Source organism: Melospiza melodia, chromosome 25, assembly GCF_035770615.1.
Source record: "Melospiza melodia melodia isolate bMelMel2 chromosome 25, bMelMel2.pri, whole genome shotgun sequence".
NCBI classification, from domain to species: domain Eukaryota; kingdom Metazoa; phylum Chordata; class Aves; order Passeriformes; family Passerellidae; genus Melospiza; species Melospiza melodia.
In genome coordinates this window covers 11,760,808-12,035,656 of record NC_086218.1, presented here as the reverse complement: position 1 = coordinate 12,035,656, position 274,849 = coordinate 11,760,808, and the positions used below count along the sequence as shown (strand labels likewise).

The following is a 274,849-nucleotide window of genomic DNA, read 5'->3' as shown; positions in this document are numbered from 1 at the left end:
TATTTACTTTTATTAATAGATATTATATATATTAGAGAGAATACCTTCTAATATAATCATAGATATATATTTTCTGTATTATATATATTTTCTTACTTATATTTCTTTAAATTAAATATGTATAGATATTTGTATTTCTATATATATTTGTATATCTGAATTTATATTTTATTGCTATCATTTAAAAACCCCAGCCTATAACCTAATAAAACCACCCAATTTACTTTAACTCTATTTAAATATTTTTATATTTACAATCTATATTTATATATCTTTGTATATATATATATATATATATAATAGACTATCATTTACCTATATGATAATATGTTACAATTATATACCATGTATTATAGTTTTATGTATGTATCTGTTATCTATATTTATGTTTACCACTCTAATGTTATATTTATTTTTAAATGTATATTTATTTCTATTTTCATCTCTACATTAAACCATGTCAGTTCATTAACCCGACGCACCAGAGCCACAACAATACTGTACCTTTGTCAGCACCGGCACGCAGCACACGCCCATCCCATCGCAGCACAGCAAAACAAAACCTATTTCTGTTACTAACGGAACAAATATCCCACAACGTCACTGAACCCTAATAAAAACTCAAATAAACCTAACTGTAAATAAATTTTAAATCCCACTATAAAGTAGCCCAAAACCTCCGCACATGCTCATCATAAACTTCCTCCTAAACCAGTATCTCAAAAACCCCAAAAAACTCAAACACACCTTGAAAATGACACAACTGCTAATAAAAACAAACACCCATTAAAAATTAAATCAAATCAACGCACTAGACTCAAAACTGCACAACTGACCCTAAACATTATTAAAAAAAGTCCCCAAAGCTCGACCTTTATGTTAATGCACAAATAATAACATGTAATCTATAAAAGTTATTTCAAAAAATTAAAAAAAATAATTAAAACCATGAAAATAAAAAACCTAAACTATTAAAATATTAAAAAATATCACTACCTAAATTAAAAAACATATTGCCTATAAAAACCCACCATATAAATGCCCCTGTCCCAAAAAATAAAAATAAAAAAAAATATTGAACCACAAAGAAATCAGAACTTAGGAACACCAAAACCATAATGTTCAAAAAGTCACACCACATCCCTTATCATACACCAACTACAAACAACAGAAAACAATACAATGAATTCTTAAAAACCACCTTAAAACCACTACATTGAAAAACATTTCAAAAATTAAAAACTGCATCTAACAAAAGCCATCTAATAAATTCACACCCAAAACTCCAGCAGCCCAGCTGGCCCTACCAAAGCTCTAGGTTTATACATACAGTAAACAAAACCAAAATCCCAGTAATACCCATCAGAAATCTATGAAAGAACCCTACTGAAATTAATCCTGCCTCAAATACAAACCAACCCATCCAGAAAGTCAGCTTCACTCAAAAAACAATTTACACAGAGTTAATAATACCAAGAAATAAAACAACACACCATATACCACCAATGAATATCATAGTGAAGGAAAAAAAAAACACTACATTTTTTCCTTTTTGTTTTTTAAACTAACTTCTTTTATTAGCTAGAACAAAAGCTTTTGCCAGGACTGTAACAACAACAACAACCTCTTTTTCTTCTTCTCCTTCTGAAATGTCCCTTCTCACTCCCAAATTCCTCTCAACTCCTGAGTTTACATCCAAGCAAAAAGCAAAATTCGTGCACTCGTGCGTTCGCTGCTCCTGTCAGATTCTCTTTCCCTCCACATCTTCTTACACTTTCAGTCCTCACGCTGTCCCGCTGTGATGAGTCTGACAGAAGAATTGGCACATGTTAACAGAGCATTTCCCTCCCTCCCTCCCTCCCTCTGCTTTCCTCAGCGCATTTCAATCCATCCCAGGCCTGCAGTGATGCACGCTCACCCCAAAGCTCACAGCAAGCATGCAGCAGCTCAGGCTCACTCGGCTCCAGGGCCCAGAGCCTGCAGGCCCTGCAGCTGCCACACGGATGGACCAGGTTCCCTCCCCGGGTGCCCAGAGGGAAACCTGAGGGCAGGCGTCCACCCCGAGGGTGCACCCGCAGCCCCGGGCAGGCATGGAGTCGCCGGCTGCTCTCTGGGGACGACACCCTCCCTGCAGGCCACACTGCCTCGTCCTCTCCCTCCCTGTGGGACAGGCACCTCCAGGGTCTGTGACCAGCCCCCTTCCGTCAGCATCCAGGGGCTCTGTCAGAGCCAGAGGGCTCAATTCGTGGTGAGTACCGATGGCACACAAATAGCAGCCCGAGGAAATCGTGTTCTGGCCTCTAAGTGCTTGGGACAGGGTCTGATTTTTTGTTTTGTACTTGTATGAAGATTAGTACAACAGGGCTCTGATGGATGACATGGCAACACAGAACTAAACACTCCTCGACAGGATTACATCGACTTCTAGGAAAAGACAAAAGCTTAGGACCCTTCTGAAATCTACTTTTAATCCAAAGCACGGGGATTGTCAGCATGCTGCACCTTCCAGCTTTTCAAAGCAGCTTACCTCTCAAGACCAGGAAACATTGATTTCTACAGAAACAATGGGCAACCCCCAGGCTAATCTCAGCACTACTGTTTAATAGGGGACCTGCCAGCGTGCCAGTCCAGCTTCAAGTGTGCTTTACTTCAGTCTAACGTCCCCACAAAATTCTTCTCACATCTTCCAACCCTGAAATCTTATTTTCCCCTAAAGCTTCTCTTCATTAGCAATTTCCAAGTAACATGGTATTTTTACAACATTCAAAAATGTCATGCTGGACTGTGCTAGAGAGTAATCTGCAAATATAAGCTTAGCAAAGTTTGAATTGCCTTGTCCAGAGAAAAAACCTACAAGTGAACACCTACACCTGCCTACAAAGAGCTAACAAGCCCCTGGCAGCTGCCAGCATCAAAGCACAGCGGATGTTTCTAATACAGGGTAAGGATAACAACATCACCTTCTGTTCTCTCCAGCTTCTTTTCCCTGCAGTCATATTTTGCTTCTTATGATTTTTTTAGTCTCTGTATCTTCTTGGACAGCACCGAGCCCGACGACAAGGATACGAGAGTCTTTCCCTGCCGGACAGAGAGAACCAGGAAAACAGTTAAAATAAGAACAGGGCAGTTTGAAATTCGTACTTGCAACGAGAAGCAGCGCCTAACCAACAGAACAAAAGCAAACAAAGCACGACACCTCCCTGGGGACAGAAGACTCACAAACTCTCCAGGATTCACAATTCTAGCGACCAAACCCTTCAGGACAGCAGCCAAGTGTCCCCTGGGGTGGTGCTGCACCAAAGAACCATCTGAGAGGTTCCAAAGAGTGAAATGCACAATATTTTGCAAAGACAAAAAATGTTGCAAAATAACAAAAATACAATAGATGTAAACTACAGGGCAAGAGTACAAGTGTTACCTTTGGGAGCTGGAACCATCCAGGTGAGCACCTGATAACTGGATCCTCACCAGAGTTTGAACCCTTCAGGACACAGAAGGGTTTTCCCCAGGAATTTCACAGACTGAGTTTTGATAGAAGCACGCTCGCCGGATCCTCAGAAACGTCACCCATTCTCCAGGTGTCTGGAGAGAACTGCAAATGGCTCTCACGTAGTTGGAGCTAGTTCTGTAAGGTCTCAGGGTGAATTTCACCAGATGCAACCAAACTGGGCAACTCCCAGTGGGACAGAAGGAACCCAAAGCTTGGGTAAGCAGAGCTGCAGCAAATACTGAGGAAACAAACATAACAGCGTAAAAAATAATAAACCATCCTTTTTTTTCCTCTTGCTTTTGTTTTTTTTTCTTATTCAGATCAGCATAGCAATTAAAGAGAAGGTGAAAAACTCACCATTACTGAACATTTCATCACCTGTAAGCTGAGCATCCTTAGCATAGGGGACTCCAAAGTTAAAATTCACCGGTCCCTGGGAAATGAAACCAAATATCGTATGGTAAACAATCAAACAGCAGACATAAAAATTTGTTTCCGCTAAGGACTTTCAGGTACGTATGTATCTTTGCATTACACATTAGAACATACACTTTATACCATCACCTAATACATAATAATTTACCTTTAAATTTTGATAGTATAGCATGAATTTTTAACTTAAACTGGTGATCTATTATTATTCAGTTGGTGCCTAAAGTTATTTCTGCTGTCACGTTCAAAAAAACATGAATTTTTTTTACTGGAATGAGCAATTGATTTCAAAGTCATCACAAGCCCACCAAAACACAAACCTGGGTTCACTGGACGGGCCTGTGAGCTAGAAGTAGTTAGGCTTGTACTTCCCTCTTGTTCTTCCAGAACCAATAAATCCTGTCAACAAAACCAGGATCTTTAGCCCGCTGCTGTGAAAGATTCTACAAGGATGATGGTTTGATTTGTGTTTAGAAGTTTTGATTTGAAATGGCCAGTTCAATGGATAAAGACAGTTTACGTAGTATTACATTACTATTATTATTATTTCTATTATTATTTTTACTAGTACTACTGCTATTGTTATCACCTGCTACTGGAAGAAACAAACCAGTAGTACCTATACTTAATTACTTTTATTTCCAGAAAATAATAAAGAAAAAGAACCAAACCAAAAAAAGTCACTTCCTACCTTTTATATCAAGGGATGAAAAATTTCTCTTGGGCTCTTCTCCAATTTATCAAGACTCATAGCACTGAAAGGCAAACAAAACAGTGCTTTATAGAAGGCCAAGTGCACGTTTCAAGGCTGAACCACTAACTGATTGCAGTGACAGCACTTACAACATGAATCGTTCCCAGAGCCTCTGTGAAATGGAATGTTCTGTGGAACTGCCGTTTCTTTCCCAAAACACTAACTTCCAACACTTCCTAATCGTATTTTGTATTTTAAAACAAAAGAAGTTAGTGAGACTCTGTGAGGAGGTCAGGTTTAAATTTATTTCCTTCCAAAGCTCAGAGCTCTGTTCCATCACCCTTCCCTTTGGCTCTACACTGGATCATGGTGAGCAGTTGAGGAGTGCTCAAGAACCAATTCTATTTCTCTCTTTTTCTAGTTCTCTCTATTCCTAAATCATTCAAGACAAGTCAAATGAAAAATGACAAGTTCAGCATCAAAGTCACACTTTTCCCCTTTGTCTGGTCAACAACAGGCTCTAAATCCACTTATTGCTGCCTTCAAGGTTTAAGACTTGCAAAACCATTTTTACATGTTTTACAGGTTTATCATAAAACCCACAGAACGCAAGCTGTGAATTACAGGAAAAGGTACACAGGCAAATATCTAAAGGGATCACTTATTTGTAAATACATACCTTGATAGAGAGCGCACTGAGAACCTTTCCGTGGGACTCTAAGGGAGACGTATTTTCTCAGTACCCTGTAAACAAGAAAAGCTACGATATATTACAGGACATCCCCACTTTTTCTACATATTCAAATAGGATTTTTAATAAAAACAGTTCAGTTACAAAAGAAGGAAGAAAACCAAGCTAATTTTACTCAGCTGTATTTACTGCCGATTTAGAGAAAAATGCCGGGCCGCGTCGCCCGTTGCGTCACACGCCGCGCCAGCAGCAGTGCCTGCCGGGAGTTGGAGTCTCGGGCTGACAGCCACTCATGTGCCGCGATAGCCGTTGCGTCACACGCCGCGCCGGCAGCACGGCCTGCCGGGAGTTGGAGTCTCGGGCTGACAGCCACCGCTCCGTCCCCCGGGAGCCACCGGGACCTGCACTCCCTCCCGGGCATCAAACGGGTCCTTCGCCCCAGGGCGGGGAAGGACCTGAGGCAGCACCGCTCTTCCCGGATGCCCTCTCTTTTTCCCTCCAACTCTTTTTACTTTTTTCACCCTGTTTTTCACCACTTCCCTTCCCTTTTCCTTTTCCCTTTCCCTTCCCTTTCCTTTCCCCTTTCTTGTATTTCTAATCTTGGTTTACCTTTCCACCTTTAGAATAAAAAAGCAGCAGTAGAAACTTTCAGGCTACCCGAGAGTAAAAAAAAAACTCTGCAAAACGAAAATGATTTAAAGAAAACTATTTATTCCCTGGGAGCCTGAAATTTTCTACTGCTGCACGTGACACAGAGCTTTTATTCCTTCTTATAGATAGTTATATTTTACATATATTTATAGTTTATATTGATGCATTATATTAATAACTATATTTAATATGCACCTTATTCAAAAATATACGGGAATTTTTTTTTTATTATTTACCATATCTACTGCTACAACTTATTTTTCCTTATATTTCTAATTTTTATATAAATCTTTAATGTGTTTATGATATATTTCTATACTTATATTTCTACCTTTATATTATTTGTATTTGTAATTTTTACACTAAAACCCCTGCTTGGGCAAAGAAAAAACAAAACCATCCATTATTTTAAACTACCTATTTTTTTTTATATTTATATTTATCATAATATACAACAAATGATAGATATATATAGATAGATAGATCACATCCATATTTATATCTATTTTATATCCATTTCCTATATTATTTTAAAAAAATATACACAGTATTACTTGTACTATATATTGTATCAATTTATGTTATTTTACATTTACAATTTATTATTAATTTTTTATATATCTGCATATAGTTGCAATACATTTATATATTTGTATTTTTGTTTGGGTTGTATTTACATTTATATTCTCTATTCATATATCTATAAACATACACAATACTCTATTAAAATTAGAATAACTTATTGTAACATATAATGACTCATGTTACATGTTAAATTTTAAAAATTGACCGAATATATAAAAATAAAATTGGCCCATTCCCATTGCTACACATCTATTTCTTTTGTTTCAATATAGTTAGAGTCATAATTGCATATTTAAAATCCAATTCCTAAATGAAATGACAGAACAAACAGCATCAAATTCCCACCAATATCTTCCAAAAACATCAAGATACCTCCAACAGCCAAACAAGTGTCAGCAAAAAAACAAAGAACACTCTTTTCAATAACAATTCTCATCACGACAGAAAAATGGAACCAAAATAAAAGAAAATCCTATAGAAACACACACAGCAAATTACAAAAAGTACTAAAAAAAAGTCAAACCAATCTACTAAACTCAAGACAGTGCCACTCACCCTGAACGACGTTACTAAAAAAAAATAAAAAACAACAAAATTCTACCTCTACACTAACTCAAAGAATAAACAATCCTCTGTAAAAATAACTTTAAAACCTGAACTAATTAACAAAATGGAAAAACATCTCAACCACTAAAAACTAAGAAATTGACTACTCAAATAAATAAATACTTTAAAAACCCACCATATAAAAACCCACGTTCCCAAAATAAACCATGATAAACAATACGCAAATACATTAAAAGACAACAACAACAACAACCAAAAAAAGAAAATAAAGAAAGCAACAACAAGAATAATACCAAAAAACACAGATAAACTGAAATCTGAAACAAAAAACTTATTCCCAACTGAATAAACCCATAGTGCCTCAAGCTATCAAAATAAAAATACCACCTAGAAACAAACACAAAGACTAAAGACAAACGTAACCATAAACAATGTCCCCCAAATTACCCGTAACCATAAAACATACACTACAATCAAACAAACCAAACAAATAAAAGCCCTGGAAGACGATAAACACACATGCAATTATCGAGATTAAAAACCCGCTGCTATGAACGACACGACGCTACCCCAAGCCGCCCAAAACAAACACTACACACTCACGCTAATAAAAGCCACCGCAACAGAATTAAAATGCGAACCGCTGCTTCGCGCTACGACCCGTAAAAAACATTGCGCGCCCTTCTAAACATAATACCCCGGCAAAAAAATATATATCCGACTACAAAACCCAATCCAAAACAAACCATTATCATCCCTACCGGCACCGAGAACCGTGCCCACTCAGGAAGAACACCATATCCCTTAGCGGACAGCCGCTGCAAACCGAACCCAGCGATGCCATCAACGCCTCCAAAGCGCCTCCGAGCCACGGCACCGCCGAACTTGGAGCGGCCGAACCCCGCGCTCGCTGCCGGCCCCGGACGGAGCGCGGCTCCCGGCAGGAAAGCGGCTCCTGCGGCGGCCGCTCCGGCACGCGGGGCCGGCGCCGCCCCGGGGAGCCCCGCCCGCTGCCCCTGCCCGGCGGGGCCGGCACCGGGCGCGGGGCTACCGGCGGCGCCCGAGCCCCGCGCCCGGAGCGGACGGAGCGGCCGGCACCGCCCGGGCCGGCGCAGCAGCGCCCGCGCCGCCTCTGCCGCCCTTGGCCGGCCCGGCCCGGCTCCGCTCGGCTCCGCACGGCTCGCACCGGCGCGGCTCCGCCACTGCTGCCCTCGGCCGGCCCGGCCGCGCCGAATCCCCCGTGCGCCCCGGCAGCTGCCCGGGCCGTGCCAGCAGCGCTCCCGAGCGGGAACGTTCCGGGCCGGGCCGCGGGCACGGGCAGCGCCCTCCAATGCAGCGGCACAGCCCCATTGCAGCCCTGCAAACGCTGCCGGAGCTGCGGCTTCCCGCAACCAACCCCGAAACCGCAGACGGGGCGCACCTCACTTCAACAAGGGCAAAGAAATGTGTTCTCCCCTCCAATTTCACCCCCTAGGAGAGCAGAAAAGTAGGGGCGCTCCCCAAATGAAAGCCTTCGACTGATGGGAAAGGGCGATTTCGACCTCCATTCAAACCCTTGAAAAGGAGGGACACCAGGGCTGCCCCCGCCATTTAAACCCGAGGGTGGTGCAAATGGGGTGGCTGCCTTCAAATCAAACCCATAATACCACAAGAATACTTTTCCCATTCCCCTTAGAATAGAACCCCCGGGATACCCCTAACAGCCTGGAAAAGGCAGCTTTTCCTGCAATCAACACCCTTAAAACCACAAGTCAAGAGGGATCCCCTCAGGTCAAACGCAGACAATAAAAGAAGAGGAGCTGCTTCCTTCTCCTTAATCCCTTTTGTCTTCATAAGCTCCATTTGTGTTCCTGGGGAACCGGGGAGGGACTGGCAAGATGAAATTGCAAAGGGGAAGGAGAAAATTCCCCGCTCCGAACCCACACGGGCTCACCTGTTCGGCTGCTGCTCCCCGGCACAAAGATTCGTCCCTCGGCGCCTCCTTTAAGCGATGCTCCACGTACCCAAGCGCGGATCCAGGTGTTCCCCCCGACCCTGTGGGAAGCTCCCGCAGTCCTTCCATGAGACAGCGCCGGGAGCCGCCCATAAACCCCTCCACTCAGCAGCTCCATGCAAAAGGGAGCTGAGGCAAAGCCTCCCCCTAAAACAGCCTCGCCCCGGCAGGAGCCGGCCCCTCATCATCCTCACACTCACACCTGGGCTGCTCCGAGCCCCCATCATCCTCACACTCACACCTGGGCTGCTCCGAGCCCCCATCATCCTCACACTCACACCTGGGCTGCTCCGAGCCCCCATCATCATTACAGCTCACACCTGGGCTGCTCCGAGCCCCAATCATATATTTTTCATATTTATATTCGCATTTATATTTAGAATTTATATTACTCTAAAATAAAAATTATATTATATATTGCATCTCTTCATGTTACTTGCATAGATTTCTATTTCTATTCATAGTTTGGTATTATATCTTTATATCTCTATATATTTATTATATATTTCTGTATGTCGATTTACATTTCTAAAGTACTTATATTATTTAAAATAAAACCCCTGCCTCTAACGAAATAAAAAGCAAAGACACCCCTTTCTTTACAACACATTTAAAAGTTTAAAAATAATTTTGTTTGTCATAATTTTGTTCACATCTATATTTGTAATTTTCATTTGTTATATTTATAGATATTATATATATTGGAGAGAATACCTTTTTATATAATAATAGATATATTCTTTTGACACAATAGATTTCTTTTACTTATATTTATATGTATTAAATATTTATTGATATCGATATATATATGATATATTTGCATTTCTAGTTTTATATTTTTTATGAAAACTCCAGCCCATACCCCAATAAAAGCCAAACAATCCCCAATTTATTTAAACTATATTTAAACATAAATCCTGTCACAGCTGCATTGCACAGCAGTGCTCCAAACTAATCTGACACTTGTTCATCTCCTGGACCTGAAACTGAACCCGCTCACCTTGATCGCACATGGCAGAACCATTTTCGTACCTTTTTCTGGCATGTCTTGGGTTTTTTCTTGAATTTTTGGTGGCCTTTCTTGCCTCTCTTTCTTGACTTGTTTCTTGGGTCTTTTACTCCCTTTTTCCTTGATTTTTTTCTGGCACTTCTTGGGGTTTTTTCTTCGTTTCTTCTTGCCCATCTTGGCGTTTTTCCTGGTTTTTCCTTGCCCCCCTTGGGGTTTTTTTTCAGGTTTTTTTTTTTTTTCCCTGGGTTTTCCTTTTCTGGATTTTTTTTTCCCCATCTTGGTTTTTTGTTGCGATTTTTTTTCTTGCCCATCTTCGTTTTTTTTTTTGGGTTTTTTTTTTTTTTGGTTTGGTTTTTTTTTTTTTTTTTTTTTTTTTTTGGTTTTTTTTTTTTTTCTTTTTCTTTTTTTTTTTTTTTTTTTTTTTTTTTTTTTTTTTTTTCCCTAGGTTTCTCCTTTCCCTCCAGGTTTTTGGTTTTTTTTGTCTGTCTTCCTTCCTTCCTTCCTCCCTTCCTTCCTGTCCTTCCTTCTTTTTTCCTTTCATTTCCTTTCCTTATTTTTTTTTTTTCTTTTTCTTTCTTTCTTTCCCTGCATTTCTAATCTTGGTTTTCCTTTCCAGCTTTAGAATAAAAAAGCAGCAGTAGTAACTTTCAGGCTACCTGGGAGTAAAAAATACTCCAAACGAAAATGATTTAAAGAAAACTATTTATTCCCTGGGAGCCTGAAATTTTCTACTGCTGCACTTGATAGAGAGCTTTTATTTCTTCTTATAGATAGTTGATATTTTATACTTTATACAGCGCCCCCTGCCGTCTGCACCGGCGCACTGCAGGCACAGCGCTGCGGCGTCGTTCGGTTCTGTTTAATGAAACTCGGCTTGGTTCGGCTTGGTTCGGCTCTTGGTCTAAACTCGTTTCAGTTCGGCTCTTCGGCTAAACTCGGTCGTATTCGGCACATTGTGTAAATGCGGCTCAAGTCGGCTACACTCGGCTATCGGTTCCAGTCGGCTATCATCGGCTCTTGGTGTAAACTCGGCTGTTTCCGGCCGCACTGGGCTCTTCGGTGAAACTCGGCTGTTTCCGGCCACACTCGGCTCTTCGGTGAAACTCGGCTCTTTCCGGCCGCACTCGGCTCTTCGGGGAAACTCGGCTGTTTTCGGCCGCACTCGGCTCTTCGGTGAAACTCGGCTGTTTTCGTCAATTTATAAATAAATTTATATTCTATATTACATCCGATGCGAGTAGGTATTTATATTTTGTATATATTTTTATTCATATTTTTTATATTTATTAAATATTTCTGTGTCAAGATTTTTACTTCTGGAACACTTATAATATTCAAAATAAAAACCCTGCCTCTACTTAAATAAAAGCCAAAACATTCCATTTCTTTTAAACGATATTTACATATTTTTATATTTATATTCCCATTTATAATTTATATTGCCATATAATGTTATTTATATTCCATGCTACAACTCTTCATATTACTTACATATATTTATATTTAAATTTATATTCATAGTTTAGCAATTTCTCTTTATATATTTATTATATATTTCTATCTTAAGATCCACATTTATATATTGCTTATATTATTTAAAATAAAACTCCTGCCTCTAACCAAATAATAACCAAGGACACCCCTTTATTTGAACCAGATTTAAAATTTACGAAGTAAATTTATTTTTCAAAATTATAATGATATTTATATGGATATTTTTATTTATTTTATGCATAGATTTTATCTATATTAGAGGGAATACCTTCTAATATAATCATAGAAATATATTTTCTGTATTATACATATTTTCTTACTTATATTTGTTTAAATTAAATATGTATAGATATTTGTATTTCTATATATATTTGTATATCTGAATTTATATTTTATTTCTATCATTTAAAAACCCCAGCCTATACCCTAATAAAACTGCCCAATTTACTTTAACTCTATTTAAATATTTTTATATTTACAATCTATATTTATATATCTTTGTGTATATATATATAAAATAGACTATCATTTACCTATATGATAATATGTTACAATTATATACCATGTATTATAGTTTTATGTATGTATCTGTTATCTATATTTATGTTTACCACTCTAATGTTATATTTATTTTTAAATGTATATTTATTTCTATTTTCATCTCTACATTAAACCATGTCAGTTCATTAACCCGACGCACCAGAGCCACAACAATACTGTACCTTTGTCAGCACCGGCACGCAGCACACGCCCATCCCATCGCAGCACAGCAAAACAAAACCTATTTCTGTTACTAACGGAACAAATATCCCACAACGTCACTGAACCCTAATAAAAACTCAAATAAACCTAACTGTAAATAAATTTTAAATCCCACTATAAAGTAGCCCAAAACCTCCGCACATGCTCATCATAAACTTCCTCCTAAACCAGTATCTCAAAAACCCCAAAAAACTCAAACACACCTTGAAAATGACACAACTGCTAATAAAAACAAACACCCAATAAAAATTAAATCAAACCAACACACTAGACTCAAAACTGCACAACTGACCCTAAACATTACTAACAAAAGTCCCCAAAGCTCTACCTTTATGCTAATGCACAAATAATAACCTATAATCTATCAAAGGTATTTGAAAAAAATTAAAAAAAAAACCCATGAAAATAAAAAACCTAAACCATTAAAATACTAAAAAACATCACTACCTAAATTAAAAAACGTATTGCCTATAAAAACCCACCATATAAATGCCCCTGTCCCAAAAAATAAAAATAAAATAACTGTCAAACCAGAAAGAAATCAGAACATAGGAACACCAAAACCATAGCCTTCAAGAAGTCACACCACATCCCTCATCATACACCAACTACAAACAAGATAAAACAATACAATGAATTCTTAAAAACCACCTTAAAACCACTACATTGAAAAACATTTCAAAAATTAAAAACTGCATCTAACAAAAGCCATCTAATAAATTCACACCCAAAACTCCAGCAGCCCAGCTGGCCCTACCAAAGCTCTAGGTTCATACATACAGTAAACAAAACCAAAATCCCAGTAATACCCATCAGAAATCTATGAAAGAACCCTATTGAAATTAATCCTGCCTCAAATACAAACCAACCCATCCAGAAAGTCAGCTTCACTCAAAAAACAATTTACACAGAGTTAATAATACCAAGAAATAAAACAACACACCATATACCACCAATGCATATCATAGTGAAGGAAAAAAAAAAACACTACATTTTTTCCTTTTTGTTTTTTAAACTAACTTCTTTTATTAGCTAGAACAAAAGCTTTTGCCAGGACTGTAGCAACAACAACAACCTCTTTTTCTTCTTCTCCTTCTGAAATGTCCCTTCTCACTCCCAAATTCCTTTCAACTCCTGAGTTTACATCCAAGCAAAAAGCAAAATTCGTGCACTCGTGCGTTCGCTGCTCCTGTCAGATTCTCTCTTTCCCTCCACATCTTCTTACACTTTCAGTCCTCAGGCTGTCCCGCCGTGATGAGTCTGACAGAAGAATTGGCACATGTTAACAGAGCATTTCCCTCCCTCCCTCCCTCCGCTTTCCTCAGCGCATTTCAATCCATCCCAGGCCTGCAGTGATGCACGCTCACCCCAAAGCTCACAGCAAGCATGCAGCAGCTCAGGCTCACTCGGCTCCAGGGCCCAGAGCCTGCAGGCCCTGCAGCTGCCACACGGATGGACCTGGTTCCCTCCCCGGGTGCCCAGAGGGAAACCTGAGGGCAGGCGTCCACCCCGAGGGTGCACCCGCAGCCCCGGGCAGGCATGGAGTCGCCGGCTGCTCTCTGGGGACGACACCCTCCCTGCAGGCCACACTGCCTCGTCCTCTCCCTCCCTGTGGGACAGGCACCTCCAGGGTCTGTGACCAGCCCCCTTCCGTCAGCATCCAGGGGCTCTGTCAGAGCCACAGGGCTCAATTCGTGGGGAGTACCGATGGCACACAAATGGCAGCCTGAGGAAATCGTGTTCTGGCCTCTAAGTGCTTGGGACAGGGTCTGATTTTTTGTTTTGTACTTGTATGATGATTAGTACAACAGGGCTCTGATGGATGACATGGCAACACAGAACTAAACACTCCTCGACAGGATTACATCAACTTCAAGGAAAAGACAAAAGCTTAGGACCCTTCTGAAATCTACTTTTAATCCAAAGCACGGGGATTGTCAGCATGCTGCACCTTCCAGCTTTTCAAAGCAGCTTACCTCTCAAGACCAGGAAACATTGATTTCTACAGAAACAATGGGCAACCCCCAGGCTAATCTCAGCACTACTGTTTAATAGGGGACCTGCCAGCGTGCCAGTCCAGCTTCAAGTGTGCTTTACTTCAGTCTAACATCCCCACAAAATTCTTCTCACAACTTCCAACCCTGAAATCTTATTTTCCCCTAAATCTTCTCTTCATTAGCAATTTCCAAGTAACATGGTATTTTTACAACATTCAAAAATGTCATGCTGGACTGTGCTAGAGAGTAATCTGCAAATATAAGCTTAGCAAAGTTTGAATTGACTTGAACAGAGAAAAAACCTACAAGTGAACACCTACACCTGCCTACAAAGAGCTAACAAGCCCCTGGCAGCTGCCAGCATCAAAGCACAGCGGATGTTTCTAATACAGGGTAAGGATAACAACATCACCTTCTGTTCTCTCCAGCTTCTTTTCCCTGCAGTCATATTTTGCTTCTTATGATTTTTTTAGTCTCTGTATCTTCTTGGACAGCACCGAGCCCGATGACAAGGATACGAGAGTCTTTCCCTGCCAGACAGAGAGAACCAGGAAAACAGTTAAAATAAGAACAGGGCAGTTTGAAATTCGTACTTGCAACGAGAAGCAGCGCCTAACCAACAGAACAAGAGTAAACAAAGCACGACACCTCCCTGGGGACAGAAGACTCACAAACTCTCCAGGATTCACAATTCTAGCGACCAAACCCTTCAGGACAGCAGCCAAGTGTCCCCTGGGGTGGTGCTGCACCAAAGAACCATCTGAGAGGTTCCAAAGAGTGAAATGCACAATATTTTGCAAAGACAAAAAATCCTGCAAAATAACAAAAATACAATAGATGTAAACTACAGGGCAAGAGTACAAGTGTTACCTTTGGGAGCTGGAACCATCCAGGTGAGCACCTGATAACTGGATCCTCACCAGAGTTTGAACCCTTCAGGACACAGAAGGGTTTTCCCCAGGAATTTCACAGACTGAGTTTTGATAGAAGCACGCTCGCCGGATTCTCAGAAATGTCGCCCATTCTCCAGGTGTCTGGAGAGAACTGCAAATGGCTCTCACGTAGTTGGAGCTGGTTCTGTAAGGTCTCAGGGTGAATTCCACCAGATGCAACTGAATTGGGCAACTCCCAGTGAGACAGAGGGAACCCAAAGCTTGTTTTACCCAAACCTTGGGTAAGCAGAGCTGCAGCAAATACTGAGGAAACAGACATAACAGGGTAAAAATAATAAAACTATTGCTTTTTCTTTAATCTTGCCTTTTTTTTTTTTTTTTATTCAGATGAGCAAAACAATGAAGGAGAAGGTGAAAAACTCACCATTACTGAACATTTCATCATCTGTAAGCTGAGCATCCTTAGCATAGAGGACTCCAGAGTTAAAATTCACTGATCCCTGGGAAATAAAACCAAATATATGACAAACAGTCAAACAGAAGGCGTAAAAATTTGTTTCCTCTACGGACTTTCAAGTACGTATCTTTGTATATATCCTACACATTACAACATACACTTTACACCATCTCCTAATATATAATAATTTACCTTTAAACTTTGATAGTATAGTGTGGAGAAATGGCTCCATGACAGAGGTCACGCAGACATTCGCTCGTTAGCCGACCAGGAGCTGGGAAAGTACCGAACACAGGTATTTTTGAGTTTTGCACCTGCAAGCTAGCGTGTGCCTGGGCCTAGCTGGGTAGGATAACAAGTAGACAGAGAGACGTGGGAAATAGGGAATGTAGGCCCAAAGGAATGAGGAAGAGTTGATGGTATAGTTTAACCAATAGATCGCTTGGCTTACAGAATATTCATAAGCTTATTATGTGCTGTATAAGTGTCTGATACTCTCTGCAATAAACATAGCTTGCTGATCTCATATTGAGTGTCCGAGTCTTCCCTCACCCAAGAGTATAGCATAAAATTATTAACTAAAATTGGTGATCTATTATTATTATTAAGTTGTGCTTAAAGTTATTTTTGCTGTCATGTTCAAAACAATTTTTTTTTTTTTACTGTAATGAATGAGCAATTGATCTCAAAGTCATCACAAGCCCATCAAAAAAACAAAGCTCTATTCACCGGGCAGGTCTGTGAGCTAGAGGGTAGTTAGGCTTGTACTTACCTCTTGCTCTTCATGAACCAATAAATCCTGTCAACAAAACCAGGATCTTTAGCCCACTCCTATTAAAGATTCTACAAGGATGATGGTTTGATTTGTGTTTAGAAGTTTAGATTTTAAATGGCCAGTTCAATGGATAAATAAAGACAGTTGAAGTAGTATTACTTTACTATTATTATTATTATTATTATTGGTATTAGTATTATCAGCTACTGGAAGAAACAAACCAGTAGTATCTATACTTAATTACTTCTATTTCCAGAAAACAATAAAGAAAAAGAACCAAACCAGAAAAAGTCACTTCCTACCTTTTGTATCTCAGGATGATGAATTTCTCTTGGGCACTTCTCCAATTTATCAAGACTCATAGCACTGAAAGGCAAACAAAACAGTGCTTTATAGAAGGCCAAGTGCACGTTTCAAGGCTGAACCACCAACTGATTGCAGTGACAGCAGTTACAACATGAATCAGTCCAAGGGCCTCTCTTAAATGGAATGGAATGTTTTGTGGAACTGCCATTTCTTTCCCAAAATACTAACTTCCAACACTTCCTAAACTTATTTTGCATTTTAAAAACAGAAATTAGTAAGACTCTGTGTGGACATCAGGTTTATTTCCTTCTAATGCACAGAGCTCTGTTCCATCATCCTTCACTTTGGCTCTACACAGAATCATGGTGAGCTTTTTAGGAGTGCTCAATAATCAATTCTATTTCTTTTCCTAGTTCTCTCTCTTCTTCAATAATTAAAGGCAAGTCAAATGAAAAATGACAAGTTCAGCATCAGAGTCACACTTTTCCCCTTTGTCTGCTCAAGAACAGGCTTTAAATCCACTTATTGCTGCCTTCAACGATTCAGACTTGCAAAACCATTCTTACATGTTTTACAGGTTTATCATAAAACCCACAGAACACAAGCTCTGAATTACAGGAAAAGGTACACAGGCAAATATCTAAACTGATTACTTATTTGAAAACACATACCTTAATTCAGATTGCACCCAGAATGTTTCTGTGGGACACTAAGGGAGACATATTTTGTGAGTACCCTGTAAACGAGAAAAGCTAGCATAGATTACAGGACATACTCACTTTTTCTGCATATTCAGATAGAATTATTAATAAAAACAATTAAGTTTAAAAAGAAGGAAGATAACCAAGGTAATTTTACTCAGCTATATTTACTCCCGATTTAGAGAAAAAAAAAAGGCCCGGGTGCTGCAAAGAAAAAAAAAGTGAACCACAAACGCTTACAGTAGAATTTTAAAACAATCGCTTGGATAAAAGAATCTTATGGAACGTGAAGTAGAAAAAAAGTGAAACCACTATCAGACCTGCCTATTTTCTCACCAGTGTACAAGAAAATCCTAAAAGCAGTATGAAGTCACTGCCTAAAACCGGTCATGGGATGTAACCAAGAACAATTTAGGCATTTGCTAATCTAGACAGAAACCTTTTCTGGATGCAAGTGTCAGATCACAAGTTTTGTCTTTCAGAAGCTCGACAATGCTGGAAAGCATTTTCCCCGGGGCTCGGGAGGGCAGGGGCGGAAGGGGGGGTCACTTTGCAGCTCGCACCTGTGCCATCCGAAGCACACAGCCCGCCCGCTCCCTGCGCTGGGCATTCTCCCGGCCATCTCTGGCTTTACCGCCCAGCGCCGCTCCATCCGCTGTCACGGCACAAAGAGCCACGGGCACTAACGCAGGCAGCAGCCCCGCCATGCCGGCGATACCGCAGCGCTCCCTGCTCGCAGCGCCCAACACGCGGCGGAGCCGCCTCCGCCCGCAGCACCGGCAGCAGCCCGAGGGAGACGGCTGCAGCTCGGGGGCTCCTCCGGCGCCTCCACCAGCCCGAGGGCGGCCGCCCCACCGGGACCGCGGGAGCGCCCGGCGCCGCTCGCCCGGGGCGGCTCCTGCAGCTCCCGGCCCGCGGCAGCAAAGCACCGCCTCGCCCCCCGCCCCCGGCACCGCTGAGGGAGGCCGAGGAACCGGGCGGACGCTCCTTCCTCCTGCTCAGCTCCGGGCGGGCGGCCAGACGGAGGCTGCGCCCCTCCAGCGTCGCTGTCCCGCGCGGGAGAGGCGCCGGCAGCTGCCCGCGCACAGCCCCGCGCGGCCGCCTGGCACGCCAGCCACTCATGTGCCGCGTCGGCCGTTGCGTCACACGCCGCGTCGGTAGCACGGCCTGCCGGGAGTTGTAGTCTCGCGATGACAGCCACAGCTCCGTCCCCCGGGAGCCACCGGGACCTGCACTCCCTCCCGGGCATCAAACGGCTCCTTCGCCCCAGGGCGGGGAAGGACCTGAGGCAGCACCGCTCCTCCCGAATGCCCTCTCTTTTTCCTTCCAACTCTTTTTACTTTTTTCACTCTGTTTTTCACCACTTCCCTTCCCTTTTCCTTTTCCCTTTCCCTTCCCTTTCCTTTCCCCTTTCTTGTATTTCTAATCTTGGTTTACCTTTCCACCTTTAGAATAAAAAAGCAGCAGTAGAAACTTTCAGGCTACCCGAGAGTAAAAAAAAAACTCTGCAAAACGAAAATGATTTAAAGAAAACTATTTATTCCCTGGGAGCCTGAAATTTTCTACTGCTGCACGTGACACAGAGCTTTTATTCCTTCTTATAGATAGTTGATATTTTATATAAATTTATAGTTTATATTGATGCATTATATTAATAACTATATATAATATGCACCTTATTCAAAAAATATACGGGAATTATTTTTTAAATTATTTACCATATCTACTGCTACAACTTATTTTTCCTTATATTTCTAATTTTTATATAAATCTTTAATGTGTTTATGATATATTTCTATACTTATATTTCTACCTTTATATTATTTGTATTTGTAATTTTTACACTAAAACACCTGCTTTGGCAAAGAAAAAACAAAACCATCCATTATTTTAAACTACCTAAATTTTTTTTATATTTATATTTATCATAATATACAACAAATGATAGATATAGATAGATAGATACATATATCACATACATATTTATATCTATTTTATATCCATTTCCTATAATATATTTAATAAAATATATGCAGTATTACGTGTATTATATACTTTACAATTCATGTTATTTTACATTTACAATTTATTATTAATTTTTTATATATCTGCATATAGTTGCAATACATTTATATATTTGTATTTTTGTTTGGGTTGTATTTACATTTATATTCTCTATTCATATATCTATAAACATACACAATACTCTATTAAAATTAGAGTAACTTATTGTAACATATAATGACTTATGTTACATGTTAAATTTTAAAAATTGACCGAATATATAAAAATAAAATTGGCCCATTCCCATTGCTACACATCTATTTCTTTTGTTTCAATATAGTTAGAGTCATAATTGCATATTTAAAATCCAATTCCTAAATGAAATGACAGAACAAACAGCATCAAATTCCCACCAATATCTTCCAAAAACATCAAGATACCTCCAACACCCAAACAAGTGTCAGCGAAAAAACAAAGAACACTCTTTTCAATAACAATTCTCATCACGACAGAAAAATGGAACCAAAATAAAAGAAAATCCTATAGAAACACACACAGAAAATTACAAAAAGTACTAAAAAAAAGTCAAACCAATCTACTAAACTCAAGACAGTGCCACTCACCCTGAACGACGTTACTAAAAAAAAATAAAAAACAACAAAATTCTACCTCTACACTAACTCAAAGAATAAACAATCCTCTGTAAAAATAACTTTAAAACCTGAACTAATTAACAAAATGGAAAAACATCTCAACCACTAAAAACTAAGAAATTAACTACCCAAATAAATAAATACTTTAAAAACCCACCATATAAATACCCATGTTTCCAAAAAAAACCCTGATAAACAATACGCAAATACATTAAAAGACAACAACAACAACAACAACAAAAAAGGAAAATAAAGAAACCAACAACAAGAATAATACCAAAAAACAGATAAATCTGCAACAAAAAAATTATTCCCCACTGAATAAACCCATAGTGCCTCAAGCTATCAAAATAAAAATACCACCTAGAAACAAACACAAAGACTAAAGACAAACGTAACCATAAACAATGTCCCCCAAATTACCCGTAACCATAAAACATACACTACAATCAAACAAACCAAACAAATAAAAGCCCTGGAAGACGATAAACACACATGCAATTATCGAGATTAAAAACCCGCTGCTATGAACGACACGACGCTACCCCAAGCCGCCCAAAACAAACACTACACACTCACGCTAATAAAAGCCACCGCAACAGAATTAAAATGCGAACCGCTGCTTCGCGCTACGACCCGTAAAAAACATTGCGCGCCCTTCTAAACATAATACCCCGGCAAAAAAATATATATCCGACTACAAAACCCAATCCGAAACGAACCATTATCATCTCTACCGGCACCGAGAACCGTGCCGCTCAGGAAGAACACCATATCCCTTAGCGGACACCCGCTGCAAACCGAACCCAGCGATGCCATCAACGCCTCCAAAGCGCCTCCGAGCCACGGCACCGCCGAACTTGGAGCGGCCGAACCCCGCGCTCGCTGCCGGCCCCGGACGGAGCGCGGCTCCCGGCAGGAAAGCGGCTCCTGCGGCGGCCGCTCCGGCACGCGGGGCCGGCGCCGTCCCGGGGAGCCCCGCCCGCTGCCCCTGCCCGGCGGGGCCGGCACCGGGCGCGGGGCTACCGGCGGCGCCCGAGCCCCGCGCCCGGAGCGGACGGAGCGGCCGGCACCGCCCGGGCCGGCGCAGCAGCGCCCGCGCCGCCTCTGCCGCCCTTGGCCGGCCCGGCCCGGCTCCGCTCGGCTCCGCACGGCTCGCACCGGCGCGGCTCCGCCACTGCCGCCCTCGGCCGGCCCGGCCGCGCCGAATCCCCCGTGCGCCCCGGCAGCTGCCCGGGCCGTGCCAGCAGTGCTCCCGAGCGGGAACGTTCCGGGCCGGGCCGCGGGCACGGGCAGCGCCCTCCAATGCAGCGGCACAGCCCCATTGCAGCCCTGCAAACGCTGCCGGAGCTGCGGCTTCCCGCAACCAACCCCGAAACCGCAGATGGGGCGCACCTCACTTCAACAAGGGCAAAGAAATGCCTTCTCCCCTCCAATTTCACCCCCAGGAGAGCAGAAAAGAAGGGGCGCTCCCCAAATGAAAGCCTTCGACTGATGGGAAAGGGCGATTTCGACCTCCATTCAAACCCTTGAAAAGGAGGGACACCAGGGCTGCCCCCGCCATTTAAACCCGAGGGTGGTGCAAATGGGGTGGCTGCCTTCAAATCAAACCCATAATACCACAAGAATACTTTTCCCATTCCCCTTAGAATAGAACCCCCGGGATACCCCTAACAGCCTGGAAAAGGCAGCTTTTCCTGCAATCAACACCCTTAAAACCACAAGTCAAGAGGGATCCCCTCAGGTCAAACGCAGACAATAAAAGAAGAGGAGCTGCTTCCTTCTCCTTAATCCCTTTTGTCTTCATAAGCTCCATTTGTGTTCCTGGGGAACCGGGGAGGGACTGGCAAGATGAAATTGCAAAGGGGAAGGAGAAAATTCCCCGCTCCGAACCCACACGGGCTCACCTGTTCGGCTGCTGCTCCCCGGCACAAAGATTCGTCCCTCGGCGCCTCCTTTAAGCGATGCTCCACGTACCCAAGCGCGGATCCAGGTGTTCCCCCCGACCCTGTGGGAAGCTCCCGCAGTCCTTCCATGAGACAGCGCCGGGAGCCGCCCATAAACCCCTCCACTCAGCAGCTCCATGCAAAAGGGAGCTGAGGCAAAGCCTCCCCCTAAAACAGCCTCGCCCTGGCAGGAGCCGGCCCCTCATCATCCTCACACTCACACCTGGGCTGCTCCGAGCCCCCATCATCCTCACACTCACACCTGGGCTGCTCCGAGCCCCGATCATCCTCACACTCACACCTGGGCTGCTCCGAGCCCCCATCATCCTCACACTCACACCTGGGCTGCTCCGAGCCCCCATCATCATTACAGCTCACACCTGGGCTGCTCCGAGCCCCAATCATATATTTTTCATATTTATATTCGCATTTATATTTAGAATTTATATTACTCTATAATAAAAATTATATTATATATTGCATCTCTTCATGTTACTTGCATAGATTTCTATTTCTATTCATAGTTTGGTATTATATCTTTATATCTCTATATATTTATTATATATTTCTGTATGTCGATTTACATTTCTATAGTACTTATATTATTTAAAATAAAACCCCTGCCTCTAACGAAATAAAAAGCAAAGACACCCCTTTCTTTAAAACACATTTAAAATTTTAAAAATAATTTTGTTTGTCATAATTTTGTTCACATCAATATTTGTAATTTTCATTTGTTATATTTATAGATATTATATATATTGGAGAGAATACCTTTTTATATAATAATAGATATATTCTTTTGACACAATAGATTTCTTTTACTTATATTTATATGTATTAAATATTTATTGATATCGACATATATTTATGATATATTTGGATTTCTAGTTTTATATTTTTTATGAAATCTCCAGCCTATACCCCAATAAAAGCCAACCAATCCCCAATCTATTTAAACTATATTTAAACATGAATCCTGTCACGGCTGCATTGCACAGCAGTGCCCCAAGCTAATCTGACACTTGTTCATCTCCTGGACCTGAATCTGAACCCGCTCACCTTGATCGCACCTGGCAGAACCATTTTCGTACCTTTTTCTGGCATGCCTTGTTTTTGGGTTTTTTTGTCTTGAGTTTTTGTGACCTTTATTGCCTCTCTTTCTTGCCTTGTTTCTTGGGGCTTTTACTCCCTTTTTCCTTGATTTTTTTCTGGCACTTCTTGGGGTTTTTTCTTCGTTTCTTCTTGCCCATCTTGTTGGGTTTTTTTACTTTTTCCTGTTTTTCCTTGCCCCCCTTGGGGTTTTTTTTTTCAGGTGTTTTTTTTTTTTGTTTTTTTTTCCTTGGATTTTCTTGGCCTTCTTTTTTTTTCTTTTCTGGATTTTTTCTTCCCCATCTTGGTTTTTAGTTCTGATTTTATTTCTTGCCCATTTTGGGGTTTTTCTCTGGTCTGTTCTCAGGGATTTTTCTTGCCCATCTTGGGTACTTTTCTGTTTTGTTTTGGTTTTTTTTTTTTTTCTCTGCCTTTCTTACGTTTTTTTCTGGTTTATTTTTTTTTCTGGGATTTTTCTCGCCCATCTTGGGGGTTTATTCTGGGCTTTTTCATGCCCATCTTGGGGTTTTCTTATGCGTTTTTTTCTTGCCCATCTTGTTCTTGTTTTTCGGGTTTTTTTTTCTTTTTTTTTTTTTTTTTTTTTTGTCTTTATTTTGTTTTATTCCTGTTTTTATTTCTGTGGTATTTCTGGGATTTTTCTTGCTCATCTTAGATTTTTCAGGGAGGGAGGTTTCTCACCCATCCCGAGGTTTTTTTTTTTTATGTGGGTTTGTTTTTTTTTTTTTTGTTTTTTTTTTTTTTTTCCGTAGGTTTCCCCTTGCCCTCCTGGTTTTTGGGTTTTTTGTCTGTCTTCCTTCCTTCCTTCCTGTCCTTCCTTCTTTCTTCCTTTCATTTCCTTTCCTTATTTTCTTTTTTTCTTTTTCTTTCTTTCTTTTCCTGCATTTCTAATCTTGGTTTTCCTTTCTAGCTTTAGAATAAAAAAGCAGCAGTAGTAATTTTCAGGCTACCTGGGAGTAAAAAAAACTCCAAAACGAAAATGATTTAAAGAAAACGATTTATTCCCTGGGAGCCTGAAATTTTCTACTGCTGCACATGATATAGAGCTTTTATTCCTTCTTATAGATAGTTGATATTTTATACTTTATACAGCGCCCCCTGCCGTCTGCACCGGCGCACTGCAGGCACAGCGCCCCCTGCCGTCTGCACAGGCGCACTGCAGGCACAGCGCTGCGACGTCGCCTTTTACGACAGTCGTGCTTTACAGCAGTCGCGCTTTACGACAGTCGCGCTTTACGGCACCTTTTACGACAGCGCTTCTTTACGGCACCTTTTACGACAGTTTTGCTTAACGGCACCTTTTACGACAGTCGCGCTTTACGACAATCTTTAAGACAGTCGCGCTTTACAGCACCTTTTACGACAGTCGCGCTTTACGGAACCTTTTACGACAGTTCTGCTTTACGGCACCTTTTGCGACAGTTCTGCTTTACGGCACCTTTTACGACAGTCGCGATTTACGACACCTTTTACGACAGTCACGCTTTACGGCACCTTTTACGACAGTAGCACTTTACGGCACCTTTCACGACAGTCACGCTTTACGACACCTTTTACGACAGTCGCGCTTTACGGCACCTTTTACGACAGTTTTGCTTTACGGCACCTTTTACGACAGTCGCGCTTTACGGTACCTTTTACGACAGTCGCGCTTTACGGCCGTATTTACGACAGTCGCGCTTTACGGCACCTTTTACGACAGTCGCGCTTTACGGTACCTTTTACGACAGTCGCGCTTTACGGCCGTATTTACGACAGTCGCGCTTTACGGCACCTTTTACGACAGTCGCGCTTTACGGCCGTATTTACGACAGTCGCGCTTTACGGCACCTTTTACGACAGTCGCGCTTTACGGCCGTATATACGAAAGTCGTGCTTTACGGCCGTATTTACGACAGTCGCGCTTTACGGCCGTATATACGACAGTCGCGCTTTAGGGCCGTATTTACGACAGTCGCGCTTTACGGCCGTATATACGACAGTCGCGCTTTACGGCCGTATTTACGACAGTCGCGCTTTACGGCCGTATTTACGACAGTCGCGCTTTACGGCACCTTTTACGACAGTCGCGCTTTACGGCACCTTTTACGACAGTCGCGCTTTACGGCAGTCTTTACGACAGTCGCGCTTTACGGCCGTATTTACGACAGTCGCGCTTTACGGCCGTATTTACGACAGTCGCGCTTTACGGCACCTTTTACGACAGTCGCGCTTTACGGCCGTATTTACGACAGTCGCGCTTTACGGCCGTATTTACGACAGTCGCGCTTTAAGGCCGTATTTACGACAGTCGCGCTTTACGGCACCTTTTACGACAGTCGCGCTTTACGGCCGTATTTACGACAGTCGCGCTTTACGGCACCTTTTACGACAGTCGCGCTTTACGGCAGTCTTTACGACACTCGCGCTTTACGGCAGTCTTTACGACAGTCGCGCTTTACGGCCGTATTTACGACAGTCGCGCTTTACGGCCGTCTTTACGACAGTCGCGCTTTACGGCACCTTTTACGACAGTCTCGCTTTACGGCCGTATTTACGACAGTCGCGCTTTACGGCCGTATTTACGACAGTCGCGCTTTACGGCACCTTTTACGACAGTCTCGCTTTACGGCCGTATTTACGACAGTCGCGCTTTACGGCACCTTTTACGACAGTCGCGCTTTACGGCCGTATTTACGACAGTCGCGCTTTACGGCCGTATTTACGACAGTCGCGCTTTACGGCAGTCTTTACGACAGTCGCGCTTTACGGCACCTTTTACGACAGTCGCGCTTTACGGCCGTATTTACGACAGTCGCGCTTTACGGCCGTATTTACGACAGTCGCGCTTTACGGCACCTTTTACGACAGTCGCGCTTTACGGCCGTATTTACGACAGTCGCGCTTTACGGCCGTATTTACGACAGTCGCGCTTTACGGCCGTATTTACGATAGTCGCGCTTTACGGCCGTATTTACGACAGTCGCGCTTTACGGCACCTTTTACGACAGTCGCGCTTTAAGGCCGTATTTACGACAGTCGCGCTTTACGGCACCTTTTACGACAGTCGCGCTTTACGGCCGTATTTACGACAGTCGCGCTTTACGGCCGTATTTACGACAGTCGCGCTTTACGGCCGTATTTACGACAGTCGCACTTTACGGCACCTTTTACGACAGTCGCGCTTTACGGCCGTATTTACGACAGTCGCGCTTTACGGCCGTATTTACGACAGTCGCGCTTTACGGCAGTCTTTACGACAGTCGCGCTTTACGGCACCTTTTACGACAGTTGCGCTTTACGGCTGTATTTACGACAGTCGCGCTTTACGGCCGTATTTACGACAGTCGCGCTTTACGGCCGTATTTACGACAGTCGCACTTTACGGCACCTTTTACGACAGTCGCGCTTTACGGCCGTATTTACGACAGTCGCGCTTTACGGCACCTTTTACGACAGTCGCGCTTTACGGCCGTATTTACGACAGTCGCGCTTTACGGCCGTATTTACGACAGTCGCGCTTGACGGCCGTATTTACGACAGTCGCGCTTTACGGCCGTATTTACGATAGTCGCGCTTTACGGCCGTATTTACGACAGTCGCGCTTTACGGCACCTTTTACGACAGTCGCGCTTTAAGGCCGTATTTACGACAGTCGCGCTTTACGGCACCTTTTACGACAGTCGCGCTTTACGGCCGTATTTACGACAGTCGCGCTTTACGGCCGTATTTACGACAGTCGCGCTTTACGGCACCTTTTACGACAGTCGCGCTTTACGGCCGTATTTACGACAGTCGCGCTTTACGGCCGTATTTACGACAGTCGCGCTTTACGGCACCTTTTACGACAGTCGCGCTTTACGGCCGTATTTACGACAGTCGCGCTTTACGTCCGTATTTACGACAGTCGCGCTTTACGGCCGTATTTACGACAGTCGCGCTTTACGGCCGTATTTACGACAGTCGCGCTTTACGGCACCTTTTACGACAGTCGCGCTTTACGGCCGTATTTACGACAGTCGCGCTTTACGGCCGTATTTACGACAGTCGCGCTTTACGGCACCTTTTACGACAGTCGCGCTTTACGGCAGTCTTTACGACAGTCGCGCTTTACGGCCGTATTTACGACAGTCGCGCTTTACGGCCGTATTTACGACAGTCGCGCTTTACGGCACCTTTTACGACAGTCGCGCTTTACGGCCGCATTTACGACAGTCGCGCTTTACGGCACCTTTTACGACAGTCGCGCTTTAAGGCCGTATTTACGACAGTCGCGCTTTACGGCCGTATTTACGACAGTCGCGCTTTACGGCACCTTTTACGACAGTCGCGCTTTACGGCCGTATTTACGACAGTCGCGCTTTACGGCCGTATTTACGACAGTCGCGCTTTACGGCCGTATTTACGATAGTCGCGCTTTACGGCCGTATTTACGACAGTCGCGCTTTACGGCACCTTTTACGACAGTCGCGCTTTACGGCCGTATTTACGACAGTCGCGCTTTACGGCCGTATTTACGACAGTCGCACTTTACGGCACCTTTTACGACAGTCGCGCTTTACGGCCGTATTTACGACAGTCGCGCTTTACGGCACCTTTTACGACAGTCGCGCTTTACGGCCGTATTTACGACAGTCGCGCTTTACGGCCGTATTTACGACAGTCGCGCTTTACGGCCGTATTTACGACAGTCGCGCTTTACGGCCGTATTTACGACAGTCGCGCTTTACGGCACCTTTTACGACAGTCGCGCTTTACGGCCGTATTTACGACAGTCGCGCTTTACGGCCGTATTTACGACAGTCGCGCTTTACGGCCGTATTTACGACAGTCGCGCTTTACGGCCGTATTTACGACAGTCGCGCTTTACGGCACCTTTTACGACAGTCGCGCTTTACGGCACCTTTTACGACAGTCGCGCTTTACGGCCGTATTTACGACAGTCGCGCTTTACGGCACCTTTTACGACAGTCGCGCTTTACGGCCGTATTTACGACAGTCGCGCTTTACGGCCGTATTTACGACAGTCGCGCTTTACGGCACCTTTTACGACAGTCGCGCTTTACGGCACGTTTTACGACAGTCGCGCTTTACGGCCGTATTTACGACAGTCGCGCTTTACGGCCGTATTTACGACAGTCGCACTTTACGGCACCTTTTACGACAGTCGCGCTTTACGGCCGTATTTACGACAGTCGCGCTTTACGGCCGTATTTACGACAGTCGCGCTTTACGGCACCTTTTACAACAGTCGCGCTTTACGGCCGTATTTACGACAGTCGCGCTTTACGGCACCTTTTACGACAGTCGCGCTTTACGGCCGTATTTACGACAGTCGCGCTTTACGGCACCTTTTACGACAGTCGCGCTTTACGGCCGTATTTACAACAGTCGCGCTTTACGGCCGTATTTACGACAGTCGCGCTTTAAGGCCGTATTTACGACAGTCGCGCTTTACGGCCGTATTTACGACAGTCGCGCTTTACGGCACCTTTTACGACAGTCGCGCTTTAAGGCCGTATTTACGACAGTCGCGCTTTACGGCCGTATTTACGACAGTCGCGCTTTACGGCCGTCTTTACGACAGTCGCGCTTTACGGCCGTATTTACGACAGTCGCGCTTTACGGCCGTATTTACGATAGTCGCGCTTTACGGCCGTATTTACGACAGTCGCGCTTTACGGCCGTATTTACGACAGTCGCGCTTTACGGCACCTTTTACGACAGTCGCGCTTTACGGCCGTATTTACGACAGTCGCGCTTTACGGCCGTATTTACGACAGTCGTGCTTTACGGCACCTTTTACGACAGTCGCGCTTTACGGCCGTATTTACGACAGTCGCGCTTTACGGCCGTATTTACGACAGTCGCGCTTTACGGCACCTTTTACGACAGTCGCGCTTTACGGCCGTATTTACGACAGTCGCGCTTTACGGCCGTCTTTACGACAGTCGCGCTTTACGGCACCTTTTACGACAGTCGCGCTTTACGGCCGTATTTACGACAGTCGCGCTTTACGGCACCTTTTACGACAGTCGCGCTTTACGGCCGTATTTACGACAGTCGCGCTTTACGGCACCTTTTACGACAGTCGCGCTTTACGGCCGTATTTACGACAGTCGCGCTTTACGGCACCTTTTACGACAGTCGCGCTTTACGGCACCTTTTACGACAGTCGCGCTTTACGGCCGTATTTACGACAGTCGCGCTTTACGGCCGTATTTACGACAGTCGCGCTTTACGGCCGTATTTACGACAGTCGCGCTTTACGGCCGTATTTACGACAGTCGCGCTTTACGGCACCTTTTACGACAGTCGCGCTTTACGGCACCTTTTACGACAGTCGCGCTTTACGGCCGTATTTACGACAGTCGCGCTTTACGACCGTATTTACGACAGTCGTGCTTTACGGCCGTATTTACGACAGTCGCGCTTTACGGCACCTTTTACGACAGTCGCGCTTTACGGCACCTTTTACGACAGTCGCGCTTTACGGCCGTATTTACGACAGTCGCGCTTTACGGCCGTCTTTACGACAGTCGCGCTTTACGGCCGTCTTTACGACAGTCGCGCTTTACGGCACCTTTTACGACAGTCGCGCTTTACGGCCGTCTTTACGACAGTCGCGCTTTACGGCCGTCTTTACGACAGTCGCGCTTTACGGCACCTTTTACGACAGTCGCGCTTTACGGCCGTATTTACGACAGTCGCGCTTTACGGCACCTTTTACGACAGTCGCGCTTTACGGCACCTTTTACGACAGTCGCGCTTTACGGCCGTATTTACGACAGTCGCGCTTTACGGCCGTATTTACGACAGTCGCGCTTTACGGCACCTTTTACGACAGTCGCGCTTTACGGCCGTCTTTACGACAGTCGCGCTTTACGCTTGTATTTACGACAGTCGCGCTTTACGGCCGTATTTACGACAGTCGCGCTTTACGGCCGTATTTACGACAGTCGCGCTTTACGGCACCTTTTACGACAGTCGCGCTTTACGGCCGTATTTACGACAGTCGCGCTTTACGGCCGTATTTACGACAGTCGCGCTTTACGGCCGTATTTACGACAGTCGCGCTTTACGGCACCTTTTACGACAGTCGCGCTTTACGGCACCTTTTACGACAGTCGCGCTTTACGGCACCTTTTACGACAGTCGCGCTTTACGGCACCTTTTACGACAGTCGCGCTTTACGGCCGTATTTACGACAGTCGCGCTTTACGGCACCTTTTACGACAGTCGCGCTTTACGGCCGTATTTACGACAGTCGCGCTTTACGGCACCTTTTACGACAGTCGCGCTTTACGGCACCTTTTACGACAGTCGCGCTTTACGGCACCTTTTACGACAGTCGCGTTTTACGGCCGTATTTACGACAGTCGCGCTTTACGGCCGTATTTACGACAGTCGCGCTTTACGGCCGTATTTACGACAGTCGCGCTTTACGGCCGTCTTTACGACAGTCGCGCTTTACGGCCGTATTTACGACAGTCGCGCTTTACGGCCGTATTTACGACAGTCGCGCTTTACGGCACCTTTTACGACAGTCGCGCTTTACGGCAGTCTTTACGACAGTCGCGCTTTACGGCACCTTTTACGACAGTCGCGCTTTACGGCCGTATTTACGACAGTCGCGCTTTACGGCCGTATTTACGACAGTCGCGCTTTACGGCCGTATTTACGACAGTCGCGCTTTACGGCACCTTTTACGACAGTCGCGCTTTACGGCCGTATTTACGACAGTCGCGCTTTACGGCCGTATTTACGACAGTCACGCTTTACGGCCGTATTTACGACAGTCGCGCTTTACGGCCGTCTTTACGACAGTCGCGCTTTACGGCCGTATTTACGACAGTCGCGCTTTACGGCACCTTTTACGACAGTCGCGCTTTACGGCCGTATTTACGACAGTCGCGCTTTACGGCACCTTTTACGACAGTCGCGCTTTACGGCCGTATTTACGACAGTCGCGCTTTACGGCACCTTTTACGACAGTCGCGCTTTACGGCCGTATTTACGACAGTCGCGCTTTACGGCCGTATTTACGACAGTCGCGCTTTACGGCCGTCTTTACGACAGTCGCGCTTTACGGCACCTTTTACGACAGTCGCGCTTTACGGCCGTATTTACGACAGTCGCGCTTTACGGCCGTATTTACGACAGTCGCGCTTTACTGCACCTTTTACGACAGTCGCGCTTTACGGCCGTATTTACGACAGTCGCGCTTTACGGCCGTATTTACGACAGTCGCGCTTTACGGCACCTTTTACGACAGTCGCGCTTTACGGCCGTATTTACGACAGTCGCGCTTTACGGCCGTATTTACGACAGTCGCGCTTTACGGCACCTTTTACGACAGTCGCGCTTTACGGCCTTATTTACGACAGTCGCGCTTTACGGCACCTTTTACGACAGTCGCGCTTTACGGCAGTCTTTACGACAGTCGCGCTTTACGGCACCTTTTACGACAGTCGCGCTTTACGGCAGTCTTTACGACAGTCGCGCTTTACGGCCGTATTTACGACAGTCGCGCTTTACGGCACCTTTTACGACAGTCGCGCTTTACGGCCGTATTTACGACAGTCGCGCTTTACGGCCGTATTTACGACAGTCGCGCTTTACGGCCGTATTTACGACAGTCGCGCTTTACGGCCGTATTTACGACAGTCGCGCTTTACGGCACCTTTTACGACAGTCGCGCTTTACGGCCGTATTTACGACAGTCGCGCTTTACGGCCGTATTTACGACAGTCGCGCTTTACGGCCGTATTTACGACAGTCGCGCTTTACGGCACCTTTTACGACAGTCGCGCTTTACGGCCGTCTTTACGACAGTCGCGCTTTACGGCCGTCTTTACGACAGTCGCGCTTTACGGCCGTCTTTACGACAGTCGCGCTTTACGGCCGTATTTACGACAGTCGCGCTTTACGGCCGTATTTACGACAGTCGCGCTTTACGGCACCTTTTACGACAGTCGCGCTTTACGGCCGTATTTACGACAGTCGCGCTTTACGGCACCTTTTACGACAGTCGCGCTTTACGGCCGTATTTACGACAGTCGCGCTTTACGGCACCTTTTACGACAGTCGCGCTTTACGGCACCTTTTACGACAGTCGCGCTTTACGGCACCTTTTACGACAGTCGCGCTTTACGGCCGTATTTACGACAGTCGCGCTTTACGGCCGTATTTACGACAGTCGCGCTTTACGGCCGTCTTTACGACAGTCGCGCTTTACGGCACCTTTTACGACAGTCGCGCTTTACGGCCGTATTTACGACAGTCGCGCTTTACGGCCGTATTTACGACAGTCGCGCTTTACGGCCGTATTTACGACAGTCGCGCTTTACGGCACCTTTTACGACAGTCGCGCTTTACGGCCGTATTTACGACAGTCGCGCTTTACGGCCGTATTTACGACAGTCGCGCTTTACGGCACCTTTTACGACAGTCGCGCTTTACGGCCGTATTTACGACAGTCGCGCTTTACGGCCGTATTTACGACAGTCGCGCTTTACGGCACCTTTTACGACAGTCGCGCTTTACGGCCGTATTTACGACAGTCGCGCTTTACGGCCGTATTTACGACAGTCGCGCTTTACGGCACCTTTTACGACAGTCGCGCTTTACGGCAGTCTTTACGACACTCGCGCTTTACGGCACCTTTTACGACAGTCGCGCTTTACGGCAGTCTTTACGACAGTCGCGCTTTACGGCCGTATTTACGACAGTCGCGCTTTACGGCACCTTTTACGACAGTCGCGCTTTACGGCCGTATTTACGACAGTCGCGCTTTACGGCCGTATTTACGACAGTCGCGCTTTACGGCAGTCTTTACGACAGTCGCGCTTTACGGCCGTATTTACGACAGTCGCGCTTTACGGCCGTATTTACGACAGTCGCGCTTTACGGCCGTATTTACGACAGTCGCGCTTTACGGCACCTTTTACGACAGTCGCGCTTTACGGCCGTATTTACGACAGTCGCGCTTTACGGCACCTTTTACGACAGTCGCGCTTTACGGCACCTTTTACGACAGTCGCGCTTTACGGCCGTATTTACGACAGTCGCGCTTTACGGCCGTCTTTACGACAGTCGCGCTTTACGGCCGTCTTTACGACAGTCGCGCTTTACGGCACCTTTTACGACAGTCGCGCTTTACGGCCGTATTTACGACAGTCGCGCTTTACGGCCGTCTTTACGACAGTCGCGCTTTACGGCCGTCTTTACGACAGTCGCGCTTTACGGCCGTCTTTACGACAGTCGCGCTTTACGGCACCTTTTACGACAGTCGCGCTTTACGGCCGTATTTACGACAGTCGCGCTTTACGGCACCTTTTACGACAGTCGCGCTTTACGGCCGTATTTACGACAGTCGCGCTTTACGGCCGTCTTTACGACAGTCGCGCTTTACGGCCGTATTTACGACAGTCGCGCTTTACGGCCGTCTTTACGACAGTCGCGCTTTACGGCCGTATTTACGACAGTCGCGCTTTACGGCCGTATTTACGACAGTCGCGCTTTACGGCACCTTTTACGACAGTCGCGCTTTACGGCCGTATTTACGACAGTCGCGCTTTACGGCACCTTTTACGACAGTCGCGCTTTACGGCACCTTTTACGACAGTCGCGCTTTACGGCACCTTTTACGACAGTCGCGCTTTACGGCACCTTTTACGACAGTCGCGCTTTACGGCACCTTTTACGACAGTCGCGCTTTACGGCCGTATTTACGACAGTCGCGCTTTACGGCACCTTTTACGACAGTCGCGCTTTACGGCCGTATTTACGACAGTCGCGCTTTACGGCACCTTTTACGACAGTCGCGCTTTACGGCCGTATTTACGACAGTCGCGCTTTACGGCCGTATTTACGACAGTCGCGCTTTACGGCCGTCTTTACGACAGTCGCGCTTTACGGCCGTATTTACGACAGTCGCGCTTTACGGCCGTATTTACGACAGTCGCGCTTTACGGCCGTCTTTACGACAGTCGCGCTTTACGGCCGTATTTACGACAGTCGCGCTTTACGGCACCTTTTACGACAGTCGCGCTTTACGGCCGTATTTACGACAGTCGCGCTTTACGGCACCTTTTACGACAGTCGCGCTTTACGGCCGTATTTACGACAGTCGCGCTTTACGGCACCTTTTACGACAGTCGCGCTTTACGGCCGTATTTACGACAGTCGCGCTTTACGGCCGTATTTACGACAGTCGCGCTTTACGGCCGTCTTTACGACAGTCGCGCTTTACGGCACCTTTTACGACAGTCGCGCTTTACGGCCGTCTTTACGACAGTCGCGCTTTACGGCACCTTTTACGACAGTCGCGCTTTACGGCCGTATTTACGACAGTCGCGCTTTACGGCCGTATTTACGACAGTCGCGCTTTACGGCCGTATTTACGACAGTCGCGCTTTACGGCCGTATTTACGACAGTCGCGCTTTACGGCACCTTTTACGACAGTCGCGCTTTACAGCAGTCTTTACGACAGTCGCGCTTTACGGCCGTATTTACGACAGTCGCGCTTTACGGCACCTTTTACGACAGTCGCGCTTTACGGCCGTATTTACGACAGTCGCGCTTTACGGCCGTATTTACGACAGTCGCGCTTTACGGCCGTATTTACGACAGTCGCGCTTTACGGCCGTATTTACGACAGTCGCGCTTTACGGCACCTTTTACGACAGTCGCGCTTTACGGCCGTATTTACGACAGTCGCGCTTTACGGCCGTATTTACGGCAGTCGCGCTTTACGGCCGTATTTACGACAGTCGCGCTTTACGGCACCTTTTACGACAGTCGCGCTTTACGGCCGTATTTACGACAGTCGCGCTTTACGGCCGTATTTACGACAGTCGCGCTTTACGGCCGTATTTACGACAGTCGCGCTTTACGGCACCTTTTACGACAGTCGCGCTTTACGGCCGTCTTTACGACAGTCGCGCTTTACGGCCGTCTTTACGACAGTCGCGCTTTACGGCCGTATTTACGACAGTCGCGCTTTACGGCCGTATTTACGACAGTCGCGCTTTACGGCCGTATTTACGACAGTCGCGCTTTACGGCACCTTTTACGACAGTCGCGCTTTACGGCACCTTTTACGACAGTCGCGCTTTACGGCCGTATTTACGACAGTCGCGCTTTACGGCCGTCTTTACGACAGTCGCGCTTTACGGCCGTCTTTACGACAGTCGCGCTTTACGGCACCTTTTACGACAGTCGCGCTTTACGGCACCTTTTACGACAGTCGCGCTTTACGGCCGTCTTTACGACAGTCGCGCTTTACGGCCGTCTTTACGACAGTCGCGCTTTACGGCCGTCTTTACGACAGTCGCGCTTTACGGCACCTTTTACGACAGTCGCGCTTTACGGCCGTATTACGACAGTCGCGCTTTACGGCACCTTTTACGACAGTCGCGCTTTACGGCACCTTTTACGACAGTCGCGCTTTACGGCCGTATTTACGACAGTCGCGCTTTACGGCCGTATTTACGACAGTCGCGCTTTACGGCACCTTTTACGACAGTCGCGCTTTACGGCCGTCTTTACGACAGTCGCGCTTTACGGCCGTATTTACGACAGTCGCGCTTTACGGCCGTATTTACGACAGTCGCGCTTTACGGCACCTTTTACGACAGTCGCGCTTTACGGCCGTATTTACGACAGTCGCGCTTTACGGCACCTTTTACGACAGTCGCGCTTTACGGCCGTATTTACGACAGTCGCGCTTTACGGCACCTTTTACGACAGTCGCGCTTTACGGCACCTTTTACGACAGTCGCGCTTTACGGCACCTTTTACGACAGTCGCGCTTTACGGCCGTATTTACGACAGTCGCGCTTTACGGCACCTTTTACGACAGTCGCGCTTTACGGCACCTTTTACGACAGTCGCGCTTTACGGCACCTTTTACGACAGTCGCGCTTTACGGCCGTATTTACGACAGTCGCGCTTTACGGCCGTATTTACGACAGTCGCGCTTTACGGCCGTCTTTACGACAGTCGCGCTTTACGGCCGTATTTACGACAGTCGCGCTTTACGGCCGTATTTACGACAGTCGCGCTTTACGGCCGTATTTACGACAGTCGCGCTTTACGGCCGTATTTACGACAGTCGCGCTTTACGGCACCTTTTACGACAGTCGCGCTTTACGGCAGTCTTTACGACAGTCGCGCTTTACGGCACCTTTTACGACAGTCGCGCTTTACGGCCGTATTTACGACAGTCGCGCTTTACGGCCGTATTTACGACAGTCGCGCTTTACGGCCGTATTTACGACAGTCGCGCTTTACGGCACCTTTTACGACAGTCGCGCTTTACGGCCGTATTTACGACAGTCGCGCTTTACGGCCGTATTTACGACAGTCGCGCTTTACGGCCGTCTTTACGACAGTCGCGCTTTACGGCCGTCTTTACGACAGTCGCGCTTTACGGCCGTATTTACGACAGTCGCGCTTTACGGCACCTTTTACGACAGTCGCGCTTTACGGCCGTATTTACGACAGTCGCGCTTTACGGCACCTTTTACGACAGTCGCGCTTTACGGCCGTATTTACGACAGTCGCGCTTTACGGCACCTTTTACGACAGTCGCGCTTTACGGCCGTATTTACGACAGTCGCGCTTTACGGCCGTATTTACGACAGTCGCGCTTTACGGCACCTTTTACGACAGTCGCGCTTTACGGCCGTATTTACGACAGTCGCGCTTTACGGCCGTCTTTACGACAGTCGCGCTTTACGGCCGTATTTACGACAGTCGCGCTTTACTGCACCTTTTACGACAGTCGCGCTTTACGGCCGTATTTACGACAGTCGCGCTTTACGGCCGTATTTACGACAGTCGCGCTTTACGGCACCTTTTACGACAGTCGCGCTTTACGGCCGTATTTACGACAGTCGCGCTTTACGGCCGTATTTACGACAGTCGCGCTTTACGGCACCTTTTACGACAGTCGCGCTTTACGGCCGTATTTACGACAGTCGCGCTTTACGGCCGTCTTTACGACAGTCGCGCTTTACGGCAGTCTTTACGACAGTCGCGCTTTACGGCACCTTTTACGACAGTCGCGCTTTACGGCAGTCTTTACGACAGTCGCGCTTTACGGCCGTATTTACGACAGTCGCGCTTTACGGCACCTTTTACGACAGTCGCGCTTTACGGCCGTATTTACGACAGTCGCGCTTTACGGCCGTATTTACGACAGTCGCGCTTTACGGCCGTATTTACGACAGTCGCGCTTTACGGCACCTTTTACGACAGTCGCGCTTTACGGCCGTATTTACGACAGTCGCGCTTTACGGCCGTATTTACGACAGTCGCGCTTTACGGCCGTATTTACGACAGTCGCGCTTTACGGCCGTATTTACGACAGTCGCGCTTTACGGCCGTCTTTACGACAGTCGCGCTTTACGGCCGTATTTACGACAGTCGCGCTTTACGGCCGTATTTACGACAGTCGCGCTTTACGGCCCTTTTACGACAGTCGCGCTTTACGGCACCTTTTACGACAGTCGCGCTTTACGGCCGTATTTACGACAGTCGCGCTTTACGGCACCTTTTACGACAGTCGCGCTTTACGGCCGTATTTACGACAGTCGCGCTTTACGGCACCTTTTACGACAGTCGCGCTTTACGGCACCTTTTACGACAGTCGCGCTTTACGGCCGTATTTACGACAGTCGCGCTTTACGGCCGTATTTACGACAGTCGCGCTTTACGGCCGTATTTACGACAGTCGCGCTTTACGGCCGTCTTTACGACAGTCGCGCTTTACGGCACCTTTTACGACAGTCGCGCTTTACGGCCGTATTTACGACAGTCGCGCTTTACGGCCGTATTTACGACAGTCGCGCTTTACGGCCGTATTTACGACAGTCGCGCTTTACGGCACCTTTTACGACAGTCGCGCTTTACGGCCGTATTTACGACAGTCGCGCTTTACGGCCGTATTTACGACAGTCGCGCTTTACGGCACCTTTTACGACAGTCGCGCTTTACGGCCGTATTTACGACAGTCGCGCTTTACGGCCGTATTTACGACAGTCGCGCTTTACGGCACCTTTTACGACAGTCGCGCTTTACGGCCGTATTTACGACAGTCGCGCTTTACGGCCGTATTTACGACAGTCGCGCTTTACGGCACCTTTTACGACAGTCGCGCTTTACGGCAGTCTTTACGACACTCGCGCTTTACGGCACCTTTTACGACAGTCGCGCTTTACGGCAGTCTTTACGACAGTCGCGCTTTACGGCCGTATTTACGACAGTCGCGCTTTACGGCACCTTTTACGACAGTCGCGCTTTACGACCGTATTTACGACAGTCGCGCTTTACGGCCGTATTTACGACAGTCGCGCTTTACGGCAGTCTTTACGACAGTCGCGCTTTACGGCCGTATTTACGACAGTCGCGCTTTACGGCCGTATTTACGACAGTCGCGCTTTACGGCCGTATTTACGACAGTCGCGCTTTACGGCACCTTTTACGACAGTCGCGCTTTACGGCCGTATTTACGACAGTCGCGCTTTACGGCACCTTTTACGACAGTCGCGCTTTACGGCACCTTTTACGACAGTCGCGCTTTACGGCCGTATTTACGACAGTCGCGCTTTACGGCCGTCTTTACGACAGTCGCGCTTTACGGCCGTCTTTACGACAGTCGCGCTTTACGGCACCTTTTACGACAGTCGCGCTTTACGGCCGTATTTACGACAGTCGCGCTTTACGGCCGTCTTTACGACAGTCGCGCTTTACGGCCGTCTTTACGACAGTCGCGCTTTACGGCCGTCTTTACGACAGTCGCGCTTTACGGCACCTTTTACGACAGTCGCGCTTTACGGCCGTATTTACGACAGTCGCGCTTTACGGCACCTTTTACGACAGTCGCGCTTTACGGCCGTATTTACGACAGTCGCGCTTTACGGCCGTCTTTACGACAGTCGCGCTTTACGGCACCTTTTACGACAGTCGCGCTTTACGGCACCTTTTACGACAGTCGCGCTTTACGGCCGTATTTACGACAGTCGCGCTTTACGGCCGTATTTACGACAGTCGCGCTTTACGGCAGTCTTTACGACAGTCGCGCTTTACGGCCGTATTTACGACAGTCGCGCTTTACGGCCGTATTTACGACAGTCGCGCTTTACGGCCGTATTTACGACAGTCGCGCTTTACGGCACCTTTTACGACAGTCGCGCTTTACGGCCGTATTTACGACAGTCGCGCTTTACGGCACCTTTTACGACAGTCGCGCTTTACGGCCGTATTTACGACAGTCGCGCTTTACGGCACCTTTTACGACAGTCGCGCTTTACGGCCGTCTTTACGACAGTCGCGCTTTACGGCCGTCTTTACGACAGTCGCGCTTTACGGCACCTTTTACGACAGTCGCGCTTTACGGCCGTATTTACGACAGTCGCGCTTTACGGCCGTCTTTACGACAGTCGCGCTTTACGGCCGTCTTTACGACAGTCGCGCTTTACGGCCGTCTTTACGACAGTCGCGCTTTACGGCACCTTTTACGACAGTCGCGCTTTACGGCCGTATTTACGACAGTCGCGCTTTACGGCACCTTTACGACAGTCGCGCTTTACGGCCGTATTTACGACAGTCGCGCTTTACGGCCGTCTTTACGACAGTCGCGCTTTACGGCACCTTTTACGACAGTCGCGCTTTACGGCCGTCTTTACGACAGTCGCGCTTTACGGCCGTATTTACGACAGTCGCGCTTTACGGCCGTATTTACGACAGTCGCGCTTTACGGCACCTTTTACGACAGTCGCGCTTTACGGCCGTATTTACGACAGTCGCGCTTTACGGCACCTTTTACGACAGTCGCGCTTTACGGCCGTATTTACGACAGTCGCGCTTTACGGCCGTATTTACGACAGTCGCGCTTTACGGCCGTATTTACGACAGTCGCGCTTTACGGCACCTTTTACGACAGTCGCGCTTTACGGCACCTTTTACGACAGTCGCGCTTTACGGCACCTTTTACGACAGTCGCGCTTTACGGCCGTATTTACGACAGTCGCGCTTTACGGCCGTATTTACGACAGTCGCGCTTTACGGCCGTATTTACGACAGTCGCGCTTTACGGCACCTTTTACGACAGTCGCGCTTTACGGCCGTATTTACGACAGTCGCGCTTTACGGCCGTATTTACGACAGTCGCGCTTTACGGCCGTCTTTACGACAGTCGCGCTTACGGCCGTATTACGACAGTCGCGCTTTACGGCCGTATTTACGACAGTCGCGCTTTACGGCACCTTTTACGACAGTCGCGCTTTACGGCACCTTTTACGACAGTCGCGCTTTACGGCAGTCTTTACGACAGTCGCGCTTTACGGCCGTATTTACGACAGTCGCGCTTTACGGCCGTATTTACGACAGTCGCGCTTTACGGCCGTATTTACGACAGTCGCGCTTTACGGCACCTTTTACGACAGTCGCGCTTTACGGCCGTATTTACGACAGTCGCGCTTTACGGCCGTATTTACGACAGTCGCGCTTTACGGCCGTCTTTACGACAGTCGCGCTTTACGGCCGTCTTTACGACAGTCGCGCTTTACGGCCGTATTTACGACAGTCGCGCTTTACGGCACCTTTTACGACAGTCGCGCTTTACGGCACCTTTTACGACAGTCGCGCTTTACGGCCGTATTTACGACAGTCGCGCTTTACGGCACCTTTTACGACAGTCGCGCTTTACGGCCGTATTTACGACAGTCGCGCTTTACGGCACCTTTTACGACAGTCGCGCTTTACGGCCGTATTTACGACAGTCGCGCTTTACGGCCGTATTTACGACAGTCGCGCTTTACGGCCGTCTTTACGACAGTCGCGCTTTACGGCACCTTTTACGACAGTCGCGCTTTACGGCCGTATTTACGACAGTCGCGCTTTACGGCCGTCTTTACGACAGTCGCGCTTTACGGCACCTTTTACGACAGTCGCGGTTTACGGCCGTATTTACGACAGTCGCGCTTTACGGCCGTCTTTACGACAGTCGCGCTTTACGGCCGTATTTACGACAGTCGCGCTTTACGGCACCTTTTACGACAGTCGCGCTTTACGGCAGTCTTTACGACAGTCGCGCTTTACGGCCGTATTTACGACAGTCGCGCTTTACGGCACCTTTTACGACAGTCGCGCTTTACGGCCGTATTTACGACCGTCGCGCTTTACGGCCGTATTTACGACAGTCGCGCTTTACGGCCGTCTTTACGACAGTCGCGCTTTACGGCCGTATTTACGACAGTCGCGCTTTACGGCCGTATTTACGACAGTCGCGCTTTACGGCCGTATTTACGACAGTCGCGCTTTACGGCACCTTTTACGACAGTCGCGCTTTACGGCCGTATTTACGACAGTCGCGCTTTACGGCCGTATTTACGACAGTCGCGCTTTACGGCCGTATTTACGACAGTCGCGCTTTACGGCACCTTTTACGACAGTCGCGCTTTACGGCCGTCTTTACGACAGTCGCGCTTTACGGCCGTATTTACGACAGTCGCGCTTTACGGCCGTATTTACGACAGTCGCGCTTTACGGCACCTTTTACGACAGTCGCGCTTTACGGCCGTCTTTACGACAGTCGCGCTTTACGGCCGTATTCACGACAGTCGCGCTTTACGGCCGTATTTACGACAGTCGCGCTTTACGGCACCTTTTACGACAGTCGCGCTTTACGGCACTTTTACGACAGTCGCGCTTTACGGCCGTATTTACGACAGTCGCGCTTTACGGCACCTTTTACGACAGTCGCGCTTTACGGCCGTATTTACGACAGTCGCGCTTTACGGCCGTCTTTACGACAGTCGCGCTTTACGGCACCTTTTACGACAGTCGCGCTTTACGGCCGTATTTACGACAGTCGCGCTTACGGCACCTTTTACGACAGTCGCGCTTTACGGCACCTTTTACGACAGTCGCGCTTTACGGCCGTCTTTACGACAGTCGCGCTTTACGGCGTATTTACGACAGTCGCGCTTTACGGCCGTATTTACGACAGTCGCGCTTTACGGCAGTCTTTACGACAGTCGCGCTTTACGGCACCTTTTACGACAGTCGCGCTTTACGGCACCTTTTACGACAGTCGCGCTTTACGGCCGTATTTACGACAGTCGCGCTTTACGGCACCTTTTACGACAGTCGCGCTTTACGGCCGTATTTACGACAGTCGCGCTTTACGGCACCTTTTACGACAGTCGCGCTTTACGGCCGTCTTTACGACAGTCGCGCTTTACGGCCGTCTTTACGACAGTCGCGCTTTACGGCCGTCTTTACGACAGTCGCGCTTTACGGCACCTTTTACGACAGTCGCGCTTTACGGCCGTATTTACGACAGTCGCGCTTTACGGCCGTATTTACGACAGTCGCGCTTTACGGCCGTATTTACGACAGTCGCGCTTTACGGCCGTATTTACGACAGTCGCGCTTTACGGCCGTCTTTACGACAGTCGCGCTTTACGGCCGTATTTACGACAGTCGCGCTTTACGGCCGTCTTTACGACAGTCGCGCTTTACGGCCGTATTTACGACAGTCGCGCTTTACGGCCGTATTTACGACAGTCGCGCTTTACGGCCGTATTTACGACAGTCGCGCTTTACGGCCGTATTTACGACAGTCGCGCTTTACGGCACCTTTTACGACAGTCGCGCTTTACGGCCGTATTTACGACAGTCGCGCTTTACGGCCGTATTTACGACAGTCGCGCTTTACGGCCGTATTTACGACAGTCGCGCTTTACGGCCGTATTTACGACAGTCGCGCTTTACGGCACCTTTTACGACAGTCGCGCTTTACGGCACCTTTTACGACAGTCGCGCTTTACGGCCGTATTTACGACAGTCGCGCTTTACGGCCGTATTTACGACAGTCGCGCTTTACGGCCGTATTTACGACAGTCGCGCTTTACGGCCGTATTTACGACAGTCGCGCTTTACGGCACCTTTTACGACAGTCGCGCTTTACGGCCGTATTTACGACAGTCGCGCTTTACGGCCGTATTTACGACAGTCGCGCTTTACGGCCGTCTTTACGACAGTCGCGCTTTACGGCCGTATTTACGACAGTCGCGCTTTACGGCCGTATTTACGACAGTCGCGCTTTACGGCACCTTTTACGACAGTCGCGCTTTACGGCACCTTTTACGACAGTCGCGCTTTACGGCACCTTTTACGACAGTCGCGCTTTACGGCAGTCTTTACGACAGTCGCGCTTTACGGCACCTTTTACGACAGTCGCGCTTTACGGCCGTATTTACGACAGTCGCGCTTTACGGCCGTATTTACGACAGTCGCGCTTTACGGCCGTATTTACGACAGTCGCGCTTTACGGCACCTTTTACGACAGTCGCGCTTTACGGCCGTATTTACGACAGTCGCGCTTTACGGCCGTCTTTACGACAGTCGCGCTTTACGGCCGTCTTTACGACAGTCGCGCTTTACGGCCGTCTTTACGACAGTCGCGCTTTACGGCCGTATTTACGACAGTCGCGCTTTACGGCACCTTTTACGACAGTCGCGCTTTACGGCACCTTTTACGACAGTCGCGCTTTACGGCCGTATTTACGACAGTCGCGCTTTACGGCACCTTTTACGACAGTCGCGCTTTACGGCCGTATTTACGACAGTCGCGCTTTACGGCACCTTTTACGACAGTCGCGCTTTACGGCCGTATTTACGACAGTCGCGCTTTACGGCCGTATTTACGACAGTCGCGCTTTACGGCCGTCTTTACGACAGTCGCGCTTTACGGCACCTTTTACGACAGTCGCGCTTTACGGCCGTATTTACGACAGTCGCGCTTTACGGCCGTCTTTACGACAGTCGCGCTTTACGGCACCTTTTACGACAGTCGCGCTTTACGGCCGTATTTACGACAGTCGCGCTTTACGGCCGTATTTACGACAGTCGCGCTTTACGGCCGTCTTTACGACAGTCGCGCTTTACGGCCGTATTTACGACAGTCGCGCTTTACGGCACCTTTTACGACAGTCGCGCTTTACGGCAGTCTTTACGACAGTCGCGCTTTACGGCCGTATTTACGACAGTCGCGCTTTACGGCACCTTTTACGACAGTCGCGCTTTACGGCCGTATTTACGACAGTCGCGCTTTACGGCCGTCTTTACGACAGTCGCGCTTTACGGCCGTATTTACGACAGTCGCGCTTTACGGCCGTATTTACGACAGTCGCGCTTTACGGCCGTATTTACGACAGTCGCGCTTTACGGCCGTATTTACGACAGTCGCGCTTTACGGCCGTATTTACGACAGTCGCGCTTTACGGCCGTCTTTACGACAGTCGCGCTTTACGGCCGTATTTACGACAGTCGCGCTTTACGGCACCTTTTACGACAGTCGCGCTTTACGGCCGTATTTACGACAGTCGCGCTTTACGGCCGTATTTACGACAGTCGCGCTTTACGGCCGTATTTACGACAGTCGCGCTTTACGGCCGTATTTACGACAGTCGCGCTTTACGGCACCTTTTACGACAGTCGCGCTTTACGGCCGTCTTTACGACAGTCGCGCTTTACGGCCGTATTTACGACAGTCGCGCTTTACGGCCGTATTTACGACAGTCGCGCTTTACGGCACCTTTTACGACAGTCGCGCTTTACGGCCGTATTTACGACAGTCGCGCTTTACGGCACCTTTTACGACAGTCGCGCTTTACGGCCGTATTTACGACAGTCGCGCTTTACGGCACCTTTTACGACAGTCGCGCTTTACGGCACCTTTTACGACAGTCGCGCTTTACGGCACCTTTTACGACAGTCGCGCTTTACGGCCGTATTTACGACAGTCGCGCTTTACGGCACCTTTTACGACAGTCGCGCTTTACGGCCGTCTTTACGACAGTCGCGCTTTACGGCCGTATTTACGACAGTCGCGCTTTACGGCCGTATTTACGACAGTCGCGCTTTACGGCCGTATTTACGACAGTCGCGCTTTACGGCACCTTTTACGACAGTCGCGCTTTACGGCCGTATTTACGACAGTCGCGCTTTACGGCCGTATTTACGACAGTCGCGCTTTACGGCACCTTTTACGACAGTCGCGCTTTACGGCCGTATTTACGACAGTCGCGCTTTACGGCCGTATTTACGACAGTCGCGCTTTACGGCACCTTTTACGACAGTCGCGCTTTACGGCAGTCTTTACGACACTCGCGCTTTACGGCACCTTTTACGACAGTCGCGCTTTACGGCAGTCTTTACGACAGTCGCGCTTTACGGCCGTATTTACGACAGTCGCGCTTTACGGCACCTTTTACGACAGTCGCGCTTTACGGCACCTTTTACGACAGTCGCGCTTTACGGCCGTATTTACGACAGTCGCGCTTTACGGCCGTATTTACGACAGTCGCGCTTTACGGCCGTATTTACGACAGTCGCGCTTTACGGCCGTCTTTACGACAGTCGCGCTTTACGGCACCTTTTACGACAGTCGCGCTTTACGGCCGTATTTACGACAGTCGCGCTTTACGGCCGTCTTTACGACAGTCGCGCTTTACGGCCGTCTTTACGACAGTCGCGCTTTACGGCCGTATTTACGACAGTCGCGCTTTACGGCACCTTTTACGACAGTCGCGCTTTACGGCACCTTTTACGACAGTCGCGCTTTACGGCCGTATTTACGACAGTCGCGCTTTACGGCACCTTTTACGACAGTCGCGCTTTACGGCCGTATTTACGACAGTCGCGCTTTACGGCACCTTTTACGACAGTCGCGCTTTACGGCACCTTTTACGACAGTCGCGCTTTACGGCCGTATTTACGACAGTCGCGCTTTACGGCCGTATTTACGACAGTCGCGCTTTACGGCCGTATTTACGACAGTCGCGCTTTACGGCCGTCTTTACGACAGTCGCGCTTTACGGCACCTTTTACGACAGTCGCGCTTTACGGCCGTATTTACGACAGTCGCGCTTTACGGCACCTTTTACGACAGTCGCGCTTTACGGCCGTATTTACGACAGTCGCGCTTTACGGCCGTATTTACGACAGTCGCGCTTTACGGCCGTATTTACGACAGTCGCGCTTTACGGCCGTATTTACGACAGTCGCGCTTTACGGCCGTATTTACGACAGTCGCGCTTTACGGCACCTTTTACGACAGTCGCGCTTTACGGCCGTATTTACGACAGTCGCGCTTTACGGCACCTTTTACGACAGTCGCGCTTTACGGCCGTATTTACGACAGTCGCGCTTTACGGCACCTTTTACGACAGTCGCGCTTTACGGCAGTCTTTACGACACTCGCGCTTTACGGCACCTTTTACGACAGTCGCGCTTTACGGCAGTCTTTACGACAGTCGCGCTTTACGGCCGTATTTACGACAGTCGCGCTTTACGGCACCTTTTACGACAGTCGCGCTTTACGGCACCTTTTACGACAGTCGCGCTTTACGGCACCTTTTACGACAGTCGCGCTTTACGGCACCTTTTACGACAGTCGCGCTTTACGGCCGTATTTACGACAGTCGCGCTTTACGGCCGTATTTACGACAGTCGCGCTTTACGGCCGTATTTACGACAGTCGCGCTTTACGGCAGTCTTTACGACAGTCGCGCTTTACGGCACCTTTTACGACAGTCGCGCTTTACGGCCGTATTTACGACAGTCGCGCTTTACGGCCGTATTTACGACAGTCGCGCTTTACGGCCGTATTTACGACAGTCGCGCTTTACGGCACCTTTTACGACAGTCGCGCTTTACGGCACCTTTTACGACAGTCGCGCTTTACGGCACCTTTTACGACAGTCGCGCTTTACGGCCGTATTTACGACAGTCGCGCTTTACGGCCGTATTTACGACAGTCGCGCTTTACGGCACCTTTTACGACAGTCGCGCTTTACGGCCGTATTTACGACAGTCGCGCTTTACGGCACCTTTTACGACAGTCGCGCTTTACGGCAGTCTTTACGACAGTCGCGCTTTACGGCACCTTTTACGACAGTCGCGCTTTACGGCAGTCTTTACGACTCGCGCTTTACGGCAGTCTTTACGACAGTCGCGCTTTACGGCACCTTTTACGACAGTCGCGCTTTACGGCAGCTTTTACGACAGTTTTTCCTTGCCCATCTTGGGATTTTTTTCCGGATTTTTTTCCCTGTTTTTTTTTTCCTGGTTTTTCCGGGGTTTTTTCTGGTCCATCTAGCATTTTTTTTCTGGGATTCTTCTTGCCCATCTTGGTGTTTTTTCTGGTTTTTCCTTGCCCCCCTTGGGGGGTTTTTTTCAGGTTTTTTTTTTTTTTTCCTGGGTTTTTCTTTACTGGATTTTTCTTCCCTATCTTGGTTTTTTGTTGTGATTTTTTTTCTTGCCCATTATGGGATTTGTCTCTGGTCTGTTTTCAGGGATTTTTCTTGCCCATCTTGGTTTTTTTTCTGTGTTTTTTTTTTTCCTCTGGCTTTCTTACGTATTTTTCTGTTTTGGTTTTTTTTTTTTTTTTTCCTGGGCTTTTTCATGCACGTGTTGGGGTTTTCTTCTGCGTTTTTTTCTTGCCCTTCTTGTTGTTTTATGGGCATTTTTGGTTTTGTCTTTATTTTATTTTTTGTCTTTCTTCCTTTTATTTCCTTTCCTTATTTTCTTTTTTTCTTTTTCTTTCTTTCTTTCTTTCTTTCCCTGCATTTCTAATCTTGGTTTTCCTTTCTAGCTTTAGAATAAAAGAGCAGCAGTAGTAACTTTCAGGCTACCTGGGAGTAAAAAAAAACTCCAAAACGAAAATGATTTAAAGAAAACTATTCATTCCCTGGGAGCCTGAAATTTTCTACTGCTGCAAATGACATAGAGCTTTTATTCCTTCTTATAGATAGTTGATATTTTATACTTTATACAGCGCCCCCTGCCGTGTGCACCGGCGCTCTGCAGGCACAGCGATCCCTGCCGTCTGCACAGGCGCACTGCTTGCAGAGCGCTGCGGCGTCGTTCGGTTCTGTTTAATTAAACTCGGCATAGCTCGGCTTGGTTCGGCTCTTGGTCTAAACTCGTTTCAGTTCGGCTCTTCGGCTAAACTCGGTCGTATTCAGCACGTTGTATAAATGCGGCTCAAGTCGGCTACACTCGGCTATTGGTTCCAGTCGGCTATCATCGGCTCTTGGTGTAAACTCGGCTATTTTCGGCCGCACTGGGCTCTTCGGTTAAAGTTGGCTGTTTCCGGCCACACTCGGCTCTTCGGTGAAACTCGGCTGTTTCCGGCCACACTCAGCTCTTTGGTGAAACTCGGCTATTTTCGGCCACACTCGGCTCTTCGGCAAAACTTGGCTCTTTCCGGCCACACTCGGCTCTTTGGAACAATTCGGCCCGGCTCGGCTCCCTCAGGGCGGGAAAGTGGACGCGAGAGGACCCCGGCACAGCGAGGCATTTACCCAGATGCCTGTCACAAACCCGCCGAAATACGCCCGCCCGCGGCGCCCCTGAGCCCACAGCATGTCTCGAGTACACATGAAACGCCACAGAAAAATCCATCGAAGGTCAACCAAAACTCCGCGACATCGGCCACGCGCCACTCCCAAGGTGGCGGCCTCTCGGTGCACGGCTGCAGTACCGCGCTCTGCCCACAAGGCGGCAGCACTGCCGCCCGCCCCAGCCGGGGGCGCAGCGCGCCTCGGGGCTGCGGGCAGAGAAGGCGGCAAAAAAGAACAGGGGCGATCCCCGCCGAAAACTGCTCTGAAATAAATGCCCCAAAACAACCGGGAAGAGGGAAAAAAAACCGTCTGCCTCTAATCTAATAGGATAAAAGACAAAACAAAACACTACACACAAAAAAAAAAAAAAACAAAAAGACATCAATTTATTTTAAAAATAAATCTTTTTTTAAGAATTTTTCATATTAATATTCACATTTCTATTTACAATGTATATTGATGTACACTGTCCATTTATACATTTCTTTTTATAAATACATTTCTATTCCATATTGCATATATCCCTAAAACTTACCTTTTTTTCTGTATTTTTATATATATTTTTACATAGTAAGTATATATTTCTGTTACGATTTTTACTTCTGTAACACTTGGATGATTTAAAATAAAACCTTTACCTCCATCCAAAATAAAGCCAAAAAGAACCCCTTTTTCCTAAGTGTATTTAAAAATTTTTTAAAATTCTATTTTTCAGGTTCATATCCACATGTACATTTAAAATGTATACTTATGTATACTGTTATTTGTATTCTTCATTACATCTCTTCCTATTATTTGTGTTTCTTTGTATTTTGTGTTTATATATATTTATATCTTGTTTGTATATCTCAATATTTAGAAATATATATGACAATAATATCTACATTCATATTATTTAAAAAAAAAACCTGCCTCCAACACAATAAGAATAAAAAAAACCCCAACCCTTTATTTAAAACAAAATTTAAATAGGTTTTATCTTAATGTTCAATTTTTATATTCATATTTGTATTTATAATGTATATTAATGTATATTGCTTACTTACACATTTCTCTTTACCAATGTCAATTTAAAACTAAATTTACATTCTATAATAGATATGATGCAAGTAGTTTTTCATATTTTTTACATCTTTTTTTTCATATTTTTTTATATTTGATTAAATATTTCTGGAATTTTTACTACGGCAGCAGGCTATGTGGCAGGGCAGAACAGCTCCAGCACAAATGTGTGCACACACACCCGTGACACAGAACGTGACAAACAGGGGGGACAAGAAACACGACACATCATGCTTGTGGTGAGGGGATTGAGGTGGGAAGGCAAAAGGGACCCCAAAGACACACTAGGGAACACGGCACACCGGACAACACGACACAGACCAGAGCTGTTCTGCACTGCCTGCCTGAAAGCTGCCATCAAAAGTAGAGCCTCTCCCTTTAGCCGTCCTAAGAGGCCCTTGGAGAAGATTGCTTTTCCCGCTGCCAATTTTTAAATCTGACCCAGGGATTCCCAACCTGCTACTCTCCCATCTCCAGGCCGTGGCCCCCGACTTATCTTTTGGATGATCGGTGATGGGAATCCACGCTGCACCTGAAATGAGTCTGCCTTGGAGGGCCCCATGATCACCTGTTAGTCTCTGGTCAGCTACAATAAAGAAACCAAAACCAAAGTGCGAGTCCAGAGTTATGTGGGCCAAATCCCTGCAAGGCAGCTACTTGTCCTCTCCTGAGCGTGCCTGGCTCCTTCAGGCTCCAGCTTCATCCTGATTCCAAGGCTGTGGCCTTTATTAGGAGTGGCACCTGGGTAAGAGAAAGGCAAAGTTAAATGGCATTCCTGTGAGTGCAGTGGAGGACCTTGTGTGCTCTGAGACATGGGAATGCCTCTGCTAGGCTTCTGAGACGCCTTGGGAGGGGCCCTCAAATAAACAAACAAACACCCTTTCTCACCCTGCTGCCTGCAAACCCCCTCCCAAGAACTCCTAAACTGGATACCTGATCACCCTCCCTCTCCCAGTCACCATCCTCAATCACCTGAAGCCTCAATCTCAAACATCATCCTTGACACTGGGCAGATCCCTCTTGTGACACGATGAATCTGCTGAAAAATTGTTGTGCTTCAGAGCTGAGCAATAACAACCACTTCTCCCCGCTGCCCACCTTGACTGCTGGCATCCAGATTGACTTCCTAAAAGAAAGACAAAGAACAGAGGTGTAAGAGAGTCAATTGAGAGGTGTAACAATTCTGCTGCAGAGGCAAATGGGGCCTCACCTGCTTGGGAGAATCCCCACACCTGGGATGGGCCCTCTGGCACAGATTTAATCCATCTCAATCTGAAAAAAAAGTTAGGACAAGAGTCACACTGTTGCAGGATAACTGAAGAGCTCCAGATATGATGTGTCCATCTACAAATCCCATCTAGAGTCCAACTACACCCCACATTACACATTCCAAGTCCCCGGGGCCTCTCCTATCACACCAGGCTGTGCGGCAGGGCAGAGCAGCCCCGGCACAAATGTGTGCTGAGAGCCGTGACATAGGACAGGACAGACAACGGGGACACAACAGGAACAGAAATCTCTTGGCAAGGAAAATGGCTGCAAGGACTGAGAGAATGCAAAAGGAGATGACCGAGCTGAGACCGATGGTGAGCTGATGAGGCACAGGGAACCCTGGAGGAAGAAGATGCTAACTGAATGCAGTAGTTAGAATAAATCAAAGATGGATGCCTAGGAATCCTACAGTTAAAACCCTCTACCTAACCTCATAATATTACAAGTCCTAATCCACCATAATGGATCCAGGTGGGGCATAGCTGTCCGTACAGCTCAGAACAAGACCTGACAAGACACCTGACTGGATGCCTCCAAAGACAGAAGAGAGTCGGATGCCTGTCTGAGCTCCCCAGTCAAAAGTTCTGCGGCCTGGGCACCTGGCCAAGGAATACAGAGATCACAGAGGCTAACAATGATGCCAGGGTTTCTGACAGGCCCCCCTAAGATAAAGATATGGCATACACAAACAACACATAATGCACAACAGACAAAGGACACGAGACACACCGGGACTGCTCTGCCCTGCACACCTCAGCACTGGGATCAAAAGTGAGACGTGGCTTTTATGGGGCCTAAGGGGCCACTTCATGAACACCCCCCACCTCCAAATTGGACTCAAAAACCCCTCCCAGTAATTCCCAAACCAGCACCATGCATTCATCCCCCCTGTGGGCCACAGCTCTCTACTTATCTCTCAGACATCAGGGGATGCCAGTCTGTCTCAGGTGCATAGAAAGGCCACCTCGTCAGCTGGGAAGGTCCTGCTGGCACTGGGCTGGTGTCTCTCAGACAGCTAGATTAAAGAGAACCAAACATCAGTGCCTGACCTTGGCACCGCATCGGCCACAACCCCACCACTCTGCTACTCACCGCGCTCCTAAGAAGGCCCGGCACCTCCTAACCCTGACCCTCTGCCACACGTGGAATGCATCTGCACCTGAAAGAAAGTTACAACATATGTCAAACACCACCAGGGTAACTCACAAGCTGCAAACACCTTATGTCAACCTAGGAATAGCATCCAGAGCCCAAGTACACCCCACATTACAAATTTCAACTCCCCATGGTTTGTCCTACTGCAGCAGGCCATGCAGCAGGGCAGAACAGCTCCAGCACAAACGTGTGCACACACCCGTGACACAGAATGTGACAAACAGGGGGGACAAGAAACACGACACATCATGCTTGTGGTGAGGGTCTCGAGGGGAGAAGGCAAAAGGGACCCCAAAGACACACTAGGGAACACGGCACACGAGACAACACCAGACAGACCAGAGCTGTTCTGCACTGCCCGCCTGAAAGCTGCCATCAAAAGTAGAGCCTCTCCCTTCAGCTGTCCTAAGAGGCCCTTGGAGAAGACTGCTTTTCCTGCTGCCAATTTTTAAATCTGCCCCAAGAACTCCCAACCCACTATTCTCTCATCTCCAGGCCAAGGCCCCCAACTTATCTTTTGGATGATCGGTGATGGGAATCCACGTTGCACCTGAAATGAGTCTGCCTCGGAGGGCCCCGTGATGGCCTGTGAGCCTCTTGGTCAGCTACAATAAAGAAAGCCAAAACCAAAGTGCGAGTCCAGAGTTATGTGGGCCAAATCCCAGAAAGTCAGCTACTTGCCCTCCCCTGAGTGTGCCTGGCTCCTTCAGGCTCCAGCTTCATCCTGATTCCAAGGCGGTGGCCTTTATTAGGAGTGGCACCTGGGTTAGAGAAAGGCAAAGTTAAATGGCATTCCTGTGAGTGCAGTGGATGACCTTGTGTGCTCTGAGACATGGCAATGCCTCTGCTAGGCTTCTGAGAAGCCTTGTGTGGGGGAGGCCTCAAATAAACACCCTTTCTCACCCTGCTGCTTGGAAACCCCCTCCCAAGAACTCCTAACTGGATACCTGATCACCCTCCCTCTCCCAGTCACCATCCTCAATCACCTGAAGCCTCAATCTCAAACATCATCCTTGACACTGGGCAGATCCCTCTTGTGACACGATGAATCTGCTGAAAAATTGTTGTGCTTGAGAGCTGAGCAATAACAACCACTTCTCTCCGCTGCCCACCTTGACTGCTGGCATCCAGATTGACTTCCTAAAAGAAAGACAAAGAACAGAGCTGTAACACAGTCACCATACACACTTCTGCTGCAGAGACAAATGGGGCCTCACCTGCTCGGGGCAATCCCCTCACCCAGGACTGGGCTCTCTGGCACAGATTTAATCCATCTGAATCTGAAAAAAAAGGTAGGACAAGAGTCACACTGTTGCAGGATAACTTAAGAGCTCCAGAGATCCTGTGTCTATCTACAAATCCCATCTAGAGTCCAACTACACCCCACATTACACATTCCAAGTCCCCGGGACTTCCCCTATCGCACCAGGCTGTGCGGCAGGGCAGAGCAGCTCCCTCACAAATATGTGCTGAGAGCCGTGACATAGGACAGGACAGACAATGGGGACACAACAGGAACAGAAATCTCTTGGCAAGGAAAATGGCTGCAAGGACTGAGAGAATGCAAAAGGAGATGACCGAGCTGAGACCGATGGTGAGCTGATGAGGCTCAGAGAACCCTGGGGCAAGAAGATGTTAACCGAATGATCTCTTCCAAGAACTGCAAAGATGGATGCCTAGGAATCCTACTGTCAGAAGCCTCTACCTACCCTCACATTCTTACAAGTCCTAATCTGCTATAACGGATCATTGTGGGGCATGGTTATCCATACAGCTCAGAACAAGACCTGACAAGACATCTGACTGGATGCTTCCAAAGAGAGAACTTTTGACTGGGGAGCTCAGACAGGTATCAGAATCGCATCTATGGCCTGGGTGCCAGGCCAAGGAATGCAGAGATCACAGATGCTAACAATGATGCCAGGGTTTCTGACAGGCCCCTCAAAGGCCTAAGGTAAAAGACATGAGATACCCAAACAACACAAAATACACAAAAGACAAGTGACATGAGACACACCGGGACTGCTCGGCCCTGCACACCTCAGCACTGTGACCAAAAGTGAGACTTTGCTTTTATGGGGCCTAAGGGGCCACTTCACGAACACCCCCCACCTCCAAAGCAGACTCAGAAACCCCTCCCAGTAATTCCCAAACCAGCACCATGCCTTCATCCCCTCTGTGGGACTTAGCCCTCTACTTATCTCTCAGACATCTCAGGATGCAGGTCCATGTCATGTAAAAAGATGATGGCCTCTACATCTGGGAAGTTCCTGCTGGCACTGTTGTTCAACAACCACCTGGTGTTTCTTAGCCAGCTACATTAAAGAAAACCAAATATCAATGCATGACCTCAGCAGCACACTGGCCTAAACCCAACAATTCTGCTACTCACCATTGTCCTAAGAATGCCCGGCACAGAAATAGGAACAGATGCTTACAGTTGTAGCAGAGAGACTTGAGCAATAACAACTGCTTCTGTAAGCTACTCAATGCTAACCTTGCCCATCTCACCTTGACTGCTGACATCCTGCTTTACTTCCTAAAAAGAAAAAGAACAGTGCTGTATTGGAAAAACAAAAAAAGGCTCCCAATATTACCAGTTAGATTGTGCCTGGGCCAGTCTGACCCTCGCTGCTGGGCCAAAGGCAGCAACTGCGGCGTGTCACCCCAGAGATACCTTAGCTTGCTGGTGGTTGCAGCTGGGCACTGAACAAGTCCAGGCTTGTAAGGGACCCCGTTACCTCAGGAGGATAGCTTCAGGCGATGGTGAAGAGAAAAAGGAGAGGATTCTGCTGGAGGGTTTAATGTCCAGAGGTTTATTCCATAGTTACAGAGGTCTGAACGTGAGGACCTGCTCCAACAGAATCCCAGACCGCATGGTCTGATCACCTTTTTAAGCTCAGGGACAGGGGGAGGGGAGGTACAGGTGAGCCACCAACCAGGTGAGAGGGGCAGGGTCTCAGGGGAAGATGACACCCAGACAGGCCAATGACCTCTGGGCATAGGGGCATCCTTTAAACTTGACCAACCACACGACGCCTTGCTGGAACGTTAGGTCTGAGTGACAGGACTCACTCAGCATGGGGGTAAGGGGGAAGGGAGAGAGACATAGGCACACCTGGGAAAGTGACCTGGAAGGCCAAAATGGGACAATACAGCACACCACAACATCTCCCCCTAGTTTTGTTTAAAAAGAAGAGGACTGTGTTTGTGGTGCAGAATGATTGTCAAACCATGGTTGGTAAATCAGTTTTTCCTCTACAGGAGGGTCAGTGTTTTTCACTGAGGCTTCTAGGTCATCCATTGGAGCACGGAGGGCTTCCAAATGGTAGACCTCAGGAGGGGGAGATGAGCTTGAAACTAACTTGAGAACCATGCGTTTGATTAGTCCAAAAACAATGCTAAAAACTACAATAACTATAACTAAAATAAACAGCGCTAAAAACACAGTTTTCAGAATAGATCCCAACCAGCCCAAGAGTCCCCAGCCATTGAACAGTCCATTCAGCCAGTCGTCAGTTTCTCTGTTGATGTCTGAGAGCCTTTGTCAAGGTAGTCCATATGTGGTTTGGGCTGAGGCACTATGCAGGAGGTCACAGGTGGGATGATCACGAGTAGGACGAGAAGCAGGCTCGGTCTCAAGGTGTCTCGAGGCTACACACGAACAGTGGGATCTAAACTGCCACAAAAACTTGAAACAAATATATATTATAAACTATTCCAGATAGGAGGCTTAAATGGAATTTCCTCCAGAGAACGCGTGCGGCGTTTTCTTCTCCAGGCAGCATGAGCAACCTGGGGTGCTTCTGTAGATTTCTCTGATACCTTGGGAACATAGGGCTTTACCCATTTGGAAGGAACCCACCTTAAACCAGAGGGGGTGGACACACAGGCATATCCACGTCCCCAAGTAACCAATTTGTAAGGTCCCACCATTTTCCAAGTCTCAGGGTCCTTTACTAAAACTGGAGGTTTTTCCTTAATTAACCTATGATTGCTCCCCCCAAAGTGGCGTAGGATGGGTGGGTTCAGGCTGTCAAAAGAACAATTCAGAAAATTTATTGTGAATAGCGCCCTGGATAACCGGATGTGGGGAGGTTCTACCTTCAGAACCTGTTGTTGCTGGTCCAGGACCCTTTTAATATCACGGTGAGTTCTTTCTACAATGGCTTGACCTGTAGGGGAGTAGGGGATGCCAGTTTTGTGCTCTACTCCCCATTGCTGCAGGAAGCTCCCAAATTCCTTGGATTTGTAAGCAGGCCCATTATCAGTTTTCAGCTCCTTGGGGATGCCCATGAAAGAAAAAGCCTGCAAGAGGTGCTTAGTAGCATCAATAGATGATTCTCCTGTGTGGGCAGAAGCATAGACCGCTCCAGAAAAGGTATCTACACTAACATGAACATATTTCTGCCGTCCAAAAGACTGTATGTGTGTTACATCTGTTTGCCACAGTTCACAATTGTTCAGTCCCCTTGGGTTTGCTCCCGTACTCACTGTAGGGAGTGCATGTTGTTGGCAATTTGGGCATGTGGCCACAATCGCTTTGGCCTGTTCTCGAGTGATGTTAAACTGACGAACCAGGCCAGGTGCATTTTGGTGGAAAAGCTGGTGGCTGATTTTTGCCTGTTCAAAAACATTTGGTAGAGTGGCCATCACTGCAGGTGCAGCAAGAGCATCTGCCCTTCTGTTGCCTTCAGCGATAAACCCCGGCAAGTCAGTGTGTGATCTGACATGCATCACATAAAATGGTTGCTCTCGGTGAGTGACTAACTTTACCAGTTTTGAGAGCAATTCGAAAAGTGCGATGTTAGACACATCTTGCAGTATTGCTTGATCTGCCCTGGATACTACTCCTGCCACATATGCAGAATCTGTAATCAGATTAAATGGTTCTGAGAACCTTTCAAAGGCCCTAACAACCGCAGCCAATTCAGCAACCTGAGGTGAACCTTCCACCTCAGCAATGTCTGTCTCCCACTGCTGGGTTTGAGGATCCTTCCAAGTCATAACAGACTTGTGGGACCTCCCGGATGCATCTGTGAAGACAGTTAGAGCCCTTTTTAAAGGTCTCCTACTTAGAGCACTTCTCAGTTTTAAGGTAAATTGAACATCTTGTTCGAACAATTTGTGAGCGGGCCGCGCTACCGAAATTTGTCCTGAGTAGGAATCCAGAGCAAACTGCAACACTTCATTTTCTTGAAACAATTGTTCCAGTATTTTCATAGTATTTTGACCTGATTTTAACTCAACTGAAATGTGAATGCACTTAAAATCACATCCTGCTAACTCCCTGATCCGGGTCCTTGCTTTCCGGATCAGTTCTGCTACCAGCTCCTGAGGCTTTGTCAGTCTCTTGGACCTTTTGTGACTGAGGAAAACCCATTCTATGATCAAGAGAGGGTCCCTCTGGTCCCGGTCCTTTTTTGGTGTGTTCTTTGCCTTAGGTGTTTGTTTTTCCTCCCACTGGAAAATAATTCCATGGAGGTGTGGCAACTTACCTAGGATGATAAATTTGAATGGCAGGTCAGGCCGGCATCGGTTGGCCTGTCTTGTGGACATTGCAATCTGAACCTTTTCTAGAGCTTTCTGTGCCTCTGGGGTAATAGACCTAGGAGCACCTGGGTCCTCTCCCCCTTTCAATAAATTGAAAAGAGGGGCAAGGTCTTCATTAGTCAGACCGAGCCATGGTCTTACCCAATTCAAAGACCCACACAACCTGTGGACATCCGCAAGGGTCTTGATCTTTGGATTGATTTCTAATTTTTGAGGAACAATGGTCCTATTTCCAATTTCTAAGCCCAAATACTTCCAAGGTGGCATCTTTTGAATTTTCTTTTCCTGGAGCTCGAACCCTGCAACAATCAATGCATCGATCGTTAGGTCAAGCGCATGCGTGAGTAAATCATCATTGGGGGCACACACAAGGATATCATCCATATAATGATAGATGATGGCCTTCTCTGCGGCTGCACGTACTGGGGAAAGCAGGGAAGACACATACCACTGGCAAATAGCTGGAGATACCTTTAATCCCTGAGGAAGAACGGTCCAATGGTACCTTTTCATAGGGGATTCCATATTAATAGAAGGGACTGAGAATGCAAAACGCGGTGCATCGTCAGGGTGCAAGGGGATTTGGAAAAAACAATCCTTAATATCAATAACAGCTAATTTCCAATCTTGGGGAAGCATTGTTGGGGATGGCATACCAGGCTGGGGAGAACCCATATCTTCAATTACATTATTAATTTGTCGGAGGTCGCAGAGGAGCCGCCATCTCTTTTTGTCAGCTTTTTGGATGACAAACACTGGAGAGTTCCATGGGGACATGGTCTCCACAATGTGGCCCTTTTTTAGTTGCTCTTCCACTAGTTCTTCAAGCACCTTTATTTTTTGTTTACTTAGCGGCCACTGTTTCACCTGAACTGGTTTGTCTGTTATCCACTTCAGTTTTGGGGTGGGGCGCTGTTGTTCAGTGACTGCTGTACAAATATGCTGTGGAGAGTCTGGAATATCAATTGTGACACCCCACTGGGCCATTAAATCTCTCCCTAACAAAGGTTCTGAATAATCCAACACAAATGGACGGATATTAGCCAATTGTCCGTTTGGTCCCTCAAATTGAATAATGCTTTTGGATTGTCTTGCCAATTGCAGACCTCCTACACCTTGAAGGTGACCGGCAACATTTTGCAAAGGCCAATGTGCTGGCCAGTCTTGTACTGGAATCACTGTGCAGTCTGCACCTGTGTCTACAAGCATCTCAATGCGTTTAGACTCCCCACCCCCACTGACATTACACCATAATTTGGGTTTGTCTTTTCCAATAACTTGGACCCGGGCAACTGTGGGCCCTTGTTTTTTGATATTTTCAGGTAAAGATGGCACAGGGATAGCTTGTGCAACAATTTGTCCCTTGGGAAGAAACAGGGGTGGGTGGAAACAATGCAGGCCGAGAACGAATTGCTCAGGATCTGATGTTGTCATTCCCGGAGCAATTTCGATCTCTTGTGGTGTGTGTTTGGTGTCCCCAATGACGATGTACTTACAACGAATCCGGTTCCAAGTACCTTTCTGTTCAGGATTGACAGAGACAAAATGCCAATCACTGTCCTTCAGGTGGAGTGACTCAGTCAGCTGCAATCTGTAAGGCTCATTGACAGAAGATGTGGTTAACACAAGATCACTTAAATAATACACAGTCTTTGAAGCACCTGCTTCACTTACACAATCATTAATATTATCGCGCGCTTGATTTGTTGTGCTACCCTTATTCCCTTGGCCTGCTCTTTTTGTGTCTGTGCGCCTGGCAGGCCGGCGCTGGCTCTTCAGTTTTTTTGTTGTTGTTGACCCCCAGGGAGGGCTTGTAGTTCTCCTCCCCTGCCATTTCTAAATTCATCATATTCCCTTTTCAGGGGGCACTGGTTACTCCAGTGCCCTAGGTTGTTACAAAGCAGGCATGGTTTTGTGGGCTCAACCATTGCTGGTCTCCGCTGCTGCCCACGGTACTGCTGTGCTGAGGGGACAGGCGCAGGGCTGGCAACGGCGACACGCTGGGGTGGTCTTGGCAGCAGCCTTGGTCTGGTGTCTTCAGCTACACTCATCAGAGGGACTTTCCTGTTACAGACTAGAAGCATGTCCTTTAACGTAGGGGCAGGTTCGAGAGGAAGGCTCAGGATTGCCGCTTGACACTGTTCATTTGCATTTGTAAACGCCAATTCCTCTAAAATTGCTTCCCTAGCATTCTCTTTTTTAACTTGTATTTCAATAGCTCTAGTTAACCTTTCTACAAATTTCAAAAAAGGCTCTGATGGTAGCTGTTTAATTTTACTATAGGGCTCAAAAGGCCCCTCAGGTTGTAGGGAAAAGAATGCTTTTTCAGCTGCTTCCTTTACTTTTTCGAGTGTTTCTGCAGGAATTGCAGTAGCTTGGATCGAGGGAGAAGACCATTGGCCCTCACCACAGAGGAGCTCAATGGTGATAGGGTTACCACTGTTGTCTTTGGCTGTGTTTGGATCAGCATGCAAGCCTGGGAGAGCATCATTCAGCATTTGTTTCCATGCTATTCCCCATAATTTAAATTCCGTGGAGGTCATTAGACAGGAAAAAAGCTGTTTTAAATCATGTGGAATCACTACAGTCCTACTCAATTCAGAATTTAAAAGGCCACGGAAATATGGACTGTGTGGACCATATTCTTTATGAGACTTACAGATCTCTTTAATCAATTGTCGTCCAAGAACTCCAATTAGCAGTTGGAGCAGCTCCCCCCTGAGTTGCAGGCTGAAAGGTAACAGGAGCCAGTGACAACATGGGACTATGCATTGGGTCTGCTGTTCCCTGCTCTGTATCCCTTGAAACAGAAGCATTGGGATCACAGCTACAGGTTTGGGGGATGGCAGTGGGTGTGTCCCCACCGTGGGAACCCGGGGAGGGGGCGGGGACGCAACGGGGACAGGGGGCGGGGACAGGGGGCCGGCAAGGGGCGGGGAAACCGTGGGAACAAGGGGCGGGGTCAAGGGGCAGGCAGGGGGCGGGGACACCTGGTGACATCACATCAGCAGACGCCCCCTGGGAGGGGTAGAGGGGCGGAGCTGAGGGTATTGCAGGAAAGGGAGGGGGAAAGGTGTCACGAGGAACAGGAGGAGAGGGGGATGGGGCTGGAGTTTTGGGATGCTTAAGGGGATTTTGGGAAGAAGAAGACCAGGTTTGGGAAGATGCCACGTGGCATCCACCATCTTGTGGACCCCCTAGGGACTGGGGGCCATTTTGGGTAACACTACTCTCTGCAAAGCTACCACGTGCTGTGGGTTTCAGAGGAGGGGACACAAGGGATTGGGAAAGATTCCACGCAGGCTGGCCAGGGCCTTGTGGAGAGGGCAACTCAGGCATTTCAACAGAATTTGGGCGTCGACTTCCCAATGAGTTTGATCTGTTTAAAATACTAAGTTTTGGGGAAAGAGGTTTAGGGGTTTTAGAACTAGGAGAGGGAGAAACAGGGAGAGTAGAGGTACATGGCTTTACATTTGGCTTTTTCTCCATTTCCTTTTGTTTGAGCAATGCTGTACGAATTTGTAAACTCCAAAACACAAATTTAGCCGAGGGGGCATTGCCAGATTGTCCTAAGGTTATCAATTCATTTGCAACTTTATCCCAGAATTGAATGTTGTGGATTTCTTCAGGGGAGATTTGTGGGAAGTGGAGGAAAAGCCATCTTATAAACTGTTTCAATTTTCCCTTTGAGAACTTCACATTACTACTATTTAAAATGCTAACAATATTATAATACACTCCTTTTTGTACAATGCTGAGTTTCAAACCCATGTTAGATGTAAAAAGCAAAGTACTAAATCCCGCCTGACCAAAAACAAAGCCAAAATCAGCTACCGATTTCAAAAAAAAAACCACAGATGGAAAGGGATAACGAGCCGACAAAAGCTTCACAATGCAGCTGTATATACTGCTTTTCAAATTCCCGGGCAGCAGCAGCAGGGCACGCCCTGCCGAGCAGAGGCAGAAACAAAGCCTCCCCCGCCGTGGAATGCACCCCCCCGCGGAGCAGAGAGAGCAGCCACGCCACGCGGCAAGCCGAAACCGGGGCCCCCCGCGCCGCGTGTGCAGAGAACACCCCCCATCCCCCGCACAGAGAGAGAGAGAAAGATCTCCCGACCACGTGGAGAGAGCCGAGCTTGCAGAGCCAAAAGGAAGAGAGAGAGAGCTCCCGCGCGAATTCGAAAAGACAGCAAAACACGCGGCAGAAAGCTAATAGCTAGAAATCAATGAATTCCCGTCTGTGGGGCTGCGCAGCCAAAAATGCAAATGCAAAAAGGAACAGAACTCACGGCAGAGTCTGTTTTTGAGATCCTGCCCTACCGAGAGCAGAGATACTCACCCAAAATGGAAGCTGTAGCTGGCTGGGTACAGGCAGGTCTCTTCACCGGAACAGGACCTCTCTTGGGCGAGAGAGGCTACCCTGTCCTCCCTCTGGAAAATCTGCTCACCAGAAAGGAGCTGGGCTTTCCAGAGGCGCCGAACAGTCCACGAAACTTCTTCTGGGAATATTCCCTAAGTCTCTAGCCGAGGGCGAATAAACCAAAGCCCCTTTCAGCTGGATGCACGGCTGCCAGAAGGTTCTCCGAAGTGCTGCGGATCCGTCTCAAGTTGCAGAGTCGCTTTGCCCGCCTCAGGGACGCCAAATATTGGGAAAAAAAAAAAGGCTCCCAATATTACCAGTTAGATTGTGCCTGGGCCAGTCTGACCCTCGCTGCTGGGCCAAAGGCAGCAACTGCGGTGTGTCACTGCAGAGATACCTTAGCTTGCTGGTGGTTGCAGCTGGGCACCGAACAAGTCCAGGCTTGTAAGGGACCCCGTTACCTCAGGAGGATAGCTTCAGGCGATGGTGAAGAGAAAAAGGAGAGGATTCTGCTGGAGGGTTTAATGTCCAGAGGTTTATTCCATAGTTACAGAGGTCTGAACGTGAGGACCTGCTCCAACAGAACGAAGACCGCATGGTCTGATCACCTTTTTAAGCTCAGGGACAGGGGGAGGGGAGGTACAGGTGAGCCACCAACCAGGTGAGAGGGGCAGGGTCTCAGGGGAAGATGACACCCAGACAGGCCAATGACCTCTGGGCATAGGGGCATCCTTTAAACTTGACCAACCACACGACGCCTTGCTGGAACGTTAGGTCTGAGTGACAGGACTCACTCAGCATGGGGGTAAGGGGGAAGGGAGAGAGACATAGGCACACCTGGGAAAGTGACCTGGAAGGCCAAAATGGGACAATACAGCACACCACAACAGTGCTGTAACTGAGTCACATTTTCCACTCCCCCTGCAGAGACAAACAGGGACTGACCTACTCGGGGGCACCTCCTTACCTGGCATGGGTGGATGGATTTTGCCCTGGATTTTATCCTCTGCATCTGAAAGTGAGGACAAAAGTCAAAGGGCTGCAGGATGACTTCACAGCTCCAAACATCTTGCATCTATCTAGGAATATCATCTAGAGTCCAGTGACACCCCACAAACTGCAAGTCCCCAGGCTTGTCCTATTGCAGCAGGCTATGCGGCAGGGCAGAACAGCTCTGGCACAAATATGTGCAGACGCCCGTGACACAGAACGTGACAAACAGGGGGACATTAAACATCATGCTTGTGGTGAGGGCCTCGAGGGGAGAAGGCAAAAGGGACCCCAAAGACACACTAGGGAGCACAGCACACCGGACAACAAGACACAGACCAGAGCTGTTCTGCACTGCCCGCCTGAAAGCTGCCATCAAAAGTAGAGCCTCTCCCTTTAGCTGCCCTAAGAGGCCCTTGGAGAAGATTGCTTTTCTCTCTGCTAAATTTTAAATCTGTCCCAAGAACTCCCAACCAGCTGCTCCCCCATCAACCCATCTCCAGGCCATGGCCCTCAACTTATCTTTTGGTTGATTGGTGATGTGGATCCACATTGCACCTGAAATGAGTCTGCCTCCGAGGGCCCCGTGATGGCCTGTGAGCCTCTTGGTTAGCTACAATAAAGAAAACCAAAACCAAAGGATGAGTCCAGCCAAATGTGGGCCAAATCCCTGCAAGTCAGCTACTTGCCCTCTCCTGGGTGTGCCTGGCTCCCTCAGGCTCCAGCTTCATTCTGATTGCAAGGCTGTGGCCTTCATTAGGAGTGGCACCTGGGTAAGAGAAAGGCAAAGTTAAATGGCATTGCTGTGAGTGCAGTGGATGACCTTGTGTGCTGCAAGACATGGGAATGCCTCTGCTAGGCTTCTGAGAAGCCTTGTGTGGGGGGGTTCTCAAATAAACACCCTTTCTCACCCTGCTGCCTGCAAACCTCCTGCTACCCACAATAATTCCTAACTGTATACCTGCTCACCCTCCCTCTCCTACTCACAATCCTCAACTCACCTGAAGCCTCAATCTCAAACATCATCCTTGACACTGGGCAGATCCCTCTTATGACATGATGAATCTGCTGAAAAAAGTGTTGTACTTGACACAACCAGGAATCTCTGGAAGCTGCACTCCTCCTAAAAAAAAATACAAAACAAAACAAGAACAAAACCAGAAATTACAAATGCACTTTACCACCCCTAAACACAAAACCCAAGATCATGAACCTAAATGCTTCCTGTATTCCATGCTATTTTCTTCACAGAATCTTCCAAGCCTCTGTGCTTTAGATGCCCAGAAACACCTGCTGTAAACAAGCTGAGATGAGCTGAAAAAGCCTCTTCACTGAAATGAGAGGAGAGCTCCTACCCCAACACATCCCAGAGAGGGAATGAAGCCCCTCAGCCACGGCTGGGGTTAATATACCCCTGATGGTGCCCGCCTCTCGTTCCCATGGCACCCAGGAAAAGGGAGGGGGCTAATCCCACCAAGCCCTCAGAGCAGCTGCAGCTGTTTGGGCCCTCTGACTTGAATTCAAGGGGAGTAAATGGCTTGTTATAGAAGAAAATTCTTCACAAAAATAACAGCACTTTCTTTTTTGCAGCAACTGCTTGGAGCAAAAGAAATAAAACTTTCTGTTTAGGCGGCATAACTAGATAAATTGGGTAATTTACTGTTAACTAACATAATTATTCCTTAGTAGCTACTAAGTAGTACTTCCCATGTGATTAAGCTGGGTGGAGAAGAATACTAATGATATGAATAGTCTAAGTCTCCTTGGGACCTCTAATTTTGGCTATCTATATTATAAGTAAAAATAAGAAAAATAAAAGCCTCCCAGGCAGTGTTAGGGTTAAATGCATGCCAGGCTCATCCTTCTCTGAGATACTTGGTCCTACAGCACAGAAAGAAGTGCTCTGAAATGTAGTTTTAAACCCTTAAAATGCTGAAAAAGGCAGAGCTTCCTTCCAGTGAACTCCTTAAAAAGAGGAAATGGGGCAGTTACCTCTACTGAGGGTAATACAATGACAAATAAATAGTTTCTGCTATTTAATTTGCTCTCCTTAAGTATTGGGAAAAGAGGGGTTTTCCACACTTTAAATCTCTCTAGTGATGAAAAAAGAAGGATTTTTCCCTCAGTTCAAACCCTTAGGATGGAGGGATAGCTGGGCTTCTCCCTCAATTTGGGCCTCAGGACAACAAAAAGGGGGTGGCTACCCTTAATTCAAACCCATAAGAAACATTGTCAAGGTTTTCCCTTCTTTTTAAACTGCCAAATAATAGAGAATGGGGACTCCCTGTCAATTAACACCCCTAACAGCATAGAAAAGGCAGGGATTCTTTCAACTGCGACCATTAAAATTGCAGGGAATCCAAGTCCCTACCAGTCTGAACACAAAAAATAATGGAAAAGGAAGCTTTTTCCCTTTTTTCTAAACCGTTTTTCTCCTAATAACCCTTCTCCTTTCTGGGAGTGCTCTGGAGGGTCTGGGGCTTTGGAGAGGGACTGACACAGTAAAAGCGGAAAGCTGAAAGCCCTCTCCTGGAACCCCACATGCTGCCTGGCCTGCTCAGATGCTGCCCCTTGGCAAAAGGGCTCTTCCCTTGGCGTTTTCTCAAAGTGATGCTCTGTGCCCGGGTGGGTCCGGCTGCTCCCTAGTCCGTGCTGGATGCTCCAACCATAGTTCCTGGAGAGACACTTGGGATACCCCTGTTAGCCCCTCTGGCCTAGCAGCTCCCTGTGCAGCTGTGCCCGGGTAACCCTCTGAAAGCAGCTGGTCACACGGGGCGCTGCTAGACCTTGGACTGGGGGTGGAGGTGAAGAAAGGTCCTGTGAGGAGCTCCTTCCCCTACACAGCCCTTCGTCTGCCCCTTAAACCATGGGGTGCCAGACTTTCCTTTCGAAGGAAATTAACAGCCTTTCCTCTCTGTGTGCCCATGGCTGAAACTGCGATTCGGCCTCCAAAACTGCAGAGAACGATTTCTCACAGCCCGCAGCTGCCAACACCAAGAACTCTGGCTGCCCTTGCAGGGCCACGTGCCTCCTGCGGACGGACGTCGACACGCAGCAGGGGTGAGTTTGGTTTTACAGGGTGGTGGTGGTGGTGCAGGATTTCTCCAGGAGCAAAGCTGCCCCCACCGAGAACTCGGGCTGCCCTGGCAGTGCCAAGCACCTCCTAGTGCAAACTGGCATCAGGAAACTCAGGGGGTGAGTTTTTCTGCGCAGAAATTCTCCCAGACCAAACCTGAGAGCATCTAACCCTAACCACAACAACTTAGCTGGGTCTAAAACTTACAACCTTTGGACTGGCAGTGTGGGACCCGACCCGCTGTGCCACCGCTGGCCCCTTTCTAAAGCATTCCACTGCAGTCCTAAAACTCTGCCTTTTCAGAGGGTGTTTCCTCTGACCCTGACCATAATCTTCAAAATGTGCTAAAGAATCATAAAATGGCTTTGAAAAAGCCCCAACAATACCCTGAAAAGTCCCAGAAAAGTCCCTTCCAAAATCTCTTAAATACCTTTAAAAGTCCTAGAAAAAAAACTCAAAAAGACGTGCTCAGTCTCTGAACTCCACCTCTTGCTGTCTAGCCCATAGACGTCACCCCTACCTTTTTGCTGTGGGTCTGTTGTCCTCTGAGGGTTCTGTCATTGTCCTGCTGTGTGAGGGTTGCTGTCTGGTCTCGCTGCTAGGGTTGCTGTGTTGTGCTGCTGTTGGGGGAAAAGGCTTTTTAGGGGGGCTGGTTAGGCTGGGGTGAGGGGTGGTACAGCTGTACCCTGTACCCCTGATCTCCACTGGACTGTCCAGCCCTCAAGCCCTCTCCCTTTACCCCTCAACCCGTCCCTCTGCCCCCCAGCCCTCAGCTCCTGTGTGTCACCCTTAACCCCTCTCCTTTGCCCCTCAGCCCCCAGCTTCCCTGTGTCATCCTACAGCTGCCCCTGCCACCCTCGGCATCTCTGTGTGTCACCTGCTGTCCCCTCCCTCTGTTCCTCCCTCAGCTCCCAGCCTCTGTCATCCTCAAGCCCCCACAGTGCCCCTCAAGCTGCCCCTCAGCCTCCATGTGTTGTGCCATGAAAAGACCCTAAAAAAACCTAAAAAATCCCTGAAAACACCCTAATCTTCAAAATGTCCTAAAAAACCCATGAAAACCTAGAAATAGACTCAGAATGAATGCTGTTAGAATACACTGAAAATACCCTACTTTTATAAAACCCCTAAAACACCCCATAAAAATCCCCAAAGAACCTTTAAAAATCCCTAAATATACCCTAAATAGTCCAAAAAGAGCTCTAAAACTACCCCCAAAATCCTTAAAATGCCCTGATAAGACATTAAAAAACCTAAAAATTCCCTCAAAAACCCTAAAAATACCCTAGCCCTAAAAAGTCCTCCACATACCCTCAATAGTCAGAAAAAAACCCCAAGAACACCCAAACCCACTCCCCCAAACAATTCTTCAAAGTACTAAGAAAGTCCTGAAAAACCCCTAAAAGTATCCTAAATGTTCCCAGCAAATCCCTGAAAAATTCCTCTGAAAAAGCGCTCAAATATCCTTTTAAAGCCATGAGAAAACCCTAAAAAAACCCTTAAAAACTGCCCCCAACTCCTACCTGTCACTCTCTAGACCACAAACATCATTGCTACCTTTTATTAGGGTTGCCGCCGGCAGCTGATGGGAGAGTTCTGGGGCTGCCCCAGCACTGGGCTTACTGCCTTGTGCTGCTGTTGGGGAAAACTGGGGTCCTAGGGGTGCTGTTTAGGGTGACCTTGTGGTTGGGTTGAGGGCTGCTGCACCTGTACCCTAACCCGACCTGGTACCCTGTGTCCTTTGTACCCCTAACCCTCAGTGTGAGCTCTCCGTCTGTCAAGCCTCCCCTCCTTGCCCCTCAGCCCGCAATGTCTGTGCGTCACCCCGAGACCTCTGATATTGTCCCTTGGTCCCCTGGCCTCCACTGTGCACTCTCCACCTGGTTAGGGGTGGTTTTTAGGCTAAGGTTAGGGGTGGTGTGAGGGCTGGTTCACCTGTCACCCTCAAGCAGCCCCCACTTTGCCCCTCAAGGCATCTGCTCCCCCTGACCCTCTTCTTGTCACCCTCAAGTTCCCCGCTCTCAGCATCTCTGTGCCACCCTGGAGCTCCCCAGTTGCTCCTAAAGCCCCCTTCTGCTCTCAGCTCCCCCCATGCTCTGTGTCACCCTCCAGCCCCCTCCCCTCAGCCCCTTATGACACCCTGCAGCCCACAGACGTTGTCCCTGCCTGACTTACTTGGGTGTTGTCCTGCCGCAAGAGCTGCGCTGTCCTCCAAGGGTTCAGGCTCCTGCGTGCTGCTGGAGGGGACTCACAGGGGGGCGGTGGGTGAAGTAATGGATGGAGTGGAAAGTGTGGTGGGACGGGTTAAGGGCAGAGTGAGGGATGGAGCAAGGGCGGGCTGGAAAATAGAGTAGGGTTAGGGGCGGAGAAGGGGATGCAGCAGTATGGGGCTGAGGTGAGGAGGTGTTAGGAGGAAGCATAACTCCATAACTCCAACACCAAGTCTGCAGCCAGCGAGAACTCTGAGTGACCTTTGGCAAAATGATGTAAGGAAACTGGGATGATGAGTTTTGTTTCCCATGGAAAAGGGATGGCATTTGTGTCTCTGGGCCTGCACTCTGCCCAGGACCTTTGGTCTCGAGTGGGCTGCCACCTCCTAAAATTCCAAACATCACAGGTGAGACAGGGGGGTGGAAATTTTACTTGGGGTAGAAACCAATTTTGGATTTAGCTGAAGTCTGCTGGTCAAACTTGTGTAGTCTGTTAATTGGTGCGCTTGCAAAAAGGCCGGCAGAGAGAACAAAGGGAGTTTGAGGCTACTGTCGGAAAAAGAGAATCTGGGTTACAACCGAGTGCACAGCCTTGTCCCTGTGTAAGTTTGAGGTTTTGCCGGCAGCCGTCACCGAGTGCTGAGGGGTCCCCTGGTCGATAGGGAGGGTTTGCTTCAGGCTTTGCTTGTGAAAGGTGTGAAAAAGGCAAGCAGCTCTGAAGCAGATAAGCCCGCTCTTGCCTGTTAAAGCGTTGGATAAATCAAAGATAAACCTTCAAGGACCCTTCCCACCCAAACAGTTTCATGATTCTTTGCCCTGGAGGCAAGGGTGCACCTGTCACCACATTTCTCCTCACAGAGAAAAGCAAGGCACAATTCTTCCCAAGAATATTTCTGGGATTCACCTTCTCTGAACCTCAGAGGAAGGAAAAACAATTCTTGTCTCATTTGCTGTGCCTGTGTTTGTGCCAAAGTAGAATGCAACATGGAGATTGTTTACCCAAAGTGATGGCGTTTGGTTTCCTTGGCCTGTCAGGGCCGAGCGTGTGCGTGTGTCAGGACTGCTGGGTGACAGTCACGAGTTGTGTGCGGTGTGTGCAGGGTTGAGTACTTGGCAGATTCAGTTTAGATGTAATATAGTATAATAAAGTCATTAATTAGCTTTCTGATAAGGCAGAATGCAGATTGGAAATATTTGCACATATGATATTAAGGACACGTGAACCACCTTTCTGTGAGACAAAGACACAAGACTTGGCCCATCCCTAACTTAGGACACAGCTGGGGGTCCCCTCTTGGTCATTCCTGAAGGTCTCGGGTGTCCCCAGGCCCCACTCCTCGTAAATCCATGGATCCTGGGGCTCCAGACCTTTTGAAGAGGACTTCTTGGATCTGGAGGTGAATCCGAGACCCTCAAATCCCACCCTGAGTCCCCCAGTTTTTGGAACCCAGAAAACCCTAATTGCAATCCCAAAGTTACCCCATTCCTATGGAATCAGGACCGCAAAAACCCCAAAAGCCAAAAAGAAAAACCCTGGAAAAATCCCCAATTCCCAACCTGAGCCCACCCCTGGTTTTGAAAACTGGGAAAATCCCATCCCAAAGTTTCACCATTCCCATGGAATCAGGACCTGGGAAAACCGAAAAGCCAAAAACCCAGAAAAAAGCCCCCACCTTCCCCCAAAATTCCCAATCTTTTCCAACCAACCACAACTTCTGGGATTTAAAGCAGACAGAATTTTTATCTTTAATACGAAAACCAGGAATTAAAAAATTCCAAGGGAATCCCGAGGGATCCTGGTTGGAGCCTCCGGGGTCAAACGTGGATTGGGGCAGTCCTGGGCCAAAATTCCCAAGAATTATGGCCTGTGCCCATTCCCCACCTCACCCGGAGACTCTGATAATTTACAGAAATAAATACAGGGAATAAAATCCCAAAATCACGGGAATTCAACAATAATCATTTGGGGGGGGGAAGCATGTAATTCTGCGGGAAAAGCAGGAAATTACGTAGGAAAAACACAGGATTCAGCAGAAAGACACAGAATTTTTAGGGTTGGGAGAGCATTTTCAAGTCCAAGGGTGGTGCTGGAGGTTGACAGTGTGGTGGCCTCCCAGCTTTTTGGAATCTTTCTTCAGGAAAAAAGCAGAATCCAAGATTTTGATTTGGAAATTCCCAAAAAAAAGGTGAAATCCCAAATCCGGTTAGGAAAAACCTCTGGACTCCACATGGGAATGGCGAGAGCCGGAAAATCGCTGGGAAAAGGGGGAAAATTCCCGATTCCGACCTGGAATCGTGCCCGGGGCGATCCCACACCTCTTCCCTCGGGAAGGGCTCTGACTCCAGCTGGAAATTCCGGTCATTCCGAAGGGAAGGATCCGGCTGGGCCCAGACCCCAAAATTCAGGTTTCCACACACTCGATCAGGGGCAGTGGCTTTGGGCCTGGGAGGCGTTTGCTGGGAAAAGGGGAAAAAAAAAATAAAAGGAATTTTCAGTAGGAAAAAACAGGGAAAAGGGTTTCGGGGAGATCTGGATTCCTAAAAATTCCTGTGGGAGGGATTTGGGATCAGCTGCAGATGTGGAAAAATTATGGGAGATTTCAATTATCCCCAAATCTGGAAGAGCATCCCAAAATTCCAAAAGTTAGTCCCTAAATCCAGAGAGAATCCCAAAATCCAACAGTTCATCCCAAAATCCCAAAAACAATCCCAAAATCAGACAGCACTTCCAAAACTGCAGCCCCGAATCCAAAAGTTCATTGCCTAATGCAAGGAGAATCCCAAACCCAGAGGAGGTCCTGGAGTTCCCAACCTGAATCCCACCATTCCCAACCCAGATCCCAGAATTCCTGACCCTGAATTCCCGCCGCACCTGCTGACGTATTCCGACTTGGAGCGTGCGCGGGCACTGCTCCCGCCCCGGCTCACTTGTTTCTCGATCAGGTGCTCAATCCGGTCATGCATCTCCAGATTCTGGGGAAAAAAAAACAGGATTTGGGATTCGGAAAGGATTTTCCAACCATGGAGAGCTGCCTTGAGATGGTCCCTCTGTGCTCGGAATGGGAATTTCTGGGATTTGGGGTAATTTGGAGCGTAGGAATGTGACTGGGGGAGTTACTGAGTTATTTGGGAAGGTCTGTCCCAGGAAAAATGAGGATCAGGGAATTTTCATCTCAAAATCCTCAGTCTCACTGTTGGATTGGAAATTTCCCAGGTATTTCCCAAATCCTGGCAGAAATGGTCAGGCTCAGGTTGGGAATTTGGGGCTTTTTCCAGCTTTTTTTTTTTTTGGTCTTTATGGGACTTCCTAGGTCTTGATTCCCTCCCACCCTTTTCCCCCTTTTCCTCCCTCTTTCCTGCTTTTTCCCACCTTTTTTCCTGCTTTTCCCCCATACCCAGTTCCCCAACCACCCCCACAAGGAGCCCAACCCGATCCCAACATTCCAAAAAGATCCAAGCTCGGATCCAGCCCACAGAACTCCGGGCCCCACCTCTGCTTCCAGGTAGGACACTCTTTCCTTCAGTTCCTGGATCGCTGCGTCCTTGGCCTGGATCACGCTCTTGGAATTCTGCAGCTGCAACCCGGACATTTCCAAGGGATTGGCAATTCCCGGGTTTTTCCTGGGTTTTTCCTGCTTTTTTCTTATTTTCCCTGTTTTTCCCCAAGACTGTTTTCCTAGTTTTTCTTGGATTTTCCCCAGATTTTTAATGGTTTTTGCCTAGATTTTTCCCTGGTTTTTCCTGGTTTTTTTTTTCCCAGTTTTTCCAAGATTTTCCCCCCGTTTTTCCAGATTTTTTCATGTTTTTTTCCAGGTTTTTCGCCTTTTTTTTCCCTAGATTTTTCCAAGATTTTTCACAGGTTATTTCCCAGTTTTTTGCCTAAGTTTTCCTAGAATTTTCCTGGGTTTTCCTCTGGTTTTCCCTGCTTTTTCCCCCCTTTTCCCCATTTTTTTCCGGGAATTTTTCCCCATTTTTTCCCCAGAGTTTTTTCCCATTTTTTCCCTGGATTTTCCAAGGTTTTTCCAGTTTTCCCATCACCTTGCTCGATCATCTGGCGGACTTTGCGCTGCTGGCTCTTGAGCATGTCGTCCAGGTGATGGATTTTCTCCCGGAGCCCTGCCACCTCCTTCTCCAGCTGGGATGAGCTGAGAAAATACCGGGAAAAAATCTCCAGGAACAGTCTCCAAAAAAACTGGGAATGCTCACATCAAAAGAAACCCAGAATTCCTCCTCCAAAAACAGCCTGGGAATGGTCACATCCAAAAAAAATTGGAGGTGTTCGGCTAAAAAACTGAGATTGCTCACAGCAGAAAAACCTGGAATGCTCATCCCCCCCAAAAAAAAAGGGAATGTTCACCTAAAATAACCTGGGAATGTTGACAGCCATAAAATTCTGGAATTCCCACTCAAAGAAAAAAAAAGGGAATGTCCACCACACAAAAAACCAGGAATGCTCACCCCAAAAAAACCCTGGGAATGCCTGTCCCAAAAAATGTGGGAATGCCCAGCCGTGCAAAAAATTGGGACTGCCCATCCCAAAAGACCCTCAAATATCGGGAACAAGTCGGGGCATCAGGAACTGGGCATTCCTGGGATTTTCTCATTCCCAGGATTCCCCCTTCCTGCAATTCCCATTCCCAGACTCCCGGAATTCCCATTTTCGGATTCCCACCGCTCCTGCTGCGCCGCTCTCTCCCCTTCCACCTTCCGAGCCGCTCCAGCTCCGCCTGTCCAGACTCCATCCGTGCAGCAGATCCTGGTGATCCTGCGGATTGGGGAGCGGGATACGGGATGATAATGGGATATTGGGATAACAGGATGATAATGGGATATTGGAATATTGGGATAATGGGATACAGGGATAGGGATAGCGGAAAACCAGCAATGGGTCAGGATATCGGGAATGGCCTCCGACTCATCCCAATCCCAAATCACTGATCCCAGGGCTGGTTCCTGATCCCAAACCCACTGATCCTGATCCCAAATCACCTTTTCCATGCCTTCCAGGAGTCTCTGAAGCTGCTCCACCTCTGTCTCCGCTCGGCTGCGGGCGGAATCCCGCCCGCTCCGCGTCCTCCTGGCACCGCAGCAGCGCCCTCTGCAACGGGAAATCCAGGAATTCCGGAATTCCGGGAAATCCGGCTCTCCTGGGATCCCAGGACACATTCCAGGACTTTCCTTGGCAGGAGGATTTTCCTGGAGATCCCTCAAAAGAACCCAAGGGGAATAGTTCCTCAAAAACCCCAGCATCTCCTCTTAAGATTCCAGAATCCGGACAGAATTGCCCCTAAAATTCCAGAGTTTGGGCAAAATTCTCCTCCAAGATTGCTGAATTTGGGGTGAAATTCCGGGGTTTTTGGGAATTCCAGGCTCACCTCGAGGCCGCTCCGCTCCAGCTGGTGCCGCTTTTCTGCCTCCTGGAGCCTCCACAGGAGCCGCGGGGCCTCGGGGTCCTCCTGTGGGAACGGCCCCAGAAGGCCCCAGTGTCCCCCATACATCCCAAAACTCCCAAATTTTGCGTTTTTCAAGAGCTTCAAAATTCCCCAAATTTGGTGTTTCCAAGATGTCAAAAATTCCACATTTTTGAGTTTTCCCACAGGTCAAGAATCCCGAATTTTTAATTTTCCAAGAGCTCAAAAATTCACAAAATTTGGGATTTTTAGCTAAAATCCGAACCTCCCAAATCCCCATTAAAACCTGGGATTTCAGGAGTCAAAATTTGGTGGAAAACACCAAATATTCCCAAATTAACCCCAACTATTCCCCATTTTTGGGTGGAAAACGGGTTTCTTAAACATTTTCACCCTAACCCAGATCCTGTCCTGGAAAACTCCAGAATTTTTTTCCGTTCCCTACCGGATTATCCTGGGAATTCTCCCGGCAGGAGCAGCTCTGGTTCCGCTTCTCAGCACCACCTGGAATCCAGGGAAAAAAAGGGGGAAAACTGGGATTTATCCCAAATTTTTCTAATTCCCCAATTCTCTTTCCCAAATTTCAATGGATGTATTCCCAATTTAAATCATTTATTCCTAAATTTCTATGTATTTATCCCCATTTTTCCCCCTTTTTTTTTATTTCCAGGACCTGCTCCTACTTCCCTATTTGAGGCAAAATTTGGGAATTTTGGCAAAATAGCAACTCCAAAATTCCAGGATCATCCCTCCCGGGAGCTGTGAAATCCCTCCAGAAATTCCAAATTTCACATTTTTCACCCAAAAATGGTATTTTCCTGTTTTCCCTTATCAAAATTGGAAATTTTCCCTTTCAACCCCCCAAAAAAGGGAATTCCTCCTTTTTCCCTGAAAAAAATGGGAATTTTCCCTTTTCCCACCGGAAAAAATGGGATTATCCCCTTTTTTCCACCGAAAACCCCTCTGGAATGGTTTTTCCAGGGAAAATTCCACCTTTTTTCTTTGTTGTTTTGTAGTACCCTAATTTTTTACCTCTGAGCTCTCCTGCAATTCCCGGAATTCCCGGAATTCCAGAAATTCCGTCCGGGTCTGGAGTTGGTGCTCAAATCTTCACGGAGTTTTTTTGAGGATCACTCCCAGCCTGGGAAAAAAAAGGGAAAAGTTGGGGTTTTCTTGGGATGTGGGAATTCGAGGGAATTGGGAGGGGGGAAAAAAGGTTAAAAAGTCCAAGTAAAAATGGGGAAAGATCCAATGAAAGGAAAATAAATGAAAATAAAATTTGGAAATCTGGGGAACTTTTTGGGAACTAATTCAGGGAAAATTTGGGGGAATTTTGTGGAATTTCAGGGAATTCTGAGACATTTTTGTGGAATTTTGAGTGATTTTGGGCTAATCTGTGGAAATTTTGGGTAAATTTTGGGCAATTTTGAAAATAATTTTTTGGAGTTTTGGGGGAAATTTGAGCTGAGATTTGGAGAATTTTGGGAGGATGTTTTGGGAATTTCATGTCAACTCAGGGACTTTTGTGAGAAAATCATGAGAATTTTACAGGAATTTGTGGGAATTTTGCAGAATTTTCAGGGAATTTTGTGGAATTTTGGAATCTCACCTCCTGGATGTGCCGGACTTCGCTCTTGAGTTGTGTCACCGGCTCCTCGTGGTTGGCGCGAGCCTTGAGGTAAACCTGGAATAAGAATGGGAATGAAACGGGATTGGGAACGTCCCAAATCCCTCCGGGAATTCCAACAGATCCAGAGGGGTTGGGCAAGGCTTCCCAAAATTTCCCGGAATTTTTAGTCCCTGAATTTTCCTGTTAAATTTAATTTTCCAGGATTTGTTTTGGGAGGGGTTTCCCCACCTGTGGTTGTTCCCAAGAGTGGAATTTCCCTGAAATCCACAAGGAATTCCCTAAATTCCACCTGGAGTCCCTCAAATACACTAAATCCCAAAAAAATCCACCTTTTATCCTAAAATTCCACACGGAAATCCAGGATTTGGGGCACCTTAATGATCTCCTCATCTCCGTCCTTGGATTTGACGCACTCCGAGGCCAAGGAATTCCCGTCGGATCTCTTGGCCACCATGGCAAAGGCTCTGCCCACCGGCTTTGGGGGAAAAACACAGCGATTTTGGGAAAAAATTCCCAGGCAATGCCCAGAATTGGGATCTGCCACCCTCAGGGTGGTGGCCAGGTGGGAATTGTCCGAAAATCCCAGATTTGGAGGCAAAATTCAGGACTTCCATGGAAAACCCCAGGATTTTCAGCTGTTCCTGCTGTGGATAAATCTCGGAAAACCGTGATCCCATTCTCTCTCCCAAAATGATCCCAAAAAACCTGGATTTTACCACAAAAGCCAAGACTTCCCCAAAATCCTGAATTTTCAATCCCCAAAATCCAGAATTATCCCAAAATTCCCATTTTCCTCTCCCAAATTCCTGGTTTTACCCCCCAAACTCCCAAATTTCCCCCAAGACCCCAGTCTTCCCCAAAACTTCCAGATTTCCCCCCCAAATTCCCAGAAAAATCCCAAATCTCACTTTCTCCCCCCCAAAGTCTTGAATTTCCTCCCAGAATTCCCCCAAAATTCCCTTTTACCCAAAAAATTCCCATTTCTCCCTCCCAAAACCCCACAGTTTTTCCCAAAATTCCCAGAATTTCCCTCAAAATTCCATAAAAATCCCAGATTTCCCATTCCTCCCCCCAATCCTGAATTTTCACCACAATTCCCAAAACAAATTCCCAGAATTATCCCAAAACTCACATTTTCCTCCCCAAAATTCCCCTTGTTACCCCCTCAAATACCCAAATTTTCCCCCAAACTCTCAGATTTCCCCCCAAAATTCTCATTTTTCCCTGAAATTCCCAAATCTCCCCCCTCCCATTCCCACTTTTTCCGCACCTTCTGTTTGGGCCGGGGCTCCCCGGGGGGGTCTCGGGGCAGGCGCAGCCTCAGCACCGGCCGGCCTCCTAAGGGTTAAACCCAGTTTAAAATCGGGCTAAAAATTAGCATTTTTGGGCAAATGGATAGCTCAAGATAATTGGGAAGAAATCCAGTAAAAATTTGGATAAATCCAGAAAGAATCTGGGATAAACAGGGAAGAAATCCAGGATAAATCCCGGAAAAATCCCCACTGTTCCCAGATTGCTCTGCCGGGATCGGAATGAGAAAGGGAAGGGAAAGAGACACTGGATCCGGATTTTGGGGTGGGGGGATTTTCCAAAAATTCCAGGGACTCACCTCCGGATTCCAGGCAGATTTGGGGCCCCCTCCAGAATCTTCCAGGGATCCGGGGGAGTTTTCAGGGCTGGAAATTCTGGGAATTCGTGGGACGCCTCATGCTCAGCTCCTGCTGGAAAAGTCTGCCCTGAACTGGAAAAATTCCCCAAATCCCCGAATTTTCATTCCCAAGGAGTTTTCCAGCCAAGCCCAGGAGGACTTTTTGGGGAATTCACTGGGAATGGGAATTTTGGAAATCGCAAAACTCCTGGGATGGGAATCCCAAATCCCAACCCCATCCCAGAATTCGCAAGCAAGTTTTCCCATTTTTCCAAGGTTTTTTCCATCATTCCAAAGGATTTTTTGGGAAAAGCTGGGAAGGATGGGGAGGGAACTCCAAAAATCCTGGAATGGGAATCCCAAAAAATTCCAGGAGTGGAGATCCCAAAAAAAACCCCGGGAATTTGGGAATTCTCAGCAATCCAAACTGCTCCTTAAAAGGCTGGGAATGAGGAGTTTCCCTCTGGAAAATTGGGAAAAGCAGTCTGGAATCCCGAGGGAAAATCCCAGCGTTCCCCAAATCCATAAAAAAACTGGGATCGTTGGGATTTGAGACACAAAATTCCCAAATTCCCTGGGATTTGGGCGGGGTTGGATTTTGGGAATGCACCAGCCCCGCCCAAGGCCGGCTAGGAAAAGCGGGAAAAAACCCGGAAAAAAAAATTTTGGAAAACTCCTCAAATCCCAGCTGGAAAATTCCAGGATGGCCCCGCCCCCTGGGGTTCGGAATTCCCGAAACAATCGTGATTTCGGGAGAGGATTTTGTGGGAGAGATTCCGGGAATTCCATTGGAAAATGGAGCCGGGAAGATCCCGAAAATCCCGGATGGGTTTGGGGTTGGAAGGTGGGAAAAAGGGATTTGGGATCGCCAAAAATCATCCCGGAAATTCCCGGAATGACAAAAAGGAGGGACCGGGGAATTTTGGGGAGGGGTCCCAGGATTTTAGGGAAGGATCCCGAGGGAATTATAGGAAGGATTTGGGAATTTTGGAGGGGTCCCGGAAATTCCAAGGGGGTTTGGGATCCCCAAAAGTCGTTCCAGAGGGGGGAAAAATTCCAGGAATTCCGGGAATTCCGGAATGAGGAAAACGAGGGACCCAGGAATTTTGAGGAGTGGCCCCGGGGATTTTAGAGAAGGGATTCGAGAATTTTGGGAAGGATTTTGGAATTTTGGGAATAAGGTCCCAGGAGTTACAAAGGGATTTGGGATCCCCCAAACTCCTCCAGAGGGCGGAAGAGCCCGAGAGTTCCGGAGTGGGAAAGGAGAGGCCCGGCAATTTTGGGAAGGGGATCCGGGAATTTCGGGAAGGGCCCCGAGGATTTTAGGGAAGAGATCCAGGAATTTTGGGAAGGATCTGGAATTTGGGGCGGGATCCTGGGAAAGGGATCCAAAACGGGGGAAAAAAATCCCGGGAGTTCCGGGAAGAGCAAAGGAAAGGAATTTTCCCGGGGATTTTTGCGGAAGATCCAGGAACTTTTTGGAATGCCGCAGGAATCTGGGGGGGTTTTTGGGGCAGGATTTCAGAATGCGGGGAAGGGTCCCGGGGGGGTCCTTACCGGGATTCCGGGAGCGCGGCCCAGCCCGGGAGTCCGTTCATGGCCCCGCCGCCACTTCCGCCTCACCTGAGCCAGGTGGCCACGCCCATGCCGGCACGCCCCCGGGGTTGGCTGTTGTTCGCGGGGTTTGGCGCGCCCCCTCTGGGTCCTGCCTGTGTTTGGGCACGGCTAAATTTGGGTAATGAGGCAATGTGGCACGCCCACAATGTGGAGGCCACGCCCACAAGGGGGAAGTTGGGTGAATTGGGAAAAAAATGGGGAGAATTGGGAAAAAATGGGGGAGAATTGGGAAAAAGGGGGGGAAAAGCTGCTGGGAAAGTTGGGACAGAATGAGGGAAAATCGGGATAAAAGTTGGCAAAACATGGGGGGAAAACTGGGATAAAACTGGGGGGAAACTGGGGCAAAGCTTCGCCAAGGCGTGCCAAGGTGACTCGAGCCGTGCCGGGCTGTGCCGGTGTCACACCCGGGTGTGCCCAAGCCGTGCCAATGTCACACCCGCGTGTCCCCAGCGGTGCCAAAGCCCCGCCCTGGCCGTGCTCTGCCAAGGCCGGAGCCGTGCCAAGCCCGGCCGGGCGTGTCCCCAGAGCCGTGCCAGGCCACCCCAGAGCCGTGCCAGGCGCTGTCCCCACCCCCCGGTGCCTCCCGGTTTCCTCCGGGCGTGTCCCCAGCTGGGGACACCTTGGGGACATCCCCGGGGACATCCCGGCGACGGTGGCACAGCGGAATCCCGAGCAACCCCGGGGAATTTCAGGGAATTCCAGAAAACCGCGGAGATCGGGAATTCCCGGGAAATTTCAGGGACTGGGAATTCCGGCCGCGCTGTCCCCGGGATGTCCCCAGGCTCGGGGGGAAACTGAGGCACGGAGGGGGTGGGGACAGCGCGGACCGGTCGGGCCGGTCCGGGGGCACCTCCGAGGGCACCGGGCACGGCCCTTCCGGGGTGGGGACACCGGGGGACACCGGGGGCACCTGCAGGGGCTGGCACGGCCCTCCCCGCGTGGTGGCCCCAGGGGATACCAGAGGTTGGCACCTGCAGGGGACACGAGGGGGGGACAGAGGGGCGGCAGCGGTGGCGCCTCCCTGGCGGGTGACCACACGGTGACCGCAGGGGACAGCGGTGGCACCTGCTGGGGACACGCCGGTGCCACCTGCGTGGCACGGCCCTTCCGGGGTGGGGACAGCAGGGGACAGCGGTGGCACCTGCGGGGACAGCGGGCGGGGCCCTTCCGGGGCGGGGGGCACGCAGTGACCGCAGGGGACACGGCCGGAGGCGGCCGCAGGGGACAGGGGTGGCTCAGGGCCACCCGCTGGGGACATCGCGGTGTCACCTGTGCGGGCGCGGGACGGCCCCGGGCACGGCCCCGCAGGGGGTGGTGGCACAGGGACACCGGGGCACAGAGGTGGGCACTGAGAATTCTGAGAATTACCACCCAGAATTCCCAATACCACCCAGAATTCCCCAAAATTCCCAAGAATTTCCCACCCAGAATTCCTGAACATTCCTGAACATTCCCACCTAGAATTCCCATCCAGAATTTCCCAAAATTCCAGACCCTGCTGCCCTTAAACCGCTGGATTTTATTCCAAATATCTTCGGGAGCAAGTGGAACAAAATTCCTGAATGGGGAAATCCCAGGGTTCTATTAAGTGTCCTCAGGAGATGGGAAATCCCTGAAAATCCCCAGAGATCCCAGGATTCCCACAGGGGTCCCGGCTGTTTTTCCTTCATGTCTCGCTTTGGGAATTTTTTCCTATGGAGCAGCCACAGCCCAGGGCTGATCTCAGCCGGAATTCAGCTTTGGGAATTTTTTCCTATGGAGCAGCCACAGCCCAGGGCTGATCTCAGCCGGAATTCCAGGGCTGACCCCAGGGCTGATCCCAGACTCGATCCCAGCTCCGGAATTCCCGGGAATCAGCAGGAGGAGGCTGATCCCAGGGATGAGCCCGGAACCGGTCCCAGGATGGGACCGATCCTGGAACCGATCCCAGCCTCAATGATGATGACGATGATGATGATGACGATGACGATGATGATGACGATGACTCCAGCATTCCCGGCATTCCCGGCATTCCCTCCCGGGCTCAGCAGGAGCTGGCCTGCAGGTTGGCCTCGCTCAGGAGGGAGGCGATGGCTGCGGACCCGAATTCCTCATCCGAGCTCAGCCGCTCGTCTTGCAGCGCCGAGTCCACGGCGCGGCGCCTGTGGGGGAAAATTCCAGCCTTTCCCGTGGAATTCCCAGCCATTTCCCTGGAATTCCCGGCCTCTCCCATGGAATTCCGGCCTTTTCCAAACCACAGTTCCCTAACCAGGCCTCCTTTTCCATGGATTTCGACCATTTCCCATGAATTTAGGACTTTTTCCTTGAGATTTGGGGTTTTCCCATGGGCTTGGGACCTTTCCATGGGTTTAGGGACCTTTCCCAGGGATTCTGGAATTTTCCACCTGGGAATTCCTTACCAGGCCTCCTTTTCCATGGATTTCAGGCGCCGCTGGAGCTGCTCGTTGAGCTCCTGCTGCTCCTCCAGCTCCCGCTGGGATTTTTTCCGGGCGTTTTCCAAGCGCTCGATTTCCTCCTCGGATTCGTCCACCTGGCGCTTCAGGGCCTTCACCCGCAGGCTCAGCTGGCAATTCCCGGGATTCAGGGTCAGATTTGGGATTTGGGAATTATGGGAGAATCCTGGGGTGCCCAGGCCTGGCCTTGGCCTCAAAATTTTAAGGATTTTAGAGCTTTTTTTAGGGATTTTAAAGGAATTTTTCAGGATTTTGGGGGCTTTTTTCCATCCCAAATCACTCCAGGAATTCCTTGGTTGGGATTTTAGGGATTTTCAGGATCCAAACTCCATTTTTTCCAAGGGTTCCCCACCCCTGAGATGGTGGGAATGTCACTGGCCTCGGATTTTTATGGGTTTTTTAAGGATGTTTGGGATCTTTACCAGCCCAAACCATTTCAGGATTCCCTGTCATGACTCAGATGGGATTTCTGGGATAAATCCTGGATCCTAGCCCAGGTTTCTCCATGGAATTCCAGGAACTCCAGCCCCACCTGGTCCCTTTGGTTGCTGCTGCTCTGCCGCTCCTCGTCCAGCTGCAGCGACAATTCCTTGATTTTCCGCTCCAGCTTCCGGTTGGACGAGAGCAGGACGCTCTTCTCCCTGTGGAAAACGGGAATTCCATGGATTCCCCGCCCTTTGGAGCGTCCTGGGAGTGGGATTTTCGACAGATCTTTATGGGATTTTAAGGAATTCCAGGGATGTAAAGGATTTTTAAGGAATTTTAAAGCAATTTTCAGGAACTGGTAAGGAATTTTCAAGGATTTTTTGGGGGGATTTTTAAGGGATTAGGGATTATGGAGAAATTTGGGAATTGGGATTTGAGATTTGGGAATTGGGAAATGGGATTTGGTATTATGGAAAATGTGGGAATTGGGACTGGAAAAATTTGGGATTTGGGATCGGGCACCTCTCCTCGGCCTGGAGCTGCTCCCGGAGCTCTTCCAGCTGCGATTCCAGCTGGGAATTGCGGCTGTTCCCGGGTCGCTGCTGCCCCTCGGAAGCGGCCAGCCGGTTCTTCAGCTCCTTGTTCTGGGAAAAATTCCCAAAAATCCCCCTGATCCCGGGGCTCTTCCCGGTTTTGCCAAGTTTCCCAATGGGGAGGAATTCCGGGAATTCTTTGCAGGATTCCAGGAGTCAGGAAGGTGGGGGAAAGTGGGAATTCTGGGACTTGTCTGTGAGGAAAAGTGGGAATTCTGCACAGGAAAAGTGGGAATTCTGTTGGAATACTGCAGGGAAAACACCCTGGGAGAGGGCAGAGAACCCCAGAAGTTGGGACTGGGAATAAAAGGAAAAGCAGGAAAAGCTGGAAAAAAACAAGAAAAAAACCAGGAAAAAAAACCTGAAAAAGTAGGAAAAAAGCAGGAAAAAAACTGGGAAAACTCTTTGGAATCATGACCCCATTCCCAAGGATTCTTTTCCCAGAATTCCTCCTGAAATCTGGGTTCCCACATGGCCATTCCCACCAGGATTCGAGGCTGGATCCAGGGATTTTTCCTGGGAATTTGTCCGGGATTTTCCGGGGATTTCCCGCACCTGGCGCTCCAGGGAGGATTTGTCACATTCCAGGTCCTGGCGGCTCGAACGTTCCTGGAGCAGCTCCGCCCGCAGCTGCTCGATCTGGGAACAAACCCAAAAAGCCACGAATTTCCAGGATGTTCCATGGATTTCCATGGACTTTCTCATGGATTTCAGGAATGGGATCAGCAGATGCGCTGGGTTTCTCCAGGAATTGTGGGAAAAGGATCCCTGGGATTATTCCCAGCTGGAAAAATTGGGAAAAATTCCCATTTTATGCCCCATTTATGCCCTAGAATTTTTGTAGAAAAAGGAGGGAATAAAGTTTGGGAAAAGCCCAGAATCCATTGGGATTTAATCCCCACATTCCCACCCAAACATCAAAAATTGGGAATTCCTTTGGGAATTCTTTATCCCTTCTCCCAACCTCTTTAAATCCCCATTCCCGCCCCAACTAACAATTCCCAGTTGGAATTTTCAGCTGGGTCCTTGGGGGCAGGGGGAGGGGTTGGAATTCCAGGAGAATTCAATTTTTGCCAAGATAAGAATTCCCAAAATTCCCTGGATTTTACCTGATCCCGGCTCCGGGTCACCCTCTCGCTCAGCAGCTCCACCGAGCTCCGCTCCTCGTCCAGCTCCAATTCCAGGCGTTTGGATTTTTCCTGATGGGAATTTGGGATGGAATTTCTAGGGAATTTTCTGGGAATTTTGGAAAAATTTTGGGGGAAATTTCTGGGATCTTCTGGGAATTCTTTAGGAATTTTCCATTATTTTTTAGGAGGAATTTTCTGGGAGTGATATTGGAAATTTTTTTCCATTTCTTGGATTGTTTGTTTTTTTTTTTTTTTTTCAGGAATCCCCACCTCCAGCGCCTTGGAATGCCGAGCTCGCTCTTCCTGGGATCGCTTCCGATTTTCCAGGTCCTGCTCCAGCTCCTGGAGCCTCTGCAGCAGCAGCTCCTTGTCCAGCAGGATCCGATCCCGCTCTTCCCGGTTTTCCTGGATCGTCTCCTTCAGCCGGGAAACCTGCCGGAAAAACCCCAACATTACCCAAACTCTCGGCCGGATTTTCCCAAAAAATCCACAGAATTCCTGCAAAACTCAGCTCTGATTCCCAACAAACCTCGTCCTGGAGCTTCCCGAGGTTCTGTTGGAATTTTTCTGCCTCAGCCTCGCGGTCTTGGGCGATTTTTTGGGAATCCGTGAGTTCCCGCCGGGATTTTTCCTGGAATTCTTCCAGTTGGGATCGGAGCGAGGCCAGGGAGCTCTGGGATTCCGCCGTCATCTGCTCCAGCTGGAAAACAGGAATTTTGGGATTGGGAATTTTGTGAGATGGTGCCAAAACTGGGATCTGGGTGGAAATTTTGGGGGGGTGGAAATCCCAGCATTCCATGAAAAAAGCTGAAAATACCATGGAAAACCCCCAGAATTCAATGGAAAAAAAAAAAAATTCCCCTCAGATTCCCCCAAAAAAACCCACTCCAAAATGCCACAAAATCCTCTGAAATTCAGTGAAAAACCCCCGAAATTCCATGAAAATCCCTGGAATCTTTTCGCACACCTCCTGACTGAGCCGATCCCACCGGAGCCGATCCCAAATCCCGCAGGGAAACCCCACAATTCCATGAAATAAGCCCTCCAAAAACGCCCAGTAATTCACAAAAAACCCCAAAATCCCACGAAAGCCGCCGGGACTCCGGGAATTCCCGCACCTCCTGGCTGAGCCGGTCCCGCCGGCGCCGCTCCTCGCTCAGGGCCGATCCCAAATCCCGCAGCTCCCGCTGGGATTGCTCCAGGCGCGATCCCAAATCCCGCTCCCGCTCCGCGCCGGATCCCAGCGACTCGGCCAGCGCCGCGCGCTCCGCCTGCCGCAGACACCGCCGCATTTTGGGGATCTTTTGGGGCTTTTTGGGGTTTTGGGGGATTTTGGGATGATTTAGGGATTTTTGGGGATTTTTGGGGAGGTTTGGGTGGGGGATATTTTGCGATTTTTTTGGGATTTTTCTTTGGGTTTTTGGGAATTCCCAGCCCCACCGGTTTGGGGTTTTGGGAATTCCTAGCACCTCCAGTTCGGCCACTTTCTCCTGGAGCCGTTCCCAGTTTTCCCGCTGATCTTGGGATTCCTCCAGCCGCGATTCCAGAACTTTCCGCGCCTCCACCGACGCCTCCAGCGCTGATTCCAGGGAAATCTGGGCCTTGGGGGATCCAGGGGGATTTTGGGGATTTTTTTTTTAATTTTGGGGAATTCTCGAGGAATTATTTTATTTTGAAGGCTTTTGGGGGGGACTTTGTAGGAATTCTTTTTAATTTTTTGGGATAATTTTGGCTGAGCCCACAATAAGCAAATCTGGGACCCCAAATTCCGAAAAGTCCCAAAAATTTCCAGAAAATTTCCAATTTCTGGGATTTCTCCCCCTTACCTGAGCAGCCTCGTCCCGCTCCCCCCGGAGCTTTTCCAGATCCTTCCGGGCCTGCTCCAGTTCCTGAGAAAAAGCCCAAATTTTAGAGAAAAAATAATGGATTTTTGGGGAAAAATCCCAAATTTAAGCCAAAAAAAAGTCACAAATCAGGGCGGAAAAAATCCTGAGTTTTGGGATAAAACTTCCCGGATTTCTCGCACCTTCCGGAGCTTTTCCATCTCCTGGGGGTCGCTCCGGGTTCTGGTCCCGATCCTCCCGCACCGCCTGGAATCGCTTCTGGAGCTCCCGGAGCTCTTCCTCCAACTCCTCCCGCTCCAGCCGCGCCTGCAGCAGCCTGGAAAATCCCAACAATTCCCAACATTCCAACATTCCCTCCATCCCAAAATCTCCAACCCTGTTTTGTTGGGATTTGGAGTGGAAAATCATTAAAATCTTGGAAAATCTCGGAAAATCCAGAAAATCCCAAATTTCAGATCACCCCAGGCTCTGGGACTCACTCCTGCTTGGAATTCCGGAGCTCTTCCTTGTTTTTCTGGAACATTTCCCGCCACTGCTCTGTCTCCTCCGCGCTCTCCTCCAGCTCCCGCCGCAGATTCCGGAGCTGCATTCCCAAATTTTCCCGTTCCTGCTCCAGGCTGGATTTCTCCTGCAAGGAATTGACAAGATTCCCCCAGGAAAAAAAAAAAATTTCTCCGGGAATTCGAGCCAAAATATCCGTGGAATCGGCGCTGGGTCCGTGGAAATTCCAGAGGGGTTTTGTCCCAGTTTTTTCCCCCCATGCCAGAGGGATTTTTCCCAATTTTTCCCACGTTCCACTGGGGGTTTTTTCCCATTTTTTTCTCCCCATTCTAGAGGTTCAGAATATGGGGAAAAGCCTGGGATTCCCAGCGCCATGCCGAATTCCATTCCCAAATTCCCACCCCAAATTCCTGCCCTGAGTTCCCATCCCGAATTCCCGTCCCGCATTCCCACCTCCGAGACCCGCTCCGTCTCCGCCCGCATCGCCTCCATCTCCCCCCGGAGCCGCTCCAGGTCGGAATCGTGAGCGGCCACCTCGGCCTTCAGGGCCCCCTTGAGCGCCTGCAGCTCCCGCTCCTGGCGCCGCCGCGACCCCAAAACCTCCTGCAGCTGCTCCCGGCACTCCTGCAGCTCCTGGCAACGGGAAAACCGGATTTGGGACATGGGGAAACCCCAGAACATCCTGGGAACGGCAAAACCGGGATTTAGGGTGGGAAAAACCCTCCAAAGCTCCTGGGAACGGGAAATACAGGATTTGGAATGCGGAAAAAACCCCAAAACCTCCTGGGAATGGGAAATCTGGGATTTGGGATGTGGAAAAACCCCCAAAAACCTCCTGGCAACGGGGAAAACGGGATTTGGGGGTGGAAAAACCCGCAAAAGCTCCTGGGAATGGGAAATTTGGGATTTGGGGCTTTGGTTTGGGGGTTTTTTTTGTGTGGTTCTTACTGGGATTTTTCTCAGTTTGAGGTTTTTAGAGCTTTTCTTTGTGTTGGTTTTTTTTTTGGGGGGGGGGGGTGAGTTTTTTTCCCCATTTTTGAGGTTTTTAGGGGTACCTGGTAGAGGTCCTGTGTGTCGGGGTCACTTTTGGGATCGGTGGCCAGCAGCTGCCCCTCAAGGTGGCCCAGCCGAGCCTCCAGCGCCTCCTTGGCGGCTCTCAGCTCGCTCAGCCTGGGCAATGAAGGGTTAACGGGGCAAATCAGGAGTTAATGGGGGAAATCGAGGCTAATTGGGGTTTTCTGGGGGAAATAAATGGTTCCTGGAGTTTTTTTAAGGTTCAGGGGGGATTTGGGGGGAGTTAGGTGGAATTAGGGGAGGTTTGGGGGGGATTAAAGGAGGTCTAGAGGGTCTTGAAAGGGTCTTTGGGCCCCAAACCCCAAAAGGGACAAAGGGGGACCCACAGTGACCTCAAACCCCAAAGTGCCACCCAAGACTGCCCCCGACCCTTTAGGGGACCACAAACCCCAAAGGGACACCAGGGGTGACCCAAACTCCAAAGGGCCACCCCAAACCTGCCCCTAACACTTTAGGGGACCTCAAACCCCTGGGGGTGACCCCAAACCCCCGGGGGGTGACCCCAAAGGGACAATGGGGGTGACCCCAAACCCATGCCCCCATCGGTGACCCCATTACTGGGCCTGGCTCCGCTGCAGCTCCTGGGATTTCCGGTCCAGGGCCTCCCGCAGGATTTGGGATTGCGGCGAGTCTGGAGCCACCATGGAAGTCTGGGACATATGGAAACATTTGGGATGTTGGGGACATCCCGTCCTAAAATCCCAAACCCCAAACCCATCCCAAACCCCAAACCCATCCCAAACCCCAAACCCATCCCAAACCCCAAATCCATCCCAAATGCCAAATCCATCCCAAACTCCAAATCCCAAACCACAAAACCCCTGGAGTTTTCCCACTCACCGCCAGCTCCTGGAATTTTCCCAGCAGCCTCGAGGTTTTCCTTTTCAGGGAAATTTCGCTCTCGGAACTCCTGGATTTGGGGTCGGATTTTGGGGGAAAATAATTGGGAACGGGGTCATGGGAAAAGGGAAAGGCAGGAATTGCTGCTGGATCCCCCCAAATCCCGAATTTGGGGGAATTGGGGTCATGGAGTTGGAATTTTAGGGCACTTTCAGGGGATTTCGGTGAATTTTAGGGAGGTCTCGGGGGGATTTTGTGGCATTTGGGAGAAATTCAGGGGGATTTGGGGGGCTTTTGGGGCTGTTTTTGGGGAATTTGAGGCTATTTTTGGGGTGTTGCGGGGGCTCACCCCTCCTTTAGGATGCTGTAGATGAGCTCGGTGGGGTTTTCGCCGCCCCCCAATTCCCGCTGGTCCCGCAGCAGGTCCGGGGTGGATTTCAGCTTCAGGAGGGAACAAAAACGCTCAATTCCAACAAAAAACCCCAAATCCCACATTCCAGAGGGGGGAAAAGCCCCACATTTTACAGGAAAAAACCCATTATTTTATGGGGGAAAACCACAATTTCATAGGAAAATAACCCACATTTAATGGGGGAAAAAGCTCCGCAATTTTACAGGTAAAACCCCCCCAAATTTAATGGGGAAAACGCCTTAAATTTTATAGGAAAAAAAATTTTTAGGAAAAACCCCAATTTTCATGTAAACCCCCCATTTTTTAGGGAAAAAAAAAAAAAAACCAAAAAAAAAAAAAAACACTTTTTGAGGAATTCCCCCCCAGATACCTGCATCTCCACGCTCTGCTCCTCCACGCCCCAAACCCGCCGGGAATTTGGGGAATTTGGGGCGGGATCGGGGCGGATTCCGGGAACCCCGCGCATCCAAACTCTGCGAGCGCTTCCTCGGAGCCGCCCCGGGGCCGCGGAACCTCCGCGGCCGCTCGCCCGCGGGGCAAATTCCCGTCGAATTTGGTGATCAAGGAATCCACGGAGCGCAGCGGCTCCGTGTCCACATCCCCAGGAATTTGGGGAATTTCCGCATCCCTTTTTCCCGGTGTTTCCCCGCTCTTGGGAAAAGGCGCGCTGAGGTCCCCGTGCGATTGGGATCGGCGCAGCTCCTCCGAGGGTTTGGCGATTTTCAGGTGCTGATCCGAGGATTTTGGGGCACGCCGGGATCTTCCCGGGTCCTGATCCGAGAATTTTGGGATCCCCCGAGGCCGCCCCGAAGTTTCTTCATCCCAGGATTTGGGGACCCCCCTGGATCCCCCCGGAATTTCCTGATCCGAAGATTTGGGGACCTTCCTCAGCTCCTCATCCAGGATCTGGGGACCCCCCGCGACCCCCCTGAACCTTCCTGCTCTGAAAATCTTGGGACCCCCTGAACTCCCCCCAACTCCTCCTCCAAAACTTTTGGGACCCCCCGAGACCCCCCTGAATCTTCCTGCTCCGAAAACCCGCGCCCCCGCGCATCCCCCCATCCCAAGTCTCCCCCTCCTCCTCCTCGGAGCCGCTGTGGGGCCGGGTTTTGGGGGCGCTCGGGGGCGGTTCGGGGTGTCCCCCTCTGATCTGCACGCCGAAGCTGTCGCCGCCGCGCTGGCCGCTGTTGAGCACCACGAAGGGCTGCCCGGCGATGCCCTGGACGCGCACGGCCACGCCGTAGGAGCCGCCGCGGCCGCGGGAGGAGCGCGGGGGGCGCCGCGGCTCCCGCAGGTCGCTGATGAAGCGGATCTGCACGCCGTGGTCCAGCGGCTGCTCCGCCATGGAGCCGGGCCGAATTCGGGCTCCTTAGGGGGCGGGGGAAATGGGTTTCCTCGGTTTTCCCCGGTTTTTGGCATTTTTCCCCATTTTCTCACCGGTTTCCCACTTCCCCCCCCTTTTTTTTGCCCTTCCCCCTCCCCCGCCCCCCCCGGTTTCCTCCTTTTCCCCCCATTTTTTGCGGTTTTTCCCCACAGTTTTCCTCTTCCCCCCGCCTTTTTCGCGGTTTTTTCCCCATTTTATCACGTTTTTTTCCCCCATTTTCCCCTTCCCCCGCCCCCGTTTTTCGCCGGTTTTCCCCCATTTTATCACGGTTTTTTCCTCCCTGCTTTTCCTCTTTTTTCCCGCTTCCCTCCCCCCCCCGGTTTTCCCAGTTTTCCACATTCTATTTCAGGTTTCCCTCTTTTTTCCCATTTTTTTCCCAGTTTTCCCCAATTTTTATGCGCTTTTCCCCCTTTTCTCCCCCGTTTTTTCCTGTTTTTTCTCCGATTTCCCTATTTTTTTCCTCGGCGTTCCCCATTTTCCCCCTTTTTTCGCTTGCTTCCCCTTTCCCTCCCCCCTTTTTTCCCGTTTCCCCTAATGTTCCCGGGTTTTTTCCCAGTTTTTTTCCCGGTTTTTCGGACGAGCGGTGGCATTTTGGGAGCAGCGCGAGGACGGAACCTCCCCCCGCCCTCGATCCCAGAAATCCTCTGGAAGCCCCGGGAAAAAAAAAAAAAAATCGGGAATTTGGGGACGGAGAAGCCGCGAGCCCGCCCCGAATCGGCCCCAAATTCCGGGACTTTTTCCAGGGGGCAGACGCGGCTGGGAAAAAAATCGGAAATTTCGGGTTGGAAAAGCCGCGATTCTACCCCAAATTCGGGAGTTTTTTTCGCGGGAATGACGCGAGGAGCTGCGGAATGAGAGTGGGAAAGGGGATTTGGGGATGTTTGTTGGGATTTGGGGATGTTTGTTGGGATTTGGGGATGTTTGTTGGGATTTGGAGGATGTTTGTTGGGATTTGGAGGATGTTTGTTGGGATTTGGAGATGTTTGTTGGGATTTGGGGGATTTGGGAATGCCAGGATGGGTCTGAAGTCTCAGGAGAATCCTAAAAAAACCCAAAGGGACTGAGTTGAGCGTGGGATGGGAGTGGGGAAAAGGATCCCGGCCAAATCCTGCTGCCCCTCCGGAATCCCCACAAATCCCTGAAATGGCAAGGGAAGGATCCTGGGAGCGGAATTCCCGAATCCCTAAATCCCCAAATTCCCGAGTCCCTAAATTCCCGAACCCCCAAATCCCCAAATCATGCCGTCCCTTCGGTATCACCACAAATCCCAGGAATCTCAAAATCCCTGGAATTTCAGGGGAAGGATCCTGGGAGTGGAATCCCCCAATTCCCAAACCCCCGGGATCCAGGAAATGTAGGAAATCCAGGCACCGACCTGAGCAGGGAGCAGCGCCAGCGGAAAATCGGGAATTTTTCCAGGTGGCCAAAAGGGCAGCCGGGGCGGGCCCGGGCGGGGCCGGGAGCGATCCCGATGGGAATTCCGGGATCCAGGGAAGAGCTCTGGAAAGGCCCAGGAGGGGTCGGGATCACCGGGAAGGGCTGGGATCCATCACGAACCCTTGGATCCTTCCCAGATCCCAGGATCCATTCCCAGGCCTGGGATCCACCTCAGATCCCGGGATCCATCATCAACCCTTGGATCCATCCCAAAATTCACGGATCCATCCCAAATCCCCGAATCCATCCCCAACCCTTGGATCCATCCCAAATCCCTGGATCCATCCCCAACCCTTGGATCCATCCTGGAGCAGGTGGAGAATCCATGGGGGGGGGGGGGGAGGGGGGTTGGGAATCTTCCCAGATGGCTCCGGAAAAACCGGGAACGGGGGAGGGTCGGAAAACTGGGAGAGGATTTGGATTTTCCAGAAATTCGGGAGAGGATCGGATATTCCCAAAATGAGGAAATCTGGGGCAGGAATTGCTCCTTTGCTCACCCAGGATTTCCAGGATTTCACTGGAAAACTGAAAGGAAAGAAAACGGGAAAAGGGAATTTGGGGCCTGAAAAAATGGGGGAAAAGCAGGAAAATGCAAATTTTGGGGCTGAGAAAAACCAGAATTTTGGGGATTTCCCTGGAAAACCAGAGGGAAAAAAAGCAGAAAAGGGAATTTAGGGCCTAAAAAATCCCAAAAATGGGAGTTTCCCTGGGAATGGGGTCGGGAAAAATCAGGAGGGGCCATCCCAGCCCCTTTGGAAGGGCGGAATTTTGGGGATTTTCTGGCTGGCCGGGATCCAGGGAAGCACAAAGAGCCTTTGTGGCTCCGACCCAGAAAAAGCCGTTTTGTAATTCCCAGTGTGGCCGGAAAATCTGGGAAAAAAAATGAAACTGGAGTTCCTTTTCCAGGGTTTTTTCCCCTCTTCCTGAAGGAGGAAAAGGGAATTTGGGATTTTGAGAATGGAGAAAGGGAGGGAAAAATCCGGCTGGTCAATGGTGGGAAAGGAAGGAAAAAAATCCCAAATTTTCCCAAAATATTCCCAAAATTGCTGGGTTGGGATCTTCCCAATACTTAGAATGGCTCCAGAGAGGTTTTCCCAAAATTCTGCTTCATTTTCCCAAAATTCTGCCCCATTCCCGAGTCCCTGGGGCCCAAATTGAGTTCCAAATAATCCCAAAGAATTCCTGAATTATCTCAAATGATCCCAAATTAATTATCCCAAGTGATCCTAAATGATCATAAATTATCTCAAATTATCCCAAATTATTCCAAATTAATTATCCCAAACCATCCCAAATTAATTATCCCAAACCATCCCAGATTAATTATCCCAAACCATCCCAGGGTTTTTTTGCCTCCAGGGGGATTTTTTTTTGATGTCTCCCAAAATTCCACCCTCGGCTCCTCCCCCGGGCGTTGTTTGGGGCCAAAGTCCGGGGATTTGGAGCCGCGCCCAAAAACCGGGAGCGGCTTTTCCGGATTTTCCAGTTTTTCCCGTTTTCCTGGGAACCCGAAACCGGGCAGGGGCGGAGATCGAGGGGGGAGAGGGAATTACAGCTGGAAAAATGGGAATTTTCACCCGGAAAAAGGGTCGGGCATGGGATCTTTCCCTAGGAAAAGGCTTGGGAGAGGGATTTCCATTTGGGATCGGGACATTTGTGATCAGGAATGTTCGGGATTGGGATCAACCCCCAGGAGCTGAATTCCTGAATTCCAGCCCAGCCCTGGGCAAAGTTCCCAGGTCAACCATCGCCCCCAAATCCTGGGAAATCCCGGGGCAATCCCGGGGCAATCCCGACCCCGCTCCCAGCGCGGGATCGGGTGTCGGTTTCCAGGGAAATCGAGCCCTTGGAACCAGAGCCCGCGGGATAAAATTCCCGAGCACAGAAAAGCGGAAAAGCCTCAGGACAACCAGGAATGATCCCGTTCCTTTGGGACAACCGGGAATGATCGCGTTCCTCAGGATAACCGGGAATTGGGAATGATCCCATAACTTTGGGGCAACCGGGAATGATCCCGTTCCTTCGGGATAACCGGGAACGATCCCATCCCCTAGGGAATTATCCCATTCCTTTGGGAGAACTGGGAATGGTCCCGTTCCTTTGGGATAACCGGGAATGATCCCATTCCTCAGGATAGCCAAGAATGATCCCATACCCTCGGAATAACCAGGAAAGATCCCATTCCCTGGGATAACCGGGAACGATCCCATTCCCTGGACACCAAAATCCCTGCGGGGTTTGGGGTCACTCTGGGCTTGCCCTGAATCCCATCCCGGATTTCACCCCGAAATTCCCGCCCCGAGGAATTCGCCCCGAGTTCAATCCCACACACTGCCCCCGGGAATTCCCTCCCTGGCCCCAAAAAGCCGCAGGGAAAAGGTGAAACCCCAAATCCTGCCCAGGGAAAGGGAATTCCGATGATCCCAAACCGGTCTGACCAGTCTGGGAATGCCCGGAGCGATCCCAAAAACCCGGAACAAAAAGGAACAAAACCCCTGGATTTGGGATCCCTTGGATTGGGGATCCTCTGGATTGGGGATCCTCTGGATTTGGGAAGAGGCTCCAAAAATCGCCCTGGATTTTTCCCAAAATATCGAAGGGATAAAAGGCGGAAGTTGCACTGCCCTGAAAGGTTGGGAAGGGTTTTCTGAGGGGATCCCACAGGACAGGACCCCAAAAAGGGACACCGGGACCCCATAGAGGGACACTGGGACTCCATAAAGGGACACTGGGACCCCAAAAAGAGACACCGGGACCCCATAGAGGGACAGCAGGACACCAAAAAGAGACACCGGGACCCCAAAAAGGGACACTGGGACCCCAAAAAGGGACACCGGGACCCCAAAAAGGGACACTGGGACCCCAAAAAGAGACACCGGGACCCCAAAAAGAGACACCGGGACCCTACAAAGGGACAGCAGGACCCCATAGAGGGACACCGGGACCCCATAGAGGGACACTGGGACCCCATAGAGGGACAGCAGGACCCCAAAAAGAGATGCTGGGACCCCAAAAAAGGGACACTGGGACCCTACAAAGGGACAGCAGGACCCAAAAAGGGACTCTGGGACCCCTTTCCATAGGGCAGGACCCCATTAAAGGACACCAGGATTCGTTCCTTGGGGACAGGACCCCACAAAGGGACAGCGGGACCCTGTCCGTGTCCCCAGGCCCCTCTGCGTGTCACCCGGACCCTGTCCCGTGTCCCCAACGCCCTCTGCGCGTCCCCAGGTCCCCTCCCGGTGCCACCAGTGCCCTCTCCCGTGCCTCCACGAGCGTCTCCGGTGTCACCGGCGCCTCCTCCGGTGTCACCAGCGCCCTGCCCGGTGGGACAAGACCCTGTCCGGTGCCACCAGCGCCCTCTCCGGTGTCACCGGCGCCCTGTCCCGGGCCACCAGCCCTCCCTCTCGTGCCACCAGCGCCCTGCCGGGTGTCCCCAAGTTCCCCGCCCAGGGGGCAGGACGCCCTCCCGTGCCACCGGCCCCTGTCCGGTGTCCCCACACCCCTGTCCGATGTCCCCAGCCCCTGTGCGATGTCCCGAGATCCCTCTGCGATGTTCCCACAGCCCTGTCCGGTGTCACCAGGCCGTGTGCGGTGTTCCCAGCCCCTGCCGCTGTCCCTAGGCCGTGTCCGGTGTCCCCAGGCCCCGTTTGCCGGTGTGTCCCCCCCCCACTCACCGCCCGCTCCCGCCGCAGCCACCGCAACCTGTTACCTTCGCTCAGGCCCCGCCCATCGCCACTGATTAGCCGGCGCAACCACAAACCCCGCCCAACGGGCGCGGCCCCGTACGACAAGCCCCGCCCATCACCGCACCGGTGCTGCGTCACGTGGTGGTGCCGCCATCTTCAGGAGGGAACCGGCCGGTGTTTTCGCCACGTTCAAGATGGCTGTGAAGCCACGCCCACTCTACGGTGGCGGGGAGAGACCGGGTTTCCTTGGCGCAGGCGCAATCGCGGCGTGACTAAGATGGAGGTCGGGCAGCGCCGCCGCCGTTCTGGGCCGGGGGCCCGGCCCCGGGACAAACGTACATCCCCCGGGCTCTGGGACACACCGACATCGCTCCCCGGGGCACCGGCACCGGCCCGCCGCGCTGCCCGCCGGCCGCACGCTGTGAGGGCAGCGGGGGCGCGGGAAGGGCTGAGGGGGATGGGGGGGCTGGGGGGGTCCTGTGGGGGGTCCTGAGGGGGATGGGGGGGAGGTCCCGGGGGAGATGGGGGGAGGAACTGAGGGGGAACTGGGGAGACTGGGGGGGTCCGTCAGGGGGCAGGAAAATGGAGAGACTCACGGGATTTGGGGAGGGGGAGGGGAAATGGGGGCATTTGGGGAGGGTCTCTGAGGGCTGGGGGGCGAACTGGGAGCAGAACTGGGGGGTACTGGGGAGGGGGAAAGGGAAGGGGCAGAAAATCCGGGAATGCCGGGGAGACTCCGGGGGCGCAGGACAGAGAAACTGGGACCCAAACTGGAGTGACTGAGACCCAGATTGGTGTGACTGGGACCCAGAGCGGTGAGACTGGGACCCACACCGGTGTGACCCCGATCTCGGTGTGCCAGGAGCCCGATGGTGACCGGGACGTCGGTGCTGGGGCTGAAGTTCTCCGGGGGGGTGATGCTGGCCGCAGACACGGTGGGATCCTTTGGATCCCTGGCACGGTTCCGGGGCATCTCCCGGCTCCTCAAGGTCAACGACTCCACCGTGCTCGGAGCCTCCGGGGACCTGGCAGATTTCCAGCACCTGCGGCAGCTCCTGGAGCAGATGGTGTAAGATTCCCAGGAATTTGGGAATTCCCCAGCCCAAAATCCCAGATCGATTCCCGGGAATTCCCAGCCCAAAATGTCTTGGGAATTCCGAGATTCCCCATCCCACAATCCCCAGCTGATTCCCAGGGATTTGGGAATTTCCCATCTCCAAATCCTTGACTGATTCCTGCCAAGTCCCCACCCCAGAATTCCAGGGGAATATGGGAATTTCCCATCCCCAATCTTTTCTGTGTGCCAATCCCCAGAATTCCGCTGCTCCAATCCTGGAATTCCTTGAGCACCAATCCCAGAATTCCTTGAACACAAATCCATGAATTCCTCTGAATTCCTTGGGCACAAAATCCCTGAATTCTTTGGAATTCTTTGAGCACAAATCCATGAATTTCCTGGCATTCCATCCCTGGATTCAGCGGCATTTTTTGCTCCGCTCCAATCCCCGAATCCCTGCTCTCCAATCCCCGCTCTCCAATCCCCAAATCCCCGCTCTCCAATCCCTGAATCCCTGATCTCCAAGGCCGGAATTCCCTGGAATTTCAGGATCGACGAGGAGCTGCTGGGGGACGGGCACAGCTACAGCCCGCGGGCGCTGCACTCGTGGCTGACGCGGGTCCTGTACAACCGGCGCTCCAAGATCAACCCACTCTGGAACACCGTGCTCATCGCCGGCGTCTACGGCGGGGAGAGGTGAGGAGCCCGGCGCTGGCAGCTCCGCGGCTTTCTCCTTCTTCCCAGGGAAATTCCTTTCTCCTGGGGTGCTTCCTGCTCTTTCCCCAAGGGAATTCCCGGTTCCCGGGGTGTTCTCACTGTCCCCCGTTGTTCTGCAGTTTCCTGGGATATGTGGACATGCTGGGCGTGGCCTACGAGGCGCCGTCGTTGGCCACGGGATTCGGGGCTTACCTGGCCCAGGTGAAATTGATATTTTGATTTTTTGATGTGATTTTAATTGGTTTTTTCCTTTATTCCCAATCTGTGTGCAGCCGCTGCTGCGGGCGGAGCTGGAGCGGGACCGGGACCGGCTCCCGACGCGGGAGGAGGCGCGGGAGCTGCTGGAGCGCTGCCTGAAGGTGCTCTACTACAGAGACGCTCGCTCCTTCAACAGGGTTTGTATCCAGGAATCCACCCCAAAACCCATCCCAACATCTGTGGGATACGTGGGATCCACCCCAAACCCATCCCAATCCTGGGAACTGCTGGAGCGCTGCCTGAGGGTGCTGTACTACAGGGACGCTCGCTGCTTCAACAGGGTTTGTATCCCAAGGCCATCCCAAAACCCTGGGAATTCACCCCAAAATCCATCCCAAATCCATGGGATCCACCCCAAACCCATCCTAATCCCAGGGTTTTTGCCACGGAATCCCGGACTGGGATTGAGGAATTCCGGGGTTTTTCTCATGGGATTCCGGGTGGGAATTGAAGAATTCCGGGCTTTTCCACAGTACGAGGTCGCCACAGTGACGGAGAAGGGCGTGGAGCTGGAGGGACCCTGACCCTGGAGGCCAACTGGGACATCGCCCACGTGGTCAGGTAATTCCCACCCGGAATGTTGGGATTTGGAATTCTGGGGGTTCTGGGGACATCCAGGTAATTCCCACCTGGATACAGCGGGATTGAGAATTCCAGAGGGACATCCAGGTGTTCTGAGATCCAGGGTGACAATTCCTGCTCCCTGAGGAACATCAGGTGTATTTTCTGCCCCTCTAACCCCCATTTTCCCCTTTTTTCCCCATTTTTACCCTGTTTTCTGTTTTGCAGAGGTTTCGAGTGATCTCCAGGAGCTGCTCCGGCCTCGTCAAATCCCCATTTTTATCCATCCCTTCCTTCCCTCTGGAATGGCAAATCTGCCATTTTTTGGGAATAAAATCGATCGTTTAAGACCAATCTGTGTGTTTGTTCTTTGGGAATCCTCAAAAACTGTGGGAATTCTCCTGGAAAACACAGATTTCAGGAAATTCTGGAATTCTGGGTGGATGCTGTGGCCCCAGATCCCAATTTTAACCGAAATTGTGGAATTTCTGAGGTGGGAAAAGCCCTTCTGGATGGAGCCCAGGAATCCCTAAACCCTGTCCACGATTTTGGGGCATTCCATGGGATTTTTCCTCAAAATCCCAAACCTGGAGGGATTTCGAGGCCACAAAAATCCAATTAAAATGGAACTTTTCCCCTCCCCATTCCCAAAATTCCTCTGGCAGCATTTTCCCAACTTTTCCTTAAAAGAACCAGGAATTCACCACGAAAAAACGAATTAATTAAATCTAGGATTTTTCCACCCAAATCCCATGGTAATGAAGGAATTTTTTCCACAATAAAAACACTGTTTATTTATAAATCCATTTCCCTGCTTTTATTCCACATTTTCCACTCCTGTACAACTCCAAGACGATCCTTTTTTTTTATTATTTTTTAATTTGATTTATTTTGAATATTTTTTTCAATTTTTTTTCCTGTTTTCCTTCCGGGAAAAGACCCCAAAAAAAAAACCTCCACAAATCTTATGGAAAAACAGGTGCCAGGTGCCTCTGGAATTTGGGAATTCCAAGAATTTTTAAAATAAAATTAAAAAAAAAAAAAAACATTTTCCCAAAAAACATGCAAATTCTGGTAAAAAGTCAGAGCTGGCAGTGAAAAATCAACCCAAAATCTTTTTTTTTTCATTGATTTTTTCGGGTTTTTCATCACAGTTTTAGCCACAAATCCCAGATTTTTCGACCCTAAGGAAGGTGCGGTTTTCCAGGATGGTTATTTTTTAAACAAAGTTGATAATTAACAATCCAAAAGGGGGAAATCCAAGGCGAAGTTGGGGTTTTCTGCCCCTCCAATGGGAAGTTTTTGGGGAGAAATTGGGAAAATTGAGTTCTGGGCAGGAAAAGCAGCGCCAATCCCAAAAACTGCTGGCGGGGAATGGTGGCTCCACAATTCCCAAGCCAAATTCCCTCAAAACTCCCTAAAATTCCACCAAAATTCCATCCAAATTCCCAATTTCCATTAAAAAACCCCAAAGTAACTGAATCTTCGCAGCCAATCTGAAGGAATTTTCTGTAAGAAACAGGGATTTTTCTGGGTTAAATTCCAAACAAAGTCAAGGAAAAAAGAAAGAAAAATTCCCCCAATTTTTTTGGGAGTTAAATCCAGGGACTTTTTGTCTTCTTGGAAAAAAACCTGGGCACAAACGACGTCAAATTCCCACTGCTAAAAACCAGGAATTATGGTACAAGTGAGGTAAAGAAAATTCCCAAAAAATATCCACCCACGAGAGAGAATTCCAAGGAAATACCAACACAGTGAATCCAAGTTTTTTTTTTTCAGTTTTTTTTTAAATTTAAAAAAAAAAGAAAAAAAAGTCACGAAAATCCTCCCAGAAAATTGGCGGAAATGGCAAATCCGGAAAAATCCCAGAAATCCGCTGGGAACTGGGATCTCATCTCTTTGTTCCAAAAACTGGGAATGTCCTTTGTTTTGGGGCCAAAAATTTGGGAATATGCTTGGGTTTTTGGGGCTAAAAAATGGGAATATCCTTTAATTTCTGGGGTGGGTTTGGCTCTCTGAAAACAGGGAACACCCTTTAATTCTTGGGGCAAAAACCAAGAAATTTCCTTCAATTTTGGGGGCCAAAAATAGGGGATATCCTTCAATTTTTGGGGCGGAAAATTGGGAATAGCCTTCAATTTCTGGGACGTGTTGGGATCTCCAAAAAACAGGGAATATCCTTTAAGTTTTGAGGGCCAGAAACTGGGAATATCCCTCCATTTCTGCGGCCAAAACCTTGGAATATCCTTCAATTTTCGGGCCCAAAACCAGGGAACACCCCTTCCACTCCCAGCGCTCCTCAGCCTCTCCAAACCCAGGAATTTCTGGGATGAATCCGTCCCATTTTTTTTTTCCTTTTTTTCCAGGAATTCTCAAATTTCCATCAGCTCCAAATCCGCCTCCTCGAAGCCGTAGAAGGACTCGGCCTCGCTCTCCCCCTCGAAGAGCCGGTGCAGGATTTCGGGGTCGGCCTCGGGGTCGTCGTTCTCCGGGAATTCCGGGGACGATTCCCGGGTTTTGGCGATTTTCAGCCGCTCCTCCATGGCGGCGATCAGCTCCTCCTGCTCGTCGCCGTTGCGCCGTGGCGATCCCGAGTCCCCGGCCGGCCCCGGCAGGACGCTGGCGACCAGGAAAGATTTCCGGATCAATTCCGGGCAATTCCCGAGCACTTCCAAAGCTTCTCCCAGCCACCCCAGCAGCAGCTGGAGCAGCGCGGAGGAGTCGGAATCCGCCAGGTCTCTCGCCCGCTCTCTCCATTTTTTGTGGAGGAAATTTTTCAGGGATCTCTTGACGCACACGTCCAGGGGCTGGGTGCGGGAGCTGCACCCCGCGGGGATGACGGCCGGCAGCGCCCCGGCCGCGCTGAGCACGGCCAGCACCTCCTCGGACAGGTGCGTCCGGTGGCAATCCAGCACCAGCATCCCTTTGGAGGCGCCACCTCGGCACTCCGTGTGCTTCCTCCACACCCGGGCCGCCCACAGCTCCATGATCTCGTCGTCGCCGCAGCCGCTCTCCTTGGACTCCAGCAAGATGGATTTGGGCAGGGCGGTGGGACAGGGCGGGCGGCCCCTGGAGATGACCAGGGCGGGGAGGACGCCGCCGTCGGCCAGCAGGGTCAGCACCAGCTCGCACCAGGGCTCGCCGTTGCCCACGGTCTGCAGCGCGCTCTCCTTGCGCTCGTCGCTGCCCAGCACCTCCGCGTCCAGGAACAGCGAGATCTCGTCCACGGCGGCGATCATGGCCGGGGGCAGCTCCTGCGCCTGGATCTGGCGCTGCACGAACTCGATGAAGGCTCCGGCGTTGCCCTGGATCTCCTTGGGCAGGGGGTGGGCGACGGCGCGGCGCGTGTGGGTGCTGAGGTGGTGCCGCAGCATGAACCTCACGGCCCACTCGTAGGAGATCTGGAACCCCCCCTCCAGGGCCCTGCCGATCTTGGTGGCCTTCTGGAAGAGCGTCTCCTCGTTGACGGGCAGCTGCTGCTCGCGCTGGGTCAGCACCCACTCGGCCAGCTTCTCCTCGGCCTCCAGGCTGAGGTACTTGCCCTCGGGCAGCTCGGGGCGCTCGTCCTGCAGGGCCTGGCAGCGGCGCAGCCAGCGGCGGATGCGGCGGGGCGGGCTGCGGAAGTGCCGCGCCGCCTGCTCGGGGCTGGAGCACAGCGCGAACAGCACCACGCGCAGCTTCCGCACCGACAGCGGCTCCTTGCGGGGCGGCTCGGGCTCCCGCTGCGGGGGCTCGGGCGGCGCCGGGGCGGGGGCGGCCCCGGGGGGCTGCGGGCTCGGGCTCTGAGCGGGGTCCTGAGGGGGGCTTTGGGGCTTTTGGGGCGCTTGGGGTCTGGGAGGGGCAGGAGGGGATGGGGTGTGGCAGGGAGGGGGCTGAGGCGTGTCCTGGGTGTGCCTGGAAAAAAGGGGGAGTGGGAAAAGTGAAATATTTGGGGTGTTTGGGGATTGGGAAAAAGGGGGAGTGGGGAAAGTGAAGTATTTGGGGTGTTTTGGGATGGAGAGGAAAGGGGAGGGAAAAAAGGAGAAAAAAGGGGGGGAAGGGGAAAAAAGGAAAAAAATGGGAAAGGGGGGAAAAGGGAGAGAAAAAAGAGGGGGGAAAGGAGGACAAAAGGGGGGCAAGGAAAAATATAGGAAACAAAAAGGGAAAAAAGGAGAGGGAAAAGGGAGAATAAGGAGAGAAAGGGAGGGGAAAAAGGGGAAGGAAACAGGGGAGAAAAATGGGGGAAAAGGGAGGGAAAAGGAAAAACAAGGCGGGGAAAAAAAGGATGGAAAAGGGAGGAAAAAAGATGAGAAAAAATTCCCATCCATGGACTGGGAGGGACGAGGATAAACAGGAATTTCTGGCTTACCTGGAATGTGATATCCAAGAAGGCCCTGGAATAGAAGAGAATATTTCCAGTTTTTATTCTGATTCATTGAAGGTGTTTTAGATTTTTACTTCTATTTAATTTTATTTCAGAGGAATTTGGGATTGGTGGGAATTCCTGGAAAAACCGGAATCAAACCAAGCTCCCTCAGGAATGAATTCTGAATTTCCATCCCATCAAAAAAAAGTAAAATTAATTCAGTTTATTCCAAACCCGAGCTCCAGAATATGAAGATTTCTTGGATTTTGCCTGGAATTCCGGGTTTTTCCCATTTTCCCGGGTTTTTTTCTCAGTTTTACCTTGGACAATGATGTTGCTGGACTCGTGGGAGGGGTTGAACACCAAATGTTTGGCCATGGAGTCGCCCTCAGAGGTGACGAAGAGGCAGGAGGAACATGAGAGCCTCACCCCGCTGGGAAATGGGAAAAAAGAGGGAAAAATGGGGGACAAAGGAGAAAAAAGGGGAAAAAATGGAAAAAGAGGGGAAAGAAAAAGGAAGGAAAATGGAAGGAGGAGGAAAAATAAATAAACTTTATGATCAGATATAAAAATGTTCCCAAGCCCTCATTAATAACTAAATCATTATTATCAATTGTTTCCTGTTAGTAATTAAACTAATAATAATTAAAATATTGATGATAATTGAACATTAATTGAACATATTATTTAATATGTTATAATTAATTATTTAATAACATATATTTAATAACATATATTTAATATGTTATAATTAATTGAACATATTATTTAATAATTAAAATGTAAAATTCACCCCCAATTGGAATAGGACCCATAAATCCCAAAATCCCTGGATTTTCCCCCAGAATGAAAAAGGTCAGGAATTCCCAAGGGCTGGAATTCCCCTGGAATGGGATTTTGGGAATTTTTTCCATACCTGGCCGTGTAGTTCTTGAACAAAGCCAAATATTTGGGGCTTTTCCGGGGAACGTGGTTGCTGGAGAGGGAAAAATGTGGGAAAGTGAGGGATAAGCTGGAGAAACAGCTGTAAAATCAAAGAAAACACCCCATAAATAATAAAAAACCCCTATAAAACACTGGAAAACTGCTCAGGAGCCCAAAATTGTTCCCAAATCCCAGATTTTTCCATCCTTGATCATGTGGTTGGCACAGGCATGGAAGCAGCAGGAATTCCGGTTTTCCCCCGTTTCTGCCCCATTTTTCACCCTTTTTTTGCCATTTTTGCTCAGTTTTCCCCCCGTTTTTCCCCAAATCCCGTTTTTTTTCCCCAAAACCCCGTACTTGATCATGTGGTTGGCGTAGGCGCGGGAGCAGCAGGTGCTGTAGCGGCACAGGGAGCAGTGCACGTAGGTGGGGAAGTGGTTGGGGAAGTCGGGGATCTCGAAGCTGCACTCCAGGCACGTCTGCCGGCCCAGGCCGCTCCTGGGGCAAAAAACGGCAAAATCCGTCAAAAGCGGCACTTTGGGAGGGCCTCGGTGGGCAGGAAAGGGGACAGCAGGATTTAGGATGGGCATTTGCTACAAACGAATGATTATTTAAAACTAATCAACATTAATGAACTAATATTAAATTATCAATAGTGCCAATATTCCAGGACGGAATTCCAGCTTTAATTCCCTGTTTTCCAGCTCCACCTTTCCAAACCAACCTCAGAATTCCTGTTTTTTTCCCCAAAGTGACACAATTTTCTCCCAAAATTTCCACTGTTTTTCCCAGAAAATCACTGATGTTTTCCTGCCAGCTCTCTAGGAGATGCTTCACTGACTGGGGAACTTCAAAATTCCCATTCTTTTGCCAGATTCCTGTATTTTTCCTGTTTTTCCCTCGAGTTTCCCCAAAACTCCTATTTTTTCCAGGAAAAGCACTGACTTTATTTTCTGCTGGCTCTCTTGAGGATCCCATGGTGGCTGGAGAATCCCGAAACTCCTGGTTTTTCCCCAAATTTTCCCCGAAATTCCCGTTTTTCCCCCCAAATCCCCGTTTTTCCCCGGAAAAGCGCTGACGTTTTTTTGCCGGCTCTGCGGGCGGCGTTGCGGTGGCACAGGAAGAGGGGCTGGGGGTCGGAGGAGGATCCCAGGGGCGCCGGATCCGGGCCCATCCCGTGGGGAGGCTCCAGCGGCAGCGAGCGGGGCTGGCCCCGCGACGCGCGGATCGTCACCTGGGGGAGCACCAAAACATCAGGGAAATTGGGATTTTCCACAGGGAATCTGGGGTTTGGACGAATTCCCAGTCACTGCCACGAAACACCCAACCAGCTCTATAAAAAAAAACAATTAACTCCAGGAAATATCCAATTAATCACAGGAAATATCCCATGAACCCCAGTAAATTCCTAATTAATCCCCTTAAATTCCCAATTAATTCCACAAAATTCAATGAATCTCATTAAATTCCCAATGAATCCCAGCACACACCAAACTCCATAAGAAATCTACTCAATCTCATAAACCCCTCCCCAAATCCCCCCCTTAATCCGTCCCCTTTCCCCATCCCCACCACCCCCAGCCAACAAAAGCCACAGGGATTCTTCCAGGAGTTTTTCCCGGGAATTTTTCCATGAATTTTTTGGGTAATTTTTCCATTAATTTTCCCGGGAATTTTTCCAGGAATTCCAGTAATTTTTCCAGGAATTCTCCCGGGAATTCTCCCGGGCAGGGCGTGCCTTGGTGCCGGGTTTGAGCCCCTCGAGCTGCTTGGGCTTGCGGAAGGTTTTGTGGTGCTGCAGCTTGTGCTCAATCTTGTCCTTGGCAAACAGGAACTGCAGGCGGCACTTGTTGCAGTGGTACACGCTCTTCTTCTGGAAAAAACCCATCAGCATTAATTAATCATTAATTGTTTCGTTAGGCATTGATTGTTTATTAGTTAATACCTGTTATTAAATAGCTATCAATTGTATATTGAGTACTGAATGGATATTAGGACTGAAAACTGCACTGGTAGCAGTGGTACACACTCTTATGGGAAAAAGCAGTAATTAGTATCAATTATTATTTATTTTTTATTTATTAATTATTTAATAGTTATTACATAGCTATCAATTGTTTATTGAGTATTGAATGGGTATTAGAACTGCAGGCGGCACTGGTTGCAGTGGTACGTACTCTTCTTCTGGAAATAATTTTTTCATTATATTATTAATTAGTTAATGATTATTAAGTAGGTATTATTTATTAATTATTAAGTAGGTATTAGTTATTAAGTAGGCACTTTTCTCAAGGAATTCCCTGGAACTGGGGCTCACCTGGTGCCTCATGAAGTGCTGCTGGAAGGTGCTGCCATGCTTGAACACCCTGAGGCAATTCCCAAATCCCATTTTTTCCCAATTCCCACCCAAACTCAGTTAATTTTTCCCGGGAGCTGCGGCTCACCTGGTGCCTCATGAAGTGCTGCTGGAAGGCGTTGCCGTTCTTGAACACCTTGAGGCAGTAGGGGCACAGCAGGTGCCGCGTGTCCTCGTGGATCAGCCGGAAGTGGCTGTCCACCTCCGAGTACAGCGATGAGCGGTACTGGCACACCTGGAAAACCCGGGAAAACCAGGATGGGGGGCAGGAAAATCCAGGGAGCCGGGGTATTTGAACAGGATGTGGGAAAATGGGGAAAAAATCCCGGGATTTGGGGCATTTCAGCAGCAGGGTGTGGGAAAATCCCAATTAACAGGGGAAAATTCCATGTTTTTCCATACCTGGCACACACAGGGAATTACTCTGGGATTTGTGGGGTGGGAACTGGGAATTCCAGGTGGGAATTCCGGGAGTTTTCCATACCTGGCAGACGTAGGGCATCTCCCCGGGTTTGTGGGTGTCCTTCATGTGCTGCAGGAAGAGCGGCTCGCTCTCAAACGCCCACTCACAGATCTTGCACTTGGCTGCACCAAAAAACAGGGGAAAACGGGCAAAAGGTGGGAAAAATGTGGGAGTTGGAGGTGTGGGGGGAAGGGAGAAGGGGGAAAAAGAGGGAAAAGAAGAGAGAAAAGCAGGAAAAGGGAAAAAGGGGGGAAATGGGAAAAAGCAGGAAAAGGGGGTAAAGGGAGGGGAAATGGAAAAAAAGGGGGGAAAAAAAAGGGAAAAGAGAAATGGGAGAAGGTGAAATTGGGGCTGGAGAAATGAAACTTGGCTGGGTTTTGGGGTGGATTTTGAGGTGACCTTGAGCAAGGGGTGAGGGAAGAGTGACAACTCTCCTTCATAAATCCAGGAGGAAAGTCCTGATTTAGAGATAAAAAATTCATGGAAAAGCACAGCCTAGTGGACTTTTAGGAGCTGTGCATGTTCTCCAGGTGGAATTGGGGCTGGAGAAGTAAAACTTGGCTGGACTTTCAGGTGGATTTTGTGGTGACCTCAAGGAAGGGGTGAGGGAGGAGGGACAATTTTCCCTGTCCAAAACCCCGATGAACCCCAGAGGAAATTCCCAGGTGAATCCCAAAGAGAAGCAGGAAAAGCACTGACTGCTGGACTCGTAGGGGCTGTGCACGTTCTCCAGGTGGCACTGCAGCTGGAAGGGCGTGCTGAAGTGGCGGTAGCAGTGCTGGCAGATGGTGTGCACGTCCACCTCCCCGTTCTGCTGGTCCAGTTCCACGTGGTGCTTCATGTGGTTCATGAACCTGCAGCGACAGAATTCCCGGAGATTCTCGTTCCCCATCCCGGGAAAATGCACTCTGTGCATCGCTCCCAGCTCGGTTTGGGCTATTCATGGATTATTCCTGGCAAATTCCTGGATAATTCCTCACTGGGGAGTGGTCTTGATACAGCGGTGCCCAGGTCCCAACCGCCTGTCATTCCCACAGTCCCAGCCCATTCCCACACAACTCCCACAATCCCGGGTTATTCCTGGGTTATTCCCAGATAATCAATGGATAATTAGCGTACAATTAACAGATAACAGCTCACTGGGTGTTGTTCTTGAGGCACTTGGTGCGGTAGGGGCAGCGGTGCCCCCATCCCACTGCCCATCACTCCCACACCTCTCCCATCCCATTTCTGGGTTATTCCCAGGTAATTAATGGCTAATTAACAGCTAATTAAGGGCCGATGGCTCACCGGATGTTGTTCTTGAGGCGCTTGGTGCAGTGGGGGCAGCGGAAGGACGTGGGCACCCTGGGGCAGGGTGGCACAGCCGCCCCCTTGCCCCCGTCCCGCCCGTAGTAGAACTCATCCACCAGCATGATCAGCTTGGCCTGGGCGGGGTCGGCCCCGCCCTCACCTGGCTCAGGTGTGGCCTTGGGCGGGGTCGGGGGCGGGGCCGGGGCCGCCCCCTGGGCAGGGGAGGGGGCCTTGGCCGAGGGCGGGGCAGGCTCGGAATCCAGGGATTTGCGTTTCTTCAGGAATTCCACCAGCTCCGGGCAGCAGTACTGTGGAAACAGAGTAATTAACGGCTGCTCGCTAATTGAGGCTGGGGTAATTAATGAGAGACGGTGAGCTGGGGCTGGGACAACGAATATGGAGACATTGAACTGGGTCTAGAACGAATCCCCACTTGTCAAACTGGGTCTAGAATGAATCCCCACTCGTTAAGCCAGGTCTAGAATGAATCCCCACTCGTTAAGCACCAGGTCTAGAATGAATCCCCACTCATTAAGCCGGGTCTAGAATGGATCCCCACTTGTTAAGCCAGGCCTAGAATGAATCCCCACTCGTTAAGCCAGGCCTAGAGCTCCCCGGTCCCGGGATGATGACTTACACACATGTGGCCCCGCAGTGCCTCGGTGACGCGGAACTGCGAGTCGCACTTGGGACAGACCTTGCGTCCCCCGTCCTGGAAATCCAGGCTAGGAATGGGAGAGGAGCTGCCTGCAGCGGGACAGACACGGATCAGCTCCCAGTGCCACCATTCCCACTTCTCCCCTGCCCCGGACACTCATAATCCCAAAAAAATCCACAATTTTCACATCCTTTGTCCCACAAAGCCTCCCAAAAGCCCCGTTTTTCTCTTTTCTACCCTTTATCCCAAAAAGCATCGTAAACCAACTCCTGCCTCCCGCGAACCTGGAGCACCCCTCAATGCCAGTCCTGCCCCCGGCGGGGCGGAACTCCCTTTTCAGGGGATTTACCTTTCCGGGGCGCGGCCGAGGCCGAGGCCTCGCTGGCGGGGCCGCGCTGGGCGCTGCCGGGGCTGCTGTTGGGCACGGCCAGCGCGGCGGGGCCGTGTGCCAGCGAGGGCACCGTGCCCAGCGTGTTCACCAGCTTGGCCACCTCGGGGCCGCCGCTGCCGCCATCGCCGGGCACGCCTGGGCGCTTCACGGTCACGAAGCTGGCGATGCTCACTGTGGAGGGGAGAGAGTTCTGTGGGATTCCCGACAGGAACGGGGGTGGGAACTCAGCCACCTCCTCCGGTTCCCTGCTTGGGGCTTCACCAGAAATGGTTTGGACAAAATTCCAGTGAAATTCCAGCCTGGAATTCTACCCCTGCCACTTGGCCTGGATCTTCCACCTTGAGTCTCCCCCAGGAATGGTTCTGACAAAACTCCTGTGAAATCCCAGCCAGGAATTCCCAAACTGAACCACTTTTTTACCCAAACTGCTCCAGATTCTCCTCATTTCCTAACATGTGAATAAACTCTGAGCCAAAAGCAAACTCAGGCCTAACTCCCAACGTCACCCACAGATCTTTCCATGAGAATTCCTGCAGGAACTTGGCTAGGATCGAGAATTTGGGATACAATCAGGAATTTGGGCTAGGATCAGGAACTGGGCGACTCACTCTGCTGGGGCGCCTGGGCCTGGGGCACGGTGCTGCGCAGGGTCAGCGTGGCCGGGATGACCGTGGCGAAGGCGTTGGTGGCCGGCCGGCCGGGCCCGGCGCTGCCCGGCCGCACCTGTGCCACCGGCGAGAACACCTGGGGAACGCCAACTGCTGGTTTAACAAACTGGGTACCTGGGGCTTCAAACACAAACAGAGAGCCGTCATCCCACCCCAGTCCCAAAAGGAGAAATTTGGGATTTACAGCTTTAATCCAGGTGCGAGTAACCCTGAGTTACGAATCTGTATCTGGAATTAGTCAATCCCAATTGCTGGTTTAACCAACTGGGTACCTGTGGCTTCAACGACAAACAGAGAGCCATGATCCAACCCCAATCCCAGGAAATATGGGATTTACACCTTTATTTGGGATTTACAGCTTTTATTCTTATTAATGATAATTATTATTAATATTATTAATGATGATCACCTGGCACGAGGGCGATGGGGCCCACCCAGCCCATGGGGTTCTACATTGGCCCCTTGTCATTGTTATTACTACTATTATTACTGTAAACTATTAATAATGTTGTTGTTATTATTTATTATTATTATTATTATTATTATTATTATTATTATTATTATTATTATTACTGATGTCACCTGGCACAAGGACGATGGGCTCATGGGGCTCTGCACTGGCCACACCTCATCACCATCATCATTACTAGCATTATTCCCATTACTAGCTATTACTGGATGGTTCTCATTTGATTAATGAATTAATTACCTGGCACGAGGGTGATTGGCCGGACGGTCTGGCCCTGCTGGACATTGAGCACGATGCCCACCTGGTTCATGGGGCTCTGCACAGGCCGGACGTTCTGCACCGGGAACCCCTGGAACCCAAGGGATGCATCAGCCCAAAAACTGTCCCAAACCAACCCAAAACCATCTCCTACACCAACCCAAAAACCATCCCAAACCAACCCAAAAATAATCCCTGGAATCCAACGGATCCATCATCTCCGGGCCATTCCTGAGGGAATTCCAACCCCAAAAAAATATCCCAAACAAACCTAAAAATCACCCAGGATTGGGGTTGGGTTTTGGGGCTTAGGACTGGGATTTAGGTTGGGGTTTAGGATTGGGATCAGGACTGGAAATTGGTGTTCAGGACTGGAGTTGAAGGAAAACAAAACCTCTGGAGGGTTTGAAGTTTTGTTGAGCCAAACACTCAACGGGGTCCAACCCACATCCCACAACCCCAGGGGGATTCTGGCATGACAGGAGAAGCAGCACCCAAACCGGAGTGAGGAATGGGAAGTTTCCCCAGGAAAGCAGGGTTTTCCCGGGATTCCCCGTGGAGCTTTGGGCCAGGAGCTGACCTGGGTGGTGATGAAGATGGGCTGGGTGCCCGCAGGCGGGTTGGTGCCGTGGTTGGCATTCTGCATCAGCTGCACCGGCCGCAGCAGCGGCTGCGTCACCACGGCCCCCAGGCCGGGCGCGGGGCTCTGCGCCAGCAGCAGCGACTGCCCGCCCGGCTGGACAGCGGCGTTCCCGCCTGGAAAATAGCCCACAGCCGTGGGGAAACGGGGAAAAGGCAGGGGAAACAGGGGGGAAAACGCAGGGGAATATGGGGGGAAAGCCGGGGGAATATGGGGGAAAAGGCAGGGGAATATGGGGGAAAATACAGGGGAAACGGGGGGGAAATGGCAGGGGAATATGGGGGGAAAGCCGGGGGAATATGGGGGAAAATACAGGGGGAAAGGGGGGAAAAGCCAGGGGGAAAAGGGAGAAAATCCAGGGGAATATGGAGAAAAAGCCATGGGAATATGGGGGAAAATATCCATGGCAAAAGGGGGAAAACCTCAAGGGGGAAAGGGGGAAAATCTAGGGAGAAAGTGGGAAAAAATCCATGGCAAAAGGGGGAAAATCCATGGGGAAATCGGGGAAAAATAAGTGAAGAAAAAAGGGACAAAATTAAGTGGGAAGAAAGGGATAATCCATGAGAAGATTCATGGGAATATGGGGGGAGAAAAAATCCGTGGGGAAAGGGGAAATGTAAGTGGGGATAGTCGGTGGGAAATATGAAAAAGTCACTGAGAAAAATGGGAAACAACAGCAGAAAAAGGGAGACAATGAAGCTGGAAAAGGGGGAAAATTGGGGAAAATGAAGTGGGAAAAGGGGGAAATGACCTGTGGGATTTTTTTCCATGGAATTGTAATCCTCCACCACGGAGTCCTCGATGACGTCGCTGATTTTCTGCCATGGCTCCAGCTCCTCCTCCTCACATTCCATGAAAAGGTCCGTGTCTGCCATCCTGGAAAAATGGGGGAAAAAAGGGAATTTGGCACTAAAAAACTCGCAGGGATTTTTTTTCCAAGGGGAGGAATGGGTTGGTTTTAGATCCCAAAATTTCAAGGGAAAACAAAAGGAGCTAGAAATTTTCAGATTATTTCTGGGTTTTTTTTCCAGGAAAATTTGTGGAAAAATCCTGGATTTGACAAAAAATTGGAATTTTTTCCTTCCTCTTCCATTATGAAATTCCAGGTTATTTCATAGTTTTAGAAATTTTAAATCCAAAAAAATTAAGATTTAAAAAAATCCCAAAAGATTTTTGGTTATCCCGAAATTCCCAGCTTAGAACAGGCAGCAGGAGCTTCAGTTTGGGGGGCTTTTAATTAAAATGAGAATAAAATAAAAATAAAAGCACTGGGAAGAGAATTCCAAGAATTTTGGGATCAAAGGAAAAATTTGCAGGGAAAAAACCAAAAATTAACCAGAGCTTCCCAATCTGGGAATTCTCTCCATTGCTTCAGCCTGGGATGGGAGGAATTGTGGAAAATTTTCCTGGAATGGGGGGAAAAAAAGGGATTTTGTTGTCTCCTATCCCACAGGCAGAACCTTGGAATGCTCTCCTGCCTCTTCCCAAAAAATTCCTCATCTCCAGGCCTTGAGAAGGTGGAAAAATAATCCTAAAAATATCAGGAATGGTTGGTTTTCCTTGGCTTTGAAGTGGATAACACACCCAAATTAGATGTAAATTAGATGTTAATAATAATTACTAATTCTGTTTAATTAGCAGCCCTAAAGCACCCTGGAATTGGGAAAATTCTGGGAATTTTGAGGAATTCGGAAACAAAATGCAAATTTCCTTTGGGACTTCACCCTTCACCTTCCCATCCATAAAAAAAAAAAAAAAAAAAAAAAAAACAGGAAAAACCTAATCCCGTTAATTAATCAGATTTAACTTGTGCTAATTAATCATTAAAAGCCTGTAAAATCCTTTATTTTGATTTTTTAAAATTGTTTTATTATTATTTTCCCCAGCATCTTTGGGAATCTTTCTGGTGGAATCCCTCTCATCCTCTGCCCACGCTGGGATCAGGTGAATTCCAACAAAATCCAGTGAATCCAAATAAAATCAGGTTTTGGGAAGCAAGATCCCATCCCTCCCCAGCTCCCTGGCACATCCCAGCCCCAGGGAATTTCAGCAAAACCTCAAGCTCTAGGAATTTTCAGAGAAGCAGCCTCGGGGGGGTTTTGGGGATGAAATCCCAAATCCTGCTGGAGGGAGGGAATTCCTGAGCCTCTCCCAGGAGTTCTGGGATCCCGGCTTGGGCAGGGGAGAAAATGAGGAGCTTTCCCATTTTTTCCTGCTTGGATCCGGGAGGGACGAGGGGATGTAGCTGCTGCTGAGGGTGACAGGAAAAACTAGGAAGAAGGCTGGGATGGAGATCCGAAATCCCTGAGGAGAAGGTTGGAAAACCCACCCCAAATCCCTGAGGAAAGGGATGGGATGGAAATCCCAAATCCCTGAAGAGACAGGTGAGATCCCTGAGGAAGAATGCTGGGACGGCACTCCTGGATCTCTCAGGAAAAGGCTGGAACACCAATCCCAAATCCCGAGGAAGAAGGCTGGGATCCCAATCCCAAATCCCGAGGAAGAAGGGTGGGATCCCAATCCCTGCGGCCGAGGGGCTCCCTCCCCTCACGGCGCTGGACAGGGGCACTCACTCAGCGAAGGTGAAGCACCAGCAGGCCAAGGATGATGGGGGGGTGGTCTCACCCTGCAAACCGCTGATCCCAGACCCTCCCCTTTTCCTCAGCCTCCCCTAAAAAGCGGGAAAAGGCCGCTTCTCCCGAGAACTCCGGGAAAAGCCCCCCGCACACCCTCAGCGTATTGTGGCGGCTAAGAAAGAGAGCGAAAAATAATCCCCGTGCCCAACATGGCCGCCCACCAGCGAAGCAGCGCCGCCAAAGAGAGGAGGGGGCGGCAGCGCCGGGAGACGGGGGAAAGGACGGACACGACCGCCCCTTCCTCACCCCGGCGGTGGCGACCGGGGGGCGACCGTGATGGGACCGTGAGGGGACCCCCAGTATGGCGGGAGGGGGTGCGCGGAGGGAGCGGCGGCGGGGCCGCATCACCACCGCCCCCCTCCCCTGAGGGCGGCCGCTTCACCGCGCCCCCCGGGCCGTGAGGGCTGCGCGCGGATCCCTCCGCGTCCCTCAGCGCCCGCCCGGGCCCGGCGGGAGCGGCCGCCGGAGCCGCCGCGGCTCCTCCCCGGCCCCTCCTCAGCACCCCGAGCCCTCCCTCCTCCTTCTCCTCCTCCTCCTCCTGCTCTTCGCCTCCTCCTCCTCCCGCCACCGCTTTGTGTACGGCGCGCTCCGGCCCTGCCGCCCCCCCTCCTTCATTCCCTCCTTCTCCCCCATTCCCGGGCGGTTCGAGCCGGTTCCACCGTCTCCGATCCCCCCCGCCATGTCCATTTCCCACTACCGCCACCGCCGCCGCCGCCACCCCCGGGGGCCCCGCCGCCTTCATCCCCCCCCTTCCCCGCGCCCCCCGCCTCACCTTCCTCAGCGCTGCCGCCGCTCGCTCCTACGGGGCTCCGCCGCTCTCCGGGCGAGGCGACCCGCAGGGCACGGGGGCAGGTGGCATGAGCCCCCCCCCCCCCCCCCACTTGGCGGGATGCTGAGGAGGAGGAGGAGGATGAAGATGGTGATGAAGAAGAAGAAGGAATTATCCCTGCCTCTGCTCGCCCTCTGTACGTTCTGCCAGGGGGCGGCTCCGTGCTTGGCGTGCGTGTGGGTTTTTTTTCCCCCCCTCCTCCACTTCACCCCTCTCGGAAAAGGGGGGGGGGGATAAGAAAAAAAAGGTCGTCGGGCCCGGCGGGCTGATACAGGCGCGCGGCGCCCGCAGCCGCACCACACACACAACACACACACCACACACACAAAAAGGGGACCTGGCCGGCGGAGGGATACCGTTGACGTCACTTCCTCCTGCGCGCGGTGACGTCACGGGGCCGGACCCTGAGGCGACTGAGGGAGGAAAGGGGAAGGGCGGGAAAATGGCGCCGCTGGGTCGCGACCCCCGCCCGCTCCTCGCGGCTCTCCCGCTCATGGATCCGCCGCTGCTGCGGGGCCGAGGCGGCTCTGAGGCGCTGAGCGCTTGGGGAGCGGCGGGAGAACGGCCGGCGCTGCTCCCGGGCCGGTGTCCCGCGCGGGCTGTGAGCGGCCCGAGAGCCCCTCAGGGCCGGGCGGGCCGTGAGCAGCGGTCAGCCCTCACAGCTGAGGGATGCTCGGGGCCGAAATCTCACACCTCAGGCCAAAATCGTCCGCCTGAGGGCAGAAATTCTACCCGTGAGGGCATCATCGTCCAGCTGAGGGCAGAAATTCTCCCCCTGAGGCTAAAATTCTCCACCTGAGGACAATAAAGCTCTCCCTGAGGCCAAAATCGTCCGGCTGAGGGCAGAAATTCTACCCCAGAGGCCAAAGTTGTCCAGCTGAGGGCAAAATCTCCCACGTGGGGCAGGTGTTAGTAAAACAGCCCAAAAACTGAGTGAAAAACAGCCAAAAAAAAGAAAAGGAAAAATAATTAAAAATTTAAATATCTTCAATAATAAAGGAACTACCCCAAAATAATAATTTAAATATCTTTATTCATAGCAGAAGAATCCCTCTTTTTTTTCTGCTTTTCCTGGTGGTTCGTGAAAAAAAACAGGGATGTAAAGAAATGGAAATATTTTGGAAATTCCGAAATAAACATTACCTAGAAGGAGGGGGAAAAAGGGCAGATTCCTAGATTCCTTAAAAATTCCATACTAAAGAAATAAATAATTATTAATTAATAAATTTATTCTCATTAGGGACAACTCTAGAAGGAATTAGGAGTGAAATCCTGATTCTCCAGAGGATTTTTTTTTTTCACCCAGGAAAGCCACAAAATGTTTTTAAAATTTCCTGAAATCCCTTGGGAGAGAGTTCCCGGGAAACATTCCGAAAATCCCGAGGTTTTGAACCAAAACTCCTCTCTCCTTCGCTATTCCCAAATTCCTTCTCCAGGCTGGAAAAAAGTCAGGAAATTTTGGAATAAAAAGGAGAAAATCGGGGGGGGGGGGGGGGGAAAGCGGGAATTCCACGGAGGGAGAAGTTTGGAAGTTTCCCTTTGGCGTTTTAAGGCGGAATTTTGTTTTTTTTCCGTGATCCTCCCCTTGGCTCCTCCTCTCCTACAGCCCTCCCCTTTCCCCTGGGTTTCCGACCCTTTCCCGGCTGTTTCTCCGTACAAATCCAACGAAACTCCTGGAATTCCCATTCTCAGCCCGGTTCAGGATGGGTAAGAGATCCCAAAATCCCCAACAATCCCCAAAAAACCCCAAAATCCCGGGATTTGCTGCTTTTGGCTTCCCGGGGTTGGAGGGGGGGGGGGTGTGAAAGTCCGGCTTTTCCCTGGATTTAAATATTTAAATATCCCCTAAAAACCCCGTGGGTTTTAATTAAGAGCTCGAATTCCTTCATTAAAATCCATTTTCCCTCGAATTAATTGGGAATTTATAATCCCTAAACTTCCAAAAACTGGGAGAAACTCCTGGATTTGCTGCTTGGGAACAGGAAAAACCCTCGGAAAAATCCTTAAAGATCAGATTTGAGCTTTTCCCTGACGTATTCCGTATTTATGGGGATAATTGATTTCCAGGATCGTTTTCCTGATTATGTTTTGTGAGGATAAAACCTCGGATTTCCAGGAACTTTGACTTTTGGCTCTGTGGGAAAAGTGGGAGGGGCCAAAAAGTTGCAAGCGGTTTCCATGAGAAACGGGAGTTCAAAACAGGGGGGAAATATCAGGAATTTTGGGATCAAACCCAGCCAAACATGAGGAATTAGTAGCAGGAATGTGTAGCCAAAAGTATCAATATTCTAACCAAAGATATACCGAATTTCCTGGAATTTTTTTTCACTCCCAAGTGGAATTTTTTGAGGAATTTTTTTGGGTCCAAGTTCCTGGAAGTCAATAAATAACTTTGGGAATGATTGACACGCCTGGTATGATCTGGGAGCTCAAAAACTTGGGAATTATGGAAGGAAATAAATCCTGGAATGTTCTGAAAAATGAACTCCCTAAATCCCTTGAGAATTTGGTTTTTTGGGAGAAGATTCTTGAAATTCCTGGATTTTTTCCAGTGGCTCCTCTGTTGTTTGCAATTGAATTTGAATTTGATTTTTCCCAAATTTACTCTGGATTTTCCTCCCTGGAACTTGGAATATTTTTGATATTAAACCCTGGAATTGCACAGAAACTCCCATTTTTTTCTAGCCCTTGCTAAAATCCCAAATTTATCCCTCCTAATCTGTTACTTTGGGACAACTCAGGGAGCCCAAAGCTGGGATAAATTCCAATGGGTTTTTCCCCTGGAATGAGCAAAGGCACAAAAACTGGGAATTGGGAATGAGGAGCTGGGAATAAGGAAGTGGGAATGGGGAATTCCATGGGTTTAAGGCTGGGAGATGGCAGTGGGGAATTGCCAATGAGGAGCCAATGGAAGGCCCCAAATTCCCAGCATTTTTGGGATGTGGAAGTGATGGAATTTTGCCCTATTCCAGCAGGAAAATGCGGAGCGTGCGGGCCGGGCTATGCCAGCCCTCTGGAGGCCATGAAAGGCAAGTGCTGGAATTGGGCATTCCCAAATGCTGGAATTGCTGGGAGCTCTGGAATTGGGGATCTGAGCCCCAGGTGTTCCCGCAGGGCCCCGGGAGCAGCTGCTGTACCTGCCCTGCATCTACCGGAACACCGGGATCGGCGTTCCCGACTTCCTGGCCACCGTGGACGTGGATCCCAAATCCCCTCGGTACTGCCAGGTAGGGCCTGGGAGAGCCCGGGGGATCCCCAGGCCGGGGGAGTCTGCGATCCTGAATCCGGGAAAATCTGACGGAACGTGGCATCCTGAATCCAGGAAAATCCAGGGGAATCTGGGAGAACCTGGGGTCCCAAATCCGGGAAACTTCTGGAGAGCCTGGGGTCCTGAATCTGGAAAAATTCAGGAAAACCTGGGATCCTGAATCTGGGAAAATCCGGGGGAATCTGGGATCCCAGATCTGGGAAAACCCAGGAGAACCTGGGGTCCTGAATCTGAGAAAATCTCGGGGAATCTGGAAAAATCTGGGGGAATCTGGGGAGATCCAGGAGAACCTGGCATCCAGGAGAACCTGGCATCCCACATCCAGGAAGATTCAGGCTCCCAAGTCCTTCCCGGCCCTGGCAGGGACAGCAATGCCAGAATTCAGGGAAGGGGGATCTGGAGCTGGATCCCCGTGGTTTCACAGGTGATGTTTCACAGGTGATATTCCACAGATGATGTTTCACAGTGATGTCTCACAGATGATGTTTCCCAGGATATGTTCCACAGATGATGTTCCACAGGTGATATTTCACAGCGATATTTCACAGTGATGTTTCCCAGGTGATGTTTCACAGGTGATATTTCACAGTGATATTCCACAGGTGATGTTCCACAGGTGATATTTCACAGTGATGTTCCACAGGTGATGTTCCACAGGTGATGTCTCCCAGGTGATGTTTCACAGTGATATTTCCCAGGTGGTGTTCCACAGGTGATGTTCCACAGGTGATGTTTCACAGTGATGTTCCACAGGTGGTGTCTCCCAGGTGATGTTTCACAGTGATGTTCCACAGGTGGTGTTCCACAGGTGGTGTTCCACAGGTGATGTTCCACAGGTGATGTGATGTTCCACAGGTGATCCACCGGCTGCCCATGCCGCACGTGGGGGACGAGCTGCACCACTCGGGCTGGAACGCCTGCAGCAGCTGCCACGGGGACCCCGGCAAGTCCCGGCGCTTCCTGATCCTGCCCAGCCTCGTCTCCTCCCGCGTCTACGTCGTGGACGTGGCCACCGATCCCAGGGCTCCCAGGCTCCACAAGGTTTGCAATTCCCCCCTTTTTCTCTGCTTTTTCCCACTTATTTTTCCCTTTTCTCGTCCATTTATCCCAATTTCTTCCTTCATTCCCTGATTTATTTATTCCCTGATTTTTCCCTTTCTTCCCATTTTTTCCCCCTTTTCCCTTCAAACATTCCCACAAACCTTTGCCTGCAAATTCCCATTTCCCCCCCTGCCATCTGATTTCCAAGAACTTTCCCCATTTTTCCCAGAATATTCCCCATTCCAGGTGGTGGAAGCTGAGGAATTTTCCCCATTTTTCCTGGAATTTTCCCACGTTCCAGGTGGTGGAAGCCGAGGAGCTGGCCCGCAAGGCCAACGCCGCGTTCCCGCACACTTCCCACTGCCTGGGCTCCGGGGAAATCCTCATCAGCTGCCTGGGGGACCCTGATGGCAATGGAAAAGGTTCGGAATTCCTCCAGATTCCATAAAAACATCCACAGGGATTCATTTCTGTGCAAAATCCTGCAAAATCCATGGAATATGTGGAATTTTCCCAGAATCTTTAGCACATTCCTGCAGGTTTTTCATTGATTTTCTAGACTGCTTTTGTGTTTCATTTAATTTAAAAATGGAAGTAGATATTCATAAAGAATTTGCTTTATTTAAAGCAAAATAATTTTAGGAATTATTATAGGAAAATATAAAATCCTAGGAAATTATTTTTATTACCAATAATAAAATAATGTGGAATAATTTTAGAAATCATTAGTAGTAGTAGTAGTAGTAATAATAATAATAATAATAATAATAATAATAACAATAAAAGAAGTGTAGTTTTTTAAAAATTGCTTTATTTCAAGCTCTATAAATCGTTCCAAACTCCTTTTTTTGGGAATTTTTTTCCAGGCACTTTTGTCCTCCTGGATGGAGAAACATTTGAAGTGAAAGGAAATTGGGAAAAGGGAGGAAAAGTCCCAAATCTGGGCTACGACTTCTGGTACCAGCCCCGGCACAACGTCCTGCTCAGCACCGAGTGGGGTGTCCCCAGGGTCCTGGCCCAGGGATTCAATCCCAAGGATGTGGAGAAAGGTCAGTGGGAAATCTGGGAAATTACATTTGTGAGAGCAGAAACTCATGAAAAAAACAGTTTTTGAGAGTCAAAACTCTGAAAAAATCCAACTTTTGCATGCAAATTCTTTTAAAAAAATCCAAATTTTGACCTTAAAAACTGCTCAAAAATTCAATTTCCCATCTCTAGAATCTCTCAAAAAATCCCAATTTCTTTTAAATACTGCTTTTACCCCCAGTTTCACTCCGAACCGCTGACTACCCCATAGAAAACAGGAATTTAGGGAATATCTCCCCTTTCCAGGGCACTACGGGCGGCACATCAACGTGTGGGACTGGCGTGAGCGGCGCCTGGTGCAGGAGCTGGACCTGGGCACGGGCTCCATCCCGCTGGAGATCCGATTCCTGCACGATCCCAGCGCTGCCCAGGGCTTCGTGGGCTGTGCCCTCAGCGGGGACATCCGGAGATTCTACAGGAACCCCGTGAGCTCCGGGATTTGGGGGAAATGTCAGAGAATCGGGGCTTTTTCCATGCTATAATGGGGCATTTTCCATGGTTTCATTGCCCTGAGCAGGGACATCCGGAGATTCTACAGGAACCCCGTGAGCTCCGGGATTTGGGGGGAATCGTCGGGGAGTTGGGGCTTTTTCCATGCTATAATGGGGCATTTTCCATGGAATCCTGGGGTTTTTCCATGGTTTCATTGCCCTCAGCGGGGACATCTGCAGCTTCCACAGGAACTCTGTGAGTCCTCAAGATTTGGGGGAAATCTGCTGGGAGTTGGAGCTTTTCCCATGTTATAATGAGGGGTTTGGGGAGTTTTTCCATCGAATTCCAGGGGTTTTAGGGAAATCTCAGGTTTTATTGCTGTGGGATTGTGGGGTGGAGTGGATATTCCATGAATTTTGGGAATTAATTCTATGTTTTCCGTTCTCAGGAAGGAAAATGGGAAGCAGAGAAGGTGATTGAGGTGCCCAGCAAGAAAGTCCAGGGATGGCTTCTCCCGGAGATGCCAGGTCAGTGGGAGAAATTTGGGAATTTTCTCATGGATCAAGAGTGGATTTTGGCGGGATTCTATCCTTAAATGGCAAAAAATTCCAAATAATGGGCGTTTTTTTTGAGGGAGAGTTTTGGGATGAGCAAAGGAACCCCGGAGTGGGATCTGCTCTGTGCTGGGGGTGGGATTTTCCAGGAAAATCCTTGGAATTTGAGTCTGGATTTCCTCAGGGATTCTGGAATGATCCAACTCCTTCCCAACCCCATTTTTTGGCGTTTCCATGTGGGAATTTGGGGACTTTGGGGATTCTCTTTGCTCCCATTCCCTGATTTTCCTCTGGAATTCCTCGGTAAGGGCTGATCACGGATATCCTGATTTCCCTGGACGACAGATTCCTGTACTTCAGCAACTGGCTGCACGGGGACGTGCGGCAGTACGACATCTCCGACCCCAAAAACCCCAAACTAGTGGGGCAGGTGAGGAGGAAATTCCCAAAAACCCAATTCCCTCGGTTTTGAAGGGATTCATTCAGATTTTACATGGATTTTAACGGTTTTCCAGGTTTTTCTGGGAGGCAGCATCTCCAAAGGGGGAGCTGTGACCGTAGTGGAGGATTGGGAATTGCAGGATCAGCCAGAGCCGTGCGTGATCCAGGTGATGAATCCCAAATTTTTTTCCCCGACTCTTCCTGGATTTTTGGAAATTCCCGACATCCATAACTCCTCCTGAGGTTGTTCCCACCTGGATTTTGCTTCCTCAGGGATGGGTTTCATCCCAGAAATCCCAATTTTCCCTCAGAAAAAAATCATGGAATTAAGAAATTTGGGGAAAAAAATTTCTCCCCAAAGCTGGGGGTTGGCCATTCTCAACTCTGGGATTTCGGAGCCCCTGGATGGTTTTTACCCCAAAATTCCATTTTCTCCCCAAATCTGGAGCCTGGCCATTGCCAACTGCGGGATTTTGGAGCCCTGGATGGCTTTTCCCAATTCAGGGGAAGCGGATCCCGGGGGGGCCGCAGATGCTGCAGCTCAGCCTGGACGGGCGCCGGCTCTACGTGACCACGTCGCTGTTCAGCGCCTGGGACCGGCAGTTCTACCCCAGCCTGCTCAAGTGAGACACAATGATCAATAACAGCCTATCAGCTGGGTATTGGCCGGCTATTGTTTGGGTACTGATTGGGTATCACCTGGGACCGGCAGTTCTACCCCGGCCTGCTCAAGTGAGCCCTCCCGATCAATAACTGCCTATCAGCCGGGTATTGGCTGGGTATCGGTTGGGTATTGATTGGGTATTGGCTGGGTATTTATTGGGTATTGGTTGGGTATTGGTTAAAACTGGTTAACAGTTAGTTGTTGGTTATTATTAGTTACTGATTATTGATCAGTTATTAATTGGTTATTAATTGATCATTAATTGGTTTATAACTGGTTGTTGATTCTTATTGGTTGCTGATTATTAATTGGTTATTGATTGGTTAATTGATTATTAGTTGATTGTTAAATGGCGTTTAAACTAATTGGGTTTTAATTGGTTTATAATTGATTCATAATGTGTTATTAATTGGTATTAATTGGTTGGTAATTCCAAATGTAGGGGGGGGGTTTGATGGGGAATTTTGGGATGAATTTTGGGTTATTAATTGATGATTAGTTCGGTTTTAGTCGCAGCCCCCGTAATTTTTGTTCAATTGCTGCAGGGAGGGCTCGGTGCTGCTGCAGCTGGACGTGGACACGGCGCGGGGGGGCCTGGCCATCAATCCCGAATTCCTGCTGGATTTCGGGAAGGAGCCGGGCGGGCCCTGCCTGGCGCACGAGGTGCGCTACCCGGGGGGGGACTGCACCTCCGACATCTGGCTGTGAGCCCGCCGGAATGCCGGAGAAATCTGGGAATGATTGGGAATGTGGGACTGCACCTCCAACATCTGGCTGTGAGCCCGCCGGAATTCTCTGCTCCCATTCCCTGATTTTCCTCTGGAATTCCCTCGAGAAGGGCTGATCATGGATATCCTGATTTCCCTGGACCACAGAATATTTGGGAATATTTGGGAATGTGGGTACTGCACCTCCACCATCTGCCTTTGATCCCCGGAAATTCAGGATTTATCCCATTTTTTCCACACACCTTTCCTCTCTCCATTCCTTTTCCCAGGGAATTTGGAGTGCCTGGGGCTTCATCTGCTCGCGGAGCAGCCTCTCCTAAAAATCATCTCTGAGATTTCTGATCAAAAATCAAAACTCACAATAAAATTCTCTTTCCAGCACATCAAATTCCCCTTTTTTTTAGGGTTTTTGGGCACTTTTGGCAATTTTGGTTAAAAAACCGTAATTTTCTGACATTTTTCCCTCTTCTTTTGTTGCCTAAAGATAAGCTAGGGATAAAATGGGGATAGAATAGGAATAAAATACAAATTTAGTAGGGATAAAATAGTGGTAAAATATGGATAAAATCGTGGGGAAATAGAGAAGAATAAAGATAAAAAAGAGGAAAAATTAGGCAGAAAATAGGGGGAAAATAGAAATATAAAATCGAGAAAAATAGGGGAAATTGATGACAAATGGGGATAAAATGCCCAGCTGGAAGCAAAGCCCGGGAAAAGAGGCAGCGCCGGGAATTTCCCCCAGACCCTTCCCGCGGTCCCGGCTCCGCCCGCGGCCCCGCCGGGATTTGTTTGTCCCGGGATTTTCCGGGAATGAGCCTCGGGAAGCGGCGGCTGATGCAGGAAACAACTTTATTGATGGCAGGGAAAGCGGGGACAGGGACAGGGACGGGGACAGGGATGGCCGGGAATGGCCCGGGACACCCCGAACCCCGAAATCACCCGAGGGGACCCCAAAGCAGGAATCCCCCGTGAGATCCTAAAGCCCAGAATCACCCGGGACACCCCGAACCCATCACCCGGGGCACCCCACAGCCCCGATCCCCCCCAGCCCCATCACCCGGGGCACCCCACAGCCCCAATTTCCCCCCGGGACCCCGATCCCGCCCCGGCGCCCTTTGCCGAGCGCGGCGCTGCCGGCGCCGCTCAGGGCAGGGTCACGGATTTGGCATCGCCGCCAGGGAGGCGGATCTGGTGCGCCAGGCACGGCCCGTTGGGCTCCTTGCCGAAATCCACCAGGAAGTTCTTGTTGACGCTCAGGCCGCCCTTGTCCGTGTCCACGTCGAGCTGCAGCATCACCGAGCCCTCCCTGCGCGGGGACAGCGGCGGCTCAGGGCGACAGCGACCCCCGGGCCCGCCCCGAGCCGCCACAGCGACCCCCGGGCCCGCCCCGAGCCCACCCGGAGCCGCCACAGCGACCCCCGGGCCCGGGGCCAGCGGCACGGGCTGGGATGGGGGCGGCTGGGGGTCCCCAATTCCCGATGGAGGCGACAGGATGGGCACAGGGACACCTTTGGGTCCCCAAATCCCGATGGATGGGCACAGGGACACCTTTGGGTCCCCAATTCCCGATGGATGGGCACAGGGACACCTTTGGGTCCCCAATTCCCGATGGATGGGCACAGGGACATCTTTGGGTCCCCAGCTCCCTCAGGACGGGCACGATTCCATCCAGGACGGGCTCGGCGCCGTTTCCCCTCCGCAGCTCCCCCAGGCTCGGCTCGGGCTCTGCCCGGCCAGGCCGGACCCCCTTGCGCTGAGCTCGGCCCGGGCTCTGCCCGATCCCGACCCGGCCGGCCGCGGCTCCGAGGCAGCCCCGGCGGGGTCGCGGCCCCTTCCCCGCTCCCACCGGGCCCGGGCAGCCTCGGGCAGCCGCGAGGCGCTCACTTGATCAGGCTGGGGTAGAACTGCCGGTCCCAGGTGCTGTAGAAGGAATTGGTCACGTAGAGCCGCTTCCCGTCCAGGCTCAGCTGCAGCGCGGCGGGGCCGCCGTACACGCGCTTGCACTGGGACACAGGACATGGGTTACTGGGGGCACTGGGGGCACTGGGACACAGGACTGGGGCCACTGGGGGCACTGGGACACAGGACTGGGGGCACTGGGGACACTGGGAGCACTGGGACTGGATTCCAGCAGGGGCACTGAGAGCAGGTTCAGGCTCATGGTGAGGTGAGGTCACGCACACTCACACTCAGGTGAGCACACACACTCAAGCACAGTCCCACACTCACGCTCACCCCCGGTCCCGCCCCCAACCCCGCCCAGGCGCTCCGGTCCCGCCCACAACCCCTCACAGACGCTCCGGCCCCGCCCCCAGCCCCGCCCGGGCGCGCCGGCCCCGCCCCGCTCACCTTGACCACCAGCGGCTCGGGCTGGCACTTGAGCTCCTCGTCCCTGCACACGGTCACGGGGCCCCCTCGCAGGATGCTGCCCCCCACGAACACCTGCAAGGGCCGCGCTGGCACACGAGCGTTCCCCGGCCCGGCCCCCCGGGCCCCCCGGCCCCGCTGGGCCCCCCGGCCCGGCCCTGCCCCTCACCTGCCCCACCAGCCGCGGCTTGCAGCTCCGCGACAGCTCGTACTGCCGGATGTCCCCGTGCAGCCAATTGCACACGTACAGGAACCGGTCGTCCTGGCTGATGACGAGGTCCACGATGAAGGCTGCGGGCAGAGCCGGGGCTCAGGGGCACGGCCAGCACCGGGGGAGCCCACACGGGCCTGGCCTGAGCTGGGCTTTGGGGCAGGGACCAGGACTTTGGGCTCGGTCAGCATTCGGGCTCAGTAATCATTTGGGGTCAGCTCTGATTTGGGGTCAGTCAGGATTCGGGGTCACCCCGCAGGATCTGGGGTCGGTCAGGATTCGGGGTCACCCCGCAGGATTCGGGGTCCCCCCGCCGGCTCTGGGGTCACCCCGCAGGCCGTGCCCGGCTGCACAGCTCGCCCAGCGAACAGGAATGCCACCCCCGAGGGCACACGCACCCGGCATCTTGGGCATGATCCAGCCCGACACGTCCTTGGCCGGGATCCGGATCACCTCCTCCACGGCCCAGTTGTCTCTCTGCACAGGGACACCGAGCCCGGCTCAGCCCGCGCTGCCCCGCCCCGAGCCGAGCCGAGCCGAGCCGAGCCGGGCACGACGGGCTCAGCCCCCGCACCCTCCCCGCTCCCGCTCCCCGCCGCCCCGCACTCGCCTCGCAGGATTTGTAGAAGCGGAAAATGGCCCCGCTCAGGGCACAGCCCACGTAGCCCTCGGCGGCCTCGGGGTTGTGCAGGAAGCGCACGGTCATGGGCAGGGAATCCTCGCCCAGGTCGAAGCACTGCGTCAGGCTGCGGCACGACAGGTTCCACACGTTCAGGCGGCGGCCGAAGACCCCTGCGATACACGGGGGAGAGGCTGGGGGCGGCCGGGGAGAGACCCCGAGGGGCTCCTGGGGGGCATCGGCACGGGAAGGGCAGGAACCGGGCAGGGGGAACTGGGAAATGCGGGAACCGGCGAACTGGGAAATGCAGGAATTGGGGAGGGGGAACCGGGAAATGCAGGAACCGGGGAGGGGGAACTGGGAAATGCAGGAATTGGGGAGGGGGAACTGGGAAATGCAGGAATTGGGAAATGCGGGAACTGGGGAGATCACAGAGAAATGCAGGATTTGGGGAGAACACAGAGAAATGCAGGTTTTGGGGCAGCAGGACCCTGCCCACCCGGGGTTCCACCCGCTGCCACCCGCGTGTCCCCACCTTTCTTGAGGTCATCGGGGTTGAAGCCGCGCCCGGCCACTCTGGGCACCATCCCGGCCGAGCTGACCAGGACGTTGTGCCGGGCCTGGTACCAGAAGTCGTGCCCGGTCGGGGGAGCCTCACACTCGTTCTCCCAGTTGCCCTTCAGCTCGAAGGTCTCTCCGTCCAGCACCACGAAGCCACCTGGGACACACGAGGGACGGGGGGGGGGACAAATCCAGGCTTCTGCATTTCCAGCAGGACCTCCGGGGTGGCAGTTCGGGCAGGGAAATGGGAATCCCGGCAGGGACATGGGAATTCGGGCAGGGAAAATTCACCTTTGCCGTGGCCAGCGGCGTCGCCCATGTTGGCCACCAGGACGTCGCCGTTGGGCAGGGGGTGGGTGACGGACAGGTAGCCCTTGTTGCACTTCCAGAACACATCCACGGGCTCGATCATCTGCACGAACCAGCGCCTATTTCAGCCTGCGCCTGCTCGGCGCCTTTCCCGGCCGTACCACAGAATCCATCCATCCATCCATCCATCCATCCATCCATCCATCCATCCATCCATCCATCCATCCATCCATCCATCCATCCATCCATCCATCCATCCATCCTCCCTCCCTCCCTCGCTGCCCCGACTCCCCCGGCCGTACCTTGCAGATCCGCGGCGCCCGGCACTGGGAGCCCACATCCACCACGTAGATGCGGGAGGAGATGAGGCACGGCAGCACCAGCTTGGTCCTTTTGGCCGCGGCGCCGCCGTCGAAGCAGCCGCAGGCGGGGCCCCAGCCCGCGCAGTGCAGCTCGTCCTTGAGGTTGGGCATGGGCAGCCGGTGGATCACCTGGGCACGGCCAAGGCAGCTCAGGCCGGGCCGAGCCGGGACAGCCCGCGGGGAGCGGCCCCGGGGCCGGGGGAGCCCCGGGGAGGGGCCGGGAGAGACCCCGGGATTTGGGGAGCTCTGGAGAGGGGCTGGGAGCGGTCCCGGGATTTGGGGAGCTCTGGAGAGGATTTGGGGAGCCCCGGAGAGGGGCTCGGGGGGCGGCCGGGAGCAGACGGGACAAAGTGACAAAGGCTTTCCTCGGTTCCCCGGCACAAAGAGCTGCCCGGGCGGCCCCGGAGGGCTCGGGGGCCGCAGCCCCGGCTCGGTCCCGCCCCGGGAGCCCGGCACGGCTCGGTACCTGGCCGTAGTGGCAGGAGCGCGGGTTGAGGTCCACGGTGGCCAGGAAATCGGGCTGCTCGATGCCGGTGCTCCTGTAGGTGCAGGTCACGTAGGCGACCTCCTCCCGCGGGGCTGGGGACACAAGAGCGGCTCGAACCGCGCCGAGAGCCCCGAACGGCACCGGGAGAGCCGCGGGCAGCTCTCCGCAATGGCCGCGCTGGTTTCGGGCTGCTGCCGTGCCCTGCCGCTGCCCCCGCGCCGCTCCCGAGCCGGGAACCGGCAGGAGCGACATCCGGCAGCCCTGGCCAAGGGGCCCGGCACCGACCCCGAGCTCGGGGGACCCCAAAGAGCCCAAACCCCCCCGGCCCAGCCCCGCCGCAGGGGCAGCACTCGCCTTTCAGCACGTCGGGGCACGACGGGTACTCGTAGCACGGAGCTCTGCATCTGTCTGGGGAGCAGAGGGGACGCCGTGAGCGCGGCCCGGGCCCGCACCGAGCCCGCTCCGGAGGGGCCCTCCCAGCCCAGGGACCCCCGGGGCCACCGCGGGGACGGGACAGAGCCCGGACGGGACGGGACGGAGCCGGGATGCGGACAGAGCTGTCACCCGGAGCTGGCACAGGACGGGGACAGAGCTGTCACCCGAGCGGGGACAGGGACAGAGCTGTCACCCGGAGCTGGCACAGGACGGGGACAGAGCTGTCACCCGGAACCGGGGCAAGACAGGGACAGAGCTGTCACCCGGAGCTGTCACCCGGAGCCGGGACACGCTGGCAGCTCCAGCTCGGACAATCCCTCTGGATCCCGGGGCCCCGGGGCAGGGCAGGGCCCCCGGGAGCCCCCGAGGTCCCGCAGCAGCTCCGGGAGCAGCGGCGCCGCGGGCAGAGCTCGGGCCCGGCTCCCTGCTCGTGCCCGGGGCACAGAGGCACCTGTGCCAGGTGTGCCCAGGGAATGCCCAGGGGTGCCCGGAGCCGGTCTCGGGCCGGCGCTGCGGGCCCGGGGCTCGGGGGCAGCCGCGGGGCTCCCTTACCCATGGCTGCAGCTCTGGGGGTCGCGGCGCTGGCGGCGGACGAAGGAGCCGGAGCTGAGGGGCAGCTGCTGCTGTCTCGGGGCTGGAGCGGCTGTGCCGTGCCCTGGCTGCTCCCGGGGGCCTTTTATCCCCGCCGAGGGGCGGCGGGAGCGCGGCCAAGCCCAGGGAGGGGCTGCCCAGCGCTTGGGAGGGGCCGGCCCGCCGCTGCGGCTTCTTTCCTCCTCCCCGCCGCCAATCTGCGCCCAAATCTGCTGCTCGCTGCAGCTCCCGAAGCCTCAAAGCCCGGGGCCGGCCCCGGCCGAGCCCCGCACGGAGCGGCCGCAGCGCCCGCAGCGCCCCCGGCCCGGCCCGGGCACCCCCAAACTGCTCCTGCTCCGACAGGGGCACCCCGAGCCCAGCGCCGGCCCGGGGCTCCCGAGGGTCCCCGCTGGCCCCGCAGGGTCCCCGAGCGGGCTCTGCCGGGGACGGGAGCTTGGGAGCCCGGGGACAGCGGGATGGGCCCGGGGACAGCGGGATGGGCTCGGGACACCGGGATGGGCTCGGGGACAGCGGGGATGGGCTCGGGACAGCGGGGATGGGCTCGGGACAGCGGGGATGGGCTCGGGGACAGCGGGATGGGCTCGGGGACACCGGGATGGGCCCGGGGACAGCGGGGATGGGCTCGGGGACAGCGGGATGGGCTCGGGACACCGGGATGGGCTCCGGGACAGCGGGGATGGGCTCGGGGACAGCGGGATGGGCCCGGGGACACCGGGATGGGTCCGGGGACAGCGGGATGGGCCCGGGGACACCGGGATGGGTCCGGGGACAGCGGGATGGGCTCGGGACACCGGGATGGGCTCGGGGACAGCGGGATGGGCTCGGGGAGCTGCTCAGGGGATCCCGGGGACGGGGACAGACCCCGGGGATACCGGGGGCCCTCAGGAAACGCCCCCCGAGCCCCCCTGGGGCAGCTTCAGCCCGGGCAGCACGGGGCGGCCTCCGTGGGTGGCACCTCTGGGTGGGGACCTGGGGTCATCTGGGGACAAGGGGGATTTGGGAGCTCGAGGCTGGCAATTGGAGCCGGAAGCGTCACCCGGGACTGTCCCCAACCCTCTGGTCACCCCCAAGTGTCCCCCAGGCCCTGGGCCATGCCCAACCCCAGCCCCGGGTGCCACCAGCAGCACAAAAGTGGCACCAGCCGGGCTGGATTTGACCCAAACTGCGCTGAAGCGGCCCCAAAGGAGCCGAGATCTCGTTCCAGGCCCCGAGGGCCCGCAGCAGGGTCCCCTCCCGAGGCCACAGCCAGGGACACTCAGCGCCCCGGAATGCGGCTCCAGCCCCGGGGGAGGGCGCCGGGACACGGAATTGCTGCCGCCAGCAGCGCGGGGACACCGCCCGGCCCGGGGCCCGGGGACGGCCCCGCAGCGGGGACAGCTCTGCCCCCCGGCCGCTCCGGGACAGCCCCGGCACCGGGCAGCGGGCAGCGGCACTGGGCACAGGGCAGCGGGCAGAGGGCACAGGGCACAGGGCAGCGGGCACAGAGCACAGGGCAGCGGGCACCGGGCACAGGGCAGCGGCACAGGGCAGCGGGCACAGGGCACCGGACACAGGACACAGGGCACAGGGCTGCGGGCACAGGGTAACAGGCAGTGAGCACAGGGCAGCGGGCACAGGGCACCGGACACAGGACACAGGGCACAGGGCAGCGGGCACAGGGTAACAGGCAGTGAGCACAGGGCAGCGGGCACAGGGTAACAGGCAGTGAGCACAGGGCAGCGGCACAGGGCACAGGGTAGCAGGCAGTGAGCACAGGGCAGCGGGCGCCGGGCAGCGTCCCCACGTGCCCGCGCCTCCCTCCCCTGGCGCTGCACACCCGCTCATTAGCCAGCTCATTAGCCAGCTCATTAGCCCGCCCCTCATTAGCCAGCTCATTAGCCCGCCCCTCATTAAGGAGCCGCGCTGTTCCCGGTGGCTTCCCGAGCTGACGTCGCCGTGTCCCTCCCTGTCCCCGCTCGGCGCTCGCGCGTCCCCGCGGCGCTGATAACAGCGAGATAAGCGCGGGCTCAGCGCAGCGCGCGCGGCCGCAGGACAAGCCCGGCACCCTCCGGGCGCTGCCCCCGCCCCGCCGGCCGCTCCGGCTCCTCCGGCCCCGCCGGGGTTGGGAACGCGCCGGGACGGGCCCCGCTCCGCCGCCACCTCGGACAGCTCCCGGCTCCGGCTGCGGCCCCGGCGAGGCTTCGGCTTCCCCCGAGGCTGCCGCAGCGGGGCCGGGGCTCCTTCAGCGCCTCCCGCTGCTAAATCGCGATTTCCTGCGCTTTTGTCCCATTCTCCATCCTCCGTTCCCGGCCTCGGCCTCAGCCGGGCACTGAGCACCGGCAGACTTTGGGGAAACGTTTGTTTCACGCAGGGAGCCCCAAATCGCGCTGCTCGTTCGTCCGCGGGGGCTGCAATTGCACCCAGGAGCGGCCCCGTGGGCCCCGCAGCGTTCCCGGCTCTCCCATCAGAAAACCTCGAGCTCAAATTCCCTGATTTTCTGATGATTCTGATGTGGGAAAAGGGCGATTTTTGGGAGCTGGCTCCCGAGTTCGCAGGAAAATGTGACAAACCCCGAAATTCCCCGGCCAGTGGAAGGCAGGTGACGCTGGGAGTTTGTTCCCCGCTCCACCATCAGAAAAAAACAGGGAATAAATCACACTTGGGGGAATCTGTGAGCTTTTCTTTGGTTCCAAACCCGGGGGGGCTCCGCTGCAGCGGGAGCGGGGCCGCGATCCCCCGGGTCGGGCTTGGAACGGCACCGAGAGAGGAGATTAATCGCTGTCCCTGTCCCGGTCCCCCTGTCCCCGCCCCTGTCGCTGTCCCCGTCCCCCTGTCACTGTCGCTGTCCCTGTCCCGGTCCCCCTGTCCCCCTGTCACTGTCGCTGTCCCCCTGTCCCCCTGTCACTGTCGCTGTCCCCCTGTCCCCGTCCCTGTCCGTGCCGAGGGGGACACGCGGGGGGCCCGAACCCCGAACTCCCTCGGGGTCGTTCCAGGGGCCACCCGGACTCCCCGAACCAGCCGGAAGAGCCGCCCGGCAGGGGCCGCTGCCCTGGGCCGGGTCCCAAAACTCCCAAAGCTTTGAAGCTTTTTGGGCGAGCGGCCCTCGAGGAGCCGCCACAGCCCGAGAAAATTCCAGGGCGTCTCTCGTTCCTCTGGATCCGCTTGGAATGAGGGACTTGAAAGGCTCGGGGTGGCCTTTCCTCGCTCCACGGGGCAGGAATGTCCAGCTCCAAGAGGCTTTCGGGATGGGCGGGAGAGATCCCAGACGAATCCCTTCCAAACGAACGCGATCTGCAGTGTCAGGAACGGAGAAATCTGATTTTCCCGGATTATGGGAAGTGGGGATGAGCAGGAGAAGCCGGGAAACTTCCCGAACCGGGCTGGGGGAACGCTGCCCCCATCTCTGGTCATGGAAAAGCCGCAGATAAGCACAGGGAGAACCAGCCCGGCTCACCTGAGCGCAGGGAGGGGCAGGAAGTAATCCCAGCCCTTATCAGCAACTTTATCTTATCAGCCGCAGCTTTATCTCCTCCCGGCTAGGCTCACCACGGGAATTTCGAGCTCTCCCAAACGCTCATTTGCTGCGGTTTTTGTAGGATTCGCTGATTTTGGGGGGATTAAGGAACTGGATTTGATGTTCGGAAATAGCGCTGAGTGCTAAAGGGACCTTTAGGAGAATTTAAGAATTATTTGGGTTTGGAAATTGCACCGAGTGTTAAAGGGACCCTTACGAGAATTCCAGGATTTCTGGGGTTGGAAAATCCCTCCAGGATCATCCAGTCCAAGTTGGGACCAATCCCCCCCGGTCACCCAGAAAAACGTCCGGGAATTCTCCAGGGGTGGCCGCTCCGAACCTCCCCGGGCAGCCCCTGCCGAGGCCTTTTCCCTTTTCCAGGAAAAATTTCCCCAGCTTTACCAGGCTGAGCCCCCCCTGGGGCAGGTCGAAGCCGTTCCCTCTGGTCCTGGCCCCATTCCGGGCATCAGATCCCAAATCCCTCCGGGCAGATCCCAAATTCCCCGGGATCTCCCTTTGATCCAGGCGGAGGTCCCGGTGTCCCCGTGGTCTGTCCCCGTCCCCGGGATCCCCTGAGCAGCGCCCCGAGCCCATCCCGGTGTCCCGAGCCCATCCCGCTGTCCCCGAGCCCATCCCGCTGTCCCCGAGCCAATCCCGGTGTCCCCGAGCCCATCCCGGTGTCCCGAGCCAATCCCGGTGTCCCCGGGCCCATCCCGGTGTCCCGAGCCCATCCCGGTGTCCCGATCCCATCCCGCTGTCCCCGGGCCCATCCCGGTGTCCCCGGGCCCATCCCGCTGTCCCCGAGCCCATCCCGGTGTCCCCGAGCCAATCCCGGTGTCCCCGGGCCCATCCCGGTGTCCCGAGCCCATCCCGGTGTCCCCGAGCCCATCCCGGTGTCCCCGGGCCCATCCCGCTGTCCCCGAGCCCATCCTCGCTGTCCCGAGCCCATCCCCGCTGTCCCGGAGCCCATCCCGGTGTCCCCGAGCCCATCCCGGTGTCCCCGAGCCCATCCCGGTGTCCCCGGGCCCATCCCGGTGTCCCCGAGCCCATCCCGCTGTCCCCGAGCCCATCCCGCTGTCCCCGAGCCCATCCCCGCTGTCCCCGAGCCCATCCCCGCTGTCCCGAGCCCATCCCCGCTGTCCCGGAACCCATCCCGGTGTCCCCGGGCCCATCCCGCTGTCCCCGAGCCCATCCCGCTGTCCCGGGCCCATCCCGGTGTCCCGAGCCCATCCCCGCTGTCCCGGAGCCCATCCCGGTGTCCCCGAGCCCATCCCCGCTGTCCCGAGCCCATCCCCGCTGTCCCGGAGCCCATCCCGCTGTCCCCGAGCCCATCCCGGTGTCCCCGAGCCCATCCCGGTGTCCCGAGCCCATCCCGCTGTCCCCGAGCCCATCCCGGTGTCCCGAGCCCATCCCGCTGTCCCCGAGCCCATCCCGCTGTCCCCGGGCCCATCCCGCTGTCCCCGGGCTCCCAAGCTCCCGTCCCCGGCAGAGCCCGCTCGGGGACCCTGCGGGGCCAGCGGGGACCCTCGGGAGCCCCGGGCCGGCGCTGGGCTCGGGGTGCCCCTGTCGGAGCAGGAGCAGTTTGGGGGTGCCCGGGCCGGGCCGGGGGCGCTGCGGGCGCTGCGGCCGCTCCGTGCGGGGCTCGGCCGGGGCCGGCCCCGGGCTTTGAGGCTTCGGGAGCTGCAGCGAGCAGCAGATTTGGGCGCAGATTGGCGGCGGGGAGGAGGAAAGAAGCCGCAGCGGCGGGCCGGCCCCTCCCAAGCGCTGGGCAGCCCCTCCCTGGGCTTGGCCGCGCTCCCGCCGCCCCTCGGCGGGGATAAAAGGCCCCCGGGAGCAGCCAGGGCACGGCACAGCCGCTCCAGCCCCGAGACAGCAGCAGCTGCCCCTCAGCTCCGGCTCCTTCGTCCGCCGCCAGCGCCGCGACCCCCAGAGCTGCAGCCATGGGTAAGGGAGCCCCGCGGCTGCCCCCGAGCCCCGGGCCCGCAGCGCCGGCCCGAGACCGGCTCCGGGCACCCCTGGGCATTCCCTGGGCACACCTGGCACAGGTGCCTCTGTGCCCCGGGCACGAGCAGGGAGCCGGGCCCGAGCTCTGCCCGCGGCGCCGCTGCTCCCGGAGCTGCTGCGGGACCTCGGGGGCTCCCGGGGGCCCTGCCCTGCCCCGGGGCCCCGGGATCCAGAGGGATTGTCCGAGCTGGAGCTGCCAGCGTGTCCCGGCTCCGGGTGACAGCTCCGGGTGACAGCTCTGTCCCTGTCTTGCCCCGGTTCCGGGTGACAGCTCTGTCCCCGTCCTGTGCCAGCTCCGGGTGACAGCTCTGTCCCTGTCCCCGCTCGGGTGACAGCTCTGTCCCCGTCCTGTGCCAGCTCCGGGTGACAGCTCTGTCCGCATCCCGGCTCCGTCCCGTCCCGTCCGGGCTCTGTCCCGTCCCCGCGGTGGCCCCGGGGGTCCCTGGGCTGGGAGGGCCCCTCCGGAGCGGGCTCGGTGCGGGCCCGGGCCGCGCTCACGGCGTCCCCTCTGCTCCCCAGACAGATGCAGAGCTCCGTGCTACGAGTACCCGTCGTGCCCCGACGTGCTGAAAGGCGAGTGCTGCCCCTGCGGCGGGGCTGGGCCGGGGGGGTTTGGGCTCTTTGGGGTCCCCCGAGCTCGGGGTCGGTGCCGGGCCCCTTGGCCAGGGCTGCCGGATGTCGCTCCTGCCGGTTCCCGGCTCGGGAGCGGCGCGGGGGCAGCGGCAGGGCACGGCAGCAGCCCGAAACCAGCGCGGCCATTGCGGAGAGCTGCCCGCGGCTCTCCCGGTGCCGTTCGGGGCTCTCGGCGCGGTTCGAGCCGCTCTTGTGTCCCCAGCCCCGCGGGAGGAGGTCGCCTACGTGACCTGCACCTACAGGAGCACCGGCATCGAGCAGCCCGATTTCCTGGCCACCGTGGACCTCAACCCGCGCTCCTGCCACTACGGCCAGGTACCGAGCCGTGCCGGGCTCCCGGGGCGGGACCGAGCCGGGGCTGCGGCCCCCGAGCCCTCCGGGGCCGCCCGGGCAGCTCTTTGTGCCGGGGAACCGAGGAAAGCCTTTGTCACTTTGTCCCGTCTGCTCCCGGCCGCCCCCCGAGCCCCTCTCCGGGGCTCCCCAAATCCTCTCCAGAGCTCCCCAAATCCCGGGACCGCTCCCAGCCCCTCTCCAGAGCTCCCCAAATCCCGGGGTCTCTCCCGGCCCCTCCCCGGGGCTCCCCCGGCCCCGGGGCCGCTCCCCGCGGGCTGTCCCGGCTCGGCCCGGCCTGAGCTGCCTTGGCCGTGCCCAGGTGATCCACCGGCTGCCCATGCCCAACCTCAAGGACGAGCTGCACTGCGCGGGCTGGGGCCCCGCCTGCGGCTGCTTCGACGGCGGCGCCGCGGCCAAAAGGACCAAGCTGGTGCTGCCGTGCCTCATCTCCTCCCGCATCTACGTGGTGGATGTGGGCTCCCAGTGCCGGGCGCCGCGGATCTGCAAGGTACGGCCGGGGGAGTCGGGGCAGCGAGGGAGGGAGGGAGGATGGATGGATGGATGGATGGATGGATGGATGGATGGATGGATGGATGGATTCTGTGGTACGGCCGGGAAAGGCGCCGAGCAGGCGCAGGCTGAAATAGGCGCTGGTTCGTGCAGATGATCGAGCCCGTGGATGTGTTCTGGAAGTGCAACAAGGGCTACCTGTCCGTCACCCACCCCCTGCCCAACGGCGACGTCCTGGTGGCCAACATGGGCGACGCCGCTGGCCACGGCAAAGGTGAATTTTCCCTGCCCGAATTCCCATGTCCCTGCCGGGATTCCCATTTCCCTGCCCGAACTGCCACCCCGGAGGTCCTGCTGGAAATGCAGAAGCCTGGATTTGTCCCCCCCCCCGTCCCTCGTGTGTCCCAGGTGGCTTCGTGGTGCTGGACGGAGAGACCTTCGAGCTGAAGGGCAACTGGGAGAACGAGTGTGAGGCTCCCCCGACCGGGCACGACTTCTGGTACCAGGCCCGGCACAACGTCCTGGTCAGCTCGGCCGGGATGGTGCCCAGAGTGGCCGGGCGCGGCTTCAACCCCGATGACCTCAAGAAAGGTGGGGACACGCGGGTGGCAGCGGGTGGAACCCCGGGTGGGCAGGGTCCTGCTGCCCCAAAACCTGCATTTCTCTGTGTTCTCCCCAAATCCTGCATTTCTCTGTGATCTCCCCAGTTCCCGCATTTCCCAATTCCTGCATTTCCCAGTTCCCCCTCCCCAATTCCTGCATTTCCCAGTTCCCCCTCCCCGGTTCCTGCATTTCCCGGTTCCCCCTCCCCAATTCCTGCATTTCCCAGTTCGCCGGTTCCCGCATTTCCCAGTTCCCCCTGCCCGGTTCCTGCCCTTCCCGTGCCGATGCCCCCCAGGAGCCCCTCGGGGTCTCTCCCCGGCCGCCCCCAGCCTCTCCCCCGTGTATCGCAGGGGTCTTCGGCCGCCGCCTGAACGTGTGGAACCTGTCGTGCCGCAGCCTGACGCAGTGCTTCGACCTGGGCGAGGATTCCCTGCCCATGACCGTGCGCTTCCTGCACAACCCCGAGGCCGCCGAGGGCTACGTGGGCTGTGCCCTGAGCGGGGCCATTTTCCGCTTCTACAAATCCTGCGAGGCGAGTGCGGGGCGGCGGGGAGCGGGAGCGGGGAGGGTGCGGGGGCTGAGCCCGTCGTGCCCGGCTCGGCTCGGCTCGGCTCGGCTCGGGGCGGGGCAGCGCGGGCTGAGCCGGGCTCGGTGTCCCTGTGCAGAGAGACAACTGGGCCGTGGAGGAGGTGATCCGGATCCCGGCCAAGGACGTGTCGGGCTGGATCATGCCCAAGATGCCGGGTGCGTGTGCCCTCGGGGGTGGCATTCCTGTTCGCTGGGCGAGCTGTGCAGCCGGGCACGGCCTGCGGGGTGACCCCAGAGCCGGCGGGGGGACCCCGAATCCTGCGGGGTGACCCCGAATCCTGACCGACCCCAGATCCTGCGGGGTGACCCCGAATCCTGACTGACCCCAAATCAGAGCTGACCCCAAATGATTACTGAGCCCGAATGCTGACCGAGCCCAAAGTCCTGGTCCCTGCCCCAAAGCCCAGCTCAGGCCAGGCCCGTGTGGGCTCCCCCGGTGCTGGCCGTGCCCCTGAGCCCCGGCTCTGCCCGCAGCCTTCATCGTGGACCTCGTCATCAGCCAGGACGACCGGTTCCTGTACGTGTGCAATTGGCTGCACGGGGACATCCGGCAGTACGAGCTGTCGCGGAGCTGCAAGCCGCGGCTGGTGGGGCAGGTGAGGGGCAGGGCCGGGCCGGGGGGCCCAGCGGGGCCGGGGGGCCCGGGGGGCCGGGCCGGGGAACGCTCGTGTGCCAGCGCGGCCCTTGCAGGTGTTCGTGGGGGGCAGCATCCTGCGAGGGGGCCCCGTGACCGTGTGCAGGGACGAGGAGCTCAAGTGCCAGCCCGAGCCGCTGGTGGTCAAGGTGAGCGGGGCGGGGCCGGCGCGCCCGGGCGGGGCTGGGGGCGGGGCCGGAGCGTCTGTGAGGGGTTGTGGGCGGGACCGGAGCGCCTGGGCGGGGTTGGGGGCGGGACCGGGGGTGAGCGTGAGTGTGGGACTGTGCTTGAGTGTGTGTGCTCACCTGAGTGTGAGTGTGCGTGACCTCACCTCACCATGAGCCTGAACCTGCTCTCAGTGCCCCTGCTGGAATCCAGTCCCAGTGCTCCCAGTGTCCCCAGTGCCCCCAGTCCTGTGTCCCAGTGCCCCCAGTGGCCCCAGTCCTGTGTCCCAGTGCCCCCAGTGCCCCCAGTAACCCATGTCCTGTGTCCCAGTGCAAGCGCGTGTACGGCGGCCCCGCCGCGCTGCAGCTGAGCCTGGACGGGAAGCGGCTCTACGTGACCAATTCCTTCTACAGCACCTGGGACCGGCAGTTCTACCCCAGCCTGATCAAGTGAGCGCCTCGCGGCTGCCCGAGGCTGCCCGGGCCCGGTGGGAGCGGGGAAGGGGCCGCGACCCCGCCGAGGCTGCCTCGGAGCCGCGGCCGGCCGGGTCGGGATCGGGCAGAGCCCGGGCCGAGCTCAGCGCAAGGGGGTCCGGCCTGGCCGGGCAGAGCCCGAGCCGAGCCTGGGGGAGCTGCAGAGGGGAAACGGCGCCGAGCCCGTCCTGGATGGAATCGTGCCCGTCCTGAGGGAGCTGGGGACCCAAAGGTGTCCCTGTGCCCATCCATCGGGATTTGGGGACCCAAAGGTGTCCCTGTGCCCATCCATCGGGATTTGGGGACCCAAAGGTGTCCCTGTGCCCATCCTGTCGCCTCCATCGGGAATTGGGGACCCCCAGCCGCCCCCATCCCAGCCCGTGCCGCTGGCCCCGGGCCCGGGGGTCGCTGTGGCGGCTCCGGGTGGGCTCGGGGCGGGCCCGGGGGTCGCTGTGGCGGCTCGGGGCGGGCCCGGGGGTCGCTGTCGCCCTGAGCCGCCGCTGTCCCCGCGCAGGGAGGGCTCGGTGATGCTGCAGCTCGACGTGGACACGGACAAGGGCGGCCTGAGCGTCAACAAGAACTTCCTGGTGGATTTCGGCAAGGAGCCCAACGGGCCGTGCCTGGCGCACCAGATCCGCCTCCCTGGCGGCGATGCCAAATCCGTGACCCTGCCCTGAGCGGCGCCGGCAGCGCCGCGCTCGGCAAAGGGCGCCGGGGCGGGATCGGGGTCCCGGGGGGAAATTGGGGCTGTGGGGTGCCCCGGGTGATGGGGCTGGGGGGGATCGGGGCTGTGGGGTGCCCCGGGTGATGGGTTCGGGGTGTCCCGGGTGATTCTGGGCTTTAGGATCTCACGGGGGATTCCTGCTTTGGGGTCCCCTCGGGTGATTTCGGGGTTCGGGGTGTCCCGGGCCATTCCCGGCCATCCCTGTCCCCGTCCCTGTCCCTGTCCCCGCTTTCCCTGCCATCAATAAAGTTGTTTCCTGCATCAGCCGCCGCTTCCCGAGGCTCATTCCCGGAAAATCCCGGGACAAACAAATCCCGGCGGGGCCGCGGGCGGAGCCGGGACCGCGGGAAGGGTCTGGGGGAAATTCCCGGCGCTGCCTCTTTTCCCGGGCTTTGCTTCCAGCTGGGCATTTTATCCCCATTTGTCATCAATTTTCCCCTCCTTTATTCCCCTGTTTTATCCCTGTGGGCTTCTGGAAAAGGTTTTGCCCAGAAATAAAGTGGGATCCAGGTGGATATAAATATAGTGGGATCATCCAGGTGGATATTTGGGATAAATCCTCCCCTGGCCCAGGTTTTTCCATGGATTCCCCATCCCTGGAATTGCCCCAGCCCAGCTCGGGCAGCTCTTGGAGGCACCTGGGCCAGCAGGAGCCGCCCAAAGGGGTTGGACCAGATGAGCTTTGAGATCCCATCCATCCCACAATCCCAAAAAAATCCCACAATCCCAAAATCCCAAACTCGGCAAGGTTCCGAATGCGGAGCTCTGACTCAGCCCCACCCCCTGCAATTAAAACCCCTATTTCCAGTTCTCCCCTTCCCGATAAAAATCTGCAAGCTCCCCGAAATTCCTTGGGAATGTGGGAGTTCCCTTCCCCCAAAAATTCCCTGGGAATGTGGGATTTCCCTTCCCGATCCCAAAGGAGCCCCTGGAAAAGTCGGGAAGCTCCAGATCCTCTTCCCTGCACGTCTCGCACGCCCCGGGAATTTTGGGATTTGGGAATTTGGCAATTCCGGAGTTGGAAATTTGGGAATACCAGGATTTGGGAATTCGGGAATTCCGGGATTCGGGAATTCAGAAATTTGGGAATTCCAGGAGTTGGGAATTGCGGGACGCGCGTGACCCGCGGGATGAAATCAATCCAAAGAAAATATTTTTCCTTTTCCTTTTCCTTTTCCTGCTCCGGAGCTCTCCTTGCACACTCCTTGCACGCGCCTTGCACACTCCCCGCACACGTGACACACGCACGTGACACACCCGTTGCACAACCTCCCCCACGTGACTTCCCCGCGTGACCCTCCCTTGCACACGCGCACGTGACACGCGCACGTGACACACACCCGTTGCACAACCCCCCTCACACGTGACCGCCCCGCGTGACCCGTTTGCACACTCGCCGCACACCCGTCTCCCCTCGCGCCGCTCGCCCCGGCCAATCAGATCGCTGTTGCCAGGCAGATTTCGGCCCCTCCCGCCCCGCCACATCCGGGCGCTCACCCCCAGCTGAGGGGGGGGGGGGAGGCTCAGCCAATCACAGCCGCGAGTGCTGCCGTATCCGGGCAGACCAGCGCCTTTGCAGCCAATCAGAAAAAACAAGGGGCCGCGCGCGCGGCGAGCGAGGGGCGCGTCCACTTTCGGTTCGCGCGGGGGGCGCGGGGCACGTGGCGGGACCCCTCCCCTCCCCCCCCCCCCCCTCCCGGGGCCCCCCGAGCCGGACGGGACCAGGTGGGTGCGGGGCTGGGGAGGGGTGGCAGGCCTGGGGACACCCCCGGAACAGCTGGGGACACCCCCGAGACACCCTCGGAACACCCCCGAACCCCCCGGAACACCCCCGGGTACACCCCGGACATCCCCGGACACCCTCGGGACAGCCCGGAACGCCCCCGGACACGCCCGGGCTCGGCCCCGGCAGGGGGGTACCGGCCCCCGGTACCGGTCCGGTCGGAGCGCCGCGGTCGCGCTGGGCCGGGGCCGCCGGGAGCACCCCGGTACCGCGGGGAGGGCGCGGAGGGCGGCGGCGGCCCCGGGGGTCGCTTCCGGTGGCCTCATGGCCCCGCGTCCCTGGGCGTCTCTTCCGGTGGCGCTGTGGGTCCCTTCCTGGTGTCCCCCTGTCCTGGTGTCCCTCTGTCCCTGGGACCCCCACGTCCTGGTGTCCCCCTGTCCTGGTGTCCCTCTGTCCCTGGGACCCCCACGTCCTGGTGTCCCCCTGTCCTGGTGTCCCTCTGTCCCTGGGTCCCCATGCCCTGGTGTCCCTCTGTCCTGGTGTCCCCCACGTCCTGGTGTCCCTATGTCCCTCTGTCCCCCTGTCCTGGTGTCCCTCTGTCCCTGGGACCCCATGTCCTGGTGTCCCTATGTCCTGGTGTCCCTCTGTCCCTATGTCCTGGTGTCCCTCTGTCCCTGGGACCCCATGTCCTGGTGTCCCTATGTCCTGGTGTCCCTCTGTCCCTATGTCCTGGTGTCCCCCTGTCCCTGGGACCCCATGTCCTGGTGTCCCTATGTCCTGGTGTCCCTCTGTCCCTGGGACCCCATGTCCTGGTGTCCCCCTGTCCCTGCAGTCCCCCTGTCCTGGTCTCCTGGTGTCCCTCTGTCCTGCTGTCCCCCTGTCCCCAGCCCTGCCGGGGTCACTGCCGGTCTCCCTGTCGCATTTCCGTGGCCCCTGTCCGTGCCCACGATCCCCATTAGAGCCCAGAATGGGATTTACTCCCCTTTTTACCCCAAATTGTCCCTGTTCCCTGCAGGACAGGGCTGCCATGGCCGAGGAGGAGGAGCTGGGCACCAGGGCCACCAGGAGGGGCACCCAGAATGGGATTTATTCCCATTTTTACCCTAAATTCCCGTTTTCCTGTTCCCTGCAGGACACACACAGGGCTGCCATGGCTGAGGAGGAGGAGCTGGGCACCAGGGTCACCCGGAGGGGCCCTCTGTCAGCTGGCAGTGCCCGGGGCGGTGCCACCGAGTCCAGCACGCTGCTGCAGGAGCTCCGCGGCAACATCTCGTAAGGGCAGCGCCCCAGAATCTGGGAATTCCTCCAATCCCCCAACCCAAGGGGGCTCACGGGGTGGGGGATTGGGAATTGGGCACCCCAAAATCTGGGAATTCTGCCAGGGCACCCCAAGGGGGCTCACGGGTGGGGGATTGGGAATTCCACCTCGGATCCATCCTGGATCCCTCCTGGATGCATCCTGGATCCCTGAGCCCTGGGGTCCATCCTGGGATCCATCCTGGGTCCATCCAGGGTTCCTGGGTCCATCCTGGATCCATCCCAGATCCATCCTGGGTCCATCCAGGGTTCCTGGGTCCATCCTGGGTCCATCCCAGATCCATCCTGGGTCCATCCAGGGCTCCTGGGTCCATCCTGGATCCCACTCGGGCTCTGGGGGGACCTGGGGAGCCCTGGGCAGAGCCGGAATTGTGGTCCCAGGGTTTTTGGGATCGTTCCTCACTCGTGGCCTCTCTCCGTGCAGCAAATCCGTGCAGAGCAAGGTGGACTCCATCCTGGTGAGTGTTGTGGGGATGCTGGGGCAGGGCAGGGCTGTCCTGGGACTCGCCCCACGGGATCCATCTCCATCTCCTCCTCTCCCTGTCCCCGTCCCTGTCCCGGAGCGCAGCAGGACGTGCAGAAGTTCTCGGACAGCGACAAACTCTACCTGTACCTGCAGCTGCCCTCGGGGCCCAGCCTGGGCGAGAAGAGGTCAGGGGGGACCTGGGGGTGGGTCTGGGGGGTGGGATCCTTGGGGTGGGATCCGTGGGCTGCCATGGGATGGGATCCATGGGGTGGGATCCGTGGGGTGGGATGGGATGGGGCTGGAGCTGGCACAGGGGTGCCCCAGGGCGGGTCCCTCACGCAGGGCAGGCACAGGGGTGCCCCACGGCGGGTCCCTCACCCGGAGGCGCTGGCACAGAGGTGCTGACGGGCTCCCCTCCCTGCCTGTCCCCCCCTGGAGCAGCAGCAGCAGCAGCTCCTCCTCGCTGGAGCTGAGCACGCTGGGCACGGCCGAGCACATGCACGCCTGCAGCTGGATCCGCAACCACCTGGAGGAGCACACGGACACCTGCCTGCCCAAGCAGGACGTCTACGACGCCTACAAGTGAGCCGGGCTGTCCCGCGTCACCGCGTCACCGTGTCACCGTGTCACCATGTCCCCATGCCCCGCCGTTCCCTGCCCTGTCCCTGATGTGCTCCGTGTCACCCCCTCTGTCCCTGATGTGCTCTGTGTCACCCCCGGTGTCCCCGTGTCCCCCTGCCCTGTCCCCAGTGTGCTCCGTGTCACCCCTGGTGTCCCCATGTCCCTCTTCCCTGTCCCCAATGTGCTCCGTGTCACCCCCGGTGTCCCCGATGTGCTCTGTGTCCCCCTGCTCTGTCCCTGCTCCATGTCATCTCCTCTGTCCCCGTGTCCCCCTGCCCTGTCCCCAGTGTGCTCCGTGTCACCCCCGGTGTCCCCGCAGGCGTTACTGTGACAACCTGGGCTGCCGCCCTCTGAGCACGGCCAACTTCGGCAAGATCATCCGCGAGATCTTCCCGAACATCAAAGCCCGGCGCCTGGGGGGCCGCGGCCAGTCCAAATATCCTTCCCTGGCCTGGAATTCCTGTGCCAGCTGCTCTTTTTTCCCTTTTTTCCCTGGTTTTTTTTTTCCCATTTTTTCCTATTCTTTTTCCTGGTTTTCCCCCAGTTTTTCCCATTCCTGAGGGTTCTTCAGGGGTTGGTTCCCGGTTTTTTGGGCTTGGGAAAAATCCTTGACTCTTCCCAACGTACTGCTACGGGGGGATCCGGAGGAAGACCGTGGTCAGCCTTCCTCCCCTGCCCAGCCTGGACCTCAAAGTGACCGAGACGGTGAGTTTGGGTGGGATAGTGGGATAATGGGATAGTGGGATAGTGGGATTGTGGGATAGTGGGATAATGGGATAGTGGGATGCAGGTCCTGCTTTGCTCCGTGAATCCCATCCCGTCCCCATCCTGGTGTCCCCTCCTGTCCCCATCCCAGTGTCCCATCCTTTTCCATGGGCTCATCCCTCAGTGTCCTGCCCTGCTCTGTGACCGTCCTGCTGTCCCCATCCCGACACCGTGACCCTCCTGCTGTGTCCTCCTGTCCCTGGTCTCACACACTGTCCCTGTCTGATGTCCCTGTCCCCATGCCCAGCAGGCGGAGCTGGCCGAGCTGGCGCACTCCTACAGCAGCAGTGAGGTGACAGTGACAGTGTCCCTGTCCCTGTCTGATGTCCCTGTCCCTGTCCCCGTCCCCAGCAGGCGGAGCTGGCCGAGCTGGCTCACTCCTACAGCAGCACTGAGGTGACAGTGGCAGTGTCCCTGTCTGATGTCCCTGTCCCTGTCCCTGTCCCCAGCAGGCGGAGCTGGCCGAGCTGGCTCACTCGTACAGCGCCGAGGTGACGGAGGCCGCGTGTGCCCTGACGTGTGACTGGGCCGAGAAGATCCTGCGGCGCTCCTTCAACAACATCGTGGAGGTGGCGCAGTTCCTGCTGCAGCAGCACATCATCAGCCCCCGCTCGGCCCACGCCGACCTGCTCATGGCCATGGTGCTCTCAGGTCAGCCCGGGGACACCGGGGCTGCCACCACCCCTGGGGACACTGTCACCCCCCTGGGGACAGACACTGTCACCCCTGGGGACACAGTCAGTCTCCTAGAACAGTGTCACCGCTGGGGACAGTGGGGAGTGGCATGGGTTGTCCTCCACCTTGTCAGTGTCCCCTTCCATTCCCAATGTCCCCTCCCCACTCCCCGTGTCCCCTCCCCAGTGCCACCATCCCCAGTGCCACCCTGCTCACGTCCCCTCCTCCCACAGAAAACACGGACAAGCCCCCCCAGGACCCCCGGCCACCCTCAGCCCCCAAGAAGAACGGCCCGGACCCCGCGGACAGCAGGCAGGAGCAGGTGAGACCCCCGGGACCCCTCCCCGGGCCGGGCCGGGCCGGGCGCTGGAGGCTCCCCCAGCCCGGTGCCACCCTGTCCCCTCTCCAGGCCAAGAAGGACGCTGTCGCCAAGGTCCCCGCGCAGCCGCGGCCGGAGAAGAAGAAGCCGGAGGCGGCGCGGGCGGGCAGCAGCCCGCAGGTGAGCGCGCTGGTGGCGCGGCTGCCGCTGCTGCTGCCCCGCATCCCGGCCCCGCAGCGCCCGCCCGTGCCCAGCGCGGCGCCCGCGCCGCCCGTGCTGGTGCCGCGGCCCGCGGGCACCGTGAAGGTGGCGCTGCCGCTGCCCGTGGGCGCCGCCGCCATCCCCGTGCTCAACGTGCTGCTGCCCGGCGTGGGCGTGCCCGCGGCCGAGGCGCCGAGGGACAACGAGGGGCAGCAGCCGCAGCAGCCGCGCGGCCGCGCCGCCAAGCGCGCCCCCGAGGGCGCGGCCGCGGACGGCAGCGCGCGCAAGCGGCGGCGCGGGAGGCCCCGCAAGAGGCCGGGGGACAGCGCCGCGTCGCCCGAGGAGCCCGAGGTGGCCCGGGGCGAGGACGGAGGGGACTCGGCCCCGGGGGCGTCACCCGGGAGTGGCGGGGCCGCCGTGCCCGGCGGGGACAGGGGCGTGGCCGGCGGTGCTGCTGAGGATGCCGGGGACAGCATGGAGGTGGACAGTGACACGGTGGCTGGTGGGGACAGCCCGGGCAGTGGCAGTGCCACCGTCCCCCTTGGGGACAATGGCAGTGCCACTGCCACCCTTAGTGACAGCCTGGTCAATGGCAGTGCCACTGTCCCTATTAGTGACAGCTCAGTCAATGGCAGTGCCACTGTCCCCCTTAGTGACAGCCTGTCTGGGGGCAGTGCCACTGTCCCTGTTAGTGACAGCTTGGCGGGGGGCAGTGCCACTGTCCCTGTTAGTGACAGCTCAGTCAATGGCAGTGCCACTGTCCCCCTTAGTGACAGCCTGGCTGGGGGCAGTGCCACTGTCCCTGTTAGTGACAGCGCAGTCAATGGCAGTGCCACTGTCCCCCTTAGTGACAGCCTGGCTGAGGGCAGTGCCACTGTCCCTGTTAGTGACAGCGCAGTCAATGGCAGTGCAACTGTCCCTGTTAGTGACAGCGCAGTCAATGGCAGTGCCACTGTCCCCCTTAGTGACAGCTCAGTCAGTGCCAGCGTCCTACTCAGTGACAGCGCAGTCAATGGCAGTGCCACTGTCCCCCTTAGTGACAGCCTGGCTGAGGGCAGGGCCACTGTCCCCGTTAGTGACAGCTCAGTCAATGACAGTGCCACTGTCCCCCTTAGTGACAGCGCAGTCAATGGCAGTGCCACTGTACCCCCTGGGGACAGCCTGGTCAGTGTCAGTGGCACCATCCCCCTTGGGGACAACTCGGTCAATGGCAGTCCTGCTGTCCCCCTTCGGGAAAATGGCAGTGCCAGTGTCCCCCTCAGTGACAGCCTGGTCAGTGGCAATGACACTGTCCCCTCTGGGGACAGCTCCGTCAGTGGCAGTGCCACCACTCCCCTTGGGGACAGCCCAGTCAGTGGCAGCATCCCTGGTGATGGCTCTGCTGCTGGTGGCAGTGCCACCGTCCCCCTTAGTGACAGCCCAGCTGGGGGAAGTGCTACCACCCACCTTGGGGACAGCCCGCTCAGTGGCAGTGCCAGCGTCCCCCTTGGGGACAGCTCAGTCAGTGCCACTGTCCCCCTTGGGGACAGCCCGCTCAGTGGCAGTGCCAGCTCCCCCAGTTGTGGCTCTCCTGGTGGTGGCAGTGCCACTGTCCCTGTCAGCGACAAGCCAGTCCCTGGCAGTGCCACTGTCCCTGTCAAGGACAGCCCAGCCATGTCCAGTGACACTGGGGACAGGCCTGTCACTGTCAGGGCCACCAGCCCTGTCAGGGACAGCTCACTCAAGGGCAGTGACACTGGGGACAGGCCGGTCACTGCCAGTGCCACTGTCCCTATTAGGGATGGGCCAGACACTGGCAGTGCCACCATCCCCACTGAGAACAGCCCGGCCAGGGTTGGTGACAGTGGGGACAGGCTGGTCATTGCCAGTGCCACCACAGAGGACAGGCCAGTCACTGGCAGTGCCACCAGCCCTGCTGAGGACAGCCCAGCCAGGGTGAGTGACACTGGGGACAGGCCGGTCACAAGGAGTGCCACCAGCCCTGTCAGGGACAGCCCAGCCGGGGTTGATGACACTGGGGACAGGCTGGTCACTGTCAGTGCCACTGTCCCTATTAGGGATGGGCCAGACACTGGCAGTGCCACCATCCCCACTGAGGACAGCCCGGCCAGGGTTGGTGACAGTGGGGACAGGCCGGTCACTGGCAGTGCCACCACGGAGGACAGGCCTGTCACCAGCAGTGCCACCGTCCCTGTCAGGGACAGCCCAGCCAGGGCCAGTGGCGCTGCTGGGGACAGGCCGGTCACCAGGAGTGCCACCATTCCCAGCAGGGACAGCCCAGCTGGTGGCAGTGCCACCGTCCCTGTCAAGGCCAGTCCAACCAGGGGCCGTGCCACCAGTGGGGACAGGCCGGTCAGTGGTGACACTGTCCCTGTCAGGGACAAGCCAGTCCCTGGCAGTGCCACTGTCCCTAGGAGGGACAGCTCACCCAGGGCCAGTGCCAGTGGGGACAGGCCAGTTACTAGAAGTGCCACTGTCCCCACAGCTGGTGGCAGTGCCACCGTTCCTGTCAAGGACAGCTCACCCAGGGCCAGTGCCACCACTGGGGACAGGCCGGTCACCAGGAGTGCCACCGTCCCTGTCAGGGACAGCCCAGCTGGTGGCAGTGGCACCACACCAGTCAAGGACAATCGGGCCAGGGGCAGTGCCACCACTGGGGACAGCTCATCCCGGGACAGTGCCACCGTCCCTGTCAGGGACAGCTCACCCAGAGCCAGTGGCAGCGTTGGGGACAGACCGGTCACCAGGAGTGCCACCATTCCCAGCAGGGACAGCCCAGCTGGTGGCAGTGCCACCGTCCCTGTCAGGGACAGCTCATCCAGGGCCAGTGCCACCACTGGGGACAGGCCAGTGAGGAGCAGTGCCACCACTGGGGACAGGTCAGTCAGTGGCAGTGCCACTGTCCCTAGGAGGGACAGCTCACCAAGGGGCAGTGGCACTGGGGTCAAACCGGTGACTGGCAGTGCCACCGTCCCTGTCAGGGACAGCTCCAGGAGCAGTGCCACTGCAGGGGACAGGCTGAGCAGGGACAGTGCCACCACTGGGGACAGGGCAGGGAGGAGCAGTGCCACCATCCCTGTCAGGGACAGGTCACCCAGAGACAGTGGCAGTGGGGACAGGCCGGGCAGGGGCAGTGCCACTGTCCCCATCAGGGACAGGTCACCCAGAGACAATGGCAGCGGGGACAGGCCGGGCAGAGGCAGTGCCACCAGTGGGGACAGGCCGGGCAGGAGCAGTGCCACCGTCCCTGTCAGGGACAGGCCAGGCAGGGGCAGTGGCAGTGGCAGTGTCCCCGGCAGGGACAGGTCACCCAGAGACAGTGCCACCACTGGGGACAGGCCAGGCCCTGGCAGTGCCACCAGTGGGGACAGGCCAGGCAGGGGCAGTGGCAGTGTCCCCATCAGGGACAGGTCACCCAGAGACAGTGCCACCACTGGGGACAGGCCAGGCAGGAGCAGTGCCACCGTCCCTGTCGAGGACAGGCCAGGCAGGGGCAGTGGCACCATCAGGGACAGGGTGGTCAGGGGCAGTGCCACTGTCCCCATCAGGGACAGCTCAGACAGTGGCAGTGCCACTGTCCCTGTCAAGGACAGGTCAGCTAGAGCCAGTGGCACCACCGGGGACAGGTCAGTCAGGAGCAGTGCCACTGTCCCTGTCAGGGACAGCGCTGCCAGGGGCAGTGCCACCATCCCTGCTAAGGACAGCTCATCCAGGACCAGTGACATTGGGGACAGGCCAGTTAGTGGCAGGGCCATCATCCCTGTCAGGGACAGCGCAGCCAGGGGCACTGCCACCCCTGGGGACAGGCCAGTCCCTGGCACTGCCACCCCTGGGGACAGGCTGGGCAGGGGCAGTGCCACCACTGGGGACAGCACAGCCAGGGGCAGTGCCACTGTCCCTATCAGGGACAAGCCAGTGTCTGGCAGTGCCACCATCGCTGTCAGGGACAGCTCACCAAGGGCCACTGCTGTTGGGGACAGGCCAGCGAGGAGCAGTGCCACCCCTGGGGACAGGCCGGGCAGGGGCAGTGCCACCCCTGGGGACAGGCCAGTGAGAAGCAGTGCCACGACTGGGGACAGGTCAGTCAGGGAGAGTGTCACCACTGGGGACAGGTCAGTGAGGAGCAGTGCCACCCCTGGGGACAGGTCAGTCAGGGAGAGTGTCACCACTGGGGACAGGTCAGTGAGGAGCAGTGCCACCCCTGGGGACAGGTCAGTCAGGGAGAGTGTCACCACTGGGGACAGGTCAGTGAGGAGCAGTGCCACCCCTGGGGACAGGTCAGTGAGGAGCAGTGCCACCATCCCTGTCAGGGACAGGTCACCCAGAGACAGTGGCAGTGGGGACAGGCCGGGCAGGGGCAGTGCCACTGTCCTCATCAGTGACAGGTCACCCAGAGACAATGGCAGCGGGGACAGGCCGGGCAGGGGCAGTGCCACCGCTGGGGACAGGCCGGGCAGGGGCAGTGCCCCCATCGGGGACAGGTCACCCAGGGCCAGTGGCAGCGGGCTCAGGCTGGTCAGGGACAGTGCCACCATGCCCATGAGGGACAGTGCCACCGTTCCCATGAGGGACAGGTCACCCAGGGCCCCTGACCCTGGGGACAGGCCGGGCAGGAGCAGTGCCACTGTCCCTGCCAGGGACAGCCCAGCTGGGGGCAGTGGCACGGTCAGGGACATGCCAGTCTCTGGCAGTGCCACTGTCCCCATCAGGGACAGGGACAGCCCATCCAAGGGCACTGCCACTGTCCCTGTTGGGGACAGGCTGGTCACTGCCACTGCCACTGTCCCTGTTGGGGACAGGCCAGTCAGTGGTGGTGGCACCATTGGGGACAGGCTGCTCACTACCAGTGGCACCAGTGGGGACAGGCCGGTCAGTGGTGGTGGCACTGCTGGGGACAGGCTGCTCACTGCCGGTGGCACCGTTGGGGACAGGGTGGTCAGTGACAGTGGCACCGTTGGGGTCAGGCTGCTCACTGCCAGTGGCACCGTTGGGGACAGGGTGGTCAGTGACAGTGGCACCGTCGGGGACAGGGTGGTCAGTGACAGTGGCACCGTTGGGGACAGGCTGCTCACTGCCAATGGCACCGTCGGGGACAGGGTGGTCAGTGACAGTGGCACTGCTGGGGACAGGCTGCTCACTGACAGTGGCACCCCTCCTGGCAGGGACTGTCCCTCCAGGGGCAGTGGCACTCCTGGGGACAGGCCGGTCCCTGGCAGTGCCACTGTCCCTGTCAGGGACAGCCTATCCAGGGGCACTGCCACCATCGTGGACACGCCTGTCACCGGCAGTGCCACCGTCCCTGTGGGTGACAGCCCCTTCTGGGCCTGGGGCACCGCTGGGGACAGCGCGGGCGCTGGCAGTGCCACCTTCCCCGTCAGGGACTGCCCGTCGCGGGGCACCGCCGCCATCGTGGACGCGCTGGTGACCCTGAGTGGCACCGTGGTGGACAGGAGGATCCTGGGCAGTGTCACCGTCCCCGTCAGGGCCAGCCTGTCCCGGGGCACTGCCACCATCGTGGACACGCCCGTGTTCGTCAGTGCCACCGTCCTCGTTGGGGACTCCATCCCCAGGGTCACCGCCACCATCGTGGAGTCCAGGGTGCCCGGCCATGCCATCCTCCCCCTCGGGGACACGCTGGCCTGTGGCAGTGCCACCATCCCTGTCAGGGAGTGCCTGTCTGGGGACGGTGCCACCGTCCCTGGTGGGGACTGGACATCCAGGGACGGTGCCACCGTCCCTGTCAGGGAGTGTCCGTCCAGGGATGGTGCCACTGTCCCCATCAGGGAGTGCCCATCCCGTGACAGTGCCACCCTCCCTGTTGGGGCCGGGTCAGTGGGTGGCAGTGCCACCATCCCTGTCAGGGAGTGCACATCCAGGGGCAGTGCCACCCCTGGGGACAGCAGGCACGTCACTGGCAGTCCCCCTGTCACGGACACACTGGTCAGTGGCAGTGCCACCATCCCTGTCAGGGACTGCCCGTCCAGGGGCAGTGCCACCCCTGGGGACAGGCCTGGCAGTGCCACCCCTGGGGACAGGCCTGTCCCTCCCGTCCGTGTCAGTGTCATCAGGGATGGTAGGACGGGCACCAGGGTGGCACCGGCGGCCCTGGCACAGTGCGGTCACAGCCGGGCCGGGTCCCCCCTCGGGGACACGCAGGGACACACGGGGGCGGGCACAGGGACGGGGTCCCCTGCGTCACACCAGTAAAAACCAGTAAAAACCAGTAAAAAACAGTAAAAACCAGTCACTGCCGTGCGGCTGTGTGTCTGTGAGCCCGGGCACCGGGAGGGGACACTGGCACTGGGGAGGGGACACGGGGAGCGGGGAGGGGACACTGGCAATGGGGAGGGGACACTGACACTGGGGAGGGGACATTGGCACTGGGAGGGGACACTGGCAATGGGGAGGGGACACTGGGAGCAGGAAGGGGATACGGCGCAGTGGAAGAGGACACTGACAAGAGGGGGGACAACCCGTCCCACCCGCCCCGGGTGGTGACAGCGACATCCGAGGCGATTTTGCCCCGAAATCGCCGATTTTGGTTAACGCGGAACCCGCGGGGCGCCTTGGGCTGCTTCCCTACCGAGAGCACGCCCCCAAACACAGTGAGACCACGCCTCTTTAACCATATATGTACATAAACCGCGCTCTCTTCCGCATCCGACGTATAGACCACGCCCCCTGGCGCTGTAAGCCACGCCTCTATTCCTTAGGCAGATCCCGCCCCACTGTTCATATTAGTGCTTAGACCACGCCCCCACGCTCATATAAATACTCAAACCACGCCCCCGGCGGCAGTCCCCCGCCCCTTTCCCGCGCCTCCGGCCCGCCAGGGGGCGCTGTGGGCGCTCAGCCCCGTGAGGCGGCGCCGGGCCGGGCCTGGCGAGGCTGCACCGGCCCCGCTCCACTCCGGCCGGCCCCGCTCCCGGCCCCGCTCCGGCCGCTCCACCGGCCCCTGCCGGCCCCTCCGCGCCTCTCCCCGCCGCGCCGCTCCTCCCCGCTCCGCCGAGGTGAGTTTGGCCCCGCCGGCCCCGCCGCGGCCTCCTCCGCCCCCTCAGCCCGGTCCCCCCGGCGGTTCCGCGGCCGCGTCCGGCCTCGCCTCCTCCTCCTCCGCCTCCTCCTGCTGCTGCTGCTCGGCCGGCTCCGTGGCGCAGGAGCGGGGCCGGGTTTGGCCTTTTCCCGGCTCGGTGCTGATCCCCGGTGTTTTTCCGCCTCTCTCTCCCCGCAGCAGCCGCCGCCGGTGCCCGGGATGAGCCGCCCGCGCCGGTCGCAGGGCCGGGCCGGCCGAGCGGAGCCTCGCGGGATGGGATCGCTCCAGGTACCTCTCCCGAAGCCCTTTCCCGTCCCTTTTCCCGGGAATCGCTGCCGGGGCCCCGCTCCCCGCGGGGGAAGTGGCGCAGTTCCCCTTCCAGAGCCGTTTCCAGCCGCTGTTCCTCAGGGGGATTCGCCAGCCTTTCCCCCCTCATCCCTCCCGGGGCCATCTGGGGCCGCTGGGAGCGTTGGAACTGCCCAAAATCCCCTCTGAAGTTCCATGGGTTGCGTAAAATTTGGATTGGCGGGGGTCGCTCATCCCCTCGGGAATGTTGTCCCTGGAAAACTTCGGCTGGAGTTGGTGGGAAGTTGAATAATGAGAAATAATTGCGTTTAATCCCTCCTTTTTTTATTCCCTTCACTTCCCTGGAATCCGGGAGGGAATAACTGGGTGGAAAAGGGGATTTTCCAGCTTTTATTTTCATGGTGCTGGAAGAATTTTTTGAGGTTTTGGAGTCGTTCCTGGTGTGGATCCTGTGGATCTGCTGAAATCAGTCCCGGATTTCTTCCTTGGAATTCTGAGTGGGATTTCAGGGCTGTGCTCCTGAATTTCCTGCCAGATTTCTGTTCCTGGTTTCCTGGGCCATCCCTGCTCCAGATTTCCTGGGTAATTTATGGTCCCGCGGTTCAGGGTCCATGCTGGGATCAGCCCGGGAGCCGCCCTTGGCATCCAGGTGGGGATGTGGATTCCTGATTTTTTTTATCCTGCCTTTTTTGCCCCCTGCCATTTTCCAGTTTATTTCCCAACCTTTGGGAAAAACAAAAACTTGGAAAACCTCAAAAAGTGGGGATTTGTGTTCGGAGTGTGATCCATGGGAGGAGGCAGTTCCAGGACTGTGGGATTGCTCCAGGCTTTGGAATCCTGAGGCGTTTCTGGGAAGAGGGAAAAGCTTTGGATGTGTCGTTTTGGGATGAGCCCAGCGCATTGGGAAGGGAGGGAATTTTTGGGTTGGGATCCCTGGAATTTCTGGGTTGGAGCCATGTCAGGATTTGGGAGTGGGATAGAGGAGGAAAATCTGGGATTTGTGGAAAACCAGGGGTGGGAACTGTGGGGAAGTGTGGAATCCCGAATTTCCGCCCCCATTTTTTTGGGATTTGTTGAGAAATGGGAGCAGCAGGGATTTTTTCTGTCTCTCATGGGGTTTTTGGGACTCAACAGCCTCAAAAATGTCAGGAATGTGGGATTTGGAGTGCCGGGAATGGGGGAACAGAGCCAAACTCTCAGGCTTTGATCAGGATTGGGGCATCTGGGATTTCTTGGAGAAGAAGGGAGAAAAAAAGAGGAAAAGAAGAGGGAAAAAAAAAAAAAGAGAAGTGGTATCTGGCAGGTGACCTTGGTTTGACTCACTTGGAATATTTAAGGAAAATTCCTGAGGGCTTTTTCCCTCCTTTCTTTGGGAGGTGGAAAAATAAAGGGATAAAACTAATCCTTAAAATAGCAGGGAAAAATCTGAAATTAACAGGGAAAAATCCTTTATTTAACAGGGAAAAAATTAATGTCCATCTTCCCTTCAGGTGTATCCTAGGTTTCTCCCCTTGAATCCCATCCCTAATCCAAATTTTTCCCTGTTTTTCCCCCTCATTGAGTCCTGCAGCCCCTCCACTGCTTGTCCTCTTGAGTTCCATCCTAAATCCCACCCCAACCCCAATTTTTCCCATTTTTTCCCAATTTCCCCCAATTTTGAGCCCTCTGCTGCTCCTCCTCTTGATTTCCATCCTTAATCCAAATTTTTTCCTAATTTAATCCAATTTTTTTCCTGTTTTTCCCCATCACTGAGTCCTGCAGCCGCCCCACTACTCTTCCTGTTGAATCCCACCCCAAATCCCACCCCTGATCCCAATTTTTCCCAGTTTAACCCCCTTTTCCCCCCGTTTCTTCCCAGCTCTGAGCCGTGCAGCCCCTGCTCCGTTCCTCCTGTTGAATCCCATCCAAAATCCCATTTTCCCCCGATTTAACCCCGTTTTCCCCCCGTGTTTCCACAGCTCTGAGCCGCGCAGCCCCTGCTCCGTTCCTCCTGTTGAATCCCATCCCAGATCCCATTTTCCCCGATTTAACCCCATTTTCCCCCGATTTAACCCCATTTTCTCCCCGTGTTTCTCCAGCTCTGAGCCGTGCAGCTCCTGCTCCGTTCCTCCTGTTGAATCCCATCCCCAATCCCATTTTCCCCTGATTTAACCCCATTTTCTCCCCGTTTCTCCCCAGCTCTGAGCCGTGCAGCCCCTGCTCCGTTCCTCCTGTTCAGTCTCACTCCAGATCCCATTTTCCCCCGATTTAACCCCATTTTCCCCCAATTTAACCCCATTTTCCCCCGATTTAACCCCCTTTTCCCCCCGTGTCTCCCCAGCTCTGAGCCGCGCAGCCCCTGCTCCGTTCCTCCTGTGGAATCCCATCCAAAATCCCATTTTCCCCCGATTTAACCCCATTTTCCCCCGATTTAACCCCATTTTCTCCCCGTGTTTCTCCAGCTCTGAGCCGCGCAGCCCCTGCTCCGTTCCTCCTGTTGAATCCCATCCCCAATCCCATTTTCCCCTGATTTAACCCCATTTTCCCCCGATTTAACCCCCTTTTCCCCCCGTGTTTCCCCAGCTCTGAGCCGCGCAGCCCCTGCTCCGTTCCTCCTGTTGAATCCCATCCCCAATCCCATTTTCCCCCGATTTAACCCCATTTTCCCCCGATTTAACCCCCTTTTCCCCCCGTGTCTCCCCAGCTCTGAGCCGCGCAGCCCCTGCTCCGCCATGGGCGACCCGGCGGCCGCGCGGAGCCCCCCGGAGCCGGGCGCTTCCCCCCTGGGCGTCATCACGGAGGGCGTGGGCGAGCTGGCGCTCATCGACGCCGAGGTGGCGCAGCGGGCGTGCGAGGAGGTGCTGCAGAAGGTGCAGCGGCTGCACGGCTGCCAGCCCGTGCCCAACGGGCAGAGCTGCCCCGTGCGCTGCCTGGACGAGGCGCCGCGCATCCAGGAGGAGGAGGACGAGGAGGGCTCGGCCGCGGCCAGGACGGCGCGGCGGCGCCACCAGAACCAGGCCAAGCAGTCGTGGCTGCTGCGCCTCTTCGAGTCCAAGCTCTTCGACATCTCCATGGCCATCTCCTACCTGTACAACTCCAAGGAGCCCGGCGTGCAGGCCTACATCGGCAACCGCCTCTTCTGCTTCCGCCACGAGGAGGTGGACTTCTACCTGCCGCAGCTGCTCAACATGTACATCCACATGGACGAGGACGTGGGCGACGCCATCAAGCCCTACATCGTGCACCGCTGCCGCCAGAGCATCGACTTCTCGCTGCAGTGCGCGCTGCTGCTGGGCGCCTACTCGTCGGACATGCACATCTCCACGCAGCGCCACTCGCGCGGCACCAAGCTCCGCAGGCTCATCCTCTCCGACGAGCTGAAGCCGGCGGGCCGGAGGAGGGAGCTGGGCGCCGCCCTGGCTGGCGCCGACACGGGGCTGTCCCCCTCCAAACGGACTCACCAGAGGTCCAAGTCGGACGCCACGGTGTCCATCAGCCTCAGCAGCAACCTGAAGCGCACGGCCAGCAACCCCAAGGTGGAGAGCGAGGAGGAGGTGAGCCCTGGGGTGTTCCTCAGGGAATTCTGAGGGAAGAGCCACTGTGGGGTTGGGATCAAGCTGCAAGGCTCAGCCAGCCATCCCAAGGTGGAGAGTGAGGAATAAGAGGTAAAGTCTGGGATGTTCCTGAGGGGATTCTGTGGGGCTCTGCTCCAAGGATTGAGCTTGTTCATAAAATCCTGTCGTCCTGGATTCATCCCAGAGCTGATCCAGGGAGGTGGAAGTGACTTGGGATTCATCCCAGAGCTCCTTTGGGGTTGGAATTGAGCTGCAAGGCTCAGCCAGCCATCCCAAGGTGGAGAGTGAGGAATAAGAGGTAAAGTCTGGGATGTTCCTGAGGGAATTCTATGGGGCTCTGCTCCAAGGATTGGTGTGTTGGGAAAATCCCGTGGTTGTGCCTTGGGATTCATCCCACAGTTCCTCTGGCATTGGGGTTGTGCTCCAGGGCTGATCCCAGGATGAGCTGGGAATTCCAGACGGGAAAGGAGCCCCCGAGCTGGTGCTGGAAGCAGATTTTGGGAGCGGCGCTTCCCAAATCCGGGAAAAACGAATCCTCCAGGGGGTGGAACACACCCCAGGGAAGCTGGGAATGGCTGGGAATTCCCTGGAATTCCTGGGAAATGGGTCAGAAATCCAAGGTTTGATTCCGCTGGGAATTCCTCTGGGAAGCCTTGGAAGGAGCCAAGGATTGTTCCAGGCTCTGGGAATTGGGATGAGGGTGGAAGGAAGGATGGGGAAGGAATTTTCCAGGCCGGATTCGGGATCAAAACACCCCGGAAAAATCCGGGGCCGTTCCCGCCGGGATGAATTTTTAATATGGAAAAGGAGGAGGCGGGAACCGGAGCCTTTCCATAAATTATGGATGAGGAAACTCCTGGAAACGATCCCGAAAAAGCTGGGAAGGGACAAACCCAGGGAGGCTCCAGCCCTGGATCCCGACTGTCCCTCAAAACTCCCAGAGCCCTTGGAATCCAGGAATTCCATGGAAAATTGATGGGAAATGGTCCCGAAATTCATCAGGGAAGGGAAAATTGACGGGAAATCATCCCAAATTTTCCCTCCCCTGGTGAACTTTGGGGTCATTTCCCACCAGTTTTCCCTCCAGGTGGGATCCAGACCTGGTTGTGTCCATTTTTTTGGAATTTTTGGGAATTTTAGCCCCAGAATTCCTGGTTTTTACGGGATGAAGCTTCATAGGACCCCTTTCAGGAAGAAAATCATGAATTGAGGGACTCCAAGCGCTGGAGTCTCGGGATATTTGGGATGGGAATCGCTTGGGATGGAGCTTGGAGGGAGATGTGGGAATGGCAGGAAAACTTGGGATAAATCAGGAATTTCTCCATGGTAAAAAGGGCCTCAGAAATTGGGATTTTGGGAACTTTCGGGATCGTTTCTGTGGGATTCGTTTGATGTGCTGAAATTCGAGATAAATCGCAATCCAGGGAAGGAAAAAACCGTGGATTTGGTGGTGGAAAAGGGATCAGAAATCCCAGGAATTCAGAGCTGGATCCATCCTGGTCCTTCTGGGCTCCCGGAGAGGAGGAAATCCGGGAGAATCCCGGGAATCCAGTGCTCGGATCTGCTCCGCTTTGATCCCATCCCCCTTGAGACCCGAGGGATTTTCCTTCCCGGAATTCTCCTGGTGATTCCAAGAGGATGGGACCAAAACAACCTGGGAATCGCTGGAGGTGCACCTGGAGCTAAACTCTGCTTTTTCTCCCCCCTTTTCCCTGCTCCTTCCCCTCTTCCCTATGGAAAACATTCCCCCCAAAAAACTGCCCCAAATCCCCTTTTCCTGCTTTTCCCAGGAATTCTCCTCGAGTACGGAAAGCCTGGATAAATCCCTGGCTCCCGTAAGTTCCGATCCCGTTTTCTGGAGGCTCCCTCTTCCCGCCGCAGCATTTCCTCCATTCCACCCCTCTGGAATTTCCCAGCATTGCCCAGATATTCCCAAAAAAAAAAGAAAAAACCCCCAAAAATCCCGGCATTGTTTCCTCGGAGTGGGAATTCCAGGAAAATCCCTTCTGGTCGGATAAAATCCAGGGAAATCCCATTTTTCCACCAAAATCCATCTGGGAATGAGGGAATTCCCGCTTTTCCTGCTTTTCTGCTGCAGGTGGAAGAGGAAATGCTGTTTTTGTTTTCCCTTGGAATTTGGCTCCCAAAATTCTCGGCCGGATGGGATTGAATTGATTTGCTTTTTTTTTCCATGTTTTTTTCCCCCACCAATCATTCCTCGATTCCATTCTCTCAATTCCTTTTTTTTTTCCCCATGAAAATTCCAATCGAATCCTGGCGTTTTCCCTGATTTTTCTCTCCCGAATGAACCCTTTTCCTGTTTTTTTCCATTGTTTTTTTTTTTTGGAATCTTTCCCTCTTTTCCCACCAGGATTCCCGGTGGGAATGTGTAGTCCATGATTTCCTCCAGCACGGGGAGTTTGGGAAGAATTCCATGATTTTAGGGGGGGTGGGGGGGCTTTTCTGGGAATTCCTGGATTCCAACCCAGCTCTGATCCTGCTGGGGATTCCCAGGGATCATTCCCACACCTGGATTTGGGAATTCTGTCGGGATTTGATCCCAAATTTCAGGCTCATCCTAAATCCCACTGTTTTTAGGGATAACACAATGCCCCAAATTCCCGCCCAAAATTCCAGGAATTCCTTGATATCCACCCATTCCTGCTCCTCCCAGCCCTGCCATCGGCTCCTCTCCTCCAGGATTTTTTTTGGGAATCAACGGGAAACAGGGATAATTCCTCCTTCCCTATGGAATGTTCTGCTGGAGTGGGAAGGATCCTTGGGAATGCTGGGATGAGGAATGGGATGAGGAGGAAAATTCCCTCTGGGATTTCCCTTTGGAATGGGAAGAAGAGGAGAATTCCCCTCTGGAATGGGATGAGGAAGAGGAAGATTCCCTCTGGAATTTCCCTTTGGAATGGGATGAGGAGAATTCCACTCTGGAATGGGATGGGATGAAGAGGAAAATTCTCCTTTGGAATGGGATGAGGAGGAATTTTCCCTCTGGAATGGGATGGAATTTCCCAGCCCCCGTGGGTGTGTAAGATCCAAGATCTCCAAGGTTCCCACCGGACCCAGAATTCCAGAGGCTCCGAACGGATCCGGCACGGCCGGAATGTTCCTGAGGCTGGGAGAGGATCCTCGGGGAGCGTTCTGGGATCCCTGGAAAGTCCTGGAAAATCCAGGAGCTGCTCTGGGCCGGGGTGGGGCTGATCCCGAGGGATCCTGGGTTGATCCCAGATTCCCGAATTCCTTGGGACATTCCGCTGGGTGAAGCATTTCCTGGTGTTCCGAGGGGACAGCGCCCACGGAAAGCCTGGATGGGAGGAGCAGGAATGTCAGAGCCGCCGGAATTCCGCGGGAATCCATGGGATATCCCGGGTTTGCAGGGACGGGATTCGCTCCGTGCAGAGCTGAAGGAATTTCGGGATCCTCTGGAATATTTATCCCATGCCTGGAGCCGGGTTGGGGCAGGGCGGCCGAGCGTTATCCTGGAATTCCCGAGGGAATTTTTGGACGTGGACTACAAACCCAGCGGGTTCCCAGCCGGGAATGCCCCTCCCCGTCCTCCTCTCCCTGATTTCCCCAATCCTTCCCTCTCGCTCTGCAGAATTCCCAGTTTTCCCGGTGTTTTCCGTTGCTCCCCCGTTCCCGTGGCTTTCTGCATGCGCCGTTTCCAGCATGGTCGGGGGATCCCGAAAATCAGCCCTGGGTTATTCCCGAGCGTGGGAATGTGGAGTGGGAATTTGGGATCGATGCGGGGAGGGGGGGGGGCTGGTGCATCCCGAGGGAAATCCCAAATCCCTTGGGGATTGTTGGATTGGGAGGGGCAGTTTGGGCATTCCTCCCAAATCCCAGGAATCCAGTGGGACTGGGAGATCCCGCTGGGAACGTTGGCTCTGGAATTCCGGGGGGAAGGAAAAGGCCCCGGGATCCTGCTCTGCTGGGGGAAGGACGGGATTCCCAGATTTCCAGGATCCGGGAAGAGGGAGGAGAAGGGAAAAGGGAAGGGTGGGGAAAGGGAAGAGCAGGAATTTGGTCCCAGTGAAACATCACCGACATCGCTTCCATTTTCCTCCTTTTTCCCCAAAGTTTTTATTTTTATCCAGATCCTTTTTCAGCCAGCGGGGCTGGCTCCGGAGCGGGAAAAGGGAAGGGCAGGGAGGAAGGAAAAGGGAAAAGCAGGAAAAGGATCCCACTGGAAAACCGCCACTATTTCCTCCTGTTTTCCTCAACTTCTGGTTTTTCATCCCAAGCCTTGTCCAGCCAGTCCAGGATGCGAACAGCAAGGAAAAGAGAGGGGTGGGAAGATCCCATGGAAAGGAAAGGAAAAGGAAAAGGAAAAGGAAAAGGAAAAGGAAAGGAAAGGAAAGGAAAGGAAAGGAAAGGAAAGGAAAGGAAAGGAAAGGAATGGGATGAAGGCGTTTCACTGTGGAGAAAGGAGAAGAAAGGGATGGGATGGGATGGGATGGGATGGGATGGGATGGGATGGGATGAAGGCGTTTCCCAGTGGAGAAGGTGACACCGCCTCCCTTTTCCCCCCCTTTTTTCCCCCTTTTCCCCCCTTTTTTCCCCCGTTTTCCCCCCGGATCCCACAGCCGGCCCGGCTGGCTCCGGAGCGGGAGTTCATCAAGTCCCTGATGGCCATCGGGAAGCGCCTGGCCACGCTGCCCACCAAGGAGCAGAAGACGCAGCGCCTCATCTCGGAGCTGTCGCTGCTCAACCACAAGCTGCCCGCGCGCGCCTGGCTGCCCACGGCCGCCTTCGAGCACCACGTGGTGCGCGTGCCGCACTCCCAGGCCGTGGTGCTCAACTCCAAGGACAAGGTCTGGGACGTGGGAATGGGAAACTGGGGATTCGGGGTGGGAAAATTGGGGATTTGGGGTTTGGGATGGGAGTGGGAATGGTGGCAGAGCTGCCCGCGGTCGCCTTCGAGCACCGCGTGGTGCGCGTGCCGCACTCCCAGGCCGTGGTGCTCAACTCCAAGGACAAGGTCTGGGACGTGGGAGTGGGAAACTGGGGATTTGGGATGAGATTTGGGGTGGGAAAATTGGGGATTCGGGATGGGAAAGTTTGGGATTTGGGATGGGAAAGTTTGGGATTTGGGATGGGAAAGGGGATTTGGGGTGGGAAAGGGGATTTGGGATGGGAATTGGGATTTGGGGTGGGAAATGGGATTTGGGATGGGAAAGGGGATTTGGGATGGGAATTGGGATTTGGGATGGGAATTGTGTTGTGGGATGGCCTGGGAATGGTGGAAGAACTGGAGCTGTCACTTCCAGTGCTGGCAGTGCTGGCACAGCTGGAATTGGGCCCAAACCCCCGAGAGCCTCCGTGTTCCCTCTGGGATCTGCGCAGGGCTCCCATTTCCTCCCTTCCCACCAAACCCAGGGATCTTCCCCCAGAACAGCCCCGGGAGCGCCCCGGGCCGTCCCTCACCCCCATCCCCGCTGTCCCCAGGCTCCCTACCTGATCTACGTGGAGGTCCTGGAGTGCGACAACTTCGACACGGCCAGCGTCCCCGCGCGCATCCCCGAGAACCGGATCCGCAGCACGCGCTCGGCCGAGAACCTCCCGGAGTGCGGCATGGGCCCCGAGCACCGCGCCGGCAGCTTCAGCACCGTGCCCAACTACGACAACGACGACGAGGCCTGGTCCGTGGACGACATCGGCGAGCTGCAGGTCGAGGTGCGAGCGCTGGCAACGGCGCTTTCCGGAAGGTTCCGGTCACCAGGGCGTCCCCAGGGTGTCCCCATGGAGGTGGGAATGCTGGGAATGGGGGTTTCCACAAGGTTCTGCTCACCGTGGTGGCACCAGGGCGGTGGGACCAACCCCAAGGTGTCCCCAAGGAGGTGGGAATGGAGGTTTCCCAGAAGGGTCTGGTCGCCACCATGGCACCGGGATCGTGGGAATGCTGGGAATGGGGGTTTCCGGAAGGTTCTGGACACCGTGGTGTCCCCAGGGTGTCCCTGGGGGTTCCATGTGGGATTGTCGTTCTGGGCCCCCTTAAAAATGGGATTTCACGGGGTTTTATGGGGTTTTGTGGGGTTTGATTGGATTCTGTGGGGTTTCATGGGATTCTGTGGGGTTTGATGGGATTCTGTGGGGTTTGATGGCATTCTGTGGGGTTTGATGGGATTCTGTGGGGTTTGATGGGATTCTGTGGGGTTTGATGGGATTCTGTGGGGTTTTCCCGGGATTCTGTGGGGTTTTCCTGGGATTCTGTGGGGTTTGATGGGATTCTGTGGGGTTTGATGGGATTCTGTGGGGTTTTCCCGGGATTCTGTGGGGTTTCATGGGATTCTGTGGGGTTTGATGGGATTCTGTGGGGTTTGATGGGATTCTGTGGGGTTTGATGGGATTCTATGGGCTTTCATGGGATTCTGTGGGGTTTGATGGGATTCTGTGGGGTTTGATGGGATTCTGTGGGGTTTGATGGCATTCTGTGGGGTTTGATGGCATTCTGTGGGGTTTTCCCGGGATTCTGTGGGGTTTGATGGGATTCTATGGGGTTTCATGGGATTCTGTGGGGTTTGATGGGATTCTGTGGGGTTTGATGGGATTCTATGGGTTTCATGGGATTCTGTGGGGTTTGATGGAATTCTGTGGGGTTTGATGGGATTCTGTGGGGTTTGATGGAATTCTGTGGGGTTTGATGGGATTCTGTGGGGTTTGATGGCATTCTGTGGGGTTTTCCCGGGATTCTGTGGGGTTTGATGGGATTCTATGGGGTTTCATGGGATTCTGTGGGGTTTGATGGCATTCTGTGGGGTTTGATTGGATTCTGTGGGGTTTCATGGAATTCTGTGGGGTTTGATGGGATTCTGTGGGGTTTTCCCGGGATTCTGTGGGGTTTGATGGAATTCTATGGGCTTTCATGGGATTCTGTGGGGTTTGATGGCATTCTGTGGGGTTTTCCCGGGATTCTGTGGGGTTTGATGGGATTCTATGGGCTTTCATGGGATTCTGTGGGGTTTGATGGGATTCTGTGGGGTTTTCCCGGGATTCTGTGGGGTTTGATGGGATTCTGTGGGTTTTCATGCGATTCTGTGGGGTTTGATGGAATTCTGTGGGGTTTTCCCGGGATTCTGTGGGGTTTCATGGGATTCTGTGGGGTTTCATGGAGTTCTGTGGGGTTTGATTGGATTCTGTGGGGTTTCATGCGATTCTGTGGGGTTTTCCCGGGGTTCCCTCCCGCAGCTCCCCGAGATGCACACCAACAGCTGCGACAACATCTCCCAGTTTTCCGTGGATTCCATCACCAGCCAGGAGAGCCGGGAGCCCGTCTTCATCGCGGCCGGGGACATCCGGTGAGCTCCGGGAAAAACGGGAATTCTCCCGCAAAAAAAAACCCTGGAACTCTGACATTCCCCAGAGCAAAAACGCAGGAATTTCCCCTCATAAAAACCCCCCGAGTTCTGACAACGCCCAGAGCAAAACTCCAGGAGATTTCCCTCATAAAAATTCCGGAATTCTGGGACTTCCCAGAGCAAAAATGCAGGAATTTTCCATCATAAGAATCCTGTGATTCTGGCATTCCCCAAAGCAAAAATCTGGGAATTTTCCCTCGTAAAAATCCTGGAATTCTGACAGTCCCCAGAGCAAAAATCTAGGCATTTTTCCTCATAAAAATACTAGAATTCTAACATCCCCAAAGAAAAAATATGCAGGAATTTTCCCTCATAAAAATCCCAGAACTCTGACATTCCCCAGAGCAAAACTCCAGAAATTTTCCCTCATAAAAATCCTGTAATTCTGACAGTCCCCAGAGCAAAAATCCAGGCATTTTTCCTCATAAAAATCCTGGAATTCTGATACTCCCCAAAGCAGAAATCCAGGAATTTTCCTTCATAAAAATCCCGGAATTCCAACATTCTCGAAAACAAAAATCCAGGGTTTTCCCCTGATACAAACCCTGGCATTCTGGCATTCCCCGGAGCAAAAATGCAGGAATTTTCCCTCATGAAAATCCTGGAATTCTTATACTCCCCGGAGCAAAAATGCAGGCATTTTCCCTCATAAAAATCCTGGGATTCTGGCATTCCCCAAAACAAAAATCCACGACTTTTCCGGGATCAAACCCCAGAGTTCTGGCATTCCCCAGAGCAGAACTGCAGGCATTTTCCCCGATAAAAAACCTGGAATTCTGACATTCCCCAGAGCAAAAAATGCAGGAACTTTCCCCTCATAAAAACCCTGGAATTCTGACATTGCCCAGAGCAGAAAAGCAGGGATTTTCCCCGATCAAACCCCGTCGTTCCGCAGGCGGCGTCTGTCGGAGCAGCTGGCGCACACGCCCACCGCCTTCCGCAGGGACCCCGAGGACCCCTCGGCCGTGGCCCTCAAGGAGCCCTGGCAGGAGAAAGTCAGGTGGGGAATGGGATTGGAATTGGCCCGGGAATTGTTCCGGGCAAAACCGCGCCCGGGAGCCCCCGTGGGAGCGCCGGGATCTGCCGTCCGTGTCCTGATGGGATTCTGACGGGATTTTAATGGGATTTTAATGGGATTCGGTGTTTTTACGGGGATTTTCATGGGGTTTTAATGGAATTTCATGGACTTTTTATGAGATTTTATGGCATTTGATAAGATTTTAAAGGGACTCGATATTTTAATGAGATTTTGATGGGATTTTAATGGGATTTGATATTTTTTTGTGGGATTTTTGATGGCGTTTTAATGGAATTTCGCGGAATTCTATGAGATTTTAATGGCGTTTTATGGGATTTGATAGTTTTAATGGGATTTTAGTGGCATTTTATGGGATTTTAATGGGATTTGATAGTTTTGATGTGATTTTGATGGGATTTTAATGGAATTTCATGGGATTTAGTGAGATTTTACTGGGATGGGCTGGCATGAGGACAATTCCCGGGAATTCCCAGAGTCTCTCCCGGCCGGGAGCTCCGGGACGATCCCGTTTTTCCCCGTTTTTTCCCGTTTTTCCCCCCAGGAGGATCCGGGAGGCCTCTCCCTACGGGCACCTGCCCTCGTGGCGCCTCCTCTCCGTCATCGTCAAGTGCGGCGACGACCTGCGGCAGGAGCTGCTGGCGTTCCAGGTGCTCAAGCAGCTCCAGGTGAGGCAATTCCTGAAGCATTCCCAGGGAATTCTCAAGAACCCCCACCCACATCCACGTGGGATTTGTGATTTTCACAGGGTTTTAATGGCATTTTATGGAATTTTAATTGGGGGGGGGGGGGTTATATTTTGCGATTTCAATGGGAATTTTTTGTATTTTATGGGATTTTGTGGGATTTTCACTGGATTTCTCTCCCTACAGTGGATCTGTGAGCAGGAGTGGGTGCTGGCCCCATTTCTCTCAGATTTTATGGGATTTTATCGGGATTTTATCGGGATTTTATCAGGATTTCTGTGGATTTTCACTGTATTTCCCTCCCCGCAGTGGATCTGGGAGCAGGAACAGGTCCTGGCCCCGTTCCAGTCAGATTTTTTATGGGGTTTTATCGGGATTTTATTGTGATTTTATGGGATTTTCACTGTTTTCTCCCCGCAGTGGATCTGGGAGCAGGAGCGGGTTCAGTCAGATTTTATGGGATTTTATTAGATTTTTGTGGTTTTCTCTGGTTTCTCCCCGCAGTGGATCTGGGAGCAGGAGCGCGTCCCGCTCTGGATCCGGCCCTACAAGATCCTGGTGATCTCGGCCGACAGCGGGATGATCGAGCCCGTGCTCAGCGCCGTCTCCCTGCACCAGATCAAGAAGCAGTCGCAGCTGTCGCTGCTGCAGTACCTGCGGCAGGAGCACGGCCCCAGCAACAGCGAGAGCTTCCTGTGCGCCCAGAGGAACTTCGTCAGGAGCTGTGCGGGGTACAGCCTGGTCTGCTACCTGCTGCAGGTCAAGGACAGGTAATTAACATCGGTAATTAATGATTGATTAATGGGCATGGTGGGTACAGCCCGGTGAGCACGGCCCCAGCAGCAGCGAGAGCTTCCTGTGCGCCCAGAGGAACTTTGTGAGGAGCTGTGCAGGTTACAGCCTGGTCTGCTACCTGCTGCAGGTCAAGGACAGGTAATTAACATCATTAATTAATTAATGATTGGGGTCTGATGGGTACAGCCTGGTGTGGTACCTGCTGGACAGGTAATTAACATCATTAATTAATTCCCAGAATTCCCTGCAGGCACAACGGGAACATCCTGCTGGACGCCGAGGGCATTTAGTGGCCTTTTAGGGATTTTAACACGATTTGATGTGACTTTTATTGTTTTTTTTTTTTCTTTTAATTTCAATGGGATTTCTCTGAATTCGCTGGAACCCCTGCAGGCACAACGGGAACATCCTGCTGGACGCCGAGGGCCACATCATCCACATCGACTTTGGGTTCATCCTGAGCAGCTCCCCCCGGAACCTCGGCTTCGAGACCTCGGCCTTCAAACTGACCACCGAGTTCGTGGACGTGAGTGGGGATCCGGGGGGATCCGGGGGGCTCCAGGGAATTCAGGGAACCCCCTGTCCCTTCAAACTGACCACCGAGTTTGTGGACGTGAGTGGGATACGGGGAAATACAGGGGTTCCAGGGAATTCAGGGGGGAACCAGGGGTTCCCAGGCCATTCCAGGCCATTCCAGGGGGTTCCAGGCCATTCCAGGGGGTTCCAGGCCATTCCAGGGGTTCCCAGGCCATTCCAGGCCATTCCAGGGGGTTCCAGGCCATTCCCGGGCCATTCCAGGGGATTCCAGGCCATTCCAGGGGGTTCCAGGCCATTCCAGGGGGTTCCAGGCCATTCCCGGGCCATTTCAGGGGGTTCCAGGCCATTCCAGGGGGTTCCAGGCCATTCCAGGGGTTCCCAGGCCATTCCAGGCCATTCCAGGGGGTTCCAGCCCATTCCAGGCCATTCCAGGGTGTTCCAGCCCATTCCAGGGGTTCCAGGCCATTCCAGGGGGTTCCAGGCCATTCCAGGGGGTTCCAGGCCATTCCCGGGCCATTTCAGGGGGATCCAGGCCATTCCAGGGGGTTCCAGCCCATTCCAAGGCATTCCAGGGGTTCCAGGCCATTCCAGGGGGTTCCAGGCCATTCCAGGGATTCCCAGGCCATTCCAGGCCATTCCAGGGGGTTCCAGGCCATTCCAGGGGTTCCCAGGCCATTCCAGGGGGTTCCAGGCCATTCCAGGGGTTCCAGGCCATTCCAGGGGATTCCAGGCCATTCCAGGGGGTTCCAGCACATTCCAGGGTTTCCCAGGCCATTCCAGGGGTTCCCAGGCCATTCCAGGGATTCCCAGGCCATTCCAGGCCATTCCAGGGGGTTCCAGCACATTCCAGGGTTTCCCAGGCCATTCCAGGGGTTCCCAGGCCATTCCAGGGATTCCCAGGCCATTCCAGGCCATTCCAGGGGGTTCCAGGCCATTCCAGGGGGTTCCAGCACATTCCAGGGTTTCCCAGGCCATTCCAGGGGTTCCCAGGCCATTCCAGGGATTCCCAGGCCATTCCAGGCCATTCCAGGGGGTTCCAGGCCATTCCAGGGGGTTCCAGGCCATTCCAGGCCATTCCAGGGGGTTCCAGCCCATTCCAGGCCATTCCAGGGGATTCCAGGCCATTCCAAGGCATTCCAGGGGTTCCCAGGCCATTCCAGGGGTTCCCAGGCCATTCCAGGGGTTCCAGGCCATTCCAGGGGGTTCCAGGCCATTCCAGGGGGTTCCAGGCCATTCCAGGGGGTTCCAGGCCATTCCAGGGGGTTCCAGGCCATTCCCGGGCCATTCCAGGGGTTCCCAGGCCATTCCAGGGGGTTCCAGGCCCTTCCAGGGGGTTCCAGGCCATTCCCGGGCCATTTCAGGGGGTTCCAGGCCATTCCAGGCCATTCCAGGGGTTCCCAGGCCATTCCAGGCCATTCCAGGGGGTTCCAGGCCATTCCAGGGGGTTCCAGCCCATTCCAGGCCATTCCAGGGGGTTCCAGCCCATTCCAGGGGTTCCAGGCCATTCCAGGGGGTTCCAGGCCATTCCCGGGCCATTTCAGGGGGATCCAGGCCATTCCAGGGGGTTCCAGCCCATTCCAAGGCATTCCAGGGGTTCCAGGCCATTCCAGGGGGTTCCAGGCCATTCCAGGGGGTTCCAGGCCATTCCAGGCCATTCCAGGGGTTCCCAGGCCATTCCAGGCCATTCCAGGCCATTCCAGGGGGTTCCAGCCCATTCCAAGGCATTCCAGGGGGTTCCAGCCCATTCCAAGGCATTCCAGGGGGTTGCAGCCCATTCCAAGGCATTCCAGGGGGTTCCAGGCCATTCCAGGCCATTCCCAGCCCCGTTCCGTGTCCCGCAGGTGATGGGCGGCCTGGACGGGGACATGTTCAACTACTACAAGATGCTGATGCTGCAGGGGCTGATCGCCGCCCGCAAGCACATGGACAAGGTGGTGCAGATCGTGGAGATCATGCAGCAAGGTGGGAATCCCGGAATTCCGTCCCAGACCTGCTCCTCCCAGAGCATTCCCCGTTCCAGCCCTCATCCCAACCCGGATTTCCATTGCCCAGGATCCCAAATCCCTTTTCCCCTCATCCCAACCCAGATTTCCATTGCCCAGGATCCCAAATCCCCTTTCCCCTCATCCCAACCCGGATTTCCATTGCCCAGGCTCGCAGCTCCCCTGTCCCTCTGCCCGCATTCCAAACCCAGATTCCCAACATTCCCACCCCAAGTTTTCCTATTTTTCCAGTCTCTCAGCTCCCAGATTCCCAGGTTTTTTCATTTTTCCTGTCTCCCAGCTGCCCTGTTTCCCATTTTTCCTGATTTTTCATCCTCCCAGCTGCCGTTTTTCCCATTTTCCCCCATTTTTTCCCCGTTTTCCAGGCTCGCAGCTGCCGGTTTTCCCTTTTTTTTGCCGTTTTTCCCATTTCCCCCGTTTTTTCCCCATTTTCAGGCTCACAGCTGCTGTTTTTCCCATTTTTTTGCCGTTTTTCCCATTTCCCCCCCTTTTTCCCCATTCCCCATTCTCTCAGCTGCTGTTTTTCCCATTTCCCCCCCTTTTTCCCCATTCCCCATTCTCTCAGCTGCCGTTTTTCCCATTCCCCCCCGTTTTTTCCCCGTTTCCAGGCTCGCAGCTGCGGTTTTTCCCTTTTTTTGGCCGTTTTTCCCATTTCCCCCGTTTTTTCCCCGTTTCCAGGCTCGCAGCTGCCCTGCTTCCACGGCTCCTCCACCATCCGGCACCTCAAGGAGCGTTTCCACATGAACCTGACGGAGGAGCAGCTGCAGCTGCTGGTGGAGCAGATGGTGGACGGCTCCATGAGATCCATCACCACCAAGCTCTACGACGGCTTCCAGTACCTCACCAACGGCATCATGTGAAACCCCGCGGGCCCGCCCGGGCCGAAGGAACAGCAAAACAACAAAAAAAAACAACAAAAAAAAAATTCCCCGGAAAAAAAAATTCCCGGAAAAACAAAAAGAAATAATTTCCCTCCCCCCCCAGGAAGGAACGGGAGAATTCCAAACTTCCCGGTTCTGCTCCCTGGGGAAAAGCGGCCTCGGAGCTGGGGCTGCTCCCGGGCCCGGACTCTGCTGAGAGATGGGACAGAATTCCATGGAAAAACCGGGAGGAACGGCGGGAACGGGGCAGGGATGGGGATGGGGGCAGCTCCGCCTTTGCTCTGCTTGGGATTCCCTGGAATTCGCCCCCAATCCCATGGAATGTGCGGGGAGGGAACGGGGAGGGGTCTCCTGAAGGCTGGGAATCCCAAAATCCAGAAATTCCCGGAATTCCCGGCCCCGCGGGGTCCTTCCCTCCTCCGGGACACCCGGGGTGGGATTCCCGGGGGGGCTGGGACCCCCCTCCCCCTTTCCCGGGAAATTCCAGCCGGGAATCCGGGGCTGGAATGTTGGACACACGATGGGGGGGGGCTTTGGGGGCCCGGTCCCGACCCCGAATCCCAAATCCCGAATCCCAAATCAGGGAGGATCCGGAGCTTCCCAGGGAAGGGAAATTTCCTGGAATTTCCCTCCCCCTCCCCCCAGGCCTGGCCTGATGGGGACCCTTGGAGCGTCCCCAATATCCCCCCATTGTCCCCCCCATTGTCCCCGTGTCCCCTCGTGTCCTCTCCCCCTGTGTCCCCCCCGTGTCCCCAATGTCCCCCCTTTGTGTCCCCCCTTTGTGTCCCCCCTTTGTGTCCCCCCCAATGTCCCCTCCGTGTCCCCTGTGTCCCCCCCCACCCATGTCCCCTCAATGTCCTTTTTTTTTTTTTTTTTTTTTTTTTAATTTTTAGCATTACAAAACCCTAAAATTTGGTTTTTTCAAGCCCCGGGGAAGGGTGAGGGGGCTCTGGGGACGGGGAGGGGACAGACGGACACGGGGAGGGGACAGGGGGCCCCCAACCCTTCCCAAGCCCCTTTTTTGGGGGGCAGGACCAAAATTCGGGGATGCAGCGGAGCCCTGAGCCCCTCCCCCGTCCCCATTCCCGCTCCCGGGGTTTTCCCGGGAATTCCGGGGGAGCCAGGCCGGGCACAGAGGGTGAAACCACTGGAGTTTAATGGAATCGATTCCTACAGAATAAAGAATTCCTGAGAGCCTCCCGAGCCCGCGGCTTTCCGTCAGCACATTCCCGAAAAATCCCCGAAACCCCCGGGGAACAGCCCCGGAATACCGGGGGGAACATTCCCGAAATTCCAGGGGAGAGCATCCCTGAAATTAAGGGGTCCAACCGCAAAATTCCAGGGCTCCAACACAGAAATTCCAGGGGGGAACACCCCTGAAATTCCAGCAGTCCAACCCCAGAAGTCCAGGGGAGAACATTCCCAAAATTCCAGGGGAAACATTCCCGAAATTCCAGGTGGGAACATCCCCAAAATTCCAGAGCTCCAACCCCGAAATTCCAGCCCCTCCCTCCCTCCACCCCCTAGTCCAGCTCAAGGCACTGAAATGCTGAAAACCGTGGGTCCAAAGCCATTTTTCCATAGTTGGGTTTTTGTTTTTTTTTTTTTTTTTTTTGGGAATTTTTTTCATTCTAAATCTCATAGAAACTTTAATTTCTTCTCTATATTTACACCCGGCCTGGGGGATTTTTGGGAATGGCCGATTCCACCTGATTTTTCCCAGTTTTTTCCCACCCTTTTTCCATCCATCCACCCGCAGGGAAAAGGGGAGGGGAAACTCCCCTCATTCCTGCTTGGAAAAAGTCAGAAAAACCGGGAATAAAAATCCAAAATAAAAGGAAAAAAAAAAAAAAATCAACCCCAAAGCAGCTTCTGCCATCCCGAAAAACACAAAAAAATGGGGAAAAAACCTTGGGAAACCAAACCAAATCCCAGAGGGAGCACAGCAGTTGTTGGGATTCGGGGATTTTAGTGTATGGTACAGCTTTACAGGGAGAGGGGAGGGAATCCTCAGGGAATTCTCTGGGAATTCTCCGGGAACGGCGGTGCCGAGGTGGGAGCAGCTTTTCCAGGGGATTTTGGGGGGATTGGGGTGGGAAAGGTCCCGGATCCCGAGGGAAGGAGATGGAAAAACGCTGGAAAAGGCCCAAACCTCACCCTCAGCCTGGAATTCGAGAGCATTTTCCCATTTTTCCTTTTGGGAAAGGGTCCTGGCTGGGATTTGGGATCCATTCCCAATCCTGGGGTTTTTTATTCCTTTGCCAAAGGAAAAATCTCCTCTTTCCTTATTTTCTCTCATTTTTCCAGCTTTTTTCCTCCTCCTGCTCCCTCGGCAATGTCCAGCTGTGTCCAAGTGTCCTTCCCGGGCACCTCCGGAATTCCAGGGCTCTGGAATCGCCCCCTTCCCAACAAAACACACCAGGACCGTTCCCAAACGGGAAAAAAATCCAGGAAAACAAAAAAAACCCCAAAAATAATAACAGAAAAGGCGGATTTTGCTGGAAAAGCTTCCCCCAACCCGTCTGGATCCGGGAATTCCTGGGAAGGGCCCGGAGGGGTCCCGGAAACCCCAAATCCCCCCAAAATCCAACATTCCCAGGGGGTTCCCGGCGGGATTGGGGATCGCCCCAGTCCCATTCCCAACTTTCCCTCCTCGGACACCGGGAAGGGCTCGGGGGGGATTTATGTACACGGCGCCGATTCCGGCCTTGGAGCCCAGCCCGGAATTCCGGGGATGCTGAAATTCCTGGGAATGCTGAGCTCTCCTCAGGCTGATCCCGGAATTCTGGGAATGCTGAAATTCCCGGGAACGCTCAGCTCTCCTCGGGCTGATCCTGGAATTCCGGGAATGCCGAGATTCCCGGGCTCAGAGCTGATCCCACAGAATCTCAGGATTCCCAGGAAGGCTCAGGTCTCCTCAGCCCCCTGCCAGGCTCGGATGAAGCCAATCCCAGGACAATGCCAGGAATTCCGGGATTCCCAGGAGTTCTCACTTTTCCTCGTTGCCCTGCCGGGCCCGGATGAATCCCAGGACAATCCCAGGACATTCCAGAATCCCAGGAGCGCTCAGTTCTCCTCGTTGCCCTGCCGGGCCCGGATGAAGGCCATCCCGTGGGTCCTGAAGTGCGTTTTGAGGTTGAGCTGGCTCTCGAAGCCCCGCCCGCACACTTTGCACTCCAGCTTCCCCTCGGCGCTGCTGCCGCCGTTCCCGCCGGGGGCGGCCCCGTTCCCGCTCCCGTTCCCACTCCCGTTCCCGCTCCCCGCCGCCCCCGCGGGCTCCTCGGGCTCGGCCCCGCGGCGCTTCTTGTGCGAGATGAAGCGGTGCCGGCCGAGCGCGCTGGCCGAGGTGAAGCAGAGGCCGCACTCGCGGCACTGGGGCGCGCCCTGCGGGCGGTGCTGCGCCAGGTGCGCCTGCAGCTCCGCGCGGCTCCCGGCGCTCAGCCCGCACTTGCGGCAGCGCAGCGGCGCCCGCGGGCTCTTGGCGGGCGGGGTGGTGCTGTCGGGCTCCTCGCTGCACGACTCCTCCGAGGAGAGCTTGCGCCGGCGGCCCGGGGCCTGGAGAGAGCGGGGAAACACCGGGGATGAACGGGCAGGGAAGGGGGGAAACACCGGGGATGAGCGGGCAGGGATGGGCAGGGATCCCAGTGAGGGCTGGGGATAATGAACGGCCGGGAGAAACCCCTGGGGAAGAGGGGGAACATCGGGGATGAACGGGCAGGGATGGGCAGGGAATCCCAGCGAGGAGGAACCCCTGGGAAAATCCCTCGGGAGAAACCCCTTGGGAAACTCCGTCTTCCCCTTGGGAAATCCCTTCTTCCCCTTGGGAGAAACCCCTTGGGAAATCCCTTGGTCACCTTGGGAGAAACCCCTGGAAATCCCTTGGGAACTGGGGCAGCTCCCAGAAGGGATTCTGGGATGAGGAGGCTCCGATCCTGCCACAAACGCTGAAGTTCCCAGGAAATTCCCAGGAATTCCCAAGAAACCCCAGGAATTCCAGATAATTCCGTGGGCAGTCCCAGATCCAAAACCTCCCCACCTGGACAAAGTTTAGGTCTGGCATTTGTGGGTTCCAGGATTCTTTGCTTGCCGATGCCTGCCAGGTCCAACACGGCAGGAACTGCAGGATAAACCTCCCCCCAGTCCTGCCCCAAAGCCCCGAAATTCCCAGGAAATCCCCAAGAATTCCCAAGAAACGCCCAGAATTCCCAGGAACCGCCGGGATTCCCGGACGCCGCACCTGGTTGGGGCCGGGCGGGCCGCGGGCCGTCACCACCTGCTGGCTGCGGGCGGGGTCGGTCACCTGGAGGCCGTGCCGCACCTGGATGTGCTTCTCCAGGATCAGGCGGCTGCTGAAGGTTCGCTTCCCCTCCGTGCAGTACCTGGGGACGGACGGAGCGGCCCCGTGTGCCCGGGATCCACACGGAGCCCGGAGCCCCAAACCCTCCTCGCTCCCGGAATCTCCATTCCCTTCTTGGGCAGAGCTGGGGGGAACTGAACCCTGATTCCTTGGGAATTAAACCCTGAATCCTTGGGAATTAAACCCTGATTCTCCTGGGAACCAAACCCTGATTTTCCTGGGAATTGAACACTGATTCCCTGGGAACTAAACCCTGATTCCTTGGGAATTGAACACTGATTCCCTGGGAACGAAACCCTGATTTTCCTGGGAATCAAACTCGATTTCCCTGAGAATTATTCCCTGATTCCTGGGGAATTAAACCCTGATTCCTTGGGAGTTAAGCACTCATTTTCCTGGGAATTTATCGCTGAGTCCTTGGGAATTAAACCCTCATTCCCTGAGAATTAAACCCTGATTTTCCTGGGAATTAACACCGATTCCTTGGGAATTAAACCCTTATTCCCTGGGAATTAATCCCTGATTTTCCTGGGAACTAAAGCCTGATTTCCCTGGGAATTAAACCCCAATTCCTTGAGAGTTCCCCTTTTCCCTGCCCAAGCCCAAGCCCCCTCAATCCTCCCTGCTCCCTCCCAGTTCCCTGTCCCAATTGGCCACCCCAGCCCCAGCATTCCCGCTCTCACAGAACCCCAGGAAGCCCGGGAACGACCCAGGAACCCCAGAACCCCGGGCACCAGCCCAGCAAGCGCGGCAGTACCGGCAGGGGTAGACGCGTTTGATGCCCTCGTGGTTGACGCGGACGTGGCGCCGCAGGCTCGGGGCCGAGCAGAAGGAGCGCTCGCACAGGTGGCACGGGAACTTCTTCACCGACTGCGGGGGGAAAACCATCAGGATCACGGGGAAACCAGGACAAAACTGGGAAAAAACAGCTCAGGATCCCGCGGAAAACTGGGAAAAATCCCGCTCAGGATCCCGGGGGAAACCCAGGAAAAACCCAGGAGGGATCTAAGAAAAACCAGGGGAAAATCCAGGAGGGATCCAGAGGGATCCAAAAGCTGGGATTCCCACTCCAGCTGGAGGTGGGAATTCAATTTTCCCTCCTGGGATTGTTCATCCAGTCGGGAATTATTCCAAACATCTCATTCCCATTCCCAAATCCTTCCATTCCCAGGATCCAGGAGGCTCCAGGAGCACCCAGGTGGATCCGGGGGAAGCGGGAGGATCCAGGGGGATCCAGGAGCATCCAGGATTCCCCCTCAAGCCAGAGGAATTCAATTTTCCCTCAAATCCCGCCTGGGATCCTTCATCCAATCAGGAATTACCCCAAAAACAATCCTCATTCCCAAACCCTCCCATTCCCAGGATCCAGGGGGATCCCAGAGGATCCAGGAGCATCCAGGACTCCCCCTCCAGCTGGAAGAGCTCCATTCTCCCTCAAATCCCATCTGGGATTGTTCATCCAGCCAGGAATTATTCCAAAAGCCTGACTCCCATTCCCAAACCCTCCCATTCCCAGGATCCAGGGGGATCCAGGAGCATCCAGGAGGATCCGGCAGCCGGGATTCCCGCTCCATTTCCCTCCAGTCCCGCCCAGAACGCCCCAAGCCCCCCGGGATTCCCAGGAACGGCGCCCACCTTGCCGTGCTCCCTCTTCATGTGCGCCACGTACTCGTCGCGCTCGGGGAACCACGCGTGGCAGAGGCCGCAGCTCCAGCCGCTGCCCTTGGCCTTGGCGCCGGCCCTGCCCCGCGGGAAGCGCCCGCGCCGCGCCCGCCGCAGCTCGGGCGAGCTCGGCGCCTCCTCCTCCTCCTCCTCCTCCTCCTCCGAGGAGCTCGAGGAGGAGCCCGAGCGCCGCGGCGGCTCCGGCAGCTCCGCCTTGGGCGCCGGCAGCGGCCCCGAGCGCCGCGAGGGCTCCTCCGGGCCCGGCTGCGCCTGGTGCGTGTTCTGCAAGGAGAGGGAGAGATTGGGGATTCAGGGAGCTCTGGGCGCTCCTGGGCCCAGAGCACGGCCGGGTCACCCTCCCCGCTCCCATTTCCCCAGTCTGGGGGAAAATCCCATCGTTTCTGGCCGGGATTTCCCCACTTCTGGCCGGAACCTCACCATTCCCACCCGGAATTTGGGGCCTGACCTTGATGTGCCCAGAGCTCGGCTGGGTCCCCCTACCCAGTCTCATTTTCCCCAATTTGGGGGAAATTCACATCATCTCTGGCCGGGATTTCCCCATTTCCATCTGGAATTTTGCCATTCCAAGCTGGGATTCTGTCTGGGACGGAGCCTGACCCTGAGATGCTCCAGGATCCAGACCATGGCTGGGTCCCACTCCCCCCTCCCATTTCCCCCAATCTGGGGGAAATTTCCACCGTTTCTGGCTGAAATTTTGCCATTTTTGGCCGAGATTTTGCCATTTTTGGCCGGGACTGAGGCCTGACCTTGAGGTGCTCGAGCATGGTGTGTTTCTGGGCCCCCAAGCATTCCCCACTCTGACTTCTCCCAATCTGGGGGAAAATCCCATCGTTTCTGGCCGGGATTTCCCCATTTTTGGCCGGAATCTCCCCATTTTTGTGTGGGATTGGGGCCCGACCTTGAGGTGCTCGAGCATGGTGCGTTTCTGCGCGAAGAGCAGCGGGCACTGCGGGCAGCGGAAGACGCTGACGCGCTGGGGCAGCAGGTGCTGATCAAAGTGCGACGACAGCAGCGGCTTGTGCGTGAACACCGTGTCACACATGGCACACTTGTAAATCATCCTGGGGCAAAACGGGGGAAAAATGGGGAAAAACGGGGAAAAAACGCGGCGGGGGACACGCCGGGGGGAGCGGAGAGGGAGGGGAAAAGGAGGGGAAATGAGAAGGAAAAAGGGAAAAGGAGGGAATGAGAGAGAAAATAGGGAAGGGAAAAAGAGGGGAAAGAAATGAGGGGAGGGTAAAGGAAAAGGAAGGAATGTGAGAGAAAAAATGGAAGGATAAAGGAGGAAAAGGGAAGGAAAAAGGAGGGGAAACAGAGAAGGGAAGCAAAAAGGAAGGGAAATGAGAAGGAAAACGGGAATGAAAAATGAGGGAACAAGAGAGAAAAAATGGAAGGAAAAAGGAGGGGAAAGAAAGAAATGAGGGAAGGAAAAAGAAGGGGAAATGAGAAGGAAAAAGGGAAAGGAAAAGGAAGGAATGGGAGAGAAAAAATGGAAGGATAAAGGAGGAAATGGGAAGGAAAAAGGAAATGGGAAAGGAGGAGGACAACAGAGAAAAAGGAGGGGAAAAAACAGACAGAAAAGGGAGGGGGAAAAGGAGGGAAGAAGAGGGAAAAAATAGGGAAAAAGGGACGGAAAAAGGAAGGTGAGAGTTGAGCTCATCCCACCCACAGAGGAGTTTCTGCCCATCATGGAACATTCCCAGTTCTCCCAACCCTGAAATCCTGGAATGGCTCAGGCAGGAAAAGCCCTCTGGGATCATTCCCAAGGGCCACATTCCCAAATCTCCCAGCCAGCTCCGTTCCCACAGCAAAACATTCCCAATCCTCCCAGCCCAACCTCCCATTCCCAAACCTCCCATTCCCAAACCTCCCACCCCAACCTTTCCAGGACGAAGCCGAGCCGCTCCCCGGGACCCTGGGCGGATCTGTGGAATCCCAGGGAATTCCAGGGAAATTTTGGGGTATTTTGGGCGTTCCGCGAGCACTCACTTGGACTGCTGGTTGCTGAAGCCGGGGTGCTGCGTGTACACGTGGGCGTGGGCGCTGGGCGCCGACTTGAAGGCCATGGGGCAGATGGGGCACTTGTGGAAAACCTCGCAGTGCGAGCTCTGGATGTGGGACTTGATGGAATTGACGCCCCCGAACACCACGGAGCAGCTGGGACACCTGGAGAACCCCCAGGGGAAAATGAGATCCAAAGAGGTTCTGGGAATTCCCAATGGAGACTGGGAAACAGAGTGGTTCTGGGAATTGCAACTGGAACCAGGATCCCAAACCGGTTCTGGGAGAATTCCCAGTGGAAACTGGGATCCAAACCAGTTCTGAGAAAATTCCCAGTGGAAACTGGGATCCAAAGCGGCTCTGGGAATCCTAACTGGAACCACGATCCCAAACAAGTTCTGGGAAAATTCCCAGTGAAAACCGGGATCCAGAACAGTTCTGGGAAAATTCTATCAAGGATCAGGATCCAAACTAGTTCAGGGAAAACTCCAAGTGGAACCAGGACCCCAGACAAGGATTGCTGTAATTTCCAGGATTCCCTGGCCCCGTACCTGTATCCCACCCTGCGGGAGAAGTGCAGGCAGGACTCCTTGAGGTGCGACTCGAAGTTGGCCAGCAGGAAGTTGCCGCCGCACTCGGGGCACACGTGGGGCGGGCGGCTGCGGTGCATGCGCTGGTGCGCGCTGAAGCTGCAGCGGTTGGCCAGGATCATGGGGCACGCCGAGCACACCTGCAAAAACGGGACAGCCTATGGAACCTGGGAATTCCACCCGGGATCGTGGGGCACGCCGAGCACACCTGGAAAAACGGGACAGCCTATGGAACCAGGGAATTCCACCCGGGATCATGGGGCACGCCGAGCACACCTGGAAAAACGGGACAGCCTATGGAACCTGGGAATTCCACCCGGGATCGTGGGGCACGCCGAGCACACCTGGAAAAACGGGACAGCCTATGGAACCAGGGAATTCCACCCGGGATCATGGGGCACGCCGAGCACACCTGGAAAAACGGGACAGCCTATGGAACCTGGGAATTCCACCCGGGATCGTGGGGCACGCCGAGCACACCTGGAAAAACGGGATAACCTATGGAACCTGGGAATTCCACCTGGGATCGTGGGGCACGCCGAGCACACCTGGAAAAGCGGGATAACCTATGGAACCTGGGAATTCCACCCGGGATCACGGGGCACGCCGAGCACACCTGGAAAAACAGGACAGCCTATGGAACCTGGGAATTCCACCCGGGATCGTGGGGCACGCCGAGCACACCTGCAAAAACGGGACAGCCTATGGAATCCCGGGAATTCCACCCGGGATCACGGGGCACGCCGAGCACACCTGCAAAAACGGGATAACCTATGGAACCTGGGAATTCCACCCGGGATCACGGGGCACGCCGAGCACACCTGGAAAACACCAGGACGATCCTGGGAATTCCACCTGGGATCAGCCTCGGAAGCCCCGGAATTCCAGCCCTCAGGGCCAGGATCATGGGGCACGCCAAGCACGCCTGAAACACCGGGATCATCCATGGAACCCCGGGAATTCCACCTGGGATCACCCTTGGAACCCCAGTGCCTCCCAGCACTCTGAGCCCCCTCCCAGGGCTCTGAGCCCCCTCCCAGCCCTGCTCTCACCGTGCTGCTGCTGCTGCTGCTGCCGCTGCCCGTCCCGGCCTGCTGGAAGTGCGTGGCCAGCCCGGCCTTGTCCTTGCACTGCTCCTTGCACTCGAGGCAGCGGAAGCAGCTGTAGCTGCCGGGCTCGGAGCCCAGGGGCAGCACGGGCAGCAGCTCCGGCCCCGCGCCGCCCTCCTGCGCCGCCCTGGCGGCGGGCAGCGCCAGCGGCGCCAGCGCCGTCACGTCGGGCTGCCCGATCATCTGCTCCAGGGCGATGGGGCGCATCACCAGGTGCGAGCACTGCATCACCAGCCCCTTGTCCTTGTGCTCGCGCGCGTGCAGCAGCAGGCTGCACTTGTTGAAGAACACCAGGCGCTTGGTGCAGTGGTTGCAGGTGACCTCGATGCGCATGCTGCGCCGGTCGTAGTGCCGCGCCAGGCTCTTCTCCAGCGCGAAGGCGTCGCCGCACTCGAGGCAGCGGAAGCCCGAGGGCGGCAGCGCCAGGCTGGCCTCGGCCGGCGGGCTCAGGTTGGGCTTGTAGGTGGGCAGCAGGTTCTTGCTGTTGAGGATCTTGTTGAAGGCCTCCACCAGGCTGGACTGGCTGCGCGAGATGACGGTGCCGGCCACGTTGGCCTTGGCGCCGCCGCCGGCCTTGGCGCCGCCGTTGGCGCGGGCGTCGCCCTTGGGCAGGGGCTGCGGCACCAGGCTCAGGATGTTCTTGGCCACGGATTTGCCGGCCTTGGCGGGCAGCACCACGGATTTCTGCTGCGCCACGCTGGCGGCGATGAGCATGGCGCTGCTGGCGCTCTGGATGGTGGCCACGGGCAGCACGGTGCCCTTCAGCTTGGTGCCGTTGCCCAGCTGCACGCTGACGATTTTGGGCCCCTCCGTGCTCTTCAGGGGGCTGGAGAGCTCCGATTTCTCCTTGGCCGCCTCCGTGGGGACGCCAGCGGGACCCTCCAGGGGCTCCTGGGAGCTCTGCTCGCTGGGCACTTTGCTGCAGGGCGGCTCCGAGTCCGAGGACACCCTGGTGACCGTCCTGGTGATGCTGCCGCAGGAGGTTTTGATGGTTTTGATGCGCACCTTGAGCGGCCGCGAGGAGCTGGAGGACGGCGAGTTGGTGCTTTCCTCCTCCTCCTCCTCCTCCTCCTCAGCGCTGGACGCGCTCGGGGGGCTCCCCACGGCCTTCCCCAGCACCTCCCGCTCCTCCTTCAAGGAGAGCTGCTTGGGGGAGGGCGGCACGGGCACTCCTGGCGATGAGAACGGCTCCCGGGGGCTCCCGGGCGAGTGCTTGAGCTCAGCCCCGGCGCCGGTGCCGCCGTCCAGCGCCGCTGGCTCCGCTCCTGGCCACGGCGCCGCGGGCGAGCCCCCGGCCGGGTACCGCACGGTGACGGACTTGAGGTGATCCAGCGCCAGCCCCTTGGGGCTGCAGCCCCGGCCCGGAGCCTCCTCCGGGTCCGACTCCTCCTTCTTGATGCAGGGGACAGGGTGGGCTCCATCCGCAGCCCGGAAGGGCGCCGGGAACGGCGGCTCCAGCCCCTCGGGGCCGTCCCCCAGCGGCTCCTTGCAGCCGGCAGCGGGGCCCGCGGCCGGCGCCTTGTCCTTGGCCTTGCGGTCGATGAGGTCGGCGCCGTCGTGGCCGGGCTCGGGGCTGAAGGGCGAGAAGAGCTCCAGGCCCTTGGCGCCCTTCTCCTTGGCCCAGCAGTCGCCGTTGGGGGCGGGCTCGGCGGGCCGGGCGCCCTCGGAGCCGAAGCCGTTCTGCAGCAGCCGCGGCGCCAGCCCGTGCCCGTGCCCGTGCCCGTCCTTGGGCTCGGCCTGCTCGGGGCACACGGTGTTCTTGACGATGACGCTGACGGCCGAGATGTCGGCGTGCGGCAGCGCGGGCTCGGCCGCGGCGGCGCCGGGGCCCGGCTCCCCCGGCAGCGCCTTCCCGGGCGCCTCGGGCTCCTCCTGGTGCGACTGGATCGCCTCGTTGGCGTCGATGTCCGGGATGTCGAAGGCGGCCAGCAGGTCGTCGAAATCCGGCGTCTTCATGTCCCCCATGGCTGGCAATTGCAGGGAAAGGGGTTCAGGGCGGGGGCGGTTTGGGAATCCCCGGGTTTCCATCCCCACAAACCCCAGGGAATCCCGGTGTCCTGCAGCCTTTTCCATTCCCATTCCCCTTCCACCCCAAACACCTTCTCTCTGTTCCAAAAAATCCCCCTTTTGTCCCAATAAGTCCCCCTTTCATCCCAAAAATGCCTTTCCCATCCCAAAAACTCTCCCTTTCATTCCAAAAACCCCCTTTTCTCCCAAAAATCCCCTTTATCCCAAAAATTCCCCCTTTATCCCAAAATTCCCCCTTCCCAGATTCCCTCTGGATCTGAGGTGGGAAATCAGGGATCCAACCCCAATTCCACCCCCAGATTCCCTCTGGATCCAGGAAAGCCCCAGCAGGTGGGATTCCATTCATTTCCCTCTGGAATGTGCCCCGGGAGAAGCCTTTTCCTGCCCAAATCCCCTTTTTCCTGCCCTTTCATCCCGGGAAAACCCTCCCCAGGCAGGGAACGGCTCCTTTGGAAAAGCTGGGAATTGTTTTCCAGGGGGCAACTGCTCCCTTTGTCCTTCCCCATTCACACCCAAATCCCTGGGAATGTCTGGGGTGGATCCCGGATTTCCCCACCGCAATCCCAGATTCCTTTTGGGAATGGCCTGGGCAATCTTGAGGGAGCTGTTTGGGATCAGCAGCGCGATTTGGGAAATCCTTCCCGGCTGGGGAAAGGAGGCAGCGACAGCCACAAACAGGGAGGGATCGGCCCGAAATTCCACCTGCGGCAAATCCCGGATCCCACACTGACCCCAAACTCCCCATCCCGATCCCAAACCCCCCAGCCCCATCCCAAATTCCCGATCCCAAATTCCCCACCCCGCTCCCGCCCCCATCCCGGCGCAGCGGCCCCGTCCCGAGGGATCCGTGCGGGATTAAATTCCCGGGATTTGGAGGGGATTAATTCCCGGCCATCTGCCGGCCCCGCAGCGCGGCCCCGAGCCCGGCATCCCGAAAATCCCAAAGGGGCCGGGACGGCTCGGGATGCCCCGTTTTATCGGGATGCCCCGTTTTATCGGGATTCCCGATTTTCCCGGGATTCCCACAACGTCTGCAGGGGTCTGGGCGGGGATTCCGTGGGATTTTGGGCTTTTCCCAAAGATCCGGGATCCCAAGGCCCCCATCCCCATCCCGAGCTTCCAATCCCAAATTCCCCATCCTCATCCCAAACTCCCCATCCCAATCTCCCCATTCCTATCCCAAATTCTCCATCCCAACCTCCCCATCCCAAACTCACGATTCCTATCCCAAATTCCCCATCCCAAACTCCCCATTCCTATCCCAAATTCCCCATCTCAAACTCCCCATTCCCACCCCAAACTCCCCACCCCAAACTCCTCACACAGACACCAAACTCCCCGAAATTCCAGGCGGGAGGGGATGCCCGTGACCCGTCCCAATCCCAGGATTTGGGATGGGGAAGGACTGACCGCGACCCCCCAGAATTCCAGGATGGGGGTTATGATCCTGATCCCCACAAATCCCGGGATTTTTTGTGTGGGAAGACGCGACCATGGCCCCTCCATATCGCGGTTTTTGGGATGTGAAGGGCTGACCGTGACCACTCAAATCCCGGGATTTTTCCGTCGCAGGGAGTGACCGTGACCCCCCAGGATCCCAGCAATGGGGGGGTGACCGTGACCCCCCGGACCCCGGGAATTTCCGAGGGAAGAGGCGACGCTGCCCCCTCCGAACCCCGGGATTCGGGGCCGGGCCCCTCAGGCCGCGCTTCCCGCCCAGGCCGCGCCCCCCCTCAGGCCCTGACCCCCTCAGGCCGCTCCCGCCCCTCCGGCCGCGCTACCTGGAGCTGCGCGCGGGGGCGCTCCCCGCCGCCGCTGCCGGTCCCGATCCCGGTTCCCGTTCCCAACTCCTGATCCCGATCCCGGTTCCGATCCCGGTCCCGCTCGGGCCCCTCAGCGGCGCCGCTTCCCCTCCGCCACTTCCTGCTTGGCCCCCCCGCCCCGCCGGCCGCTCGCACCGCGCGTTCCCGCCCTCACCGCGCTTTCTCATTCGCTGCACGGCCCGTCACTCGTCAAAATCCACATTCTGATTGGTTGATTCCGCTGTCACTCAATGGTAAACGCGGCCGTCCGCACTCCCCATTGGCTAAGAGGGACCCGCCCCACGCCGGGCGTGTTGATTGGGAAGCGCGGGTGTCATTCAACTCGCAAAACCTCGCCCACCGCGATATCCTCGCTTCCTATTGGTTGCCAGCGCTGGCGCACCTCGCTGCCGATTGGTTAAAAGCGCTGTTTATCAATTAACCCCCCGCCTCATCTCGCTTTTTTCATTGGTCAAAGCGCGCTGTTTATCAAGAACGAGTTCCGGCCGCCATTGGCCTCGGGGACCGTCCATGGCGGCGGCCCCCGGCCGGGGGCTCCCATTGGGCACGGGATTCGTCCCTCAGCACCAGAACCCGCCCAGGCAGGGCCCGACATGGCCTCAACGTCTTCCTCCCATTCGCTGCCAGCGCTGTCACTCACGGAGGCGTCTGAGGGAAGGTCTCACCCATGTCCGCATGTTGCGCGATGCCATTGGTGGCTAGCACTGTCACTCAAGCCCGCCTCTGTTTCCTCGCTTCCCATTGGCTGGAGTGTCCAAAATCCCGCCAATCCAATTGTCGTCGCTCATTGGTCCGCAGAGCTGCCACTCGTATTTAACCCCGCCTTCCTTCCTATATTATTTGCCGCCAGAATGACAACATCCGCTCCTTCCGCTCCCTGATTGGTCTACCCTACTGCCAATCAGCAGCCCCGCCCCTCAGTCTCACGGTAAACAGCGCGCGGGGGATGCCGGGAGCCGCTGCGGGAATTCCCAAATCCCGAATTCCTGGGAATTCCCGGGAATTCCGCTCCCAGAAACCCCAGCACAGGGAATCCCTTTCAATCTCCCCAGAAATCCCTTTATTCATTCCGGAAATTCCCAAGAAATCCATTTAATTATTCCCACAATTCCCAATAACTTTCCATTCTCAAGAAACTCCTATAATCACTCCCACAATTCCCAAGACATCCCCTTAATCATTCCCAAGAACTCCCCGCCATTCCCAAGAAACCCCTTTAATTATTCCCACTGTTCCCAATAACTTACTACCATTTCTAAGAAACTCCTTTACTTATTCCCACAATCCCCACGAAATTCCTTTTATCATTCCCACAATTCCCAAAAAACCCCTGCCATTCCCAGCAAACTCCTTTAATCATTCCTGCCATTCCCAATAAATTATTTCCATCCCCAAAAATCCCTTTAATCATTCCCACAATTCCCAAGAAATTCCTACAATCATCCCCACCATGCCCAAGAAATTAACTTAACTATTACTGCCATTCCCAAGAAATCCCTTTAATTATTCCCTCAATCCCCAAGAACTCCCTGCCATTCCCAAGAAATGCCTTTAATTATTCCAATTCCCAAAAACTCCCCGCCATTCCCAAGAAACTCCTTTCATTATTCACGGAACTCTCAAAAAACTCCTTTAATTATTCCTGGAACTCCCAAAAAATTCCTTTTAATTATTCCTGGAATTTCCAAGAAAGTCCTTTAATTATTCCTGTAACTCCTAAAAAATTCCTTTTACTATTCCTGGAATTCCCAAAAAAACTCCTTTAATTATTCCTGAGATTCCCCAAAATTTCCTTTCATTATTCCTGGAACTCCCAAAAAAACCTCCTTTAATTATTCCTGAGATTCCCAAAAATTTCCTTTAATTATTCCCACAATTCCCAAGAAACTCCTTTAATTATTCCCGGAACTCCCAAAAAAACCTCCTTTAATTATTCCTGAGATTCCCAAAAAATTCCTTTAATTATTCCCACCATTGCCAACAACCCCTTTAATCACTGCCACCATCCCCAATAAATCACTTCCACTCCCTTTATTATTCGCGCAACACCCAACAACTCCCCCCCATTCCCAAGAAACTCCCTTCAATTATTCCCGTAACTCCCAAAGAACTCCTTTATTCCCACCATTCCCAAGAGATGCCTTTAATTCCATATTTATCTCCGCAATTCCCGGGGTTCCGCGTCTCTCACTTCTTCTCCTCGTCCTTCCTGTCGCCGCGGTGCGGCTCGCGCGGCTCGCGGCCCTGCTCGCGGTGCGCCTGCGAGGCCAGCGAGCCCATGGCGTTGCGGATGGCCTCGTTGTTGGGATCCACGCCGGGCAGGTTCTCCAGCACGCTCTGCAGGAACTCGGGGTCCTGCATCACGTCGTAGTCGTCCTCCTCCTGCGGGGAGCGCAGCGGGAATGGCGGGGAAAGGGTGGGATCGGGGGATTTGGCATCATCCCGGGGGATTTTGGGTCATCCTGGGGGATTTGGGATCATCCAGATCCACAGGAAAACCCAGGGAATTCAGGAATGTCCTGGAGGATTTGGGATCAGTCTGGGGGACCTGGGATCGTTCTGGGGGATTCAGGATCATCCTGATCCAGATGGGTCTAGAGGGACTGGGATTGTTACTGGAGTATGGAATGGGGGCCCTGGACACTCCCAGGGATGGGGAATCCAGGGAAGGATCCAGGATCTCATCCCTAAAATCCCAAAGAAAGCAGGACAGGGAGTCCTGGAATGGTTTGGGACGGAAGAACGCTGAGGGTGACCCCGTCCCTGTCCTGTGGGTGGGATGGGATTGATGGGATGGGGTTGACGGGATGGATTGGGATGGGACTGATGGAATGAGCTGGTAACGCTGGGAATTGCGGGCGCTCCCCACCTTGGCGGGCTCGGAGGTGTCCATGGCCGCCCCGCTGTCCACCTCGGCCGCCTCGGCCTGGGCAAACTCTGCAAAGCCAAACCAACCCCGAGCTGATCCTGGGCAGCCCCAGGCCCCAATCCCGGGGTTATCCCAGGTTTTTCCCAGGTTTTTCCCGGGGATTTCCCCCCGGTTCCCCCACGCACCGGCGCCCTGCAGGGACATCTGCATGGCGTAGGCGATCTGCTCCTCCTCGCTCATGGAGCTCAGGTCCGGCAGCCCCGCGCGGCCAAAGTCCGGCTGCCCGATGGTCATCTTGAGCAGGGCCTCGTCCGACTCTGCGCGCAGGCACGAATGCACGGGGTGTGCAGGAATGCACGGGGCGGCCAGGAACGCCCAGGAACCCAGGGGTGTCCCAGCAATGGGCGTCCCCACCCGCCCAGGGAAGGGTTAAAATCCCCAATGTCCACTCTGAGCCCATCCTGATTTTCAGTCCTCCTCACTCCCATCCCATCCCCTCATTCCTATCCCACAAACCCCATCCCATAAATCCCATTCCCATCCCACAAGTCCCATCTCATCCATCTCATTCCCAACCCCGTTCCCAAACCCATCAATCCTGTTCCCATCTCACAAATCCCATCCCATCAACGCCGTTCCCAACCCCATCCATCCTGTTCCCAATCGCGCTGCCAATCCTGCTCCCAATTCCGTTCCCATCCCATCCCATCACTCCCATCAATCCCAGCCCCTCACCATCTCCGCCGGTGGCTCCGATGCCGGCCTCCGCCGCCGAGGCCGCGGCCGCCCTGCGCGCCTCCTCCTCCTGCCGCTGCCGCTGCTCCTCCATGGACACGCGCAGGGCCTGCAAACACGCCCCAAAACAGCGACTGGCATCAGGGAAACGGGACAAAACACCCCAAAATGGATTGGGATACACCCCAAAACAGGGCTGGGGATCTGGGACAAAACACCCCAAAACACGGCTGGGCATACACCCCAAAAGAGGGCTTGGAATACACCCCAAAACATGGCTGGGGCTCTGAGAAACGGGACACCTGCAGCGCCCGCAGAACCCCAAAACCCCGGATTTGGGATCTGGGAAAAGCCAGGGACGGGGGGCAGGAGGGGGCTGGGAGCCCTGGGGCTCAGTGCTGCGGGGATTTGCGGTTTTATGGGATTTTGATGTTGGAAACACCCAATTCCCAGTAATTTTGGGGTCCCTACCAGAGCCAGCTCGGGGTCAGCGCTGGGATCCACGCCGAACTCGAAGTCGGAGGCGCCCAGCCCCAGCATGGCGCCGCCCTCGCCCGCCAGGATGGGGGAGCTGATGAGGGCGTCGGCCAGGCTGGGCCCCGGCGGCACCGTCACCAGGTGGGAGCCGCTGCCGTCCTTGCCGTTGAGCGCCGTGATGAACGCCGTCAGCTTCTCCGTGTTGGCCTCCTGCGACGGGAGTGGGGTGGTGAGGGCTGGGAATGGGGGATTGGGAATAGGATTGGGGCTGGGGAGGGATCTGGGGTTTGTTGGGGTTGTGGTGCCAGGAGAGGGCTCTGGGAATGGCAAATGCGACTGTCAGCAGGTTCCCAGCAGGAACCGGGGCTGGGGAGGGTTTGGGATCCAGGGAAAACGCTCAAGGCCTGCCCTCATTCCCAGGATTTCCCAGCCCCAACATGGAGCTGCAAGAGGCCCCGGAATTCTCTCTGGAATGTGGCAATTCCCAGGACTCTCACCTCCTCCCCGAAGTTGATGATGTCCACGTTGACCTTCTCCTTCTTCAGACGCTTGGCCAGCTTCACCAGCTGGGTGGGAGAGGCAGCAATTCCCTGGGATCAGCAGGATCTGGGACCTGGCCCAGCGCCCGGACCCCGCTGACATTCCAGACTTGGGCCTGAATCGGCTGCCCAGGGATCCACCCTGAGGATCAGCTCAGGGATCCACCACAGGGATCCACCACAGGGATCCACACTTGTGACTCCCCCAATCCTGGGCCAATCCTGGGCTAAGCCGTGGATTTCATGGGAGCCGATCCCGTTGTTATCCCGTGTTCCCAGACCCAATCCCGCAGTGATCCCATGATTATTCCCATTGTTATCCCATTATCTCAGCCCCGATCCCATTGTTGTCCCACAGTGATCCCAGCCCTAATCCCACTGTTAACCTGTTGTTATCCTGTTACCCCAGACCTGATCCTGCAGTGATCCCGTTGTTACCCCATTGTTATCCCACAGAGATCCCACAGTGATCCTGCAGTGATCCCCTGATTATTCCCGTTGTTATCCCGTGATCCCAGCCCTGATCCTGCAGTGATCCCCTGATTATTCCCGTTGTTATCCCGTGATCCCAGCCCCGATCCCGGTGTCGTTCCCCCCCGGCACTCACGTCCTTGTCGCTGTCGTGCACGGGGCTGCCCACGAAGGCGATGATTCTCATCTTGTGGTTCTTGCCCTGCCGGTGCTTCAGTGCCAGCTGCACCAGAGGCAAACCGCGGGTCTGGGGCTGCTCCCGGGAAACCGGGGATCCCCCAACCCACTCCCGGGAAAATGGGGATCCCCCAACCCAGATCCCGGGATTTGGGCGGGGTTTCTGTGAAATCCCCATGGATTTATGGTGGGGTTCCACCGATTTCTGTGAAATTCCCATGGTACTTGGTGAAATTCCCATGGATTTATGGTAGATTTCCATGGATTTCTGTAAAATTTCCATGGATTCATGGTGGATTTCTGTGGAATTCCCATGGATTTACATCCGTGGTTTCCCACGGATTTCTCTGAAATTCCCATGGATTTATGGTCAATTTCTGTAAAATTTCAGTGGATTTATGGTGAATTTCTGTGGAATTTCCATGGATTTATCATGGATTTCTGTGATATTCCCATTCATTTATGATGGATTTCTGTGGAATTCCCATGGATTTCTGGTGGATTTCTGTGAAATTCCCATGGATTTCTGGTGGATTTCCCATGGATTTCTGGTGGATTTTTGTGGAATTCCCATGGATTTCTGGTGGATTTCTGTGGAATTCCCATGGATTTCTGGTGGATTTCTGTGAAATTCCCATGGATTTCTGGTGGAATTCTGTGGAATTCCCGTGGATTTCTGGTGGAATTCTGTAGAATTCCCGTGGATTTCTGTGGAATTCCCATGGATTTATGGTGGATTTCTGGCGGATTTCTGTGGAATTCCCATGGATTTCTGGTGGATTTCTGTGAAATTTCCATGGATTTCTGGTGGAATTCCGTGGAATTCCCATGGATTTACGCTTCACAGCCTCCCCCACCATTTCCACCACAAGGAAATCCCGAATTTCCCCCACCCAGGAATTCCCGGGAGCGTCCGGGATTCCCAGGAATTCCCGGGACAGGGACACTCACGTGTGCCACGCGGATGCCGGTGCCGAAGGTGATCTTGCCCTTGGGCTGCACCGTGTGCAGCTTGGACAGGATGCGCCCGGTGTCCGGGGTCAGCGTGGTCAGCACCTCGCAGTTACTGCGGGGAGACGGCAACGGGGCGACACGGGAGGGAATTTACACCCCGGGAGGCAGGAAATTCCCCCTGGATTCAGGAAATTCCCCCTGGATTCACCCCTGGGATTCAGGAATTTCCCCCGGGATTCAGGCCGGGCGCGGCTCCAGGGCTGGCAGCGCCTCACAGCTACAGGAGCAACTCCTGGGGATTCTTTGGGAATCTGGATGGCAATTCTCCAAATTCCCAGATTCCCCCGGCTTCCAGCGATCCCCAGATCCATCCCATTCCAAGAATTCCTGAAGTTCCCACCTCCAAAATCCTCAGATCCCTCCCATCCCAAGCACTCGTTCCCAGTTATTCCAAACAGTTCTCCAACGATTCCCGGCCCCTTCTCCATGAATTTCCAGCTGAGGGATCCCCGAATCCCTCTCAGTACCCCTCCCATCCCAAGTGGGAACAGCCATTCCAAGAATTCCTGAAGCTCCCGCCTGAAATGACCCCAAAATCCCCAGATTCCTCGCATTCCAAATGGGAATCAGTCACGCCAAGAACTCCTGAAGTTCCCACCCCAGTCCCTCCCATTCCAGGCTCATTCCTGGTCCCTCCCAGCCGTTCCCAGCCCCTCTCCCGCGGATCCCCTGGAGCCCCTCACTTGGCCAGGGTGATGAGTCCCACGTTGTTCTCGGGGTTGCTGCGCGTCTTGGAGTGGCACACGATGTTGACGGCGTCCTGCTGCGCCTGCAGCCGCGTCGGCAGGAAGTCCCCGTTCCGCATGTACTCGCTGTTGTCCACGCTGCAATTCCCAAAAAACACCAGGGAATGTTACAAGGGGATCCCGGGAAATTCCCTCTGCTGGGGCGGCTGGGGTTTTGGGGGGAAAATGGGGTTTAGCTGCTTAAAATCTGATTTTTTTTAGGGAAAATCAAGGTTTATTCCGCATGTACTCGCTGTTGTCCACGCTGCAATTCCCAAAAAATACCAGGGAATGTTACAAGGGGATCCCGGGAAATTCCCTGTGTTGGGTGGTTGGGGTTTAGCTCCCTAAAATCCACTTTATTTCAGGGAAAAATGAGGTTCGTTCCAGTCTAAAATGAGATTTTTATGGGAATGCGGATGTTCATCACAAACATCTGATTTTTTTTGGGATAGCCGAGGTTCATTCCCCAAAATCTCCTTTTCTACTATTTTTTTGGAATGGCTGATGTTGCTCCCCCCAAATCTGGGACTTTTGGGGAATTGCTGACATTTATTCCCCCAAAATCCAGGGTTTTTTTGGGGACAGGTGAGGCTCATCCCACAAAATCTCTGCCTCAGACCCTTCCTGTCCCTGCCTGTCCCCTTCTGTCCCCCCTGTCCATGTCTGTCCCCTCAGCCCCCCCATCCCCTCAGGTCCTGTCTCCTAATGTCCCCCCTGTCCCCTCAGCCCCGTCTCCCTTTCACCCCCTGTTCCTCCTGCCCTTGTCTGTCTCTCCTGTCCCTCTCTGTCCCTGTCTGTCCCCTCATGTCCCCCCTGTCCTCTCCTGTCCCCTCAGCCCCGTCTCCCCTCAGGCCCGGCCCGCTCGGCGCCCCCGCCATGACTCAGGGAAAGCGCCCGGGCGGGCCGGGGGCTGCCCGGAGGTTGCCCAGGGGTTCCCGCGGGTTTGCCCGAGGGTTCCCTGGGGGTTCCCGGGGGTGTCCCGGCGCTCTCGGGGCTCTCACCACACCATGGTGCTCTCCAGAACCATCTTGGCTCCTTCCTCCCCTCAGCGCCGGCCCGCTCCCCACAAGAGCCCAACAACGCGCGCGCTGATTGGTCCAGACCCCGCCGCAAATCAGCGTGCCCCGTCTAGGCGTGTCGCATCGCGGGGCATGCTGGGAGTTGTAGTTCTGGGCGGGGCGCCATGATTGCCAGGGGACATCTCTGTCCCCAAAGGTCCCGGACTGTCCCCAAAGGTCCCGGACTGTCCCCAAAGGTCCCCTCCCACCGCCACACCCCGCGAGATCTGCGAGGGGCTCCGAGAACAGCTTCGGGATGTCTCCTGTCCCCCTGTGCCACCCCAGGGCTGTCCCCGTGTCCTGTGTCCCCCCCAAGATGTCCCCTTGAGCCCAGGGGTGTCCCCAATGTCCCCCCAGCCAAGGCCACCCCAGGAGTGCCCCTAAATGTCCCCTCAGTGTCCCCAGGGGTCTCCCAGGCCCCCCCAGATGTCCCCAAATGTCCCCTCTGGTGTTCCCTCAATGTCCCCCAATGTCCCCAGTGTCCCCCCGATGTCTCCAGGGCAGAGCTGGCCCCGTGTGGGGACAGACCCGAGGGTGACAAACAACTCCAGGCTGGACACGGCAGTTCCACCAACTCCATTCCCAAATCCAGGAAAATTCCATCCCCGAACCCGGGGGAAATTCCGGGGAAATTCCACGAAATCCAAATTCCCGAATCCGGGGGAATTCCGGGGGGAAAAAGCCCCAGAAAATTCCAGGGGAATCCCACGGATTCCGTCCCAAATCCAGGAGAATTTCCATGGATTCCATCCCAAATCCAGGAAAATTCCATTTCCCAAACCCAGGAAAAGTCCGTCCCAAATCCAGGAGAATTCCATTCCCAAATCCAGAATTTCCATGGATTCTGTCCCAAATCCAGGAAAATTCCTGTCCCGAATCCAGGAGAATTTCCACAGATTCCATCCCAAATCCAGGAAAATTCCATTTCCCAAACCCAGGAAAAGTCTGTCCCAAATCCAGGAGAATTTCCACGGATTCCGCCCCAAATCCAGGAAAACTCCACGAAATCCATTCCACAGTCCAGGAAAATTCCATTTCCCAAATCCAGGAAAATTCCATTTCCCAAATCCAGGAGAATTTCCATCAAATCTGTCCCAAATCCAGGAAAATTCCATGAAATCCATTCCACAATCCAGGAAAATTCCATTACCAAATCCAGGAAAATTCCACGGATTCTGTCCCAAATCCAGGAGAATTCCATGAAATCCGTTCCCCGATCCAGGAAAAGTCCGTTCCAAGTCCATGAAAATTCCATGAAAATCCCGCGGGTTCCCCTCTCGATCCAGGGCCGTTTCCATTCCAATTCAGGAGAATTCCAGGAATTCCGCCCCAAATTCCAGGAGGATTCCGTTCCCGCTCCCGGGAAGAGCCAAATCCTCTTTTCCTCCTGGAAAATTCCCCCCGCGATTCCCAAATTTCCCCCTTTGGGAACAGGAAAATTCCCCCAAAAAATAAAACCCCAACAAAAAAAAAAAAAAATCCCCCAAAAATTCCAACCCCAGCCTCTGGATGGGGAGAATTCCCAGGAAAAAGGGGAATCATCCCAAAAATATTTAAATATTCATAAATATTCTGTTGTGGGAAGGGGGAGGGGGGGAAATTGGGTAAAAAAATGGGAAAAATAGGGTAAAAATGGGGAAAAAAAAGGGAAAATTGGGAAAAATTGGGGGAAAAATTGGGGAAAATTAGGAAAAAATTGGGGGAAAAACTGGGGAAAATTAGGAAAAGAAATTGGGGAAATTTCCCCTCCTGATGCAATAAAAAATGGGAATAAAAGGGGGCCGGGAGGGATTTTGTCTAATATAGACAAACATTCCAAGGAAAAAGGGGAAATCCACGGAATTGTCCCCGAGTTCCCTGTGCTGGGCTAAGGCCGTTCCAAGGGAAATCCGGGATTCGGGGGCAGGAAAATTCAGCTTTTCCTTAAAAAACGTGGGAAAAGGGAGAGCCAGGGAGAAATTCCCTCCCTGCTCCACGATCCGGGGGTTTTTCGGCACAAAAAGCTCGAAATTCCAGGGTTTGTATAAAAAACGGGATTTTTCCAAGCGGGACTTTGGGATAAAAGGAGATTTTTCCATAAAAAAAAAATCAGGGATGGAGCAAAAATCAGCACCAGCCCCAGGGCTGCTCTGGGAATTTGGGAATTTTGGGGATTTTTGGGATTTTGGGATCCAGGTGGGAAATTCCTCACTCTGGATTTGTTTGGGGTTTTTGTTTTATCCCCCATCCCAAAATCTGCTCTGGGAATTTTGTGGGATTGTCAGAGGTGTTAAAAAATGGGATTTGGGGACTGGAAAAGTGGGATTTGAGCCGGGATTTTGGAGGGAAATCCTTAAAAAATCTGGGGGGAAATCCCGGGGTAGGCTCGGATTCACAAAGTCCCAAAAAATCCCGAAATTTCCCAAAAAAAATCCCCCCAAAAATCCCAAAAATCCCCCAAAAAATCCCAAAAACTCTTCCCAGACTGTGGGAAAAGCTTCCCAAAATTCCTGCTGGGAAAAGGGGAGCCTGGAGCTTTTCCATTATTCCTCCTCCTTTTTCCCTCTTTTCCAGGGGATTTCCCATGGAAAACCCAGAGCAAACCCCAATTCCTGAATAAAAATTAATAATTAATAATTCCTAATTAACAATCCCAAGAACTCCCCCGGGACTGAAAACCGGGATGGGATCCCATGGAAATTCCAAAAAAAAAAAAAAAAATCAGGATTAAAAATCCCAAAAAAACCCCCCCAAAAAAATCGGCGCGGCTCTGATTCCAGCCGGGAATTTTCCAGGAATTCTCTCCCCCTTTTTCCCATCCCAAAATCCAGGAATTCCTGGCAATTGCAGCTCCCTGCTCCCGGGGTTTCCATCCCCGGCGTTCCCGGGAGTTCCGGGGGGATCCCGACATTCCCAATTTTTTCCGGGACATTCCCGATTTTTTTCGGGGCATTCCCGAATTTTTTCCGGGGCGTTCCCGAATTTTTTCCGGGGCGTTCCCGAATTTTTCCGGGGCATTCCCGATTTTCCAGGAGCGCTGGGAAAAGCAGGAATTCCGGAATTCCGAGGCTTGGCTGGGGTTCCACCGGCGCCCGTTCACTGGGAAGAGAAAACAAACAGGGAATGAAGAAAAACTGGGAAAACTGGGAATATTCCCCAGGGAGTGTTTGGGGTTTGTCCCGAAAATTCCCAACCCTGGGAAAGGAGGGAAAATCTGGGAATGCTCTGGGTGGGATCTGGGATATTCCAGACCCTCTGGAATGGGGGATTTTCCTCCTTTTTGGGGCAATTCCAGGGATTCTGGGCTGCCCAGAGCCCCGGGAACGAGGGCAGAGCCGCTCCCGCTGCATTCCCGGGATATTCCAGGATCCAACCCCGCCCCAATCCCAGGGAATTCCCGGTTTTTTTTTCCCATGGAAATCACTCACAAAGCTGATCTCGGTCTCCGGCAGCTCCTCCAGCTCCAGGGGCAGGGAGGGCCCGGGGGATCCGCTGGAAAAAGGGGAAAAATGGGAATTTTGGGGAATTTTTGGGGGAAATCCAAGGAATCCCAGCCCTCAATCCCCACCCCCTGCTGCTGCTCCCATGGAATTCCCAGGAAATCCTGGGAAAACCACCGGAAAGGCATCGGAAAAATCCAGGTTTCTCCGTGGAGAATGTGAAAATTCCACCCAGGAATTCCATGGAATTTGTGGATGGAGAGAACATTAACATTCCCCGGGAATCCCACAGGAATTCCAGCCCTGGGAGCAGGAGAAGCGGGAACACCCCGGATTTGGGAATTTCCCAAAAACCCTGGAAGTTTGGGAAAGCAGCGAGCTCCAAACCCCAAAATCCCGAATTTGGGAAAGCAGCGAGCTCCAGACCCCGGGAATTCCCGGGGAAAATCCCATAAAATCCCAAAAAATCCCCAAAAATCCCGTCTGTGCTCACCTGGGCAGGGAGGCTGCGGGAGCTGCAGCGGGGCCCGGGTGCACCTCAACCCCCACGGACCTGCGGGGATGCGGGATCAGCCGTGAGAATTCCAGAATTCCCCATTTTCCATGGAGCATTCCAGGGAAACGGCCCCAAAAACCCGGGAATGGTCCCAAACCCCCCTTCCCAATCCCAAACCCCCCAGGAATGATCCCAAACCCCTTTCCCCAATTCCAAACCCCCCTTCCCAATCCCAAACCCCTCAGGAATGATCCCACATCACTCAGGAATGATCCCAAATCCCTTTTCCTTGATCCCAAACCCCTTTTCCTGATCCCAAACTCCATTCCCCAATCCCAATCGCCTTTTTCCAATCCCAGACCCCTCAGAAACAATCCCAAACCCCTGTTCCCGATCCCAAACCCCTCAGGAATGATCCCAAATCTCTCGAGAATGATCCCAAACCCCCTTTCCCCAATCCCAAACCCCCTTTTCCTGATCCCAAACCCCCTTTTCCAATCCTAAACCCCTCTCTTCCCAACCCCAACACCCCATTCCCAATCCCAAACCCCCTGTTTCCAATCCCAAACCCCATTCCCCAATCCCAAACCCCTTGGCAATGATCCCAAACCCCATTCCCCAATCCCAAACCCCTTGGCAATGATCCCAAACCCCATTCCCCAATCCCAAACCCCCTGTTTCCAATCCCAAACCCCTTTTTCCAATCCCAAATCCCTTTTTCCCACCTGCTGGGGGGGGAGGTGGCTCCGGCGCTGCCCAGGGAGGGGCTGGACAGGGACGGCGACGGGGACAGGGACAGGGACAGGGACGGAGCCAGCGCGGCCCCGGCGGCGTCCGGCACCGAGCGCGGGAGCAGGTCCGGGCGGGAGCCTGCAACGGGAACGGAAACTGGGAATGGGAAACTGGGAATGGAAACTGGGAATGGGGAACTGGGAATGGGGAACTGGGACAGGGACGGAGCCAGCGCGGCCCTGCCCAGCCCCGGCACCGAGCGCGGGAGCAGGTCCGGGCGGGAGCCTGCAACGGGAATGGGAACTGGGAATGGGACTGGGAATGGGAAACTGGGAATGGGGACAGAAACTGGGAATGGGGAACTGGGAAACTGGGAATGGAAACTGGGAATGGGGACAGAAACTGGGAATGGGGAACTGAGAATGGGAACTGGGACAGGGACGGAGCCAGCGCGGCCCCGGCGGCATCCGGCACCGAGCGTGGGAGCAGGTCCGGGCGGGAGCCTGCAACGGGAACGGAAACTGGGAATGGGGGCAGGAAACTGGGAATGGGAAACTGGGAATGGAAACTGGGAATGGGAAACTGGGAAACTGGGAATGGGGAACTGGGAATGGGAACTGGGAATGGGAAACTGGGAATGGGAAACTGGGAAAGGAGACTGGGAATGGGAAACTGGGAATGGGGAACTGGGAATGGGGAACTGGGAATGGGGAACTGGGAATGGGGAACTGGGAATGGGAACTGGGAATGGGGAACTGGGAATGGAAACTGGGAATGGGGAACTGGGAATGGGGACAGGAAACTGGGAATGGGGACAGAAACTGGGAATGGGAAACTGGGAATAGGAAACTGGGAATGGGGACAGGAAACTGGGAATGGGGGCAGGAAACTGGAACTGGAACGCGGTCAGGAATGGGATTGGGAAACTGGGAATGGGATTGGGAGCCTGCAATGGGAACGAGAACAGAAATGGGACTGGGAAACTGCAACGGGAATGGGAACGGGTCAGGAATGGGACTGGCGACAGCAAACCGGGAATGGGGAGCTGGGAATGGGATCAGGAGCCTGCAAAAGGAACAGGAATGGGGTCAGGAATGGGATTGGGAAACTGGGAATGGGATTGGGAACCCCCAATGTGATTGGGAATGGGGTCAGGAACCTGGGAATGGGGTAGGGATTTTTGGGATAGAAATGGGGATTCTGTGGGATGAAAACGGGGGTTTTTTCGGATACAAACAGGGAGTTTTGGGATACAAACAGGGATTTTCAGGATTCAAACGTGGATTTTTGGGACACAAATGGAGATTTTTGGGGATACAAACGGGGATTTTTGAGCTCCCACCTTGCTCGGGGTCCCCGTCGGGGCCCGGGGGGGCCCTGGCGTCGCCCCCGGCCGGGTTCGGGTTCGGGGCCGGGTTCGGGGCCGGGGTCCCCCCCTGGCAGCTCCTCCTGGGCACGGCGGCGCCGCCGCGGCTCTTCTTGGACGGGGACGGCTTCACTGGGAAACGGGGGAGAGGATTCCGTGAGAAACCGGGAATATCCCGGGATTCCGGGGTCTGGGGGAGGGAGGAGGGGAGGAGGAGGAAAAGGGAAAATCATTGAGAAAAGCAATTTCCAAATAAAACGGATTCCAGGCAGGATTGTAGGGAAAGAAAAGAAGAAGGAAAAGGTTGGAAAAGGGGGGAAAAAAATCCCTAAAAAAACCCCCAAAAAACCACTTTTCCAAATTTTCCAGAGAATTTTTATGTCAAGGAAAGGAAAAACAAGGTGGAAAAATAGGAAAAAAGCAGGAAAACCCAGAAAAGGGGGAAAAAACACTAAAAAATGATTTTTCCAGCTTTTTTAGGGGACAGAGAAGGAGAAAAGCGGAAAAAACAGGAAAAAGCTGGAAAAGGCTGGAAAAAAGGGGGAAAAAAGGGGGAAAAGGGGAAAAACAGGGCATGGGGCGGAGATGTGGGAATTGCAGAGGGAAAAGCAGGGATTTTGTTGGCACTCACGTGGGATCCTGTGGAACACCGTGTGGCACATGAAGCGTTGGAAGCGCTCGGCGTAGAAGCTGGGCCGGTGCACGGACACCGTGTCCTGGAGCCCGGGAGAAACGGGAATGAGCCCCGGAGCCCCGGAATTCCGGGCCGGAGGGGGAGCCCCGGGGGGCTCGGGGGGGAGTTACAGGGATTTGGGAAAAAATCCCAGGGATTCGGGTGGAAATCCCAGGGTTTTGGGAATAAATCCCAGGGATTCAGGTGGGAAATTCCAGGATTTTGGGAATAAATCCCACGGATTCAGGTGGAAATCTCAGGAATTCAGGGGGGGAAATTTCAGGAATTCAAGGGGGTGGAAAATCTCAAATTTTTGGGAGTTCCCATAAAAGCTGGGGGTTTTCCACTGAAATTGGGAGTTTTCCTTCAAGATTGGGGGTTTTCCATAAGAAAGGGTCATTTTTCCTTAAAAAGGACGTTTTCCTTTCAAAAAGTTGTTTTTCCATTAAAAAATCCCTATTTTTTTCCATAAAAATTCCCCTTTTTCCATAAAAATTCCAGTTTTTCCATAAAAATTCCCGTTTTTCCATAAAAATTCCCATTTTTCCACAGAAACTCCCATTTCCCACTCACCCCATCGTGCACCAGGGCCTTCCAGGAGTGCTCGAGCTTCTTCACGAACCTGCAGGGAGGGAATGGAGCAGAAATTCCCACGGAATTCCCAAAATTCCCAGGAATTCCCGGGGTTTGAAGCCCACGGTGGAAACTCCCGGTCTCGGGGGGATCCCAAGGGTCAGGAAACGCGGGTTAATTAACGGGTAATTAATTAACAATGACTGACTGACCTGTAGGACTGCAGGACGTCGATGATGCCGATGTAGAGCAGCAGCCGCTCCCCCCGGGAATTCCGGGCGGGAATTCCGCCCATCCTGGGAAAAGGGGAATGGGAATGAGGAATGGGGAAAGGGGAATGGGGAAAGGGGAAATCAGGGAATGGGGAAAGGGGAATGAGGAATGAGGTCAGGAATGGGGAATGGGGTCAGGAATGGGGTCGGGGAATGGGGAATGGATTGGGGAATGGGGAATGGATCCCAGTGACTCCCAATCAATCAATAACCAATCAATCTCACTGATCGTCGGTCTCGATGGTGCCTCCCCGCCGCGCCTCGCCCTGGATGGACTCCATGGCCGTGGAGTACAGCGCTCTCTGCGCCGCGGGGGTCCCGGTCCCCGTTAACCCCAATCAATAACCCATCAATAACCAATCAATAACCAATCAATCTCACTGATCATCGGTCTCGATGGTGCCGCCCCGCCGCGCCTCGCCCTGGATGGACTCCATGGCCGTCGAGTAGAGCGCTCTCTGCGCCGCCGGCCGCCCGCGGGGGTCCCGGTCGCCGTCGCCGTCCCGGGGGGCTCCGGCGGCCGCGCGCTCGCGCTGCGCCTGGTCCAGGCTGTGGATGGCCACCAGCAGGCTGTAATCCATGATCTTGAAACTCTGCAGCACCTGGAAACGAGAATTTGGGAACTTGGGGACGGAACGGGGGTTCCCAACTGGGAATGGTGTTGGATCGCGGGTCGGGATCTTCCGGAAAAATGTTCCATTAGACACCCACAGAAACAGGGAAAAGGGTGGGACAAGCACAAGTTTTCCATGAAAAAAACCCAGAAACGTGCGAAAGGGTGGAACGCCCCCAATTTTCCCCAAAAAACAGGAAAAAGCACAGAACACCCCCAGTTTCCCCCAAAAACCACAAAATAGCACAGAACACCCTGAATTTTCCCTTAAAAATCAGGAAAAAGCACAGAACACCCCCAATTTCCCCAAAAAACGGGAAAAAAAGCAGAACATCCCTGATTTCCCAAAAAAAACTAGGAAAAAAGGCAGAATACCCTGGATTAAAAAAAATCAGGATAAAAGGCAGACCACCTCTGATTAAAAAAAAAAAAAAAACACAGGAAAAAAGACAGAGCACCCCCAATTTAAAAAAGGAAAACAGGAAAAAATTCAGAACACCCCCGATTTCCCAAAAAAAAACCAGGAAAAAATACAGGACAACCCTAGTCCCCAAAAAGAAAAAAAACAGGAAAAAATGCAGAACGCCTCTGATTTCCAAAAAAAAAAAAAAAAAAAACAGGAAAAAATGCAGAACACCCCCACAAAAAAACCCCATCCCACCCGGATCCCCCCCGTGCCTGACCAGGCAGTCCCTCTGCAGCGTCTTGCAGAGCGCGTTGTACATGTCGGCGTCCAGGAAGAGCCCGTCAGGCAGGTCCTGCATGAAGTCCAGGTCCTTGAAGGTGGGGAAGGCCTTGTCGCGCTCCTTGGGCGAGGCGCGGCGCTTGTAGGTGGAGCCCTTGAGGTCGTACTTGAGGTGCATGCGCACCGAGCGCGGCAGCAGGTTGTTCATCACCACGATGCGGATGTTCTTGCCGCCCGCCTGCACGCAGTACAGCCCGTAGAACTTGGGCAGCAGCGTGCGCGGGTTCTGGTTCAGGTTCTGCAGGGGAACGGCGAGAGGAACGGGCGGTGAGCTGCAGGGGCACAGAGTCTGGGGTTTTGGGGGGTGTTATGGGTGGTTTTTGGCAGTACAGCCCGTAGGGCTTGGGCAGAGACGTGCACGGGTTCTGGTTCAGGCTCTGCACAGGAGGGAAATGGAGAGTGAGCTGCAGAGGCATGGGGGTTTGGAGGGTTTTAGAGTGGTTTTGGGGGGTTTTTTGGGGGGTGTTATGGGGGTTTTGGGGGTTTTTTGGGGGGTTTTGGTGGGTTATGGGGGTTCTTTTGGCAGTACAGCCGGTAGAACTCGGGCAGCAGCGTGCGCGGGTTCAAGTTCAGGTTCTGCACAGGAGAGACGTGGGGAGGGTGCTGCAGAGGCACGGGGGTTTGGGGGGTTTTGGAGTGGTTTTGGGGGGTTTGGGGGGTTTTAGAGTGGTTTTGGGTATTTTTTTGGGGGGTGTTATGGGGGTTTTGGGGGTTTTTTGGTGGGTTTTGGGGGTTTTTTTGGCAGTACAGCCAGTAGAACTCAGGCAGCAGCGTGCGCGGGTTCAGGTTCTGCACAGGAGGGAAATGGAGAGTGAGCTGCAGAGGCACGGGGGTTTGGGGTTTTGGGGGGTTATGGGGGGGCTATGGAGTGGTTTTGGGGGCTGTTACGGGGGTTTTGGGGTTGGGGATGTGTCAAAATCGCAGGTAAAACGTGAGAAGAGCATCCAAATCCCTCAGGTTTGGAGGGCTTTGCAGGAATTGTTGGGGTTTTCCATGGATTTTGGGCATTCAGGGTTTGGAAGGGGCTCAAGCCCAGGGGATGCGAGCCCAGCCCCGCTGCCTCCAGTGATCCTGCTGGGATTTCCCAGGGCTGGAATTCCCAGGGAACTCCCGGAATTCCCAGCCCTCTCACCATGTAGTATCCGGGCAGGAGCTTCTGCAGGAACTCGGCCTCCTTGTGCTGCACGGTTTTGATGATGAACTCGTCGTCGCTGCTGACGTAGAACAGCGAGCCGCTGGCGCCCGAGTTGGAGAGCTCGATCAGGGGCTCGCTGCACAGGGAGTACTGTGGGGACACAGTGGGATTGGCATTGGGGATTAGGAATTTACTGGGGACAGCAGGGGAATGGGGTTGGGGATTTGGGATTGGGGCTTTTCTGGGAACAGCAGGGGATTGGAGTTTTCCCGCTCAAAACAAGCAGGGGAAATGGTTTGGAGAGGGGAAGGGCAGCCAGGAGCGGCTGGGTGGCAGCACGAGGGGAAATGTGGAAAGGAGAAAGGGAAAAGGTGTCCCAAAATGTGGGAGAGGAAGGAAGAAAAATGGGAAAAAAGCGAGAGAAAGAGGAGAAAGAAAAGGGGGAGAGAGAACAGGAAGAGGAAGAGGAAGAGGAAGAGGAAGAGGAAGAGGAAGAGGAAGAGGAAGAGGAAGAGGAAGAGGAAGAGGAGAGAAGGAAAAGGGAAAAGGAAGACAAAAGGGAAAAAGGAAAAAAGGAAAAGTGAAAAAGGAAAACGGAAAAAGGAATTCCAGGGAAGTCCAGGGAAAGAAAAAGAGAAAAGGGAATGCGAAAAGGGACCAGGGAAACCCAGGGAAAGGGAAAGGAATTCCAGGGAAGGAAAAGGGGAAGGAAAAGGGAGAGGGATCCCGCTGGCAGCTGACCAGGTAGTCGTCGGGGCGGATGCCGAAGAGCTCCCGGAAGTAGCGGAAGGCCACGGGCGCGTAGGTCTTGAAGCGGAAATCGTTGTAGTGGTGGGCGGGCGTCAGGTTGCTGCCCTCGCTGCGGGGGGGACACGGAACGTTCCGGAATGGGGCTGGGGGTCCCACGGGGAACAGGGGGTCCCCGAACCCCTCTGGGTGCTGACCTGGGGAAGAAGATGCTCTCCACGACGTAGAAGTCCTGCATGAGCACGTCGCGCTCGGGCTTGGTGCTCAGGCTGCCCACGGTGTGCGTGATGCCCAGCTGGATGGCGCCCTTCAGCGCCGACGACGTCGTCTGGGGAAACGGGGGGAAAGGGGGAAAACGGGGTTACAGTGGGGATGGGAACGGGAATGGGAATTACAGCTGGGAACGGGGGTTACAGCGGGAATGGGAACGGGAACGGGGGGAATGACGGAAATGGGGGTTACAGAGAGGATGGGAACGGGAACAGGAATGGGAATTACAGAGGTAACGGCAACAGGAATTACAGCAGGAACGAGAACGGGAGTTACAGCGCGAATGGGAATTACAGCGGGAAAAGGGGATTGCACCTGGGAACGGGTGGGAATGGGAATTACAGCAGGAATGGGAATGGGGAACAGGAGAAATGGGGGTTACAGTGAGAATGGGAATTACACAGGGAATGGGGCGCATACAGTGGGAATTACAGATGGGAATGGGAATTACAGTGACAACAAAAATGGGAATTACAGCTGGGAATGGGAACAGGAATTACAGCCGAGAACAGGGAAACAGGAAAGAGGGAATGGGGCAAGGAATGGGAAAACAGCGGGGATTACAGCAGGCATAGGGGAATATGGGAATTACAGTGGGAATGGAAATGGGAATGGAGCTGGGAATTACAGTGGGAATGGCAACGGAGATGGGAATTACAGTGAGAATGGGGCTGGGAATGGCAGGAGCACAGAGGGAATGGGAGGGATTTGGTGGGAAAGGCAATGGGAGCTCAGTGGGAACAGAAATTCATTAGGAATGGGAGAGATTCAATGGGAACGGATGGAATTCAACAGAAACAGGAATTGCAAGAATTCAACGGGAATGAGAGAAATTCAACGGGAATAGGAATTCAGCAGGAACAGGGATTGCACGACAATTAAAATGGGGGGAAAATAAACCCAAAAATTCCCTTTTTCCTTCGTTTCCGTGGAACCTCCTCCCATTCCCACAGCGATCCTGGGCAAAACTCCTCGGGAAAAGGGAAAAAAAGTGAAAATTTACCTTTTTGTAGGTGGTTTCCCCCGTGGAATCCACTCCTCTGTGGCCTTTCCGGATGGTCTGGGATCCTCCTGGCATCTTGGGAAAAAACGGGAGGAGAGAGAAAAAATTGGAAAATTCATTTTTTACAGCGTTTTTCCCACCCAAAACCACCTGAGAAACTCTGGCAGGAAAATCTGAAATTTGTGATTTTTCCAGCCTGGAACTCACCTCAGGAGTCAGGGACTTTTTGAAGGTGTTGGATCCTGCCAAAAGAAAGGAAAATCCACACTCAGAAAGAATCAATCCCACAAAAGCACTGGAAAACCCCAGAAAACCCCCAGAAAAACAGGAAAACTCCCTCAAAAACAGGGAAAAGTCCAACAAAACACAAAACCTGAATTATCCCACCCACACACGCTGCTCTCCTGGGGTTTCTGGAGCCAAATTCCCAAAAAGCCCCACGGATAAAGAGTCAGAAAATCAGGGATCAGGCCTTAAACTCTTCCAGGGAAAACTGAGGAGCCAGGAGCTCCTTCTCAGCTGGAATTTTTATGGATATGAACCCAAAATTTAAGGTGGGAAAGTCAATTTGGAGCTGAAAAAAGTGGGATAAAGGGCTGGGTTTTCCCAGCAATCCTGCCAGCCTCAGGAAAAAACGGGAAAATGAAAAGCCCCGGCGTTAAAAGCCCCGAAATCGGCGGTTTTATCCCCAAAAAAGCCTCCGAGGCGGCAATTCCCGATTTTCCAGCCCTTTCCCCGGCTCCCGTCCCCGCTGGTCCAAACAAATCCCGGGGCTTTGCTGCTCTGGGATTTTTCTTAGATTTTGGGAGGCTTTGCTGCCCGATCCCCGGGCTCACTTTGTGATTATTTTGTGATTTTTCTGGGATTTTTCTGTGGTTTTTTTGGGATTTTTCTGTGATTTTGGGATCCCCGCGAGCCGATCCCGGGCTCATTTTGTCGGGTTTTTTTTTGGTTTTTCTGTGATTTTGGGATCCCCGCGAGCCGATCCCACCCCCGTGAGTCACCGCACGGGAACGGGAATCGGATTTCCCTGGCACCGACACGCTGCTCCCTCCCCGCCCCGTTCCCCACCTTTTTTATTTTTTTATTTTTGGGAGTTTTGGGGCCTCTCGGGTCCCCCCCACCGAGCGTTCCCAGGTGTTTTGTAGAAAAAGGAAAACTCGGAATTCGGTTTTTCCAGGGAAAAGTTGGGGCTGGGCTCCCCCCATGGCACCTCAGACACCCCCGGGAAGCTCCAAATGCCCCAAAACTCCCCCAGAAATCCCCAAAAGAGTCCCACGCCTCTCCAAAATAACCCCATAAAGACCCCAAAAACCCCCACTCAGCCCCAGAGTTTTACACCCCCAAAAATCCCTGAAGACCCCCAAAATCCCCATCATCCCTAAACTTCTATACCCCAAAAAAACCCCCCAAACCCTCTGAGTCTCCCAGTCCTAAACTCATCCAAAACACCCAAAGATCCCCCCAAAAAACCCCTCAGAGCCCCCTCATGCCCCCAGACCCCTCAAAACCCCCAATACCCCCTCATAATCCCCCAAATCCCCCTCACAGCCCCAAAATTCCCCTCATAACCCCCCAGATCCCCCTCCTAACCCCCATAATCTCTCTCATAACCCCCTAAATCCCCCTAATAACCCCCAAATAAGCCCCTAAATCTCCCCAAGATCGCCCCATTCCCCTCACGCCCCAGAGCCTCCTCACCCTCACGCTGCCCCCTCAGCCCCTCACGCCCCCAGACCCATCATAACCCCTATAATCCTCCTCACAAACCCCGAATCCCCCTCATAACCCCCAAGATCCCCCTCATAACCCCCAAATCCCCCTCATAACCCCTACAATCCCCCTCATAACCCCCCAAATCCCCCCCAGACCGCCCCATTCCGCTCACGCCCCCATTCCCCCCTCAGCCCCTCACGCCCTCAGCCCCACCCCGGCCCTTCCCTCGCCCCCGGCCGCCCCAGCCGCGCCCCCCGGGCCCGTTCCCGGCCGGTACCGCCGAGGCCGCCGCTGCTGCCGCTGCTGCCGCCGGACTCGGGCCCCGCCGCCGCCGCCGCCATCTTGGAGCGCGCGCTGCGCCCCCCCACCCTCAGCCCGCCCCCGCCCGCCACGCCCGGCCACGCCCCCGCCCACACGGTCACGCCCCTTTCGGGACAAACCACGCCCACTCCGCGTATTGACACTGCTTATGTGGGCACAGACACGCCCACCTGCGGTTCAGCCCCGCCTATCGTATGCACGACTCCACCCCCTCGCGGCTAAGCCACGCCTCTTCACATTCCACTCCGCCCCGTCCATGCCGAGCGTCACCAATCGCGCGTGGCCACGCCCCATTCTGTGCCAGACCACGCCCTTTCCGCGCTCAGCCCCGCCCCTCCCGGCGCGCCCCACGCGGCCGTGGGCGATGGGGGCAGAGGGGGCCACGCGGGCGGGCCAGCACGGCGCATGCGCGGCCCCGACAGCGGCTCCGCCTTCCCCCGCTCGTATTCGGCCCAGCGGCGTCACGTGACGGGCGGAGGGTGGGGCGGAGTGACGTCACACTGAGCTCATTGAGCACAACGTGAAATGATGTCTCCCTTATGCATTCCGAATCAGTGACGTCATGGGAGCACACGCGTTCTCATCCTGTGACGTCACAGAGCATACACACACATCTCCATGCTGTGATGTCACACTGCTGACTTATGCATCGATGCGCCTACCCTATGAGGTCACAGAGCCACAACCCTGCCCTGTCATCCCGTGATGTCATAGAGTGCCCACACTCCGTCACATGACATCACAGCTGTCACACCCACACCACGACGTCACCCCACACACTGGGAACCTCCCCAAAAAAACCCCAAACCCCCCAGAAAGTCCCCTAAAAATACCCATTTTTGACTCTATAATCCCCATTTTTCCCCCTAAATACCCCATTTTTTTTTCCCAAAATCCTGGTTATTTCACCCAAACCAAAAATCCAAAAATTCCTCCAAAACAACCCCAAAAATCCCCCATGACTTCACTCACATAATGGCGCCACCCCAAACACAATGCCGTCACCCCAAACACAATGACGTCACCCCAAACACAATGCCACTACCTCGAACACACTGACGTCACCCCGATGGCGATGACGTCACCCGCAGTTCCCCCCCTCCCCGCGCGGTGTCGCTGTCTCCGTCCCCGCCCATCGATCGCTCGGCGCTCGCCGTGTCCGGCCGCGCGGCGGCGGCAGGCGGGCGGGCGGAGCGCCGAGATGAGCCTGGCGGAGGGCCGCGCCCCGCGGCGCACGGCCGGCAATCGCCTCTCGGGGCTGCTGCAGGCCGAGGAGGAGGACGAGTTCTACCAGACCACCTACGGCGGCTTCAACGAGGCGAGCCGAGCCCCGGGGGCGCGGCGGGGGCGCGGCGGGGGCGCGGCGGGAGCGGGCCCGGCGCTCCGAGCGGGGCGGCGGGAGGCGGGAAGCGTGAGGGGAGCGGGGGGTGCCGGGGGATGTCGGGGGAACGGGGATGTGCGAACAGTGCGGGGTGTTCCGGGAGGAGCTGTTGGGGACCCCCGGGTGCTGCATCCCTGTGGGGTTCCGGGACAACGGGGTAAATCCCAGGATAACGGGGCCCAGGCGGATCCATCCCCGTGTCCCACCGGAGTTTGGGCACAAGGAGCACTGTGGGGATCCCTGCGTGGGATCCCATGGTTCCCAACACTCCCACATTCCCACATTCCCCATGCCAGGACTCAGTGGGATCCCATGGCCCCCAGTCCCAACATTCCCAATGTTCCTGTTGCCCCAGGAGTCCAGGCATGATGAGTGCTCGGTGGGATTCCATGGTTCCCAATGCCCTGTTCCCACCATTCCCACCGTTCCCATATTCCCAATATTCCCCATCCCAGAAGCCTGGGGACAGTGAGTCCTGTGGGAGACCCCTGGGTGGGATTCCATGGTCCCCAACATTTCCGTATTCCCAACATTCCCAATGTTTATCCCACTCCCAGGAGTGCGGCGATGACCAGTACCGCGGCGATCCCACAGCTCCAAATCCCAGTATTCCCAACTTTTATCCCATTCCCAGGAGCCCAGTGACGATGACTACCTGGGCGATCACTCTGTAGGATCCCACGGTTTCCGTCATTCCCAATATTTCTGTTCCCCAGGAGTCCGGCGATGACGAGTACCGCGGCGATCACTCCGACAGCGATGACGAGGTTGACTCTGACTTCGACATCGACGAGGGCGACGAGCCGGGCTCGGAGCAGGACGAGGCCGAGCCCCGCCGGCGGCGCCGCGTGCTCACCAAGGCCTACCGGGTACCGAGCCCTTTCCGGGGCTTTTCCGGGAAAATCCTCCCGTCCCGAGCCCTTACCGGGGCTGCTCCGGGGAGATTCCCTGATCCTGAGCCCTTCCCGGGGGGTACTGAGCTGTTCTGGAGGTACCGGGCCCTTACCGGGGGCTTTTCCGGGGAAATCCTCCTGATCCTGAGCCCTTCCCCGGGGTACCGAGCCCTTGCCGGTGCTAATCCCGGGAATTCCCGCCCATCCCGGCGCTCCGGGCCCTCATCCCTCCGTCCGTGCCTGCAGGAGCCGCTCAAGAGCCTGCGGGCCAAGAAGGCCGAGGGGCCGCGGGGAGGCGCCCAGCGCGGCCGGGAGGTGAAGGCCGCGCCCCTGGAGCTGCAGGAGGACGGGGGAGACAGTGAGTGAGGGCGGGATGGGGATGGGGATGGGAGCGGGAATGGGAATGGGAGTGGGGATGGGAGTGGGGATGGGAATGGGGTGGGAGCAGGGTCGTGGTGATCCCAGCTGGAAATGGGATCCTCTGGGGGAGCTCCTGGTCCTCCAGGGGTTGGGATGGGGATCCCAGGGATCTCCGGGTGATCCATGGATCCACGGCTGATCCGTGTCTCTCCAGGCAGGAAGCACATGCGGCAGTCCACCACGGAGCACACCCGGCAGACGTTCCTGCGGCTCCGGGGGCTGTGTGTGGGATCCCAGGGGCTGGGATGGGATCTCCGGGTGATCCATGTGTGGGATCCCAGGGGCTGGGATGGGATCTCCGGGTGATCCGTGGATCTGTGTTTGTTCCCGTGTCTCCCCAGGCAGGAAGCACATGCGGCAGTCCACCACGGAGCACACCCGGCAGACGTTCCTGCGGCTCCAGGAGCGCCAGGTGCAGTCCAAGAGGAAGAAGGGAGGGACGAGCTACGAGCGGCCCCTGACGCAGGAGGAGCTGCTGGAGGAGGCCAAGATCACCGAGGAGATCAACCTGCGCTCCTTGGGTGAGAAACGGGGCACTGGGAATGGGACTGGCATACTGGGAATGGGCTCCTGGGAATGGGAGCGGGGCTGGGACAGGGCCAGGATCACCGAGGAGACCAACCTGCGCTCCCTGGGTGAGGGACCAGGGTTGGGATTGGGAGTGGGGCTGGGATACTGGGACAGGGACACTGGGAATGGCACAGGGATCCCAGGATCAGACTTGGCAGCGCTGCAGTGTCCCTGTGCTGGGCTGAGCTGTTCCTGCCCCGTTCCTGATCCCATTCCTGCCCCCATTCCTGCCCCTATTCCTGCCCCTCTCCCGCCCCCAGAGAACTACGAGCGGCTGGAGGCGGACAAGAAGAAGCAGGTGCAGAAGAAGAGGAAGATCGTGGGCCCCGTGATCCGCTACTGGTCGCTGACCATGCCGCTGCTGCCCGAGCCCGGCCGCGATGACCCCGTGGACGTCGAGGGGTGAGTGCCCCCGAGCCCCAGATCCAGCCTGGGGCTGCCCCCGAGGGGCTGGGCAGCGCCCCAGAGCTCCCAGACCCCAAAATCCCGGGTCTGGGGGGAGATTTGGGCACTGGATCCCAGCCTGGGGCTGCCACCTTGGAACCCCCTAAATCCCATGGGAAAAGCAGGTTTTGAGCTCCAAATCCCATGGGAAAAGCATTTTTTGAGCTCCACCTTGGCAATCTCAAATTCCCCATGGAGTCGCAGTTTTTGAGGCCCCAAATCCCTTTGGAGTCGCAGTTCATGGGCACCACCACAAACCCCAAATCCTCCATTGGAGAAGCAGTTTTTGAGGCCCCAGATCCTATGGGATCCACAGTTTCTAAGCACCACCCTGGCGATCCCAAATTCCCCACTGTATCCTCACCTGTGAGCTCCCAAATCCCTTAGGAATCCCCCCTTTTGGGTCCCCTTCAAGGACCACCCAAGTTCCCCGCTGGACCCTCACCTTTCAAGCCCCCAGACCCCTTAGGAATCCCCCTTTTGGCCGCCCCAAATCCCCCACTGGAGATGCACTTTCTGAGCCCCCAGACCCCATAGGAATCCCCCCTTTTGGGTCCCCTTTGAGGGCCACCCAAGTCCCCCATTGGACCCTCACCTTTCAAGCCCCCAGACCCCTTTGGAATCCCCCATTGGAGCTGCCCTTTCCGAGCCCCCAGACCTCTCAGGACCCCCCCCTTTTGGCCATCCCAAATCCCCCATTGGAGCTGCCCTTTCCGAGCCCCAGACCTCTCAGGACCCCCCCTTTTGGCCATCCCAAATCCCCCATTGGAGCTGCACTTTCCAAGCCCCCAGACCCCTTTGGAATCCCCCATTGGAGCTGCCCTTTCCGAGCCCCCAGACCCCTCAGCCCCCCCTTTTGGCCCCCCAAGCCCCCTGGTGGGATCCCCAGCCCCGTCCCCACCCCGTCCCCTCCGTTGCAGGCTGGACCCCGAGGCGCAGCCGCCGTCGCCGGCCAAGTGCTCGCGCACGTTCATCTCCTTCAGCGACGACGCCACCTTCGAGCGCTGCTTCCCGCGGGCGCGGGCGCCGCGGCTGCCGGTGCGGGAGCTGTGCCCGGTGACGCACAAGCCCGCGCTCTACCGCGACCCCATCACCGACATCCCCTACGCCAACGCCCGCGCCTTCCGCATCATCCGCGAGGCCTACCGCAAGTACGTGACGGCGCACGGGCTGCCCAGCGCCGCCGCCGCCGCCGCTGCCGCCGTGGGCACGGCCGGAGGGGCCGGGGACGGCACCGGGGCGCGGCCCGGGCGGCAGAAAATCGTCATCAAACAGAGCGTGCCCAGTGCCTGATCTATGCTGATACCATAGATTTGGGATTTTGGGGTGTTGGGGAGTTCTTCCTATAACAGCAGAAAATCGTCATCAAACAGAGCGTGCCCAGTGCCTGATCTATCCTGATACCATAGATTTGGGATTTTGGGGTGTTGGGGAGTTCTTCCTATAACAGCAGAAAATCATCATCAAACAGAGCGTGCCCAGTGCCTGATCTATCCTGATACCATAGATTTGGGGTTTTGGGGTGTTGGGGAGTTCTTCCTATAACAGCAGAAAATCGTCATCAAACAGAGCGTGCCCAGTGCCTGATCTATCCTGATACCATAGATTTGGGGTTTTGGGGTGTTGGGGAGTTCTTCCTATAACAGCAGAAAATCGTCATCAAACAGAGCGTGCCCAGTGCCCGACACCACGGATATGGGGTTTGGGGTTTGGGGTGTTGGGGTGTTCTTCCTAAAATGACAGAAAATCGTCATCAGAGCGTGCCCAGTGCCCGACACCACGGATATGGGGTATGGGGTATGGGGTTTGGGGTTTGGGAGAGTCCTTTCCAGAACAGCAGAAAATCGTCATCAAACAGAGCGTCCCCAGTGCTTGACAGCTGGGGTTTGGAACCTGGGGTTTGGGGTGTGGTAATGTTCTTCCTAAAACGGCAGAAAATCGTCATCAAACAGAGCGTCCCCAGTGCCTGATCTATCCTGATACCATAGATTTGGGATTTTGGGGTGTTGGGGTGTTCTTCCTAAAACGGCAGAAAATCGTCATCAAACAGAGCGTGCCCAGTGCCCGACACCACGGATATGGGGTATGGGGTATGGGGTTTGGGGTTTGGGAGAGTCCTTTCCAGAACAGCAGAAAATCGTCATCAAACAGAGCGTCCCCAGCACCTGAGATTTGGGGTTTGGGGTGTCAGGTTGTTTGGATTGACAGCTGTCATGGTTTTGTTGAGGGGCTCCTTTCCCAAGTGTCAGCAGTGCCTGAAATCCCAGGATTTGGGATTTGGGGATTTGGGGTCACCCGTTTGAGTGATGATTTTTTGGGGGGTCATTGTTCACCAGGGCTGTTGGATGAGGGAATAAAGTTGATTTGGGGGTTGGTCTGTGTGGGGTGGTGGGAGCCCCTTTTTCCAGGAGTTCCTACAATAAATAAAGAAGTTTGCAGAACCCTTTTCCAGAAATCCTGCAAAAAAATACGGGGTGGGAGCCGTTTTACCAAGAAATCCTGCAACAAACGAGGTTCACGAACCCATCATTTTCCAGAAGACCCTACAATAAATAAAATGTGTATGGGATTCCTTTCTCCAGAGAAGCCTAAAATAAAGTTTATGGGATTCCTTTTTCCAGAAGAACCCACAAAACATTCCCACCTCCCCCAAACCCCATTTGGGGGGGTCCAAACCCCCTTCGCCCCCCGATTTCGGGGTTCGTGGGGCCAAACCCGCCTGCAGCTTTGTGGGGTTTATGGGACTGGGGCCGGATCCGTGCCCCCCTCACCTTTCCCTGTATGCCCCTTTTATCTCTGGCCATGTTTGGGCTCGGAGCTTTGTGGGGATTTATGGAATTCGGGAAGGATCCGCTCTCCCTTTTCCCCCCGGCCGTTTTCGGGGTCGCGGGGCCCCGCGGGGCCGGGGCGGGGCCCCCCCGTTCCCGATAAGGGCCGGGACGCGGATCCGCCCCTCCGGGCCCGAATAAAGCGCTGATCTCATGCCCCGCGCGGCCCCAGCGCTCCGGGATCGGCCCCGGCGTTCGGGATCGCCCTCGGGATCGGCCCCGGGGCTCCGGGATCGGCCCCGGCTTCTGGGATCGCCTTCGGGATCCGCTTTGGGACCGGCCCCGGGGCTTTGGCACCGGCCGCGGGTCCAGCCCCAGGTACGGCCGCGCTGTCCCCGCGCTGTCCCCGCCGTGTCACCTCGCCCTCCCCCGCCCGCCGCCGCGATTTGGGATTTGGGGATCCCGGAGCCGCTTCCCGAGGAGTTCCCACGCTGCGAGCGCGGCGGGGCGCGGCAGGTGCGGCCCCAGCCCCGCCACGGGGACAGCGCCCAGCGAGCGACACTCGGGGGCCGCGACACTCGGGGACTCGCCGTTTGTCCCTCCCGTCACCCCCGACGGGGCCGGGGCTGGGGGTGAGGCAGGAGCGGGAGGTGACCCTGGGAGGTGACAAAGGTTGGGGACAGCTTCTGGGGTATGCTCGGTGTCCCCAAGCGCTGTCGCCACAGAGGTGGCACGGCCAGGTCCCGCCGTGTCCCCTCGTGTCCCACGGTGTCCCCAGAGCCCGGCAGGGCTGGCACGAACGGGGTCCCCCCGTGTCCCCACCGGTGCCACCCCGCCGTCCCCCCGTGTCCCCACGGCTGTCCCCAGGTGCCCGCGGCCATGACGCCGTACCGGCAGGAGCTGGAGAAGTACCGCGACATCGACGAGGACAAGATCCTGCAGGAGCTGTCCCCGGAGGAGCTGGCGCAGCTGGACGCGGAGCTGGCCGAGATGGACCCCGAGGTGGGCGCGGGGACAGCGGCGGCGGGGACACCGGCGATGGTGACACGGTCGGTGACACCGGCGCTGTCCCCAGAACGTGCTGCTGCCCGCGGGGCTGCGCCAGCGCGATCAGACCCACAAGAGCCCCACGGGCCCGCTGGACCGGGACGCGCTCCTGCAGCACCTGGAGCGGCAGGCGCTGGAGGCCGAGGAGCGCCAGGACCTGGTGCCCTTCACCGGCGAGAAAAAAGGTCTGGGGACGGCGGGGACAGCGCGGGGACAGCGGGGGGACGGGCTGGGGACACGGAGGGGACACGGAGGGAGCGGGCCCCCAGGCTCGGGGGTATTTTATATTTAGCTCGGCCTCGCCAGCGGCTCGGGTGTCCTGGGCGAGCTGGGCCCCCGCCAGCCCCGGGCACGGCCACCAGCCCTGGCAGTGTCACCTCCTGTGTCACCCCCTGTGACAGCAGTGCCAGCCCCGGGATGGTCACAACCCTGTGACAGCAGTGCCAGCCTCAATGAGGCCACCCTGATGATGCCACCTGAAGCCGTTTGTCCCGTGCCCCTGTCCCCAGGGAGGCCGTTTGTCCCCATGTCCCTGTGACCCTGTCCCTGTCCCTGGGGAAGCCATTTGTCTCTATGTCCCCATGTCCCCTGTCAATGTCCCCCTGTCCCCAGGGAAGCCCCATGTCCCCATGTCCCCTGTCAATGTCCCCCCGTCCCCAGGGAAGCCCCATGTCCCCATGTCCCCTGTCAATGTCCCCCCGTCCCCAGGGAAGCCCCATGTCCCCTGTCAATGTCCCCCTGTCCCCAGGGAAGCCGTTTGTGCCCATGTCCCCTGTCAATGTCCCCCTGTCCCCAGGGAAGCCCCATGTCCCCATGTCCCCTGTCAATGTCCCCCCGTCCCCAGGGAAGCCGTTTGTGCCCATGTCCCCTGTCAATGTCCCCCTGTCCCCAGGGAAGCCCCATGTCCCCATGTCCCCTGTCAATGTCCCCCTGTCCCCAGGGAAGCCGTTTGTGCCCAAGGCGGCGGCGCCGGCGCTGCCGCGGGAGGAGCAGGTGACGCTGGAGCCGGAGCTGGAGGAGGCGCTGGCCAACGCCACCGACGCCGAGATGTGTGACATCGCCGGTGAGAGGGGACAGGGGACACGGGGGACAGCGGGGACACAGGGAATGGGATTGGGAATGGGATGGGAATGGGACTGGGAATGACGCCGAGATGTGTGACATCGCCGGTGAGAGGGGACAGGGGACACGGGGGTCAGCGGGGGGGACACAGGGAATGGGATTGGGAATGGGATGGGAATGGGATTGGGAATGACGCCGAGATGTGCGACACCGCCGGTGCGCGGGGACACCAGAGGGGACACAGGGGACAGAGGGGATGGGATTGGGGAATGGGAATGGGGATGGGGATTGGGATGGGGTTGGAATGGGGTGGGATTTGTAAAGGATGGGGATGGCACGGGATTTCCGTGGGATTCCCATGGGATTGGGATGTGGTGGGGCTGCAGTGGGATTCCCATGGGATTCCCGCGGGATTTCAATGGGATGGGCTCTGCGCAGGCCGGGATCCCCGCGGGGCCAGGAGCGGCACCAGGACAGGCCTCGGGTAACGCTGTCCCCAAGGGCTGTCACTGTGTCACTGCCACACACCTGAGCGTCACATGTGTCACTGCCACACACCTGAGCGTCACACGTGTCACCGTGTCACCGCCACACACCTGAGCGTCACACGGTTTCAGTGTCACCCGGGGACGCTGAGCATGAGGCCAGCACAGCACACCTGTCCTTGTGTCACATACCTGAGTGTCACACAGTGTCCCCATGTCACTGTCACACACCTAAGTGTCACACGGATCCCTGTCACTGCTGTCCCCATGCCACACGCACTGTCCCCGTGTCACACTCTGTCCCCTCTCCCCATCGGTGTCCCCTCAGTTAAAGCAGCTCCGACCCCACCTTTGGCTCCCGGTGCCACCTCCCCGGGGGGACAGCGGGGCCCTGTGTCCCCTCCCTGTGTCCCCCCCGGTGTCCCCAGTGTCACCGTGTCCCCGCAGCCATCCTGGGCATGTACACGCTGATGAGTAACAAGCAGTACTACGACGCCATCTGCAGCGGGAACATCTGCAACACCGAGGGCATCAACAGTGAGTGACAGGGGGACAGGGATGGGGACAGGGGGACAGGGGGACAGGGACAGGGCATCAACAGTGAGTGACACGGGGACGGGGATGGGGACAGGGGGACAGGGATGGGGACATGGGGACAGGGGGACATGGGACAGGGATGGGGACATGGGGACAGGGCATCAACAGTGAGTGACAATGGGGACAGGGGGACAGGGATGGGGACAGGGCATCGACAGTGAGTGACAGGGGGACAGGGATGGGGACATGGGGACAGGGGGACATGGGACAGGGACATAGGGACAGGGCATCGACAGTGAATGACAGTGGGGACAGGGGGACATGGGGACAGGGATGGGGACATGGGGACAGGGGGACATGGGGACAGGGGGACAGGGCATCGACAGTGAATGACAGTGGGGACAGGGGGACATGGGGACAGGGATGGGGACATGCGGACAGGGGGACATGGGACAGGGGGACAGGGCATCAACAGTGAGTGACAGAGGGGACAAGGGACAGGGATGGGGACAGAGGACAAGTGCCTCTACGGGGTGGTTGGGGCAGCTTTTGGGGATCAAACTCGTGCGTCCCTGAGCGCTGTCCCCACATGTCCCCACGTTGTCCCCACTGTGGGTGTCCCCATGTCCCCACGCTGTCCCCACGCTGTCCCCACACTGTCCCCACGCCGTCCCAGGCGTGGTGCAGCCGGACCGGTACCGCCCGGTGCCGGACGAGCCCCCGAACCCCACGGACGTGGCCGAGACGCTGCGGCGGCTGCAGGACAACGACCCCGAGCTGCAGGACGTCAACCTCAACAACATCAAGGTGACACAGGGGTGGCACTGTCCCCAAAGTGTCCCCAGCGTGTCCCCGGGGGGCCCGGGCAACCCTCAGCTTGGGTCCCCAAGGTGCCAGGTCCCACCCCGGCCCCTGGGTGACCCCGAGTGTCCCCGCTGTCCCCAGGACATCCCTGTCCCCACGCTCGAGGCCATCTGCGGGGCCATCAAGACCAACACCCACGTGCGCAGCCTCAGCCTGGTGGCCACGCGCAGCAACGACCTGGTGGCCAACGTGAGTCCCCAAAATGTCCCCAAGTGTCCCTGCACGGCTCCACCCTGCGCCTGTCCACCCATCCCGGGGACACCAAGGGCAGTGTCCCCGTGGTGCCACCTTGGTGCCACTGTGGTGCCACCGTGGTGTCCCCAGGCGGTGGCCGAGATGCTGGAGCAGAACCAGAGCCTGCAGAGCCTCAACCTCGAGTCCAACTTCATCACCAGCGCGGGGATGCTGCGGCTGCTGGGGGCCCTGGGGCGCTGCCACAGCCTGAGCGAGATCCGCCTCGACAACCAGGTGACAGTGGGGACAATGGGGACAATGGGGACAGGGACAGCAGGGAGAGGGTGCTGCCCCTTGCTGGGCGAGATCCGCCTGGACAACCAGGTGACAGTGGGGACAGGGACAGGGACAGCAGGGACAGAGACAGCAAGGACAGCAGGGGAGGTAACAGTGACCTGTCCCCACTGTCCCCGCAGTGCCAGCGCCTCGGGGACACGGTGGAGATGGCCATGGCAGCCACCCTGGAGCAGTGTCCCTCCCTGCTGAGGTTCGGCTACACCTTCACCCTGCAGGGCCCGCGGGCGCGCGCCGCCGCCGCCCTCACCCGCAACAACGAGCTCCGTGAGTGCCACCAATGTCCCCAGGTGTCCCCAGGGCTCACCCGGGGGTCCCAGAGCTGACCCCACCTTGGAGGGAGCTCCTCAATGTCCCCAAGTGTCCCCAGGGCTGGCACTGTCCCCTGACCCCCCCTTTTCTCTCCCCCCAGGTCGCCAACAGAAGAAATCCTAAAAACCCCCCGAGCTCAGGAACCGCTGGGAATAAAGTGGAAAAATGGTGCAAAAACGTTTCCAAAAATTCCCACTTTATTCCCGGGGCTCTGGGGACACCTGGGGACGCCTGGGGACACCTGGGGACGCCTGGGGGCGTCAGGCTGGTGGCAGCGGTGGCGGCTCCTCCTCGTCAGAGTCGAACTCGGCGTTGCTGTCCTTGACCCAGTTCCCAGCGGGATCCTGGAGCCAGCCGCGGCTGGGACACAGGGAGAGGGCGTTGGGGATTTCCTGGGGCTTTGGGGAATTTTGGGGATTTTTCTGGAGTTTTTTCGGATTTTTGGGGGTTTTTTGGGGGGATTTTTGGGGGGATTTTTTGGGATTTTTTGGGTTTTTTGGGGGTTTTTTTTGGCATATTTGGGGGGATTTTTGTGGGGATTTTTTGGAGGACATTTTTGGGATTTTGGGGGATTTTTGGGGGCTTTTTTGAGGATTTTTTGTGGACTTTTTGGGATTTTTGAGGCTTTTTTGGGGCTTTTTTTTGGAATTCTTGGGGACACTTAAGGGATATTATGGGGGATTTTTGTGGGGATTTTTTGTGGGACTTTTTGAGATTTTTTGAGGATTTTTTGGGGCTTTTTTGGGGCTTTTTTTGGGGTTCTATGGGATATTTTTTGGGGATATTTTGGGGGATTTTTATGGGGATATTTTGGGGCTTTTTTAGGGATTTTTAGGGATTTTTTTTTAATTTTTTTGGGGCTTTTTTGGGATTTTGGGGGCTTTTTTGGGGGGATTCTTGGGGTTACTTTTGGTGATATTTTGGGGGATTTTTGCTGGCATTTTTCTGTGGGACATTTCCGGGATCTCCCCCGTAGCCCCCCGCTCCCGACCCACCTGCGCAGGTGCAGGTGGTGCCGCAGGATCCGCAGCCGCTCGGGGCTCGGCCCCTCTCTGGGGCTTTGGGAGTTCCCTTTCCTTCCCCGCCTGCCGTCCCCGGCAGCGCCTGCGGGAGGGAGGAGGGAGCGGCTGCTGCCGGGAACGCGCCGGGACCGGGAATTCCCGGGGAGCCCCTGGAACGGGCGGGCGGGCTCTGCTCACCCTCTCTGTGCGCGGGGCTTTCGGCGTTCCCGGCATTCCCAGCATTCCCGGGGCTCCGTGACGGCTCCGGCGGCGTCTGGGAATTCTTTGGGATCATCCCGGGGATCCCGGCCCGGGAGCTGCTGCCCTTCGTCCTGGGAGAGGGAAAGGAGAGGGGTGAATCCCAAAACATTCCACAACTTTCCCCGCTGTCCCTGGCTCCCTTTCCCACCTTTTCCCGTTTGTTCATGGTTTTTCCTGGTATCCCTCAGCTCCTTTCCCATCTTCTCCCATTTTTCCCTGTTTTCTTCCCATCTTTCCCCATCTTTTCCCGTTTTCCCCTTCTTTCTCTATTTCCCCCATTTTCCCCTGTATTTTCCCTCCATTTCCCCCCACAGCCCCATTTCTCTCCGTTTTTCCCCCATTGCCCATTTCCCCCATTTTCCCCATGTGTCTTCCCCCGGTTTTCCCCCATTTTGCCCCATTTCCCCATTTTCCCCGTTTTTTCCCCAATTTCCCCATTTCCTCACCTGTCTCTCCTGCAGCAGCTGTTGTACGGGGCCGTTGTCAGCATTTCCCCGTTTTTGCCCATTTTCGCCCGTTTTTACCCCATTTCCTCACCTGTCTCTCCTGCAGCAGCTGTTGTACGGGGCCGCTGTCAGCATTTCCCCGTTTTTGCCCATTTTCCCCCGTTTTTACCCCATTTCCTCACCTGTCTCTCCTGCAGCAGCTGTTGTACGGGGCCGTTGTCAGCAGAGCGCTCCGGGCCAGGCGGCGCGTTCGGGTCAGCAGCGGGGCCTGTCGGACACGCCCACTGAGCCACACCCACCGCAGGCCACACCCACTACAGACCACGCCCCCATGGAAACCACGCCCACACAGAGCACCCACATAGGCCACACCCACTTGAGAGACAGCAAGGGGCCCCACCCACTTGGAGACCACCCCCACAGAGACCACGCCCATTTGGTGTCACACCCTTGGGGCCACGCCCAGCCAGGCCACACCCACCTGCACACCTGGGGCCTCCTGCGGGGTCACCTGGGGTCCCTCCGGGGTCACCTGGGGACAGCGCGGCCGCCCGAAGGAACGGAGCAGGTCTGGGACACAGGAGATGGGGACACAGTGAGGGGACAGGGACAGGGAGGGGACAAGGACACAGGGACAGGGATATGGTGAGGGGACAGGGGAACAGTGAGGGGACAGGGACACTGTGAGGGCACAGGGACATGGGGACAGGGATGGGGTGAGAGGACAGCACAGGTGACAGCACAGGTGACACAGGTGACACGGCACAGGTGGCAGGGCCACCGCCACTCACTGTCCAGGTGCTTCCTGCCCGCGCGGTGCAGCAGCAGCGTCTGCAGGGTGTCACACACGGGGCGCTGGGGACACAGCGAGCACGCCAGCCTGGGGACAGCGCAGGGACACTCAGGGACACTGGCCACAGCGGGGGACACCGAGGGACGCCGGGGACAGCGGGGGACCCTCACCTGCCATCGCGCAGCAGCAGCGCCTCGTCCTCGGGGATGGCGCTGGCCAGCAGCTCGGCCACGCGGCGCCTCTGGGGACACGGGGCCACCGCGGTCACCCCCGGCACCACACTGTGCCCAAACCGTCCCCAAACCATCCCCGGACTGTCCCCAAACTGTGCCCAAACCGGACAGCCCTGGGAAGCGCTGAGGGGACAAAGTGGGGCCGGGGAGGGACCTGGGGGACCTTGAGGGGACACAGAGGGACCCAGGGAAGGGTTGAGGCCACCCCGGGGGTTCAGGAAAGGGTTAGGGACACTGCGGGGAGGGTGAGGGGACACAAAGGGATAAAGGGAAGAGTTGGGGACATCGAGGGAACAAAGCGGGACCCAGGGAAGGCCTCGGGGGGAACCCAGGGAAGGCCTCAGAGGTTCTCAGGGAAGGCCTGAGGGGGACCCGCGGGGCTCAGGCCGCGGCCCGGGGGTGAGGCCGGTGGTGGCGGGGGAGGCCGGGGCTGGGCTCGACGGTGCTGGGGGGTGTCCGGGGAGGGGTCCCGGGGGGTGCCGCCCCACCTGCAGCGCCCCGAGCGGCCCCGGGTCGCTCTCGTCGCGCTTAAAGGACATGGCGGGCCCCGCTAGGCCGCGGTCTCCATGGCAACCGCCACGGCCGCTTCCGGGTAGCGCTTCCCAGCGGACAGCCGGCGGGAGGAACCGCCAATCAGCGAGCGCTCAGCGCGGCCCCCGCGGCGTGATGGGAGTTGTAGTTCGAGCGCGGGGAACTTCCGTGGGAATGGCGGCAGAGATAGCCCGGGCGGAACTACAACTCCCAGGAGGGGCAGCGAGGCCGCGCCGGTTCGGCGGGGCCCGGGGCCGAGCGCTCCCCGTGAGCGGCGGGGCCGGGCCGGGAGCCCCGGGCGGGAGCCCCGGGCCGGGAGCCCCGGGCGGGCCATGGCGGGGAGCGGCGGAGCCGGGGCGGCCCCGCGGGAGCACCGCCTGCAGCCCGGGGACACCCTGCAGGGGCTGGCGCTGCGCTACGGCGTGACGGTGAGCGGCCCCGGGGACACCGGGGGGACACCGGGGGCAGGGAAGGCCATGGGGGTCCCCAGGGGTCATCTCGGGCCGGTCCTGACCCGGTTCGGTTCGCCTGCCCGTCCTGGTCCGTGTCCTTATCCCTGTCCCCATCCCTGCCCCTGTGCTGGTCCCGTTCCATCCCTGTCCCCGTTCTGTCCCCGTTCTGTCCCCGGTGCCATCCCGGTGCCGTCCCGCAGATGGAGCAGATCCAGCGCGCCAACCGCCTCTACTCCTCGGACAGCATCTTCCTGCGAGCCACGCTGCTCATCCCGGGACAGCGCGACAGCCCCGGCGACACCGGCGGGGATATTCCCGGTGGCAGCCCCGGGGACGGCCCCGGTGACAGCCCCGGTGACACCGGCGGGGACATTCCCGGGGACAGCCCCGGGGACGGCCCCGGCCGCTCCCGGCGCGACCTCTCGGCCTCGGATTTCCTGCGGCGCTTGGACGCCGAGATCGGGCGCTGCAAGGAGGCGGCGGCGCTGCGGCTGCAGGGCCCGGGCCCCAGGTGCGAACTGGGGGGAAACGGGGGAAATTCGGGAAAAATCCGGGGCAAACTGGGGGGGAACTGGGGAGAAAAATCTGGGGGAAATCTGGGAAAAAGCCGGGGCAAACTAGGGGGAACTGGGGGAGAAAAATCTGGGGCAAAATCAGGAAAAAAAGTGGAAAAAAATGGGGTGAAACTGGGAGAAAACTGTTGAAAATTTGGGGAAATCTGGGGAAAATTGGGATAAAATTGGGGGAAAATTGGGATGAAACTGGGAGAAGATTGGGGTGCAGCAGAGGGAAGCTTGGGGATGTGGTGGCGCTGGGGCGGTGGCAGTGCCATCCCCCGCGTCCCCGCTGTCACCGTCTGTCCCCGCGTGTCCCCACAGCCCCGCGCCAGCCGGGGGTGGCCCCGCGTCCCCCCGGGTGTCACCGACCGTCCCCCGCGTCCCCTCGGGGGGCCCGGCTGGGACCCCGACCCCTCACCAGGACCCCGCGGGCGGCCGCGCTCAGGGACAGCGAGGACGAGATCTTCACCTTGTGACAACAGCGGGGACACTGGGGACATTGGGGACAGCGAGGACGAGATCTTCACCTTGTGACAACAGCGGGGACGCTGGGGACACTGCAGTGGGACACTGGGGACACCCAGGACGAGATCTTCACCTGGGGACACCCGGGATGTGACACCGGGATGTGCCACCAGAGCTGACCGCGGAGGTGCCACCAGGAGGTGCCACCGCTGCTCGCTGCCATGGACCCCGAGGGGACACTCTGGGGACTTTGGGGAGGTGTCCTGGTGTCCCCTCCCTGTCCCCGTTTGGGGCCGCAGGGACAGCTGGGAGCCCTGGGGACAGGGACAGGGACGGTGACAGTGCCACCTCCCCTGCCAGCTTGTGAATAAACCGGAGCATTGTCACCGCTGGGCTGTGACACCCCTGGGGACAGGGTCACACACCCTGGGGACACTGTCACACCCCTCTGGGGACAGTGTGACACACCCTGGGGACATCAGCACACACGTTGGGGACAGGCCACACCCCTTTGGGACAGTGTCACACACTTTGGGGACACTGTGACACGCCCAGGACATTGTCACATCCGCCCTCCCGGGGGCATCTGGGGACATTTTGGGGACACGGTGCCCCCTGGGATGGGGCTGGATCCCAAAATTCCCAAACCCCGTTTCCAAACCTCATTCCCAAATCCCCAAATGCCAAACCCTCACCCCAGGACTGGGGACCCCTCCCACATGTAAAAAGAACCCCCAAATCCTATTAAAAAGACCCCAAAATCCCATAAAAAAACCCCAAATTCCATTTTAAAAAACCCAAATCCCATTAAAAAACCCAAATTCCATGAAAAAAAAAACCCCAAATTCCATTAAAAAAACGCACCCAAATTACATAAAAAACCCTCAAAATTCCATGAAAAAACCCAAATCTAATTAAAAACCCCAAATTCCATTAAAAAAAAATCCTAAAAAAACCCCTGAATCCCATTAAAAAGCTCAAATCCCATCAAAAGCACCGAATTCCATTTAAACTCCGCCCAATCCCATAAAAACCCACCGAAATCCCATCAAAAACCCCAAATCCCATTAAAAAAACCCAAATCCCATTTTAAAAACCCCAAACCCCACAAAACCCCCAAATCCCATTAAAACACCCCAAACCCCATAAAAACCCCAAACCCCATTTTAAAAACCCCAAATCCCATTTTAAAAACCCCAAACCCCACAAAACCCCCAAATCCCATTAAAACACCCCAAATTCCATTTTAAAAACCCCAAACCCCACAAAAACGACTCCAGGCCTGGGACCCTGCCCAGCTTGCAGCGCCCCCCGGGCTCTGTATTTATAATATTTATATTGGGCCCGGGTTTGGGGGCAAAACCCGGCATTTGGGGCAAACCCGGGGTCCGGAGGCACCCCTGGGCTCTGGGGGGACGGCGCCACCCCCCGATTGTCACCGTGTCACCCCCGATTGTCACCCGGGGGTATTTACAGCGTTGGGGGGGGGTGTACGTACATATTTATAGGGGATTTTGGGGCAAAAAGGGGCGATTCCCAACAAAGTGCATCTGTCCGTCTGTCCGGCCGTGCGGGCGGAATTCCCGGGGGGGGGGTTGGGGGAGGGGAGGGAAATTCCAGCCCATCCCCCCCCCGCCGGGTTAGAGGTGGGCGGGGCCGTCGGAGCCTGCAAGAGAAGGGGGGAAATAATGGGGGGAAAAATGGGGAATAATGGGGAAATAATGGGGGGAATAATGGGGGGAAAAATGGGGAAAATGGGAAATTAACGGGGGAAATAATGGGGAATTAATGGGGCAAATAATGGGGGGAATAATGGGGAAATAATGGGGAAAATGGGAAATTAACGGGGGAAATAATGGGGCAAATAATGGGGGGAATAATGGGGAAATAATGGCGGGAAAAATGGGGAAAATGGGAAATTAACGGGGGAAATAATGGGGGGAATAATGGGGAAATAATGGGGGGAATAATGGGGAAAATGGGGAATTAACAGGGGAAATAATGGGAATAATGGGGAAAATGGGAAATTAATGGGGCAAATAATGGGGGGAATAATGGGGAAATAATGGGGGGAAAAATGGGGAAATAATGGGGGGAATAATGGGGAAAATGGGAAATTAATGGGGGAAATGGGAAATTAATGGGGGGAATAATGGGGAAATAATGGGGGGGAAAATGGGGAAAATGGGAAATTAACGGGGGAAATAATAGGGAATTAATGGGGCAAATAATGGGGGGAATAATGGAGGGGAAAATGGGAAATTAACGGGGGAAATAATGGGGAATTAATGGGGCAAATAATGGGGGGAAAAATGGGGAAAATGGGAAATTAACGGGGGAAATAATGGGGGAATAATGGGGAAATAATGCGAAGAATAATGGGGAAAATGGGAAATTAATGTGGAAAATAATGGGAAAATAATGGGGGAAATGGGAAATGAATGGGGGAAATAATGGGGGGAAAAATGGAGGAAAAATGGGAAAATGAATGGGGGAAATAAGGGGGAATTAGCAGGGGAAATAATGGGGAAAATGGTTAAATTAATGGGGGAAAAATGGGGACAATGGGAAATTAAAGGGGGAAATAATGGGGAAAATTAATGGGGGGGATTAATGGGGGGAATAAACGGGGAAAATAATGGGGGAATAATGGGAAAATAACAGGGGAAATAATGGGGTAAAAAATGGGGGGAAAATGGGGACAATGGGAAATTAATAGGGGAACTTAATGGGGCAAATGGGAAAATTAATGGGGGAAACAGTGGGAAATTAACGGGGAAAATAATGGGGGAAATGATGGGGAATAATAGGGGAATAATGGGGGAAATAATGGGGAATTAACGGGGGAAATAATGGGTGAAATATGGAGAATTAACTGGGGAAATAATGGGGAAAATGGGAAAATAACAGGGGAAACAACGGGGCGATAATGGGGAGAATGGGAAACCAACGGGGAAACAATGGGGTGTGGGCAAGGTGACACGGAGGGGACACTGCGGGTGCCCCGTGGGCTCTCACCTGCGCCGGGGGCGGCCGCGCCACCGTGTGCCCCGTGTGCCCCGTGTGCCCCGTGTGCCCCGTGTGCCCGCGGGGCCGGGGGCGAGCGCCGGGCGCTGGGGGGCGGCGGCGCCCGCCGGGGGACACTGGGGACACTGGGGACGGCGCTGGGGACACTGGGGACGGCGCTGGGGACGGTGGCGTCGCCCCGGCCCAGCGAGCGCAGCAGCTGCCGGTGAGCGGCTTCCATGGCCTGTGGGGACAGGGACGGGCTGGGGACAGCTGGGGACAGCTCAGTGTCCCCCATCCCCTTGATGTCCCCATTCCAGGAGTCCCTTAACGTCCCCACCTCCCCATCCATGTCCCCAGTGATGTCACCCTGTCCCTGGTAATGTCCCCAGTGTCCCCAGTCTCACCCTCAGGCTCAGCAGTTTCCCACTGATGTCCCCATTGCTGGCCTCAATGTCCCCATTGCTGTCCCCAGTCTCACCCTGAGGCTCAGCAGTTTCCCACTGATGTCCCCAGTGGTGTCCCCAATGTCCCCAGTGATGTTCCCACTGCTGTCCCCATCGCTGTCACTCACCCTGAGGCTCAGCATTTTCCCAATAATGTCCCCATGTCCCCATTGGTGTCCCCAGTGTCCCCACGGTGTCACTCACCCTCAGGCTCAGCAGTTTCCCAATAATGTCCCCACTGTCCCCATTGGTGTTCCCAGTGTCCCCACGGTGTCACTCACCCTCAGGCTCAGCAGTTTCCCATGGCTGTCCCCATGTCCCCACTGTCCCCATTGCTGTCCCCAGTGTCCCCACGGTGTCACTCACCCTGAGGCTCAGCATTTTCCCAATAATGTCCCCACTGTCCCCATTGCTGTCCCCAGTGTCCCCACGGTGTCACTCACCCTGAGGCTCAGCATTTTCCCAATAATGTCCCCACTGTCCCCATTGGTGTCCCCAGTGTCCCCACGGTGTCACTCACCCTCAGGCTCAGCAGTTTCCCCCGCAGCTCCTCCAGGGTCCCCAGGATCAGCTCTGCGTCCCCAGGGATGTCTCCAGGAGTGTCCTCAATGTCCCCACCGGTGTCCCTGGGTGTGTCCCCGGTGTCCTCAGAGCTGTCCCCAGTGTCCCCATGGGTGTCCCTGGCGCTCCCAGAGGTGTCTCTGATGTCCCCAGAGCTGTCCCTGGTGTCCCCATGGGTGTCCCCTCCCGGCCGGGGGGGTCCCGTGGGGAGGCTCAGGTAGAAGAAATTCCCTGCACGAGGGACAGGGGACATCAGTGGCCACTCCTGGTGGCCCCTCTGGAGTTTTGGTGGCCCCAGAGGATTTTTGGTGGCCCCAGAGGATTTTTGGTGGCCCCTTTTGAGTTTTTGGTGGCTCCTGAGGATTTCTGATGGCCCCCGGTGGGGTTTTTGGTGGCCCCAGGGATATTTTTTGGTGCCCCCAAAGAGTTTATGGTGGCCCCTTTTGGGTTCCTGGTGGCCCATTTGGGTTTTTGGTGGCCGTTTTTGCGTTTTCCGTGGCCCTTTTGTGATTCTGGTGGCCCTTGACGGGTTTTTGGTGGCCCTTTCGGGTTTTTTGGGGCCCTTTTGGGTTTTTCGTGGCCCTTTTTGGGTTTTTGGGGCCCTTTCGGGGTTTTTGGGGGTGGGGGGAGGGGCCGGTTACCCTCGGCGCTGGCTCCGCCTCCTTCCCGCAGCTCGGGCTCTGATTGGCTGCAGCCGCGCGGGGGCGTGGCCTCATCCGGCCCCTCCTCCTGGGCTGGGCCCCCAAAAAAAGGGGGGGGGGGGGGGGAGGGGGGAGCAGCCCCGCCACCAGAATGCGGTAATTAGCACCCAATTAGTTAATTGGCACCCAGTTAGTTAATTAGCACCCCAATTAGCTCATTAGCACCCCCGATTAGGTAATTAGCACCCCAATTAGTTCATTAGCACCCCCAATTAGCACCCGAAATTAACTGGCACCCGAAATCAGCACCCCGAAGTTAATTAGCGCCCCTAATTAGCACTCAGCACCCCGAAATCGGCACCCGAGGTTAATCAGCACCCAGAATTAGCAACCCAAACTAATTAGCGCCCAGCACCAAAAAGAAGCGCCCCAAAATACCAAAATTAGCGTTCAGAGCCCCAAATTAGAACCTCAAATTCATTAATTAGCACCTCAAAATCAGTGCCCAAAATTGATCAGCACCCAGAACCCCAAATCAGCACCCAAAATTAATTAACACCCAAAATTAATTATCACCCAGCACCCAAAGCTGGGACCCAAAATTGGCAGCCGAAAGCAGCACCCCAAAATTGGCACCGGCACCAAGACCCAAAATCAGATCCCAAAATCAGATCCCAAAATCAGAACCCCAAATCAAAACCCCAAAATCAGAGCCCCAAAATCAGACCCCAAAATCAAAACCCCAAAATCAGAACCCCAAATTTCAAATCCCAAAATCAGAACCCCAAATCAAAATCCCAAAATCATCACCCAAAAATCAGCACCCAAAATCAAAATCCCAAAATCAGCGCCCCAAATGAACACCCTGAAATCGACACCCAAAAATCAGCACCAAACCCCAGAACCCAAAATCACGAACCCGAAATCGGCACCCAGGGAATGAGACCCCAAACTGGGGAAAAGGGCTGGGAATGGAATGGGACCCCAAACCCCAAAAATGAGCAGGGAACAAAACCCCAAACCCCAAAAATGAGCAGGGAATGAGACCCCAACTCCGGGAATGAGACCCCAAATCCCAGCAGGGATCCCGTCAGGCACTGCAGGGAATTCCCATTGATTCCCCCACAAATCCCACCCCAAATATCCCAAAATTCTCCCAATCCTGCCCCAAATCCACCCCAAATCCTGCCCCAAATCCACCCCAAATCCCCCCAAATTCCTGCCCCAAATCCTGCCCCCCATCCTCCCAAATCCCCCAAATTCCTGCCCCAATTTCCCCCAAATTCCTGCTCCAAATTACTGCCCAAATCCACCCCAAATCCCTCCGAATTCCTGCCCCAATCCCCCGAAATTCCTGGCCCAAATGCCCCCTAATTCCTGCCCCAAATCCCCCCAAATTCCTGCCCCAAATCCCACACAAATTCCTACCCCAATTCCTGCCCCAAATCGTCCCCAAATTCCCCCAAATCCCTGCCCCAATTCCCCAAATTCCTGCCCCTAATTCCCTGAAATTCCTGCCCCAAATCCCGCACAAATTCCTGCCCCAAATCCACCTCAATTCCCCCTAAATTCCTGCCCCAAATCCCCCAATTCTCACCCCAAATTCCTGCCCCAAATCCCCCCAGATCCCCCTTTACCTTTCCGGTTGATTCGGATCCCGTTCTGCTCCGGCCCCTCCGGCCCTTCCTGGCTGGACACCGGGAATTCCCGGCCGGACATTGGGAATTCCCGACTGGACATCCCCGAATCCCGGCCGGACATCCCGGAATCCCGAGTGGACATCCCGGAATCCTGGCTGGACACCGGGAATTCCCGGCCGGACATCCCGGAATCCTGGCTGGACACTGGGAATTCCTGACTGGACACCACCGAGTCCTGGCTGGACGTTGGGAATTCCTGGCCGGACCCTGAGAATTCCCAGCTGGACGTCCCGGAATCCTGGCTGGACGTTGGGAATTCCCGGCTGGACACGCCGGAATCCTGGCTGGACATCACCGAGTCCTGGCTGGACACCGGGAATTCCCGACTGGACATCACCGAGTCCTGGCTGGACGCCGGGAATTCCCGACTGGACATCACCGAGTCCTGGCTGGACGCTGGGAATTCCTGGCTGGACACTGGGAATTCCCGGCCGGACACTGGAGGGTCACTGCCCTGTCCGGCCGCTCCGGCCGTGGGCGTCTGTCCATCCTCGGGGTCGGGGTCGGGGTCCCGGCCCGGCCGGAGCCTCCGGACAATCAGGAGCCGCAGGGTCTCCACTGGGAGTGGGGAGGGAAAAACGGGATTTGGGGTTTCCCCAAAAAAAGGGGAAAACGTCCCTTGGGAAAATGCCCCGGGATGGGGGAACAGAGGGAGGAAAAAGAGGGATTTGGGATGTTGCCGAAGGGATGGGGAAGAGAGGGAGGGAAAAACGGCATTTGGGGTTTTCCCACAAAAGGGAAAATGTCCCGGGATGGGGAAGAGAGGGAGGAAAAAGAGGGATTTGGGATTTTCCCCAGGAAACAGAGGAAGGACAATTGGGGGGATTTGGGATTTCCAAGGGAACAGAGGAAGGACAACTGGGGGGATTTGGGATTCCTCACCGTCCTCCAGCGCTGCCTCCACCAGTCTGGTGCCCCCTGGGCATCTGGGGGTGCCCGGGCCGGGGCCGGGACCCTCCGGGATGGGGTTGGGGTCCCTCAGGCCGGGGCCGGGGTCGGGGTCCCCCGGGTCGGGGTCGAGGTCTCCAGGGTCGGGGTCCCCCGGGTCGGGGTCCTCCGTGTCAGGGTCCCCGGCCCCGCGCGGCTCCTCCAGCAGCTCCTGCAGCGGCCGCGCCCGGCCCGAGGGCTCGGGGTCACTGCCGGCTGTGGGACAGGGACAGGGACACCGTGGGGACACCGTGACAGCATGGACAGGGACAGGGACACACTGGGGTCACTGCCGGCTGTGGGACAGGGACAGGGACACCGTGGGGACACTGTGGGGACACCGTGACAGCAGGGACAGGGACAGGGACACACTGGGGTCACTGCCGGCTGTGGGACAGGGACACCATGGGGACACTGTGGGGACACCGTGACAGCAGGGACAGGGACAGGGACACACTGGGGTCACTGCCGGCTGTGGGACAGGGACAGGGACACCGTGGGGACACCGTGGGGACACCGTGACAGCACGGACAGGGACAGGGACAGGGACACCGTGGGGACACCGTGACAGCAGGGACAGGGACAGGGACAGGGACACATTGGGGTCATTGCCGGCTGTGGGACAGGGACACCATGGGGACACCGTGACAGCAGGGACAGAGAGGGGACAGCAGGGACAGGAACAGGGATGGGGACACGGTGGGGACAGACAGGGACAGTGGGGACAGCAGGGACAGGGACAGGGATAGGAACGGGGACAGGGACAGACAGGGACAGGAGGGACCGACATGGACAGGGATGGGAATGGGGACATGGTGGAGACAGAGACAGGAACAGGGACAGGGAGGGCACAGGAGGGGACAGGGACAGCGGGGACAGTGACAGCCCCAGCAGTACCTGAGGAGCAATCCTCGGGACAGGGACAGGGACAGGGACAGCGGGGACAGTGACAGCCCCAGCAGTACCTGAGGAGCAATCCTCGGGCTCGGTGTCTCGGGCCAGCTCCGGGGACACGGCGCGGTCCGGCAGCAGCAGGCTGGGAACGGGAACGGGAATGGGAATGGGAACGGGACAGGGACAGCCAGCCCCGAGTCCCCACCCCAGGGACCCTCTGGGGACACCAGGAACCTCCTGAGCTCCGTCCCACCCCCATCCCCATCGCCATCGCCATTGCCATTATTCCCATTCTGATCCCCATTATTCCCATTATCCCCGTTATCCCCGTTATCCCCATTATTCCCGTTATCCCCATTATCCCCGTTATTCCCGTTATCCCCGTTATCCCTGTTATTCCCGTTATTCCCATTCTGATCCCCGTTATCTCCATTATCCCCATTATCCCCGTTATCCCCGTTATTCCCATTATCCCCGTTATCCCCATTATTCCCGTTATCCCCATTATTCCCGTTATCCCCATTATCCCCATTATTCCCGTTATCCCCGTTATCCCCATTATCCCCATTATCCCCATTATCCCCGTTATCCCCATTATCCCCATTATTCCCGTTATCCCCATTATCCCCGTTATCCCCATTATCCCCATTATCCCCGTTATCCCCGTTATCCTCGTTATCCCCATTATTCCCGTTATCCCCGTTATCCCCATTATGCCCGTTATCCCCATTATCCCCATTATCCCCGTTATCCCCATTATTCCCGTTATCCCCATTATCCCCGTTATCCCCATTATTCCCGTTATCCCCGTTATCCCCATTATCCCCATTATTCCCGTTATCCCCGTTATCCCCATTCTGATCCCTGTTATCCCCATTATTCCCGTTATCCCCGTTATTCCCACCTGGCGTTCCCGCTGCCCTCGCTCTGTCCCTGCTTTGGTGGCCCCGGGAGGCTCCTGGTGGCTCCTTGCACGGCCTGCTCCAGCAGCTGCATCCACCTGCAATTACAGCAGGAATTCATTAATTGCTCATTAATTACAGGCTCCTTGCACGGCCTGCTCCAGCAGCTGCATCCACCTGCAATTGCAGCAGGAATTCATTAATTGCTCATTAATTACAGGCTCCTTGCACGGCCTGCTCCAGCAGCTGCATCCACCTGCAATTACAGCAGGAATTAATTAATTGCTCATTAATTACAGGCTCCTTGCACGGCCTGCTCCAGCAGCTGCATCCACCTGCAATTAATTACACACGGGAATTGCACACGGGAATTACACACGGGAATTACACACGGGAATTGAATTACACACGGGAATTACACACGGGAATTACACAGGGGAACCCCAGCCCTGCCCAGGGAATTTGCCAGCCCATCCCAGGAATTTTCCAGCATTTCTCCTCACGTGTTTTTCTCCGAGGACGTCAGAGCCACCAGCTCGTAGATTTGGGGTCCCAGCTCCGAGGTGCAGATGATGAACAGGGCGCGCTTGTCTGGGGAGGGGGGGGACACAAAATCCCCAAAATTCCTCATGTTCCCAGCCCCAAAATTCCCAAAATTCCTCCCATTACCAGCCCCAGAATTCCCCAGAATTCCTTCCATTCTCAGCCCCAGAATTCCCAAAATTCCCAGAACTCCAGCATTTCCTGCTCCCACCTGTGGCCACGGAGCAGATGAGCCGGAGCTGAGCTCCAGGACAGGCCTGAACCCCCATTTTCCCCCAAAACGCCTTCTTTTTTACACAAAACCCCCATTTCCCCTCGAAAACCCGCAGAACACACAAAACTCCCCCCAAAATTCCCGGAGTTCAGGGATTTTCCCTGCCCGCCTGCAGCCATGGAGCACCCAGCTGATTACAGAGCTGAAGCCCCGTTTTCCCCCCATTTACCCCATAAAAACCCCATTTTTTAACAGAAAATCCCCATTTTTTCACCCCAAACCCCCCAATTTTCCCCCGTTTTGCTCACCTGTGGCCACGGAGCGCACGAGCAGCGAGCTGAGCTTGAGCACGGGGCTGAAGCTCTGCTTGGTGTCGGGGGTGACGCCCAGGCCGCCCCGGCTGTGGCATTTCAGCAGCCACCGCTCGTCCTGGCGCTGCAGCAGCACCAGCAGCTCCTCCAGCAGCAGCACGTGCAGCTCTGCCAAGCGCAGGGGCATTTGGGCGATTTGGGGGATTTTTCTGGATTTTTTGTGGATTTTTTGGGGATTTTTTGTGATTTTTTGTGGATTTTTTTGGATTTTTTTGTGGATTTTTTTTGGTTTTTTGGGAATTTTTTGGGGATTTTTTGGGGGATTTTTGGGGGATTTTTTTTTGGAGTTTTTAGTGATTTTTTTTTCAGTTTTGGGGGGATTTTTTTTTTAATTATTTTTGAGGATTTTTTTTTACTTTTGGGGATTTTTTTGGGGGGGAATTTTTTGTGAGTTTATTTTTTGGGGCTTTATAATTTTGGGGGATTTTCTGGGATTTTTTAATTTTTGGGGATTTTTTTAGTGATTTTTTTTCAGTTTTTGGGGGAAATTTTTTTATTTTTCAGGATTTTTTGGGGATTTTGGGAAGTTTTTTTTTTAAATTTTTGGGGATTTTTTTGGGTGATATTTTAGTGATTTTTTTTGCAGTATTTTGGGGATTTTCTGGGGATTTTTTTTTTATGTTTGGGTGGGGATTTTTGTGATTTTTTTTAATGATTTTTTTTTTTTCAGTTTTTGGTGGGATATTTTTGGGATATTTTTGGACCTCAGTCCATCCCAGTTCCCTCCCAGTTCCCCCAGTTCCGTACCCACGCTCTTGTCCTTGCCCACTCTCCAGGACAGGGGTCCCTCGTGGATCATCCGGTGCGAGGTCAGGTCCAGGTTCTGAGGGACCAAAACCCATGGGAAACACCCCAAAAGCCATGGAAAACACCCCAAAACTCATGGAAAACACCCCAAAATCCAGGGGAAACATCCCAAAAATTGACTTTTTCCCGTGTCATTTTTCCACTGGGGCTGGGATTAATGGGAAAAGGGGGAAAAGCTGGGGAATTCCCATGGAAAACTGGGGGATTTCCATGGAAAACTGAGGGATTCCCATGGAAAACTGGGGTATTCCCAAGGAAAACCGGGGGATCCCCACCAAACCCAGGGATCCCCGTGCAATCCCAGCCCCAGGGCCGCCAGGAGCCGCCGTTTTCCCAGGAAACGCAGGAAATTCACCCGGAACTCGGCGGCCAGGGGGTTGCTGGTCCTCTCCAGCGCCGACGTGTCCAGGCGCCGCTGGTGCTCCTGCAGGCGCTGCCGGTTCTCGGCGCGGCGCACGGCCTCGTTCACGGCGCGCAGCACGTCCCGGCTGTGGTCACGGGCACGGAGCAGCTTCTGCTGCTCTGCTGAGCCCCCTGGCAATGGGGAAAATGGGGGAAAAATGGGGAAAATGGGATCGAGATCATTGATCCCCTGCCCGCAGCACGTCCCGGCTGTGGTCACGGGCACGGAGCAGCTTCTGCTGCTCTGCTGAGCCCCCTGGCAATGGGGAAAATGGGGGAAATTCAGGGGAAAATGGGATCGAGATCATTGATCCCCTGCCCGCAGCACGTCCCGGCTGTGGTCACGGGCACGGAGCAGCTTCTGCTGCTCTGCTGAGCCCCCTGGCAATGGGGAAAATGGGGGAAATTCAGGGGAAAATGGGATCGAGATCATTGATCCCCTGCCCGCAGCACGTCCCGGCTGTGGTCACGGGCACGGAGCAGCTTCTGCTGCTCTGCTGAGCCCCCTGGCAATGGGGAAAATGGGGGAAATTCAGGGGAAAATGGGATCGAGATCATTGATCCCCTGCCCCGAGAACGTCCCGGCTGTGGTCACGGGCACGGAGCAGCCTCTGCTGCTCTGCTGAGCCCCCTGGGAATGGGGAAAATCCATGGGATAACAGGGAAAAACGGGACAGTCACCGATCTCCACCGGGATGGGAGAAATGGGGGAAATTCAGGGGATAATCCAGGGGAAAATGGGATCGGGGTCACCGATCCTGGGCCCAGAGCAGCTTCTGCTGCTCCAGGGAGCCAGCTGGGAATGGGATAATCCTAGGAAAAACCCATGGGATAACAGGAAAAACCCATCGAAAGACCCAGGGAAAAAAATGGGGAGAAAAAATGGGGAAAATCCAGGGAAGAAAGCATGGGAAAACGCCATGGAAAGATCCAGGGAAAAACTGTGGGAAAAGTGGGGAAAATCCAGGGAGAAAAACCCATGGGATAACGGGAAAAACCCATGGGAAGATCCAGGGAAAAAAAAATGCAGGGAAAAATGCAGTGAAAAACCCATGGGATAACAGGGAAAAGCCATGGGAAGGTCCAGGGAAAAATGGAGGGAAAAATGGTGAAAACCCAGGGAAATCCAGGAGATTTCCAGGGGATTAACAGGGAAAACCCATGGGAAGATGCAGGAAAAATGCAGGGAAAAACCCATGGAAAGATCCAGGGAGAAATGGTGAGAAAAATGGGGAAAAACAGGGAAAAACCTATGGAAAGATCCAGGGAAAAACTGTGGGGAAAATGGTGAAAATCCATGGAAAACCAAGGAATTAACAGGGCAAACAGCGTGAGAACGGGGAAGGGGAAGGGGCCGGGTCTCTCCAGGCCAGCGCAGGGTTTTGGGGGCCTGGTCCCTACCCGGGGTGCACTTGATGACGTTCTCCAGCAGCAGCGGGTACTTGGTCAGGCGCTGCATCTCGGCGATGAGCAAATCCTTCAGCTGCAGCCGCCGGCACTGCGGGTTGCTCTCGGCCTCCTGCGGGCAGCACGGGGAGTCTGAATCCTCTGGGCGCCAGAACCCCAGAGTTCCTGACCCCTCTGCTACCCAAATCAGGGAATTCCAAACCCCTCCGGGTCCCAAAACCCCGGAGCTCCCGACCCCATCGTGTCCCCAAATCCCGGAATCCCGAAATTCCTCACCCCGCTGGCTCCCGGTATCCCAAAGTTCCCTGATCTCACTGCTTTTCCAAATCCTGGAATTCCTCACCCCGCTGGTTCCCTAAAATCATGGAATTCCTGACCCCGCTGCTTCCCCAAATCCCGAAATTCCTGGTGCCACCAGTTCCCCGAATCCCAAAACCCTCGGTGAGCCCAAAACCCCCAAATCCCAAACCACTGAAACCCCCAAATCCCAAAACTGCTGACCCTGCTGCAGGGAAAACTGGGGGCAATAGAGGGGAAATGAAAGAGGGGAAACAAAAGGTGGAGATAAAGGTAAAAAAAGGTGGGAAAAAGGTAAAAAAGGCAGGAATTTCAGTAATTCCCTGTCCCAGACCTGCATGAAGAGCTGGAAGCGGGGAACCAAGGTGGGAATAAAGGTAAAAAAGGTGGGAAAAAGGTAAAAGAGGTAAAAGAAGCAGGAATTTCCTGTCCCAGACCTGCATGAAGAGCGGGAAGCGGGGAACAAAGGTGGGAATAAAGGTAAAAAAGGTGGGAAAAAGGTAAAAGAGGTAAAAGAAGCAGGAATTTCCTGTCTCAGACCTGCATGAAGAGCGGGAAGCGGGGAACAAAGGTGGGAATAAAGGTAAAAAAGGTGGGAAAAAGGTAAAAGAGGCAGGAATTTCAGGAATTGCCTGTCCCAGACCTGCATGAAGAGCTGGAAGCGGGGAACAAAGGTGGGGTAAGGGTAAAAAAGGAGGAAATAAAGATAAAAAAGGTACAAAAGGCAGGGATTTCAGTAACTCCCAGTCCCAGACCTGCATGAAGAGCTGGAAGCGGGGAACAAAGGTGGGGATAAAGGTAAAAAAGGTGGGAATAAAGGTAAAAAAGGATCTCAGACCTGCATGAAGAGCTGGAAGCCGGGAACAAGGTGGGGATAAAGGTAAAAAAGGTGGAAATAAAGGTACAAAAGGCAGGAATTTCAGAAATTGCCTGCTGCAGACCTGCATGAAGAGCTGGAAGCGGGGAACAAGGTGGGAATAAAGGTACAAAAGGTGGGAATAGAGGTGAAAAAGGATGCCAGACCTGCATGAAGAGCTGGAAGCGGCTCTCCTTGCGCTGCTTGGTGCGGATCAGCTCCAGCGCGATGGACTGCGAGGAGCAGAAGGCGGCGGCCACGCGCTGGAACTCCTCCTTGGCAGCGCCCTCCAACTGGGGAGGGAAACAGCGGGGTTGGCGCTCCCGAAATCCCCCAAAATCCCCCCAAAAATCCCCCAAAATCCCCGCGATTCCGCGCCCCGGGGGAGGGGCTGGCTGCCTGTCTGTCCGTCTGTCCGTCTGTCCTACCCGGGCCAGCATCAGGTCCCCGATGTCGCCGATGATGGGGCCCTGCTCCTCCCGCAGCCGCCGCATCGAGTCCCACAGAGAACCTGGGCGTGGCGGGGGAAATGGGGAAAAAATGGGGGAAAATGGGGAAAAAGGGAGGGGGGAAAAGGGGGAAAAGGAGGGGAAAAAAAGAGGGAAAGAAATGGGAAAAGGGAGGCAAAAAATAGGGGGGGAAATGGGGAGAAAAAAGGGGGGAAAAGGGAAGCAAAAAATAGGGGGGAAAATGGGGGGAAAAAAGGGGGGAAAAGGGAGGCAAAAAGGGGGGAAGGAATGGAAAAAGGGAAGGGGGGGAAAGGGGGAAAAAAAGGAGAAAAAGGGGAAAAAAAGAGGGAAAAGAATGGGAAAAGGGAGGGGAAAAAGGGGGGAAAAGGGAGGGGAAAAAAGAGAGAAAGAAATGGGAAAAGGGAGGCAAGAAAGAGGGGGGGAAACGGGGGAAAAATAGGGAAAAAAGCAGGGGGAAGGGAGGCAAATTTGTGATTTCAGGATTTTGGGGATTTGGGATTTCAGGATTTTAGGGATTTGGGATTTTGGGGATTTGAGATTTTAGGGATTTGAGATTTCAGGATTTGGGAGATGTGGGATGTCAGGATTTTGGAGATTTGGGATTTCGGGGATTTGGGGTTTCAGGATTTAGGGGTTTTGGGGATTTTTGGGGTTTTTCTCTCACTGTGCACGTCGATGAGGTCGGGCAGGTTGGGGAAGAGCAGGATCCCAGTGGGATCTCACGAACTGATGGGGTCAGGAATGTTGGGATTTCAGGGATTTGGGGTTTCAGGATTTAGGGGTTTTGGGGGTTTTTGGGGTTTTTCTCTCACTGTGCACGTCGATGAGGTCGGGCAGGTTGGGGAAGAGCAGCCCCAGCTCCTCCCGGCTCAGGAGCTGCTCCCGGCGCAGGCGTTGGAAGAAAAGCAAATCCAGAACGCGCAGGATGCGCAGGTGGGACAGCTCGGTGACAAACAGCTCTGGGGGGACATTGGGGACACATTGGGGACATTGGGGACACAGGGACAGAGCCCACAGGGGGGACAGCTCGGTGACAAACAGCTCTGGGGACACATTGGGGACACATTGGGGACACAGGGACAGAGCCCAAGGTGGGACAGCTCGGTGACAAACAGCTCTGGGGGGACATTGGGGACACATTGGGGACATTGGGGACACATTGGGGACACAGGGACAGAGCCCACAGGTGGGACAGCTCGGTGACAAACAGCTCTGGGGGGACATTGGGGACACATTGGGGACACATTGGGGACACAGGGACAGAGCCCAAGGTGGGACAGCTCGGTGACAAACAGCTCGGGGACATTGGGGACACAGGGACAGAGCCCAAGGTGGGACAGCTCGGTGACAAACAGCTCTGGGGACACATTGGGGACATTGGGGACACAGGGACAGAGCCCACAGGTGGGACAGCTCGGTGACAAACAAACAGCTCTGGGGGGACACTGGGGACAGTGGGGAGAGCAGAACCAGCCCCGGCACCCCAAAGCCAGCCCCAAATCCTGGGGAAAAAAACGGGAATGAGCCCCCAAATCCAGGAAGGACCTGGGAATGATCGATCCCCAAAGCCCAGGAATGCTCCCCCCAGAAGCTCTCCCCGCCCAGATTTCCCGTAATTCCCGGATTTCCCGTAATTCCCGAAATTCCCGATTCCCTCACCGTTGATGACCTCCTGTCGATCCACCTCGCGCTGGGACAGGCTGGCCAGCAGCTCCCGGCTCACCGAGTGCTGCCAGCTCTGGGAGTTTTGGGAGTTCTGCTGCTGCCAGCCCTGGGGATTTGGGGCATTTTGGGCATTTTGGGCGTTCTGGGCGCTCTGGGATTCGGGGTCCGGCTCCAGGTCGGGGCCGGGGCCCTGCTCGTCCTCCAGGAGGTGCGGGAGGAAAGCGTCGGCACCGAGGCCCAGGCTGGGAGAGTCCATGCTCCTGGAAACGGGAGAAAAACGGGAAAATTGGGGAAATTGGGGGGGGAAATTGGGGGAAATTTGGGGGGAAAATTGGGGGAAATTTGGGGGGAAAATGGGGGGAAATTGAAGGGGAAAAGCAGGGAAAATTGGGGAAAGTTTTGGAGGAAATTTCAGGGGGAAATTGGGAAAAAAATTGGGTGGAAAATTGGGGGAAATTTGGGGGGAAAATGGGGGGGGAAATTGAAGGGGAAGAGGTGGGAAATTTGGGGGAAATATGGGGGGAAAACCGGGGAAAACTGGGGGAAGTTTTGGAGGAAATTGGGAAAAAATTTGGGTGGAAAATTGGGGGAAAATGGGGGGGGGAAATGGGGGGAAATTGAAGGGGAAAAGGTGGGAAATTTGGGGGAAATAGGGGGGGAAAACCGGGGAAAATTGGGGGAAGTTTTGGAGGAAATTTCAGGGGGAAATTGGGAAAAAAATTGGGGGGAAAACTGGGGGAAATTTGGGGGGAAAATGGGGGGGGAAATGGGGGGAAATTGAAGGGGAAAAGGTGGGAAATTTGGGGGAAATATGGGGGGAAAACCGGGGAAAATTGGGGGAAGTTTTGGAGGAAATTTCAGGGGGAAATTGGGAAAAAAATTGGGGGGAAAACTGGGGGAAATTTGGGGGGAAAATGGGGGGGGAAATTGAAGGGGAAGAGGTGGGAAATTTGGGGGAAATATGGGGGGAAAACCGGGGAAAATTGGGGGAAGTTTTGGAGGAAATTGGGAAAAAATTTGGGTGGAAAATTGGGGGAAAATGGGGGGGGGGAAATGGGGGGAAATTGAAGGGGAAAAGGTGGGAAATTTGGGGGAAATAGGGGGGGAAAACCGGGGAAAATTGGGGGAAGTTTTGGAGGAAATTTCAGGGGGAAATTGGGAAAAAAATTGGGGGGAAATTTGGGGGGAAAATGGGGGGAAATTGAAGGGGAAAAGGGGGGAAATTTGGGGGAAATAGGGGGGGAAAACCGGGGAAAATTGGGGAAAGTTTTGGAGGAAATTTCAGGGGGAAATTGGGGGGGAAATTTGGGGGGAAAGAAGGGGGGGAATTGGGGAAAAATTGGGGAGAAAAAGGGGGGGATGGGGAAAGAAGTGGGGAAAAATGGGGGAAAATTGGGGAAATTTTGTGGAAAATTTTTGGGGAAATTGGGGGGAAAAGGGGTAAAAAGGGGGAAAATGGGGAAAGAATGAGGAAAAAATAGGGATAAATGAGGAAAAAAAAAGGGGAAAGAATGAGGAGAAAAAATCGGGAAAAAAAGAGGGATAAATGGGGAAAGAATGAGGGGGAAAATGGGAAAAAAGAGGGAAAGCTGGGCCAGGTGTGAATGGGAATTCTGGGGGGTCTCTCACCTGCGCCCCATCTTTGGCGTGTAGGGGGGGGTGGGGTTTTCCAGGGATCTGGGAAAAGAACGGAAAAATCCCCCTGGGGTCACCCAAAACCCCAAATTTCCCCGATCCCGGTGAGTTCAGCCTCGAAATCCAGGGATTCAACCCCAAACCCCGTTCACTCCACGGATTTTCCCATGGGTTCTGCAGGAATTTGGGACCCGAAGGAATAAAATCCCCTCCTTCCAACCCCCTTAATCCCATTCCCAAAACCCCAAGCCCCAAACTTCCCCGGTTCCCAATTTCCCCTCCTTTCCCGGATTTCCATCCCAAACCCCAAAATCCGGGATCAGAATTCTGGAATTCTGGGAATTCCCACCCGTGGGAGAGGCTGGAGGCGCAAAAACTCCCCCCCCAAAAAAAACCCCCAAAATCCCAAATTCCCCCAATCCTGGTGCTCCCACCTCCCCATATTTCATTCCCAGACCCCCGTTACCCCAACCCTGTGTCCGTGCCCCCCGGAATTCCGGGATTCCCATGGAATTCCCTGGATTCCCCACCTGTTGGAGAGTCTAGAGGCACGAGAATTCCCCCAAAAACACCCCAAAATCCCAAATTCCCCCAATCCCGACGCTCCCACCTCCCCATATTTCATTCCCAGAGCCCCGTTACCCCAACCCCGGGTCCGTGCCCCCCGGAATTCCAGGATTCCCATGGATCCCCCACCTGTTGGAGAGGCTGGAGGTGCAAAGCCCTTCCCAAAAAACCCCCAAAATCCCAAATTCCCCGATCCTGACGCTCCCACCTCCCCATATTTCATTCCCAGAGCCCCGTTACCCCAACCCTGGGTCCATGCCCCCAGGAATTCCGGGATTCCCATGGATTTCCATGGAATTGGCACCTGTTGGAGAGTCTAGAGGCATGAGAGCTCCCCCTAAAATCCCAAATTCCCCCAATCCTGACGCTCCCACCTCCCCATATTTCGCCCCCAGACCCCCGTTACCCCAACCCCGGGTCCGTGCCCCCCGGAATTCCGGGATTCCCATGGAATTCCCACCTGTTGGAGAGGCTGGAGGCGGAGGAGGAGGCCGAGTGCAGCCGGGGCGTGTCGCTGCCCGTGTCCATGTCCACGTCGCTGCGCGAGCGCGGCACCAGCTCCGAGCGCCGCGAGCGCCGCAGCTCCTCCCGGCCCTTGAGCGACTCCGAGCGCCCCAGGCGCACCTCGCACCGCTGGCTGCTGAAAACGGGGCGGAAAACGGGGAGTTATGGTAAATCTCATTGAAATCAGGCGCACCTCGCACCGCTGGCTGCTGAAAACGGGGCGAAAAACGGGGGAAAAAAATGGGAATTGAGGCAAAAAAAATCCAACAGGAATTACAGCAAACAGCCCCAGGGTTCATGGGGAAAAAAATCCCCCGGGAGTTACGGCCAAAAATCCTGGGATTTATGGCAAAAAAAATCCCAGGAATTACGGACAAAAAATCCTGGGATTTATGGCAAAAAAAATCCCGGGAATTACGGCCAAAAATCCTGGGATTTATGGCAAAAAAAATCCCGGGAATTATGGCAAAAAATCCCGGGATTCACAGGAGAGATCAGGCGCACCTCGCAGCACTGGCTGCTGAAAAACGGGGCGGAAAACGGGGAGTTATGGTAAATCTCATTGAAATCAGGCGCACCTCGCACCGCTGGCTGCTGAAAACGGGGCGAAAAACGGGGGAAAAAAATGGGAATTGAGGCAAAAAAAATCCAACAGGAATTACAGCAAACAGCCCCAGGGTTCATGGGGAAAAAAATCCCCCGGGAGTTACGGCCAAAAATCCTGGGATTTATGGCAAAAAAATCCCAGGAATTACGGCCAAAAATCCTGGGATTTATGGCAAAAAAATCCCAGGAATTACGGCCAAAAATCCCGGGATTTATGGCAAAAAAAATCCCAGCAATTAGGGCAAAAAATCCCGGGATTCACAGGAGAGATCAGGCGCACCTCGCACCGCTGGCTGCTGAAAAACGGGGCGAAAAACGGGGAGTTATGGTAAATCTCATTGAAATCAGGCGCACCTCGCACCGCGAGCTGCTGGGAGACGGGGCGAAAAACGGGGGAAAAAACGGGAATTGAGGCAAAAAAATCAACAGGCAAACAGCCCCAGGGTTCATGGGGAAAAAAATCCCCCGGGAGTTACGGCCAAAAATCCTGGGATTTATGGCAAAAAAAATCCCAGGAATTATGGCAAAAAATCCTGGGATTTATGAGAGGAATCAGGCGCACCTCGCAACGAGAACTGCTGTAAATGGGGCAAAAAATGGGGAATTAGGGCAAAAAATCCCGGGATTTATGGGTGAAATCAGGCGCACCTCGCAACGAAAACTGCTGCAAATGGGGAAATTTGGGCAAATGGGGGAATTAGGGCAAAAAATCCCACGAATCACAGCAAAAAAATCCCCAGGAATTACGGCAAAAACCCCCCAGGAATTAGGGCAAAATATCCCAAGGGTTTAGGGCCAAAACCCACCCCCAGATGTGGGGAAAACATCTCGGGGGTTTGGCACAAAAAATCCTGGGATTTACGAGGGAAGAACCCCGGGATTTCGGTGCAAGCCCCCCGGATTTCGGTGCAAACCCCCCGGATTTCAGTGCAAACCCCCCGGATTCCATGCCAGGGCCCCGGAGCGCGGCTCGCCCTCACGTTGTTGTGTCGGGGCCCAGCAGCTCCTCGGGGATGCTGCCCGTGCTCAGGCGCTGCGCGTTGGGCTCCGGCGGCTCGCCGTGGCTGTTCTCAAAGTGCTGGATCATGGTCCGGACGTTCCCCGGCTTCACTGCTGCGCGGGGGAAAGCGCGGCATGCGGGGACGTGGGGAGCTGGCCCGGACACGGGCAGCTCCTGAGCCCAAAGGCTGAATCCCTGAGCCTAAATCCCAAATTCCTGAGCCTAAATCCCGAATTCCCAGCCCAAATGCTGAATCCCTGAGCCTAAATCCCGAATTCCTGCGCCTAAATCCCGAATTCCCAGCCCAAAGGCTGAATCCCTGAGCCTAAATCCTGAATTCCTGAGCCTAAATCCCCAAATTCCCAGCCCAAATGCTGAATTCCTGAGCCTAAATCCCCAAATTCCTGTGCCTAAATCCCCAAATTCCCAGCCCAAATGCTGAATTCCTGAGCCTAAATCCCGAATTCCTGAGCCTAAATCCCCGAATTCCCAGCCCAAATCCTGAATTCCCAGCCCAAATGCTGAATTCCCAGCCCAAATCCTGAATTCCTGAGCCTAAACCCCGAATTCCTGCGCCTAAATCCCAAATTCCCAGCCCAAATGCTGAATTCCTGAGCCTAAACCCCGAATTCCCAACCCAAATGCTGAATTCCTGAGCCTAAATCCCAAATTCCCAGCCCAAATGCTGAATTTTCCGTCCTAAATCCCAAAAATTCCCATGCCAAATCCCAAATCTCCCATCTTAAATTCCCATCCCAAATTTCCGGTCCTAAAGCCCAGAATTCCCAGCCCAAATGCTGAAGTCCTGATCCTAAATCCCAAAATTCCCAGCCTGAATCCCAGAATTCCTGACCACAAAATCCCCAAAATTCCCTGCCCAAACCCTGAATTTCCCATCCCAAATCCCAAAATTCCCAGCCCAAATCCCAAATTCCTGATCCTAAATACTGAGTTCCTGAGCCTAAATCCCAAAATTCCCAGCCCAAATCCTGAATCTCCCATCCCAAATTTCACATCCTAAATCCCAAATTTCCCAGCCTAAATCCCAAAATTCCCATCCTAAGTTCCCCAAATTTCCCACTTTAAATTCCCATCCCAAGTCCCAAATTTCCCTTCCTAAGTCCTAAACTCCCAATTTCCCTCCAAAATCCCAAATTCCCAAACCCTGATCCTAAATCCCAAATCCCAACTCCCCCCAAATCCCAGAGTTCCCAGGAATTTCATCAGGGAAGGGAAAATGGGAATAAACCCAAAACCAAGGGAAAACAATGACAGGGAAAATGAAGGAAAAGCAACGAAAAATTGGGAATTTTTACCTTCAGTGGGGGACAGGGGGACATGAAATGCTGGAAAACAAAAGGGAGCTGTCAGAATTCCCAAAATCCCGGGGGAAAAGACCGGGAATTCGGGAATGCTGATGGGATGGGAACGGAAAAAAAACAACGGGATGGGAATGCGGGAGTGAGGCCGGGATCCGGGAATTCCAGGGGAAATCCCAGGAAAATCTCTGGAAAATCTCTGGGAATTCCAGGGAAAATCCCAGGAAAATCTCTGGAGAATCCAAGGAGAGTCCCAAGAAAATCCTGGGATATTCCCAGGAAAATCCCAGGAAAATATCCCTGCAAAATTCCAGACAAATCTCAGGAAAACCCCCATAAAACCCCAATAAACTCCCAGGAAAATGCTGGGAAAATCCCTGGAAAATTCCAGAAAAATCTCAAGAGAGCCCTGTAAATCCAATAAAATCCCAAGAAAACCCCCATAAAATCCCAATAAACTCCCAGGAATCCCAGGCGTGCCGGGGCCAGGCGGTTCCCGGATTTTCCTGGATTTTCCCGGATTTTTCCCTGGATTTTTCCCGGATTTTTCCCAGATTTCCCTGGATTTTTCCCAGATATTTTCTGGATTTTCCCCCGGATTTTCTCCCGGATTTTCCCAGAATTTTCCCAGATTTTTCCTGGATTTTTTTCCCAGATTTCCCTGGATTTTTCCTGGATATTTTCTGGATTTTCCCGGATTTTCTCCCGGATTTTCCCAGAATTTTTCCCGGATTTTCCCTGGATTTTTTTTCCCGGATTTCCGCGCCGTTCCGGGCTCACTCACTGCTCTGGGAGGAGCTCCGCGGTTTCCCGATGTATTTCAGGATCGGGTTCTGCCTCTGCTCCTTCTCCTTCCTGGAGCTGCTGCTCTGTTGGGAAAAAATCCTGGAATCGCTCGGGATCCCGGGAATCCCTCCCCCGGCAGAAATCCCAAACCCCCGCGCCAGACCCTGAATTCCCATCCTCAATCCTGAATCCCCACCCCAAACCGTGAATTTCTGTCCTCAATCTGGATTTCCGTCCTCAACCCCAAATTCCCATCCCAGACCCCAAACTCTCATCCTAAATTTTCATCCTAAATCATAAATTCCCATCCCAAATCCCGAATTTCCGCCCTGAATTTGCATCCCAAACCCAAAACCCCCATCCTAATCCTGAATTCCCACCTCAAATCCCAAATTTCCATCCCCAAATGGGATTGGGAACTGCCGGAATTCCCAACACGCCAAACCCCAAAGCCCCACCCTAAATTTCCATCCCAAATCCCAAATTTCCACCCTCAACCCCCAAACCCCAGGATTTGGTTAAAAAAACCCCCCAGAATTCCAGCGTAAATTTCCCCGGATTTGGGTGAGGATTCCCGGGAACTCGGGGCCGTCCGTCCGTCCGTCCGTCCGTCCGCACCTTTTGGCCTTGGGGAAGAAGGGCAGCCACTTGTCCTTGTCCGGGAGCTTCTCGGGGTTGCGGCATTCCCGCGGTTCCCGCGATTCCCGAAATTCCCGAAATTCCCGGGGCCGGATCCCGGCGTGGGCCATGAACGTGCTCAGGGCGAAGGCCATGGGAGAGCTGCCAGAGAGAGAATTCCAGAGGCTGGGATGGGCAGGGATCCCCGGGATTCCCTGGGAAAACTGGGAAAATCCCACTGAGAAAATCGGGAACTCCGGGGAAAATTGGAATTCCAGGGAAAGGACCCACTGGGAAAATCGGGAATAGCAGGGAAAGGACCCACCGGGAAAATTGGGAATTCCAGGGGAAATTGGGAATTCCAGGGAAAATCAGGAATTCCAGGGAAAGGGAAAATCCCCAGGGAAAACTGGAAACTCCAGGGAAAGGACCCACTGGGAAAATTGGGAATTCCAGGGAAAATTGGGAATTCAAGGGGAAAGGATCCCCAGGGAAAATTGGGAATTCCAGGGGAAATTGGGAATTCCAGGGGAAAGGATCCGCAGGGAAAATTGGGAATGGCAGGGAAAGGATCCCCAGGGAAAACTGGGAATGGCAGGGAAAGGATCCCCAGGGAAAATCGGGAATTCCGGGGAAAGGATCCCCAGGGAAAACTGGGAATGGCAGGGAAAAGAGGGACGGGAAAAAGGGGGAAAGAGATTCCCCAGGGAAAATCGGGAATGTCCCAAATTCCGGGGTTTTTCCCCGCTGGATCCGCTCACCTCCGCTCCTCCTCGTACTTGGAGCTGTGGGAAAAAGGAATTGCTTGGAATCTTCCACTCCCAATCCCAAATTCGCGTTCAAATCCCAAAATCCCAAATCCCCGTTCCCAGTCCCAAAATTTCCATTCCAATCCCAAATCCCCGTTCCCAGTCCCTTTCCCAATCCCGAAATTCCCACTGGAGCCCCGAATCCGTCAGGAATTCCCGAATTACCACAGGATGTCCCCGGGGTGCCCATCCCAACAATCCTATGGCAATTCCCAATGATCCCACTGGAGTTCCCAGTGATCCCAATGATCCCATAGCAATCCCAATGATCCCATAGATCAATCCCAATGATCAATCCCAATGATCCCATTGATCCCATAGATCAATCCCAATGATCAATCCAATGATCCCAATGATCCCAGTGATCATTCCCAGTGATCCCATACACTCACAGGATGTCCCCCAGGTGCCCCAGCTGCCTCTCCCTGTCCCAATGATCCCATAGGGAATCCCAATGATCAATCACAATGATCAATCCAATGATCAATCCCAAATTCCCAGATTCCCAAACCCTCACAGGATGTCCCCGAGGTGCCCCAGCTGCCTCTCCCTGTCCCAATGATCCCACAGATCAATCCCAATGATCCCAATGATCAATCCCCATGATCCCAATGATCAATCCCAATGATCAATCCCAGTGATCAATCCCATTGATCAATCCAGTGATCCCAAACCCTCACAGGATGTCCCCGAGGTGCCCCAGCTGTCTCTCCGCCAGCTGCCTCTCCCTGTCCCAATGATCAATCCCAATGATCCCATAGATCAATCCCAATGATCAATCCCAATGATCCAGTGATCAATCCCAATGATCCCAGTGATCAATCCCAATGATCAATCCCAAATTCCCAGATTCCCAGCACTCACAGGATGTCCCCGAGGTGCCCCAGCTGTCTCTCGGCCAGCTGCCGCTCCCTGTCCCGGCCCTCCCGCGGCTCCCGGGGGCCGTTCCCCAGCTCCAGCTCCTGCAGCTCGTTCTCCCCGTAGAGGCTGCCCAGCCCCAGCGTGCGCTTCGTCCTGGACGGGGGAAAAAACGGGATTGGGAACGGCCGGGATTCCCAAATTCCCTAAACCCGGGATGCCCTGCTTGGCTCTCCGGGAAAAGCTAAAAAAAAAAATATGGGATTGGGAACGGCCGGGATTCCCAAATTCCCTAAACCCGGGATGCCCTGCTTGGCTCTCCGGGAAAAGCTAAAAAAATAAAATTGGGATTGGGGACGGCCGGGATTCCCAAATTCCCTAAACCCGGGATGCCCTGCTTGGCTCTCCGGGAAAAGCTAAAAAAAACCACGGGATTGGGGACGGCTGGGATTCCCACAATCTGGGATGTCCCGTTCGGCTCTCTGGGAAGAGCCAGAAAACGGGGATTGGGAACTCCCAGAATTCCCAACATTCCCAAAGTCTGGGATTTCCTGCTTGGTTCTATGGGAGAAGCCAAAACACCGGGATTGGGATTGCCCAGGAAGTCCCGAAATTCCCAAAATCTGACATTTCCCTCTTGGCTCTCTGGGAAAAGCTAAAAAAACGAGATGGGGAGGGCCTGGAATTCCCTAAATCCCTGAAATTCCCAATTTTCCCCTTGGGTCTGTGGGCAAAGCCGAAAACAAGAGGATGGGGAGGCTCCCGAAATTCCCCAAATCTGGGATTTTCCTCAGGTTCTGCTGGGAAAAAGCAAAACAAAATACGGGACTGGGAGGCGCAAAAACCTCCCAAAATCCGGGGTTTTCCCGAGGTTCTGCCCCAAAACGGGACGGGGAGCTCCCGGGATTCCCGGAATTGGGATTTTCACGGGATTTTCCTGGATTTTCCCGGGATTTTTCCAGGTTCCCACCTGTAGTCCTGGAGCTGCTCCTGGATCTCCGGGATCACCGATTCCTGCGCCTCCAGCAGCGCCGGCCGCAGCTCGTCCCCGTTCCGCAGCCGCAGCTCTGGGGATGCCGGGAAATCCGGGATTTTGGGGAAAACTCCGGGATTTTGGGGACGCTCCGGAAAATCCCGGGATTTTGGGGAAAAATCCGGGATTTTGGGAATTCCCAACCCCGGCCCAGGGCTGCTTTTCCCGGGGGAAATTCCCGGAATTCCCAACTCACCGATCTCGGCCAGGAGCTGCTCCGGCAGCTTCACCCGCAGGGGCTGCAAAACAGGGAAAGGCATCCCAAAGTATGGGAAAAGCATCCCAAAATATGGGAAAAGCATCCCAAAAATCTGGGAAAGGCATCCCAAAATCCTGGGAAAAGCATCCCAAAAATCTGGGAAAGGCATCCCAAAAATCTGGGAAAGGCATCCCAAAATCCTGGGGAAATACTCCCAAAATACAGGAAAATACATCCCAAAACCCTGGGGAAATCCGTCCCAAAATCTGGGAAAATACATCTCCAAAATCCTGGAAAATCTTCATGAAATCCCAGAAAAAAATCCATCCCAAAATCCCAGGAAATCCTCCGAAAATCCTGGGAAATCCATCCCTAATTCCTGAAAATCTCTCCGAAAAATCCCAAGAAATCCTCCCCAAATCCCTGAGAATCCTTACCTTCCCCAAATTCCTTAAAACTCTCCGAAGTCCCAGGAAAATCCTCCGAAAAAATCCCAGGAAAATCCTCCCCAAAATCCCGGAAAATCCTCCCGAAATTCCTTAACGTTCTCCCCAAAATCCCGGAAAATCCCCCGTAACTCCTGGAAAATCCTCCTCAAATTCCCGAAAATCCTCCCCAAAAATTCCAGAACATCGCCCCAAAACTCTTGGAAAGCCTGGAAAATCCTCCCTGAACCCCTTTGGACGCGGTCTCACCGCGGCCCTGTCCAGGAAGACGTTCCAGATGTCCCTGCCCAGGGCGCGCCCGTCCCGGGGGCTCTGCTGGCAGCAAACCTCGGAGCACAGGTGGAACAGCTGCGGGGAGGAAATCCAGGAATTCTGAGGAAATCCCCAAATTTCTGCTCCATCCGGAGCCCTGGGGATGCTCTGGGGAAGGGACAGGGGTTGGCAATGGGATCCCAACAGCAGAAAACCCCAGGAATCTTGAGGAAATCCCGGAATTCCTGCTCAGGTTTCATTCCCAGGAATATTCCTGGGATCTCTGGGATCCCAAGAGCAGAAAACCACAGGAATTTTGAGGAAATCCTGGAATTTCTGATCCCAGGAATATTCCCGGGAACTCTGGGAGGTGCCAGGGGTTGGGAAGGGGATCCAAGGGTCAGGAAATCACAGGAATTTTGAGGAAATCCCGGAATTTCTGCACCCTCCTGATCCCAGGAATATTCCCGGGAACTCTGGGAGGTGCCAGGGGTTGGGAATGGGATCCCAAAGTCAGAAAATCACAGGAATTCTGAGGAAATCCTGGAATTTCTGCACCCTCCTGATCCCAGGAATATTCCTGGAATCTCTGGGAAGGGCCAGGGATTGGAAATGGGATCCCAAAGTCAGAAAATCCCAGGAATTCTGAAGAAATCCCAGAATTTCTGCACCCTCCTGATCCCAGGAATATTCCCGGGAACTCTGGGAGGTGCCAGGGGTTGGGAATGGGATCCCAAAGTCAGAAAATCCCAGGAATTCTGAAGAAATCCCAGAATTTCTGCACCCTCCTGATCCCAGGAATATTCCCGGGATCTCTGGGAGGTGCCAGGGGTTGGGAATGTGACCCAAGGGTCAGGAAATACAGGAAATTTTGAGGAAATCCTGGAAATTTTGAGGAAATCCTGGGAATTCCGCTCCATTCCAGAGCCCTGGGAATGCTGTGGGAGGTGCCAGGGGTTGGGAATGGGATCCCAGGGGCCAGGAAATCCCGGGGATTTTGGGAATTTTGGGAATTCCTTACCAGAGGAGTGGGATCGGCCTGGGAGAAGAGGAACCTCAGGAAAACCCCCAGGTGGGCCGGGCGGGATTTGAGAATTCCCAAATCCTGGAACACGGAATCGCTCTGGGAACACAGAGAGGGAGAGGTGGCAACTGCCTGGATCCCAAAAATCCCCTCCAAAATCCCACCTGGAATCCCCCAAAATCCCCTCAGAAATCCCCCCAGGAATCCCAAAAATCCCACCTGGAATCCACAAAATCCCAAAAATCCTACCTGGAATCCCCAAAATTCAAAAAATCCCCTCTTAAATTCCCACCTGGAGTTCCCAAAATCCCAAAAAATTCCCTGAAAAATCCCACCCAGAATCTCGAAAATCCCACCTGGAATCCCCAAAATCTCCTCAAAATTTCCCCCTGGAGTTCCCAAAACTCCAAAAATCCCCTCAGGAAATTCCCACCTGGAATCCCAAAAACCCCACCTGGAATCCCCAAAATCCCCTCGAAAATCCCCCCTGGAATCCCCAAAATGCCCTCATACATCCCACCTGGAGTTCCCAAAATCCCAAAAATCCCCCCAGGAATCCCCAGAACCCCCGAAATGCCCCCAAACACCCGCCCAGAATTCCCACAGCCCCCATTCCCGCTTTTCCCGAGCCCTCACCTCGTTGCTGCCGCTCCCGGGCTCACAATCCTCCTCGGGCCCGATGATCTGGGGCCTCCCCGATCCCTGTCCCAAAGAAAAACCGGGATCAGCTCCGGGAATGTCCCCGGGGAGGGGGGGATCCCCGTGGGGATTCCCGGATTTTTTTGGATTTTTTTGGGGGATTTTTGGGGGATTTTTTGGTGTTTTTTGGGGTTTTTGAGCCGCACCGGGTCCGAGGGGAGGCGGGAGCCGAGCACGGGGGAGCTCCGGGGGCTGCCGGGCTGGGAGAAGCCGGAATTCCGGGACACCTGGGAACGGGAATTTCGGGATCAGCACCCCCAAAAACCCCCCAGGGGAATCCCAAATCATGGGGGCAGGGTTTCCAACCTCTCCTGGAATTTTCCCCACTTTTCCCAAACTTTTCATGGAGTTTTTTCCAGAATTTCCATCCCCTTTTCCCAGATTTTTCCTGGAATTATTCCCCTCCTTTTTCCTCAATTTCCCCCCCGGTTTTTCCCTTACTTTTCCCTTAATTTTCCCTTAATTTCCCCTTAATTTCCCCCGCCACCTTCTCCCCAAAACTTTCCTGAAATTTCCCCTCTTGCTTTTCCCAAACCTTCCCTGGGATTTCTCCCCCTTTTTCCCAAACCTTCCCTGGAACTTTCCCCTCTCTCTTTTCCCACATTTTCCCTGCAGTTTTCCCCCCACTTTTCCGTGATTTTCCCAAACTCTTCCCTGCCCTTTTTCCTGGATTTTCCCCAGAATTTTTCCTGGTTTTTTTTTTCCCCCGGATTTTCCCCAGAATTTTCCTGTATTTTTTCCCGGGTTTTTCCCAGAATTCCCCCGTATTCTTTCCTGGATTTTTTCCCAGAATTTTCCCTGGATTTTTCCCAGATTTTTCTCAGGAATTTCCCCGCCCTTTTCCCCAGAATTTTCCCCTGATTTTCCCCAGTTTTTTTCTGGATTTTCCCCGTTTTTCCCCCGTTTTTTTTCCCAGATTTTCCCCATATTTTCCCCCTGTTTTTCCCCGTTTTTTTTCCCAGATTTTCCCCATATTTTCCCCCTGTTTTTCCCCGTTTTTTTCCCGTATTTTTTCCCAGATTTTCCCCACATTTTCCCCCTGTTTTTCCCCGTGTTTTGCCCCCGTTTTCCCCGTGTTTTCCCCCCGTTTTCCCCGGGATCCCCTCACCTCTGCCAGGGCCGGGCCCCGCTCCTCGGGCCCCGCGCTCCCGTCCTGGGGGTCCCTGGGGAGGCGCCCCGGGAGCTGCGGGGACCCCTCCAGGGGCCGGGAGGGGCCCAAATCCTGGGAAAAAGGGAAAAGGGATCAGGGAGAAGTTCCCACCGAGCCCCCTCCATCCCCAGTTCTGGTTTTTGGGAAAAGCGGAATTCCTGGGAAACACCGGGAAGGGCTCAGGGGCAACCCCGGGATTATTCCTGGAATTCCCAGATTTATTCTTGGATCTATTCCCAGACTGATTCCCGGATTTTTCCCCTGGATTTATTCCCGGGATCATCCCCAGGATTATTCCCGTATTTATTCCCAGAATTCCTCAGATCATTCCCACACCAACTCCCAGATCGTTCCTGGATCATTCCTGTATTTATTCCCAGGATAATTCCCATATTCATTCCCAGAATTCCCAGATTCATTCCTGGATTGATTCCCAGCTCACTCCTGGATTTTTATTCCCAGATCATTTCCACACTCACCCCCATATTGATTCCCGGATCATTCCCAGAATCATTCCCAGATGCATTCCCGGATCATTCCCAGAATCTATCTCATGATAATTCCCATATTCATTCCCGGATCATTCCCATATTCATCCCCGTACATTCCCAGGATCATTCCCAGATATTTTCCTGCACATTCCCATATTCATTCCCTGATCCATTCCCGCACATTCCCAGGATCATTCCCTGGTGTTTTCCCACACATTCCCATATTCATTCCTGATTTTTTTCCCTGTACATCCCCATACCCATCCCGGTCCATTCTGCACATTCCTGCATCCATTCCCGGGTCATTCCCAGAATCTATCTCATGATAATTCCCATATTCATTCCCGGATCGTTCCTGGATCATTCCCATATTCATCCCCGTACATTCCCAGGATCATTCCCAGATATTTTCCTGCACATTCCCATATTCATTCCCAGATCCATTCCCGCACATTCCCAGGATCATTCCCAGGTGTTCTCCCACACATTCCCATGTTCATTCCTGATTTTTTTCCCCCGTACATCCCCATACCCATCCCGGTCCATTCTGCACATTCCTGCATCCATTCCCGGGTCATTCCCAGGATCATTCCCCGTTAATTTCCCGTCTCCACCCGCATCCATTCCCGGGTGTTTTCCCGGATCATTTCCATCCCGTTCCGTTCCGTTCCGTTCCGTACCGGGCATGTGCCCCGCGTCTCCTGCAGCACCTTGAGCTGCAGCTGGCTCAGCCGGCGCCGCGCCCCCTCCAGCTGCTCCTCCAGCGCCGCGCCCGCGCCCGGCTGCCGCTGCAGCAGCTCCTGGAAACGCTGGGGACAGAGAGAGACGGGGAATCGCGGCAGGGCTCACAGGGAAAACGGGCCAGAAACAAACGGCCCAAAACCAGCCACGAAACAGCCACAAAACAGCCCAAAACCAGCCTGAAAACAGCCCAGAAACAGCCCAAAACCAGCCTGAAAACAGCCAAGAAACAGCCCAAAAACCAGCAAACAGCCCAAAAACCAGCCTGAAAAGAGCCCGAAAACAGCCCAAAACCAGCCTGAAAACAGCCAAGAAACAGCCCAAAAACCAGCCTGAAAAGAGCCCGAAAACAGCCCAAAACCAGCCTGAAAAGAGCCCGAAAACAGCCCAAAACCAGCCTGAAAAGAGCCCGAAAACAGCCCAAAACCAGCCTGAAAAGAGCCCGAAAACAGCCCAAAACCAGACAGTGAATTACCGAAGGGTTCAAGGAAAAACAGCACAAAACCAGCCCAAAAACAGACAGGGAGTTCTGACAGTGCTCACAGGGAAAAACAGCCCAAAACCAGTCCCAAAAACCAGCCTGAAAACGCCCCAAAACCAGCCTGAAAACAGCCCAAAACCAGTCCCAAAAACCAGCCTGAAAACAGCCCAGAAACAGCCCAAAACCAGACAGGGAATTACAGCAGGGTTCAAGGAAAACCAGCCCAAAACCAGCCCAAAACCAGCCTAAAAACAGACAGGGAGTTCTGACAGGGCTTACAGGGAAAAACAGTCCGAAAAGAGCCCAAAACCAACCCAAAACCATCCCCAAACCAGCCCAGAAACAGCCCAAAACCAGCCCCAAAAACAGACAGGGAGTTCTGACAGGGCTCACAGGGAAACAGCCCAAAAACAGCCCAAAAATAGCCCCAAAACAGACAGGGAATTCCAGCAAGGTTCACAGGGAAAACAGCCTAGAAACAGACAGGGAATTCCAGGGAAACGCGAGAAAACAGCCCAAAAACAGACAGGGAATTCCAGCAGGGTTCACAGGGGAAAACACACCAAAACCAGCCCAGAAACAGCCCAAAAGTGGACAGGGAATTCCAGCAGTGCTCCCAGGGAAATACGGGAAGACACACAAAAAAACACACATGGAATTCTGACAGAGCTCCCAGGGAAAAGACCCCAAAAACAGAGAGGGAATTCCCAGCAGCATTCCCAGGGAAACCCAGGAAAGCACCCAAAAAAAACCCAAAAAATAATAAAATAATCCGCAGAAAAATCAAAACTAATTCCCAGCGTGGCAGATCCAGGGATTGAGGGATGGGGTTAGAGGGGTTTTCCTGGGATTTTCCCAGGGTTTTCTGGGAGAAGTAGGAAAAAAAAGAGGAGGAAAAGAAAGGGGAAGAAGTGGGAAAATGGGAAAGGTGGGAGAGTACCTGGAACTCGGCCTCCTCCTGGCGCAGCATGTTGCGCAGGATCTGCGCCGCGTGCTTCTGCACCTCGGGGTCCTGCAGGGCCACAGGAGGGGATAACAGCGGGAACGACAGCGGGAATGACAGCGGGAATGACAGCGGGAATAATGGGAATGACAGTGGGAATGACAATGGGAATAACGGGAATGACAGCGGGAATGACAGCGGGAATGACAGCGGGAATGACAGCGGGAATGACAATGGCAATAACGGGAATGGCAGTGGGAATGACAATGGGAATAACAGGAATGACAACGGGAATAACAATGGGAATAACGGGAGTGACAATGGGAATAACAGGAATGACAGCGGGAATGACAACGGGAATGACAGTGGGAATGACAACGGCAATAATGAGAATGACAACGGGAATGACAATGGGAATAATGGGAATGAAAATGGGAATAACAGGAATGACAGCGGGAATGGCAGCGGGAATAATGGGAATGACAGCAGGAATGACGGGAATAACAACGGGAATAATAGGAATGACAGCGGGGAATGACAATGGGAATAACAAGGGGAATAATGGGAATGACAGTGGGAATGACAATGGGAATAACAATGGGAATGACAATGGGAATAACAAGGGGAATAATGGGAATGACAGTGGGAATGACAATGGGAATGACAATGGGAATGACAATGGGAATAACAAGGGGAATAATGGGAATGACAGTGGGAATGACAGTGGGAATAACAATGGGAATAATGGGAATGACAGTGGGAATGACAGGAATAACAACGGGAATAATAGGAATGACAGTGGGAATGATGGGAATGACAATGGGAATAACGGGAATGACAGTGGGAATGACAATGGGAATAATGGGAATTACAAGGGGAATAACAGTGGGAATGACAGTGGGAATGACAGCGGGAATGACAGCGGGAATAATGGGATAATGGGAATGGTGGGAATGATGGGAATAGAACAATGGCAATAATGGGAATGATGTGAATAACGGGATAATGGGAATGGCGGGAATGGGAATAACGAGAATGATGGGAATGGGATAATGGGAATGATGGGAATGATGGGAATGACGGGAATAACGGTGTCCCCCCGTAATTCCAGGTCGCCCCCGGGCTGTGCCTCACCTGCAGGGGCCGCGGCTCCGTGATGCGCTGGGGGGGCCCCTGGGGACCCCCCGAGGGCTCCGGCTCGGGCTGGGACCCCGGCGCCGCGGCGGATCCGGGCGGGGAGCCCAGCAGGGTCAGCGCCACGTAGGCACCGGCTGGGAACGGAACGGGACACGGGAATGTCGGGGGCAATCCGGGCAAATAACGGGGGGAGCTGAGCTGGGATTGCGGGGAAAATCCACAGGGGAAAAATTCCAGGGAAAGTCTGGGATAATGGGGAAATGTGAGCTGGGATTGCGGGGAAAATCCACAGGGGAAAAATTCCAGGGAATGTCTGGGATAATGAGGAAATGTGAGCTGGGATTGCAGGGAAAATCCACAGGGAAAAAATTCCAGGGAAAGTCTGGGATAATGGGGAAATGTGAGGAGGGATTGCGGGGAAAATCCACAGGGAAAAAATTCCAGGGAAAGTCTGGGGCTGGAAACACTTCCAGAATTCCTGACGGATGGAAAACGTCCTCCCCATGCCCCAGGTCCATGTTTTCCCAGGGAATGGGAACAGAATTCCCAGGAACTCACACTTGATCAACTTCACCACCTCCAGGTGGGAGCTGTTGGTCACCATCGTCCCGTTCACCTGCAACGGCCGGGAAAGGGCTGGGAAAATGGGAATTTACCCCGGGAATGTGGGAAAGGGATGGGAAATGGGAATTCACCCCGGGAATGTGGGAAAGGGCTGGGAAATGGGAATTCACCCCGGGAATGTGGGAAAGGGCTGGGAAAACGGGAATTTCCCCCGGGAATTGGGAGTTTCCCGGGATCCGGGAGCGCCCACCTTGAGGATGCGGTCGCCCTCCTGCACGCCGGCCCTCATGGCAGCCCCACCTGCGCACAGCAGGGTCAGGGCAGGCCCCACAGCGACTCTGGAACCTTCCACGGGGGCTCTCCAACCTCCCCGGCCCCCAAACCCACCCAAAACCGGGACATTTCCAAGGAAAACCCCGTTTCTCCCACGTTTTCCCCACAGTTCTCCCACATTCTCCTGCCATTTTTCTCTCCCCCATTTTCCCGCCATGTTCCCCTCACTTTCCCGCCATTTTCTCCCCCATTTTTCTCCGTTTTCTTCCCCATTTTTTTCCTTTCTCTTCCCATTTTCTCCCCCAGGCTGAGGCTGAGGATGGATGAGGAGACCCCTGGCGATTGTCCAGCCTGTCCATCCCAGTGTCCATCCCCGTGTCCATCCCCATGTCCACCCCTGTTTCCAGCAGTGTCCACCCCAGTGTCCATCAGTGTCCATCCCCATGTCCATCCCCGTGTCCATCCCCATCTCCATACCCATGCCCAGCCGTGTCCAGCCATGTCCACCCCCGTGTCCAGCAGTGTCCACCCCCATGCCCAGCCGTGTCCACCCCAGTGTCCACCCCCGTGTCCATCAGTGTCCACCCCCATGTCCAGCAGTGTCCATCCCCGTGCCCAGCAGTGTCCATCCCAGTGTCCATCAGTGTCCATCCCAGTGTCCAGCAGTGTCCATCCCAGTGTCCAGCAGTGTCCATCCCAGTGTCCATCAGTGTCCATCCCAGTGTCCAGCAGTGTCCATCCCAGTGTCCATCAGTGTCCATCCCCGTGCCCAGCCGTGTCCACCCCAGTGTCCAGCAGTGTCCACCCCCGTGCCCAGCCGTGTCCACCCCCGTGCCCAGCAGTGTCCATCCCCATGTCCAGCAGTGTCCACCCCCGTGCCCACCCCCATGTCCACCCCCGTGTCCCCCCCTCACGCACCGGGCCGCACGGACTGCACGAGCACCACGCGGTCGCCGCTGACGGTGAAGCCGAAGCCATGCTGGTCCCGCTGGATGATCACGCAGCGCTGCACCAGCCCTGCCGGACAGACAGACACACGGACAGGGGGACAGGGACACACAGACAGACACACGGACAGGGGGACAGGAGCGAGAGGAGGCAGTGAGGCTCTGGACTCCGGCTTCCCATGGCCACTGTCCACCCCTGATCTCATGGTCACTGTCCAGCCTTGACCCTCAGGTCCTGTGGCCACCCCGACCCTGTGGTCACTGTCCATCCCTGACCACCAGGTCCTACTGTCCACCCCTGACCCCATGGCCACTGTCCAGCCTGACCCCATGGCCACTGTCCACCCTGACCCCATGGCCACTGTCCAGCCCTGACCGCATGGTCACTGTCCATTTCTGACCCCATGGTCACTGTCCACTTCTGACCCCATGGCCACTGTCCACCCTGACCCCATGGCCACTGTCCATCCCTGACCTCATGGTCACTGTCCAGCCCTGACCCCATGGCCACTGTCCACCCCTGACCCCGTGGTCACTGTCCATCCCTGACCCCATGGCCACTGTCCACCCCTGACCTCAGGGTCACTGTCCTGTCCACCCCTGACCCCATGGTCACTGTCCACCCCTGACCCCGTGGACACTGTCCATCCCTGACCTCATGGTCACTGTCCATCCCTGACCCCATGGTCACTGTCCACCCCTGACCCCGTGGACACTGTCCATCCCTGACCTCATGGTCACTGTCCATCCCTGACCCCATGGTCACTGTCCATCCCTGCCCTCATGGTCACTGTCCATCCCTGACCCCATGGTCACTGTCCACCCCTGACTCGATGGTCACTGTCCATCCCTGACCCCATGGCCACTGTCCACCGCTGACTCGATGGTCACTGCCCAGCCCTGACCACCAGCTCCTGTGGCCACCCTGGACCCCCAATCCCCCCGTTCCCCCTTGTGGGACCCCAAATCCCAAACCCCAAAGTTCCAAGAGCGCAGGAAGATCTGGACCCGCACCCCGGCCCCGAGTGCCCCCAGAGTGCCCCCGAGTGCCCCCAGAGTGACCCCAGTGTGCCCTCAGAGTGACCACAGAGTGACCACAGAGTGCCCCCCGAGTGCCCCCTGAGTGACCCCAGAGTGCCCCCTGAGTGCCCGCCGAGTGCCCGCCGAGTGCCCCCCGAGTGCCCCCCGAGTGCCCCCAGAGTGACCCCTGAGTGCCCCCCGAGTGCCCCCAGAGTGCCCCCTGAGTGCCCCCCGAGTGCCCCCGAGTGCCCGGCCCCACCTGTGCTGTCGCTGCTGTCCGGGGGCGGCCGCGGGTGCCCGGGCGCCCTTCGCTCCGAGGGGGCCTCGCCCAGGGCCGAGGAGAGGCTGCTCAACCTGGGGGGGAACAACGGGGACACACGGACACGGCTCAGGACACACGGACACGGCAACGGCAACGGCCGGAGTGACCGCTGGGCAGCGCCAGGACAGCCGGACACGGGAATGGGCAATGGGCAACGGCCGGAGTGACCGCTGGGCACCCACTGGACAGCCAGAGTGACCGCTGGGCAGCGCCAGGACAGCCGGACACGGGAATGGGCAATGGGGAATGGGGAACGGCCAGAGTGACCACTGGGCAGCGCCAGGACAGCCGGACACGGGAATGGGCAATGGGCAACGGCCAGAGTGACCGCTGGGCAGCGCCAGGACAGACGGACACGACCCAGGACAGACGGACATGACCCCTGGACACTGCCAGGACAGACGGACACGGCCCCTGGACAGCACCAGGACAGACAGACATGACCCAGGACAGACGGACACGACCCAGGACAGACGGACACGGCCCCTGGGCCCTGCCAGGACAGACGGACACGACCCAGGACAGACGGACACGGCCCCTGGGCACTGCCAGGACAGACGGACACGACCCAGGACAGACGGACACGGCCCCTGGGCACTGCCAGGACAGCCGGGGCTTAACCAGGCTATAAAAAACTCGTTTAATTCGGCTTAATTAAAGCTCCTTAATTGCCTCGGGGGCGGCCCGGCCATGGCTGTTCCCACAGTAATTCCTGCAATAATTCCCACAATAAAAATTCCCAAAATTCCCAAAATCCCCAAAATTCCAGGGACCCTGCCCGCCCTTCCCTGCTCTCAAAAATCCAAAATTCCAAAAAAATTGAGCTTGGAATGGGGAAAAAAAATTCCCTTTTCCCAACATTTCTGCATATTGGGTTCCTTCCCAGCTCCCAAAATTCAAAAATTCCCTAAAACTCCCAAAAATTCCCCAAAATTCCCCAAAATTCTCAAAAATTCCCAAAAATTCCCCAAAATTCTCAAAAATTCCCCAAAATCCCAAAAAACTGGAGATTGGAACGGGAAGAAATTCCCATTTCCCAACATTTCTGCCCACCGGGTTCCTTCCCACAGCAGGTTTGGAATTCCCAGCTGGAAAATCCTATGGAAACCCAGGATAAACCACGTTTAAAGCAGGAAAAATGGGGAAAAAAATTCCCATTTCCCAACATTTCTGACCCTGGAAAATCCACCAAAATCTGGGACAAACCACACTTAAAGCAGGAAAAAAGGGGGAAAAATTCCCATTTCCCAACATTTCTGACGCCTGGGTTCCTTCCCACGCTGGAATCGGAATTCCCAGCTGGAAAACCCACCAAAATCTGGGATAAACCACATTTAAAGCAGGAAAAATGGGGGAAAATTCCCATTTCCCAACACTTCTGACCCCTGGGTTCCTTTCCCACAATGGAATCGGAATTCCCGGCTGGAAAACCCACCAAAATCTGGGATAAACCACATTTAAAGCAGGAAAAATGGGGAGAAAATTCCCATTTCCCAACACTTCTGACACCCGGGTTCCTTTCCCACAATGGAATTGGAATTCCCAGCTGGAAAACCCACCAAAATCTGGGATAAACCACATTTAAAGCAGGAAAAATGGGGGAAAAAAATTCCCCATTTCCCAACATTCCTGACGCCTGCTGGAATTGGAATTCCCAGCTGGAAAACCCCACGGGAACCCAGGACAACCCGGGGTTCGGAGCTGTGGAAATGTGCAAAAATCCCGATTTTTCTGCGTTTTTCCCCGGTGCTGCTCCTCTCCGGGCAGGGCAGCGGAGCCGCAGCCCCCGGGGCTGGCAGCGGGGGAAGAACCACAAATGTTGCAAACCCAGGGCAGAGAAAATTCCGAGCGCCCGGAATTCCTCCCCGGGGACTCGGCGGCCGCCCTCGCGATGCGGGGGGGAAGAAAAAAAAATAAAAAAAAAATAAAAAATAAAAATAAAAAAAAAAAATTTCCCTGGGAGTTTTCGGGACGGAATTCCCACGTTCCCGTTCCCTGCGGGATCGGGGGATTCGGGGTTTTTTTCCCCCACGAAAATTTGGGAATTCTGGCTCCTTTTGGGATTCCCAGATCCCAAAAAAATAAAACCAAACTGGGAATGGCCGGGAGGGGTTGGGAACAGCTTGGAAAGGTTTGGGATTCGGGGAAAATCCGGGAATTGCGGGGTTATCCCAATAAAAACACTTGGGAGCTTTATGTGGAAAACTCTCCAGGTCTCCTCCGCTCCCCTGGAATTCTGGTTTTCCTTGGAACACCTTGCCGTGAGGGAACTGAGTGGTCAGAAATGTTGGGAAAAGGGAATTTTCCCCATTTTGCCTGTTTCAAACATGGTTTATCCCCGGTTTCCATGGGATTTTCCAGCTGGGAATCCCAACTCCAGCGTGGGAAGGGCAGAAATGTTGGGAAAAGGAAATTTTTCCCATTTTTCCTGCTTTCAACCCCGGTTTATCCCAGGTTTCCACTGGGAATTCCAATCCTGTTTCACGTAGGAACCCACTGAATGTTGGAAAACAGGATTTTTTCCCCTACTTTTCCTGCTTTCAACTCTGGTTTATCCCAGGTTTCCAAGGGATTTCCCAGCTGGGAACCCCAAACCCTTTTTTGGGAAGGGATCCCGGCGCCCGGAGCGATGCCGGACGTTGGGAATCGGGGATTTTTCCCCAGTCTGGTTTTGCTTTTTCCGGGAATTCTGCACGGGAATTGCGCAGGGAGCCGCTCCTGGTCAGGTAATGATTAACGGGAGCCACTCCTGGAAAAGCAAAAAAAAAAAAAAAGCGGGAAGGGCGGCGGGACCGGTTCCACCGGGAATTCCCAACCCCAAAATTCCCTGCCCTGGGGGAACGCACAGGATTCACCCCTGAAACCCCAAACAAACCAGGCCAGGGAACCCCGGATCTCTTTGGGATGGGGAAAGATCCTTAAATCCCAAAAAATTCCACCGTAATTCCAATCCCAGGGATAGAAATCCATGGAATAAACTGGGATAAAATCCAGGAATCCCAAATAAACCAGGCCAGGGAACCCCGGAACTCTTTGGGATGGGGAAAGATCCTTAAACCCCCGAAAATCCCACCCTGATTCCGATCCCAGGGATGGAAACCCACGGGGTAAAACCCAGGATTTACCCCTGGAACCCCAAATAATCCAACCCATAAATCCAGGAATTCTTTGGGACGGGAAAGATCCTCAAATCCCAGAAAACCCCACCGTAATTGGGTGGGACCATCCTGGAGATCCACGGAATAACCTGGGATAAAATCCAGGATTTACCCCAAATAATCCAACCCATAAATACTGGAATTCTTTGGGATGGGAAAGATCCTTGAATCCCAAAAAATTCCACCGTAATTCCAATCCCAGGGATAGAAATCCATGGAATAACCTGGGATAAAATCCAGGAATCCCAAATAAACCAGGCCAGGGAATTCTGGAATCCTTTGGGACGGAAAAAGCAGAGAAAATCCCCATGGAATCTGGTGGGAAAACGATCCCAGAAATTCCTGGGACCTGCTTCTCTCCCAGGGCCCCAAACTCCCCGTTTTCCACCCAAATCCGTGCGTGGGAAATGCCGTGGCTGCGGCAGGGATCCCGACCCAGGAATCCTCAGCAAAATTCCCGAGTCTGTCCCAGAAAAACCTTCCAGGGTTTTCCAAGGGTTTATCCCACAAAAAAAAAAAAAAAAAAAAAAAAAAAAAAATCCCAAATCTGGTTTAAAATGGAGCAAAACAAACAGGAAAAAGCCAATTCCCACTGAGGGACACTGGAAATATCCCAGAAATCAGAAAGGTTTGGGATATTCACCCCCCACTCCCCAAAATCCGGGAGTTTTGTCCCAAAATGCTGCAAGGATGGGGTGGGGGGGCCCAGGGCTGAGCTGAGCCCCAAAGAAATCCCAAAATCCCGGAATTTCATCCCAAATTCCCGTCTTTTCCCCCAAGGAATGGGGTGAGGGCTCCAGGACGAGCTGAGCCCCCTCCCAGATCCCCCAAACCCCCAAAATCCCGGAGTTTCACCCCAAAATCACAGAATTTCACCCCAAAGTCCCACAATGTCACCCCAAAATCCCACAATTTCACCCCAAAATCCCACAATTTCACCCCAAAATCACAGAATTTCACCCCAAAGCACTGCAGGGACAGGGCAGGAGCTCCACCCTGATCCAAATCCCTTCTCCTGAACCTCCAGAGCCCCAAAATCTCAGATTTTCACCCCAAATCAATGCTTTTCCCCCAAGACGTGGGGCAGGAGGTGCAGACCAGGCTGAGCCCCCTCCCAGAGCCCCGAAATCCCCGAATTTCACCCCAAAACACCCCAAATCCCCGAATTTCACCCCCAAACACCCCAAATCTCAGCGTTTCGCCCCAAAACACCCCAAATCCCGACGTTTCACCCCAAAACACCCCAAATCTCAGCGTTTCACCCCAAAACACCCCAAATCTCAGCGTTTCACCCCAAAACACCCCAAATCCCGACATTTCACCCCAAAACACCCTAAATCTCAGCATTTCACCCCAAAACGCCCCAAATCCCGGCATTTCCCCCCAAATCTCAGCGTTTCACCCCAAAACGCCCCAAATCCCGGCGTTTCACCCCAAATCCCTGCAGGGACCGGCTGTGGGCTCCAGCACGAGCCGAGCCCCCTCCCATGAGCCCCAAAACCCCCGAATTTCCTCCCAAAACCCCCGAATTTCCCCCAAACCGCCGCTCTCCCACCTCGGTCCAGCCGAGCCCCCTCCCCGCTCCCCGAAACCGCCGAATTTCACCCCAAAACCGCCGAATTTCACCCCAAAACCCCCGAATTTCACCCCAAACCGCCGAATTTCACTCCAAAACCCCCGAATTTCCCCCCAAACCGCCGCTCTCCCCCCTCGGTCCAGCCGAGCCCCCTCCCCGCTCCCCGCAGCCCCAAACCCGCCCGATTTCGCCCCAAACCCGCGTCCCCCCCTCCCCAAAGGCGGCGGGCTCTCCCCCTCAGGCCGATCCCCGTCCCCTTCTCCCCGCTTTTCCCCCCTTTCCCCCCCGGCCCGGGGTCGCCCCTCAGCCCGTACCTGTCCGGGGCCTGCGGAGGCCTCACGCTCATGGTGGAGCTCGGTCAGGGCAGCGCCCGGAGCCGCCGCCCCGCTCCGGCCGGCCCCGCCACCATGCCCGGCCGCGGCGGCTGCGGCGGCGGCCTCGGGGGGCCCCGAGCGAGCCCCGCGGGGCCCCGAGCGAAGCCCCCGGGCTGCGGTTCGGTGCCGGCCCGGCCGAGCGGGGCTCCCCCTGCCGCCCTGCCCTGCCCGCCGCGGGGGCCGGGCCGAGGGAGAGGCCTGGAGGCCGCTCCCAATCCCCGGGCTCGCCCGGCCCCCCGCGCCCGGCACGGCGGGGCAGCGCCCGCGGCTGCGGGGAGCGGGGACGGAGCGAGGGAGGGAGCGGGGGACGCGGGGGACGCGGGGGACGCGGGGGACGCGGGGTGCGGGGAACACAGCGGACAGCGCGGGGGACACGGGACAGCGAGGGGGACACGGTGACCTCGGGGTGCGGGGGATAGAGGGGACAGCGAGGGGGACACGGTGACCTCGGGGTGCGGGGGATAGAGGGGACAGGGAGGAGAACACAGTGACCGCGGGGTGCGGGGGGTGGTGGGGACAGTGAAGGGGACGAAGTGACCTCGGTGTGTGAGGGGACAGAGAGTGACCTCGGGGTGCGGGGGACACGGGACAGTGAGGATTATTTGGGGACAGTGTGGGTTTGGGGACACCCACGGGGACAGTGAAGATTTGAGGACACAGAACAGTGAGGATTTGGGGACATCCATGGGGACAGTGTGGGTTCGGGGACACGCATGGGGACAACGTGGGTTTGGGGACAGCAAGGATTTTGGGGACAGTGAGGATTTCAGGGCACAGAGCGACCTCAGAATGTGGGGGACTTGGGGACAGTGAGGGTTTGAGGGGGACACTGAGTGACCTCGAGGTGCGGGACACCCAGGGGACAGCGAGGATTTGAGGGGACACTGAGTGACCTTGGGGTGTGGGGGACATGGGGACAGTGTGGGTTTGGGGACACCCATGGGGACACCCATGGGGACAGTGTGGGTTTGGGGACAGTGTGGGTTTGGGGACACCCATGGGGACAGTGAGGATCTGGGGACATGGGACAGTGCGGGTTTGGGGACACCCATGGTGACACCGAGGATTTGGGGACACCCAAAAACCCTCAAACCCAAAATTTCGGGTCCCAAACTGCAAAAACCCTCAGGAAAACCCCAAAATCCCCAAACTCCAAAAAACCTCAGGAAAACCCCAAAAGCCCCAAGGAATCCAGCGAGCCCTCTCTGTTAAAAGGTTTTTATTTAACGTTTTGAATTCGAGGTAAAATACTTTTATTTTTCAGGTTTTTTTTTTTTCCTTTTTTCCGTTTTTTTTTTTTTCAACTTCCATAACAAAATACGGAGCTATGGGATACCCCTGGAAAAAAATATGTATATTATCCATAAATTTCTCTAGCACTCCATCATATATATATATAATATATATATGCAACCCTTTTTTTTTAAATCTGATTTTTATAGAAATCGGAATTTTTTTTAAAGGCACAAATTTCGGATTTTTTGTCTTTTTTTTTTTGTTTTTTTGCCCCTCTACTTTACACCCTATGTACAAAGCCACACTCCCCATCCCAAATTCCATCAATTTTCCCGATGGATTCCTGCCGGATTCCCACCGGGGAGAGTTCAAATCCCTCGAAATCCCTCGAAAAAGGGGTTTTTGGAACCCAAAGAAAAGCGTAAATACCGGTTTAAAAAGCGCTAAAAAAAACAAAAAAATCAAAGTTTTTCCCCGGAAAATCCAAAGTTTTTCCGGATTTTTGATGATTTCAACCGAGAGAAAATTCCTGGTTTTTTTTTTTTTCAATCCCACCAGGACGCGGAGACGCGAAAAAAAGGAAAGAAACCAACGGAAAAAACAGCTTAAAATAATACAAAACCTCAACATAATTATGGAATAAATAAAAAATCCGGGACAACCCCATTAATGCTGTTGGATTTTTCCTCCTGTTCTTCCTTTTTTGGGAAATTCCTCCTCAGAAATTCCCCCTTTTTGGGGCTGTCCCATCAAAAAGTCTCTCTTTTTTTTTGTTTTTTGTCCTTTTTTTTTTCATATTTTTCCTACGGATTTGCTACAAAAAAGAAGCGAAATTACCAACAAAAACAAAAACGGCTGGAAAAAAACGGGATCATGCTCCGGGGCAAATTCATCCAGGAGAGAATTCCAACCATTCCCAACTTCCCGAGGGTGTTTTCTATTAAATGGTTTGGCACGCTGGAATTTGAGCAATTTTTCCTTGAAACTTCCGATTTTTTTTTTCTCCATAAAATTTGGATCTGGTTGATTCATTTTTTTTTTTTTCCTTTAAATCCAGTTTTTTTTTTTACACCTTTTCCTTCTCCTCTTCCTGCTTTTTTTATTTTTTTTGTTTTTCCTTCCTCTTCCTGCTTTTATTTTTATTTTTTCTTCCTGCTCCCGGGCTCCGTTGGGAATCCTGGAATTCCCGAGAGGCGCCGGATCCGTCGTCCTGAGTCCGGAATTCCCTGAACTCTCCCAAGTTATTTTTATTTTCATTTTTTTTCTCGTTTTTGTCTTTTTTTTTTTTTTGCAGTGCAATGGCTGTGGAAAAACAAAAAAAAAACCCCAACATTCCCACCCTTCCCAAAAAAACCCCCAATCCCAAAAAATCCTTTTTTTTTTTTTAAAGCCACAACGATTCCAACTTTCCTCCTTCTCCTCCCTGGGATCTCGCCTCGAACCCGAAGGATCGGAAGAGGGGGGGGAAAAAATGAAAACATGAAAATTCCGGCGTTTTCCCCCCGTGTTTTTTGTTTCTGCTTTTTCCCGACGGTTCCGGCACTTGGATTTGGGATCGGCGGCGGGAATTCCGGGAAAGGCCTCCTGTGTAATTCCTGAGTTCCTCCTCGCGCCCTCTCCGGGTTCGTTTTTTTTTTTTGTGTTATTTTGTGGGGTTTTTTTTTTTGGGATAATCCAGGGGTTTTCCACCCCAAACCCTTAGAGCTCCACATTCCGAGGCTCCCGGACCCGGCCGGGTCGGGATTTTGGGAATTCCGCTCCTTCCAGCAGGGAATTCCCGGCCTTGCTGCTCCCAGAGCGAATCCTTGGGAATTCCTGGCTCCTCGTCCCGCTGGGAGCACAGCCCGGAGGCAGAACAGCGAGATTCGGGATCCGCCCCCAAAATCCGGGCAGGATCCGCCAAATCCGAGCGCTCCCGGATTCAGAAATTCCCAGAAAAAGTCCAAACGTGGTTCGCTTTTCTTTTTTTTTTGTTTTTTTTTTTTTTTTTTCTTCTTCTTTAAGGCATGAGTCAAACGGGGAGAAAGGGGGAGGGTCCAAAAAAATCTGGGGATGGCGCCGGGAATTCCGGCGCTCCCGGGACTCACCACAATCATTCCAGCGCTCCTTCCAAGCATTCCCAAAAAATTCCACCCACACGGATCCCGCAGCGGGGAAAACAAAAAAAAAAAACCTCCCGCTCCGGGCACACGAAAACCAAAGGGAGGGGAAAAAAAAAACACCAAACCCCAACATTTTTAATGCGTTAGGATTAAAGGCATCCGGTTAATTTTGTGTTATTCCCGTTCCCGTTCCCTGAAAAAGTTTGGAGTTTTGCTCATGGCTTCTGCGAGAGAGAGAGAAAGAAAGGCGGGAAAAGGGGAATTTTCCCCGGAAATCCGCCGGGAACGACGCGGCCTCCATCCCGATTTTCCGAGTTTTCCTGAATCCTCTTCCCCCCGCCCCAAACCCCGCTCCGTGGACAGTGCAAAATTCCCGATGCAAAATTCCCAAGCTCCTCCTTTTCCCAAAAAACCAAACAAAAAAAAAAAAAAACCCAACAAAAAAATGAACCAAACCAGCTCCTGGATGGCCGGGGAATCCTCGTATCCATAAAAAAAAATAAAAATTCCCAAAAGAAAAACCAACACCCCCTGGATGTGGAGATTCCCGGTGTCCCAAAAAGCCCCGAGCCTGGAACCCCTCCGTGCCAGTCCTGGAGCTCGAGCCGGCTTTTCCCGGGAAAAGCGAGCGGGAATTGCGGGAATTCCGGCTGCTGCGTCTTCACCTGCAAGTCAACAACAGAAACAACACAAAGGCCGAAGCTGCCCGCCCCCCTCCCTTCTCCCACCCCCGAAAAACCCCCCAAAACCCCGGCCCTGCCCCGCGCCCCCCTCCCCGCCCTTAGCCCGAACTGCTCTGCAACCTTGCTACATAAATACACGGATTTCTCCTCCGGGTGTTTGTTTGCCAAGGTTTTGTTGTTGTTGTTTTTGTTTTTTGTGGTGTTGTTTTGTCGTTCCAGCCGGGATTAGGTGTCGGAGGCGGCGGCCACGGCTTTGGGCAGGTGCCAGACCCCGTTGGGCCGCGGCTCCTCGGGCATTTCCTGCCGGGAATCGCCGTTCCAGCGCCGCTTCAGCCGCAGCTTGGGGGGCATCAGGGCGTCCTCCCTCCTCTCCTGCCCGGCCGCGGCATCCCCGGGTTGTTTCTCCACGCTCTCCTCTCCGGATGAGCCGGGCTGAGGCGGGATGGGCACCCACGCCGGAGCGGCCGGGCGGGCGAACACCGCGGCCTTCTCCTCCCCCTCCTCCTCCTGCTCTTCCTCCCGCTTCTCCTCCTCCCGCTCCTCCTCCCTGTCGGGCTCCACCTTGACGCGGGGCGGCTCGGCATTGCTGCTGCTGCTGCTGCTGTTGGTGGTGGCGGCGCCCTCGGGGCTCTCCAGCCGCTCGCGGTTCTTGCGGCCGGCGGGCGGCGGCTGCAGCTTGATGGGGAACTGCGGCTGCTCCTCCAGCGGCACCGGGCACTGCAGCGGCGGCACCACCAGCGGGTAGCGGGGGAAAGTCCGCGGGCTCAGGTGGTAGTTGAACACGGAGCAGGCCTGCGAGTGCAGGTAGTGCTTCATCTCCTCGGGGTTGAAGGAGAAGCAGCTGCTGCCGGCGGCGGCGAACGGGCTGAGCCCCGGCGAAGGGCTGTACGAGAAGAGCGTGGGCGTCAGCGACAGCGCCGGCGAGATGGGCACGTTGAGCACGCCGGGGCGGCCCGGCAGCGGCGACACGGCGAAGGGGCTGTGAGGGTGCTCGGGGAACATGCCGGGCCGCGAGAACAGCGGCAGCACCACCTCGGGCTTGCGCTTGGGCCCCGCCGCGGCCGTGGCGGCGTGCGGCGGCGCCAGCAGGTCCCGGCGCCAGTCCGGGGCGCTCTCCTCCAGCTCGGCGGGCTCCGCTTTGCGCTCGGGGTCCGGCAGCGCCGGCTCGGCGTGCGGCGGCAGCAGCGAGGCCGCGGCGAAGCGGCCCGGGCCCTCCTCGGTGGGAGAGTGCGGCTCCAGAGGGGGGAAATGGAACCGCGAGGAGGCCGTGGGCACGGGCGGGGCGCTCTGCGGAACCACGCCTGGAAAATGGGGGGAAAAGGGGAAAAAATGATTAGGGGGATGAGGGGGTCGGAGTTTGTGGGGATGGGTTGGGAATGTGTGGGAGTATTGGAAATGTCCGCCTGAGGGAGGATGGCATCGGTCCGTGGAAATGTCTGAAATATCCACAGAAATGTCTGAAATATCCACAGAAATGTATGAAATACCCATGGAAATGTATGAAATACCCATGGAAATGTATGAAATATCCATGGAAATATCTCATCTGAGGGGGGATCTCATCAGTCCGTGGAAATGTCTGAAATACCCATGGAAATATATAATCTGAGAGAGGATCTCATAAATCCATGGAACTGTCTGATATATCCATGGGAAAAAAATCCAATATCCACGGAAATATCTCATCTGAGGGGGGATCTCATCAGTCCGTGGAAATGTCTGAAATACCCATGGAAATCTCTTCTCTGAGGGGGGATCTCATCAGTCCGTGGAAATGTCTGAAATACCCATGGAAATCTCTCTCTGAGGGGGGATCTCATCAGTCCGTGGAAATGTCTGAAATACCCATGGAAATGTCTCATCTGAGAGGGGATCTCAGCAATCCATGGAAATGTCTTCCAGTATCCATAAAAATATCTCAAAAATCCACGGAAATATCTTCAATGTCCATGGAAACCACTTCTCTGAGGGGGAATTCCATCAGTCCATGCAAATGTCTCAAATACCCATGGAAATATGTCCAATATCAACGGGAATATCCCCAATATCCACAGAAATATCTCAGATATCCATAAAAACCTCTCCTCTGAGGGGTGATCTCATCAATCCATGGAAGTATCTCAAAGATCCACAAAAATCCCTCAAATTCCCACCTCCTTTTTCCCCCACAAATCTCCGTGAGGGAGGGGACAATCCTGGAGAAAACCCCCAAATTCCAGCTTTGCCCTCCCAATCCCCGCCCCGCTGGGAATGAAAAGGGCCGGGATTAACCGAGAGCGTTCCAAATTCTCCCAAATTCTTTTTTTTCCAAGCGCCTCAGGGACAGGAGGGAGCTGGGAACTGCCCGGACTCGTTTGCTCCCAGTTAATTATGGAATTACAGCTCCAGACACATCTTCCCACCCCCGTGCCTTGGCTTGGAAAAGACATTCCCCTCCTCTAAACAAAAAAAAAGAAAATAAAACAAACCCCAGCAGGGCCCACACAGGTGAAGGAGACACCAACACCTGGAGGAATTTTTCCCCTTTTTGTTTTTTTTTTTTTTTTTTTTGGCCTTCCCGGAGCCTTGGAAAAACAAAACCTTGGAGCTTCCCTCAGGGAGGGGAGGCAGCCCCAGAGACGGCGCCGGACGGAGGCTCCAGCCTGGAAAAATCTCTTTTTTCCCCACACACAACCTGCTTTGATCCCTATTTTCCCTGCTTTTCCCCTGCTGGATTGGTGTTCCAGGCTCTACCCTGGAAGCTGGATCAGATCTTCCAAATCGGGACTTGTTTGTGGAGAAAAATTTGGAACTTTTGGGAACAACGGCTTGCAGACAGTTTTTTTTTATCTTTATGGATTCAATAATCACTGATTTCCCCACTTTTCCTGCTCTTTTTCCTGCTGGATTGGTGCTCCAGGCTCTCTCCCCTGGAGCAGCTTGTGCTAGGCCCAGCTCCTCTAAATTGAGATTTTTTTGTGGAGAAAAGTTTGGAATTCTGGGAATATTGACTTCCAGTGGGTTTTTCTATCTTTATGGATTCAATAATCACCAATTTCCCCACTTTTTCTGCTTTTTTTAATGTTTTTTTTTTTCCTGCTGGATTGGCCTTCCAGGCTTTGCCCTGCAGCAGAGTGTGCTAGGCCCAGCTCCCCTAAATTGAGAATTTGTGAGGAGAAAAGTTTGGAATTTCTGGGCATAACGACTTCCAGAGGGGGTTGTTTATCTTGATGGATTCAATAATCACCAATTTCCCCACTTTTTCTGCTTTTTTTCCTGTTTTTTTCCCTGCTGGATCAGCTTTCCAGGCTTTGCCCTGCACTGCAGTGTGCTGGGCCGGGCTCCTCTAAGTAGGGATTGTGTGAGGAGAAAAGTTTGGAATTTCTGGGAATATCAACTTCCAGAAGGATTTCCTGTTTTTATGGATTCATTTTCCCACTGTGCCTGATCAGGACAATCCCCCAGCTGTAGAAATTTGGCTCTTAGGGGGTTTAATTCCATCAAAAAACCCCTTGGAAAGACTTTTCCCAGGAAACCACTGCTGACTCTAGGATAAAGCTGGCAAAACTATTTTAGGGCAAAAAAAGGACATTTATGCTCCATTCCCAAACTCTTCCTCATTATCCTCTCTCCTCCAGGGAAAAAGTTTTTATTTTTAGTCAAAATCCAAGAATTCCTGGTTTCCTCCAGGACTGCTGCGATCTCTAAGGAATCCCTCCCAACTCCGGGGCAGGAATGGGTTAAAAAAGAGCAATTTTTGGTTGAAAATGAGAGGGAAAAGGGGGAGAGAAGGCAGAAAAAGCCGTGGATTTGTCCAAGGCCCCATAAACTCACCTGAGCCACTCTGGGATTGCATCCCAAGGCTGATCCTCTTATCCCACAAATCCCAACAATCCCCGGGGAAAGATAAACCCTGAGCCCACATCCCCCACTGCAGCCGGGATTTGCTCCCAGGTTTTGGGCTTTTTATCCAGGCTGGCTGTGGAAAAAAACAAATTCCACATTCCTGGGGTTTTTTTGGGGATTTTTTTCCCCCATTCCCACCCAGAATTCCCGAATTCCCCGGGCTCACCGTTGGGCCGGATGTTGATGAAGGGATAATTGGGCATCACCAGTTTGTTAAAGTTGAATTTGTAGGTGAATCTTTTGCCCTTGGTCTTGTGCAGGATCCTCTTGTTGTAGTAATATCTGGGAATAAATTAAAAAAAAAAAAAAAATTGAAGCACTCAAAAATCCAGAATTCCTTCCTAATTCCTGAGGGATTCCTTCCTGAAATCCTGTCTAACCAAAAAATGGAATTTTGGAATGGTTGGGCCTGGGGTGGAGCTTAAAGATCCTTAAAAATACAGAATTCCAGAGGGATTTCTTCCTAACTTCCTGTTTAAACCAGAATTTGGAATTTTGGGATGGTTTGGGTTGGAAAAAGCTGAAAAACCCTTAAAAATCCAGGGCCAGGGGCAGCTCCCACCTTCCCAGGTCGCTCCAAGCTGGAATGGGGCACTCCCAGGGATGGGAAATCCGTGGAATAAGCTGGACCAGGGAAAGATTTATCCCTAAAATCCCATTGAATGGAATCCAGGAATGTTTTTGGGGTGGAAAAAGGACCTTAAACCCCACCAACCCAAACCCTGAGGGACGAGACCATACCAGCACGATATCCTGCTGGAAAAACCCCAGAATTCCATGAGGGGAAAAGGGAAAAATTCCAAATTTGCTGACCTGAGGAGCCCCCACTGAGCTTGTCATAGTTCATGCGGAGTTTGAATTTCTGGGGCTCCCAAAGCTGCGCCACCAAAACCCAGAACTGGGCCAAACCCACCACCCCAAACCCTGAGAGACGAGCCAACATCACCCTGATATCTCTCTTAAAAACCCTCAGAATTCTACAGGGAAAATACGCATGAAACTTTTGGGAAAAAACACCCAAATTCCACCAACCTGAGGGCACAACTGACCTTGTTATAGTTATGTGGGGTTTGCATTTCTGGTGCCCCCAGAGCTGCGCCAACCCCACCACCCCAAACCCTGAGGGACGAACCGACACCACGATCACATCCCCCTTAAAAATCCTAAAATTCCATGAAAAATAAAAGGGAAAAATTCCAAATTTCACCAACTGGAAGGCCCGGCTGAGCTTGTCGTAGTTCATCTGCGGCCTGCACTCGCGGCGCCCCCAGAGCCGCGCCACCAAAACCCAAACCCCAAACCCAATCCCACCACCCCGAACCCTGAGAGATGAGCCCAAAACCCCCGAAATTCTGAGTTTTGAAGGAAAAAAACCCGAATTTGGGTTACCTGAGGGCGCGGCTGAGCTTGTCGTAGTTCATCTGCGGCTTGCACTTGCGGCGCCCCCAGAGCCGCGCCACCTCGTCGGGGTCCTTGATGACGAACTCGCCGTACTCGCCCTGCTGCCAGGCGATGACGTGCCGGAACTCCTCCTTCTGCAGCAGCTCCAGGATGAAGTGCCACAGCTGGATCTGCCGCGAGCCGGGGCTGGACTCCGTCTTGTACGCCCACTCGGGGAAGTGGTAGCCTTTGCGGGGGGAGAAACGGGGGGAAAAATGAAAAAAAATGGGGAAAAAAATGGAATTTTGGGAAAAACAGGCGGGGTTTGGGAGGTGGAATTCTGCTCAGTATTCAGTCTGGGAGCAGGGAGATCCAGATTGCCATCCAGCTGCTGAATTCTGACTCCTTTGAGATCCAATCCCTTGGAAAATACACCCCAAAACCACTACAAAACCCACTAAAACCTGTGAACAACCACCAAAAATTGGTAAAACTCAGCTGGAATTGCATTAGTTACTGGTGCCTGGAATTGTGTCCAATATTCCGTATGGGAGCAGGGAAATTCGGGTTTCTCATCATTCTGACTCATTTCAGCCCCATTTCCTTGGAAAATCCTGCCAAAATCCCTCTAAAAACCACCAAAATTTGGTAAAATTTGGTTGGAACTGCATTAATTACTGGTGCCTGGAATTCCGTTCAATATTCCATGCGGGAGCAGGCAATTCCAGGTTTCCCATCCAGCTGCTCACTTCTGACTCCTTTAATCCCCATTTTCCATGGAAAATCCAGCCAAAACCCACCAAAATCCTACAAAAAAAAACCCCACTAAAAACCCATCAAAAATGGGTAAAATTTGATTGGAATTCCATTAATCACTGGTGCCCGGAATTCTGTTCAATATTCCATGTGGGAGCAGGGAGATCCACATTCCCACCCAGCTGCTCATTTCTGACTCATTTCAGCCCCATTTCTTTGGAAAATCCACCCAAAAATCCCACAAAAAAAAAAAAAAAAAAAAAACCCACACTAAAAAAAACCCCTAAAACCCATGAAAAACCACCAAAAAATGGTAAAACTTGGGTGGAATTCAGTATTCCGTGTGGGAGCAGGGAATTCCAGATTCACATCCAGCTGCTCATTTCTGACTCATATCAGGCCCATTTCCTTGGAAAATTCATCCAAAAGACACAGAAAATCCACTAAAACCCAGTAAAAAAACCCCAAAATTGTAAAATTTTGGAATTCCATTCAATATTCCATTCAAAATCCCAGGGATGGAATTCAGGCAGAAAAAAAATCCTAATTTGGGGTGGGGTTTATTAGGAAAAACTTTGATTTGTGGTGGGGTTTATTTTGGGAAAAATCTGATTTGGGGTTGGAGTTTATTTTTGGGAAAAATCTGATTTTGTGGGGTGATTTTTTTGGGGGGGGAAATCTGATTTGGGGTTGGTTTATTTTAGGAAAAATCTGACTTGGGGTTGGGATTTTTTTTTTTTAACTAATTTTGCGTGGTGACTTTTTTGAGGGAAAAATCTGATTTGGGTGGTGATTTTTTGTGGGGAAAAATCTGATTTGGGGTGGGATTTATTTGGAAAAAAAAATCTGATTTGGAGACAGAGTTTATTTTGGGAAAATCTGATTTGGGGTGGAGTTTACTTTGGGGGAAAAAGTCTGATTTGGGGTGGAGGTTTATTTTAGGAAAAATCTGATTTGAGGTTGGCTTATTTTAGGAAAAATCTGATTTGGGTTGGAGTTTTTTTGGGAAAAATCCCCTTTTTTCCCCCAGTGCCACCCACATTCGTGCCCAGGGAGGGAGGAATAATCAATAATCTGAATTTCCAGGGCTGCACCTCCACCCTCGAACGGGGGGAGAGGCGGGACCGGCATTCCCAGGGAATATTTATATCTGGGAAAGGGCAAAAATGGGAATTTGTATCTGGGAAAGGAGCAGCAAAAATGGGATTTTATCCTGGGAAAGCAGCTGAAAATGGGATTTATGGGATTTTATCCCAGGAAAGCAAAGAAATTGGGATTTATGGGGTTTTTATCCCAGAAAAGCAGCAGGAATGAGATTTTTGGGATTTCTGCCCCAGAAAAGCAGCTGAAATGGGGTTTATTGGATTTTTATCCTGGAAAGCAGCAGGAAAGGGATTTATGGGATTTTTAACCCAGGAAATGAGTTGAAAATGGGATTTATGGTGTTTTTATCCCAGAATAGCAGCAGGAATTGGGATTTTTTGGGATTTATGGGATTTTCATCCCAGAATAGCAGCAGGAATTGGGATTTTTGTCCCAGGAAATCAGTTGAAAATGGGATTTATGGGATTTTTATCCTGGGAAAGCAGCAGGAATTGGGATTTTTGGTGTTTTTATTCTGAAAAGCAGCAGGAATTGGGGTTTTTGGTGTTTTTATCCCAGAGAAGCAGGGGAATTGGGGTTTTTGGGGTTTTTTGGGAGCTGCTCACCCCCTCCTCCCTCGGGCTTGTCCACGATGCTGCAGCCGGCCTTCATCCTCTTCCTCCTGGGGAGAGAGGGCTCAGCAGGGACTGGCCAAGGTTTGGGGGAAAAAATAGGGAAAATGGGAAAAATGGGGGGAAAATGGGGTCAGCAGGCACCGCCTGGGAAATGGGGGAAAAAACAGGGAAAATGGAGAAAATATGGGGGGAAAAACGGGGGGAAAATGGGGAGACAGGGGTCAGCAGGGACCGCCGGGGAAATGGGGAAAACATGGGGGGAAATTGGGGAAAGATGGGGGAAAAATGAGGAAAAACAGGGGGAAAATGGGGGAAATTGGGGAAAATTGGGGGAAAATGGGAAAAATGGGCAGGGAAAGGGGTCAGGAGGCACTGCTCAGGGGAAAACGGGGGAAATGGGGGAAATTGGGGAAAAATGGGGGAAAGATGGAGAAATAACGGGGGAATAATGGGGGAAATAATGGGGAGAAAATGTGAAAAAATGCAGGAGAAAACAGGGGAGAAAAAGAGGAAAAATGAGGGAAAATTTGGAGAAAATGGAAAAAAAGGGGAGAATAAAGGGAGGAAAAAAAGGGGAGGGAATGGGAGAAAAAATGGGGGAAAATGGGAATAAATGGGGACAGAAATTGGGAATAAAGGGAAATAAAGAGGGAAATGGGGAGAAAACTGGAGAAAATGGAAAAAAACATGGGGAGAGAAAAAGGGGAAATAAGGGGGGAAAAAAGGGGGAGAAAAGAGGGAAAAAGGGTGGAAAAGGAGAGAAAAACAAGGAATAAAGGGGAAATAAAGGGGGGAAAGGGGGAAAATGAAGAGAAAGGTGAAAAAGGAGGGGAAGGAGAAGCAGAAAGGGAAATTTCCCTGGCTGGAGCTGCAGGAAGGAGACAAAACAAACCCAGCTCAGCCCCAGACGGGCTCGGCTGCCAAAATCCACAGCTGGGAGCGGGCCCAGTGTGCCAGGGCTGCACGGGAGGGGAAAAAATGGGGGGAAATGGAGGAAAAAATGGGAAAAACATAGAGAAAAGTGGGGAGGGAAAAAACAGGGAAAAATAGAGGAAAAACAGAGAGAAAGGGGAGGGGGAAACAGGAAAAATGGGGGAAAATAGAGAAAAGTGGGGAGGGGAAAATGGGGGAAAAAACAGGGGAAAAATAGAGAGAAAAACAGAGAAAATGGGGAGGGGAAAATGGTGGAGAACAGAAAGAAAAAAGGGAAAATATGGGGATAAACAGAGGAAAGGGGAAATTGGAAACAGGGGAAAGAAAAAAGGGAAAAAATAGAGAAAAGGGGAGGTGGAATGGGGAAAAAAGGGAAAGAAAAGGAGAAAAAAAATAGGGAAAAACAGAGGAAAAGGGGAGGAAAAAAGGGAAAGAAAAAAGGGGGAAAAACTAGGGGAAAAAGGAGGGGGAAATGGGAAAAAGGGAACTAAAGAGAGGGGGAAATAGAGAAAAATGGGGAGGAGGAAATGGGAAAAAAGGAAAATAAAGGGGGGAAAACAGAAAAATGGGAAGAAGAAACGGGAAAAAAAGGGGAGCAAGGGAAAAAAAAGGGGGAAAAAACAGGAAAAAAGGGGGGTGGGAAAGGGAAAAAGGGGAAATTTCCCTGCCTGGGACGGCGGGCCGGGATTTGACATCAGAGCCCGGGGGAGCCGCGGCAGTGAGCGGAGCCCCCCGAGCCCCCCGTGCCGGTTCCCGGTTCCCCAAATGGCGCCGGCCCGCGGCCCCCCCGCCCCGCTCCGCTCCGCTCCGCTCCCGTGCCGGCGCCCCGAGCGTGTCCCGGCCTGCCCGGCCCGCCCCGGCCCCGGGCACCGCCGCTCCCGCCCGCAGCCACCCCCGGAGCCGGAGCGGAGCCGGGGCCTCCCACGCCCGGCGGTCCCGCACGCCATCGGGGTGTCCCGGTGCCGTTCGTTCCCGGTTCCTTCCCGTTGCCGGTACCGGGGCGGGCGGGGGTCGCTCGCTGCTCGCCCCCGCTCGCTCCCCGCGCGGTTCTGGGTAACCCCCGCCCCCCCGGCCCCGCCTCTGGGGCCGCTCCGCGCCCAGCCCCGGCCCCCGCCGCCCTCCCCCGGTTACCGGGACCCCCCCGCCGGTACCGGCACTGCGCTGCGGCCCCGCCGCCCCCGGAGAGCGCCCGCCCCGCCCTCAGGGGGGCTCCCCCTCATCCCCCC

At 54.2% G+C, this 274,849-nt stretch overlaps 17 protein-coding genes and 4 long non-coding RNA genes across 32 annotated transcripts; 8 read left to right on the top strand and 13 right to left on the bottom strand.

Moving 5' to 3' along the window:
- Nucleotides 1-1,615: 1,615 nt before the first annotated feature.
- On the bottom strand, nucleotides 1,616-20,910 carry LOC134429211 (uncharacterized). Of its 4 annotated transcripts, none has more exons than XR_010030548.1 (7): nucleotides 20,892-20,910; nucleotides 5,296-5,360; nucleotides 4,614-4,677; nucleotides 3,848-3,923; nucleotides 3,419-3,728; nucleotides 2,961-3,078; nucleotides 1,616-1,807 (listed from the first exon to the last, which is right to left on the bottom strand). It is a non-coding gene; the product is annotated as an uncharacterized LOC134429211 (long non-coding RNA). The 4 variants fall into 4 exon arrangements; XR_010030547.1 differs by having other exon boundaries at nucleotides 20,877-20,895; XR_010030545.1 differs by lacking the exon at nucleotides 20,892-20,910 and having other exon boundaries at nucleotides 5,296-5,518.
- On the bottom strand, nucleotides 13,379-15,633 carry LOC134429212 (uncharacterized). The gene is made up of 3 exons (XR_010030549.1): nucleotides 15,236-15,633; nucleotides 14,778-14,895; nucleotides 13,379-13,628 (listed from the first exon to the last, which is right to left on the bottom strand). It is a non-coding gene; the product is annotated as an uncharacterized LOC134429212 (long non-coding RNA).
- Nucleotides 16,337-18,313, bottom strand: LOC134429213 (uncharacterized). The gene is made up of 2 exons (XR_010030550.1): nucleotides 18,061-18,313; nucleotides 16,337-17,532 (listed from the first exon to the last, which is right to left on the bottom strand). It is a non-coding gene; the product is annotated as an uncharacterized LOC134429213 (long non-coding RNA).
- Nucleotides 20,911-49,854: 28,944 nt separating the features above from the next.
- LOC134429230 (uncharacterized) lies at nucleotides 49,855-51,033 on the bottom strand. Its single transcript, XR_010030552.1, has 3 exons — nucleotides 50,884-51,033; nucleotides 50,646-50,799; nucleotides 49,855-50,414 (listed from the first exon to the last, which is right to left on the bottom strand). It is a non-coding gene; the product is annotated as an uncharacterized LOC134429230 (long non-coding RNA).
- An 18,974-nt stretch (nucleotides 51,034-70,007) lies between these two features.
- On the bottom strand, nucleotides 70,008-77,265 carry TUFT1 (tuftelin 1). The gene is given in 21 exon segments (XM_063176503.1): nucleotides 70,008-70,743; nucleotides 71,159-71,259; nucleotides 71,778-71,865; nucleotides 72,330-72,431; nucleotides 72,959-72,998; nucleotides 73,001-73,036; nucleotides 73,039-73,051; nucleotides 73,276-73,344; nucleotides 73,346-73,384; nucleotides 73,662-73,742; nucleotides 74,143-74,201; nucleotides 74,738-74,794; nucleotides 74,797-74,830; nucleotides 75,307-75,381; nucleotides 75,701-75,802; nucleotides 76,598-76,662; nucleotides 76,933-77,021; nucleotides 77,023-77,127; nucleotides 77,129-77,200; nucleotides 77,202-77,229; nucleotides 77,232-77,265. Coding segments are annotated over 21 exon segments (1,344 nt in total). The 3' UTR covers nucleotides 70,008-70,688.
- Nucleotides 77,266-80,334: 3,069 nt separating this feature from the next.
- Nucleotides 80,335-90,972, bottom strand: CGN (cingulin). The gene is given in 24 exon segments (XM_063176197.1): nucleotides 80,335-80,733; nucleotides 80,992-81,155; nucleotides 81,578-81,686; nucleotides 81,994-82,115; nucleotides 82,620-82,703; nucleotides 83,174-83,263; nucleotides 83,465-83,626; nucleotides 83,724-83,894; nucleotides 84,313-84,465; nucleotides 84,664-84,795; nucleotides 85,021-85,083; nucleotides 85,221-85,260; nucleotides 85,262-85,354; nucleotides 85,518-85,666; nucleotides 85,993-86,172; nucleotides 86,595-86,709; nucleotides 87,172-87,263; nucleotides 87,454-87,523; nucleotides 87,803-87,894; nucleotides 88,236-88,260; nucleotides 88,262-88,383; nucleotides 88,385-88,818; nucleotides 88,820-89,233; nucleotides 90,625-90,972. Coding segments are annotated over 23 exon segments (3,171 nt in total). The 5' UTR covers nucleotides 89,211-89,233; nucleotides 90,625-90,972; the 3' UTR covers nucleotides 80,335-80,615.
- PSMB4 (proteasome 20S subunit beta 4) lies at nucleotides 90,081-97,322 on the top strand. The gene is given in 12 exon segments (XM_063176476.1): nucleotides 90,081-90,085; nucleotides 93,918-94,012; nucleotides 94,330-94,575; nucleotides 94,668-94,760; nucleotides 94,763-94,796; nucleotides 95,238-95,444; nucleotides 95,982-96,128; nucleotides 96,269-96,350; nucleotides 96,422-96,544; nucleotides 96,881-96,926; nucleotides 96,929-96,968; nucleotides 97,197-97,322. Coding segments are annotated over 12 exon segments (1,131 nt in total). The 3' UTR covers nucleotides 97,210-97,322.
- A 413-nt stretch (nucleotides 97,323-97,735) lies between these two features.
- On the bottom strand, nucleotides 97,736-113,243 carry POGZ (pogo transposable element derived with ZNF domain). Its single transcript, XM_063176583.1, has 18 exons — nucleotides 112,842-113,243; nucleotides 110,185-110,309; nucleotides 109,374-109,549; nucleotides 108,776-108,884; nucleotides 108,007-108,186; nucleotides 107,357-107,569; nucleotides 106,987-107,096; nucleotides 106,347-106,657; nucleotides 105,756-105,910; nucleotides 105,078-105,178; nucleotides 104,682-104,828; nucleotides 103,976-104,110; nucleotides 103,317-103,471; nucleotides 102,595-102,735; nucleotides 102,230-102,289; nucleotides 101,634-101,746; nucleotides 101,317-101,341; nucleotides 97,736-100,862 (listed from the first exon to the last, which is right to left on the bottom strand). Exons 2-18 carry the CDS (start codon nucleotides 110,306-110,308, stop codon nucleotides 99,341-99,343), a joined length of 3,777 nt encoding a protein of 1,258 aa, XP_063032653.1. The 5' UTR covers nucleotide 110,309; nucleotides 112,842-113,243; the 3' UTR covers nucleotides 97,736-99,340.
- A 1,261-nt stretch (nucleotides 113,244-114,504) lies between these two features.
- On the top strand, nucleotides 114,505-121,500 carry LOC134429426 (methanethiol oxidase-like). The gene is made up of 12 exons (XM_063176584.1): nucleotides 114,505-114,605; nucleotides 115,871-115,927; nucleotides 116,013-116,125; nucleotides 117,022-117,207; nucleotides 117,509-117,629; nucleotides 118,074-118,256; nucleotides 118,540-118,718; nucleotides 119,174-119,252; nucleotides 119,588-119,709; nucleotides 119,795-119,887; nucleotides 120,225-120,343; nucleotides 120,930-121,500. The coding sequence occupies exons 1-12, from the start codon at nucleotides 114,602-114,604 to the stop codon at nucleotides 121,090-121,092; spliced, it is 1,419 nt and encodes a 472-aa protein (XP_063032654.1). The 5' UTR covers nucleotides 114,505-114,601; the 3' UTR covers nucleotides 121,093-121,500.
- A 755-nt stretch (nucleotides 121,501-122,255) lies between these two features.
- Nucleotides 122,256-131,141, bottom strand: LOC134429341 (uncharacterized). Its single transcript, XM_063176475.1, has 14 exons — nucleotides 130,950-131,141; nucleotides 128,218-128,623; nucleotides 126,727-127,470; nucleotides 126,383-126,436; nucleotides 126,008-126,120; nucleotides 125,482-125,670; nucleotides 125,162-125,282; nucleotides 124,845-125,027; nucleotides 124,301-124,482; nucleotides 124,089-124,167; nucleotides 123,649-123,770; nucleotides 123,462-123,554; nucleotides 122,997-123,115; nucleotides 122,256-122,418 (listed from the first exon to the last, which is right to left on the bottom strand). Exons 1-14 carry the CDS (start codon nucleotides 131,139-131,141, stop codon nucleotides 122,256-122,258), a joined length of 2,760 nt encoding a protein of 919 aa, XP_063032545.1.
- A 1,346-nt stretch (nucleotides 131,142-132,487) lies between these two features.
- LOC134429340 (methanethiol oxidase-like) lies at nucleotides 132,488-137,167 on the top strand. Its single transcript, XM_063176474.1, has 12 exons — nucleotides 132,488-132,491; nucleotides 133,071-133,124; nucleotides 133,387-133,499; nucleotides 133,837-134,025; nucleotides 134,181-134,301; nucleotides 134,436-134,618; nucleotides 134,981-135,162; nucleotides 135,296-135,374; nucleotides 135,693-135,814; nucleotides 135,909-136,001; nucleotides 136,348-136,466; nucleotides 137,005-137,167. The coding sequence occupies exons 1-12, from the start codon at nucleotides 132,488-132,490 to the stop codon at nucleotides 137,165-137,167; spliced, it is 1,422 nt and encodes a 473-aa protein (XP_063032544.1).
- Nucleotides 137,168-138,915: 1,748 nt separating this feature from the next.
- Nucleotides 138,916-149,546, top strand: RFX5 (regulatory factor X5). The gene is made up of 11 exons (XM_063176473.1): nucleotides 138,916-138,939; nucleotides 140,070-140,209; nucleotides 140,679-140,712; nucleotides 140,823-140,905; nucleotides 141,162-141,302; nucleotides 141,661-141,777; nucleotides 141,965-142,046; nucleotides 142,556-142,757; nucleotides 143,015-143,103; nucleotides 143,191-146,522; nucleotides 147,783-149,546. The coding sequence occupies exons 2-11, from the start codon at nucleotides 140,088-140,090 to the stop codon at nucleotides 149,506-149,508; spliced, it is 5,928 nt and encodes a 1,975-aa protein (XP_063032543.1). The 5' UTR covers nucleotides 138,916-138,939; nucleotides 140,070-140,087; the 3' UTR covers nucleotides 149,509-149,546.
- Nucleotides 149,547-150,565: 1,019 nt separating this feature from the next.
- PI4KB (phosphatidylinositol 4-kinase beta) lies at nucleotides 150,566-168,702 on the top strand. Of its 2 annotated transcripts, XM_063176610.1 has the most exons (12): nucleotides 150,566-150,619; nucleotides 153,321-154,170; nucleotides 155,982-156,026; nucleotides 158,790-159,017; nucleotides 159,652-159,879; nucleotides 161,392-161,501; nucleotides 162,457-162,561; nucleotides 163,142-163,265; nucleotides 163,788-164,053; nucleotides 164,472-164,604; nucleotides 166,457-166,577; nucleotides 167,297-168,702. In XM_063176610.1, exons 2-12 carry the CDS (start codon nucleotides 153,349-153,351, stop codon nucleotides 167,476-167,478), a joined length of 2,364 nt encoding a protein of 787 aa, XP_063032680.1. In that variant the 5' UTR covers nucleotides 150,566-150,619; nucleotides 153,321-153,348; the 3' UTR covers nucleotides 167,479-168,702. The 2 variants fall into 2 exon arrangements, with proteins under 2 accessions (XP_063032680.1, XP_063032681.1); XM_063176611.1 differs by lacking the exon at nucleotides 155,982-156,026.
- On the bottom strand, nucleotides 168,639-181,190 carry ZNF687 (zinc finger protein 687). Its single transcript, XM_063176609.1, has 9 exons — nucleotides 181,049-181,190; nucleotides 177,183-179,206; nucleotides 176,092-176,270; nucleotides 175,529-175,705; nucleotides 174,438-174,600; nucleotides 173,492-173,800; nucleotides 172,614-172,726; nucleotides 171,737-171,878; nucleotides 168,639-171,054 (listed from the first exon to the last, which is right to left on the bottom strand). The coding sequence occupies exons 2-9, from the start codon at nucleotides 179,202-179,204 to the stop codon at nucleotides 170,566-170,568; spliced, it is 3,594 nt and encodes a 1,197-aa protein (XP_063032679.1). The 5' UTR covers nucleotides 179,205-179,206; nucleotides 181,049-181,190; the 3' UTR covers nucleotides 168,639-170,565.
- A 1,916-nt stretch (nucleotides 181,191-183,106) lies between these two features.
- LOC134429338 (putative PIP5K1A and PSMD4-like protein) lies at nucleotides 183,107-203,273 on the bottom strand. Its single transcript, XM_063176472.1, has 25 exons — nucleotides 203,196-203,273; nucleotides 201,410-201,444; nucleotides 201,203-201,277; nucleotides 200,127-200,257; nucleotides 199,924-200,041; nucleotides 199,180-199,332; nucleotides 197,986-198,285; nucleotides 197,071-197,291; nucleotides 196,630-196,713; nucleotides 196,418-196,466; nucleotides 195,803-195,887; nucleotides 195,148-195,303; nucleotides 193,799-193,943; nucleotides 193,071-193,130; nucleotides 192,566-192,629; nucleotides 189,102-189,139; nucleotides 188,056-188,196; nucleotides 187,310-187,424; nucleotides 186,318-186,404; nucleotides 185,669-185,737; nucleotides 185,166-185,381; nucleotides 184,695-184,803; nucleotides 184,145-184,276; nucleotides 183,960-184,027; nucleotides 183,107-183,472 (listed from the first exon to the last, which is right to left on the bottom strand). Exons 1-25 carry the CDS (start codon nucleotides 203,257-203,259, stop codon nucleotides 183,278-183,280), a joined length of 2,910 nt encoding a protein of 969 aa, XP_063032542.1. The 5' UTR covers nucleotides 203,260-203,273; the 3' UTR covers nucleotides 183,107-183,277.
- Nucleotides 203,274-204,424: 1,151 nt separating this feature from the next.
- On the top strand, nucleotides 204,425-209,388 carry VPS72 (vacuolar protein sorting 72 homolog). The gene is made up of 6 exons (XM_063176424.1): nucleotides 204,425-204,557; nucleotides 205,337-205,489; nucleotides 205,760-205,871; nucleotides 206,275-206,454; nucleotides 206,764-206,905; nucleotides 207,868-209,388. Exons 1-6 carry the CDS (start codon nucleotides 204,441-204,443, stop codon nucleotides 208,238-208,240), a joined length of 1,077 nt encoding a protein of 358 aa, XP_063032494.1. The 5' UTR covers nucleotides 204,425-204,440; the 3' UTR covers nucleotides 208,241-209,388.
- A 549-nt stretch (nucleotides 209,389-209,937) lies between these two features.
- Nucleotides 209,938-214,727, top strand: TMOD4 (tropomodulin 4). Its single transcript, XM_063176423.1, has 10 exons — nucleotides 209,938-210,093; nucleotides 210,583-210,717; nucleotides 210,791-210,947; nucleotides 211,703-211,825; nucleotides 212,757-212,846; nucleotides 213,523-213,653; nucleotides 213,792-213,899; nucleotides 214,035-214,178; nucleotides 214,361-214,505; nucleotides 214,651-214,727. The coding sequence occupies exons 2-10, from the start codon at nucleotides 210,595-210,597 to the stop codon at nucleotides 214,671-214,673; spliced, it is 1,044 nt and encodes a 347-aa protein (XP_063032493.1). The 5' UTR covers nucleotides 209,938-210,093; nucleotides 210,583-210,594; the 3' UTR covers nucleotides 214,674-214,727.
- SCNM1 (sodium channel modifier 1) lies at nucleotides 214,726-217,879 on the bottom strand. The gene is made up of 8 exons (XM_063176425.1): nucleotides 217,773-217,879; nucleotides 217,222-217,292; nucleotides 217,050-217,138; nucleotides 216,740-216,828; nucleotides 216,441-216,526; nucleotides 215,750-215,883; nucleotides 215,546-215,654; nucleotides 214,726-214,910 (listed from the first exon to the last, which is right to left on the bottom strand). Exons 1-8 carry the CDS (start codon nucleotides 217,821-217,823, stop codon nucleotides 214,811-214,813), a joined length of 729 nt encoding a protein of 242 aa, XP_063032495.1. The 5' UTR covers nucleotides 217,824-217,879; the 3' UTR covers nucleotides 214,726-214,810.
- Nucleotides 217,880-218,142: 263 nt separating this feature from the next.
- On the top strand, nucleotides 218,143-219,358 carry LYSMD1 (LysM domain containing 1). Its single transcript, XM_063176471.1, has 3 exons — nucleotides 218,143-218,243; nucleotides 218,468-218,778; nucleotides 219,094-219,358. The coding sequence occupies exons 1-3, from the start codon at nucleotides 218,148-218,150 to the stop codon at nucleotides 219,356-219,358; spliced, it is 672 nt and encodes a 223-aa protein (XP_063032541.1). The 5' UTR covers nucleotides 218,143-218,147.
- A 2,662-nt stretch (nucleotides 219,359-222,020) lies between these two features.
- Nucleotides 222,021-260,957, bottom strand: ARHGEF11 (Rho guanine nucleotide exchange factor 11). 8 transcript variants are annotated; one of them, XM_063176676.1, is made up of 40 exons: nucleotides 260,871-260,957; nucleotides 255,760-255,854; nucleotides 254,452-254,550; nucleotides 253,511-253,560; nucleotides 253,255-253,312; nucleotides 252,694-252,830; nucleotides 251,557-251,628; nucleotides 250,075-250,203; nucleotides 248,862-248,975; nucleotides 247,900-247,980; nucleotides 247,691-247,756; nucleotides 247,052-247,153; nucleotides 246,028-246,126; nucleotides 245,330-245,372; nucleotides 245,071-245,167; nucleotides 244,107-244,256; nucleotides 243,923-243,970; nucleotides 243,195-243,218; nucleotides 242,435-242,595; nucleotides 241,814-241,900; nucleotides 241,027-241,056; nucleotides 239,691-239,823; nucleotides 238,061-238,240; nucleotides 237,028-237,075; nucleotides 235,393-235,658; nucleotides 234,546-234,692; nucleotides 233,692-233,774; nucleotides 233,431-233,556; nucleotides 232,105-232,222; nucleotides 230,657-230,835; nucleotides 230,242-230,317; nucleotides 229,432-229,602; nucleotides 228,870-228,957; nucleotides 228,369-228,464; nucleotides 227,536-227,606; nucleotides 226,526-226,786; nucleotides 225,581-226,201; nucleotides 223,944-224,036; nucleotides 223,262-223,533; nucleotides 222,021-222,539 (listed from the first exon to the last, which is right to left on the bottom strand). In XM_063176676.1, the coding sequence occupies exons 1-40, from the start codon at nucleotides 260,900-260,902 to the stop codon at nucleotides 222,036-222,038; spliced, it is 5,307 nt and encodes a 1,768-aa protein (XP_063032746.1). In that variant the 5' UTR covers nucleotides 260,903-260,957; the 3' UTR covers nucleotides 222,021-222,035. The 8 variants fall into 8 exon arrangements, with proteins under 8 accessions (XP_063032746.1, XP_063032747.1, XP_063032748.1 ...); XM_063176677.1 differs by having other exon boundaries at nucleotides 238,061-238,237; XM_063176678.1 differs by having other exon boundaries at nucleotides 239,691-239,820.
- A 1,177-nt stretch (nucleotides 260,958-262,134) lies between these two features.
- ETV3 (ETS variant transcription factor 3) lies at nucleotides 262,135-272,851 on the bottom strand. The gene is made up of 4 exons (XM_063176667.1): nucleotides 272,682-272,851; nucleotides 270,226-270,463; nucleotides 269,003-269,118; nucleotides 262,135-266,252 (listed from the first exon to the last, which is right to left on the bottom strand). Exons 1-4 carry the CDS (start codon nucleotides 272,725-272,727, stop codon nucleotides 265,177-265,179), a joined length of 1,476 nt encoding a protein of 491 aa, XP_063032737.1. The 5' UTR covers nucleotides 272,728-272,851; the 3' UTR covers nucleotides 262,135-265,176.
- Nucleotides 272,852-274,849: the final 1,998 nt, after the last annotated feature.

Coding starts and splice junctions, on each gene's coding strand:
- POGZ (XM_063176583.1), bottom strand. CDS start 110,308: ATGGCAGACACGGACCTTTTCATGGAATGTGAGGAGGAGGAGCTGGAG. Junction 109,550..110,184: donor CATGGAAAAAAATCCCACAG/GTCATTTCCCCC, acceptor GCTATTTTCCAG/GCGGGAACGCCGCTGTCCAG. Junction 102,290..102,594: donor TACGCCAACCACATGATCAA/GTACGGGGTTTT, acceptor TTCCCTCTCCAG/CAACCACGTTCCCCGGAAAA.
- LOC134429426 (XM_063176584.1), top strand. Junction 117,630..118,073: donor CCCTGATGGCAATGGAAAAG/GTTCGGAATTCC, acceptor ATTTTTTTCCAG/GCACTTTTGTCCTCCTGGAT. Junction 120,344..120,929: donor TTCTACCCCAGCCTGCTCAA/GTGAGACACAAT, acceptor CAATTGCTGCAG/GGAGGGCTCGGTGCTGCTGC.
- LOC134429341 (XM_063176475.1), bottom strand. CDS start 131,141: ATGGGCTCGGGGCGCTGCTCAGGGGATCCCGGGGACGGGGACAGACCA. Junction 128,624..130,949: donor CCCAGGGGGGGCTCAGCCTG/GTAAAGCTGGGG, acceptor CTGTGCCCGCAG/CCCTGTGCCCTGTGTCCTGT. Junction 126,437..126,726: donor GCTCCGGGTGACAGCTCCGG/GTGACAGCTCTG, acceptor TCTGCTCCCCAG/ACAGATGCAGAGCTCCGTGC.
- LOC134429340 (XM_063176474.1), top strand. Junction 135,375..135,692: donor GATCATGCCCAAGATGCCGG/GTGCGTGTGCCC, acceptor CTCTGCCCGCAG/CCTTCATCGTGGACCTCGTC. Junction 135,815..135,908: donor AGCCGCGGCTGGTGGGGCAG/GTGAGGGGCAGG, acceptor CGGCCCTTGCAG/GTGTTCGTGGGGGGCAGCAT.
- RFX5 (XM_063176473.1), top strand. CDS start 140,088: ATGGCTGAGGAGGAGGAGCTGGGCACCAGGGTCACCCGGAGGGGCCCT. Junction 141,778..141,964: donor GGGGGCCGCGGCCAGTCCAA/ATATCCTTCCCT, acceptor ACTCTTCCCAAC/GTACTGCTACGGGGGGATCC. Junction 142,758..143,014: donor CATGGCCATGGTGCTCTCAG/GTCAGCCCGGGG, acceptor CTCCTCCCACAG/AAAACACGGACAAGCCCCCC.
- PI4KB (XM_063176610.1), top strand. CDS start 153,349: ATGGGCGACCCGGCGGCCGCGCGGAGCCCCCCGGAGCCGGGCGCTTCC. Junction 159,018..159,651: donor TGCTCAACTCCAAGGACAAG/GTCTGGGACGTG, acceptor CGCTGTCCCCAG/GCTCCCTACCTGATCTACGT. Junction 162,562..163,141: donor CCCTGGCAGGAGAAAGTCAG/GTGGGGAATGGG, acceptor TTTTCCCCCCAG/GAGGATCCGGGAGGCCTCTC.
- ZNF687 (XM_063176609.1), bottom strand. CDS start 179,204: ATGGGGGACATGAAGACGCCGGATTTCGACGACCTGCTGGCCGCCTTC. Junction 176,271..177,182: donor GCAGCAGCAGCAGCAGCACG/GTGAGAGCAGGG, acceptor CCGTTTTTGCAG/GTGTGCTCGGCGTGCCCCAT. Junction 174,601..175,528: donor TTCAGCAACCAGCAGTCCAA/GTGAGTGCTCGC, acceptor GTTTTGCCCCAG/GATGATTTACAAGTGTGCCA.
- LOC134429338 (XM_063176472.1), bottom strand. CDS start 203,259: ATGGCGGCGGCGGCGGCGGGGCCCGAGTCCGGCGGCAGCAGCGGCAGC. Junction 195,888..196,417: donor AGGCCCTGGTGCACGATGGG/GTGAGTGGGAAA, acceptor CCCGGGCTCCAG/GACACGGTGTCCGTGCACCG. Junction 185,738..186,317: donor TGCACGACAGCGACAAGGAC/GTGAGTGCCGGG, acceptor TCTCCCACCCAG/CTGGTGAAGCTGGCCAAGCG.
- VPS72 (XM_063176424.1), top strand. CDS start 204,441: ATGAGCCTGGCGGAGGGCCGCGCCCCGCGGCGCACGGCCGGCAATCGC. Junction 206,455..206,763: donor GATCAACCTGCGCTCCTTGG/GTGAGAAACGGG, acceptor TCCCGCCCCCAG/AGAACTACGAGCGGCTGGAG. Junction 206,906..207,867: donor GACCCCGTGGACGTCGAGGG/GTGAGTGCCCCC, acceptor CCTCCGTTGCAG/GCTGGACCCCGAGGCGCAGC.
- TMOD4 (XM_063176423.1), top strand. CDS start 210,595: ATGACGCCGTACCGGCAGGAGCTGGAGAAGTACCGCGACATCGACGAG. Junction 210,948..211,702: donor CTTCACCGGCGAGAAAAAAG/GTCTGGGGACGG, acceptor CCCTGTCCCCAG/GGAAGCCGTTTGTGCCCAAG. Junction 213,654..213,791: donor TCAACCTCAACAACATCAAG/GTGACACAGGGG, acceptor CGCTGTCCCCAG/GACATCCCTGTCCCCACGCT.
- SCNM1 (XM_063176425.1), bottom strand. CDS start 217,823: ATGTCCTTTAAGCGCGACGAGAGCGACCCGGGGCCGCTCGGGGCGCTG. Junction 215,655..215,749: donor AAGCCCCGCGCACAGAGAGG/GTGAGCAGAGCC, acceptor TCCCTCCCGCAG/GCGCTGCCGGGGACGGCAGG. Junction 214,911..215,545: donor CACCACCTGCACCTGCGCAG/GTGGGTCGGGAG, acceptor CCTGTGTCCCAG/CCGCGGCTGGCTCCAGGATC.
- LYSMD1 (XM_063176471.1), top strand. CDS start 218,148: ATGGCGGGGAGCGGCGGAGCCGGGGCGGCCCCGCGGGAGCACCGCCTG. Junction 218,244..218,467: donor CGCTGCGCTACGGCGTGACG/GTGAGCGGCCCC, acceptor GCCGTCCCGCAG/ATGGAGCAGATCCAGCGCGC. Junction 218,779..219,093: donor CTGCAGGGCCCGGGCCCCAG/GTGCGAACTGGG, acceptor GGGCGGTGGCAG/TGCCATCCCCCGCGTCCCCG.
- ARHGEF11 (XM_063176676.1), bottom strand. CDS start 260,902: ATGAGCGTGAGGCCTCCGCAGGCCCCGGACAG. Junction 252,831..253,254: donor GGTGGTGAAGTTGATCAAGT/GTGAGTTCCTGG, acceptor TTCCGTTCCCAG/CCGGTGCCTACGTGGCGCTG. Junction 243,219..243,922: donor GGGCACCTCGGGGACATCCT/GTGAGGGTTTGG, acceptor TTTTTCCCACAG/CTCCAAGTACGAGGAGGAGC.
- ETV3 (XM_063176667.1), bottom strand. CDS start 272,727: ATGAAGGCCGGCTGCAGCATCGTGGACAAGCCCGAGGGAGGAGGGG. Junction 270,464..272,681: donor CAAGCCCGAGGGAGGAGGGG/GTGAGCAGCTCC, acceptor CCCCCCGCAAAG/GCTACCACTTCCCCGAGTGG. Junction 266,253..269,002: donor CATCAACATCCGGCCCAACG/GTGAGCCCGGGG, acceptor CCCATTTTCCAG/GCGTGGTTCCGCAGAGCGCC.